This window comes from Myodes glareolus, chromosome 2 (genome assembly GCF_982192425.1).
Source record: "Myodes glareolus chromosome 2, mMyoGla1.1, whole genome shotgun sequence".
Classification (NCBI taxonomy): Eukaryota; Metazoa; Chordata; class Mammalia; order Rodentia; family Cricetidae; genus Myodes; species Myodes glareolus.
The window spans coordinates 59273211-59561568 of NC_142027.1; the positions used below are offsets into that span (position 1 = coordinate 59273211).

At 37.1% G+C, this 288358-nt stretch overlaps 1 protein-coding gene across 4 annotated transcripts; it reads right to left on the reverse strand.

The window, feature by feature from the left end:
• Positions 1-7009: 7009 nt before the first annotated feature.
• Alcam (activated leukocyte cell adhesion molecule) lies at positions 7010-200075 on the reverse strand. 4 transcript variants are annotated; one of them, XM_085685536.2, is made up of 16 exons: positions 199475-200073; positions 55384-55484; positions 53256-53475; positions 44652-44716; positions 43387-43474; positions 42748-42930; positions 38198-38325; positions 36278-36410; positions 31655-31767; positions 28970-29105; positions 28732-28869; positions 25604-25732; positions 23763-23801; positions 23355-23472; positions 13325-13436; positions 7010-9590 (listed from the first exon to the last, which is right to left on the reverse strand). In XM_085685536.2, exons 1-15 carry the CDS (start codon positions 199545-199547, stop codon positions 13349-13351), a joined length of 1752 nt encoding a protein of 583 aa, XP_085541662.1. In that variant the 5' UTR covers positions 199548-200073; the 3' UTR covers positions 7010-9590; positions 13325-13348. The 4 variants fall into 4 exon arrangements, with proteins under 4 accessions (XP_085541662.1, XP_087756875.1, XP_085541664.1 ...); XM_087900749.1 differs by having other exon boundaries at positions 25604-25736; positions 28736-28869; positions 199475-200071; XM_085685538.2 differs by lacking the exon at positions 23763-23801 and having other exon boundaries at positions 199475-200075.
• Between the last annotated feature and the right edge of the window lie 88283 nt (positions 200076-288358).

Sequence of the window (288358 nt, forward strand, 5' to 3'; positions counted from 1 at the left end):
TGTAGGTGAGGCAACAAAGGTTTGGGTGTTACGCCCCAGGTCTCATTACTGGTAACCAGGTGAGCATTGTGGTTCAAAGTCTGTTCATTTCTAAAGCCTATTACTTTTCGTTAAATTAATAAGCATATGTGTCCCTTAAGAATAGCCATTTGCAGACAATAACAGACACCCCCCCTTTTTGTCCTCACATCAACATCAGCATATGTTAGCTAGGATGTGGTAGAAAGACAGATCATTTTGAAACCGTTGGTGAAAGTTTACCTATGTGTAGGCATGTTTTACAGTTCCTGTACGGTTTGTTTTTAAACAGTGCTCTCTTTATTTCTTTCCACCCCTTTTCTGATCCTTACCACTGAGCAATTTTATAAGAATAGAGATAGGTACCTGACATGTGAAACCCTAGGAAAAGTCTAATGAAAGCAATGAGGAGACTACTGAAATTTCACTTAAGATTTTCGCCTGTGATCTTTTAGTTTCATGTCTGCATTTAGTGTCTGGGGACCTGAGTGCTTGCTGATTTGTGTGGTTGTCCTAATGACCAATGGCATGAATTACTGAAAACCTAATTAGGCCTTTTGAGCTGAAACTATTTTTTCAAGACTCTGACATTTAGTGAGAAGTGTGGTGCCAGCAGAATATCTGAACTGAATATAATTTCTAATTTGAAGAAAGGTATTGTCATGTAATTATGTGGGCAGATAAAGACAGCAATTATACAAAACTATCTTGAATAATGAACTTTTGGAACAATGAAAAGGGAAAAATGCATGCCACAGCCAGGCCAGTCACATATATCACCGTCACCTACTATTATATGCAGACAGATGTCTTGATAGTCAACGGGTCAGAATAAAACTGACATTAAGTGTTAATTCAAAAGGGTAGTAATGGTTGATGGTTGAGAGCCACAGGTAAGTACTATTTCCAAAAAGATCAGAGAAGAGAAGAATATTTTCAAAGTATGAAAGGACTTTCCCTATGAAGTCAATAAAATATACATAAACCTTGTAAAAGTACAATGCTGGTATTTTCCTGAATTAATAAACAAACCAGGAACTCAGTTGTTTATTTGAAACTCAGTTGCTTCTGAAGGCAAATATGAATTATTACTGAGTAACAACAAACTCAGACCTCAGTGGCTTAGAACACTAATCATTTCTTTTCTTTTCTTTTCTTTTCTTTTTTTTACTCAAAGTTTATTAAAATACAAAAGTCTCCATTTCCGCCCCTCCTCCCAACACCCTCCCACTCCCCCCACTCTCTCCCCTCCTCCCTCTCCATCCCCAAGAGCAGTCAGGGTCTCCTGCCCTGTGGGTAGTTCAAGCTCCTCCCCTGTCCCTCCAGGTCCAGGAAGGTGAGCATCCAAACAGACTGGATCAACACTAATCATTTATTAATGTATCATACACATGTGTAGGCCATCTGGGAGATATGTTATCTTGATTGGCATTAGATGATCTTTGGTGAACCTCCCATGAAGCTGTGGGTTAGCATCTAACCTGGTATGGCCATTTGTTCCACCTCTCCCACTCTCAAGGTATCAAATGGCCTTTCTCAAAGTGATGACAGAAACACAAAAGAGCAAGAAGAACTTGGTGGGAAAATTAGAATCAACTAGCAAATGTTCACTTCCACATCCTTTTAGTGGCCAAGGCAAATCATTCTGGTCGATGATAGGAAGGCAGGCTCTGGCCCTTCTCCAAGTGGAGCTATAAAGTCAATGAAAAACATGTATGAACACTATAGAGTGTACAACTTGGACATCTGGTGCAACACAGGACCATGCAACCCAGGACAAAACACTTTTTGCAATAATATTTAAATTGGAAAGGAGTCTTTTGGATTCTGAACAAAATTGTGTGAAAGAGAAAGAATAATACTGTGGTGGCTTCTTCTAAAATGATACTGTGAACCCTGGGGCAAATATCAAAGACTGTGCAGACTTGGGATGACAGTAGAACTGCAGGATTCATCTCAGAAGGCCATCATAGAGCCAATGCTCAATTAATTGTGGTTATAAACTCACATGATTGGCAGCTAAAATCTCTGGCTGATTGTGAGACTCAATTCATAACCTATCTGTTCCCTCTCTATACCCACCCATCCTTCTAAACCTCAGTTAGTCCATTCTGGTCTTTCATTTATAAAATAGAAAACAAACTACTGGTAAATCTCATTTTAATTACTTTTCACATTGATGATTAACCTATTATATCAAAAGTTAGAACATTTTAATTAAAAAATTTAAAATTAAAGTGCAATTGCATCATTTCCCCCTTCCCTTTCCTCTCGTACTTGCCCTTTCTCCCAGAAATCATGGCTTCATTTTCTCTGTTATTCTTACACACACACACACACACACACACACACACACACACACACACACACACACTTATGCCTAAATAATTAAATTTAACCTGCTCAGTTCATTTATTGTTACTTGCGTGTATATGATTTTAGGGTTGACCACTTGGTATTGGACAATCAATTAGAGGGCTCATATCTGGGAAGGTCATTTCTACTGGTTTAAGCATTCCATAGTCTTTTATTTTTTGTCTAGGAGTGGGGCTCTGTGACTTGTGGTGAGGGTAGGCAGTACTGGGACTAAAGCCAAAGAAGCTACTTCCCATCTGGGCTTTAGAAGTAAGTGGACAAAGGCTTCGAAGCTACTAATTTTAGCATCATACCACTGTGTTACAGAAACCTCACTAAACAAGAACATTTCTTAATCTCTGGTATCCTTTGTATACCAATAACACTTATTACTATTATCAGCAAGACAACAAGAATATAATATTGTAGTGGTGACAATTTTGGAATATGTCTCTAACGATACAATGAGTTTATTCAAGAAAAATTAAAGCTGAGTGAAAGGAAGAATAACAAAGCTACTGGAGGAAATGTCTGAGTCACAGTTTTCAAAAACAGTTCACCAACTTGGAACATGTGGAAAGATGAATTTATTGTTTACCTGGAGCTGGTGCAAATATAAAGAAAAGTCCATTATGTAAATGGTGTGTTTACAATGTTTAAATATAAAAAAAACAAAAGCCTCTAGATCAAGGAAAATGAGAGGAAGATTATTGCACGTGAAACTAAAATGTGTGAAATAATAGCCATTTCCCTTGGAATCAGATTGAATAAACAATGCTTTTTTCTCTATAAAAGACTATTTTAAAGCTGACAGTGGACAAAGACCATCAAACCAGAAGGGAGGAACTCGCTGGTGGTGGCAGTCTGTAGTGAGGAGTTGCGGGCAGGCCTGCTTTTCGTCCTGCCCAGCTCCCGCATGGCTAGCTTAGCCCCAGAAATAATAACACACAAATTGTATTCATTTAAGCACTGCCTGGCCCATTATCTCTAGAGAGTTAGTTACTGGCTAACTCTCACATCTTGATTAACCCATTTCTAATAATCTGTATCACACCACGAGGTGTGGCTTACCGGGAAAGATTCAGCATGTCTGACCTGGTGGCTGGCTCATTGCCCTCTTCCCAGCATTCTGTTCTGTTTACTCCGCCTACCTAATTTTCTGTCCTATCAAGGGCCCAAGGCAGTCTCTTTATTGACCAATGAAAATAACACAATAGACAGATAACCCTCCTCCATCAGCAGTCACAGAAAGAAGTCTCAAATTTCAGAGTAAAGGGAGTTTTCAGAAATTGCTCACCATTCCGGAATGATTCAGTTGCTCAGATTTAAACCCTTTCTTGACTAAAACATTACATTTACTAAATTAACCAATCTAAGGAAAGTGTCACAAATCAAATTTCTAGTAGTAACTATCTTCTGCTTTAAAGAATTGTGATTCCTCCATTGGTGAGAATTGAAAGCATTTAGAGAACTGTCTAATTCCATCTACTTTGTTCTGTGAAAACGAACTTCTCATCTCTTTGTAAATCCAGGTACTTTCAACTGATAATTAAGCTGAATTTGCCATGGCCTACCCCAAAAAAGGAATCATAGGGAAAATATTTATGAGAAGATCTAAGATTTCATTTTGATTATTTGCCAAATAGTCCAAACTGGGCTGTGGCAACCTTCAGAAGCATATATTTATCAAAAGCTTTGCTTTAGGATTACCATAGCATCTGATGTCTAGAATACAAGACTTTTAGAGAGTTTAATAGTAGTTGATGGCGCTGAGGCCCCCGTGCATTTATTGGTGGTACGGAGTTTACACAATTATGTTTAGCTGTGTGTAGTTTATTGCAGCTGCTGGCCTTCAGGTGGCCTTGAACCATTGTATAAAGCCACCCATCAATAAATCATGATTATCTTCACTCCTTTTCTGTTTCCATGTTGTGATTATTTAAATGAATTCCTCTTCTGATAATCAAATCCTGTTTTGTCATCCATTTCATAAGATTTAAATGTCCTTTCAGCATGTGTGTATGTTGACAAACATCTATATAGGTAATTGGAGATCTTTCCTCACATTCTACTAGCCTGCTGTTACAAAGTAAAACCTTCCCCAGAGATAGCTAACAAAGAGAGACAAGATAAATAACCTGAACTTGAGATGTGCTTTTAAGGTTCTGTGCCCATGCATTCATTTTCCTATGAATACTTTTGAATGTAAAAGGCATTTACAAGGAAAAATGAGAAAGGCAATTTATGGGGAAATGAATTGGATTTGAATGAGGATTATGAATTGGTGAAGACAAAGAACTGAGGGAAAATGTGATCCAGGGTTCTGCCTTCATGCCTCTCTAATAAAGTGTATTTTAAGAACACATTTTTTAAAAAAGCTTACATAAGAAACCCACCCTACTTTTACTGAAATTCATTCTTATGGGATGTATATAATGCCAAGTATACTGCATTAAATTTTAAAATAAAGATAGCATTAGTTACTATCAGGTTCCTCAGATTTAGGATTTATAAGCAACTATCTTTTACACAAAATCCATCTTCTGAATAAAATTTTATGTTTTTTATTTATTATCTTATTTTCAATGAGATTCTGATGGTTAATAGAGGAAACATTTGGGTACTGAATGTGAAGTTGTCTTCTTGGGAGTGAGGGATGTATATGTATCTCTTTTACAAGAGATAATAAGTATAGAATGTGTACAGTCTGCACTTTGAAATCTTGGACAAGTACTGGATCACCTTGCACCCACCTGACCCATTTGTTACTGTAAACAAACGTGTTCAGTTTCTCTCCATCTGTGATCTTAGGATTATAACATCATCTCTACTAAGAAAGTGGGAAAGTCAATAAACAGTGAAATAATACATCTATTTCATGTCTGTCTTATTATAGTTGCTTAAATATGACAGCAATGTGTGTGTTTAAAATGTGATGCTAGTCTGGAGGTGGTGGCGCAGACCTTTAATTCCAGCACTTGGTAGCCTGAGGCTGGCAGATCTCTGACAATTTGAAACAAGCCTGGTCTACAGAGTGAATTTCAGGGCAGGATCCAAAGCTACACAGAGAAACCCTGTTTGAAAAACAAACAAACAAATGTGATATTGAATAAAATAGGGTGCAGAAGAGGTGACCTTCCCCAGGGAAGAGCACAGCATGGTTGTCCAGTGCCAAATAATTAACACAGAAACATACTAGTAGCAGTATACAGACTGAACAGGTTAGATTTAAGAATACAAATGTATATATGTGTACATATATATATAATGTTTATATACAAATGCATGCAATAACGATTCATGAAAAAAGAGCCCATGAATTTGAAGGAGCATAGGGAGGAATATGTGGGAGGATATGAAGGGAGGGAATGAGAGAGAGAGAGAGAGAGACAGAGAGAGAGGTCATTATATTTTAATATCAAAAAATCCTTCAAGTACATTCACTTACATACAGTAGAATAATTATGTAATACTATTAAAAAGTCATTTTAAAATTATCATCTTTTTGGTCCCATCAACTCATGTGTAAATTACTATCTTTTTATTTCATTAGCTTGAAGGAGTGTGTTCTGAGAAACTCTGAGGTCTATGCAGTCTGAGTCAAGGCGTCAGGCATCAGTTTTGCAGAAATGTGCTTCTGGGAGTCAAGGAGCTCAACCCTGACCTTCCACTGGGAAGTGAGGATGTAATGTTACTTACAACATTTGGTGAGTTGAGGATTCGATTCATGAATGGCTGGAAAAGGGGTGGGTTCAAACTTTTTTCTTTAACTTTTTTTTTTCCTTTTTTTAAAAATTGATTTTATTGAGCTATACATTTTTCTCTGTTCTCCTCCCATTCTCTCCCCTCCCCTTCAACCCTCTCCCATGGTCCCCATGTTCCCAATTTACTCAAGAGATCTTGTCTTCTACTTCCCATGTAGATAGATCCGTATACAGCAAGCCAACAGCAAATATCAAACTAAATGGAGAAAAACTCCCAGCGATCCTACTGAAATCAGGAACAAGACAAGATTGTCCACTCTATATCTATTCAATATAGTTCTTGAGGTCCTAGCTAGAGCAATAAGACAACAAAAGGAGATCAAGGGGATACAAATAGGAAAAGAAGTCAAATTCTCACTATTTTCTTTAACTTTTTAAGATGAGGCTTTACTCTGTTAGTGCAGGCTAGTCTGGAATTCCTGATGTAGCTCAGACTAGTTTGGAACTCCTGGTGACCTACCTTAGCCTTCCAAATGGCTGGGATTCCATGCTTTAGCCACTATGGTAAGAGGCCTAATTATTCCAAAATGTTACTTTTCTCCTTAAGGATATATATATATATATATACATATATATATATATATATATCAACCTTAGTTTAATAAAATAAAGACACATTTCTATGAAAGATTATATGTCGATAACTTCAAATGGTGATTTAGAGTGAGGTAGAGAAAGTTTAACTGAAGGGTCCTCTTAATTAAAAACTAAGAATAGCGAAATGGGTTAGCCTTGGGCATTGTGGCTCTACCAGTCAAGACAGACACCTTGAGAAACTGCTACTGGTGAGAACTCAAGGTATCCTCCTGACTGGAAGAAGTACAGGTACATTTATTCCTTCATAATCCAATCCAGAGGGATGGACAATCACATCAACTTTTTCACTTTTTATTAAATAAAATCACATTTTGTACATGAACATCCCATTGCAGACAAGAGGCAGACAGCTATGAGCGATATGTGAAGACATATTTCATTTTTATTTTCTTCTAGGCATAGAGGGATATGTTAATCCATTTCCACATACAATTCCTATAATTACATATAGGGAGTGAGCCTTGAACTGGTTAAAAACCTGTATCCTGTGGTCAACTGTACAACTGGAGAGAAGAAACTCCAGAAGTTGAACTGCAAATTAGCTTCCTTCCTGTTTGAGAGCACACGGAGTTGTTCAAGACCGCACGCACGCGAGCTTCCTCCTTATGCACACACTGATGCAGAAGTGGCCATCTTGTCCTCTCTTGTAAACATCTGCTCGTGGGCGAGAGCTCTGAGTCTCTCCTGCTGCTGCCTAGGTTATAACAGCTGTTTGTGGACTCAGTTACAATTACAAGTGTACACTGCGCCAGACTAGAGTAAACACTCTCTTTTTGTTGCCCTGTTACTTTTCTGCAAACACATCTTAGGAGTAAGACTTTAAACCTTTGATCTTCCATACCAAAGGAAAAAAAAAAGCAAACAAAACAAGCCAAAAAAAATTAATACAGAACTAATCTCACTGTAGTGTTCATGGCTTATTGTGGAAAGCAGGTGTTTTAAACTTTTAGAATTTCTTTAACAAAATTCTAAAGAAAAAAGAAAAGAAAACAAAAAGAAATCATATTATTTACAGAGATAAACAGAATGGCTTAGCCATGCAAAACAAAGAACTTTGGTTTTGTTTTGTTTTTCCCTTTTCCCTTTGGTTTAAATATTCATCAAAATTCAATTTTTTCTTGCCAAATAAAACTTCAGTAAATCAAAGTTTAGAGGCAAAATAACATGTTTTCTTTTCCTCCATATTTTATACAGCATTAAGTCTAATAGAATATTTTGTGTATTTAGTGCGTACCAATGTACTATAGGAAGCTTTTATTAAGCTGAGACACTACTGCTCAGATATCAAGTGGTTACAAATGTACAAAGACACATCTCTCCACAGACAGAAGTGGCAAAAGATTATTCCCAACCTCCTTCAGAGATGAATCTTGATTAATTTCTCATTGCCTTCAAAACAGCTTATTCTTTGAGTCTCAAGGCAAACCCCACATTTCCTTTTCCTCTCAAAGAACATAGTGCTATACCTGGAAATAGTCATTTTTATTTTCTCAGATAAAGTTATACACGGAAATCCCAGACAAAATGACTGTGCAGCGTAATCCCAGAAACCAAGCTTCTACCTGAAAGAGCAAAGATTAAAGTCTAGTCACAAATTGCTACTGGCCCTCATCCAGTCTACTTCAAAAAGTCCCCATGTACACTACCTCCTTAAAAAGTTCCTCAGGCAGAAAACATGTTTATAAAGTTACAAATCTGATGTAACTAAAGATACATAGACGTTTTATTATTACACTTTTATGTACTGCTTGATAAATTATGTACCAGTTAAAAACACTAAATTATCTCAAGGTGCATTCAATATCTGTAGCGTAGTTAACAAAAACACACACGAAAAAAATATATATTCTATATTCTGTGGAAAATAACACAGCTTTAATAATGACCACTGTTATAAATCTGCAATTCTGACTGATATCTCTTATTTTATTTATTTTAAAGGAAATAAGTGTCATTTTAAGGCAGTGGATAACCCAAAGGATTTAACACCAATTGTAATTACAGTGATTTACATTGTAATCTGTGAGAACGGAAACGCTAGCTGTCATTTTTTCCTACTTTCTCGGACACATTAGCTTTTGTTTTCTTATTATTTTTTTCTAACTTTTCTTTTGACTGGATGTAACCTCCTAGAAGGTGTTGTTAAGTAAATGTGACCCAAGTTCTGTGCATGTCTTCTTCAGAGAAGACAGAATTGTCAGTTGGATAGTATCATTCACGTGGTGTTGCTGTTTGTATCTGTGACGTGCTTCTGAGAGCATGCTAGCTGCACACAAGCCATCACTCCCTGTAGCGCTCCTGAATCTCCCTTGGGCTGGCCTCCTAGCCTCAGAATTAAGAAGCCAGCTTCTGGTTGAGCGAGGCATATGTCCCCAACCTCGCAAACTGCCACCTTTGGGTTTCAGGTCCTTGTAAGAAAGTTTGGGGCATTATTGATAGCAATCAGAATCAGAACTGTACCTGCTCAGACTATCCATAGAAACAATTGAAATAAAACATTACATTATACATCCAATTAACAGCCACTCCCAGAACAAAGCTTACAGTGTATAAAAATAGCTACGTAAAAAATTTACATAAAAGGCAAACTGAAAGGAAATTCTTAGTGCAGACATTTACAGAAAAAAAAACAAACAAAATACAACATATGACCTATTATCATGGCTGCCAAATCTTGCTGTTATTTGATTTTATAACTTTGTTTCACTGTTTCACTTGAGATAATTCTCTAAGATCCTGTGACAGCTTGGTAGGATGAACGGCTTAATACTTGAACCATGAATTGCTGTCATTGTCTTTGTATATGTCTTAAATACAATCCACGTCCATGCTTCAATTTGTCTATATGGGTTTTCTCTGAAATGAGAAAACATATCAGTTACCATAACAGTCATTTTTCACCATCAACAGATCCTTTGGACTAAAAGTGGCAATAATTACATCACAGAAGGGATTATTTGTAGAACCCTGATGTCCTGAGTCCACTGTAAACCCAGCTCTACTCATTCTACTACACGGTTTTGGAATTGATGATGTCTCGTTCCTTCCTTCCTTCCTTCCCTCTCTCTCTCTCTCCTCCCTCCTTCACTCCCTTTCCTCTTTCCCTTTCTCCCATCCTCCTTTTGCAAGACATGGTTAATGTGTATAAAGATAAGAGGGGAATAATGATTCTCCTCTTAATAATGCCATTAATAATGACAGTATCTCATAACGTTTCAGATATAAAATGCATCTAATTTGTGGGGCGTGTCTTCAGTTCTATAGTGAGATGGAACTCAACCCGTTCTGGAGGCTGACAGAGAGTGCGTTAACATGGAATTGAGGGAAAGAGAGTAGAGTGATAGAGAAGAAAGTGTGACATGCCAGGGAGGTATCTGGACTCCAGCGAGCAGAGCAGGAACACGAGTCTAGTGTTCATTCCTCAATCTCTTTGAGAGTCCAGCTAATAGACTTTGTAAACTGATCTCATTTCAGTTTTGCCATATTTCTCTCCCGGGGACAGCCTTCCAGTTGTAATTCTTTCCCATACCCTCTGTCTTTGCTGTAAAATCAGCTCAAATGACGCATTCAGATTGTGACTTGCTTGCTGCGGGAGTACCTTCCACTGCTTCAGCCAATAGTTGCTGAAGCAGGAGCCCACAGTGTTGTGGGAGCGCCTTCTGCTCCGTCAGCCAATAGCCGCTGAAATACCAGCCCACTGGGGTGTGGTATATTTCTCTTTAAAAGAAGAGCGCCAAGCTCGGCTTGGCCTATTGGCTGACAGCGCTTGGTTCCTGCTCCTGCTCCAGCGACTAGGCTCCCTTCCTGACGGTTTATGGTGTATGTTAAGTTTTACCCCCCAAAATAAATACCCCCTTAAAACATAATTGGTGTGGGATTGATTCGCCATTATTTGGCGCAACTTATAGAGATCTCTTGTGTGGTTGATTTTCTCTGGGGCCTGCCGGCTTTGGGGTACCAGGCGGGGACAGAAAATACAAACAAGCAGGCCCAACATGTTACAGAATGGCGCCCATGTGGATAATTGCATCCACAGAAAGCCTGAGAAAGCTTGGGAAAGACTAGAGTAAAGCATTTCAGTTTTCAGCTGTACCAGGAAAAAAAGCTGCGCTGTTTTAAAATGCTGGCTTTCTGGGCCGTCCTGCCAGGGAAAACTCTGACTCTTTCAAGCAGGAAGTTGAGACTATGGAGACACTGTTGCAGCTTGCTTCCTGGCAAGGACCTTGAAATGCCTTAAGAGCTTTTTGACTGTTGGTTTCTCCATATTCCTTAGCAAATTAAAGACCCATGTGGTCAGAAAAAGAGAGATATAGAGTAACAAGAGATTCAAAGAGTAAGAAAACCTCTAAATGGTTTACATTGTGTTAAAAAATATATACAGGCTAAAGGTTAAAGTTCTCAGAGGAAAAAAAAAAGAACGAGTAGCCTGGGAGGCAGAGACAAACAGATCTCTGGGAGTTCAAAGATAGCCTGGTCTACAGAGGGAGTTCCAGGTCAAAGATGTGCAGAGAACCTGTCTCAAAAAGCCAAAAGTTAAAAGTAAAAATAAAAGAAATAGAGGTTAAAATAAAGCTGCATAAAGATGGAAAATACACAGAGAATCTTGATACTGTTTGCTATTATGCTCTCTTTGAATTGTTTAAATGCTGAGTAAGGAGCAACAGCTGCTAAAAGATATTTGCTTATAAGTGCTGCAGAATTAATCCAAGATAGGTATTTTGAAAATACCCTAGCTACAAAATTGAAGTCAAAAGGTATGTTACTTTGGAAAAGAGATTTTGCTTTTGTTTCCACAGAAAATGAGAAGCTCTGGATTTATTCAGAGTTAAGAAAAATCATCTTTGACCAAGGGAGACCACCTGAGCAATCTCCGGTAGGAACAGATGGCCCAGATGTCTGAATTCTTCATCCAGAACAGGTTCAAGACTGCTGCCTGAGATGATCAACACTCACAGGATACTTCAGTCAGGACTTGATTATAACCCTAAATTTTCTTTAGGTTCCCATAAGATTATCAGCGCCCCCAACCAGCAGGAAGTAGGCTGGACTACTATGCCCACGTTCCCAAAAAATGGACTATGGATATTTTCCTTTGTTTTTTTAAAAAAGAGGGGGAAGTGGTGCAGGAAAATTGTTTGTATTCTGTCAATCATGTTTTAAATAAACGCTGATTGGCCAGGCAGGAGGTGTAGGCGGAAAAACCAGACAGGAAGCAGAAATGATGCCAGGAGAGCAGGAGAATTCTGGGGAGGAGGAAGTTGATTTCTCCCACTCCTGCTCAGACCACCATAGCAGCAGGATGTAAGCTGCCCCACTGAAAAAGGTACTGAGCCACATGGCTAAAATAGATCAGAATAATGGGTTAATCAAGATGTGAGAGTTAGCCAATAAGAAGCCTGACCTAATGGGCCAATCAGCATTATAACTTATAGAGATTTCTTTGTGTAATTTTTCTCTGGGACTAAACAGTTGGGGGCGGTGGCCGGGCAGGACAAAAAAACCCACAAACAAGCAGGCCCGGCCTTTTCATGTTACACTTGCTGTTAATTTATACTATACCCAAAGTTCACAGCATTGGGCTTTTGTTTGTTTGTTTGTTTTGCTTGTTGGTTTTTGATTTTGCGACAGAGTTTCCCTGTCTATATTCATGGCTGCCCTGGAATTCGCTCTGTAGCTCAGGTTGGTCTCAAACTAACAGAGATCAACCTGCCTCTCTCTCCTGAGTGCTGGAATTAAAGGTGTGTACCACCATCGCCTGGTGCAGCTGGGTTTTCTACACCTTGCTAATGGTAGCAGTTATCTCTATGACACACACAGACTAATTAATTCAAATGATGCCTCTGTTGGTCTCAAGGGGGACAGAAAGAAAATGATCAAGTTGCATATGGTAATATCACTGAGGCATACACCTTTGCAAGACCACCTTAAAAATCATACAGATGCAGCTAATATAGATGAATATATGCAACATAAGAGCACTAACACATACGCTATACACACATATTTGCACATGTAGGTACTTGTATACATATGTACTCATACACACATAGTATACATGTACTGATGAGAAGAAAGCCTGTGTGTGTATGTGTGTGTGTGTGTGTGTGTGTGTGTGTGTGTGTGTACTAGCTTGTCAGCCTTTTCATTAAAATGACTGAAGAGATGGCTATATAAATACACTCACAATTATGCCATATCCTTGGATTAAGGTATTTATATATTAAAATTTATTCTAATGGGTTTTAAAAATAAATTTAGAGTTTGTGCTTACTGAACCCAAGCACCAACTCATAAAATAAAGCTTCTTTGTGTGCGGCAAAATTTTTTGGCATTAAAAAACAAAATGCAAATGAGATATCAAAAGAATCCCCAAAATGGACTTTATTATTCAGGGGATAATAATTATGTTGGGGAGGTTGAGGGGACTGGAAAAGCCATTCTTCTGAAAGCAATGATTCACTGATGGTCCCTTTTGATGCCCTCTTTCTGTTTGGGGAGCTGTAATTAAGAAGCATCAACAAGTGAAGTTTGGGTTTCATTCCCACAGGGCTTCCCTACATCCCAGAAGTCGCCTCCCCAGTCCCACGTACCTGGAGACCTGAACCACTCTTCTCTTAGGCTTCTGTTTTGTGGTTGTTTTCCTCTAACTTTTTATTCTCCTCCATATTTCCAAGGTCCTTGTTGACGTGTTTTGATGCAGTTCTGGAGGAGAATGAAATAAATATCACATAGTCATTTTTTTTAAAAAACTGCTCTAGTTTGAAAATATTTCTGAAAAGTAAGGTTATTACACATCTGTGAAGACTGACTGAAAACAACACATTGCAAAGAAAAAATAAATGATTCTTTAAGTAGAATTGAAAAATAATTGATGATCCAAAAGTAATTTTGAAACCAGATTGTACAATTTTGTTGTACTCTGATGTAAGTTAGATTAATTTTTAACAAGTTACCAGAGAAATAATTGTTATCATTTTATTCTTGGAATTTAAAAACAATATTTTGAGGGATCTTTATTATCTCTATAGGCATACACTGACATGAGTCTCATGAGGCCCAAATCAGTGGACCCAGCCAGTGTGGGATGGAAGTCACAGAAACTCTTGAACCAAAATAAAGTTTTCCTTCTTTTGTTGTTTATCTGAGATGTTTCCATTCCTCCCCCAAATCTAATTAATACAGATTACAAATATAAAGGTGGGAAGGCTGGTTTTGATGTCAGTAAATCTGTGAATCTTTGGGAAAATGCTATATTGAAAAATAATACCCACCCAAGTTAAATATACCTGTCATGAGGAAAATTCAGTGAATTTTGAAAAATTGCCTACATAAATGTAAATAGAATTGAATTCAGAATATTAAACAGCGGTAGATCATTACATTCACTCACAGGTACTGCTACCCCCACAAAATAACATAAACTCAATTTGCACAGGACAGTCTTAGCTATTCATGTAATTTATAGATTAGCAGAATCATAATGTACATATTCATTGGTATTTGCTTTTTAGTGAAACTCAGCTATAAGTCTGTAATGTTCATAGTGGTAGGTGCTGCTTGTTGTTTAGTTTTTTAGGACTTCAAAAACATAATTTAGGTTGTTTCTGTGGGTCTGTCCTATTTCTTATTACCTTACTTGCCTCTCCTTTTGATTTCTGGATATTTAATGCAGTATTTATGGGTACGTTAGCCTTCTTGATGATTGACTGTGGCATTTACATTAGCTAGTTATTTGGTTTTTTCCTCTAATTTTCTCTTGATTATTTATTGTATATGTTTACTCTGTGCTTATTCGATTCTCCATTTTTTTTATTGTTGACACTGTCTAGGAAAATTGTATGGATGCCATATAATCCAATTTGTAGCATATAAGATCCTGCCTTTTTGTTAAATGGGGATGATGAGGGGAAATTGCCGTGTTTCTACCAAGGTCTCTGCTACTGTGAGGCTTGGGTGCAGTTTTGGATGAGGCTCCTCAAACCTGTGTTTGTCCCCTACCTAAATGATAGCAGGTCTCTCAGTTAGTATGTGTGAGAATGTGGAAATAATATGTACTACCCTAACTCTCTGGTCATAAATATATTAAAGAATTAAAACATAAAAAGTGAATGCTTCAAATTTTTAAGGAGGTAGTTAAAGAAATAAAGTTCTGTGATTTCAAAGGGAAGAAAAGAAAATGACTTGTACTCTCGGATCACGTGGACTTTGTGCCAGTACACAGTTACTGGATTGTGCTTCAAACATGAGGGCCCGAGCAGCATATGCATCTCAGCGATATAAAGAGGAAAAGATTAGTTCTTGGACAGAGTGAGGTAAAGAGACAGGAGAAACTGCAGAGAGGATCATGGGACATCCCAGGAGAATTCCTTGATTCTTTGTCTGTCTCCTAAATTGGATATGCCATTCCAATAAAATTTAAAATGAAGCTTCAAAGGGATCAAGCTGATTTGCAAGCAGTTTGAGTACCACTCCCTATAGAACTCAGAATGTAACAATGTAATATCAAAATGCCTAGAAACAAATGAAAATTGACTAAAACTATGGAGAACAATATTGGTGTGGGAGGTCCTTCTTTCTATGTGTTGCTTGTATTGGCTAATGAAGAAAGAAACTGCCTTGGTCTGATAGGGCAGAACTTAGGTAGGCAGGGAAGATGGAACTGAATTCTGGGAGGAAGAAAGCAGAGTGAGAGAGATCCCATGGATCCTCAGCCTGAGACGGACACTGGTTAGAGCTTTACCCAGTAAGCCACTACCAGATTAATAGAAATTAATTAAGTTAAACTAAGATGTAAAAATTAGCCAATAAGAAACTAGAGCTAATGGGCCAATCAGTGACATAATTAATACAGTTTCTGTGTGGTTATTTTGGGACTAAGCTAGCAGGGCAGCTAGGACAAACAAACAGTCCGCCCCCTGCAACACAATGCCACTGTAATAACATGAAAACTGGGTGAATACAAACTGGAGTAATTAAATAGGGAGCCAAGGCTTATAAAACAGGCATTATATATGTTTGTAAAATTGAAAAGGAAAAAAATATATATGTGAAACAGGAAATTTTAAAGGCAAATCAAACACTTTGAACCAATTAATAAAAATTAGAAATTACGAAATCACTGTAATTCATCAGATGAGCTTTTTAACACATCAAACTTTAAAATATAAAAATACTGAAAGTAAAAATATAACTATAAAATAGTTCAATGTAAATTCTAAAATTAAAAAAGCAAAGTTTATGTGGATGTGCACACATGTGTGCATGTATTTGTGTGTATGCATGTAGGTACATGTATTTGTGTGTGTGTGCATGTATGTGGAAGCTAGAGTATAACCTTGGTTGTCCCTAAAGAAGTACCATCCACCTATATTTATCTCTCTCTCTCCCTCTGGCTAAAGCTCTCATTGGCCTGGAACTTGTCAATTGTGTTAGACCAGTTGGCCAGAGAGTACCAAGAATCCAGTTGTTTCTGCCTCTCCAGTGCTGGGATCACAAGTGTAAGGCACCCAACCTGGATTTTGAATGTGGTTTCTGGGGACAGAACTTTGGTCACTGTTCTTGTAAAGCAAGAACTTTGCTCACTGAGCTGCCTTCCCAGCACAGACCAAGGTTTTAAAAAGTAGTCAAGCCTCAACAACTTGTGGTCTAAGTTAAAACATTCCCATGCACAGACATTTGGGATTCCATGACTAGAGAATGGGTGAAAGTCCAAGTTTTGAGAAAAATGAAGATGACTAATCATTTTACATTAAAAATACAATCTAGAAAATGAGACATCATTAAAGTGCCCAATATTCCAAAAGTTCACAACTCTGTACAAAGAAAATAGATCCAGAAAGGTGAAAGTGGAAGAATATGATGATGTAACTTCCTGTCGGTAGATACTCCTGTATGGTAAGACTAGAACAGTCTAAAATCTGCCTGTTTCTGCGACCCTTTAATACAGTTCTGCATGCTGTGGTGACCCCAACCAGAAGATCATTTTGTTACTACTTCATAATTTTGCTCCTGTTATGATTTGTAATGTAAATATCTGATAGGCAGGATATCTGATATGCAACCTCTGTGAAAAGGTCATTTGACTCCCAAAGGGGTCGTGACCCACAGGTTGAGAACCACTGGACTGGAGTTAAGTAAAGTCACAAACATCTCAGATGCATTCAAACATATATATTTCTAGATATAATTAGCTTAGATTGTATAATGTTACTTGTATGTATGTTTTCAGGGCTGACCATGTGGTATTGGATAGCCAATTGTGTACTCTTCTCTGGGGGAGACTATTTCTTCTGATCTCAGTATTCCTTGAATTTCCATTTTTCCCATAGTATAGGAGTTTGAGAGTTCTCTTCCCTTAAAAAATTATTTTGGGTACTTTAGTTTTTGTTTTGAGAATGATGTCCAAAATTAGATGGAATTTTATGGAATAAATACCTTTTAATTTTGGAAAGTTTCCAGAGATTTGAAAAAATTACAAGGGTTAGAGCTCCAACTGACAAAGACAAATTATTCTTTAAATCACTCTCCTCTGCAAAGCATTTATCACCTATTTGAAGGACAAAGCATTTACAAAGCACGTGCTCTTTACAAATAGATTAAACTATAAATTATGATCACTGCTTGTCTTAAATTTTCATCAGTAACTTTCTGTTTACTTTGACTGTAAGAGAAAATTTAAATCATAGAATCATGACGGGATTAAATTAAGTAAACTAAGATGGGAATGGAAAGAAATTCTATCCTTAACCACGAAGTGTAACTTGTTAGATGGGAGGGTGGTGGTAGCAGTGATGGTCTTGTGGTCAGTGGATGTCCTGGTTAGTTTTATGTGAACTTGACAAAAGCTAAAATCATTTGAGAAGGGGGAAAGACTTCAATTAAGAAAATTCTTCCATAAAGTCTGGCTGTGAGCAACCCTGCGGAGCACTTTCTTAATTAGTGACGGAAGGAGATGGCTCTACACATTGTAGGTGGTGCCACCCCTGGGCTAGTGGTCTCGGGTTCTACAAGAAAGGAGGCTGAGCAAGCCACAGGAAGCAAGTCAGAAAGGATCAGTCCTCCATGGTCTCTGAATCAGCTTCTGCCTCCAGGTTCCTGACCTGTTCTAGTTACTGTCCTGACTACCTTCAGTGATGACCTATAATATGGAAGTTTGAGCCAAATGATCCCTTTCCTCCCCAAATTGCTTTGGTCATGGTGTTCCATCATAGCAACAGTAACCCTAACCAAAAAAATGTGCATTGGTTTCAGTTTGGAGCTACAAGGCCCTGGCCACATCCTTCCTCCTAAAACCCTTGTTCTCTATAAACAGAGGAAAGAAAAACACCCACATATGCCATGAGACCCAAAATGAGTGTTCATGAGAAAGTTCTAGGTGAGGCTCAGGGCTCAACAACCTGATGTTACAGAGCTGTTGCTAAAGGCCACATGGTTACTAAACACATCATTTCAAATCTATTTCTTAGCTCATCTGAAAAAGCAGTTCTGTGAAGGAGCCAAAGACATTAAAGTAATTTCAAACAGTCTCAGGACTCTTTTCAGGGATATCACCAAGTGATTATATACTTGCTTTGAAGTCTTTAGCAGAGAAGGTAGAAATGTCATCGGTGCTGCCTTCTAGGGATGGCTTTATCTTAATATTTTAACAATAATTTAGTGAGGGGGGGAAATGGGAAAGTGAAGGGGGTTTTTGAGACTATAGGCTCAACCAATGCTGAGGGCTGTCACTGAAAGAAATAAAAGGACAAAACAAAACAACAGAGAATTTTATATCTGTGAAGTAAAATAATTTATATTGTAATTATTTAATAAGTTTTGAGGCTTTCAAAAACAGACAGGCATGTGTACAGTGAACTAAAGGCCCTGTTGAGTGTGAGGAAGTATTAACTCTTCCTGACTGCAGGGTTAAATTCTGTGATTTATATTTTATAGCATGCCCAATTTACACCACATAAGAGTGCCAACACTATGAGCTTTCAGGACAGGCACTTTGACAGTGGAAAATTGCCAGTTCAAGCATCTGACCTTTGAACCCATGCAGGTGATTAGGGACATATCCAAGATAATAGTTATTTCCCCCTATTCCCTGGTCACAGCTGTCAGCAGGATGAGTCTTTTCTTGGGCCAAAGTTAATAAAAAGCCAGAGGTGGTGGGGAGAGCTTTAAGCCTATCTGACAGTGGGCAGCAATTTCAGTGACTTGGAGAAGAATAAACAGTTGATTTTATTGCTACCACTTTCAATTTGCTATGCTTAGACTTTGAGGCCACTCTGAGAAATTCCTCACTAAAATAAGGAATGCACATGTCCTCTGTTAAAAAAGTAATCAGGAACTAGCCTTTGTATCTTAGCTAACAGTTAGTATGCAGACTGCATAGTAAGCAGAAGACTGAAAGATTAAAATAAAGATAAAATAATAATAATGATGATAAAAAGGACAAATACTTAAAATGTAGTAGGGATTGCATTGGTTTGGTGAAGTGGCAGCTGTAGGTTTTCCTAAGATCCATGACTTCACTAGCCCCATGTAACTGGCTAAATTCCTGGTACCAAGCAAGATTTCATTCTTGAGAGGAACTCTGTAGCTCTTAAAATGAGGACTCAGCAAGTAATGACCCTTCAAAACAGAAAGCATTAGGCTGACATATTTAATGATAAATTCTACCAACATGCGAGGAAAAAGTTATATTGATCCTCCATAGTAATTTTGTAAAGTTAAAGAGAGAGGGACTATTTCCTAATGTATCATGCTAGGTCATCAGGACCCTGATAACAAAACTGGACAAAGACTCTACCAGAAAATGACAGGGCAGTTTCTCTCAGGAACAGAATTCCTAAATTTAAATACAAGTAACAAATCAAGTCCAAAATGTACATAAAACAAACACCATGATCAGATGGGATTTATTCCAGGTTGTGCCCGGCTGACTCAGCATTTAAAAACTAATTAATGCAATCCAAACTCAAGAAGAAAATCATATAAGTCATATTGAGAGATGACAGAATTCAACATCCGTTCATGAAAAAAAAATCCACAACCTTGTATGTTGATGGTTCATCTTAGTTACTAACTTGATGGATCAGAAGTCAAGAGGCATGTTTCTGGTGGGTCTGCTGAGGCAATTTCAGGAAAGATGGTTGTCAAGGAGAGAAGACGCTCCCTTGGGCTGGGCAGCTCCTTCGGGTGGGTGGCCCCCACAGAAAGAGGTGCTATAAAGATGGGTATTACTTGTCTGCCTGGTGACTTTTGCTTCTTGCTGGTGAATGCATGTGTTCCAATACTGTGTTGCATCCTTCAATTGCATCAATATCTGCTTCTTTGTCCTTCAGATATGAACTGAAGATTACTGAGCTCATCACCATTACTGTAGCATCCAGCTTTGTGGATGGAGCAGCTCCTGGACTCTGAGCATCTGCAGCATGCTATCAGTCACTGGGGACTACCTAGGACTAGTAGTCATAAGCTATTCCAGTAAATGTGCTCTGATAAAATATCTGATTGTTTCTTTAATTCCCAAAGTCTTTTGGGAAGACTTTAATTCCCAAAGTCTTCAGTGTTTCAATCTCCTTGCTGAATTTGTCCTGTGTAATCGGGACTCTCTCCTCTAATTTGATGTTTTTTTTTATGTTAGAAACTACCTTCTCAAAGTCTCAAATACAATCCCTTAATTGTAAAAAAAAAACAACAAAAAAATCCAAAAAAATAAAACAAAAACAACAAGAAAACCCAACAAACAAACAAGAAAAAACCCTGACTCCATAAAAAGAAGTTCCCGTTGCAGTCTGCAGCTTGGCTCTGTATCAGTAAGCATCCCTAATACTGATAAAGAAAACAAGCAGGATCATGGGAAGAAGAGGGACATTTTCCCTTTACCTTGGAAAGGATAACAAAAACAATGATTGCTTTTTTGAGCCTTTAATTTATGTTTGCACTCATCCTAATACTAAGAGGCACATATGTCTTACATGCTACAGGTGCAAGAATTGACTCTGTGAGATATTAATAACTTCAATTTCTCCTACATACACAAAGATCCAAGGTTAACCATGACAGGGCCAGGTAGTTATATTTTTTCCACAGGAAGCAAACTGCGATCTTTTCAAAATATAAATGCTCTATTTTGACGTGAGCCCTTTCCTCTGAGGACTTTCAGATCAAAACAATAGCACAACACAGAAAGTCCTGGGTCTGCACTTAGTGACCAGTGACATTGTAATTAACTAGATACGCCAATATTTCCTCTTTATGCTAGTTCCCTTTTAGTTTCTTATTTATGGTTTGAGGGGATAATGTGACATTTTCTTTTTGTTTTTCTCTTCTGGATGCTCGCCAAATTTTAAGTGCGAAAAAAAATCAGGAAATGAAAAGAAAAGGAGATCCAAACTTGGATAGCCCCATCTTTAATACAAATGGAGGGATGGATATGCCATCTCTGAATTTGTGGCATGTTCCTTCCCCAATAGGAGGATGAAAAATTCACAAAGGTAAAGTCACATCTGGAATCTCAATTTAAAAGCAGTACTGATGAAGTAGCAAGCTATATATGAATTTATATGGAATATGAGAAAACACTAAATATACAAATGAATATACTCTTCAATTCTACTTTGAAATAAAAAAAAAAACTGATTCTCTTATTTTCCCAATGATGTCTACCATAACTAATTCAAAGAACATCTCTCCAGTGTTGCTAACACTTCCTTGCTTTGCTAACTGCATTGCAGAAATTGGTCTTGGGGATTCTGAACTGGAAATGATGAGCCTGCATTTCTTCTGTCAGTGGCTTAAGGGGTTAAACACTCACTCATAGTGCACAAAAGTCAGTTTATTCTAGAGGTTCAGGAAAGGATTAAGGGCACTTAGAAATCTGAAGCATCCCACACATTTTTTCCTAACATTCTGCTATCTTTAAATGATTAGAGCTGCAGTTTATTACATTGATTACCAATAGTATGAAGTCTATCAAATTTGACACATCTCTCAAATAAGTAGCAGTCACATGTTAGGTCTGGCCTTTAATTTAATGACAGACTTTAAAGTGAATGTCTGAGGTTTAACCTAATCACATTGTTAAACAAAATGTCCAGCATTTATTTATCTGTGATTTGAGTTTTTTTGTTGCTATATGTAACAGTTCACGTAACACACAGACACACTTCTATTCAGAGGACATTTGATGACTGATGAGACACTGGCCATTAACATGACTAAAATGGTAAGAGTTCTCTTAGAGCTTGAAATTTATTTAACTGTATAAAGAGGAGTGATGATGCCTCCATATGGGAATGGACATCATTCATATCAGTCAGAAACACAACAGAACATTTCATATGGACAATGGATACAAAGCATCATGCGATATGGTAAGGCCTTATCATTCTTGTACAACAAATAATTCTGTCCACTATAATTAGTCATCACAAGAAAGCCTCTTTCACAGGTAAAATATGAATAACAATGGTGTCTGCTTTACAGATGCAGTGTGAACCGCCAATGTATGGTCATCATGCTTGGCTACTTTCACATTTTCCAGCTGTGCCTCCCTGCCAGGAAACTCCACTCAGATCGGAATGGACATGTTTGTAGGATGAGATTAAGATTATAGGTTTGAGCTCACTTTATCTTTTAAATCTCTCCCTTCATAAAACAGAGTTTTTGAATTTTTAGAGGGATTAACTCCGACATAGTAAAAGCCTAAAATTATGTTACAGGTTGGTACCAGGTATAGATATTCTGTCATAAAAAGTTATCGCTTATAAGATATTATTTTAAAGCCTTTCAAAACATGCAAAATATGGGACTCCATGTCCCCTTGTGCTGGCAATGTAGACACTGTGAACTCATACAGAGTGCCATCAGCCTGATGTGGAGGATGTGTCGATCTTATAGAAATTATGTGCATCTGAATCTTGACTAATATGGAGAGGGTGACTTGTACTTACTGATCATCTTCATCAGCTTAACCAGATATTCGGTAAAATCACCGTCAGAAGATTTTTAAGGTCTGTCTTGGATGGTGTACCTTATGATTTCAATCATTTTTGAATTTAAACTTATCTAAAGTGTCTTAAATGCATTTGTAGTATTTTGTCTAATCAGTGTTTTCATTAAGGTCAACGTAATGATGTTTCCACATCTTAATTAGGTCCTTACACGGAATAAAGTTATTCAATTAGAATAGAGGGAGACAACGTCACTTCAGTGGAGTTTTCTATCTGGTCAGATCAGACATTCACAGTCATTCACAGTCCCTGAAAATATGTAACTTCGTTTTAACTAATCTCCATCAACTTCAAACAAAAAGTTTAAGATGTCTTTCATTTAGGCAGTGTGTGCTTAAGAAACAAATCTACCCATGCAGAAAGCAATGACACTAGCAAAAGTAACGGCATTCAAAATGCCGACTGAGAAAGATTAGGAGACACAAGCACATCTCAGGCCACACCCCTGATGTTAGTCCTATAGTCACTGCAAAGTGAAACAAAACATGATATGCCAAATTTGATGCTGTGTCTGTATTATTATAGAAATTATGACCACAGCAGGGGTAAGCACAATCAGCACGTTGGAGTTATCCAAGTCGGAGGTGGTGAAGAGCAAGGACCGTTTTGGGCAACTTACTTGGATTTCTTCATGTAGAGCCAGTAGACAACACCAGCCACGAGTGCAGCGAGTAGGAGACCAACTACAATTCCCACAATTAGTTTAGCCTGGTCATTCACCTTTTCTCTGTTTTCATCTATAAGAAAGAAGAAAAGTCCGTGCAATTACAGCCAGTGCTAAAGAGTTTGAAATGAAGTTGGTGTTGTTCTAACTTATTAATGATGACTAAGGCTTACTATCATGATTTACATGCAAGCTTGTGATTTTAAAGGGTGAAAAGCTTAGAACTTTGGCTATCTTGTCTCATTGGAGATTGTAATTCAAGTCAAATTTGGACAGCTAAGAAAATCACTCATACAGGGACACTTCATAGGTCTTGAGCTGATAGTCAAGGAAGGAGAGTCGAGTCTGCAGTATAGTACCTACCACTTATATCGTCTGCCTCATCGTGTTCTGGAATACTTACTGAAATGAAAAATGTTAATATGAAATTAAAAACAAAATTTGTTGATAAATGAAAGCCACCCTTACCATTATAGTATGATGTAATAATACTTAGATAAAACAGCTATTCTAGAACTAAAGGTAAAGAAAAGGAAAATCATACTTGATAGAGCAAGAACTTTCCTACAAGGGAATTAATCTTGTTTTAAGGAAAGTAGTTAAAAATGCAAATGTTTGAATCTATTTGAGAAAATTTACAACCAACAAGTTAGGGTATTTATCTAAAATGTATATTAATTTCCTATTGTCTACTAGAACATCTTTTTAGGAGAAACAAGTGGGCCCCTATGAAGTCTACATGTCGTGTCTCCCAACTCTGCTCAACTTTTTCTGCCCCTGCTTAGCAGAATTCATCTTCATTTTCTAGGATCAAGGACACTACTATTAATTACATTCTCAAAGAAGGAGTTGGGGTGGAGGTTATAACTGGAGTGCTCAAGACATTACACAGCACCCTACCCTATCTGATCTTTGCTAGATTTGCAAGTTCTTGATTGTGCTATGATCTTAGTACAGTTAAAACTCAGTGCTCTTGTGGATTATCATTAAATTACATAAATATTCTTCAGAGTGCATGAGTCTGCTTCAGAACTCCCTATGATGTTAGAGACAATTCAGGGTCTTAGATTCCTCATCTTAAGTACTCAGGGAGTACAAAGTTTGAAATGATTGTTTCAAATACTGAGAAAAAGCTAAAGTATCTCTTTCAACACATTAGTGCTAACAATATCTTTTTAGTTAAAAAGTGCAGAAGGATAGGTTCTCTCTAGATAGTACAAATCAATACTCACAGAATTGCATTGTGAGAAGTCAATGACTATATTTTAATTTTGTTTAGTTTTACTCTCCAGCTAATCCACTGGGCCTTTATATTCTAGTCCATCTGTTAGGGACCATTATCTTTTAAAATTGTTTTGTCCTACAAATTCCTATTTATTATATTCATAACATACTAATGAAAGGATTCCAACTGATCAAGAAATAAACATTTGGCAGCAGGTCAGCTAACATCCTGTCTAAAAGTGAACTTTACTCTACGCCAGTACTGATTTGAGGTTGCCATGGTAACAGCAACAGGAATAGTAATAGAAATGAAAATGGCTTCTAATTTCCCAATAAATCATATTTTTCAAAATGTTTTTCTTCCTCAAAAATATATATACTAAGATTTCAATACTGACAGATTCTGCAATTTTACCTAAGATAATTTCATTTATTTCCATTGTGATTCAGAACTGATGAGAGAAGGGAAACTTTTCCAAGCCGAGTTCATTAATTCTCACATCATTTTTTACTGCACTAATTTGTTAATTGGTTATATTTATGGCATTTCTATATAAGGTAAGGGTGGGATAAAAATACAATAAAATGTATTGCCAACTAATCGCAGAATTAAAAATTTATCAAATGTGTAATTTTTAAAAGTCCTTAAGATAATCATTGAACTATCTGGCTTTGTATCCACAGCATGGATTAAATACAAGCCGCCTATTTCTTATTCTCCTTTGCGTTCGGGAGGATTCCTGTGTTAGGGGAAAGGGTCTGAGTCCTAATATATGAAGTAACTTAAACTGTGAAAACAAGGATAGCAGAATGGAAACCAGGAAAAAGAAAAGTAACCTTATGACGATGATATCAAATGCAAAACAAATGCATGAGACTTACCATGATGCAGTACAGGGAGATGGGACTGAAGATGTAAAGCTAATGAAGATTAACTTCAAATTTTCTTACGGTTTTAGTGCCAAAAATGAAATACTCACTCGCAGAGACATTCAGGGAGTTTACTGTTCTCTCCAGTTGGTTTTCTGCTGTGCAAGTTAGTGTAACATTCTCCTCGGGGGAAATGATAATTTTACTATAATACCTGCCATTGATATAAGGAGACTCCTCTGTCTGGAAGAAGAAGGAAGATGAGTTTAGAAACGGAAAAACATTTTACAAGTCTGGGACAGAACAGTGGTAGATGACACGCGGCAGGCATGATGTCCTACTGTCTGTGCTTAAGGGTCTGGGGAAACTACAGGTAAGGACCATCCAGGTCCCCTACTGCTTTATGGTTATGGTGGGCAGAAAAGAGATTAGTAAAGCAATAATGGGATCTTTCTGTCTATGATTCTCTTGGAATTTTAACACATCCATCAAACTTTTCTTTTTTGATAGAAGCCCAGTGTCAGTTAAGCTTTTCCCACGGTACTTGTTTCAAAGCCTGTTATTAGTCATTATAATCACCAGCTTCCCTTCAGGGAATATTAGCATTTAATTATTTGTGGATACGGTCAATGGACTTTTTATTTTTTTATTTTTTTGCTGTTAACATCTATTCTATTATCTTAATTCTTTGCAAAACGGGTATCTATTCTCTTACCTTAAATCTTATATAAAAGCTCAAGGAATATAATATTTGTTCATGGGTAAATAAAACCACAGTTTCTCTCAAAACTTCCCTGTGCTCAATAAAAAAAAAGTAGATCCTTTAGGGGTGACTTAAAGATTATTTAAAATGCATTATTTGATTGTCCTGAGACACAGATGGGGCCATCTCTGGATGTGTGACCTTCAAATGTAAGAAACAATGCAGTAATAGTGTTTCTTGGCCATTTGTGTTTCATCTTTTGAGAATTCTCTGTTTAGGTCTGTACCCCGTTTTTTGGAGGTTCTTTTAAAAAACTTTACAGGCTATATTGTTTTGGAGGTACATATTATGGTTGCTGATGCCGTGCTCATGAGATCACTGTAAAGAGAACTTATGCCTCTGCATTTATGTATTTCTTATTTTTTTATTTTATTTGTTTGGTCATGTTACAGTTTGTTTTATTTTATCTTATCTTAATTTATTTTACTGTTATTTTAAAATGTCTGCTTGCTTTTTAATGAGCGATAAAAGGAAAGGGTATAGATTTGGTGGAAGTGGAGATGGGGAGAATCGAGGAAGGGTTGGGGGAGGGGAAACTGTAGAACTGTATTTAGAATATATTGTGTGAAAATTTATTTTCAACAAAAATTGGTAAAAATAAAAAAGTATACATATTGTCTAACAAAAGATCTTTAAAAAGAGGATTTGAAAATTAAAAAAAATAAAGAATATATGTTGTTCATTCTTGGGATTAGACACAAATACAGCACAAGTCAAGTCAGCCTGCATTCAATCTTTTCTTGGTCACTAACTTGAATTGTGGTCTATATTTTCCTCCCTTGGTTTGATTCTTAACTATACTGTAACTGTCTTGAGGCTATGTATGCAATAGCCTCTGTTTCCTGGGAGCGACCTCCTGGTTGTACACTGGTAGGTTCATCATGCTTTGGAGGGGGAACCAAATTCAATATTATGGATGGATCATCTCAGACCCGGAACAAGAAAAATCCCACATTGTCCCTGAAGCCAGACGCAAGTCCATCTCTGTGACAATGAAAAATGGCATGATTGTTTCTTTCCTTGTGGTACATGCACGTGCTGTTCTCCCCAAGTCTTTGTGCTTGCTACTTTAGTCTCTAAAAAATTTACTCACTTCCCTCTAGCATGGCCTTTTACATTATTATATTCATTTATGCATCAGATTTATGTGTGCTTCCTTTTCTTCTGTCTACTTTCCATATCAGCATTATCAGTACCTACAGGTTCTTTTTCAATAGCACTTAACTGAACAAGAGAGAAAAAGAGTAGAGCAGGGAGGAAACATTTATATTCTCTGAGCATGTTACTTTTAGCATCCGATTCTATAAAGTACTTCTTCACATTGTCAGAAATTCGGGTCTTTATTCCGAATAGAGAAGCATGCATCTTCTCAGACTTGATGGTCTCCTTGCCTCCCTGCCCTCCCAGGAATGAACTTTTTACTTGCGTGTCTCAAAATGTGTTTAATCTAGTCAGGAGCCATTGGCTTCAAGCATGACCACTCTGAAGGCTCTCTGCTCTTGAGGATATGCAAATGTATCTGCATGACTCACAGACAAGAGCCCAGATACACCATGCTTAGCAAATGATATTATATGAGCTGAACCAGTGACTCGCTTCTCCACAGGGGAATGTGGCGTTTTCAGCTTAAAATTCATTTGCATCTTTTTGCTTTATATGTGTCTGCTGAAACCTTAAGTGGAGAGTCCATGTCCTGCGGCTCTTTAACCGGCTCTAATGATCTAAGCACACATGAGAACTGCTACAGAGAAAACTTAACTAACGTTGTAGTAGCACTCAAAGAGATTAATTAATGGGATTAAAGCTTTGTACCCTTTAACAGGCTGGTTTGTTCTCTCTGTCGTATTGTCTCTCTCTTTCTGTGTCTGACTTTGTATTAAGAAGAAAATATTCACAGCATTTGTAAGTTGAAAATCTTTGTGGCTGATGGAGTATCTTACAAAGGCTATAGATATTACATATAGATTAACATCGTGTACAACCCAGATGTTACATTTGGCTATTCTTGTTCTGGTCCCAGCCCTCTCTAATCAGCAAACTGGACCATGTATTTCCAAGCAGTGACTATGTGGGTCACTACCCCTGGAGTCCAGATTCAATAAACTATATCCTTTAAACATGTGTAAACAGGCAAAGTAAAGGCGGCTACTTGCACATTTTATGGCGCAGAAAAGTATATACCTTAATGATTTAATTATCCGTTCCTCAGGAATTAATGACCATGGAGAAGCATCCAATTTTAATTCTTTTAAAAGCAGATACCACAACATAGTGGTTTGGGGATTAAATCCCTGGACCTGAGATTTAAATGTGTTCTTTGATGCACGTTCTCCTTCAGAGAAGATTAATATGTCAGCAAGCACTTGCTCTGAGCATGTGTTGCATATTTCATATTGTAACCAAACTAGCCTACATTTCAGTTACCGAAATGAAACTCAGTTTGGGACCAGGAGCAGCACTGAAGAAGAAAAATACTTGCTTGGTTTATGACGCTTCCACTGCCAGTAATGGTCCACTGGATAGCTGGTTTCGGAAACCCTTCCACATGGCAAATTATGGTTTTAGACAGTCCACTGGGGTCAGTTTTCTTCGTCATTTTGATTTGAGGTTTTCCTAAAACATTGTCACAATTGAGACATTACAATGGAAATATTAAAAGAGACCAAATATCAAATTCTTAAAGAAAAAAATTGCGGCTGATTCAATTCATTACCTTCTACAATGAGTGTCAGCGATTCCCTTTTCTTCAGCCCTTCAACCTCCTGAAGAGCCGTTTCACAGACGTAGTTCCCAGCATCCTGGTAATGAAGGCTAGAAAATGACGGGCTCGATCGGAGCCTGATATTATCCTGTAAGGCAGAGTGCATTACTTCAGAGGGCACAGCTTTCGTTTATATTTATTTTTAATTTTAGTCACTGTGAATGATGTGTGTGTGTGCGCATGCATGCACGCGCACAGATGCAGTTGAAATCTGTGGTACATGCACCTGGATGTGCGGATGACTACACCTGTGTATGAGTGTATGGGGATCAAAGCAGGTCCTCTCTTTTCCTCCTCTAGTATCATCTATCTTACTGACTTGGGGTGGGGTCTTTCACTGGACCAGAAGCTTGTGTTGTTGGCTGGGATGGCTGGCTCAGGAGCTCAAGGAATCAGTTTGTCTCTGAACCCCAGTGCTGGGGTTTCAGACACACAGTAATATCTGGTGGGTGCTGGGGATTACCACAAAATCCTTATGCATGGAATGAAGGGATTGAGTTCTTAATCACTGAGCTATCTCTCCAGCCCCACAATTGTGAACACACACACACACACACACACACACACACACACACACACACCACACACCCTAATAAATCCATATATATGGGGAAATGGGGTCTTATTCTTACCTAATCTAATTGGTTGAAGGATGTAACTATATGAGTAGTGCAATGGGTTTATATTGAGAAAAGTCTCAAATGTCAGCCCCTCCTTACTGTTAGGACTGTTCCATAAGCCATTCATGGAATCTAAACAGTGCTAGGCATAAATGCTCAAGACTTATCTGATCTGAATGGCTATCAACATATCTGGTGCTTCATTATAAAATGATAAAAATTATGGAAAAATTCAGTAACAAAACCTTTTTATGCTTCTTACTTTTCCTTTTTTTGTTTTTTTGAGACAACTATTCTAATTTCTAAAATGAAAAAATTTAATTAAATTTAAGTTATCTAGCTTTGTGACCATTAAGCAATATAAATAGTACACATTAAATAAGGACGATAAGGAGTGGTGGTGTAACTATCCAAAAGAAGAAGAAACGGTGAAAAGATTGTGCCCAAGAGAAAGTGAAAGAAACTGTTCTAAGAATGAGAGAATCCTGGGTGTGGAGGTGCATGCTTTTAATCCCAACACCCAGAAGTCGGAGACCGGCTGCGTCTACACAGCAAGTTTAGATCAGCGAGTGAGACACTTTTTCAGAGAGAGGAGAGTAGGAGAGAGAGAGAGAGAGAGAGAGAGAGAGAGAGAGAGAGAGAGAATCTAGAATTTAGACTACAATACAATAATATTTTGTCAAGAAGTTCTAGTAAGAAAATGCTTTCATGATGTAGGTGGAGACTGCTCTTTCATTTTCTGACTGCTTAGACACAAATAATCACACAGAAACTATATTAGTTACAACACTGGCTAATGACTCTAGTGTACTCTTAGCTAGCTCTTACATCTTAAATTAAGCCATTTTTATTATTTTGTGTTTCACCATAAGGCTGTGGCTTACTGGGTTTAGTTCTGGCGTGTCCTTCACTTTCGGCAGCAACATGACGTTTCTCTGACTTCACCTATTCTCTCTCTCTCTCAATCTCTGTTCTGCTTTCCTGCCTGTCTTTTCTCTGCTAAGCCATTGCCCCAAAGCGCTTTATTAATTAACTAACATTAATAAAAAATATTCACAGCATACGGAGGAAAATTCCACATCAGCATGCTTATTATAAGATAATCTTAACCCCTGTTTCAAATTATGTGGATATTTATTTTCTTATAACCTTGTCCATGCTTACTGTGACTGTTGGAGAACACTAGCCAAAGTTGCAAACTGGTACCATGGACATAGACTTCTGCTTTATGTAGAAGCTTGACTCAAAGCACCAATTATACACCCTCTTTTCCCACTCGACAAATGTAGAAAACTGGGCTCCAAGCCACAGTCTTTATTTTAGAGTTATATGACTATATGAGCTCACTACATGAGGAAATCCCAAGAAAGATCATAGAAAGTTCTAGTTGCTTCCTAAGGCCTAGAGGTGAAAGGGTCACTTAGCATCAAAGAGCTCATCATTCAGAAGGACCTGCTTTTAGAGACTGAAAAGTTTTCTCAACACCAAAGGGGAGGCAAGAATAGTGTGACTGCAGCTCACTAGTCATGCTCCAGAAAGTGAGAACTTGAGCCTCTACTCTCACGTGTGAATTTTCTGACTTACCCGCCTGGATTTCATTATAAATGATGGGAAAAGTAATGAACGGGCTGCATTTTTTTTTTTCACAGAGATGCTACCGGCAGGATGTCAAAACATTGGCAGGTAAAATGTACTATAAAAGGTTCATCCTTAAAGTACATAATTGCATGTGCTTGTGTGTGCGCATGCATGGTGGATCGCTCTTCATTATATAATCATAAAGCAACACACCAAGCTAAGCTCCAACCCACCCATTAGCAATGCCACAGTGCAGCTGAGTGCCTCTACAATTTACCGTGGTTTGACAAACACTAGAGAGGAGAGGCGTGAAATAGCACCTACATGTGAGCATACAAGCCAGGCATATACATGCACACTAGAATGTGAAGCAAAATACAAAGGGTGCTAAAAAGAACTCATTCTAAGCAGCAGGGCAGCAGCAAAGATCTGGACTCACTTTCATCCACACCACGGTCGCATTCCTACTGGCAGATATTGTGCACGACACAGGCAGGGCATCGCCGATCTGCTTGGTCACTTCCCCACTTGGGTTTAAGGATAAATCCAAGTCTGTGAGACAGAAAAAAAAAAAAACCTGCCTGAATTGAAAACTACAAAAAGGCAAATCATTTTTCTTCTAGCGTACTTGAACATCAGAACCGACTTACGTGTGTAAGACAACTGAACTGTAGAAGATTCTGCTTAGCCTTACAAGCTAGCACTGATGCCAACCTGGACAAACACATGGACGATTGAACTGAATATGCACTGATTTTTAGTAAACATACTTGATGTTTGGGGTGCATGTAAATAATTCTGGTGGAACTTATCACCTTAAGAAAAAAATCAGCTCACTTCAGGAAGGAAATAAGAATGAGTAGGTAAACATAAAATGCAGTTGATAAGGCACTGCGGTGGAAAATCACATATATTTAGACAGCAGGTGATAAATGGGAAAACTATGAGATAGTGCAGATGTTTCTCAGAGAAAATTGACAAATAGTTGAATTATTTTTGAAATGCTATTCCATTTTCCATGCAGTTGAAATTTTGAATAAGACCTATTATTAGGTACCCTTTCAACAGATAATCTTAAAAATGCACAGGATAAGCATGTCTAAGGATGTAGAGCCTTTCAGATGAAAAATGATTTTTTAAATATAAAACACAATATTATTTGTAGGGAGAAAATTCAATTCAATTGAACATATACTGTCATAGAGCTCCTATGTTCTAGGCACCAATGGAAGATCCATACACGATGATGACTTGACAGCACAGTAGGTCAGAGGTACTACGCACTCCACTTTAGTGCATTGCTTATAAAGTCAGAACCTAGTAACAAATCTATTACCCTTTCAGGTCTCCGTACTTACCTGTTGAACTACTAAGTTGTAGCATAGGCAAGCACTTGCAGGAGTAAAGAGAACTAAATCAAACTTGTTTCAAAGCAGAAAGGCTTTGTATAAGACACTGTTGTTGTAGTCTCTTGATAACTAAACCCGAAAGGCGAGAGAGCTCATCGGGCTGTTCAGTGTTGAGTAATTTAGTACTAATGTTGTAACTCATACAATGTATATCTAACTTTAGAGTTAAGTTTAGACCAGAAGTTCTTTTGTGCTTTTTGTCTCTCTTTTATGGTTTCATTACAGTTTGCCAATCATTCTCTGTGCCATTCTTTTAAAGGAATATGTATGATGTATGGATGTGGTAATAACTTGTTGGTATGTGGGTACATGTGCATATGGGTGTTATGTACTTATGTGCAGGTATATATAGAGGCTAGATGTCAATGTCAGATGTCTTCCTATATTTCTCCATTTTTATTTTTAAAGATAGTCTTTAATCATGAACCCGAAAATCATCAATTTGCCTACAAGGGGGGCCAGTGAGCTCCAGAGATCTGGCGGTCTCTCATCTCCCCACTCGATATTTCCTCCCCATTTCTAGGATTGCAGACTTCTACCTAGACATGGCTTTTATTTGGTTGCAGGTGACTGGAACTCAAGTCCTCCTGATTATGCAGTAGGCAATGTACTGACTCAGGCATCTGCTCAACCTCATCAATGTCATTCTTAGTGGTTGTCTTTGCTATAAAGTAGTACATGTCATGAGTGTGATGACCATGCCTTGAGTTCCTCTGGCATTTCCATAGGACCTGGCATATCAAGACTCTTAGGCATGGCTACTAAATGAGTGATGGAATCCACATATTTTCTACTTTATGCTAATGTTAATAGCTGCTCCGTCTTGCAGAAAAGTGGTTTCATTAGAATGTTTGGGTGAATTGCGATTGTATGAAAATTAGAGGAAGGGAAACTTGGGAGCCTTTGTAAGTAGAGTCAAGAGGTTGTCAGCAAGGAGACACAGGATTTTAAAGGATAAAATCAACTTTGAAGGCTCCTATGAAGCAGCTCTGCCAGATTTGGCAGAGGAAGAGTTGCTGTTTTAAGAGTAACTCAGGTTCGTTGGGATATGCTCTTGTTGCAAGGTCTGGTCTGCATCCCTGTGCATCTATGGGTCCTGCTTCTCCACCAACATTTTGCTTAATTGTTTTTGAAAGGGAAACAAATCCCACTTTTGTGAAACAAGGAGCCGAAGATAAAAGGGCAAAATATAATTTTCATGTTAGAATATCATGTAGAATAACATGATGATAAGCACAACCATTCTTTCGCCCTTAAGAAGATGCTCAAGCCTTGAAACCAATGTTCCAGTCTATCTATGAAAACAAGACTGCATTAGAATAATAAAGTGCACCAAATTCAATTACCCTTCCTCATACTTTGAGTTTCCTTCCTGTTATAAAGTATCATTGAGGTATGATGTGGCTGCCACCAAGTCTGGAGTCCGGCCCTCCCTGCCTATTCTACATGCCATACACAGAATAGCTCTCCCGTCTTAAGATTCTGTATGCCTGTGTACCTAACATCTCTCAACCATAAGCACAAATCTGAGGAACTGGAATATCGTAAACTAGTCTCAAAATATGATTGACAGGGATATCAGATTACTATTCACAGGTACTTATATTTGTAGGCTGTGTTCCTTTAATTTACATCATAGAACAGGGTTAGATAAGTGGTCCCATGACTGACTGGTCCACAGATAGGGGAAAAACAGCACTATTGTTCTGCGCATGAGGACAGAAGAAACAAAGAAAGGGCTTGGCTGTGAACAGTTTTCAGTACTTCACTGTTACCACCAGGTCTCCCCAGACATCAAAAGCCACCATGTGCTTGTATTATTCCCTGTTGAGCCCTCCTATGTCTCCCTCCCAGCTTCAGTTCCTTACCTGTATGTTTTTCAAACATTATAAATAGAGGACACAGCACCGTGGGCTTAGAGCAGTCTCCTTTAAAGTTTTTGACTTTGTTTTCTTCCTTTCCTCAATCTAAGCAAATTCCATTCTGACTGTTTGTGAGCTCCAGGTGCTCCACATTGTTCTCTAGTGATGCTTTTTGACAAATTCTTGGTGTTTGCTTTCAGGGAATGTGGTCAAGGTGGACAACCTAGGTCCCGTGCTTAAAGCTTGCAGATGTTTTGAGTTCCTCAAAATCCCTGTGCTGCAGAAAACCCTATACTAGACTCCAGGCCATTCTCTCTGATGCTCTTCAGTTCCCTGTCTTCACTACTGCCAAATCTCATTTAATCAAAGAAAATAAAGTGAAGTCACCTCGTGCTCTGTAGGACTACGGCAGATCATTTCTAGGAGAAACCTTTCTCATTGCACTGTTGGGTGAAAGGTTCATGCCTTTCACACATCCCCAAACAAGAGGCACTAGTATTCAAAACAATATATGAGTTCTATTCTTTTGTTTTGTTTTGTTTTGTTTTTCGAGACAGGGTTTCTCTGTGGCTTTGGAGCCTGTAGACTAGGTTGGTCTCGAACTCACAGAGATCCACCTGCCTCTGCCTCCTGAGTACTGGGATTAAAGGTGTGTGCCACCACTGCCCGGCTTGAGTTCTATTCTTACCATGTGGCACTGTCAATAAAAAAACAAATCATTACTTTTAAGAAGCATCTGATATGTTAGCAATATCAACTTTCGTGATTTAGAAAATAAAGAAGTCACTCAAGTTTCATGGCTGTTCTTTTCATTTTTGGAAGATTTCTTTATTCCATTATTTTGTGTGGATAGAATTCTTGCCTGCATGTATGTATGTTAGACATGGGTGTGGCTGGTAACCTCTGAGCTTAGAAGAGGGCATTGGGTTTTCAGGACTGGAGTTACAAATACTTGTGAGCCTCCATCTGAGTGCTATGGAACTGAACTGGGGTTATTTGCAAGAACAAGAAGTGCTCTTAACCACTAAGCTATCTCCCAGCCCTCCACACGGCTGCTCTTAATGGATCTTTTTCCCTATAGTATTCTTTGGGACTAAATATAATTTTGTATCCTCTGGAGTCCTCCAAGTAGATTAAAATTTAATAAAAGGTGCCACTCAGGTGATTTTGAAGAGGTTATCTTTCCAACAATTTATTACCCTTTAGCTCTTAGTCACCTCTACTTCATCTCCCAGTGCTGAATATGTAGGAACTTCGTGTCGCCTGGATCTGAGTGCTAATATTATTCAGTAATTTTAAAATGAGATATATAATCTGCATTCTTCCCGGCAAAATGCAAATCTTGTTAATATCAAGAATATCTAAAGAGAGCTTAGGGGTATAGCTCAGTAGCAGAATGCTTACTTAGCATGTGCAAAGCCCTGGGTTCCATCTCCAGAACTGCATGAAATAAATTATGCATATTATACGTATATATTTATATATTCAGTATACATATATTTCAATATATAATGAGTTATTTAAAGATCATATCCAAATTACTTAATGTTACCACAAACTGAAGGCATTTATAAGAAGGAATTTTACCATTGACAACTTTGCGGTTCCCAGACTCACACAAGGATTCAGGGTTACAGTGGTAACTGCATGAAAGCCGAGCTTTACTGATACTTTTTACAGAGTGAACGGAAACCAAGCTGTTTAGGAAAGATAAGTCTGCACTTAGAAAAGTTACTAGGTAATATAATTAGATGCCTTTGAGGTGCAGCTGGTCCTGAGGAGGTGACTTACAATGAACGGTGATGGCTGTTGAAGCAATCATGCTTTTTTGGTCGATGAGCGAGCATTTGTAGTCTCCTGTGGCATTGCGCCTCACATCTGTCAATGTGTAAGTATTTGAGCTTCTTATTCCCTCAGGCTGTCCCTTTGGATGGAGGAAAAATGTCAGAAGGTTACACTTGGTAGCAACAATAAGAACGATTATAATTCTTGAGGAAGGTACAATTTTCTCAGATATAAGAAAAAAGTGACCAAACTTTTTTATTAGACAAAAAATATTAAAATCTGTTCTACAAACATCCGAGAAAAAATTAGTATCTTGGCAGTAATTTTTAAAGGGATATTTTATATTGTACTGATATCTATTTTTTTTTTCGAGCATAGCTTGAGTTTGAATTTTAAAGCAGTTTTTTTTAAGTACCCATTTCCCCCTACATCTACACCAATAAAAGGATTTGAAGAATTTTAAAAGAAAACATGAACTGGGTCTTGGGATACACACCTTTCCTTGCAGCATTCAGGAGATGGGGGCAGGATTGCAAGTTTGAGGAGAGACTGAGCTATATAGTGAGACTGTCTCAATGAACTAAAGAATGCGATGTAGCTTAGTGGCAGGGAGCTTGCCTGACATGTACAAGGCTATTAGAGAGAGAGAGAGAGAGAGAGAGAGAGAGAGAGAGAGAGAGGCAGACAGAGAGACACAGGTACACAGGTAGGCAGAGACAGAAATAGGCAAAGAAAGACAGAGAACAAGGAAGAGAGGAAGAAAAGTAGAAGAGAAAAAAGGGAAGAAGAGGGGAGATAAGCAGAGAGGAGGGGGACAGAGAGGAAGCAAACAAGCAAACGCCAGCCATTTATCCAAATAATGAGGATAAACAGAAATGAAGGAAGCAGGGAGAAGAATGAACAACAAAAGAGCAAGAGCATTAAGGAAGAAGATGAGCAAAAGAAAGGAATCAATCAGAGGAGAGCAAATATAGAGAGGGCAGGAATATATGTTAACAGCAACCGAGACAATCAGCAGACATATTTCTAAAGACAGGACATGAGATGGCTCTAAAATCCCCCATAGCCAAAGTAGAAATTTGGTCTCAAAACTTGTATTTGTAAATGAGAAAATGGTGATATATACATTTAATAGGAGAAACTATGCCATCTGCCCACATTTACTTTTGTGAGAAGCTTCTTGTACAGATGTTCTCAGTAATGCAGTGGGTGATATCGGGAAATGCCACCAGCCATGCTGTGGGTGAACTCATAGTAATCCCACTATTGCAGTTTTTACCAAATAAATGCACTGTTTGGTAGCATATGGCTTTCCTCAGTAAGAAGGTGGTGAAAACACATATCTTCCAGTTAGGCTCCAAATCACGGTGAATGATAATATTTAAAGAAATTTCCTAAAGTATCCTGTATGCAGACCATTACTTTCAGCTATGATAAACACTGTGATAAAGAGCCCACAGGATTATTCTACCAACCTAGCTAAACTACACAACAGAACTGTCTTTGCTTTAAAAGATCTGAGCATGTCCAGCGCAGCCTGTGGGTGGATGGATCATCATTCACATTAGACCATTTGCAACCATGTCTTTTGATGTTACAGTGATCGACTTCTGAAGAGCAGATTTTGTGTCTTATTTGGATGATGACACCCTGAGTTTCTGCAATTATGGTTTCCTGTGGATGTCTCTTTTTCCTCTTTGTCTCTGAACTCTCTAAACATCAAGGAAAAGAAGAAAGAACAGGGGATGGGGCTACAAAGGCTTTCAACGGAATTCTACAGGTGGTGTTTTATGTTTTCTATTCCCAGGAATAACCCGTTCTTCTCACTTTAGCTACCCAAGTGCACACAATTGTTCATGTCAGTTAGAAGCCAGGCAACAGGACAAAATGATAGTCGTCAAGTTCAACCAATGCTTAAGCGCTTACTGGTAAGTAAAACATGAACTCCTCAGGAGGTGGGTTGCCGTTCCCCAAGCACTGAAGAGTGATGTTGTCTCCTTCTTTGATGGCAGTTTTGGGTGGCAGCACTTGTATTGTCACCTGCTCTGTAGGATCTGCAGGAGTCACAAGCAGAAGTTAACCATTTTTGTCAAGTACCAAATTACTCTGTGCATACAATGTAAATGACTAAATTATACACAATTTTCTCGAGAAGCTAGTAATGGTAATTACTTAAATGTATCTTTTTATAGAGGGATTGAAGTTAATAGCCACTTGCTATACCAAGTACTAATCTTAGTTAGAGCAAACTACAAAGAACCGCGTTACATAAAAAAAAAAATCAATTTCTTCTTAGCAAAATGTCTTTAACTGAGGTGGCAATGACTGTAATTATTTTATGTGTAAAAGACCAGTAGAACAATCTCACTGTGTGACTTCATTATAGGAAATTGAATGGTGTTATATGAATCTTATAGCTTGGAAAGACTAAATCGGGTAGCAAAGCCACTAAAGCTACTGGATACCATCACGCCCTTTTTATACAATAATAAAAAGAAAATGAAGAGACATGAGCTAAACAGCACCAGTAGTATTTTTTGGCATGCAAGAGGACAGATCTATTAAAAAAAATTAATTCCATGAAAACACACACACACACACACACACACACACACACGCACGCACGCAGGCACGCACACAAGCACAGACAGAGGACAGATACAGAGACAGAGACAGAGACAGTGAAGGACAGCTATTGAAATTGTTCTATGGTCCATATGTTGTTGGTATTTTATTCTGTTCTTTAAAATAAGACAACATAATTCCTATTACACAGTGGCTAATTTCTGTAGATAAAACAAAGGTATTGAATATTTTTTAATACATAGGACTACTCAACAGTCAAATTCCAAGTGAATTAAATACTTCACACAGTAGAACATTATCCAGTAAGTAGAAAGTGAAAGGAAGTAGTGGTGGCTTGAAACATGATTGACTTTTTGACATCCATGCTTAAAATAGCTGGATAATGCCACGAAGGATGAATTTTGAGGAAGATAGACAAAAATGAATAATGACTGAGTTAACTGCCTGGTTTAAAATTCATGACCTCAAGACTCAGAAATACCACTTTTGGGTATATACCCAAGGATGATCAATTATACCACATAGACATATGTTCAGCTGTGTTCATAGCAGCATTATTTGTAATAACCAGAACCTGGAAACAACCTAAATGCTCTTCAACCTTAGAATGGATAAAGAAAAAAAGTGGTATATTTACACAGTGGAAAAAATAATGACATCCTGAAATTTCCAGGCAAATAGATGGATCTAAAAAACATCATATTGAGTGAGGTAACCCAGACACAGAAAGGCAAATATAATATACTCACTCATAAGTGTCTTTTAGACATAAAACAAAGAAAAATCAGCCTACAATTCACAACTCCAGAGAACCTAGACAACAATGAGGACCCTAAGAGAGACAAACATGGATCTAATCTACATGGGAGGTAGAAAAATACAAGATCTCCTGAGTGAATTGTCAGTGTGGGGATTATAGAAGAGGGTAGAAGGGAAGGGGGAAAGAAGAAAAGGGAGTGAAGAAAAAACTATAGCTCAAAAAGACAATAAAATATTTATGAAAAGAATACTCTACAAAGACCTATTTTATTATTAGCTAATAAAGTAAAACTAATAAGTTGCAGTTTGAGAAGCCACCCTCCATTTCTTGCAGTTATTTAAGTTAAATGCAGAAGAAAACTTGGAGCTGCTGCTGTTGATTGCCTCTGATACTGTCTATATATGGACATCTGGGCATCACTAAGTCCTGAGACTAACAGTGAGGTTCGCACACTGCTTTGGGTTCACTGCATTTGTTGGTTTCTGGATTGTTGCAGGTAGTTCTCCAACCAGCAGTTCTCAGTAGAGTGGAAGAAGCAAATAAAACTTGCAGCCGCCATTTCTGGGTTTTCATCCTGTACCCACTTTTCTCTCTATTTCCTTTTCCTTTATTTGTTGGTATACCCCAGTTGCATAAAACAGTGGGGCTCTTCACGACTTCTTTTGTAATGTGTGTCGGGTTCACACTTTGATGTGACCCTCTCTCAGAAAGGAGTATTGGCACATCTCTGATCAAGGCTGATGTTAGAACAGTCAGGATCATGATGTGTCTGACTTCCTCTTCTATTTCAAAGTCCTTCCTTTGCAACCCTTTTCAATTTCATCTGTACTAGAAAGACAAAAAACTGAAGTCTGATCAGAGGATTATTGTAACACATTTGCACTTTTACAGTAGCTTTCTGGGCTGCTTGTGTGCTTAACAAATTGATGATCACTTGTTCTTTTGCCCCAGACTTTGAATTTTCTCTGTTTATTAATAAATCATCATTCTTCCCATTATCCTTACTTTCTGTTTTGCCTCCTCTAATCCACTCTAGTACTTAGTCCCAGTGATTCATGCATTAATATTGCTTACATTTAATTCTTCCCTTCTAGTCACACTTACTTTTCCTTGCCTATGCCCTAATTAACCTACACCAGAAATGATGCTATCAGATCCCAATTTGTTCCTTCACCTTGAGCCTTCCTTTCCCTTTCAACTCTTTTGTAGCTATTTTCTCTAATTGGGTTTGAAAGATAATCATTTGATTATTATAATGATATTCATAATCCTTCATACATTTCCTACACTTAAATATTTGAAATGAGCATTTCTTAATTTACTACACATGATTATCAAGAATTTACAGCAAGTGAGATTGTTATATTTCACCATTTACATGAACCCCTACAAAATTAGTTTATTAATTTTTTTTCTTCCACACACCTATTTGTTCACTTATCCTTCCACCCAAATATTTCCTAGCTTAGTATGAATATGTTATAAGTAATGTGTAAGAATCATAAGCTTAAGAAATACTGTGATCTTTGTTCTAGTAAATTTTCTCTATTTATGAGAAAAATAAATTTAACCATTTAGACTGTAACATTAGACATTGCAAAAAAGATAAAACCTAGATATTAGAGCCTGGAAATCTTCTAAGAAGGCTTCCTTCTAGAACCATGTTTTGTAGAATGAGTAGGGGCTTGCTATATGAAAAAGACAAAGCAATGATAACACACAGGAATGCATGGGAACTGTATTCTCGCAGAGGATTGTGGTCAATATAAAAGAACGTGTGATGATGAAGGTTGACACATAGTACATGACTGTGGCTGAAACAGACTCAGGGAATACAGCAGCCAAGAGCATGAAGTTGAATTTGAGCATATCGGGGTGTCAGTGGAGAAGTTCAGTCACAGGCAGGATGCAGGTTTTAGGAAGAGGCTTCTGATGGCAGCTGGATGAGCACTTTGCTGAAGGTGAGGAGAGAAAGGTAGGTAGCCAGGAATAGCATTTTAGTGATCATTGCAGAAAGCCTAGGGAACCAGGAATGTTTGTGTGAAGTCAGTACCAGAGAGAGAAATAAGGTGACCACAGAAACTAAAGAGAAGGAGGACTAATACATCTTACTAAGGCTCTCTCAGGATGAATTCTTTCATCCACTTCTTTCTTGCATGTCCTCTCCTATCATTTTTTCTCTGCCTCTGAAGTCTTCCTACATCAATAGTTTCTCATATATTCTCAATAGATTATTAGCAATAATATTACCATATCATTTTTAAGAAATAAGTTCACTGGGAAGCACCTCTTTACATCCACTGGATCTTTTTTACTTGAGTGATGTTCAATAATCTGTATTCTGGCCACTCCTTCATATTCTACTAATGTGTTCAAGAGTTCCAAAATCACTGTCTTGGAACACATGACCTTTCAGGACTTGTCAGTCTGTTCCCATGATATTTATCACTTGCAATCTCACACTGACAATTTCCTTTTGATGTGTCTTGATCCTCAGCTGAACAACAGCCTCTCTGAATGCTCTCCTTTGTGGCATCATCAAGAGGCCTGTGCTGTATTCTCATTGCCAAACACTCCCCATATATACATGGCATTCTTGTGTCATCCTCATGCATCCAAGAATTCATCCAGCTGCCCATCTTTATACATGGTACTCACATACATGCAAATTCCTTCTGAAGTCACCTTCCCAAGTTTTAATATTTGTTTTGGTGATTTTTAAACTTAGGAAGCTAGTCAGTCATAAGGTAGTATTTACCCATCCGTTTTTAAGGAAATGGCCAGTAGGCATTGGAATTCCTACAAAACACATGTCAATATTCTATGACTGGAGAGTATTGGAGGAAAATAGTCAAATTAGAGATCAAATCTTTAAAGAACATAACACCTCATAGAGTACAACACATATTAATAAAATAATATGTGAAAAACTGGAGTCTATTGTTAAATGGTAAGCATTTTTTTCTACATGCTTTCCAAGGAAAAGAAGATTATTTGTACATAAAAGTTTGGGGGTGAGGATTGACAGCAGAATATTAAGAGGAACTGAAACAGAACTTCAAAGACTAAAAGTTTTTAAATATTATGTCTAATACATTACAATTACACAATTGTATATTCAGTTACTTACAGTAAATATCAAAGACTGTTTGTTCCGAATGGATTGTCTTCTGGCCAGAGGGTCCGTAATATGTCACAGAACAAGTGAATGGCATGTGGATGTCAGCCTTGGTTGTCTTATACTCCAAGGATGAAGTCATGGTATACAACTGAGTAACAGGATCAATTTCATTTTTCAAAAGTATGGCCACCTCTAAAGAAAGTAAAGAACACCAATGATAAAAGCTAACCCTGGAAAGCCTCAATCCATAAGTAAATGTCCTAACACATTTCAGAGGTGACTTTGTCCCACTAATTGTCTTTAACAGGAGAGAAAATTGACACCCGACAAGGTAAGATGTCATTTTAAACCTGTGAATCAGAGGCATAGGCAAAAATAGAATCCTGAAATTCTATCTCCCACTCAATTTAATTAACTTTTAGAACATGCCATATATAGAGATACTGCTTTCTGCTTCTTATTCTTCCACACCAGCAATAAAATGGTATCTAATCACTGAATGAGTTAAGAGGCTCTTAGTGTAACTGAAGTGTAATTTGTAGATAGAGAAGGGGAGACAGCATGTTCAGTCCTGGACAGCTCATAAAGTGAGTAGCCTATATAATATACAGGAAGGCCATGGGCATTCATTGCCTGACTCAGACTCACCTCCTAAGAGGGGTTGCAGAACTTTCCCATTCCTGTACCATGTGATGTTACCATCTGGGTAACTGTCCCTTGAAATGCAGTCACCTAACTGAAATGAAAAAGAAAATTTTCTCATATCAAACAGTTTCAAATCCTTATTTTATGGAAGCCTCAGATTCTTCAGTAAATAAAGTGTCTTAAACAATTTATTTTTCATTTTTGATTAAGAAACTACCCTTTGACTCCTGAATAAAAATAATAATTAATATGAAAAACTACAGTCCTACCCATTTTAAAATGCACAGTAAAGCTTTCCACTATACATAAAATCATATCCATTAGGGATTACCAAATTTGTTTTGATGCTATTCACTTTTAGTATTAACTAAATGACTTTATAACCGTATTAATATTGATTATTGCTGTGGTTCATAGATTTTCAAATGCAAGAAACATCTAGTGTTAAAATGTGGCACCTCTCCAATTTCATTTTCATTTCATAGTATAAATACTCACCATATGCTATAATCCTCAGCTCAGTCTTCAGTGAGTTTTAACTAAATTATTCAATGTTTATCAAACACTGGGTAGTAAAATTAATAGGATTCAAAAAAACTTAATCTTACCCGCCCCCACAAACACAAAGAAATATTGAGTTATTTTAGTTAATTAGGATAAGATTATTACCCAATTGATGTGCTTACATGTGGAACTCTATTTTGCCTGCTACCAGTTCTACTTCCTCTCACCCCTGTGATAATGCGATTGTTTGTTTCTATCATCTCTCACTGTGGACTTCACACCTAGAGTAGTTTACTTTAATAGAATAAAGTCTAAATATTACATAATCCTTGATTAATCTCTAAACATTTTACCTTCCCAGATTTATCTTCTAGTGTTCTCTCTTGCTTTGAATTTTAGCACCAAAATTTCTAAAACACCAAAGATTGATGTTTACCCAAAAGACCACACTCTTTATATCCCATGATTTCATTTACTGTCAAAGCTCTTATCAACGTTGGCATGGAGGAAATTCACTTTTTCTTTACAAACTCTATATCAACATCCACATTCGAAAGACTCTTCTCTTGAGAAATGGGCACACCTGCTTCACATGGCCATTGTCATGGTCAAATGGACAGTGGTCACACTGTTCCCACTGTGACTTCCTGTGTTCTCTGATTGAACCTGAAGTTATGAACGCCATAGGAGCAAGCAAATATTGTTTGTCTGGTCATCCAGGGTATCTAAATCGAGTAAAGCCATTAATACAAACAAGTTCTCACCTTTTGTAGCTTCTCTGTTTCAAGATATGGTGCTTTGTTTACAATTTCAGGTTTAGATGGCTGCTCTAAAGTTAAGTAGAAAAAAGTTTAAGTATACTGGAAGAGATATAGAGCACATATGATCTATGAAAAAAGAACCTATATGCTATGCAGTAGGTATAACCTATCAAGTATTTGTTTTATGACTTCAAATATTGTTTTAAGTAATTAAAACTCCATTGAATTACATATCTTCAATGCTCTTTGGATTTTATGAGGTGAATATGGATTTGATGGTAAACACAGGCTACTGTTCTAATTAGGATATGTTATTTCTAGTTGATTACAATCGTACTTTCTATTTCCTAAGCTGAAGGCCTCTGACTCATTACTTGAGGATGTTATTGCATATGAATCCAAGTCACAAAGGTTTTTATTTGAAACATTCATTTCTAGGCTTAAGAAGCCTCCAGAATCTCTAGGGAAAATCCCATTAGTCTATATATTTTAACAAGCTCTAAAGGAATTCTTAGACACAATGAAGTGTAAGAAATGTGGTTATAAATAATGAGAAAACTATGTAGTGATGTACACAAGTCAATTTCCTAAAGACAATGTCTGTCTCTTGTCTGATCTTATAAAATTTTGGAAATATGAGAAAATCAAGTTCCAGTTTGGAACTTGAGATGGAGGACAGAGAGTTTATAGAAATTTCTTTAAATAAATTTAAAAGTAATTTCAGGGACAACTGATTAAAAGTTCAAGAATGTTGTCTTAAAATGATCTTGCTTTTCTTAGTATATATTCATTGTTCAATATAATAGAAACTTTCATTATGACACTGTCATACAACTATATTATGGAATTTGATCTTATTTATCCCCATTGTCATCTTCTGTACGGACCCTACTAGTCACTTTTCTTTTTCTAAATAGTACCCTCTATGCCTTCAAACGTTAGACCTTTAAGAACAGATCCCAGATATATGAAAAACATATCATTAATCTTTCTCAACCTATCTTATTTTGCTTAACATGATGATCTTTTGTTTTCCATTTTATGCAATCACAGTTTTTTCGAATGGATGAGTAATAATGTCTAGATTTAGTGTAGGAGGTCTTTCTGTTTGTGTGTTGCTTTCATTAGTTAATGAATAAAGAAACTGCCTTGGTGTAGTTGATAGTCAGAACTTAGGTAGGCAGGGAAGACAGAACTGAATGCTGGGAGGAAGAAAGTTGGAGTAGGGGAGAGACACCATGGATCTGCCAAAATCAGACATGCTGAATCTTTCCTGGTAAGCCCCTGCCATGTGGCAATATACAGATTAATAGGAAATAGGTTAAATTAATGTAAGAGTTAGCCAATAAGAAGCTAGAACTAATGGGCCAAGCAGTGATTTAATGAATACAGTTTCTGTGTAGTTATTTTTAGGCTAAGCAAGAAGGGCTGCAGGGACGAACAGACTCCTGCCCTCCAACATAGATTTACACTTTATTTTCTCTCTCTGCTAAAATGTTTTGATGGATATATGAACTGAATCTACAATTTAACTGTTGGGTATAGTGCTGTAATAATAAAAATGTCTGTGGAACTCTCTCTGTTCTATCTTATCATGAATTTCATTGAATGTAAACCTAAAAGATAGAACAGTTTCACCCTTTAGTGGTTGAGATTTTGGTTCGTTGTGAAATCATCATTCTGATTTTCACAGTGACTGGACTAGTTTGCATTCCTACTACCTTTCTATAAGATTTCTCTTTCCTTGTACTCATTAGACTTTATTTTTTGGTTTCTTAATAACAGTCATTCTTACTAGGATAGAAAAGAATCCTAATGTAGTCTTTCTTGGCTTTCAATCCTTTAGCGGACATGAATGTAAAATCTTTTAATCTAATATCTATTGGCAAATTGTACTTTTCAGAGCTGTCCAATTTGTTTGCCCAGTTATCAATTAGATTATTGAGGGTTTTTTTTTGGTTTATTCTTTTTGAGTTTTTTTGTATAATCGCAATATAAAATTTATATTCTTCTAGCTTTCCATTAATGATGAATTTTATACTTAAAAATGAATCAGCTAAGTAGGATATGGTGGTACATGCCTTTAAGGCCAGCAATCAGGAGGCAGAAGCAAATGAATCTCTAAAATCCAGGCTAGCCTGGTCTACAGAGCGAGTTTCAGGATAGCCAGGGCTACACAGAGAAACCCTGTCTCAAGAAATCAACTACCCAACAAACAACTCTATGAATTAGTTTATAGAGAATGTAACTTGAACTCATATCATTCAGAATAGAGTTATTTTTATTTTATTAGCACCCGAAACTAATAATTTTTTCTTTCATAGTTTTAGTGTTTATATTTTCAATTATTTTCGATTTTCACACTAAAATAAATTGATTTTTGCATTCTTATTACTTAATTTGTGGTTCAATTGAAAGAACTTACCTAACCAGACCATAATAGAAATACAAAACAAAAATCTTTTGAGTTATAAAACGGGTGACACTAGAATGCATGAAAACAAAGTAACAGTCTTCAGGTTAACATTAATTTTCCTTTGGCAGGGCTGTTTTACATTAGCACAGTGACTTTGCTTATAGATCCTATTTGCTATAAATTTTAGAAGTATTAGTCCACCAATGAAAGTCTTACAAGGATAACCACAGTTGGAAACAAAACACGAGGGAGATAGGAAATCAGCAAATACAAATAAACAGGGCAAACAATCGAGGTTAATGAAAACAAGAAGTGATGCCCAAGTTCCTGGCTGTTAAGAAGGTGACTATATATTAGAAAACATCAACAAAATCTCTATTCAAAATAGTCACTAGTGTGTGGAGGAAACTATGGAATGAATGCTAAATCCTTTCTCATGTCAATACAACTTAATGCTCTCAGCATTTTTATGGAATACACTTCAAATTAAAACTGAATTATTGATCAAACAGTGACTTTTGCTTAGAATTTGTGCTGTCAAAGACAAACATTTAATATGTTTGAGAGACAATTGCACTGAGAATATTTAAACAAATGAAAATTCTTGGATCTCAATTAAATAAAGCAAAGCTCCCAAGACCCAGAAGCCAGCTCTTAAGTGACACAATTCTTAAAGCCTCAAGAGACAGAACACATTAATTAATGTATCTGATTTTTAAAAACAGGTCAAAATTAACAGAAAGAAAAAGGCAACTGGCATTTAATTTTCCCTTCAGCAGTAACATGCCTGGAAAACATGGAGAGGTTTGCAGATCACGCAAATGTAGACTCTGAATAAAAGCTTACTGGGTAATTTTGACAAATTTCATTGCTTTTTAACCCACTGAGTGCTACGGGAAAAAGACCGAGCTCATATTTGACCTTCCTCTTACTACATTGCAAGTTTACCTATTTTTTAAAATTAAATCTGGTAACATTTTATCAATGGGCACAAAAGCAATAACACTGTATGTATGCCAAAATTACAAATTACTTTGTTTGCATTAATTCTAAAATTTATTGTTGTTTTTAAATAAAATTAAAATGCAGTTGAAAGAAAAAAAGGAAGGAAGAAAGGAAGGAAAGGTGGAAGAAGGAAGGAAGGAAGAAGAACCCTAGTGAAAGGGTGCTTAACTTTTAGTAATTCTTAAATTTCTGCTCATGTTTTCTTTGGAAGAGTCACAGTGAGTTTTGAGATTTAATGGTAACTTAAAAATAGTACCTATTCTATATCTTTGAGTTATTTTCTCTTTAGATTCTTGTTTCAAACCCTTTGTATTAAGTACATTTTTTTGCATGTAATTTTCTTTCATATTACCTTGTAACAATCAATGGATATTAGTTGGAGAACCATTAAAAGGACACATACTATTTTAACAAGATTGCATATCGATTCCCAACTAGTGTTTCTGTTATAAAAATCTTCATGTGAGTTATATCTTAATATGATTCAAGGATTCATAACCAAGTATAAAATTGAAAGAAAAGCAACACTACAAATTTGCTTGCAGCATTAATTAGTCAAAATGACAAATTTAGAATTAAGCCAAAGTTTGCTTCAAAAAATTGCCGAGCAATCTCTCTAGAACTTCTTGTCTGACCATGTATTGATTATAGAATTATGTCTTAAGTCATAGTTTTCTTCCTTGCTGGTCTGGCTGTCTCCATTGAAGTAGCTAGAAGTATGTTAACCTAGGGACACAATATGGTGGCACATTAGAACTTACAGGACAGTGAGATTTATAAATAAATCCTAGAGTAGGCTCTGGAACTCGTGACAAAGTATTAGTTTGCCACTCGTGCAGGTGTGAAAATGCACACGTGTGTGTGCATGCGAGCACATGTTTGTGTGTTTTGGCATCATGTTCTGTACGCTAGTATCTATAACAATGGAATATAAGTAAAGCTGATGTGATTTCTTTTTAACTAATGAGATCACAGGCTTTCATTAATATGCTTTGAAGGCTTACCGCAAATAACTAAAGGATAAGCAATATATAAAATGCTGCAGAAGGTCAAGTGCTCCAGAAGCAGAAGCTTTCCTCTTCCTCTTTTTTTTTTTTTAATTTTGGAGAAGGACACTGGTACATAGAAAGTGACTGACCAGGAATAAATATAATAAAATAGATAGCCCACTTCCTAACTCTAACCCTCAGGCTATAGTTAGTGAATGCTATGAATATTGATTTTCAGAAAAAAAAAGTAGAAATCAATACCTTCCTAAAAATTACATTTCGGGAACCCAGCCATCTAATGTACAGGTGAAGAGGTAGTTCTGGTTACAAGTGTTCTTTGCCACCCACAGTATCTGAGCATTAGTGTAAAACTACACACAGGCTAGCTCAGTCCATGAATACGAAGAGAAAGTATCCTGGCGGTTTGGTGTAGAGGTGAGGCTCTCAGTTCCTGCTGTCAATCGAATTCTTTAATAGTCACTAAGCACTTACGCTAGTGTATCCATGGAACAATATTGTATTTTTCTCATTAGATGGGGAAATGTAATTTTTAGTCTTTAGAGTCAAAGTGACCTGGGCACAGTGATATGCATATAATTTCAATACTTGGGAAGTGAAGGAAGCATGGGGAATTCAAGGCTAGCTTTGGCTACATAGCATGTTTTTGGAATAGCCTGGGCTGTGTGAGACCCTGTTTCAATCCCTTTTATTCCATTCACCCCCAAAAGAAAGAATCAAACTGTAATGTACAGTTTAGATCTTATTTGTTAGGTAGCTCATTTTCTATTTCTTTCCCCTTGAAAATATTCTTTTACTATGTTCTGGTTTAACAATTTTCCACTGGAGGGGAGAGATTCTCAATTTTTCAAATCAATGAAGCCTTAAGAACCATATTCAAGTAAAAGCTATGAAATGATGTGCAGAGCCTGCACAAATTGGCCAATGCCTTGAAGACTGGACTTGAACATATATGTACAAAGTCTTGGAAACGGGCTTTCTTGTACTACCACAGAACAGCACCAGAGCACAGCTGGCTGACAAATTAAGACTGTAGTGTGCAAAGGCTCACCAAGAGCTGATTCACACCCTTCAAAAATCTAGGTGGGTGTTCTTATGTTCTCCAGGCTGGCTCTGGAGTCAGGCCTAACCTCCTAAGTGGATGAGTGGATGCTGATGCCTTTTCTCCTCCTCCTGCTTTTGCTCCTCCTCCTCCTGTTCCTCCTCCTCCTCCTCCTCCTCCTGCTGCTTCTCCTCCTCCTGCTGCTTCTCCTCCTCCTGCTGCTTCTCCTCCTCCTGCTCCTCCTCCTCCTGCTGCTCCTCCTCCTGCTCCTTGTCTTCTCATAAACAAGTTATTGTAAATAACTGAAACAGTGAGTAGGACCTTAACCACTCGAACAAAAACAGCTTCTTACAGTGCTAGACCCAGCTCCTTAGTTTCTGGACAAGGCTTGAGTAGTGGACTAAAAAGGTCTCCTATGTAATCTAAAGCATTCATTTTACTCAAGAGGCGGGCAAAAAGACTTGCCAAGGTCAGAACTTAGTGGTGGCCCTGACAAAGCAAGGTCTTCTGGCAACCAGCTCACAGATTTTCCCAACTCATCACTAAGAGCCATTTGGTTCTCTTGGCACCTGTTTGACCTCTGAGCCTCTTGCACAATCATTGAAATGAATCATTGGGAACTTTCAATGGTCTAATTTTGCTTCCAGATAGTTTTATTACTCTCAAATGGGCACTAAACGCACAGGCAGTTGGATGTTGATGCCATTCACGAGCCGATTAGTGGTGACAAAGCACGTTACTTGCTTGGACTTGGGGATATGATTTCTTACATCAGAGATGTGGTTTAAAACTAAGCAAACAAACCTACATTGAAGGTAAAGTCATTAGTCAGTCCCTCTGCCTCGAATACAAGCAATTTGATTTTGCTCATGGAGCTGCCCGTTCACAGAAGGCTGATCTGAGGTTGGCTTGCATGAGCCACACTCCATTCCTACATGGTCCACGTTGCTAGGTGATTCAGCAGAGGGAAACAGAGGACTGATTGATGAGCACAGTAACCCTTGAGTGACTGAAATATATCCACGGATAGGATGAATGTCTCCCATCCACAGCTACAGCTGAATTCTCAAAAAGTGGCCTGAGATAAATTCATAATTGAAAGAGAAGAGTGAGGTTCCTGCATGATCTTGTTAAGAGTGTCATTCCTTTTCTAGCATTTGTTTTTTCTTTTTGTGTGTGTGTGTGTGGTTTCTCAGATACACCGCCATTTTCAAGAGTGTGTAACTTGCTATGTAAATTCTCCCTGGCCCACAGCCTGGAATGCAAATTCTGTTACTGGGAATTGCTTTGTTTTCAACAACATTCAAAAGAGCAGAGGGCAGGGGTCCTGGCGGTGTGTGGCATGTGAGTTCCTTTTCCCCATCACAGAAAGCTTCTGTGCTCTAATGCAGCTTACAAACTTTATTAAATTAAACCAACTGGCATTTTTTTACTTGTAGATATTGATGTGGCAGGTTTTTAACAGAAAAAAAACATTTGGAAAATGTCACTAATGATTCTTCTAAATATAACTTGGAATGTTCTTGACTTGTTTGTGTACTACCTTGAAATTCGATCACTTCAACACAATTTATAGAAATGTGAAAATGGCAAATTAATTTACATAATTATCAGTGTCGTGAGTTAGTTTATCCACATTTTTGGCATTTCTGGTATCAAAGCCTATGGCAATTTTGTTGCTGGTGTTGTTATTTTGCTTTTAGGGAAAAATGCCCTTAGCATATCTACCATCCATCTCTCTAATAAAAGCAAAATAAAGTAAAGGAAAGAAAGAAAATTCAGAAGCCAACATGGCCAATGGCAAATTCCCATACCCTGTGCAAGTAGGCAGAGCTCCTAAACCATTGGGACTTGGTTTGGTTAAAATATGATAGGAAAGTGTGGATGGCTTCTGGAAAGAGCCTTCTAACCTAAAAGGTAATCAACCAAAACTTGTAATGTGCATTTACAAGGCTCTTCTGGAGAAGAAAGGTTTCCTTTGACAGTATTAATACTCTTTGAATTGCATCATGAACCCATTAGAGCTTTGAAGTCTACATAAATACTTAAGGGACAGCTCTACTTAGCTACATAGGTTATTAAAGAGAAACACGAAAAATCTGTGGTTGCTTATTGCAGTCGGAGGCCTCTGGGTTTTCCTTCTTTACTATTTATTTTATTCATTTCTGGGAGTTGTCAAGCTACCAGAAAGCAGAGGGGAAAGTGGGAAATTAAGACCTTCTTCCCAATTAAGAAAGACTGATATTCTGAAATTTTTTATGCCTGATTTTTCCTACTGTAGTTTCTACAACATTATGATGTAACTGAGGTGGGACTTTTTATTTGAATCTTAAAAGAAGAACTACTTTAATTATACACTCAAGTAATTCATTTATATAGAGATTCTCACAGTAACATTAACTATATATTATCAGGTGAAGTCACTATGTCATGATAACTACAGTAATTTATGTTGAGTACCTTTTATTAGTTTCTTTTCTTCCAACCCTACTTTATCTTTTTGGTACAATCCCTTTGTAATCCCTTGAACAATCTCAGTGTGCGTAGCTTTATTATTTTAGCGTCATTTTTCTGAACCATGCGAACATGTTAAAAACTGAATCCTCAAGCATTGAAGGTCAGAAAGGACACACATGCACATATATGCACACATACATTCATAAACATGTCAAATATATGTATACACACATTGATTTCTTAGATCTCTAGATCATAGAATACCTTAAATTTGTTTTATGCTTTTTATATATTAAAATGATAATTTGATATGGTTCACCCTAACATTTATACATTCATATGATATGCATGATTATATATGTATATACATTATAGTTTTTTTCATTGAACAAATCATTGGAACTTAGAGGTCATTACCCCTTGTCATGGTAGCATTTTACATCCCAAGGAAAGTCACTGCTCTAAGGTTATTGCTCTTACTCCTCACTGGGCTTCTCCTATTGAAACGCCAGACTTGTCTTCCTTGCCTCCAGTGTGCATAAGTAGAATAAAAAGCTCTAGAAGTTCCCTTACACATAGCTTCCTGCGAGAGGCATTGCAGAGAACTCAAGCTGCTACGTGAAGAACAGCTTCTAACCCCAGCCATCACCCCACTTAGCAGTTGTATTTTGTCTACTTACTGAACACCTTGACTAGTGTAGGTGCCTCAAACACATTGTCCTCAGTCACTAGCATGCACACAAATCTCTTTTCATCGCTGATCTTTGCATTGTTGATAGACAAAGTGTAGTTTTCTGAGAGGCTCAGTCTGTCCTTGTACTCTGGTACATCGTCATACTGCACACTTTTCTTTGTAGAGGACCGGAATGCAATAAACACTGGGGACCCATCGGGCTTTTCCTAAAAATGAAAATAACAATGCATGCTGAAAACGAGTGTAATTCATGCTTCAGAATAATCTTTCTTTTGTCATATTATTTTGCATGACTTTTGGTGCTGGTGTTGTTGTATCATCACCACCCAATTCTTTGCTTACAGAAAGGAAATTCACACTTCCGGTGAACTGAAGCTGTTGGATAACTCGTAGGTTCATAGAAATGGGGGAAAATGAAAGGACAAAGCTCTCAGCGTTGGAGCTCGTCTCACACCTGGGGGACATCAGTGGCTGTTTTGAAGGGGCATGGAGTAGTCTTGTTTAATATACAACTAGAAAGTAGATTAAAAACAAACATAAAAGTACAAAAACTAATCTTCTAGGCCCTACTATATGCTTAGGATGTGCTATTACCACGTATGTTTCAGTTTCTCTTAGTTAATTTCATTTACTTTGATAATAAATTTGGTTCAGTGGGTTCCGTAGACTCTGAGACTTGGAACCAGAGGAATTCGAGTAGACTCTTTCTCTTCTCATAACTCCTCCTCCTTTAAAGAGAACTAGAAGGAGATCAGAATGACCTGGAATGGCCCCCATAATGAGCACAGAGATACAGGGTGCTATGTATCCTCCTTTCCTTTTTTCTTTCTTTCTTTCTTTTTTTTTAGAAGACACACATGCATAGTATGGCTGGGGCATTGAGTCCTAGAGTTGGAATAGTTGACTTCTTGGAGCTGTTTGTTACTTACCGATTACTAGTGCTAAGAGTTAATTACTTATCCCTCACAAAAAAATTGTGAAGAAGATATCTCATTTTCATAGAAAAAAAAATACTTCCAAGTTCACCTGTCCACGGGACAGCGTCTAGATCCCGTTAGTGTGATTTCAGAGCTCACATTGTGAAAGGCCATGCCAGTTCTCCCCTTGAGAGCAAGCTTAGGCACTTTTGACAAAATGTATTTAGTATAACACATTTCTTTTATGGAAATATTGCAGGTAAAAAATGCTTGTGGCCAAATAAATCTAACAAATTAATCCAACCAAGGTCTCATACAATTCTCAGTGCATTTTAATATACCTACTGTTCTGAGAAACGCTGCAATAAACAGACAGTTAATAAATCATCTGGTGACCAACAATGTTCCTCTGAGCAAACATCTATAAATATTCAGGAATTAGGGAAGCCTGCTATTGTGTTCCAGGAAACATCTCTACTTGAAGCTTGCTCACTGCCGTAAGTATCTTGTGGCCCCATGTTGGGAAATTGTACCACAAAGACACCTTCTATTGAACTGTGTTCAACTGTGGCATTAATCTGTTAATGTTAGCTGGACGACCACACCCACCTACCAGGATCTCTAGTCTCCCTTTCCAGACCTATCTGCACAGTTATACCTGACAGAATATGATGGAGTTATGTGTAAACGATGGATAAAATCAACAATGTCAAGTGTACAATCTATCTGTAACATCCACACACACCAAGAAGATTCAGCACCAGAAACAAAGTTGATTGCCAGTCCCCCATGGAACTCTGAGTCTCTAGGTACTGCTACATCTTACCTTTGAAGGAGCTGCATTACACAGAACCTAGTGAAGAGAGAATGCTCTTCTTCACAAAACTGTGCACTGTACTCCCCTGTTAATACACCAAAGCTCTGCCTTTCCTTATGCTTCTAACCCTTAACATATGGAGTTTTCAGACAAAGTTGATGTACAAAGTTTGAGTTATTGGGTATATATAAAAATAGCTTTAGTTATATAAAGATGAATATTTTTGACATATCCAATACATTAGTTCCTTTATATAGGTATGCACAGGTGAATATCAGCACTATGTCAGTATCACATATTCATATACTCTCTAAAAAGAGAGAGAATTATATTTTAAAAACCATAGTCAGTTCTCCAAGTCCCAAGAGGCTCACACTTACATATTTCCATTTGCCAAACATGAGGTTCTGAGGTACATCGAGTCGGCAAGGCATGACAATGGTATCTCCATAAGCTGAGTTGACAGTGTACCATCCAAGGCCTTTGGGAAAAAGGGAAAAGAGATTCTGAGTGTTGACCGGAAACTGTAGCAGGTAAACACAGGAGAATTTACAAGTCAATTATGTTTTCACCATATTTACTAGGAATATATTTCACAGAAACATGAGGCTGCACCAAAAATAACATGCTCAATGTTCTCAAAATAGCTTGAAATGATTTTCACTGAACCTATTATCAAATTAAAATTAAGTATCAAGAATTGAAAACTAGTCCAAGCAAGAGCAAAATCCAATTTTAGTTGGATGGAGAGAAGACAGTATTCAAATAGCTGATTTTATAGGCAAAAAGGAAACTAAACTTTATTTTTTTATAAAATATTAACATAATAAAATTCTAGCTTGAAAACCCCTCACAATGAATTATTCACAAAGTGGATAGCTGCATTTGGGAGTCAACCTAACTGGAACTGGTGTTTGTTAATCTGAATCAAAACCAGGAACAGGTCAATTCATCCTTTATTGAGAAATATCATAAACAATTAAAATATCAAAAGAATAATTTTGATTAAGAATGTAAAACACTTTTTACATCGGTTCATAGTAAGTCTTTTTTTAAAAATTAATTTATTTATTATGTGTACACATGCCAGAAGAGGGCACCAGATCTTATCATAGATGGTTGTGAGCCACCATGTGGTTGTTGGGAATTGAACTCAGGACTTCTGGAAGAACAGTCTTACTCTCTTACCCTCTGAGCCATCTCTCCAGCCCAAGTCTTTACAGACATAGAAAGACAAATACCACCTGTTCTTCTGAAAAAGGTCAACGTGAAAGTATAATAGTACTATGGTAGCCTAGAAAGGTTGGGAAGAAGAGGGACAGGTGGGAGGATAATACCAAAAACCATATAAGAGGGATAATTTCCAGTGTTGAAAAACTTAACAAGATAATGAAGTTCACAATATCCTGCCATATGTTTTATGAAGACCTGGATGAGAGGAGCTTGCAAGCATTAAGGAATTAAAAAAAATGAAACCACCCATTACCCCAATACTACCAGAACATATTATGTACACATATTGACACATTACATTCCACTCTTTAAATATGCCAAACTCGCACGTGCTAATTCTAAAGAAAAAATAATTTTGGTATTTTCATTGGCAACAGAATCAATGAAACATCACAGATACTTTGACTTATTATGCTTAAAGATTGTTTAAAGTTGAAAAAGTTAATGGGTGGTGCCCACAAGATATGTCACAGGTAGGTATAGAGCATGAAGGGGCTGTTTTAATCTGCAGTGGAAACATATGAACAGATGTTATTTAGTCCAGCAGGTGGTGCTAAAGGGTAAAGCTAAGGCAATCTGCAGACCATAAAGGAAACCATTTGGGGACTTTCTGAACAGCCACACCGGTGGATGCCACTGTTCACTCTCACCCATTAATTGCTTAGTGTACACAAAAGCTTTACACAGGGATTGAAATCACTTATGCTAGTAAGTAAAATAGGCGACAGAATTTCTATTCTAAAATGCAATTGGTTATGGAGGCAACTTTTTCTTTATATATGTCTCTGTAAGAATCTAAAGAGTAAATAAGTAGCACAAACCAATTGATACACAGGATACTAGCTGGGTGTGGTGGTGCCTGCCTTTAATCCCAGCACTCTGGAGGTAGAGGTAGGCAGATCTCTGTAAGTTCAAGACCAGCCTGGTCTATCAAGCAAGTTCCAGGACAGTCAGTGCTGTTACACAGAGAAAAATTCTGTCTTAAACACTCCCCCACATGCCACCACCCTCTCAAAAAAAGATACAGAACACTAAACAGAAACAGTGAGAGTGTATGTATATTTGATATTTGGTAGTGAAGATACACATAAAATTGTTCATTATATACTCAGTATCTGTTAAAATAACCTTAAAACTTTCCAATTGTTTTCTGTTCCCAGTGTTGAAGTTATTATTCCCTTTGACACTAAACCATACAAATCAGAGGATCATAAAAGAAGAAATGATGTTTTACTTTTAGGATTTACTTCATGCAGTGCTAAGTATTAAACCCAGGGCCTTGGACTTGCTAGGCACGTATTAAACTAGTGAACACACCAGCTGGAGGTTTAGGTGTGTGATCCCAGATATTCATACCTCCATTGAGTGAACTGCTGTAATTCACGACGTCATTCTGGTTTTCGGTAGAGATTCCTGAATGTGAAATTTTTACCATGTATTTTAAGTTGTGACCTGGCACAGATGCAGGTCAACCAAGCCACAGGAAGCCTAGGACTTCAGCTTTTCGCATTGTTCACTGTTGTATAGTGAGGTGCTTGAATAAGATGCTGAACTGTCATTTCACCTTCATGTGTGTCAGGCTCCAATTGTGATAAAAACACCTTCCTTTGTTGTGCCAAGCAGTGCAAACAGTTCGCAGAGATCAGATTCCAATGAGATTGTAATCAGATTCCTTCCAAGGTAAAGGAAGCAAGCGAAAGCATTTTCCAAAATGTTAATCATTGCTCCTTTCAGAGATGATTTTTCTCTCCTACCCTTATAGAATATGAATGTGCTCTACATATGCCAGGTTTTATGACAGGATTTAAGGCCGTGTGAATCTGAAGAATATCCTGTATTATTAGCATGATGAAAGCAAATTATGGCAGAGAAAGGAACAAGCTGTTTTAAACTTCATATCTACCTAATATCAATGCCTGGCCCTTAAGGAATTTAGTAAAATGATTTCTCATTTGAATGTGGCGGCATCCTTTCTATTTTGCTTATCAGATTAATATCTTTGAAAATCAGAAAGAATTTATAAACATGGAGCTTTGAGATCTTCTTGCTCCCTCATATTCTGAAGGCAGCCACGTTATAACTTGCATGTGTTGAGAACATGGACTTCATCCTCCCATGGTATTTCCTGTCATGAGGAGAAAACAACCTAAGACCAAACCCATTTCATGGTAGTTCATGTATGAAACTTCAGGAAAGAAAAAGCTTAAGCCTCTTTTCCCTCTCCAGTGAAATTGAGACCTATTTCTATTCTCTGATTTACAAATGATACCAGAAAATGGCCCCTATCATCTGTCATAAACACAAGGCCAAGTGTTGCTTTAATTGTTTTGAAAATTTGTGGATCAAGTCTTATAGTGACAATGCCAAATTGAAATCAACCAGGACAGAATTCTCATGGGAGAAAGAACGAAAAAGACATAAGACCTACGACAAGAATGGGGCAGCAGAGGAAGGCCAGCAGTCATAGACAGGAACCTGTTCCCCAGATTCAAAGCAGAATGAGTACTTTGGATGACACAGGGAGTCATAATAGTGCTTACTTTAGGATCAATTTTCGAGTTGGCTGCAGTCATCGGCTTGCATCTGTTAAGTGCATATGACTCCCAGGTTCATCTGAGAGAAAGATGAAAGAAAGGCTTGCATCTATGGAAGAGCTAATGTGTCTAACACACTAGAGATACAGTAACTGCAAAGACCACTGTGATTTGGTGATGAATTAGAATCTTAACTCCTAGAGAGTCTTAATCTTTGATATGAGGGGACACCAAGAACCAAAGCACATTCTGTCCTGAGTGATTCTGTTTACACCTTTTGTAGAAGAGAATGCCTTTTATCTTTGAACTACCAAATCTGGAAATTGAGTTCAACTTACTAGAATTCTTCTGCAGTTTTCTTCCTGTAACAGCCATTGATTAAATTATTGAGTTTTGTGCTCTACAGATTATTGGGTGCTATTGAAAATATAAGCCATCTGTCACATCTTCCACCAAGAGTCTGAGAAAACAACCTAAAGTAGTGGACTTTGGCTGTGCACAATACACTTGTGTATGTGCTTGATTAGTCATGTGTACAAGGCTATGTGCACATGTGTATGACAACTGTACATGTGTATGAATGGGTGTGTCTATGTGAAGAATAGAGGACAACCTTAAGTGTCTTTCTTCAGGTGCCATCCGTCTTTTTATGAGATGATCTCTTAGTGGACTGGAACTCTACAAGTAGGCTAGACCGGCTGGTCAGGAAGCTCAAGTGATATATACACCCCCAACTTTCCTGGTGCTGATACTACAGATTGTAAGAGTTCATATAAACCATTCTACCTAGTTTCTTCTTAACACAGATCCTCATGCTTGCAAGACAAGCACTTAACCAACAGAGTCACCTTCCTAGCCAAGTATGCACTTTTATACTCAGCCCATGTCATGTCTGTACCTGCATTTTAACTGGGTGAGGACTCTCTATAATAAATGTGCTCTCAACATTCAAGATACTTTAGTGAATTATTGTTGCTAGCAAAAATATGACATAAAATAATATAAAACTTTTTATGCCTGAGAAGCAGGGTATAATTAAAGCACTTTTTATGAAGTACTATCAGCCAAAAGAAAAAAAAAAAACAATAGAAGTGGAAAGAAAATAAAGTGGAATAAACAAAGGATTTAAAAATATATCCTTGACCAAATAGTTCTAATATAGAGAATCTTATAATCTAAGCATGAAGTGCACCATAATTAAATTGTGTATTTCTACAGCAAACTATTTAAAACAGAAACCAAAAGAGATGTACAGAATTATAAGTTAGGTTCACACTTTTGACTTCCAACAGAAATAATCATGAATGTAATGATTTTTTAGCATATCTGCGGCAAATGACTTTTCCATATAAATGAATCCTAAAGGTCGGAGTAATGATTTTCTTTATATCACTGATGGACCTCAGCTTCTGATGCCACATTCCAAGCAGAAAAACAATAGTTTGGAGGACAGAATGGGAATCAGTACACTGGCGTACTTCTGCATGCTGTAATTTAGCACGGATAATTATTACTCATTGCTCTGATATTTTAATAGCATCATCGTCCTTAGAAGCACTCGCTGAGCTCTGCAGTTCTGTTGGGTGTCATGAAAGGGTTAACTTGAATTATAATGGGTTTAAGACTTGTGATGTGAGAACTAAATTCCAGTCTCACTGATATTTTACACTTCCTTGAACAAATGAATTGCTGCAGGAGGGATTACAGAAAAAGATATTTGTCATTGAAGACCACCTTCATGCATACTTGATTGTTTTCATATATAATTGTGGTGATGCTCCTGTTTACCTTATTATGACAGCATGTGTGAAGTTCTAGATGGAGTGTAAATATTTTGTTATATCAGTTTTCAGCAGTGTTGGTTACACCTACGTTTAAGGTTGGATCCACCTTTGTTGTGAGAGGAATGGGCTGCAAATTGTGAAGTGTTTGCCGCATCTCTGGCACTACCACTTTTCCCCACTATGAAAATTCAAACCTACAGAAGCGATAAACGTCTTTTCATATAAAAAATTGCCGCAATTCTCATCCATTCAGAAACTGTTTTAGACTACAACTATTGGTGTCTTAGACTCCATAAAACTGTGGCTATCAATGAAGAAATTTCCAAAGTAAAATAGAATCTTAATGTGGGACAAAATAATGACTGAATGAAGGTAAAGAGATCTTAAACTATTAATGATATACATAAATAAGTATAAAGAAATATTATACATAATATAAATAAAACATTAAACTATTAGATGACTGTGATTTGCAGACTCTAAAATTTGATTTCCAAATTAGAGAAACGACAAAGATTATTTTTTTTTTACTTCACAAACCAGTCAGTATGGGTCAGTATAATGAATTAATTATAAAACACACATTTTGTACATACTTTATTTAATATGAGAAAATATAGATATACAATGAAGTAGATATCTTGAAAGTGTTGGCCAACCCTATTATTTTATGATTCAGTCACTGGAAGATATTCACCTCAAAATGGCTCTGGTAACTTGTCACATCAAACTAGACTTTCTTTAAACTCACATGTGTTGTTGGCTGTTTTTTCAGTATTTTCTCTTTAGGAGGTCTGATACCCAGCTCCCAAATAAATAGACATTTCTTATTTATGAATAAATAGACATTTCTTATTTATGATTTCCAGACATTAGCTTGGTTTATTTCTATTCAGATTTTTATTTGATTTGATTTTAAATTATCCAATCTATCTTTTGCCTCTGGGCTTTTACCTTTTTCTAGTTTTGTATATCTTTCCTTTCCTTCTTGTTCCATATCTGGCTGTTTGGCTTGGAGGTGGGTCCTCAGAATCCTCCTCTCCTTTTTTCTTGCTGCTGGATCATCTCTTCTCAGATTTCTCCTCCTATACATTCTCTCTGACTGCCAGCCCCTCCTATTCTTTCTTCTGCCTAGCTATTGGCCACTCAGCTCTCTAGTAGACCAATCATGCAAAGTAACACAGTTTCACAGAGTTAAACGAATGTGGTATAAACAAATGCAACACATCTTTGCATCATTAAACAAATATTCCACAGCATTAACAAACGTAACACATCTTCAACTAATATTCCACATCACACACATATATGTAAATTAAGGAATGTGTTTGTGTGCACGTTCATGTGCATGAGAAGTTTAAGGGGCTATCATTCCAGGTAACTTGTAACAGATGATGGATGGGAGAAGGCATCTGATAAAATCTAAAATCATTTTGACAAACAGAGGGAAGAATATTCCTCCCTTCTCTGTTATTTTTTGTCAATTTCCCTTCAACTAACTTGGGTTAACTTGCATTTGGTTATCAGGAATGCTTGCTTCAAGTTTACCCTCAGTGTTGCCTTTCACAGTCTCACATCCTATCACCTCTGAGTACGAAAAATAGCAATTCTTCCTCTCATTTTTCCTCTCTGATTTTGATAATTAAAAAAATATGTCATATTAGACATTTTAGAGTGGTGATCAGACCACAAAGGAATAACACTCGGAACAAAACGACCATCTCATAAAACCATAAGTTCACGTTAGTAACTGAGATTGTGTGTTAAGATATGTACTCTTTACTTTACTTGCAAAATTGGTGTTTTATAATGCTCCAGGTAGTTATCATTTTATTAGAATATAGGTCAACATAATACTCCCTATTATATGACAGATTCACATAAATAAAAGTCAAAATATTTATTGGAACTTGCACTTCTGTGTTGAAAAATTACCTGTACGTGTACATCATAAGCAGACATGGACTGGCCTATAATGCAGCATAAGTCAAGATTCCTCTACAATCCTAAGCTTTGCTTCATCAATAGCTCATTTTTTTAAGCAATCCTTGGGCTCATGTATTCTGATTGATGGTCTTCATCATTTTAAGACTGTCTGTTTAGAGATTCAGTCATACACCAAGTGGTTTTTAAACATCCCCAGGCAATGTGCTAGGTGTGCTTCTTTGTGAAGAAAACATATAAATGAAATAAGGGAACTGTTTCTTTAAAGGACATGACTGAATTAATATTAGGTGTATATCAACAAAAGTATGTGCCACGGGAATGTGCGAGAAGGAATCCCAGCAATGAGCCTGGGGATATTGGCTAAAGCGCCTTGGAGGACATTCCTTTGACTGAACACCGAAAGGTTTCAATAAGCGGAAGGTTATTGCCTCAAAGCAGCATCACAGGAGGGGGCAGCAAGAAGTGATGGTGGCAGTGTTTCTTCTCCTAAGGCAAATTCAATTTTTTGTTATTCTCCATAGAACAGATCTTTGATTTTCACAAGAATTAACACAGGCACTTTCTCCAGATTCTCAAATAAACCTAAAGCATCTCTAGCAAAATGCAGTAGACACTGGTGTTTGCTACTTTCTCCTTGATTTTTAAAAATAAGTTGTTTAACTTTATTCTTTTAAAACTATTTCTATTGAGTTCTACATTTTTCTCTTCTCACGTCCTTACTTCTCTCCTCCCCTTCAATCCTCTCCTAAGGTCCCCATGCTCCTAATTTACTCAGGAGATCTTGTTTTTTTTCTACTTCTCATGTAGATTAGATCTATGTATGTCTCTCTTAGGGTCCTCATTGTTGTCTAGGTTCTCTGGGATAACTACACAGCAGAAAAAAATAACAACATCTTGAATTTTGCAGGCAAATGGATGGAGCTAGAAAACATCATTTTGAATGAGGTAACCCAGATACAGAAAGACAATTATCACATGTACTCACTCATAAGTGGTTTTTAAACATAAAGCAAAGAAAACCAGCTCACAAATTAAATTTTATTCTCATGTGCATTGGTGCAAAGGCATTAGATTACACTGGAACTGGAGTTATAGACAGTCATGAACTGCCATGTGAGTGCTGGGAATTGAACCCAAGTCCTCTGGAAGAGCAGCCAGTGCTCTTAACCACTGAGTCAACTTCACAGCTTCTTCTTCTTGCCGTTAGCATCAATATTTGCATCAATTTTCTACTGGATGCTGGTTAAAATTATGAGTAAGAATTTTATTTAGAAATTACCCAAAGCAACAATATTTAATCGGGTTTTAAAATTATAATAATTGTTACTTAATTTCTCCTTTGCTTTGTCTCCCTCTGTACCCTCCCATATAACCCTTCTGGTTCTCTTTCAAATTCATGGCCTCTTTTTTCTTTAATTGTTGTTACATACATAAATGTGTATGCACACACACACATTTTTAAATATATCCTCAGTCTGTATAATGTTGCTTGTATGTCTATTTTCAGATCTGACCGTGTGATATTAGATGACCCATGGTGAGCTCTTCCCTGGGGTAGTGAAGCCATGTATCTTTTAGGAGAACCTACTACTACCACCTACCTTGCTAAACCAGCACAATCCCAAACTACTCTCTCCATTTTTGTCCTTACACCCACAGAGAAGTGTAGTTCTCCTTTAACAGAAAGGAAACTTCTCTTTGCAACAGAGACCATTATGTAAAACCACAACCAATCAAAATGCAGACATGTGGAGACCAGTCTCAATTAATACATCCACGAACTATCTTCTGCACCTAAGGTTCAGGGAGCACTGTGGAAGAGGGAGTGGAAAGATTGTAAAACCCAGAGGTTCAGGGACTTGGTTGCGAGATTACATCTTCTAGGAATTTCTGAAGTTTTGCTCATGAAATTTCAGCAACATGACTGCCTAAACATAAACTGAACAAGGACGACAACAGGCAAGCCAAAGATCATGAGGCCGCAACTGTACTAAAAATAACTCCAAGAACGTAAGCAATGCTCAGAGAAACAAGCAAAAATAATGTAGCTTGTGTACCGTTCCTTTTCTTAATTAACTTTTAGTCAGGACACAGATTTTTCTATACTTGTCAGAATTTCTTAACTCTGGGATTCATGAATGAACTTTAAGGCATCTGTGAGTCCTCGTAAATAGTTTTCAAATGTACTTTAGATAATGGAGTACTAAAATGTATACTTTATAAGATGAGACTATAAATAATAAATAAGATTGCTAAAAGGTAACTTAGATGAAAAATAAGATCGCTAAATTCACTCTAAGCTGAACTGAATTTAGAGAAGCATAATTTGCTAATATCAAGTTTAAAATGCTCTTCTATCTAGCACTTCTCATATGGGGAATCTATCCTACAACGTTGTTTGCATATATGTACGATTAGCTACAGCAGCATTACTACAAATGCTAAACACTTAGAGAACCTAAATGCATATTAATATAAAAACAGTATCTATGTAGACAATTCTACATAAGAACAACTTAGGAAGAAATGAGAACAAATATACTATATTTCTTCATTATGTAAATATTTCAGTTTAAAATTTTTAACTACTCAATTGTTACTTTATTAATTCATTGAGCAATGCAAGATCACTCAGTGCCAAATGCTGTTGGAAGTCAGACAAAGGAAGCTTCAGAAACATATATGATCAAAGAGCTAAGTGCAGCATTGTTCTTTGTTTAAATGATACATACATACACACACACACACATATAATTCTTTTTCAAGACAGTAAGGTGGGAGAAATTTCCATTTTAACTTTTCCTCTAACCAGGGTACTATTTGATGGCAGTTCTCGATGTTTCATTTTGAAATTTTATGAAGCACCCTAAAGTTTGAAGAATCACATGATGTTTGAGCTAGAAGTGCATGGTATTGTACACGTACAATTCCAGAGCATGTGACATGGCGCTAAGACAATATTAACTGCATCACAAGTTTTAGGCTAGCCTGGGCTTCATAAGACCCTTATTCAACTCCATCCTCAAATACTGCACAAGCTGAAGTTCATCTATGCAACACTGAGAGAAAGTCTGAACATAAATTAGCACACATCTTTTCCCTGTGTTGAACCTTCCAGAATCCCACATATTATTTCTCTGGAAGGAGAACCTAGCTTCAGAGTTTGTGAACAGGAACACTGTGGTGATTTTAAAGGACTGTTACAAAATGCCCAAATCAAATAAAAATAATTTAGCTTAGAAATTGTTTAATGGACTATAATGTACACACACAAAAACTAATACATGTGAATTTACTTTTGGAATATTACTAATGGCTCTGATATTTTGGTGTTTTCTTTTTTTCTTCCAGTAACTCCACACATAATTTGTTATGGGAAGGGGAACGAAATTCCCACATGCTTGTGCCACAATGAGATCCCTGTGTTACAAGTCAATACTCATTCCTAAGAGATGAGTTTTGATTAAACTATAATTAATTAAGCCATATAATTAAGAGTATAAGCTATGTAATTTTAATTAAGCTATATCCATGCCAGTGTACCAAAGCACAGGTTCTTCAATCATTGACAAGCTTAACCAAAAACACTTAAGAATATTTCATGCTGTGTTTCCTTTGCAGGTGAGAGCTACACAGGGAACCAAAAATATAAATTATGTGTATAAAAAGATTAGCCACTTTAATTTTTATTTTAAAGTGGATTCTTGTGATTAAAGAAAATAGATAAGAGAAATGATTAAGTATATTTTCTTTTCTTTTGTATGGCATTCATGAGAAAAGTTAAAAAATTATTTATGTGATTAGGAAATTATAATGAACCACTTAAAGTTTATTTTTTCTAGACTTGATGCTACATCTTTGAGGAGCTATATAAGAAGAATTCTCTATTCAGAGACTTCGCCAATTTAATGAAAATAATTAGCAAAATATTACTTTCTATATTAGCTCATTCCCTCAATTCACTTTCCTATATTATATTGCTCCTGTTTGAATCCTGGGGACTTTATTTGAGCTAGTTTATATAAAGAAGAAATGAAAGAAACCAATATTTAAACACTCTCTGTGTTTAGATAATGCAGACATCTAGACTCCATTATTGTGCATATTTTCTCAGCATGAAATTCCAGGTTTAACTATTTAAGAGTGTCAATGCTGTGTTAGTGGATAGAAATCATGCTTTACTCGTATAATTTATCATGTAAGTTGTATTGAAGCTGTTGATACAGTTGAATTACTTTAGCAAAAAGAAGAATAGCAGTACTGTATCCACACAAACACCAGCAACAAGAATGCAGTTCCAAGGTTTCACAAAAGACTTTAAGTGCATCATCTGAAGTAATGGAAACTTCTGGAATTTAGAAGAGTCTGTCTTCAGAAAGAGTTCACAGCTATTGTGACACGATTCAGTTTGTTTTCTGCAAATAGCGTAATACCATGACAACAAAGGGCATCTTGATAGGAGAAAAATCAAAGGTCTCCTTTATAGCTATGTCAAAGTCCCAAACAACAAATTTCTAATAACCTTAATAGTCCTCAAAATGCCTTAGAAAAATATATTCCAAAGATTTTTAAGCAATAAGATCACCACTGTTTTCCCAGATAGTATTCTCTAATAAGAGCTTGTTTAATTGCATTTCATTAGCATTTGATGAAATGTAAACCCCACTGGAATAACAGACATAACAAATTTTATTTTACCATTGAAGTAATGAAGTACCAAGGCTGATGAGTGAATTGACAGGGTTTCAAATGAGCTTAGTTGGTTTCTGCTTCAGGGTCAGTTGAACGATCCTGTTTGGGATACTGGATTTTGCATATTTCACATTAAGTATCTGAGTAGGTTTAAGAAATGTTTGCATTGGTGGGAATTGCTCTTTCTTGTTTTTTCCTCATGAATCCTAATTCACATTCCCTATATCTCCCTGGGCTATCGAGTTGTACAATCAAATATGATAAATCATAAAGGTTAAAAACTATTTAGTATGAAGACCCACATAGTTGGTAAAGCTTGCTGGCTGGTTTCCAAAACTTAGATTTGTGAAAATTGCATGCTTTTAATAGACATGTCTCAGGGCATTTTCAATATAAGTTAAAGTCTTAGGAAGAAAATTATGTTTCTATGACATTTTCCCTGTTCCTTAAAAATGGAACTCGAATTATTTTCAGTTTTGAACGTGAAAGAAAAAATGGGAAAGTGTGTCCAGGGTATGTTTTTGAAAAGAATAAAAGTGCAGGAAAGATAACATTTGAAAAGAAATTTAGGAAATCAGCGAGTATCATGCATTATGAGATTTAATATGAAGTTGGAAATCATTTTCCCGTCCTAAGAAATCTTGTGTAGCCTCAAGTACTAAATCAGAAAGGAGAGCATGTCCATTGCAGCTTTTGTACAACAGAGCTCGCTGGGGCAACACTAGGATGCGTGAACTTAGAGGTACAATGCTGCCATCTATTAATATTTTAACAATAACTTTTCATATATTCCATTTTCTCTGACAGTCATTATTCTTAATTGATGAGTGGGAGGAAAAGTGGGAAAGAGAACAAGGTAATTTAGGAAGGTGATGAGAAGAGTAGGGAATATACGAAGCTCTATTGAAAGGTAATTTTATCATTTGTAAGGGTGTCAGAATAGAGAAGTGCTGGGAGATGGGTGAAATCTGCCCCTAAAGTTGCCTCCAGCTTTAAAACTTTTCCAAATTTCTCAATGTTTTAACTCTTTGACAACTTCATCTTCTGGTCTATGCATCCAGTTCTTATTCATAAATGATACATATCTAGCCTACGATTTCAAATTTACTTCATATCTTCTCCCTTTAAGAATCTTTTTACTTTAGTTGTTACAGACAAGACACCAAAACAATGGCATACATAGAGAAGGGAAGATGTGTGTAAAGGAAACAGGGCCTGCAGTCTGTGATTGCTCTGTAGTCTGAGCATGTGGACAGTGCTATCAAACTCTACCCTGAACTCCTCTCTGTTTCCCCGGATGTGCCTGCAGCTAGGGATTTTCTGTATGGTTGTTGTATGCATTCTTTCATCATCAGTTTTGGTGGCATATACCAAGTTGAAGCTATGACAAAAGCTGTTGTTATTTAGGGTATAGTTGATATAAAAATACACATGACCAACTTCTAGCTTTAGGAAATGTTAACACACCAAATTGCTATGGCTCTGAACAAATCATGTATGCTGATGCCCTATTTTCAATGAGCTGTTCCCGGGAGAGGGCTGAGTGGAACAAGGGTACTGAAATGGCATGTTCATCGGATGGGAGTTTCTCCTACGTTGGTGACTACCTAGCTCACTCTCCAATGTCCAGTGACACTGTAGGAAGCAAGGCATTTTAGAGGACCTTCACTCAGCCTTCTGGCCCCGCCTATCCACCAAGGATTATATTTACATTATATTCTGATGATTTCTCTAAGGCTACGAGCTCCTTCCTCATTGTTTCTCATATATATGTCATCAATACCAAAATGTCATTCTGGCAAAGTACATTTGACACATGTCACCGAGAGCACCTCAACTAACACACTGAGGAAACAAAGACGGTGACCTTACTACTACGCCCTGAAATTTGTAGGTAGGCTAATAGAGTCTAGAAAATTATGATTTCAGTATGGACAAAGTAAAGGTAAAAAAAAAAAAGAGTCCGTAGGAGGTTAGTGGACTTTAAAATTCAATAATACATTGTTCAAAATGAAGAAAAAAATTTAATGTCACACCCAAAGTCATAACAGAGCTAAAGAAAGCTTCCTGGACAGTATTTCTGGCAAATTTGTTTTTGTATTTGACACCAAATTCTAGGTTAAAAAAAAAGAAAATAAAAACCACCCAAAACAGACAGAACTACATCAAACTGTAAAGTTTCTATTCATAATCACTGAATCATTGAATTACAATCTTAGCAATGTGAAATAACTCAAATATTTAGGAAAAGATATTTCAAATGCTGTATCTGGCACAAGATTAATATCCAAAATTCAAAAATAAAACCCCAAGAAAACAAAACACTCCCAAATTCAAAATTAAGAGTGGGACTCATTCGTTGTACATAACAGCAAAGAAACAGGTAGTTCTAAAGGTGGGAAAGGTTGCAAACAGACACTTTTACCTAAGGAGACTTATAAATGGCCCACAGGTGCATGAAAAGTGCTGAATGTCCCTGTGCAGAGTGATGATAATCAACACTGCAAGCGAGAATATCACCTCATATCTATGTAACATAGAAAGCATAGTGATGACTACATAATAACTTATCTCCAAATCTCTGTATTGTAGAGAGAAATATACAGAGTAGATACCAGATATTTTCCCCACCCACCAAAAAAACAGTGAGGTGATGGATCTGTCCCTTGGTTTACATATTTATAAAATTCATATCTCTGTATATGTCTAATATAAAGATGTGTGTATGCATCAACATACACACATCCTGCTGCACGCATCAAATTGTCCAAGAAACAACATACTAAGTAATCTTAAAGTGAGTTAAATAATAACCTCACAAGTATTGCATAATCTATCAGGGTTTCTAAATTTTAATATTCTCACGCATTGTACAATTTAGGGAGGAGCTGGGCTTCACAAAAGTCCAGCGAGATGAGCAAAGAGGCTTATATAAATTGCAACCATCATGTTACTTCATTTGATTAGCAGCACAGCATCTACTGTGGAAAGCCCAAAGACTCAACTAGCATCATCAAACCAGAGCATGATAGATCCAGGGCTCAAAATAAAAGGTCAAGGCTTGTATTTATTGGAGAATAATTGGATGTCATTAATTCATTTTCTATTATGTACAATTCACTTATATCCTTCAAAAGGTGTTTGAAAAGGTTTACATATTTATCCCCAAATAGTTCTCAAAACTATAGATGTACAATGTATACATAATTTCTTTACCTTTTGGTACATATTATATTTATTGAGTCTCATCTAAATTCTTTTGGTCTTGGGAAGGGAATCCTAATTTCCAGGCAACTGGGCTGGTGTTGACATTCAGCAGCATCCGTGCCTTTCTGCTGTGAGGGTCCTGCCTGCCTGAAGCTCTTTCATCATTCTTCTGGGAGGATGTTTCCACTTATTACCCATCCCACTGAGGTGATAATAGATTTGCTTCAGCTTTCTATTTAAAAGACACAATGTCTTTGAACATTAGCTAATGGTTACTGCTCAGGGAGATAATGATACTTCAAATTCCCCTAACTGGATATTATAATATTGCCTCTTTGGCATTGCTATTTTTAACAGCTTTTAAAGGCAATGGTGTCATTTAGGTTAAATAAAAGTTCACTTTTCTTACACATTCGAAGAATGCCAGGCAATAGACATGAGCTATTAAGAGTCCCAGGAAGGACTGCAGGTTATATCCTGTTTTGGTTATGAATTTCTTCTGGAAAGAACTAAAATGTCCCCCAGGAAGTGATTCACTGGAAATCTAGCAAACTACACAGAGAAGAAGTAAATCCTTGGACTCTGTCACTCTCTGTAAAATCTTGGTGATTTTCAAGTTAGTTTTCTCTTAAAAGTCCTAAAAAATCTATCATCTATCAGTCTATCTATTTATCTATGCATGTATCTATGAATCTATCTATGCATGTATCTATGAATCTATCTATGCATGTATCTATGTATCTATCATCTATTTATCTATCTATCTATCTATCATCTATCTATTTAACATCTATCTATCTATGTTCTACAAGAATTTCATTCAGTCATAGTGTCTCCTCTCTATATTTAGAATACACAAGAATACCACTTATATAGTTTTAAAATGTTTTCTGAAAAAATATATGTTCCATGAAATTAATGGACAGACTTTAATTTCTGAAAAATATCATTATGGAAGTTTGCTATTTTTCCTTAAATCTTTGTAACATTAAACAATTTTTGAATGAATATATATATATATATATCACACTAAAACCAACATAGGATGGAGAAAATACCTAAAATGAAACAACACAGTAATATATACTTAGATTTGATGACTTTTTGTTGACATGAACAAAAAAGTATAAAGGATATAATACATATCCTTTACAAAAGAAGCCTGGAGTAAATCTGATTAAAATTAAAGATACTTTTATTACTGATCACACCAAACATTTGCTAATCCTCAGAATTTACTGTACACATTACTACAGGGATACTTGTTCATTCATGTTCATTGCTGGTCTAGTCACAAAAGCGGATGATTAAATAGCCTAGCTTTCCATTGGCTGATGAATGGATAATGAAAATGTGGTACATTTACACAGTGAAATATTATTTGACAGTTAAGAAAAATGACATTTGCACCATGATATGGATACCCACAGGAACAGCTGACCTGAGCTAGTGAGAGGTCACTGACAGCAGACTGACAGCAGAGGAACCTGCATAAGACCAAACTAGGCCCTCTGAATGTGGGTGAGAGTATAGCTGGGGCAGTCTGTGGGGACACTGGCAGTGGGACCAGGATTAATACTCAGTGCTTGAATTGGCTTTTCAGAGCCCATTCTCTTTGGAGAGGCACCTTCTTCAGTCTAGATATAGTAGGGAGGGCCTTGGTCCTACTTCAAATTGATGTATCAAATTTGGTTGACTTCCCATGGGAAGCCTTACCCTCTCTAAGATGTGAATTGGGGGTGGGGTGGAGTGGGATATAGGTGGGGAGAGTGGGAGGAAGGGAGGGAGTGGGAACTGGGATTGTTGATGTTAGAGTAGACCTACATCCTGTAATTCACTAGGGAACAATAACTAATGAAAAACACTGAAATTTGCAATTGAATAGATACAGCTAGAAAAAGGTCATCCCAAATGAGGTGACTCAGACCCCAAAAGACAAATATCACATATTTCTTCTTCACTCTTTCTTGTTGAACCAATGAACATTTTTAGGGTTTCTTATAGCAATACACAAAAGGGATGGCTTACCAGACCCAAAGGTGCTCAAAGACTATTGCCATTATGAAGCTCTAAAGTAGCATGACATACAGCTTACGGAAACTGCTCACTTAGAGTACACTATACACTGATGACTTCCCTGAAACTAAGGAGAGAGGCAGGGAGGGGAGCAGAGAAAAATGTAGAGCTCAATAAAAATCAATTAACTGACTGAGTTTACTGTGCTTGAGTCCCATATAGAATCTCAGATCACTCATGCTTCTTAGAAAAGACTTTGACAAACTGAGCTGCCGAGATAGAATGATCTTTAGCATGTTTATTTAAAACTAATTGACAGAATACAGAATTGTCCCCCACCATTTCCAAGATATGTGTCACATTCTAAACAACTTCAAAGGTCAAATTCCTCATAGAGATTTTGGGGGAGGAGATCTCCCAAGGAAGGGAAAATAGAATATACTGCTAAAGGAGGCTGAATGAGAAGGGGTATGGAAGAGAGAGGGAAAGGAAGGGAAATGAGAAGGTACAGCTAAGACAACAGGCCATTTGAAAAACACAAGGAAACATACTACTGCAGATATTTCCTAAAATATAATCATATATGACAAAAAACTAAATGGAACTACCATGTAAGAGGGAGACAATATTTCAATTGGATGTCTTATTCTGCCAAGTAAAACCTTCAGGGTTGAGAATGTACTACATCTTGTTGAGTCATTGGTCAAAGGGATCCTACAGAGTCATCTAAACATCATAGGATATTGCCAAGGCTCTCAGATGCTTCCCACAAGTGGATAATAAGGCCCTATATTGCTAAAGATACCACTTATGTCATTGAACATTGCAAAGTCTAAGTGGTACCTAAATAGAAGCTTAATTACTCCTGACTTGTGTTCATAGTGATGGGAAGTACTAGGCAAGTTACCATATAGAAAAAGTAATCATCAGTATCATCCAGATACAAATCCTGAGACTTAAAACAGAGACATGCCTGAGAGATATGCTGGTGCAATAGTGGTGCAAATGGTATGGCAGTAACCAACCACTTTTTGATTGGATTTAAGGCCCACTCATTGAGATGGAACACTTACCTGGCATTGTTAAAGTGCCTAAAAATGTGAGACTAGATAGGACATGGGCCTAGGGGAAACCCAACAATATCATTATGCCAAAGAAACACAGCAATAAAATGATTCCTAATGACATTCTCCTTCTCCCATAGATGAATGCCTTTCTCAACCTTCATCAGAGAAGCTCCTTCTTGGAGTAGATATATATTAACACAGAGACCTGCAACCGGACAATGTGCAAGTGAGTGAAAGCATTCAGTCCTAAATGAGATGTTTACATCAAACCCATTCCCTCAAATCTCAGTGAATTTTATGACAGAGGAAGCAAAATATTGTAAGAGTCAGAGGTCATGGATGACTCAAGGAAACAGCATCTTTCAGACACAATAGGCTTATGCACATATGAACTGACAGATGCTGTGGCAGGATACACAAAACACTTTTGTGGACTCAGACCAGAATGGATTCAGTATTGAGAGCAAGGAAGGAAAGGAGAGAGAGAGAGAGAGAGAGAGAGAGAGAGAGAGAGAGAGAGAGAGAGAGAGAGAGACCCACCCCTAACCAAGTAGCTATTTTTATACTTTTTTGTAGTGATGTTTTACTTGTGTTTTAAGAAATAAAACTTGCCCAAATAACAGAGTACAGAACTAAGCCACTAGAGGCCCACACTGTTAATCTCAGGACTTGGACTCAGGGGACAGACTTTATCTCTGTTAGTTGAAAATCACCCTGGGCTACAGAAATTGATTCTGTCTAAAAAAGAAACAGAGCTCACACAAAAGTGATTCCAGCACTCGGGATCACACACCTTTAATCCTAGCACTAGGGAGGTGGAGAGAGGAGTGATATGGCTGAGCAGAGAGAGGAATGTAAGGTGGGAGGAGACAGGAACTCAGTGCAGCCTGAGGAGCAGTGTAGTCTGAGGCCATCAGTCTGAGGATGCTGTCTGAGGAGGCAGTCTGAGGAAGGAGTGCCCCTTTGGACTAAGCATTGATGGAAGTAAGAATTCACTGGTGGCTGGACATTTTGTTTCCCTGTTCTTCAACATTAACCCCTATATTTGACTCTGAGTTTTTACTATTAAGACCAGTTAGAATTCATGCTTTACTTGCTGACAAAAGGAAAATCAATTTTTTGTTTTCTTCAGTTCTTCAATGGAGTGTCATTGGGTATGTTAGCCTTACTCCAGAGCAGGTCCTATACACAGGAGTAGTTGACCAATACAAAACAAACTCCATGTATTTTTTTTAGTATGTTTTTGGTTTTGTTATGCTTGGGCATTTTGTATTTTGTTATTTTTAGTTTTGTTGAAAGAGAGGAGTTGGGGAGAGAGCAGAAAGTTGGGTGGGTAAAAAGCTGGAGAGAATCTGGAAGGAGCTCAAGCAGGGAGAAAAAGTATGATCAGAGTGTATTATATAATAAAAATTAAAGTTAAAAATAAAAATTTCTATAATGTTCATGCAATTAAATTTAATTTAAAACATTCTTATTTATGTTAATTATAAAATTGACATAAAGCTTTGGTTGACTATAGTATGGCAGATTAATTTCCCAAAGAGAATAAGACACTTTATTAGACAACACACATCAAAGAGCACTAACAGCTAAAACATGATCCTTGTGCTCAGAATGTGTGGGCCTGTTTCAAACAGGACTTACAGTCTCTGGGAGTTACTTAATTAGTGTGTGCTTATACTATCCAGCTATAAAATGAAGGACAATGGTAGTATCAAGCCCACACAATTATTCTTAATCTAACAGATGAATATGCATGCATTAAGTTTCGCTAAAAAGTGGTTTGGCTGGCATCACAGGCTCAATAATTGCTAGCCACTGCACCTGCCTGGCTTATATCTATTAGAGCAATGGAAACAGTGTGCCCTGCATTGTAGAAGCTGAGGGTTGATGGATAGATGCAGAAGGTCTCACTCTGAAAGGAACATTTGCAATGAGTCCTCACAGATGAGAACTTCAGGTGGAAGAAAACTTCAAGAGACACAGTGATCTGTGAGCACAAGGTCTCATCTGTGTAGCTGGTGTTGGCTAAGAGCTGGGTCCACGGAGAGGCAGTGGGGAGATGCATAGCTGAGAGGGATCTGGGAAAATACTTGGAAATAATTAAGCCAAAGCTTAAAGAATTCGGACTTTATCTCACAATAAATGTGGCAATAAAAAAAAATGGAATTTTAGGCTATGTTGAGGATGGCAAGGATGTCAACAGGTTTTTACTATGGATAATTATTATTACCAGTGATGCAGACAAAAACCAGCTAAAGAAGGCCCAAGAGTCAGAGAGCCCTGTCAGAAACTTCAATGGCTTATACGACAGTCAGAAATAGGGCAGTGGGGATGAATAAAAGGAGACAGAAAAAAAAAAGAAGAAAGAAAAAATGAGACGGGACGAATGTTTCCAAAGTGAAATCGATGTGAATTTCTGTAAGTCTGTTGGTTCCTGAAGCTACAAAGTTCACATTTCCCAACAGAGCTAAGTACACTGCTCACTTGAAGAACAGCTAATACACAACCTCTGTGGGAGCGTATAATACACAATGTGTGAAATCACACACTAGCTGGGCAAACAGGAATGCAGACTTTTTGTGTTAGCTCTTTGGAGAAGCTTGAGACTAAATACGCAGAACAGTCCAAAGCAAATATTAACATGAGTGGTGTTAGGTGCCTAGATTTCTAAACGCAAATTGTTAATGCAAAAAGCTTTAACACCTTCAAGCCCTGTTCGTTGAATGCTCCAGAGAATGGTAATAGAAAAACTAAAAAGGAGATTTTAAATAATTCCTTCTCCATTTTTTTTTGAGCTTTGTGTTTACCAGTTGGAGCATTTGACAAAGGGGCCAAAACTGAAATGCACAAAAAGCCCTAGAATTTTCTGCTTTTAATTCATCATTATTTTCTTTCCTTTCTGGAATTTTCTAAATTAATTGGGGGACTGCAGAGTATTTTGAAAACCCTTCTGTTTGAATGGAGGATGCTATAATTCTCTGATATCAAGTGTAAAATTATTGCAGTAGTGTGGAATCAGTATTCCAGTTCAAGGTGTCATGTGACCAAGTTAGTTGCCAAGGACAACTGTTTCTAGCTTCACTTGTTAGTGAACTTCAAGGGTGACTTGATGCAGTGTGCATTTCCTATATGGGGAAAACAGAGTGATTTATTTTTATATCTTCAGAAAGCTCTTTGGAATGTTATTGGTACCTGGGAGTTTGCAGTCTGTCCTGTTCATGTGCTTCTGTCCAAGCTGTACAAAAGGGTAATTGAGCAAACTTCTCTTGCCTGCCTAGAAGTCAATCCATCTGTCTAACCTGCAGCTGCCGGGCAGAGGACCTTTCTCCTATTCGCCACTCAGTCACTTTTGTTTTCCTTTCCCGGATGCCCTGACTCAGAAATGATTTCCCAAAGTATAGCCCCAAGCACCCAGGTTAGAAGACACTGACAAACACACAAGCTTTCAGTTTGAAATATCCGAGGCTGAAGCTGAATAATGATAAGGTACCTTTACTTAAAATCCAACCTAGGTGTTGGAGTGCTGGCGTGGTGGTTAGCAGCACTTACTGCCCTTCCAGGGACCAGGGTTCCATTCGCGCACCTACACAGTGGCTCCCAACTCTCTGCAACTTTAGTTCCAGTGGATCCAACACAGTGGATCCAATATTCTCTTCTGCACTCGGCGGCTAGAGGGTATGAACAAAAATGTACGTGTGCGTGCATGGACACACACACACATATACACACGTTACACATACATACATGCAAGCAAAATGCTCACATGCATAAAAATAGAAATGAATAGTCTTTTAAAAAGCACAACAGGAAATGTCAGTTCTATAGCTCAGAGCTGCAAGAGCACCAGCATAAGAAACTAAATAGTCATGGTTTTATCAATTACTATTTGCTTTCTTGTGCCATAGCTAACTTTTGTGTAACAGAACAAAAAGCTTAAATGTTCTTGGATTCACAGTCCCCACTAAGAAGAAGGTATACAGTTGATTGTCTGTTGAGGTCTGAAACTCTATTGCTTTTCACTTGGCTGACAAGAGCTTAAAGAGTACAGTATGTCAGACTTCTTCATCTGCTGTAGGAGTTTCTTGTTAACAGCTTAGTAGTGCCACTGGAAGCACTTTAGTTTCTGACTGGTTGTATATGATATACGTATATATATATATATATATATATTATAATATATTACACACATAAATATTTACATATAAAAGAAATCATCAAAATGGAATATATGTATACATATTTGTGTATATATGCGAAATATATATACATTTACAAATATATATGTGGACTATGCATGTATAGATATCCATTTTGTTTATTTATTTTGTGTGTGTGTGTAATGAGTACTATTTTGTGGTTCAACTATGTGGACTCCGTTGTCTTCTTCCACTACGTGGATTCCTATCGAATAAGCCCAGGTCATCAAAGTAGGCAGCAAGAGCCCGGCTGCTGAGCCTTCCTGCTTGCCCTGACTGTGAATCTGTTGAGCAATGTTTTTAGCTATGATGTGAGCTTCCCTTAGACTGGCTACCTCTGTCTCACAAATTATTAAATACTTTATTCCATGGCTGAAGCCTAGCACACAGTTTGGCTGTTAACAATCCCTGTGGTTTTTAACCTTTGGGATACCTCATAAGGGTAAAGTGGCATTGGAGAAAATCCAGACACAAGCAGAAGGCCATTTTGTTCCAAAAGGAACAGGATAAATGATTATCTCAATTGCTCTTACTGGGGACAATAAAAATTCTACGTCACTTCAAAACTACATGAATGTGTAATTATTCAGGATCATGAAGATAGAATCTCCGAAGTATTTGCAATATCGCCCATCTTGTGTGTCATTTGCCTTGTCATTCTCTAGTTCTTTACGGGTAAAGCATTTGGGGCAGGCTGCAGGTGGCGTGCTTTCCTGAGATCAAGTCAAAAGGCAGAGCTTTGAGGATGCTTTCAGAGTGCTTTGAAATGCACTTTCCAAGTGCGTGGCATCTTCAGCCAATATTCTGTGGGCTGTGAATGTGTTTTTCCTTGCTAACCCAGTCCTTTCCACCAGCATTTGCATGTACAGAGCGGCAGCTCCATGACTGCCTTGGCAATCATCGGTACGAGTACCTCTACTCACTTCTGTTCTAAGCAGCCCGCCCAAACAGGACTTTAGAATTTTTGTGCTGTTTCTGACCCAATTTGTTAATATTTCCTATCATAGTTCCTGCCGGGTGTCAGTCACTCTTGCTAATGACAGCAACAAACACCTGCCCAGCACTTCAGGGCTGACAAAGCACTTTCCCATATGTCTTTCTAGTCTATTCCCTCAAACTCCCTTCTCAATTTGCCACTAAAGTGCCAGGCCTTTGAAAACAGTGTAATCAAACTTAAAAGGAGAGGCTATTTAAAGAGTAAACAGACCCTGAGTGAGAGGCCCCTGGAGTTTCCTTAGAACAAGGCTCAGTTCATGAACATTAGCATTTATTTTGGCTACTCAGACCTTTGTGTTTCCCAAACACTCTTGACTGGACCTGGAATGGGTGAGGTTGATGAATAAGGAAATTCTGTGTCTATGAAATATTTTTATTATTATGCTTTTACCAGGGTTTGAAAAAAGTCATTGTACACCCAAATGAGACATGACTTAGAGTTTGTTGGATGTAGGTTTTCACTGTAGATGTAGAAGACTAGAAAATCTCACGTGTTTAAGTAAGAACTCAGTAAGTACATTAATCTTTCAACTCCTAGTCCCATATTCTTTTCATTAATTTTCAACTTGCAATCCTCTAAGTTATTTTTTCTCTTCATCAAGAGATACATTCAATACTTCTTAGGGGATGCAAAGCTCCTCAGTTCATACCAAATCATATGTGTGTGTATGTGGACACAGAGAGACACACATACAGCGTGAACAAATGCTTGTGTGTAAATGTGATAAAATTTACTTTGTACAGAAAGAGATTAATGATAGCATCAAAGAAGAGCATTGCACAATTAGAAGATATACTGCAATAAAACTATCACCATTGCTATTCTTGTATCATTTTTAAGTAAATAAGAGTAATTGAACATAAATACTAAGATATCCATATAGCAAAGTTCTTGCAACAGAGACAGCTGCTTCTAGACCATTTAGTGTGGATACCATACACAGCAAGGGATTGCTGGACATAGAGAATAATTATGTCCTGGGTGAGAAGGAACAAGGGGGCTCAAGATTTTACCATTCTGTTCACACATGCAACTTAAAGTTTGTAAATTGTTACTGAAAATTTTAGCTTACTGCATTTGAACCTCAATGAGCCACTAATAATTGTAACACGTGAAATTACAAATAAGAGGAACTACTGTCCCTAGCCTTGGGTTCCGTGATGAAAACGGCCCGATGATGACAATACTCTTCAAGTTCCATTGCTGCAGTACACAGCGAAGCATGTATGATCAAAGGGCCTTTCTCAAGATTAAACTGTAAATATCAGCTTAGTGTTTCTTCATATATATTAAAATTAGAGAATGACAAAAAATGAATTAAATATGTTCAACTAACCACCCACTATACGCAAAACTAAATCTTAGAAATGCAGAAGACTGCAGGGGGAAGAGACAAGAGGAAGAGAAAGAGTACAGAAGAGACAACAGAAAAGGGAGCTCGGGCATCATTCCCAGCCGGTGCTGCAGACGTAGACAGTTTTCTATTTCAATTTTCTCCCAGCATAACACACACTATATTCAGTTTGCAGTTAAACCTTTCATTTACTTTCTGGCCGGGAAGGACGGGCAGTAAAATAGACCAGGTCTGTCTTAAGTGGTGCCATGACTGCACAGCAGTCGACTCTCATTCCTGCTCATGCTTCTCTTCTCACTCACCAACAGGAGTGCTGGGCATTGTTGGGCACACTAGATGAGTGCCTGTTCTGATTCACATGCAGTTCATTTACTGGAGTTGAGTACAGGACGGAAATTATTGTCTACTGCAAGCTTTAGGGCAATCTTTCTTTGTCAAATGCCCACGTTAGAACCAAAGAACCGAGGAGCAACTGTCTTGAAATTACGCTTAATGAAGCAGTTGATATAAAGTTAGTTTATGGAACATCAGTGTGAGAGTCTCGGCGTTTTATTATTTAACAAATTTGTATCAGCTTTGTATGTTTAACTATGTTTTAAGTGAAAGAAAAAATGGCTATGGTATCTCATTTCTGTAACTCTAGCATTGGGAAGGCAGAGACAAAAGAATCTTTGTGCTTGATATCTAGCCAGTTTAGCCAAATGGGTAAGATCTAGGCTCAGAAAGAGAGAGAGAGAGAAAGCCTGTCTTAAAACAGAAGGTGTAGCAGATTTAGGAAGATATTTGATGTTGACAACTGTGTGTGTACACTCACATACACATACACATACACACACACACAGACACATGAACATGTATATATACACAAGGATATTATACAAATGAAATTAAAAAATAAACTATTTTACCTTGGTGGTAAAACTTGTCTTAAAAATTTGTTTAATGACTCATGCTATAATCAACATGATTCAGATATTTGCTTTTGTGTGGAGAATTGTGAAGATGAAATTCTCTTTTGACTGACTATGATGACCATGGGGATAAATCACACATAACATTTTAAATGACAAATAGGAGATTTCAGTTGAAGTCCTAGGTCAGCAAGCCATTAATGTTGACTTTAAGTAGAATGTTTAAGTGAAGGCAACTCACAGTTCACTGATCTTCAGCAAACAGGTTTGGAAACAAAGCAGCTATTAGGTAAAGCAATTTGGACCTTAAAAATGATAGAAAGTCTATTAACTTAAAGGGACCAGAACCCATTAAGACTATAGCAGTTCTAAAATTCCAATTGTAAAATGTGTTTACCTTGAAGATTCTGTAATTAATTGGGTATAGAATAGGAAGAACAAAGAATAACGAGTCAGTTATGTTTGAATTTGTGCTCTTCTGGCAAAGTAGTTCATTCCTTCTAGAGACCACATCAGCTCAGTCAGAAGGACCATGAGGAAACGTATTTAGCTTTATTGCCATCCTTTCTAATATTTGCCCTACTTAATCATTGCATCTATACTTGAAAAACAAACAGTGTCAAACATTACTTCTTCATCCTAGTAAACTTTAATCAATAAATAGGAATTTCCTCCCTCCCTTCCTCCTTCCTTCCTTTCTTCCTTCCTTCCTTTCTTCCTTCCGTCCTTTATAATTTTAAGACAGAGTTTTTCTGTGCAACAGTCCTGGCTGTCCTGGAGCTCTCTCTATAGACCAGGTTAGTTTGAGACTGGCCTGCCTCAGTCTTCAAATGCTGGGATTAAAGTAGTGTTATTCCACACCCAACATGTGGGACATATCTTTAATTCCAGAATTGGAAAAGAGGAGGCAGCCAGAGCCCTGTAAATTCAAGGACAGTATGGTTCCCGGTTAGTTCCACACCAGTCAGAGCTACATAATAAAACCATGCCACAAAAGAAACAAGAACCACTGAAAACAACAAGAACAAAAAGCGTGGCCTGAAAAGAAAGGAACAACTAAATTATTTATGGGCTACTTACTAAATCACTTAATTTTGTGGCAGGAAAATTTCTGTAGATTCTTTTTTCCCCATACTTTTTTAAAATTCTTTAGTAGCTATAATTTGACTTTATAATGACTTTTAAACATATCTTTTAATCTTTCTGGCACTACATATATCAAGTTTTTGTTAATTTTCATTTAAAATACTTATAGAATATATGTAATGCATGTACATGCAACTTTGAAAACTCAACTTTGCTGCTTTGTTTTTTCAGTATTGAGAGCAGAGCCCAAGACCTACACATGCTAAACAAGCGCTCTATACTGAGCTTTGCCCAGTGTACTCTCCTGAGATTTTATGGTTATTTAGCATTATATTTAATTCGTGCATTTTAATTACTTTCATTAATTCAGAAGTAGTGCAGTGGTGGTATTTTGGTGTAATTTCTGCCATTCATTTGCCTGAAGGAAAGTGAGAATTGTGACTTTCCTATGTCTGATCATACACACGACTTATGTGATAAAGAGAACTGTGAAAATATTAACACTAGTCTAATATGTTGGAGAAAGGAGAAAAGAAAGTGGTACAGTTATTATATGATGCCCTTTGTGATTTTATAAACCACATCTTATTTGTTTATTTTCTGTGTGAGTTCACGCATGTGCAAGCATGACATGACATACTTTCAAGAGTTGGTTGTCTCTTTTTACCATATGGGTTCTAGGAATTGAACTTAAACTGTCAGCTTTGGCAGCAAGTGCCTTTATTTGCTGAACCATTCTCTGGTTCCCATGTGATACTCTTGTATCCTATCACATAATAAGGATTTACCAAAGGGTAAAAACACCAACCTATATGATGGCAAGACTAATAAAGATGTATTGTGATAATAAAGACATAGCTTCTACTCGTGTTTGGCAAGTGTATAGCTACAACCTGATAGTGGCTACGTTGTCAACTTAGAGAAGCTACAATGTGACTCTTCTTGATTCTGGGACTCCTGAGTTTCCTAGCATAGTAGTCACGTATTAATCTTTAGATAACTTCATAGCATATTGTATATTTTAGTTTTTATGACCAGAAGGGACAGATGGTGAGGTAGAACATAGATGGTATGAACAAAGTCTAATACTTCATTTAAGAATATCTGGGTTAGAACCCTACTGCGTATGATTTCCCAACTGTATAATCTTAAACACACTTTAAACACTGTTTCTCTCCTTCACAAAGTAAAAAATAAGAGTAATTTCACCTTCATTTCATCAGTAAGCAGATGATCAACGTGAGAAATTAGTCTTTCTCACCCTTCATAGCCACTTTACAAAAGATAAGCCCGTCTTCCTCTTAAACAATAAGACTCAAGAAATTCTTGGCAGACATATGTGTTCAGTTATTAAATCTTACAAGGAAAAGTTGGGACATTCATGACAACTGTCAGATAGACATCTGAATGCAAGTATTGTTGTGCAATTTGGATAAACATTGATTGTGTTATGATAAATGTAGACAACAGGAGGATAGCCAAGACTATTGGCTTTTAATGGCGTTTTATTTATTAGTGATTTTTTTTTAACTTGAAAAAACCCAGGTTCTTTTCAGTATAATACCTGTATGGGAAAATATTTTCTCTGAAAACATATGCATTACCTACATCTAATTATTATAAATTAAAGTGTCAAATTCAGAAATGTACACATGCTCTCATGTAATGATAGAAGAACTTAATGGACATGGAGTTATCATTTCAAATATATGGTGACTGTTTCTCTTTCTTGAAGTGTCTAGAAGGAAACCATTTCTCATCCTCAAAATATTTAGTGAGGTTTCAAAGTCCTCCTTTCTTGGTAAGAATGAGTCACTGTTGTTTGAAGAGAACACTTTCATGCCTCTTCTGGTCTAGGTGAGAAGTGCACTTCATCAGAATTCTTTTCTCTGAAGTTTTCTCAACTAAGAACAGCTTGAAAGAGTAAGAGGAACGGTAGAGAGGCATTGTGTTTAGTTCTTTCTTATTTAGGCCAATTTTACCGCCTCTCGGTTAGTCCTGGTTTTATTTCTCTGAATTCGGTCTTATGTAGTCCAGTCTCCCTACAAGTGGACAGATGTGTTTTAACTGAACCACAAGTATATCTAACTTTACGGAGTAGGGTGAGTGGCAAGATTCCTGGGAGGAAACTCTTCTACTAATAACACTGAATATCACAGTTTTACTTAAAGATAATCTTTATCAGCCCCAGTCACTCTGTTCTGATAATGGGTTGAATACCAAGAATGTCAAAAGGCCTCTTCGAGAGTGGCAGACCAGAGTAGGCATGCTAAATGATGCTTGTGGTGACTGTAACAAGAAGTCGAATAATGCTGTAGATGTTGGAGGAGATAGAAAACCAATGTTTACACTGCAATGTGGACTAGCACAGATTTGAGAACAGTCTGTTCAGTACTAGTGTTTACAGTACCAACTTCCCTTTGCATTGACTTTTATCCTTTACAAGTCTGTTTATATTTTCTTGTATATGCTGAATAAGACGTTAAGTTCCCTGCAAATTCCTGGAAGAGACTTGACCCTTCTAGAGATTGGTCATCAACTTTTCATTCTTTTCTTTCTCTCTTTTTAATTTTAATTTTCACCTTCTCTTCTCTGTTCTTTTGTCTCTCCTCTCCTCTCCTCTCCTCTCCTCTCCTCTCCTCTCCTCTCCTCTCCTCTCCTCTCCTCTCCTTTCCTTTCCTTTCTTCCATGATAATAAAGGTCAATCAAGAGCCTTCTGTGTGCCTTGCAACTGCTTTACCCATAAGCTGCCTTCCCAGCCTTATTCATACATTTAGAATAAATGGGACCTTATGAAACTGAGAAGCTTCTGTAAAGCAAAGGACACTGTCAGTAAGACAAAAAGGCTACCTTCGGACTGGGAGAAGATCTTCACAAACCCCTCATCAGACAAAGGTCTGATCTCAAAAATATACAAAGAACTCAAGAAACTAGACACTAAAACTCTAATCAACCCAATTAAAAAAAGGCGTACTGAACTGAACAGAGAATTCACAACAGATGAACTTCGAATGGACAAAAGGCACTTAAGGTCATGCTCAACCTCCTTAGAGATCAGGGAAATGCAAATCAAAAAAACTTTGAGATATCATCTTACACCTGTCAGAATAGCCAAACTCAAAAACACCAATGATAGTCTATGTTGGAGAGGATGTGGAATGAGGGGAACACTCATCCATTGCTGGTGGGAATGCAAACTTGTGCAGCCACTGTGGAAATCAGTGTGGCGGTTTCTCAGAAAACTGGGAGTCAGCCTCCCTCAGGACCCAGCAATTCCACTCTTGGGAATATACCCAAGAGATGCCCTAACATACTACAAAAGCATTTGTTCAACTATGTTCATAGCAGCACTATTTGTAATAGCCAGAACCTGGAAACAACCTAGGTGCCCCTCAATAGAAGAATGGTTAAAACAGGTGTGGAACATATACACATTAGAGTTTTACTCAGCGGTAAAAAACAATGACATCTTGACTTTTGCATGCAAATGGATGGACATAGAAAACGCTTTACTGAGTGAGGTAAGCCAGACCCAAAAAGAGAAATATGGTATGTATTCACTCATATGTGGATTCTAACCATAATTAAAGGTCTTTGAGCTTATTATTCGTGATCCTAGAGAAGCTAAATAAGAAGGTGAACCTAATGAAAATCATGTAGCTATCCGCCTGGAGATTGGAAATAGATAAGAGTCCCAGGTAACCTCGGGTGCATGGGGGGGTGGGAGGGTTGTTGGAAGGGGAGAGGGTTAGAGAGAAGGGAGTAGGGGAGGAATGGGGAAAGCTCGGTGGACTAGGATGGGGGGGAGGGAGGAAGGATGGATATGGGATCAGGGAAGAATATATTTCAACTAAGGGAGTCATTTTAGGGTTTACAGGAGACTTGATTATAAATGGGATCCCAGGTCCAAGGAGAGATCCCCAGATTGTTCTCTGGACAGAAGAGAGGGTGCCTGAAACAGCCTAGGCCCATAACCATACTGATGAATATTTTCCTTATCACCATAGAACCTTCATCTGGCGATGGAGGGAGATAGAGACAGAGACCCACATCGAAACACTGGACTTAACTCCCTAGGTCCAAATGAGAAGCAGAAGGAAAGAGAACGTGAGCAAAGAAGGCAAGACCAGAGGGAAACTTCATCCGACGATGGATGGCGATACAGACGGAGACCTACATTGGAGCACCGGACTGAGCCCCCCAAGGTCCAAATGAGGAGCAGAAGGATGAAGAAAATGAAAAAGGAAATAAGGACTGCGAGGGATGTGATCACCCACTGATACAAGGGGACGGATCTAATGAGAGTTTACCAAGGCCAGTTGGACTGGGACTGAATGAGGACGGGATCCAACCAGATTCTCTGAATGTGGCCAGATTCTCTGAATGTGGCTGGCCTGGAGTATTTCTGAAAAGCCATTGACTATGACACTGGGACTTGTTTCCTCTGCATATACTGGATTTTGCAGATCCAGTCTGTCTGGACACTCACCTTCCTGGACCTGGAGGGAGGGGGGAGGAACTTGAACTTCCCACAGGGCAGGAAATCCTGACTGCTCTTAGGGATGGAGAGGGAGGAGGAGAGGGAGTGGGGGGAGTGGGAGGGTGTTGGGAGGAGGGGCGGAAATAGAAACTTTTATAATTTAATAAATTACTTTCTAAAAAAAAAGAATGACTCTGAGACAATAACATAAAATGATGCTAAATAACAAGGAGGAACTATAGAGTTTTAATTTAGCACTAAGCTGAAACTATTGGCCATGACCTTTTTCACTTGTAAATTTACAGGATAGACAAATATGACAATTATCATTTACTTATACTAAACTACAGTGCATGATGAAACTTGAGCATTGACTTGTGAAGTGTCTACATGTATAGAAAAATCTCTACGAATCACACTTCTCAATTTATCTTCTTGAAAGTGCCTTCTGAGTAAAAGAAGTATTTTTAAAGTAGGGATTTCTAAAGAGATTTGAAGGGAATCTATCATCACTTCTGTTAACCACTAGAAGCTTATAATTAACAAAGGTGTTTATACTTTGAAAACAATCTGTCACTTAAAATTAAGAGAGAACATGAAAGGAAAAGCAGTCCTAGCTTACTTTCCCTGTAAAAAGTCTGCATATATTCTTTAACTTAAGACAGTACTACAATTTTTAGTGTATTCAGCATTGATTTTGATTTAGATACCTGTTAATATATTCTCAGGCAATCCATTGTTTCCAATCATAAAGTAGGTTAATATTTGGTAATTTTAGATATAATCTGGTTCTGAATGCTTGCTGAGCAACGTGTTTCCTACTCCATCTTGAGCATCTTAAGTACAAGCTCAGTTTCATCATACAAAATGTTGTTATCACTTAGGTTGCAATAATTTTTTCTGGTGTCTGCATATACAGATACCTACGGCGAGATGTTATTCAGAGAGTGAGAAGGCTTGAATGAACACTCAATGCTAGATGGGACATTTCCATCAAATCCCTCACCTAGGCTTGGGGAACTCTGTGAAAGAGGAGACACGGAGAGTGTAGGAGCCAGAGGAGATGGAGAGTACCAAGGAAGCAAGGCCCCTCCACCAACACGACCAAGGCACTGAAGAACTCCCGGAGACTGAGGCAACCAAGGCAATGAAGAACTCCCGGAGACTGAGGCAGAATGCACAGGGCTCCTAGAGATGAAAAGTGGATGCCAGCATCCATTCCTTACCCAGAAACTATCTCCAACTGATAAAACTCTTGTAAATAAAAATTTAGTTTTCTCTCAGGGAGCCTCACTGGGAAACAAACTACACTTAAGGGTAGACTGCACGCTCAGCAGTAGAGAGACAACACAGATTAATTCAATGGCATCTTTGGAGGTTCATGGCTCATAATGTAGTCTTAGGACTTTAAAAAATATCATTTTATTATCACTTTATTATCATTTTGAATACAATTTTTATTATTTATTTATGTCTCTCTTTTTAGTCTACTGGTCCTTTGTGTATATATTAAGGCTTTCAGTTTAGTGTTTTTATGGGATTCCTGAGCATGCAAATTAATGGGTCTCTGCACCTATATTGTTTCTTGTGTCTTTTCTTGAGATCTTTTCCTTCTGTTCATTTGTTTTGTCCTATTCCAATATGTTAGATTTTGCTTTATTTTATTATTGTCCCTTAGAAACTTGTTTGTTTTCTAATGAGAGAAAGAGAGAGTGTGGAACCGGATGGCAGGGTAGGTGGGGAGGAACTGCGAGGAGTAGCGGAAGGGAAAAACCATAATCAAGACATATTATATGCAAAAAATACATTTAAAAGATAAATAAATAAAAGTAAAATTTGGTGTCAGGATTCTACCAATGCACATTCTTTCTCTAAATATTCCTACTTCCTCGCTGTGTGCTGCAAGCCCAGCAGCTTTCCTCCTGACCACTCTCACTGTTCTCGAGCTAAAATGCTCTCCTCAGCCTTCAGTTCTTATCAACATTGTTCTACTAACAAAGAATTCAAGGCACTGGCAGCCTCAAGTGTCTTCAAGTGTTTCAGCATTAATGATGAACCCAACAGCTGGGCCACATTTTGGCCATTCCTGCTTCCTGATGTGGAATTTGGTGTCATGTGTTGTTAGGAAGACACCAGGTAGCTTTCATCAGCTCTTCATATCATGTGACACCAATGCAGTGGTCTTATTTTGGTGGCAAGGTTATAAAATGTTCAGAGATCCCAGATTTTATAGTACTTAGAACTTATCCCAAAACATATTAAAGTAACTGTTTCTAATTGCTAGAATACTTGAAATGGATCAGAATTGAATTTGGAATAAAGTGAAATTTTAGAGCCCAAATATTAAATTTCTATAGTATTTTCTTTTCTTGCCTTTTATTTTCTTTCTTCTTTTGTTCTCATGTTCCTGAGTTAATTTAATTACTTAGTGAGAAAAATAGCACTCTGAGGTGTGAATAATTAATTTCATTCCAAATTTATCATAGTGCCATATTGCCAATACAATATTATAATATTTCTTTAAAAGAATTTATATTGGTTTAAATGAACCATGAAAATATTTTGTGACTTTTCTGAATTACAGTTTGACAATATTTATCCATAAACCACAATGCTTACTTTCAATCTATCACTAACTCTCTTCTCAACTAGTCTTCCTAAATAACACACATAACACACTTCATAAACATATATACAAAAAAGCACACATACACATACACAATGATATTTCTTAAAAATCATTACACCTTTACCATAAATAAATAGTCAGAAATTGCATACATATAATTAAGGAAAAATAATACTTTTTCTCTATTTCAAAATATGCTGAGGTCAAAAGAGTTCTGTGTTCCATTGTCCCACAGCAATCCGGGATCACCACTTGCTTACTGTTTATTTTGTGGAATTAAAACAATTTGATTTAGCAGGGCTACTTGACATCATTCCTCTAGTACAAATCATCAGCTAAATGTTTGAAAAAAAGAGTTGGGACAGAAAAGGAAATAAACAGCATTGGCATCTAGAAAATGTGAGATAACAAAAGCTTGTCAACAGTGCCTAAGTAAAGAAAAGATTTGGAAACAAGAATTCCTCTGAAAAGAAATATATTAATGCAAGTCCAGTTTTGAATCTCATTTCTCTAAAAGTCTTTGGTAGGTGGACAAAATATCTTAGAACAGAAACTATTGTCTGAGAGTCCAATGAGAGTGGTAAAAAATGACGGCAAAAACACGTGGGTCACTCTACAGGGTCACCGGCATGTGTGGAATGTGTAAAACAACATGGGTGAAAGTCAGGAGGTGGTGACCCAGCCAGGAGGGCTCCAGTGATACACAGAAAGTGTATCAAAGGAAGTTTTCCTTTTTTGAACAGCGGGAGGATTTTTGTTCCCTCTGTTCCTGCACAGCTTTAAGAGAATCAAGCTCACATTCATCTCAATAAAACAGATCAAATCGTGCCTAAAGGCATAGTAAATATGTGTATTCACAGAAATACTTCTTTATGTATGCGTTTTTTTTCAGGGCTATGAAATGTCCTGGAGGAGAAAAATTCAAAATAGCTAAAATATATCCATTTAATTACAGAATTATATTAATAAAATATACGCTGACATTTTGGGTTGCTATTTTTCTTAATGGCATTGAACACTCCATTGACTTTTTATCAGCCTCGGTAATGTGGTGAGAATATTCTATCCTGTGTCTCACGAGAGGGCTGATAACTTTTATCCTATAGTGTAGAGAACAAATGTCTTGATCCAAGCTAGTTCTGGAGGACTGTTGTCACCAACGCCAACCGTCTGGCATTTCAATAAATACAATACACACAGATTTGCTTTTTCACCTGAAGTCATCAAAATATAATGTGCACTGCAGTATGAAAGCACAGTGGTGTTTATTCACATCACAGGAGAGCACGTAGAAAATGAAATTGTCAGCACTTCTTGCCACCAGGTTCTACTGAATCAGAACGTTGGCAATATCACAGATGCTTTGTGTTCAGGTCAAGCTTGAGAGCCGTGAATTAGAACATAGCAGTCCCAAACACAAGTCTTGGTTGTGACTGACTGTCTTTACTCAAGACATCATGGTTTCATGTTATTGCATCTCATTTTTCTACCTTTTGCTACTCTTCAGTCCACTCTCGGGAGTCTTTTTGTTGTACAATATATTTCTTCGAAAAAAATACTTCACTAATAAATATGGTTTAAGCAAGTTGTTGCTTTTATTGTTTACAAGTGGATCTGTTACTAGGCTTGCTTTTGTCTTGAGTCAGCTGTTTTCAGACATCAAGTGGCATTATGTATCATACTGGTTCAGTTCAATCCCCCCCCATTTTGAAAGATAGGAAAGAAATGCAGAGTTGAGCAACTAATTTCTCACATGACTCATGCACTAATATATTGTATTCTCTCTTTGTGTAGAACTACATATTCATTTTGTTATTCAATTATTCTCTCCACTTTATTCCTTGTTGAAATTCCTGCATTCTGTCTTTCCCCACACGTTAATATAAACAGTGCTTAATGGATTTTAGTCTACCTTTTGTTCCTCCCAACATGTCTTCATTAGCAACTATTTTATTAAAGTTCTGATTCATTAATAGCTTACATTTAGTTCTGCCTTTATTGAAGAAAAAGTTCCTAATCCAGAATTTGTTTCCCCTAGAATTTATCTTCCCCATTTCTGTATCCATTGGCCTGTATTGTCAGGTTGGAAGGATCTTTTCAAGCACTTTGTTCATTTTTGGTTCAACCTAGGAAGTCTTTTTAACCTTTCAACTCAATCTTTTCTATCCCCATCACTAGCTCTCCTGAGTGAATTTTGTTTTCCAACTGTGTCTTTATAGTTGCATTTTTGAAATTAAGAGAAAAAGACTCAATTGTATATCCTCTCTGTTGCATACTTACTTTTAAGAAGTACTAATGTTAGCTGGGCAATGGTGGTACACCCCTTTAATCCCAGCACTTGGGAGGCAGGCGTATCTCTGTCAGTTTGAGGTCAACCTGATCTACAGAGTGAGCTCTAGAACAGGCCCTATAGCTACAGAGTAACCCTGTTTCCAGACAAACATACAAACAAACGAACAAAAATCAAGAAATGCTAGTGTTATTTGTGACAAAAGTACAATTGCTAGGAAGTCATAGCTTCTATCAAAAGTTTTTCTGTTTTGGCAGTTTTTCTGTTTCCCCACGTAGCTTCTATCAAAACATGCTTGGCAGTTTTTCTGTTTCCCCAGTTCTCTTTCATGAGGTCTCTTCCAGATCTTAGATTATTTGTCCTCTTTGCATTGCTTTTCTTGCACCCTCTGTGTAGATAGAGGCGCATATAAGATGAATACTCCAATCCCTAATTGCCCATGTGTTGCATAAATCAGAAGTTGGCACTGCTGAAAGGAATTTCAGTCTAAGGCTCCTCCTAGATATAAACATAAATGCTCTGTTTGGTGCAAGTTCAGGGCTAGCCAAGGGCCGAGACTGTGTAAAGATTTAAGGAAAAATGCAAATTCATCTGTAACAAGGGATACTAATTCATCTGAAATCTCACGTGGGAAGAATTCTCTATAAGGATCTGTGCGTTAGCTACAGTTGAAAGATGACGAGAGGAGTCTTGGTAAAGGAAAGTAGCAATGGACACAAGAACATTTTGCATGGCTTGATTTAAATAAATTTAAAAAAACCCACAACTAGTTATTCTGTCTTTGAAATTCATGACTCTCAAATTTTAGCTAGTTTCCCAAATGAAAGCTTTCCCTATTTTTAGGGCATAAAGAAAAAACTCTTGCAAAACTAGGCAGAAATTCTCTTGCTTTACTGGTAACCTACTTTGAATCTTAGCCTAGCAGAACAACTGAATTAATAAATAAGTAAGCATGCTGTGTGCTCTGTTTAGAAAGATAGTATACGAGCAATTCGCTGCTTAAAATAATCTTAATTCAAGTAGTTTTAAAAATATAATCTGTACATTTAAAAGTTAAACCTTACGCTGCTAATTTTAAAATTACTATTAAAAGATAAATGGAAGTTATTTCCTGAAGAAGCTTTCCATCTATAATTTCAAAATTTCCTTTGGTCTGGTTAACTGTAAGAAGCCAACCTTCCTAAGTGCTCCTTATCTAGCGAATTAATTTAGCTGTCTGTATATGTGTCATGTTCCACTATAAATTGCATCCTAAATAACAGCACTGTTTTAATAAATGTGCATGCTCTAAAATGTATTAGACGAGAATTTACAATGATGCAGAGTGGCAAATAAGAAGAGTGAGTGTTTTCAGGGTAAGACTGTGGACCAGTGCAGACCTCTAGCACCGAAGTAACAAGCCAACTGTAGCGAGCATGATGCTATTTTCAATACTGAACTGGGGAGGCCAAGATGGGGCTATTCCTGAGGATTCAGGGCTTGTCAACCCAGACCAAAATAGACCTGAGTTCTAGGTCCTGTAAACGACCTTTACACAAAAATAGGAAAGTGACTAAAGAAGACACTTGATAGTGATTTCTGAGCCTATGTACATTATGTACACACAGGTACACACAGGCATATGAATGTATATATATATATATATATATAACGTACAATAACACACAATGATATAGAACAATTCTCTTCTTATTAAAAAAAATCTCAATCCCCCTTTATATGGATTTTGTCATGCAACCTTCTACTTCTAGTTTCTACCTTCTACTTTCTACCTTCTGCTTTAAGAAGAATGATGGGATCACATAAAAATAGTATGCGTGAGGCTCATTTGGAAGTAGATGATACACAGGGCTTTACAATCTGGTACAATAGTTTTATTCACAAAAGAGTAATTCATGTGAAAATTTAGTAAGTGCTATAGCACTTCAAATAGCTGAATACAGTAAGCATGCACTATGCAGAAAATGCTTCTTAGGAATCAAACTGAGCTATAGAAGTATCCATGATACTTTAAGCTCTCTTTTCAATACACCAGACTGATGGCTCTCCCAGTAGGACTATTACTGCCATCACAGTCTCGTGGGGTGCTGGTTTATGAAACATGAGAAGATCAAAGCTTATATCTAAAGACTTTATATCTAGACAGGTTCAAAGTTACTAAAAATTGATGAAATCTTAATTTTAAGGACTTGCTAAAATTTCTTGAAACAACTGTTTAATCCCCCAAATTTTGTACATAATAATTTTCTAATAAGAAATCTGACCTTGTTATCAGTCTAGTGGTAGGTAAAAATTCAAGAGGAACAAGCCCTTACTAGTCTGATTTGAGAAATGATTCTTTTAGGCAAATTGGTATAATTTGTGCTAATCTATGCAGCAGAGCCCCAGCTTAACACTGCATGGCATTATTTTGATTCAGTATAATTTTATGCTTTCTTTAAGTCACCCTTCTAAGCTATGAAATTAACATTTATCATTAGAGTGCTTAGTGATAAATCAAATGATATTTAAAAATATAAAATCGTTCTTTTCATGTAAAAATGATTATGTGTAGGTAATTTCACATTGGCTAACCTAAAATCAAGGTTAGCAAAAACATAATTTCATTACCACAATCATTCAATAGCATAGGCAGATGGACAACACTATCTAGGAAAAATGACATAACATTTTATCTACCCTATAAATCTATCTGATTTATCTAAAATCAGAAAATTTTAACATTTTCTGATTTGTTTTTAGTTCTCTCTCTCTCTCTCTCTCTCTCTCTCTCTCTCTCTCTCTCTCTCTCTCTTTCTCATTTTGTTCTGATTCAAACCCAGCTCTTACATGTGCTAGGCAAGCACTCTCGTTTTCCTGGCTTTCCAGGACTTGATTTTTAGTTTTATGAAGCAAATCATTTACATTTTCTTGTTATGTGCAATCTCCCTGTCCATTCCTTCTCTCTCACTCCCTCTCTCATCCATAATGACACATAACCCCCCCCTTTTTGGTCTTGACTGTCAACTAAATATTAAGGATTATCTATGGAATTTTATTCTGGATTTTAATAGAAGATTCTTTGGAACCTTTATTAGCACCACCCTCAAAGCAAAACAGAAGGGCTTACTGGACCAAGGCCAGCTTGTGGTGATTTGGACACATTGCCATAGCTTTCCTCCATGCTGCATCATATGTAGAAAGCTTTGTGTTCTTATTATTTATATGCCCATATGTGAAACAGAATCTAGATAACTTCAATAACTTAGAATTTAGTAGGTGAAAACAAAACAATGAAAAAAACCCAGGTAATTATATTTTAATTTTTAGGCAATTTCAGAATCTTTTCAAGATTTCCATCCATTTTAAAACAGCCATTTTTGGTTTGTCAGTTAAAAAGCACTTGCTTTCCTAAGGTATGAGCAGGTACCAATTCACTAACTTGCCAAATGTTTTTCTGCCTGAGCAAAGCCTTCATTATGGGGGACATAGCCATGACATCTGTTTCTTCAACATGCTTCCACTAAAATCATATTAACCTGCACAGCTGGCGTAATTGCTACCCTGAACAAAGACCTTCAAAGGCCAATGTTCCATCTCTCGTCCTCTCTCATCATTGTCTTCATCCTGTTATTAACATATATAACTTCTTACGGTCTTCATGGTGAGAATGACTATCTGAAAGTCACCCACATTGATTTTCCTTAAGAAAGTTGCATTCTTCAAGCATTGCATACAAAGAGTAAGTATAGACCACTTTGTCTCATGAAGTCATGTTTTCTCATGAAGTTATGTTGCCAATATGACTTCATGAGACAACATGACTATATGATCCACTGACCTTTTAGTCATCCCAAAACGGGGTGATTTTTTTTGTTACAATCTAAGTGTGACAACTATGTGTGATTAATGTGTCAATTTTGGATCTTCTCAATTTATTTTCCCAATTTCTGCAAAATAGAAGTCATTCATCTAGCAGAAAGATACTCAGTTGTTGGACATTCCTGTTAGTGCCATTTGAGTATGCTTTTATATGATTGCTTTTCTTATACAAGATGTGAACTTGACATTAGAAGGCTGATGTCTATGTTTGCTTATTTCTTAAGACTGCATCTGACAAACTATGTCTTCCTTGCTATTTCCAACCCTGTAGGTAACCTATTAGAATGTGCAGAGTACTTCCACGTTATTTGATCAACCCTCCTCACTTTATTTTAAAGTAAGAAAAAAGAACCGAGAGGGATACTGAGAGGCTTAACAATTCACCACGTAAAATACTTTTCCTAATGCAGTTGGCTTTTATAAAACTGCAGACAGATTATACTCAAATATTTGACAAACTACAAATTTGATCCAAATTGTTTCATTTTTCTTGCTGTTCATCTCATCTCCTGTCTCCTTTTAACTTTTGTTTACTGTGTTCTCTATTTACATTTCCTGCTTGTCCTCTGTGGTTCATATAGGAGTACTCTCTTCTTAGTTTCCTATTCTCCTTTTCTGTTCTTACGTTCTATCTCTCTCCTCTCTCTCTCTCTCTCTCTCTCTCTCTCTCTCTCTCTCTCTCTCTCTCTCTCTGTCTCTCTCTGTTCCTCTGCACACAAATGTCTGTGTATAAGTATATGAGTTCATGTGTGTGTGAGTGCATGTGCACATGTGTACGTGCAGGTTATTGGACAATCTCGGGTATCATGCCTCAGATATTGGAAACTTTTTGAACTAGAGTTTTTCACTGAATCTGGACCCTCCCAAGTAGGCTAGAGTGGCAGTCCTACAATGCCAGGGATACACATGCTCTTCTTCCCCAATGCTGGGGATATAGGTGTGTGCCATCACACCTCATTTTTTTTCACATGGGTTCAGAGGATCCAGCTCAGGTTTTTATGCTTTCAAAACAAATAGTATACTGACTGTGCCATCTTCCCAGACTCTCTGTGCTTTTTAACTGGCTTGCCTGAGGTGACATTGGCAATATCATTCCTGCAGGGCTTACCCTGCATCTGTATAGGCAGCTGCAACATTGTTCCTGGGACCTAGAACCACATGTGCAGTATTATAAATTCCCTCACTAGATGTTCCCAGCCATCCTAAACTCAATAGAGTATTTCAAGTGAATTAAAGGTTTTTTAAATTCACCCTATCACCAGTGGGTTTTTCCTTTTACACTTTCCAATTGGTTACTAAAATTGGCCATATATAGGGGCCACCAAATAAGGGATGTAGGATTCTTGCTGGATTTGTCTATTATCAATAGCCCCAGCACTAAGTTCACAGTGCTCCCACTATTCTTTACCAATGCCTGTCAAGCAATCTTCATTCCTCCATTATCCCGTAATGCACTATAATGCCTAACACATAGTAGGTAATTCACAAATGTTTCATTGGTGAATACATAAAATAAAAATGAGTAAGTGACTAAGATGTCATCCCGTAATTCATCTTGTCCATTGTAATGTATACCCTATGATACACGCTGTCTTCCACTGCAGTGTCTGTCTACCACAAGGGTTTCTTCATTTAAGCAAAAGTTTCAAGAAATGTTAGAAGGATGAAATCTTAGACAAAAATGAAGTTTATATACTAGCTTGTTTTCTATGAATCTCTTTAAATTGACTACCTCGGAAATAAGAAATGTAATGGTTTCCATAGTGACCAATATAGCTTCTCTTCTCTCCAGGTAGTCAGGATCCCTTGAGACTCAGGTTTTTCTAAAGCAGCTCAATGTTTATAGTGAAAAGTTAATGACTCACAGTGATAACCTAACTACAGATTTTAGTTAGAATTCATGAAAAAAACTAAAATTACACTGTTATATAAACTTTATATGAAAAAAATCATAGTATGAGCAATGTAATTAAAATGAGCCACATATTTTAGGACGAGTTAAAGGCTGTACAAATATACCGATAAAGCTTCAGGATAACTCCAATCTCAGATTTATTGTGATGTATGCCCCCCTTTCTGGAATGGTCTCACCATATGGTTTTATTTAAAATGTCAAGCTCCTCTGAGATCTTTACATGACATATTTATTTTGAAAGGGACAAGTTATATACTTACACTAATAATGACTCATCATTGCCTAACCATACTTTATGTTTCAGAAGGTCTTATTTGAGAATTCATAAACATTTTTCCTTATAATGTTAATTAATATTAGTAAAAAACATTCAAGTTTTCAACAAAATTTCAGAGTTTTAATTAAAATGTATTCTCAGCAGTAGTTTATATGGTAAATGAAACAAATTTCAAACCACATTTAATCCAGAAGTCTCAGGCATATTTCAGTAAGTAGTGAAGGAGTCAACACATTTCTCATATTGGAGCTTAAGATGCTGTCTATCTTTAACATATTATCCAACTAGTTCATAAATACCTTTAAGATTTTATAAAGAATAAAACACAGCAAGACAAAGGAAAATGTAATTTTATATTTGCTCTATCAAAAAATCCTCTGTTGTGTGAGGACAAAAGTAAGTAAGTAACCAAGCATTTTGCCAACATGCTAGAGGTCATGGTTTGATACTTGCACGGGGAAAAGCAAAACAAAGCTAAGCAAAAAAAAAAAAAAATCACCTTTCATGTTTATCTACATGTAACTTCAGGTCTTTCTTCTTCTATTTTTAAAATATCATATAATTAAATCATTTCTCTCTTCACTTTCTTCCTTCCAAACTCATCTTCATACTCCTTTTAGGTCTTTCCCAAATTCGTAACCTCTTTTCTCATTGATTTAAATGAGGAAGTACCATTTTACTTCCTATTAAATGAGCTTCTTAAGGAATCTAAACATTGAGATACACAGCTTGTTTTCTTCCTTTCATTATTAATTTTTAATTTATTATACAAAGTAATGGGCTTCATTATATTCTTACACATGCGTGTTTCACCCTTTGCTTTAATTTATCTAATGCAATAGAAGCAGAAATTCAGTACAATAAAAGCACTTCTTGACTGGGGTTCCTTTTTGCAATGATACCATGTAAATTCAGTCTGGATTCTGGACATTCATAGCATTATTCTTCCTGAAAGAGACAAACTAAAACCACTAATTCAGAACTAAATGTCACTTCAATCCACTTATCCTTAAGTATTCCCGTGCTTGCTATTGCAACTCTAATATGGGAACCGCTCACCAATGCTCTAATGCTCCATACACAGGAAGAGATTGCAAACTACTGCTTCCATTAGTGAAAGAAAAAATTATAGTTATTTTTCATAGGGGGAAATGAGCAGAAGTAAGCTACAGATTATCTAAGTCTGTCCTCAACCTTGTTTTTGGATGATATCATCTAATTATAGATTATAGGCTACTGGCATAGATTTAGTTCGGGGTTTGGGAATAAGCAGTTTGTAGTGTTGTGCATAAATTCTAAGACTAGTGATATTTGCTCCTCTAGTCTTGTCCAGCAAACTGCATTCAGCAATTTTGTTTTAACTTTTTCGATAAAAGACACATTCCATTTTTCTCTCACACAGCTGCTGATGCTTCCTATATTTATAAATAGTCTTAGCAAGAGAAAAAAACATCCTCAAGTCTCTCATGCCTCAAGGTTGTGCTACTTTGGACTTCTCTGGAGGGTCGAGAAAGGGCAGTATGAGGAGCGATGTACTGCCACGGCCTGCACACAGTCTCATCCATCAGATGAGAGGATGCCGCTCTCCTGTGCCTTCTTTGCACTAGAGTGGAAACAAAGGAAAGAACCCCCAGAAGCAATTCTGTTGAATCACTTTGTGGGACTGAGGTAATAAATGACAGGACTTGTCTCCCTAGTAAGTACTTTCCAACATGAATACATTCTTCCTAGGAAATGCATTTTATGTGAAATTTTGTTTCGTACACACAAGGGGTTTAAATATGAGCATATAAAAGTAAAACAGGCAAAAGAAGAAAAGACCTAGAGTCAAGCTTCATGCTGCGCACAGGAAACAGTTCTTACCCTGACTTGGTTGCTTATGTTGCACGTTAGCCTAGCATGGCCTTTAACAATCTCCAATGACTGCCCTGCTGAAGCCAGGCTCTGGGAGGATTTGGATCTGAGCTCTGTGATTTTCTGTTAGGTCAAAGGCTAAGGCTCCTACTGTATTTCAAAACCACCTCTTAAGACCTGTTTCAGGTTTCACAGTATGCACACATTTTCTTTCTCTCTGTCACACACACACACACACACACACACACACACACACACACACCTTAGTTCATTATATTTTAAAGCAGAAAAAATATGAAGTTAATTAACAGTGTTCAAGAGCCTATGCACAGTGTAAAGAGTTCTAACATGAATGCCTTTGAATCCAAAAGTGATAGTGGAGAAATACGGGGTAGAAGAAATACCGACTATTTTCTCAATTTGGGAGAGGGGCATAAATTCCCAGCTTTAAGAACAACAGCAAATCTATACTAGGTATAATGGTACACTTCTAGTCCCAGCCCTTGTGAGATGTAGGCAGGCTGATCTCTTAGTTTGAGGCCAGCCTGATCTACAGAGTAAGCTCCAGGCTACACAGACAATCCTACACCAAGAAATCATGTCTAGTAAAGGAAAATAAATATATAGAGAGATAATATAAGGAAAAGAAAAGGAGAAAGAAATAAAAGGAAGAAAGAAAGAAAGCAAACATAGGCACTTAGATTACGGAAATGTAAGAACTTGAGACTTCATTATCAAACATCATAAAAACAAAGAGAAAATCTGGAAATCAGCAAGAGACAATTGATTCATTGCTTGGAAAAGAATAAAGAGTCATATGATTTCTGTTTTCTAATTAGAAACAACTGGAGCAGGAAGGCAGAAAATCAACATCCTTAAAATATTGATAGGAAGAAAGTCATTGCAGACAGAATTACATGGTGGGCAAAAATATTCTATAGAATGAAATGCTTGCATTCACCCTTCATTCTAAGGACAACTGAGAGCAAAAAGCTCAAAACTTTAGAAGACAATTAAGGGCATTAGAAAGGGTAAATATGTGGTTAACTATAAATGATACTTGTTTTTGATGCCTATATCTGAACTTGAAGCCTTTGGAACATAACATAGACATTAACAGACATGAAATATTAGTGTATATTTTTGAATGAGAGTCTAAATAAATGGACAGAATGAACAAAGGAGTTCCTAGGCTTATACTCAATCAACCCATAGGATGGCGATATCACTTACTGAGTTGGAGGAAGATGGATAGAAAGAGATCTGCAAAAGGAAGCTGAGGGCTTGTATCAGGGTGTTTTTGATTTTAGTAGAGAAGTTAAGAGCTATTTGGAGGAAAATGATAAGTATTCAACTCAACATAAAGGTATAAACATTAGATTCTTCGATACAGAGATATATGTTTGCGCATCATTAGAACAAAAGCAACAAGAATCAGGTTTGTGAATGCAAATGCATAGAAAATAACAGAACCAAAATATGCCAGGTGATGCATGATATTCAGCCTGTCTATTCATGCAGGTGTATGGTAAAAGGGTAGTTTCCCAAGAGGGTGCATGCTATCCAGGACTGCTTCCCATGCATTTATATTTCCAGGACTTTTTCCCATTTGGGTGTATGATACCTAGGCTTGCTTCTCGTGTGGGTATGTAATATGGAGGGCTTTTATTAATACACGTACAGGGAACACGAGTTTTTCAAAGTTGAATGGTTAAGAGTGAGTGACAAAGAAAGCTGGAGTGAGAGAGAACTCCATATGTGCAGCACGACACCTGTCAATACAGGAGTTTTAATGGAAGAGACCAGCAATCTGTCATTTGTAATCTCCAGAGAAATCATGCCAAAGATGCAAAAGTTGGCTTGCCAAGGCCACTGCTGATGTTTTTAAAGGGCTGAAGGTTGATTAAAGCAGATTCTAGTAATAGGGGACGCAATCATGATAGACTGTGAGCTTAGTAGATGGGAGCCCCTGGGTTCACTTCCAAGTACAAACACAAACAAACTCAAAACAGACAAATGAACAATAACAAAAACCCTCAAAATGATATGTTGAAAGTGAAGCTATGGAAGTAATGATTATATATGGCTATTGACATGATGTCTGACCTTAAGAACGTGAAAAGGGTAGCACTCAGAAGTGTGGCATGAAGGAGGGCTATGAACTGATTTCATCACAGCCTCCTCTGAGCATGATGCTGCTGCAAGATCTAGAAATCTGGGGAAAAGTGACTACAAACAGAATTTCTTCTTTGTTTTTCTTGTTTAGTATGAAACTTCAGATTTTTTTCATATGTAATATATTCTGATTTCAGTTTCTATTTCATCTCCTCCTTTCTATTCCTCCCCACCTTCCCTCCCATTGGATCCACTCCCTCTCTGTCTTTTACTAGAAATCAAACAGGCTTCTAAGGGATTATAATATAATATGATAATATAATGTGTATCTTAGTTATGGATCTATTGTTGCGAACAGACACCATGGCCATGGCAACTCTTATAAAAGAAAATATTTCATTGGGGTGGCTTACACTTTCAGAGGGCTAGTCCATCATGGCAGGACAGACGGTGTGCAGGCAGACATGATACTGGAGAAGGAACTAAGAGCTCTGCTTCTTGATGCACAGGCAGCAGAAGTAGACTGTTACACTAGCCATAGCTTGAGCATACACATATGACCCCAAAGCCTGCTTCTACAGTGACACACTTCCTCTAACAAGGCCACAAATTCTCCAACAAGGCCACACCAGCTCCAACAAGGCCACACCTCCTCCAACAAGGCCACACCTCCTCCAGCAAGGCCACACATCCTCCAACAAGGCCACACCTCCTCCAACAAGGCCACACCTCCTAGCAGTGTTGCCAACTATGGGCCAAGCAATCAAACACATGAGTCTATGCGGTCATTCCTATTCGAACTACCACAATATGATAAAAACAAAAGCTAACACATTGGTATTGGCCAAAATAAACAGAAGATAGTGAGACCAAGAGAAGTCACAAAAATCAGAGACCCACTCATTCGCACATTCAGGAATCCCTCAGAACACTAAACTGTGAGCCATAGTGCAAACCCTTGCAGACCTATGCAGGTCCTGTGTATGCTGCCTCTGTCTCTGTGATTCATATGAGCTTTGATATCATTGATTTAAAGGGCCTTGTTTCCTTGGTTTCCTCGATCCCCTACCATGGTTCTTATATTCTTTCTGTCTCCGCTTCAGCAGAGTTCCCTGAGCCCCAAGGAAAGAGATTTAATGAATACATTCCATTTAGGGATGACTGTTACAAGGTCTTTCACTCTGCATATTATTTTGCTGTGAGTTTTTATATTTGTTACTATCTGCTTCAGGAGGAAGCTTCTCTGATGATGACTGATCTATGTGTCTAATAGAATATCATTAAGAGTCATTTCATTGCTGTGCAAAATAGCATTTTTAAAAAATCTTTAAAATTTAAAAAAATTAAAATTTTTAAATGTGTTTCTCTCTCTCTCTCTCTCTCTCTCTCTCTCTCTCTGTGTGTGTGTGTGTGTGTGTGTGTGTGTGTGTGTGCGTGCGCGCATGTGCAGACTCATATGACTGGAGATAAATAAAAATGTTACAGTACATCTGTTCAGGTCAGCAGGCAACATCTGGTGCCAATCTCAGCCGGCCACCTTATTTTAGAAATGGTCTCTGTTATCCTCTGCTAGGAAAACAATCTGTCACGTGAGCTTCCAGGATGTTTTCAGTCTCTGTATTCCATCTTGCTGAAAAAACTGTGAATCTATGGATGCATACTCCTTTATCTAGAATTGAAGGATCCCAGAAATTCAAACTCAGGTCCTCACATCTAGGCAGCAAGTGCTTTTTCACTGGGCCACCCTGTCAACTCCCTGCTTTAAAATCGTAATTCTAACAGCTAAATTATAGTGAGCGAATGAAAGAATTTTGATTTAAAGGCCTGTGTGTCCTTTGACAACGTACTCAAAATTCTTATCAATGCAGCTGATACACATCTTATTTCATTAATATGAATCTATTATGGATATGAGATGATAATGCTGCTTCTCTTTCCCTCTCTCACCTTTCTCTTTTTCTCTCTTTTTTACAAGAAAGGGGCAACATCTAAATATCTTAATTCGTCATTGAAAACAGAGTTTCTTAGTAAGTTAGGCCAATTATAAATGAAGTTACATATGGTTGCTGTAAATCTCTTAGGTATTACTTTCGTGTTCCAGGAACAGTTTAATCAGCCTGAACATCCTCCCATGTAACCAGAGAAATACATTAGCAGAAGATTTTTCCACATAATACCTCCATCCACTGCAAGAACGCTTTTGTTGAACGAGCCTATGCACAGATGAAGGAAGCTGCCTCATGCATACCAGAGAGGAGTTGGCATGCAGAGTGCATGCCAGCCAGTCTGTTCAGAGCCTAATTGCATCTTTAATTCAAACGTATGGGGGGAGGTAACAGAAGAGCATCAAGATTCTTGTAACAAAGTCTACATAATCTATTTGATGTTGTTGGAAAAACAGCGCACGCTGTGGGTAATTGCTAAAGCCTCAAAGGATAGTTTCCCAATTACTGACAGTGAAACCAAATGCTCTCAAACCTATAGGTACTATGAACCACAGGTACATAGTCATAAGGATGGAGTTACAAATTATCTGGATATTGTCCTTTAAAAGCATAATTTTGAATGACAATAACTTTTGGAATAATTGAGTGCAGTAGAGACTTTAGACAGTCAGTGTCTTAGACAGTGTTCTATTATTATGTAGAGACACCGTGACCACAGTAATTCTTATGAAAGAAAAGCATTTAAGTGAGACTTGCTTACAGTTTCAGAAGTTTAGTTAGTCTGTGTTAATAGTGGTTTCTCTCACACCAGGTCCCACAACCATTCAATACCAAAGAAATACACAGAGGTCTACATTAATCATAAGCTGGTTAGCCTAGTAGCTCAGGCTTCTTATTAACTCTTATAGCTTACATTAGCCCATAATTCTTGTCTGTGTTAGCCATGTGGCTTGGTACCTTTTTCAGTGAGGCAGTCACATCTTGAGTGCATCTGTGTCTGGCTTCCTCTGTGTCTGGGTGACGACTGCAGACTGACCTTTTCTCTTCCCAGAATTCTCTTTTTCTCATTGCCCCACCTCTACTTCCTGCCTGGATACTGGCCAATCAGCGTTTTATTAAACAAGTACAAAAAACAAATCTTTACAGGGCAAAGCCACTGTCCCACAGCAACGGTGAGAGCCTGATGGCACACAGACAGACATGGTGTGCTGTGGGAGTTCCTTCAGCCAATCGCCGCTGAGTTACCAGCCCATTGGGGCGTGGTCTCTCCCTTTAAAAAAAGCAGCGGCTGTCCTCCACTCTCTCTTTGTCTTCCGGCTCCGTTTCCGGCCCCTGGACTCCTTTCCTGTTCGCGCGGAGGGGCTGTTGTCTGGGACGGTAATCTGTAAGTTTTTTCCCCTTTGAATAAATAACCATTATATTAATCATAATTCCAAACTGGTGTGGGATTGTCTGTGACTTACGCCTTCATCTGGCGCCCCACGTTTGGTTGTAGAACCCCCCCTTCCCCCCCACTCAACTGCTTGCTACCAGCTCGGCTAGTCACGAGACCTCCCTCAGCTGCGGCCTGTGCCCTGTGTGTGGAGCCAGCAGTTCAGTTAAACCCCACGCCTCCCAAGCTCCACAGGCTCGGGACAGTCTCTGCCTGCCTGGTTTGCTCTTTTCTGAGTTGTTTTCAAATTTCCCTTGTAAGTGCGGCGCTTTAGTGGCGTGAATCAGAACGACTCGGTCACGTGGAGGCATACGCGGCTTCCGGGTTGCTCTTTTCTACCCCTGGATTCTGGGTTTCTGGTTCCGTGTATGGAATTGATTTAATTAAACTTTCTTTCTTGAGCAACTTATATTTCCTAGTTTTTAACAAATACTAAGGCAGACACTGAAACAGGACCTGTTTAAGTCACCTTTGCAGTGGTTCTAGTCGCAACTTGGCAACAGCGCCACCAACTAGACAAGAGGTAATATGGCAGTTTTTGTTTCCAACGCCAATTTTACTGTTTTCTTTATTAATACAATGGATTATGTCATGCAAGGTTTATATGACTATGGGAATATATTAATTTACTTGTTACTAGGTTTCAGTTTTCTTTTCAATATTTTATCATTAAGAAAGATACGATTTTTACGGACTAATATTGAACAACTAGTTGAAAGGATTAAAATTATTGAAAATCAGGGGTTATCTGAACAAGTGGATACTATGATAGACAAAATTGACTCCATGTCCAAGGGTACTAGGAAGTTACCTGAAAGGGTACAGGCTGTTGAATTTGACGTTCAGATGTTACCACAAAGTTTTGATAAGGTAACAGATAGAATGAACCTCCAGAATGGGAACCAAAAAACTGATACCTTAGTGAAATTACTAGAAACATGGGTAGGTCAGGAGATTCAGGATTTAAGGGATACAATGATAAAAAGATTAGAAATGATTGAAGAAACTATTGGAGCTGGTGAACAGAGTAAGAAGGCACAAGGACAGGATACAATGCCACCACCAGCTGTTAGAACTGGCTTACCCAGGGTCCTAACAACATACCCTGTAATTTATTCTGACAAAGGGTTAACTTCCAAAGGCTCAAAGGGAGTTAAAGAAGCTAGATGGACACCAATAGCAATGAATGATTTAAAAGAAATTAAGCAAGCTGTCGTTAACTTTGGCTTGCACTCTGCATTTGTTAAGGAAATGATAAGGACTTGGGCTTCTAATGTCAGAGCTACCCCCCATGATTTCTCTCAGCTAGTGTCTGCAGTTTTAGATGATGGGCCTTCCTTGATGTTTGGAATTTATTTCAGAGAAGAATCCAAACATATGGAACAGCAAGGAAGAGCAAAAGGTGTGGAGGTTTCCCAAGATCAAATTCTTGGTGTAGGAGCATATGCTGATCCACAGGTCCAAGCTCTTTATGATGAAGAAGTGCTGTCCTTATGTCACAAAGCAGCCTTGAATGCTTTGAATAGAATACAAGATCCAGCAAAAAGGGTCGAATCATATACCAGGGTTAGGCAGGGACAGAGAGAACCCTTTACTGACTTTGTGCAAAGATTAATTAAGGCTCTGGACATAGGGGTAACAGACCCAGAAGCTAGACGAATACTTCTTGAATCTCTAGCTTTTGAAAATGCAAATACTGAATGTAAAAAGATAATTGGGCCTTTAAGATCTAGATCAGCACCAATGGAAGAATGGATACAGCATACAATGAATGTCGAGATGTTTAGCTATAACGATGAATCCTGGGTAGGAGAAGCGATTTCCAAAGCTATGAGGAGACATCAAACTACCAGGTGTTTTAATTGTGGTAAATTAGGACATCTGAAAAGGGATTGCAGGCAAAGAAATCCTAGGAATAATATCTCCTCTGGGAATGACAAAAGTAGGAGATCTCAGCCTTCAGGTATATGCAGAAGATGTGGTAAAGGCCGACATTGGTCCAACGAATGCAGGTCAACAACAGACAGACAAGGCAACCCGATACCATCGGGAAACTCCTTGAGGGGCCTCTCGCAGGCCCCCAAGCCAAAAGTGGCCCAGTCATTCCCAGTTACAGTCGAAAATGTGTCTCACCAAGAAAATTAAAAACTCCAATGTCTGCCGTAAAAAGTAATACTGGTCTAAATGATGAATTACATGTGGAGAATGAGTCAAAAAATTCAGGAGGACAGAGTAAACGTATATTTTGGCAAACGTATATTAACGATCAAAGACCAAAGCTAAGAGTCTGTATAAATGGCATTTTTATTGAAGGCTTATTAGACACAGGTGCGGATGTAAGTATAATTACTCCAGAATCCTGGCATCCGAATTGGCCTCTTCATGAGGTAGATGTTCAGTTCCTGGGAATTGGAACCCTATCTCGTGTAAAACAAAGCACAAGATGGGTGGAATGCATAGGGCCTGAAGGGCAAATAGGAAGATTAAGGCCATATATAGCAAATATTGCAATAAATTTATGGGGCCGTGACCTGCTACAGCAATGGAATACCCAGATTAACATTCCTGTAGTTCCAGGAACTCACAATTCTGGGAAGGATATAATGAGGTATTATGGAAAAAGGTCACCAGCCATTCAGGCTGTACAAGAACACACAGCCAATAGTAAACCTTTAGAGGTACCAACAGCCCTACCTTTAAAATGGCTAACTGAGAAGCCAATATGGATCAAGCAGTGGCCTCTAGCTGAAGATAAGTTACAGGCTTTGGAACAGCTGGTACAAGAGCAACTAGATGCTAACCATATTGAAGAATCAACCAGCCCTTGGAATTCTCCTGTGTTTGTTGTAAAAAAGAAATCTGGTAAATGGAGAATGGTGACAGATCTAAGAGCTGTCAACAAGGTAATTCAGCCTATGGGTCCGCTACAATCTGGAATTCCTTTGCCTTCTCTATTACCAAGAGGATGGCCTCTTATAGTTATTGATTTGAAAGATTGTTTTTTCACTATACCTTTGCAAAAAAAGGATAGAGAAAAATTTGCCTTCACAGTGCCTACTTATAATAATTCTCAGCCTACTAGGAGATATCAATGGACTGTCCTCCCACAGGGGATGCTCAATAGTCCCACATTGTGTCAATATTTTGTTAATAAGCCACTGGAAATAATTCGTAAGCAATTTCCCAAGTCCATAATTTATCATTACATGGATGACATTTTATTATCTGATTCAAATAAAGATACTTTGGAAAGTATGTTTGAAGAAGTAAAGAAAGTTTTGCCTAGGTGGGGATTACAAATTGCCCCTGAAAAGATTCAAAGAGGAGATTCTATTAATTACCTAGGCTACAGAATAGGGTTAGAGAAAATTCGAACACAAAAGGCACAAATTAGGAGAGACCGGTTACGGACTCTTAATGACTTCCAAAGATTGTTAGGAGATATTTCCAGTCTACGACCAGCTGTTGGGATAACACCTGATCTAATAGTTCATTTAAACAAAACCTTAGATGGTGATAAGGATTTGAATAGTCCCAGAAAATTGACAGATGAAGCAGAAAAGGAACTGACAATGATTGAGGAAAAATTACAGGAGGCACATGTGGATAGGGTCAACCCGAATCTTAGTTCCATTCTAGTCATACTGCCTTCCAGAATTTCTCCTACAGGGATTTTAATGCAGAGGGAAGATATTATTTTAGAGTGGATATTTATACCTCATAAACCAAGTAAAAAATTAAAAACTTATGTAGAAAAGGTTTCAGAATTAATTATAAAAGGTAAACTGAGACTTCGTCAACTAGCAGGTATAGACCCAGCAGAAATTATAGTGCCTTTTACTACTGAGGAAATAAGAAAGTTATGGGAAGATAATGAACCATGGCAAAGAGCTTGTGCTAATTTTTTGGGAGAAATTAGCAGCAACTATCCCAAAAGTGATAGACTTAACCTCATAAAGAGAACTTCTTGGATTCTTCCTAGAATTGTACGTGATGCTCCAATAACTGGAGCTCGGACATTTTATACCGATGCAAATAAATCAGGGAAAGCAGGTTATAAATCGGAAGAATTGAGTAAGGTGGAACAAAGCCCTTATAATTCTGTCCAGAAGGCAGAATTATATGCCATTCTTATGGTGCTAAGGGATTTTAAAGAACCTCTTAATATAGTTACAGATTCACAATATGCAGAAAGAGTTATCTTGCATATTGAAACCGCTGAATTCATACCAGATGACACAGAGTTGACTTCATTGTTTATCGAGGTACAGGACATAATTAGGAATAGGCTTTGTCCAATGTACATAACACACATCCGGTCCCATACCGGTCTGCCTGGGCCTCTAGCACAAGGTAACGCTGAAATTGACCAATTATTGATTGGAAGCGTTCTGCAGGCCTCAGAATTTCATAAAAAACATCATGTCAATAGTAAAGGCTTAAAGAAAGAGTTTTCCATTACATGGCAACAAGCTAAGGACATTATAAAGAGATGTCCTACTTGTTCTTTCTATAATCAAACACCGTTGCCTGCAGGGAGTAACCCAAAGGGTACTCAAAGGAATGAGATCTGGCAGATGGATGTGTTCCACTTTATGGAATTTGGTAAATTAAAATATGTACACCACACCATAGACACGTATTCAGGTTTTCAATGGGCAACTGCCCTGAGCTCAGAAAAGGCTGATTCGGTAATCACACATTTATTGGAAGTTATGGCCATCATGGGTATACCTGCACAAATAAAGACAGACAATGGTCCAGCATATGTATCTAAGAAAATGAAACGCTTCTTTGCTTATTATAATATAAAACACGTTACAGGTATACCAAATAATCCTACAGGTCAGGCAGTTATAGAAAGATCAAATCGTACTATAAAGGATATGCTAAACAAACAGAAAGGGACGAAAGATACCCCCAGAAATAGATTGCATAATGCTTTATTAACCTTGAATTTTCTTAATGCTAATGAGAAAGGAACAACAGCAGCAGAGAGGCATTGGATAATGGAAAAAACTTCTGAACTAAACCAACCTGTTTATTTCAAAGACGTGCTGACCTCTCAATGGAAGCCAGGAGATGTGCTACGTTGGGGAAGGGGTTTTGCTCTTGTTTCCACAGGAGAAGAAAAATTGTGGATACCATCAAAATTAATAAAGGTTCGATTTGAAGAGGAGAAACCTCTTGGAAAGGAGAAATGACAGCATCTACAATGATGATAACCATACAGGTGGTAAGAAAAGCATATAGAATGGGGGCAGGGTTCTGTTCTTATCTCCACAGGAAAACACTCATCTTTGAAAAGTTCAAGGGACCCTGGATATTTGAATACTGACAGATGGAAAATAACGGCCCAATAGGGACTATCAAGAAAACTGAATAGGTTCTGTAAGTACCATATACTAAATCATATTTCTAAATTTATAGAGCTGGTTTTAGAGTTGGACTCTGGCTCAGTCCCTCTCTAATTCCAAGCCTGTTGTTTAAAGAAAAACCCAGAGTTTCTGGAGTTTCTGTCTCATGTCAAGAGCCATGATATGGGACAGAAAGAAATATGAGTTTAGAAAACATCTTTACTTTTCTTCATATCTATCATACCTTCATTAAATATATCTATCATGTCTCTCATTGAATATAGGTATTCATGTATATGTCTATATAATTAATGTTTAAGTTTTCCACAATGAACAATGAGTTTTTCCTACAGTGACATTTGAAGTTTCCAGGAAGAAGATGGGGCCCTATAACAACAACTCCACCTGGTTGATATGACGTCATGATACTGATAGCGCTACTACAAGACCTGTTTTGGGTACCAGCTGCACAAGACGGTTCCAACGTGCTGAAATGGTGCACATCTTGTACAACATTCTGGCCAGACCTCCACAAAATACTCAGAGACTATTTGCAATTTTAAAAGACATTGATCTTGAAATTTAACCATCATTTTACTTTCACAGGATCCCCCAGAAAGAACGTCGCCCCCATGACAGCTGGAAGTAATTCTAGAGAACGACGTCCCCTCTCCCAATAAAGTTTGTCCTTGGGTTTAGGGACATCATTTAGGGGTTGGTTATAATTAGTATATGGTTGAGGGTTGGGGGAGGAATTTTATAAGCACAGGAATCCAAAAAAAAAAAAAAAAAAAAAAAAAAAAAGGAGGGATAATTGGATTATGGGATAAATAGATTTGTACTTGGGAGTTATTGCTTTTAGACAAACATATTGGTATCGATTCTTATATATTGATACAAAGTTAAATTATGTTGACTATTTTATGCATGCATGCTTCATGCTTCTACCTCTGTTTAAAACATTTTTATGTATTTGTATATATATATTGTATTGATATATGTTTATTTACCATATTGCATTGTACACTTCTACCTCTGATTAAGATACTTATATATTGTTTATGTATTGATATATATTTACCATATTGCAATGTATACTTGCACATTGTTTATATTTGGAGGTCTCATTGTCCTCATTTATTGCACACTTGTTTATTATCTCAGTCTTTAAGTTAGATAGATATTGAGAATTATATAGATCAACAGTCATCTAAGTTTGTCATTTATAATTAGACTAATCAGGTTCTTTAGATATATAGAGATTATATTCAGTATAGATAGATAATCTTCAACCTCTTCAAAGAGCTGTAGAAAATGGCTTTTAATCTAATTCAGAGTTCTATGGTAGGGAGACACAATCACTCCTGGCAACACTGATCTATGCCCGAGAGAATGTTGAGCACCAAAGACACTCCACCTGGAGCCTTTCTTCTTGGCAGAACTGGCCTTTGGGTAAAGAAATGCTCATACCTCAACTACTGACAGAGTTACAGAATATCCGTAAATGGATAAAACAAGACTGTCATATCCTGCCAAGACAGGGTAAGATAGTTTTGAAGTTTCTTGCCTTTGAAAATGGTATGTCAGTTACATCAGGCCTTAGCCAAAGTTGGTTGCTTCAACGCTGCAAATGTGACTTTGGGTGTTTGTCCAGGTAGCCAGTTGTCTCTGCGATTTGTTACATGTTCTGGAAGTTGTTTGATTGCACTTCCTAATTACTCAGATAACATTATTTCCCTTCTCAGATCTTCGATGGGATTGAAGATTATATAAATGTAGTTACTTTCCTTTCATGACTTGGCCAAGTTATTTGTTATACAAGACTTAAGCTAGTTAGAATAGGATATTTGTATTTATTGTATATAATTTCGTAGGTTTGTACTTATTGTATATAATTGCGTAGTAGGCTTAGAACTCTCTTACTTAAACAAAAGGGGGAGATGCTGTGGGAGTTCCTTCAGCCAATCGCCGCTGAGTTACCAGCCCATTGGGGCGTGGTCTCTCCCTTTAAAAAAAGCAGCGGCTGTCCTCCACTCTCTCTTTGTCTTCCGGCTCCGTTTCCGGCCCCTGGACTCCTTTCCTGTTCGCGCGGAGGGGCTGTTGTCTGGGACGGTAATCTGTAAGTTTTTTCCCCTTTGAATAAATAACCATTATATTAATCATAATTCCAAACTGGTGTGGGATTGTCTGTGACTTACGCCTTCAATGGTGATAGAGAAATAGCTGAGAGTTCAACATTCGGATCCACAGGCAGCAGGAAGGGAGAGACTCTGGACTTAGAAGGAGCCTTTTTAAAGCTCAAAACCCACCCCCAGTGACCACTTCCCTTCAACAAACCACACTTCCTAGTCCTTCCAAAGAGTGCCACTCCTTGGTGATAAAGTATCAAAACTCTGAACCTTTGAAGCCCATTCTTATTCAAACCACCAGTCAATATAGCTTTAAAAATCTTGTTCCTGCTCCTTATTAAAAAAAAAAGCTGAAATGTAGTGGCTTCATTGCACTAAACGCCTTTCAAGACATCTATTTGAGACAGTGGTATAAGAGATGAAATATACCACAAAACCTTGTAGACCTAAGCACACCCTCCTTAAATATGATATGTATAGTGAAAAACATAAGCACTTGGAAAAGGAATTCCATAGCGCTATCCCTCATCTGACATTTGGGTCATGTATTTTACATGGGACAAGTCATAGTAGTTGTATATTTTTGCCCAGATATCGTCATCAGTTTGTATGTAAGTCTGCATAGACAGATAGCTGGGTTTAAATAACAGAAGTCTCAACCTTGCTAAATAAAGAAACATGGAAAAAGAAAGGGCTAGAAGAGCAAGAGTTAATAAGGTTCTAACTGCAGTGAAAGCTCATGCAATACAGATTAGAGAACAGGATGGCAAAATGAGATGGGGAGAGGGTGAAATATTTTATTATTATTGTACCAAATTGGTTTGGTGTAAAGTAACTAAAGAAAGTAACCTAGAAGCACATGGTATTTTAGTTAGAAACTAGGTTATATATAAGACAGCATTGAAACCCAAATTGAAATTATTACTGGGTTAACCATGATATCAAGTTTTATCTCTATTAATAGCTCTACATTTTTAATACACATTGTTACAAAATACAATAGCTACTCAATATAACTGTAAACATCCTTATTTATACAGGATTTTATATTTTATTAATCATATTTCATAGGTTATCCATTTAGTCACCCCAGCTATATTTTAAATATTCTAATTTTTATCGTGAATGAGAAAGTTCAGAACTCATGAGCATATTAGATCTAGTTGGGGGCAATAAAATAAAATAACACTTGTGATACTACGTTTTACTTCTCAGTGTTTGAAGAATAATCTTTGGTAAATTAGTCAGTGTGCTCACTCTTCAGTCATCTTAGTCTGCCCAGCAGGAAGCTTTCTGTCTGGTATGGGAGTTAAACTGATAGTTACGATAGTGTTTTATATCATTTGCTTCTCAGTTTCTAGAACCATGGCAGATATATCATGCTTTGTGCTTCTTTATCCAGGATTAAAAACAGCTAAGAAGTCAATTCAAAAAGAGGGTACTAGGTGATGTATAACTTTGGGGTAGAACTATACCAGCTCTAGAAACATCATGGAAACTTATTTTCTAACTAATTCCAAGAACTGTATGATATTAAGTCAGATTCTGAAAGATTTAAATTGAATATTGGAAGTTCTTTTGACCTATTCTATTCAAAAAAGCAATATAGCATAATTTAGGGAATTAATTCTTACTCAAGGAAAGTATCTATACATTTCTTTTCCAAGTCAGCAAAAACAACGTGAAGAAATTAATTCACAAGAGAACAAGCCTTAGTAGGGCTGCCTGGGAATGAGCTTAGGCCTATACAAGGGGGATGACCTGGTAGCCATGAAGAACATAAGGTGGGTGTGAAACCTGCTGGTCAAATATACCTGTGAATTGCAATTATCAAAACTCACCCAAGTCTAGAGAATGTTATCCTGGATATGGAGCTAGAATTTTCTCAGATGACAAGACAGACAAATACTAGCATTTTCCAGACAATGATTAAGAAAATTGTAAAAATAACTCTGTATTTATGATAAAACATAACTAATCCTCCAGTATATGACCACTAAGATGGTTGTAGCACATTTTGGGCAATATTCACTTCCATATATACTACCTAATTATAAAGAATCCTAGTAGCTCATAAAAGTTTATTTTTACCTTTGTAGATAAGCCTACATTTTTTTTCTGGCTTAGTAATTTCCTGTGAAAGAAAAAAAATGCTCCAAAAATAAAATGAATGAAAAGAAAAAAAATCACATTTATTTTCTACAGAAGTTTTCCTTTATTAATCCAGTTATTTTACCAAAGGGTACAAAATAAATCTCTCTGCTATTAATCATGTAGAAATGCTGCGATTCATATTTCAGATGACCAACTAGGGCTAACAGCCATCTCTCCGGAAGAAGATTATTCTAAAATTAAGTAGCCTGTTTGTAGAAGTCCTCCACATCGCTATATCTTTCATTCAATGGTTGATTCCTTTTACTATGACCTCCTTTCCATTTGCTGATATTTTTATAGGATAATAATCAAGCTTTTTACAGCCAAGAGGTTCTCAGAAAATTCTGTTTTCTTGTCTATAAATTTCTTTTCTCTTTGATTTTTTTCTGTTCTATTAGTAAACCTAATTAGCAAAATTATATTTAAATCTACCCTCCAAGCTCAATCTATTTAACGACTGTAAAGAATTTTATTTCCTAAATTATCAAATTCATGTTTCAAAATAACAAATCCCTTCAAGCAATAGTCTAATTTAAAACTCACAAATCAATAATTAGCTTGTGTGTGTGAGAGTGAACATCTCGTATATTTTGGGCGTGGGTTTCTTTTCCACTTTCTTTCTCTGTTGGGCAGTTAAAAGTATCTAATTGGGACAGAGAATTAGCGTAAAACTAAATGAAACCTTCCATACAGTAGCTTGTTGATTGAAAAAAAATCTCCCTCCCAATGTATATACTTCAATGCTCAGAAAATAGACCATTAAATTTTCTCCTGAACTTAAAGTACACAAAGGAGAAGATACATAATTTCATTTTAATCATTCTTGAAAATCTTTTAAAAATAATGTAGTGTCTTTCTTGATTTATTAAATATAACAATTAGAAGATAGTGAACATATCTGAAGAGAAAAGTGGTCTGATTCAGAATCATTATTATAAAAAAATCAATATTTATTTTACTGTTTAGGGATAGTGGTATAAGTTTGTACTTATTGCAGCCAACCCTCTAAATGAACTTTCTATCATTCACTACTTTTCTAACTTCTCTCTTTAATTAACATCTGAGAAAATTAGATGAAAGAACACTATACTAAACAGTATCCATAAAAATTATAAGTAGCCTATAACCTTTTGATAACAAATATCTTCTAATTAGTAAGAGGTGAATTATTTTGATCATAATTAAACACTAATTTGTTTTCTAACTTCTAACTCCTCTATAAATTAAGCCATTTCTTGATACATATGTAGAACATACTGGCACACACACACACACACACACACACACACACACACAAAAAAACTCCATTTACCCATGAACATCCTGTTGAGTTGTCAGTTAATTGCAAAGATTCTTTTTCATTCTTATTGCTATGGTCCAGGTACAACTTGAACTTTAAGGGTTTAAGTGTTGAAACCTTGGTTCCAAGAGTGGGTGATGTAGCTGGACTTGTAAGAGCCTACGGAGAGGCTCTTGAGTTATGAGGATGCCTTCTCTTGGGAGCCTATATTAGCTCCTGTGTGAGCTAGTGTTAATGATACCCTGAGTCTGAATACTGAATTGTTCTTTCACTTTCTGTCCTGCAGTGTGGTCTTGACTCCCACATGTGGTGCCAGTTTTCATAATCTGTTCATCACAGTTAAGACAATATGAGTTCCACACACTTGATACTACAGAATTATGAGCTAAATATTTTTGCTCTATAAAGTAGACTGCTTCAAGACTTCCATTAAAGTGATGGAAAATGGACTCATACAATACAGAAGGAATGAGTAAATTTCAGGATAATTTTATAATAAGAGGGCTTACATCTTTTCTTAATCTAGAAAGCACAGAAGATAAATTTCTCACACAAAGAGAAGTAAGAGAAGCTGCATACTTATCCAGGCTTTCAATTTATTTGGTAATAATATTTGTAACTGACTGTGCATAAATTATTTAAATAGTGATACCTGATACCACTTCTAAGACTTTATATGGAAAGTGGTAAATGTAAAAATTTTAACTTAAATAAAAGCTGTAGAGCAAATTTTTAAAGTCACTCCTTGAGCATCTGTGACACTTCAGCCATAATAAAATATATGAGTATTATAATGTGTACATAGCCTATTATATTCATGGTATATTACTATTCAATGTCCCATATAAGATAAGAATTGTCACTTTTAATTTATACATATGAAAATTGAGCTCAGAGAGGACAAATGTCATATAGAGTTTGCTAAAATATGAGATGAAGAAGATCACACAGAAAGCTACTAAATGATCTCTTCCTTCTTTTCCATTAAGTCTCTGGTAACATTTTCTAATTCAATATAGGGATGGAAGTATTAACTAAAATGATAAGAGATGACAATAAAAGAGATAGAAATAAGACATTAAGAAGCCCAATTATTTTTTTTTACAAATTATATGATTTCTTTACATTAGATCCTAAATAGATGCCACCAGAAACTATTAGGACTCGTATACTCTTTCAGAAAAGTGTCAGGATGCAAATTAACATTCACATCTGTAGCCTTCCAATATGTCAACAATAAGCATGATCAGAAAGAGATCAAGAATGCAATCTCTTTCACAGTCGAGAAGAAATAAAACCTTTGGAACAAATTTAATCAAGGAAGTTAAATGACCTCTATAATGAAACTTGGTAAAGACTCAAGAAAGAAGTTTCAAGAAAGGTAAGACGAAAGGCCTAACATCATGGAGCGTAGAAAGAATATTGTGAAAATGGCCATCCAACTGAAAGCAATCTACAGATTCAACAATACTCCCACCTATTTTGAGTGCCATTCTTCATGGGCTTAGAAAGAAGAAATCCTACAATTTATTCGGAAGCACAAAGGGTCATGGATAACCACTGCAATCCCGAGGATAAAGAATGTTGTGTGTGTTGGGGGGATGGCTGGAAAGATGACTCAGTTGGTAATGGCAGTTTGTACCAATACTGATGACCTAAGTTCTAGCCTTGGATCCATGTGGTAAAAAGAGAACCAATGCCTGCAAGTCATCCTCCCATACCTTCTTTCCTACTAGGCGTGAATATACTTCTCTCTCAAAGAATACAATAAACAAAAGTGAAAAATAAATAAACAGGCAAATGCTAAAGCTATCACCATATGGATTTCAAGTTATACTACAAATACATAGTTATTAATTTTAAAAAATGACTATGATATCTAATGGTACTGGGGAAACTGGATACCTACATGGAGAAGAACGAAACCACTGTGATGGGAACATTGGGTGTCTTCATGTAGAGGAGTGATGCCAGAGGAGTACATGTTCTAAGTGATGACTTTGAGCTACTTGAGCTACTTTCAACAGAGCTCTTGCTTTGGTACCTTTCTTGAGCATTCAGGTCATATAAATAAATGTGATTCCCCTAGTGTGACTGATTTACAAAACCACATAGGGAATACCAAGGACCTGGAGGTAAGTCCTGCAAAGAAGAGCCTGATAGGAGAAGTGGGGCAAACACTAAATATGAATGTTGCCAAACTACAGGACTCTGAGCTACCTAGGAAAAAAACAAGCTCTGTATAGGCATTTCAGTTGTGGTCCATGTTCATAGGGGTATCAATATGGAATTGTGACAAAACACATACATACATACATATATATACATATATATATGTATATATATACATACATACATACACACTCCTCTTTGGATTTAAACAACAAAATCTAATATCTATCCAATAATTCACAATATTCTATATAAAATTCACAATTGCTAAATCTGTAATATAAGCAAGGCATTATTACCCAAATATTGTTTAAGAGAGATTAACTGAGGAGACCTTCTCTCCTGGGACCTAGATGCTCAAATAGCAAGCAAGGGTTTTAAAACTCTTCTCTAAGTACACTTAGGACAAGAAACTTTACGTTCAGGATAAATAAAAAGATAATTCAGAGAAATTAAAAAGAATGAGATTCTAATACTGAAAATACAATATGAAAAGTTGGAAACTTGGCTGTGGGTGTGTAAAATTTGCCCTGATAAACACTAACACATCTAGAGGAAGTGCTTCACATTTTAAATATAAACATGACATCAATCTAAACCTAGCATTACTTTTTATACATTTCTTCATTATTTATGGTTCCTTTCAATTACAGTGGTAAGAAATTCCTTCTTAGAAAGGTAAGAGAGATGGCCTGGCAAATTATACAAGTCGCCTTCCGTCAATGTGACTCTCAACCACAGTGTATAATGTGTTCATTGCCGAGTTTACTTTTCTGCAATGTTTGAAGATTGAAAAATGGTGCTTATTTTTTAATTTTTCTTCATGACATTGAAAATGATGGACGATGGCCAAAGTTTCAGATGTGATCTGACCTCCGAAAAATAAAACATGGGAACTGACTCTCTCCACTCCTCTGGCAAGGTATTAAGCAATAAAAATCATTCACTGGATCAAAGCATCACTCTCAAATCAACCAGTGGCTGATCAGCTGTATTCCTTTTTCACTTATCTGTATTAAATGAAAATTTTGAAGGTGTTTTTAGCACCCTTTCAAGTTGCTTACAACACTTTGATATGGTACCAGAAAAAAAGGCAGTAAGAAAATAAAACCCTCTGGCCAAAGTTCCTGAAATAACTTTAGGTCCGTGTTCAGTTTGATGCAGACATTCTCCCTTTCCTGAATTTCACATTTGCTCTCCCCTACTACATACATGATTCACCGATGGAATTAGTGCTGCCCATCTCTGTTGATTTAGGGCCTGGCATCTCTTACTACATTGAAACAACTTGAACACTAATAATGCAAATTACCACTGTTTTTCATTATCCAATAAACATGAAAGAGAACCCTTAATGTGTGCTTCCTAGTCTCTAACCTCCATAATCAGGAATACTGAAGGGGAACGAGGAAGATGATGGTGTTATACAAGACCTACAAGGTGGTACTGGCTAAACATATGTGCTAGCCGGAGACACCATGGTATGTTGAAAAGTGTACTTCATGACAATTGTTTATGAGTTCAATTTTAACCGTTCTGGCCACAGCCACAAAACACATAGACACTCTTCAGTGTCTGAAAAGTCACACTAAGTTGCAGAAACCATATATTAATCATTCCTGACAAATATGAAACTTCCTGGTTAATTATACTTTGGTTATTAGTGGTTTCAGTGAAATTTCTTGTTGTGCCTTAAATATTCAAACTGTAGCCTAACATTCTGAAGGTGTCTAGTCACAAGTGCATCTCTTGCTTACTATGTAAAGGTTTATCTTCTCACAGGGCTTGAGAAAAAGAAACTGTTCATACAGTATGTAGTGCATTTCCCTGAGAACTTCTCAGGCTAACCTCTGGAAACTCACCCCCAGAGTCCCAACAAGTATTATACTCATATTACAACTGAGAAAATTAAATTCTGAGTGATTGAAACCTTCAAAGCTCCATACTTATTTAAATGGCGCTGTGAATTCCAAGTCTGCTTCTTTCTATTTTACCTTCTAATCGATACAGTTACAATTTTCTCCACAAGTTAGACTCTGATGGCTTTTTTAGTATCCATCATTTCTTGGGGGGTTGTTACTCACTCCATGGAACTTCTACAACAAATCCTAACTCCTTCAAAGAGTTATTATTCAACCCTGGGGTTTCTGATGGAGAATCCCACAGCCAGGCTTCTAGAATCTGAGACTACAAGTCAAATATCTACTTGTTCATTTGACCAGATGTAGACAGACTCAATTCAGGCCATTTGTCACTAATTAATATGTGCTGAAATAATATTCTAGACACTTTGAGTTCATAACCTTTTCATTGCACATATCTAAGGACACATTCCACATGTCTAAGGACACAAGACTACAGTTACCTCTTGATTAAATTCTATGAACAAGTTAACCTTTGAGTTTCACATGGCACATGAGAAAGAATGGCTTTGATAACTAATGGAACTGGGGAAAAATAAAACTTTTTAATTCTTTGCTTAATCTGAAAGAACAAATGGTCATAGAAAAAGTACTTAAGTGTTTCTTGAAAATGAACTGGAATCTTCAGAATATAGTAAAGATAATAATTGGATAATGATTAAATAAAAGTGTGAAGATGGGTAATGATAGAGAAAACCTTTGCCAGGTCTCTGACCCCAAATTTCAGAATGTCCACTATTTGTATTTAGAGCACAGCCACCCAGGTCTATTTATTCATGATTCCTTGGAGAATATTCAAGTTGACCAGAAGGCCCTTATAAAATAGATAAAGTACTGAAAATGAGGAGAATCTCGACCTTCGAGGGCAAGAGTTCCCTCCAAATGATGAGGAGTTAAGAAAGCATAATAACAGAACAGGATTAATAAAGCATCAGTCACCAACCACATCATTGAGCTAGAGTGTCCATGCCAAGAAATAAATGTTAACAGGAAAATTGATAAAAAACTTAAACTGTACACAGACTGCTTTCATTTAAAGAAAAAAAGATAAGCCCAGTATTTTACAGTAAGCATGCAGCTTCAAAACTAGCATTACTTTGCTAGTGAGAAGCCACTGTAAAGTTGAGGTTTAAAAACCACCAATTTCTTATATTTAAACTCAGATCTATTTAAGTTGATGTGTGATAGTCAAGATTGTGGTCTGGTCTGGTCTGGTCTGGGAGCAACATGTTTTTGTAAAGAACAAAAAGTTATAGAAATATTTTGCATGTCTGAAAATGTTTCATTACCAAATGTGTATATTTACCTATAAAGCAGCCAGAAAAGCCTTAATTTGAAAGGAAAAAAAACCCCAGCAAGAATAGACATGCCAAAATGGACAGAGGAGAGACCATGGGGATTCAGCCCCACCCAAAAAACTGCAAGCAGCTGAGGAATGTTGAGAACAGGAGAAATGGTCCTTCTCAGAGAAGAGCACATCAATTGGTTATTCAATACCAAATGATCATTGATGAAATCATACATACAGGTAACATTATATGGACTCAACAGGTTATATTGATGGATGTAATATATGCATATTACAACAATTAATGAAAAATAGGTCAAGGGAGCACAGGGGGTGTATAGGAGGGTTTGGAAGGAAGAAAAAGAGGGGATAAATGTTGTAATTATATTATAATCTCAAAAAATAAAAGAAATAATATAATAAAAATATTCAGTGCAGAAACTATAATGAAACATTTACTACACCCACTGAAGATTATTACCAATGCATTCAAATGAAAAGCATGATGACTAATATTGATTAATTTTTACAGGATCAAGAAAAACACAGGAGACAGGCCTCCAGACAAAACTGTGAGGCTTCTATTTGAATTAGGTTAGCCTCTGGGCATGCCTGTCAGAGACTATCTAGGATTGGGTTAATTGAGATAGCAAGAAGCATTTTCTGTTTGTTAATATATTTAATGTTTTAAGTGAAATATAATTGCATCACCGTCTCCTTTCTTTCTCGTCTCTCATTCCACTCAGCTATCTTCCTTTGAACACATATGTTCCTTCCCAACTTTTAAGTGGAAGGTCCTAGAATGAAGATACAGGTGACAGTGAGTTGCAAACCAGCATTCGTCACTCTATGGTTCCTGTCTGTGAATGTGATTATCTGCCTCAAGTACCTGCAATCATGATTTTCTCAGCATGCTGTGAGCTAAAATAAACTTCTTGTCTCTTTCAAGTTGCTTTTGTTAAGGTACTTTAGCACAGAAATGGAAAAAGTAGCTAATAAAAATATGGTTCTTCTTTGAAGATAGAGTGAGAACTGACACATCAATCCAAAAACAGCCAGCGTCTTAGCCAAAGCTTTGCCATCCCCTTGATCCTCACCAAGCTGACATTCTCTTGACACACTTTACTCCTTCCTAATTATTATTGCACTTTGATCATCTCCTGAACCCATTTGCCCATGACTAATCTCAGTCACACCATGTCTTCAGATTTCCCTGCATCCAGCACCTAGCTGCCCAGAATTTTCTGGAGAAGAAAATGCAATGTAACAGTTTTAACTAACACTTCTCTGAAAGTCCATTTCCACTTAGAACACTGATGACAGCTCAGATAGTTCCCCTCTTTGGGAAACCATTCCATTGCTTACGCTATGTTTTGAACCACCAAAGACTTTTCATAGCCTCTTTGGCCCTGTGCTTCTTAGCAGTTTCCACTAGCTTTTCACTTTGACAAAGCCATCCTTATCTCGTCTATTACCTGACTCTACCTCTTCTCATTCCTTTCGTAATCATTGCTTTTAAACATGACATCATTTCATTTATAAGAACATAGGCACATATCCTTTGATGACAACATGGAAACTGTTCCTCACAAAATTGCAACTTATAAATCAAAGAGTGTTCTTAGACACTAGCATGCACTCATTCCCCAAACAATTGTCTTTCTTAAATTTCAGTGTTAGTGGTTCTACCATAATCATATTTGGATCTACACTTGTGAACATAAGAAGAATCTTTATGTTAAAATCTCACTAAATCAAAAAACTAGGTCACCTTTTATAGAAAGGTTACTCCATAAATGATGAGACATTTTTGATGGTAACATACAGATTCCTCCAAAGAATAAAATATTTCATATTATGCTAAAGACAACTCCATATCAAAAGTTAAATGTTAGTTTCTAAGGTGCCCATAATTATAAAAGAGAAACTATAAAGAAATTGTTTGTCTCCTCACTCAGAGACACTAACAATGCTTGATAGTTGAGATTCTCCTGTCTTGAAAAGAAAGAACCCCTCAAAGTGTCTGTGCTAAGTGGAAAATTTACCTTTCTGAAAAGTTTACCTGTCTCCCACAAATAAAATTTGTACATAGAGATTGTATCTGTTTTGAAATTAATACCATACATAAGATGAAAACATAAACTTACTTATTAATATATTTGAAATTGTTCCAAACTGCCTCATTTCATAATCTAACATTCCTTTGAATAGAAGGTTTCATTGAAAAGGTTGATGAAAATAATGAGGTAGTTTATTAGTATTTTCTAATAATATAATTAGAAATATCATGTTCAAATATCTATGTACTGTCTGGTCCCTGCTCCATGCAGTCATCAGCAGTGGTAGGAAGATTGACAGGTCAGTTTTATTAGAACAACATTGTTCACAGGCAAAAATGGGGGAGGGGTATTTTTCAGACTTAGATTCATTCACTCATGATGAATAAAGTATCTTTGCACTAAAAAGGCCTTCCTCACGAGGGATGCAAATTAACCAGTAGTCAGTCATCAAGGTAAAGTAATTTGCAGACCCCAGAAACCTTGTTACCATTGACTAAGTTACTTCTGGGATAGCAGTTTAGTAATAAAAAGAAAAACAACTCTCAATTTTTTGAATAGCTCTGCTTTCTCTGAATCCATAGCCTTAGTACTCCAGGGGAAGGTTATGACACATTTACTGTGAAACTGAAGGAGACATCTGTCTTATATCCAAAAACCAACGGAAGGTTTTTTCAAAGACCAATCACACATGCTAACTCTCAAGAATCTATAACATAGCCTTGTAATGCAAGTGTCCATTGATTAATCTTCTTTCCTTTACACACCTTAAATCCACATTTTTAGAAATTATGAACTAATAAGCCAGAAAGTTTTATATTTCACAAAACTACCCCAACAAAATACATGAAGTTATCATTATCAAAACTCCTAGTTTTGATGTTTTATACACTGAAGGTACTGTAACTTTAACTTATTAGCATGTTGACTAAAGTTTACAGGGCACAGAAATAGACAAATTAGGTAACACATTTGTGAAGATAAAAATTCCATCAGCGCAGGCAGTAAAATGAATGCAAGGGAGTCAGGAACAGAGAGAAAACCACCTTAATGTCTGCGGCCCAAGATAATGCTGCGCTGACAGAGAAGAAATGAGGCTGAGGGAGGTGAAATATGGCTGAAGTTCACATGCTGGAATTCCTTTTGGATATACATTTTTAAGTCCAGTGTATTAAGCGAATATTGATTTTTCTCCCTTTTCATGATTGAAGTACGTTTTTCCCAAAGGTATGCAACAAAATAAGTCTAAATTACATTATATTTGTTGCGTAGTATGTCAGTTATAAAGAAGCCATTTTGAAAAGTAATATTCAAGATGGTCACACTGACACTTTATTTTTCTTGTACATATGGATCTGATCTTTCTTGGTTTTCAAGTTAAGTTGAGAGAGTGCACAGCTTATATTCTGTGTGTGTTGGAAACATGCCTGGATAGGATATCTGTGAGAAATAGATGGCAAGGTTAGGCTGGCAATAGCAGCTTTTTAATGCAATGCTATGCACTGTAAGCTTTGTAAGTCCATATTTTATACTACGCTGCCTAAAATTTCCAGCCCTTGGCATGACTCTCAGATGTTTGATCGTGTTTTAAAAGTAATACTAGATTTGAGATATCTGTAGAGATGCTTTGCTAACTTTATATTTTGCAGACTACTGTGCCATAGGCGATGAATGTTTGGACCAAGTTTCTCAAAGTACTATCTCACATTCATTGCCTAGCTGAGTAATTGCCTTTTAACCCCATTATGATGTGCACTCTGTATCATGTACCCATTGTCCTTTGATTATTTAATGTACTTGAATGTAAACCATACTGCTATATTTTAAAAAGATAGTAACGCCTTTGAAGAAGCTGAAAGGCCCTTCAAAATGCATATACATGGATACTGTTTTACTTTTTTGTAAAATGAAATGTAGATTATATATATTCAAGGGTTTTTCTTGATGTTTGCTAGTAGTGCTTTTCTGAAACCATTTTTATTCTCTCTACTTATCTTTATGAATATCCATGTACTTCCCTACACAAATGGATATATGAATTATTAAAATACTACCATGCTAATATTGGTATGTTCTGGTAAGCATTTATTCAATGGCTGCATAGTGCTATAGAAAATGAACTTGACTACTCCTATTTTTATATAAACTATGGAAAATATGGCATTGCCTTTTTCACATTTGCTTCCCTAGTGTTCAAAACAAGTATTTCACATGGTACAGAATTAATACTTCATTTCTTAGGACTCCAGAAATTCTCAAGGAACTTGATCTCTTTCTAGTATATGTAAAGCATGGTGAGTGTGGCTTATCGTGTTCAGTTTGTAATAAAATTGCATCCAACCAACGTCTGCATGCAAGAAATAACATGCATATAGAATCAATTTGAACCTTACTTCAAAGTCTGAAACAATTCTGGGTGCACAGAACAAATTTAATAAATATTTTCTAAGTAAGCATACGTTATGTTTTATTGAGGTAAGACTGGAGGAAATAAAACAATGTCCTGAGTTAGAGAGTTTCCAGTCCACTCTTTTGCTCAGAGTAAGCCATTTATGTTCGGCTTACATTATCATCTCTATTATTTCTTCTTTGTTTATTCCAGCCGATAACAATCTGACCTTCATGTTTCAGGGAAATCCCCACTTCTTCGTGGAACTCTGGCTAAACCTCTGCCAACATTGATCTTCCCTCTTCCAGCACACTTACAAGCTCACCCACTGACTTTCATTTTATTTTATTTGGTATCAAATTACGTGATTGCTTATACTTCTGCTGAATTATTTCCTGTAAGTCTTTTAAACACTACAATCCAGGGGTTTTATCAGTCTGTAAATGTAAATTTATATCAAATGCATATTTCATTTGATCGTCATATGATTTTTAATTCTTAAGAAGTTGAAATATTATCATGAAATTTAAGAAAAGATAGTTTGTAGATTTCCCTAGGGGGGAAAAAAACAAGGCTGAGTAACACTAAGTCTGTGTTCTTATTTGTCAGTTATGAACATCAATTGAATAGATACTATAGGATTGTTCTGAAGACTTTCTTACCTTTCTACATCTGGTTTCCTTTGTATATTGATGGTATCTTTCTGGACCCTATGTAGATGAAAGAGTGAAGCCTTCATAAAATACTAATATAGCCCAAATACATAGGCATATCCTTCAAGACCTAGCATTCCATCTGACAACAAGGGCACTTACTCAATCATGTTCATTGATTTTGTTGACTTTATTGATAATAGCCAGAAATGGTAAAAGCCTACATGTCCCTCAACAGAAGAATGAAAAAACAAAATGTGGATCATTTGCACAATGGAGTATTACTCCGCTGTTAAACATGAGAGGGGAATTAGGTGGGAAAGACTGGGAGGAGAGGAGTGAGAGGAAACTGTGGTTGGAATGTAAAATAAATAGATTTAATTTAAAAAATAACGTCATGAAATTTGCAAACAAATGGGTAGAACTAGAAAAAAAATTATCCTGAGTGAGGTAAACCAGACCCAGATAGACAAATGTGACATGTATTCAGTTATAGATGGATATTAGCCATTAAGTAAATGATAACCAAGCTACAGCCTGTAGAGCTAGAGAGTTTAGGTAAAGAGGAAGTGTCTAACAAGAATGCAGTGATCTCTCTGGGAAGGGGAAATCATAGTTGTTGTGGGTAGAATGGGAATGGGTGGGACAGGAATGGGAGGGATCAGGTGTGGGTTGAGTGCACAGGGAGAGATGGCTGGATTTGGGGGTATTTGGATTGTGGTGTGGAAAACTAATGGAGTAGAAACTTCATGGAATCTATGAAAGTGATCCTAATGAGGACTTCTAGCATACAGAGTTGCAACAGGTCATCTCTTGTATCCCTGCAAGCCTTTCAGTTGAGGGACTGAGTTGTATTCAATTGAGTGGTTGGACAAAGGGGTTCACCAAACAACCCATGCTGATGTTAAAACAAAAGGTTGCCCTCCACATACTCACAGCATGGACATATTGCTGAGAAAAACAACCACACAACTCATGAAACATGGAGAAGTCAAACTGATATCTACATGGACTCTTCACTTCTATTTCTAGTTTCTTCAATGTGAGAGGGTACTCGCTGGCTTCGAAAAGAGAAACATGGATACCAATTCAGGCACAAAACGTTCGGCTACAATCTGTCTGGCACGATATACTAGGGCAATGGTAGCACAGAACTTGGGGGAGTAGCCAACCAATGTCTGATTTGACTTAAGGCCCACTTAATGAGAGGGAACCCTTAGCCAACACTGCTTGGGTAACCAAGAATCAGACTAGATAGCACCTAGGGTAAAACCAAAAAAAAAAAAGACTAGTCTAAAAACAAACAAACCAATAAAATGATTCCTAATGATATTCTACTACACTAATACATCAGTGTTTTATCCTGCCACCATCAGAGAAGCTTCCTCTAGCAACAAATATATAACAAATAATAGCTTAGTATTTATTTATATGGGACTCCTGGCCATGGGAACAAATGAATCTCTGAATCTTGTCTGCTCCACTCTTGGGACTCCTTTGTTGGGTTGCCATGCACAACTTCGATATGGAAATTTTTGCTTAATTTTATTTTTCTTGTTTGACTATTATATCTTAGGAGCCTGTTCTTTTCTAATTGAAGACAGGAAGGGGTGGCTCTGGAGAGCAGAGGATGTGGGGAGGAGCGGGGGTAGTAGAGGGAAGGGAAACTATAATTAGGATATATTATATGAGAAAATAACCTATTTTCAGGAAAAACATACATGCAAAAACATGCACACACAAACACATGCTCACACACAAACAATTGTACATACATGCATGCATACACATTCTAAATATATTTGAAAGCCCACAAGGTCTTAGACTCTAGATTGATAGCAAGGGAACCTGCATAGGACCAAACTAGCCCTACTAAATGTGGGTGACAGAGATGTGATTTAGGTAGTCTGTGGAGCCACTGGCAGTGGGACCAGGATTTATTTTTAGTGCTTGAACTGGCTTTTTGGAGCCCATTCTTTTTTGAGAAATGTCTTGCTCAGTCTAGACATATGGGGGAGGGCCTAGGTCCTACCTCAAAGTGTTGTGTCAGAGAGTGTCGACACCACTTGGGAAGCCTTACTGTCTCTGAGGAGTGGATTGAGGAGTTGGGGTGAGGGAACAGAGAGGAGAACAGGAGGAGGGGAGGAAGTGGAAACTGGGATGGTATGTAAAATAAGAAGAGGTTGTTTTAGAAAATAATATTAATGATAATACAAAAGAACTTAGAACTATATTTATGTATCTCCTAAGAATTTCACATTAGAGAATAGTAAAATGTTTACTGTGTTGATTTATTCTCCTATTCCCTACATATCAGCAAAATAGAATTCGAAGTACATGGCTGCTAAAACTCCTGCTTCTTGAGTTCCTTTCTCTTTTTAGACAAACAGAAATGGAAGAGCCATTCTGAGCCCTCTTTCCCGCTGAAGATTTCCCAGATTCCGTCAAATTCACTGGCAGAGAGAAGGATTATGAAGGTAAAGGTGTTTATTTCCTGTTCTCCCTTTCTATTGCTTCTGGCCTGAGATCCGTACTTGATGAAATTGTGAGCCCCCACTTCATGAGGATTATTGTCCCCAAATTTAATACAGATTCCCTAGGAAGCTGTTTCTCTTTGCCTCCAGATTCTGGAAACCACTGTCGATTTACAGTCAATAGTGAAAGAACTGGAGAGCCCGACGCACATTCGCAGTGCCTGCAAAATGGCATTTTGAAACATTTACAACATCTAAAGACTGTTGGGAGAAAGTTTTGGCACCAGCATGTCTGGCATGCAGCCCTCGAGACAAGAAGCATTTTAGCCTGTATCCGACTTGACTTTCTCTATTAGAGGCGTACACGTGAGAGAAACAGGAAATCTCGGCAGCACTTTTAAAGCAATGTGGTAAATTATAAATTAATGAGGGTTTAGTATAGGAAGGGAATAACATCTGCAGAAGAATGTATTTCATAACGACAAAAGGGAGAAAGGTTTCCCTTAATAAAACATAACCTTTCTGCATGCCCAATCAATTCTCGATTAGTCATGGCAAAGAAAGTGCTCACCACGATCTGTCAGAGTTATCTCAATTGACTGCCCTTTTCCCACCCTCTTCTGAGTCTGTCCCCTTTTGCCCAAGATGCTTCTTAACTTAAGTTCCCTGAAGATTTTCTTGTGCACCTTCCCATTTTCAGAAAATCCATTAAAATATGCTTCTGGCATTTCTGCTGGGTAAGCCTTTGCCCCTACCAGTTATTGTTCTTTCTCTATCCAAGGCCAATGATCAATTAGAGTGTTGTATAATCCAGAGAAGAACAACATCTAAAAAGAGAAATGTCTCTAGGAAGCTAACCTATTCTTTCTATGTAGTTCCTTAATAAATCACACAACAATGTGGCCTCCATTTTTGGAATTTCAAACACACCACATGAAAATTTGTTGATGTGCTTTTAATACTCAGTAATTATGAGCTGAGTCCTTACAACACCCAAAGTATTTTCAAAACAAAACATACCATGTGGTTGATCCTATAGCTTATGATATAAGTAGAAGGGAAAGTTAAGGATAATCTTACCAACAAACATTTAATCATAAGGCTTGGATCTTGGTCTTCCATTAGTTTGTCACCAACGTAAAGCAAGCATTGAGTCATTCAGCAGTCTCTTTAGTAGAATCATTAATCTTATATCTGTTGCTCAGTACTGACATAAGATGAGCAAGGCAATAAGCATTCTGGCCTGTCTCCTTGGTAACTTCTGGGACATGGTTACAAGCACCATGGTTAGATGGTATGTAAGAAGGGAAGGCGTTTCTAGATGAGCAATATGCTCTGGGAAGTAATATGATTTCCAGATAAAGAGACAGTTGGACCTCTCACAGCAGAGCTATTTCAGCAGTAAAATGTAGCTTGTTGGAGAGCTGAATGAGGAGACGCAAAAGAAGATTCAAAATTAAAAAATTTTCTCAGAGCTGTTACTAGACAGTGCACAGTGCTAGCTTTCACAGATGGAAGGGAAAGAATCATGTCCGGTATCCACTTCACTATGTGCTAATCAGAAGGGCTTCAGGTACCAAAGGGAAGTAGCCCTTATTTGTATGTAGGTAATTTCAAAGTAAACTACACCTTGTCAATCTAAGCTGTATTAGAAACTAAAATTTTGAGTACATAAGTATACAGAAACCACACGTGACAGACAATGGGTTAATTACCAAAAGCAAAATCTGATCGATCCCTTAAACCAAAAACAAAACAGTCATCTAAAGCAATCTTTATTTCTGGCATACTTGTTGCATTTTTATGCAGGTACCAACTGAAATAGGATTTACCATTGACCCACCTAAAGGTACATGACTTGACTGGCTTTTTTTAAAAACAAAAAAACAAATCAAAAGAAAAAAAAAAACAACCCAGTGATTTAGCCAGTCTTACAGACCAATGCATGTTTTGTACTTGAAGTAGTAATGCAGAATCTGCAGAGTTTAAGAAATCTTTTTTAATTAATTAAACATCCCCTTCATCCTCTCCTCCCTGACTGTCCCTCCACTCTTCCCTCTGTTCCCACCCCACAGTCCACTTCTTCTCTGTTTCTGTTTAGGAAAGGACAGGTATCCCATGAGTATCAACAAAACATGGCATATCAAGTTCTAGCAAGACTAAGCACCTCCTCATGTATTAAGGCTGGGCAAGGAGACCCAGTATGAAGAATAGAATCTGAATGGCCAACAAAAGAGTTAGAAACAGCCCTGGTTCTCATTGTTAGGAGTCCCTCAAGAGGACCAAGCTACACAACTGTAACACATCCATAGAGTGCCTAGGTCAGTCCCATGCAGGGTGCCTGGTTGTCAGTTCACTCTCTGTGAGCCCCTATGAGTCCAGGTTAGTTAATTCTGTGGGTTTTCTTGTGGTGTCCTTGACCCCTCTGGTTCCTACAATCCTTTCTCCCCCTCTTATGATTAAGTAAGCCCGCCTCTGACACTACCCGGTGTACCAGGACCCACAGGCTGGATCACCCAGAAACATAGGATAGAACCAAGCATGACTGGAGAGGGGAAAAGTCAATGTTATGATGCCTAATGATATTCTCCTATGTACAGATTGGTGTCCAGTTCAATTGCAATCAGAGAAGTTTCATTCAGCAACTGATGGAAACAGATGCAGACCCACAGCCAAACATTAGGCAGAGCTCAGGGAATCCGGAAAAAAAAATCCCTTAAGCTTACTCTGACCTAGCATAGATTTTGTATTGTATTGACTTAGGTAATGATCTTCAATCCCTCCAAAGAGATGGAACTCTTCAAAGTGGAGACTTTGGAAAGCACTCTGCTGGTTCAAAAAATGTGTGCATGTGCATGCAAGAATGTGTGTGTTTTCATGAATACACATGAATACATGGGAAAAATTCAGTGTACAGAAAAGAAGGTTACAAAAGAGTTCCAAAACACTTGTTTTTCTATTTATAACAAGTACGTTTAGCAGGTTTCTTCTGCATTTTCTAGTATCCTTTTGCTCATTCAAGGTATATGTATTGCTTACCTGTGATTTTCCTAAGACTCTACCAGATTTCAGGGATATACAATCGGACCCTACACAGGCACTGGCACTAAAATTTCAAAGTGACTTAACAAGTGTTCTTGGTACAAGCTTGTAAGTATGGTGATAGTGATATGACTTAGTTAGCCTGACGACAGGGAAGACACTCCTGACAATACCCTCTAAGAATGTTAGGGGTTTTCTGAGTCACCACTCAGGAGTGGGAGGGCATTCCAGGAAGAATGGACAGTGTGTGAGAAGATGTGAGGACAGGAGAAAGAGCACCAGTAACATAGAGCTCTGATTTCTGTATCTTCGAATATGAAGATGCAGTCCAGCAACCCCCCTTTAAAGTGGGGTACTGGTCCCATGGGTCTTCGTCCCATAGCTGTAGAGCACTCCCACACACACCTCAACAATTTGATTTAATGCTCTTATGTCCTAGTTTCCTCATTTTCTTAGCACTTGAGTGCATACCTCTCTCCTACAGAACCACAGGAAAAGTGGAGCTAGATTCCAGGGTAGTAATGCACGGTTGTTTGATAGATCTTACTCAAGCTTGTATAAACAATCATTACAATGTGTGAAAATATTTTTGTTAAAAATACAAAGAAAATGTTATGAAAGAAAGCTTGTATCTAACACAATGAAATTATTTTTTCTGAAGTTCAATTTAGAAAATAATATCATTGTGATAATTTGTATCTTATAAGCCATTCCACTTCATGTATATATACACTTGGTTGCTATCTATTTGACAATTTCAACATTTATATTTTAAATGTTTATATCTAATAAATATTTTTATATAAACCATTTAAAAATTATATATTCAAAAAATACTCCAGCATACTTATCATAAGACTTAAAAGTACAACATTACACTTATTAAATGTATGTGTGCATACACACATACACACACACACACACACGACATACACATGTGCCATGGTGCACATGGGAAGGTCAGAGGAAAACTTGCTGTATCCACTTTTTTCTTCTTCTACCATGTGGGTCCTGAAAATTTGACTCAGATCATCAGGTGTGTTGCCAAGTGTCTTTGCCCTCTGCACCATTTTGCTGGCTTCAAGAATGGTATTTCAGTTTTAGTACCATAAAAGGCAAGCGTTTGACTTAATTTCTTCCAACAATGAAACAAAGATTTGTTTTAATATAGTGAATCACTAATACAACAGATTTTCATGAGCATTTACTATGTGCCCATTCAACTTTAGATGCTATCTATTACTGCAAAATGAGGAGGACCTCATTCCAAAATTCTCATTTTATTTGGATGCACCTGGCTGACAGTTTCAGGAACTACCTTGAAAGAAAGGCAAACTGACTTAAAGTCTACATTCTAGGCAACATAGAACATTGATCAGATTACCTCTAAAAACTAAATTAATACAGAGGAAATCATGATTAAAAATTGTAAAAAGATGACATTAAGGTGATATGTTTCAATACTTAGAGCCAACCATGGGTCAATTTGTTTGGACCATTATACTTTCTAATATTCTCAGCCAACTCAATCTATTTGTTGCTTGATATTGGTTGCTAATAGAATTAGTTGCTAATAAAATAAAACTTAACAGACAATAACCTCAGAAAATCAGTAGTCTTTTCAGGGTATGAGCAAGATTTGGAAAATATTATTGGATAAGTTATTACTTGTTAAGGAAATGAAAACTACTTGTCAAAAGGCTGGTACATTTCTCAGAATTACATATATATTAAAGTCAAACTTGTAATTTAATTATCCTTGATCTTTCTTGTTGCTGTGAGTATTGGTCTTTAATGGCTGAATGTAATGGCATTAAATCAGGACATCAAGATCTAATGAAGATGTGATTTAAATCCTGGGTGTCTTAGGCGCTTATGTCATATGTAGATCATCTTGGGGGAACTAAATATTTATAGAACCTTTACTGCAACTATTGATGGCATTAGGGAAAGATTAAGTGGTTTCCAGAAGGCAATAAATGCATAGATCACAGGTTGTTTCAAAGATGGGGGTTTGTATCCCCCATCACTAGCTAATGAACACAGGGTCAGAGACGGGTCTCTGTTCAATCAGTAGTATGTTTCAAATTCCTCATCTGGAAAATCAGAAGAAAACACCCTACTTAATAAAAATACTGCCTTGAGGTATCCAAGCAGAGCCAACATTCTCTTGCTGGTTTGTCTCTTCTATTTCTCATTAGTTTCAACTCATTAAAATTTTCTGACAAATGTAAATCCTATAAGGCTGATTGGTTTGATTAACCTGATAAAGAAAAAAAGAAGGTAGCTACTTATCAACCTTCGCCTGACATTGACATAAAGTCTTTATGTGGCACACTTCCTGGGTTTGTCATTTGAAGTGGGGTGAGTAACTGCTCCGAGGATGAATAGGGTTACAGAGCTACAGATTAATTAAGCAGCCCAGAGAATGATATTGAAAGGCAACTGATTAATTGAACATTGAAGCTATCTAATCAAATAGCGGACACAATAAATATGTTTCTTCAGTGATAAATTATGCACTGATTAGCATATTCATTTATATACTTGGGTTAACTCCTTATATGCTTTTAGTTCTGCCTGGCTGGAAAGAGTCTCCAGCTATAGAGTCTCTTTTGATACTTGTAAAAATGTCTAGAGAACTTGCCTGAGCACTTTGCAAGATTTGCACAGGTCATTTTTACATGTGTGAACATTCCCTTCTCAGGTTCTCAAACAGTTGAAGAAATCTTTCACATTGATGTTCCTGAAGACAATCAGAGCATGTAAGACTAATGGAAATGGGTCAACAAACTATTTTATGGTAAGCATAGGATTTAATGGGAGAGAGAGAGAGAGAGAGAGAGAGAGAGAGAGAGAGAGAGAGAGAGAGAGAGGCAGAAAAGATAGTGTTAAGCCACCAACAATTAAGTAAGAATGTCGATAGTCACATGTGCACATATATCCTCTGGGTATGAGAACAAGGCCATCGGGACTTTATTCAATGTGAGCTTACAGAGGAGAGGCTACGTTGTTTTAACTATGACATTTCAGTAAAACAGAAGTTAGATCTTAAACCTCGGGCTTCCCAGAGGACAGAAATCCAGAGTCTAAAGCAGTTCACTCTCTGGAACTGTCTTCCCTTTCATTTAAACTGAAGCCCTCCCCCATTTTTTGACATGAGGCCATTGCCACAGCTGTGCAGCACGATGAATAGCAAAAGCCTGCCCGCTGTGCCTGTGGGCGCTCATCATCAAAGGGGGTCTGTCACCCTCTTGCCCAGAGATGGGTTCCCTGCCAGTCTTCTTGGGGGAAGGGCGTAAAATCCCAGAGATAAGAAACCTTGCCTTGTCAACCCCATAGGACTGGCAGTTCTAATTTTAATGTAGAGTTCAGACTAGGTTCCCGAAAGGAACTCTCTTACAGAAACTCCAGCTCTACCTATGGGAGAGCTCTCTAGGAGACAGGGCTTGCAAATGTTTCTCTGCCACTGATGTCACGGGGAAAATAGGATGGAGCCATGGTTACTCATCACTCTAGGCTGGAATTGACTAAAGGGCACCATCACGTGTAGAGACAGACGTTAGAGTGCTGCCACTGGGGAGGGATTTAGGAGATTACAGGTTTATTTTTAATAGATATTAAAAGAATACAAGGAGCCTTTAAATTCAATTAAGGAAATTTTAGTTGAGTTTAGTTTAAAGATATTCCAGAAAGGCATTAATCAACGACTGATACTATGCTCCATTGTCACATGTATTGATTCTTATAACTTTAAAACCTTAAATAATGGGCTTCATTTTGACACCTTCACACACACACACACACACATATACACACACACACACACACATATATACACACACACACACACATATATACACACACACACACTACTGACTTTACTCTTTTTCACATCCTCTTTACCCTTTCTTGCTTTTTTTTTTTTAAGATCTTTGGGGTTTTATAAGTGGTGGAAATATGGTAAAGTTTATATGTAAAATTATGCTAAATCGATCAAAGGAAGACATTTAATGAGAATTGGAATGATCTTTTGATTTTTGTGATAATAATTAGGTTAGACTCAAATGAACTTTAGATAACTAAAAGCTATGTTTAAAAAGTCAGGTCTGTATAGTATTAAAGCATTACAATCCTAACTTTATTTCTTGTTTTGATTTTTTTGGATTATAATATAATCATATAAATATTTCTTTCCCTTTCCTTCCCCAAACCCTCCCAGGTATATCTACTATCACCCAGACTCCTTTTTAAATTCATGTCCTCTTTTTCTTTAATAGTTTTTATGCATTTATGTTTGGTTTGTTTGAGCAGTGTTTTTATTACATGAGTTCATGCCTTAAAAAATACACTTGTGGAAAATTAGAGACCAGGATTAAAGTAGGTAGTATCAACTTAAAAAGCATATAGTTTTTTGCCCAGAGATCTTGCCTGCTTCCAATTTCCAGGAGGATCCATACGTTTTCTTTGGGTTCATGTTATTATTTAGCTCCTCTAGGATCATGAACTGTAGGGTCAATGTCCTTTGTTTATGACTAGAATTCACTAATGTGTGAGTATATACCATATTCATATTTTTGGGTCTGGGTTATCTCATTCAAGATAGAATTTTCTATTTCTATCCATTTGCATGCAAAATTCGAGATGTCATTGTTTTTTACCGCTGAATGGTATTATTTAAAAGCATATTCATATTTTTGGTCTGGGTTATTTCACTCAGGATAGAGTTTTCTATTTCCATCCATTTGCATGCAAAATTTAAGATGTCATTGTTTTTTACCGCTGAGTAGTACTCTAATGTGTTTATGTTCCACACTTTCTTTATCCATTCTTCCATTGAGGGGCATCTAGGTTGTTTCCAGGTTCTGGCTATTACAAATAATGCTGCTATGAACATAACTGAACAAATGCTTTTGTCGTATGATTGGGCTGGGACTGAATGAGCATGTGATCAAATGGACTCTCTGAATGTGGCTGATAATTGGGGCATACTGAGAAGCCAATGATAATGGCACTGAGATTTGTCTCTACTGCATGTACTGGCTTTTTGGGATCCTATCTATTTGGATGCACACCTTCCTAAGCCTAGATGGAAGGGGAAGGGCCTTGGAATTCCCACAGGGCAAGGTACCCTGCACTCCCTTAGGACTGGAGGGTGAGGGTAAGTGGGGGAGCAAGAGGGAAATGGGAGGAGCGGAGTAAGTGGAAATTTTAAATGGTATTATTTATAGAGCCATAAAAAAAGAATTTAAGAAACATTTTTTAAAAAGCATATAATTAACAGAAATACCAAATGTCTAGTCTCTCCCTCCTTATATATTTGACCTATTCCTTAGGACATTAAAAACACTATTACAACTTTTTATTCTTTTGACATGTTTATTTTGACATGCAGACAATAGGAAAGAAGAAAGACTGGATCTTCTTCCATTGGCCATACCATTCCTATTTGTTAGCAATAGCAAAGTGTTTTTCAAAAATATGCAAAAGTTTTCAAAATTATACCTAAAAAATCACAAACATGAATATAGCTCTTCATGTAGGACTGGTGGTAATTTGTATTCAAAAATATACTCTCCTTAAAATTCTGAAATACTCACTTGCACTGAAAGTATTATATTTTATTTAAATTTGACTTGTTAGATAACCCTTGCAAATTTTAAAGAGAAAGTAGCCTGTGCATATGTTAGGTAATCAACATTGACAGGGACTGGATAAGCACAAAATACATGATGGCTTGATTCTGTTGGTGATCTCAATGTGATTTATTTTCCTTTCCTTTTGTAGTTATCACTCTTTGGGAACACAACGATACAATCAGGTTGAAGATATTTAAGACTTAATCTTAGAACACACAGATAAAGGTAAGTGACCTGCACTCAGATAGTTTCATATATTACATATCATTAAATTGGTGATTGTCTCCTGTATGATTTAGAAATCACTACACATTTGTAAGTGTATGTAGTCACTACACAGATATGTGATTTCTTTCAAGGAATGCTTTCAATAGTTTCAAATGAAAAGCACCTTTGTATTTGTTGAGGGAATCCATGTTGGCATCATCATTTATTGTTATTCAAATGTGCATCAGGGATTGCTTAGCAGGGAAGTTTTAAATCTTAAGAGCAAGGAGATAAAGAACATGGAACAAGAGTACTTTCAAAAGGTCTATTTACAACTAAAATAACATTACTAAATGTTTCGGTTTGATTGGGAACATATTTTTTTTTTTTCAGAATGGCAGGATCTGGGGAAGAATAGGGTGATTTTTGAGGCCCCTTTGCTTTACCTTTATATTTGGTCAATATTTTTGCTTACTTATCAAAGGTAATCATAGTATTTTGCAGTAAAGAACGTGAATACAAGGTAAAAGACAACACAATCACTTCTATTTTTAAACCTAATAAAAGTGATGCTTCCTGCTCTATGGTATATGTTTCATGCCGTTCTGTCAGATCTTCAAAAGGTCCTTTAAGGAACTGACTGTGAATTTGTTTGTCTGGAAAGGTATTATATGGGCACAGCTCCCAGACTGAGTTACAAAAATTACCCTAGGTCTTCTTTATGGCCTACATCTTCAGGCATTGTGACAAGCAGTCCTTAAACTTGGGTGTGGATTAAAAGAAACTTGGCATTACAGGACTATTTGATTCATCTCTTTAATACCATGAAAGTACAAGTTTTGAATGTGGTTCAAAGAGTGAAAGAGGCTATAACTGGCTTGATTTGAGAGTCAGCTTGTAAGCAAGTGTGTGTGCAGACCCATTTGATGCCTCTGAAAGAGCAAGGAGCTTTGGCAATGGAATGGCCCAATTCCTAAGACAGGAACACGTGTGTCTTTGCTTTATCATCAGTTCAAAAACAGTTGTCATCATTATGTGAGTTTTTCTTGGTTTAAAATGTCTAATTTTTAAAACCCTAGATAGAATTTTTATTGATGAATAATTAAATCCAATTGTAAACCTATTACTGTTATTCAATATTGTTCAAATAGCTACAGGTTAATTCAAAGATTCTCAATACTTTTCAGCTTTTAGGCAGCTCACTTGCACAACCCATTCCATTCAGACCCCATATACTGCAAAGTATGGTTTTCAATACAATATAAATGCAGAGACAGGGAAAGACTTCTGGGATTTGAAGAAGGTTGGTTTGATGGAAACACAGTTTCAAAAAATACTTTTTATAAGTACTTGTCTTCATGTGAAATTTGGTATATAAATGGATGTTTTAATTTTATTTTCTAAATAGTATATAAAAATCTTAATTTTATATATGATGTGTGTGTGTGTGTTGAATTAAAAGATCTGTTTTTCAAATTGTTGAATTAAAAGATCTGTTTTTCAAATATTTCATCTTCATCCTTGTCCATGATAAGCAACACAGAAGTGACACTTTCAATGAGTGTGTATGACAGAGAGAGAAAGAGACAGAGAGAGAGAGAGAGAGAGACAGAGAGACAGAGAAAGAGAGAGAATACTACACTCAGAAAATAGATAAAAGCTTTTCTTAAGTGGAAAGAATGCATTTGTATTAAGCTGCAATTTCTTCTTTCTATAATGATATATTTGAATGCTTTTGTTTTGATACAGGGTCTCACAGTGGAGCACACAGGCTGGTCTGGAATTCACAACAATTCTTCTCTAATCTGACAAGTCTTGGGTACAGGTGTGAGACACTAAACCTGGTTTAACAATGTGCAATACATTGGATACCTCTTCCTGTATGAGAACATAATTTGTTCCTTTTCCTCCAGAATTGTTGAATTAAAAGATCTGTTTTTCAAATATTTCATCTTCATCCTTGTCCATGATAAGCAACACAGAAGTGACACTTTCAATGATGTATGAAAATCTAGTTGTTCAACATCTTGCAACACTTTGATGTACTTTAAAAAAACATTTAAGATTATTTTACTTAAGCCAAAGAGTCCCTAAGAGGAAGATATTTCTCATGGCTAAAGTGAGTTACAAGCTTCAAGGTAGATCAGTTCTGCTTGCATCCTAACCTCATATAGCATTATAAAATCAAATCAGTATCAAATTCAGTATTGACCTATTTATAACTTTTACTACTCTTCCCAAGATATTCACATATACATACTTAAAAATATAGCGATGACGTCAAACACTGTTTGTTAATTTGATTTTAGTTCTCTAATACAAATACTAAACAGTATTAGTCCGAAGGCGATAACAGGAAGAACCTCCATGAAAGGCAACACCTACTCAATAAATGCCACCTCCCTCAGGGCAACCCTTTGAAATAATACAGCATTCACACAGACATTTTAGAACAACCAGACTTAGAATGACTAATTTGATTAGTTCATCATTTTACAGGCATATTTCACTAATGAGATGTGTTGTCTTTCTTCTATGAAATGTATAGAAAAGATTGGAGCCTATTGCAAGTGAAGCATGTTTTAGAGATGACTAAGTGGTTTTTGGAAGGAACAGAGAAGAGGAGGAGTGCTGTGAGGGGGTGGAATATCTTTCCTCTTACTGATCACCGGATGCTTGTGAGGTAGCATGGTGAAGAAGCAGACTAGAGGTCGCCTGTACCTTTAAAAGTAACTTTACAGAGTGCCCATGAACTGCAGCCCCATGTGTTTCCTTTAAAAAGCTGTAAGGCTGTTTTCTTTCAATTGATTAAAGGCAAAGGGGAGTTGACAGGGAACTAATGAGCTATACATAATGAATAAGGTGGCCTTGCTTTCCTCTCCTCTGTCTTCTCTCCTATAATGGGGAAGGAGAGCAGGATCCTCAATCGGTACTTGTGTAGGCTAAGCCAGGAGCTTCAGTCGAGATACAAACACTACAGGATCATTTAATTAACTGGGTTTGCTAAGATATGCGTAGACGGATATCTCAGTGATTAGCTCAGAGCTAAGGGAGAGGTTAAAAACCCTCAAAAGACTGTGATATGAGAGTGTACAGATTTTGACTCCACTGGGTTTGGTCACAGTGTCATGAAGCTTTTATGAATAAAATAAAATAATTTATAGTGCACATTCTAGAAAAGGTTAAAAATCCATAAGCACCAATAAAAATCCAAGATAGTATCTTACTCCATGGTTGTTTTCTCCTTTACCCCTACCTTCCTTGTTTCCATGCCCTCATCCATTTCTATTCTCTCAATCAGCCAGATTCAATAACACCTACAGGGGCAAGGCAGCCAAGAGATCTCACACCAAACCCCCACAAACAAAAACTACCACCACCATACCACCACTGCCACCACCACCATTACCAACACACACACACACACACACACACACACACACACACACACACACACACGCACGAGCTCAGGTAATTAAAAAGAAGGCAATCTGGTTATCTGATGGAGGTGATTTACTGTAACTGTGAACTGACGGTTCTACCTCTTTGATTTGAAGCTAGGTTTATTAAGATAAACAGAGTTTGATTACTCAGTGGAGATTGCAAGGCTGTGCTCTTTGCTAACCTCTTCCCTAGGGCATCCTGGAAATAAAAGGCAGGAACTCCACCCTTTAAAGCTTGCCAGCAGCTATGCCAACTTCTGCTTTTGACTGGAAGCTTCCACTCTAATGTTTCAGAGATATATTCTCAGCCCAGGGTCATTTCTTTCTAGCCTTTGGGAATCTACAGTTTGGGAACATTTTTTCAGAACTCATCTCCCAACTCATTCATGCTTCACTCTAAAATGCAAGCAAAATAAAACAAGCCAGCAAAACTCAACTGTATTTTTTAGACAGTAGACAACTTGTTCCTCAACTTCAGATTGTTCAAGAACTTGTTTATTTCTCCTGTCCCAGGTACTCCTACTAAGAGGATTTCCCCCTCCTATTCGGTCCCCTTTTGACCTGTCTGTCACTCACTTCACATAAGGGTTATTGATTCTGTTTCCCCTTCTAAATCATCTCATTGGGCTTCTCTAGTATGAGTTTATTTGGTCCTTATCCCAGAAGAATATTATCAGTCTGATCAACTTTATCTTCATTGACTAATGTAGTTTGTGTAAATATCAAATGACCTTTACTTACTGCTGAATAGATAATAAATAACTGGCAGTTTCCTACAGGTAAGAAATTATAATGTGAATATAAAAATATTTTAAAATAAAAAGTACCTAACACAAGCCCATACCATTATATAACTGGGTGCATCATGATCATAACCAAATAAATAAAACCCATAAAATAATGTATTAGGTAATGAAAATTCACCAAGTTCTACTCAAGCTTCAAGTAAACAAGATGCTGAAAATTGCCTCTGCGGCATTAATGTTTATGTTCACAAATGCTGTAGTAGGAAAGAACATTTTCTAAATTTTTTTATATTTACAAGTAAAATCAATGGGCAGCCTTCAGTCATTCACGAATTTCATCATTAAACATTGTCTCCTGTGTTTAGTGTCAATAATCACATAATTAATAAATGACTTCTACATATCCTATGACAGAATTATAAACATTTTAAACTCGGTAGTATGCTTCATTTGCTGTATTGAATCCTAAAGCGAAACAGAGGAAATAACTATCATTATTATAACTGTCAATACTACAAGTTGATGTCTTCACTAAAATGTATTGATTCATGTTCTGAATTAAATCAGCAATGTCATGAGAGGAAAGCAATAACATGTATATTTAGAAATTATTTATTAGATTATTTTAAGATAAAGATTTGAAAATGTAATTACCAAATAATCACCAAATAATGCAATTACCAAATAATCACATACAAATGCATACTTTCAGAAAACTTCAAAAATATATTGTTGCATAGTCATAGCAATTGATGCTTGAAGGTTTCTATTTAGTAAAAAAGTAAAGTGAACTAATGTGTAATCCAATAATCTTATTACGAGGTACTTATTCGAAAGAAATAATTTAATGTCGTGAAGAGATAGAGGCATTCTAAAATTTGTCACAGCACTACTTGTAACAGAGAAGCTGGAGAATCAGCCTAAATGTCCATCATTGAGAGACTCGGTAAGAGTAGTCCTTGGCCATGAGAGCTAAAATCCTTTTATCTGTCATGAATGAATGGACATGGAGGCCATTATGTTAAGTGAAACAATCCAGGTACAGAAAGGAAACCAGGCACTTTAATATGGAATCCAAATAATGCTCACCTCAAAGAAGTTGAAAGCAGAATAGAAGCTTGCCAGACGATAAGGGAAGTAGGTGGGAGGAGGGACCAGAAAGGTCTAACAAGACATACAATGTTGCAGTTAAATAGGGGCCATAAAATTTGATGTTATGTTGCAGAGTAGTTGAGAAGAATTAATAATCATTAAATTTTCAAAATAGCGAAAAAAGACTTTTTACTGTCTTGTACATAATGAAGTGCTAAATATTTAGGTAATGTGTTGGCTACCAGGCTTTGCTTCCATTGTGCAAGTTATATATGAATCTACTCATTACATTGTACCCTGTAAATAGGTATGATTACTGTTGGTCAGCCAAAGATGTTTATACAGGTCACTAAAACAAAAATACTGAATTTTCATGTTAAATTTGTATATATGTAAAGTAAAATGAAATTATTTTTACTCATCTATTTCTTCTGATACTTTTCATGAATGGATTAGAAAAGTGATGTGAAAAATGCACAAACTAATTCAACTTTCTTTTTTATTTACTTGCCTTTTATTAGCTCTCAACCAGAGAAATTTAGACTTCAGTTTACATATTTTACTCGTGAAGTGATAATTCCTGGTATATATTCTATGATGATGATTTGTCAAAAAGGGAAAGTAAAAGGAAAGTTAACAAAAGGAGGGCAGATTATAGTCAACAATGACTTTATTTAATACAATTTCAAAGACAAGAAGAATTATTGTTAGACAAAAACATAAGGACTATTTGTGTTATATTGTGCCTGACAAACTCATACAAAAAAAAGCCACACAAGGGCCATTGCACCTGAGGTTTTGCACCTGTAAATTCAGCTAACCACAGACAGACATTTGGGGGAAAAAAGTGCATCTGTACTGAATATGACTTGTGTTATTGTCATTATTCTCCAAGTAAGCAGTGAACAGCTCTTTAAACATCATTTACATTGTATTCGATATTGTAAGTAAGCCAGAGATGATCTTTCCTGCACAAGATGATCTATACAGGTCATGCAAATACCATTTTACACAAGGAGTTTGACTGCCCATGGATTTTGCTATTCAAGTTGGAAGCCTTTAAGAAAAATACTCTGCATATAACTTGATAAAAATGAATTATTGTCTTGGAATGATCAAAAAAATCACAAACTGGATTGTTGATGACTTTTGTACATTAGAATTGGAACGTCCCTTACTTTTGGTCCAAGATCAATAAGGGCAGGAAGATATGTAGCAAGTTCTGCAGCCACAGGAGTCTGTTCTCCTAAGACAACTTATTGTCCTGATCTTCAGCCGAGAAGACTCCTTCAGAAATGGAAAATGGGCCACAGACATGATTCCCTTTGCCTGGGGTTGGGCTTCTTTGCCTGGGGTTGGGCACTTGCTTCCTGGTATCACTGTGCCAGACCTCTGCAAGGCTAGGACAAAACTGCTCCCGTTTCCTCTTTCGAACACAGGCAGCTCAGAATCCCACGCTAAGTCTAGACTGCACAGCCTCCAGTTCCCTTCATTGGTATGACTTTCTTCCCAACTGAATCAGAAGTTTATTTTAGAATTGAATGGAACTTTATCTCCATGGTAGTAATTATAATTTATTGAGTGCTTATACAGCAGGAGTATGCCATATGATTTTCTATATACGAAAAAACACCACATATAATGCATTTGAGTGTCATATTTTATTGATGCTTTACTTCATTGATTAACAAGCTACAATATTTTTTAATTCCATAAGTCACTCAAATAATCCAATTGACCTATCAGGGATTTCAATCCAATCTGAATCATTACAAGTCATTGATTTTAATATTTGTTTATAATTTAAATAAAAACTATAAAGTTTACAAATGACCTATTCTGTTATAATCATTATAATATTATTTGGTGCCTCATTACTGAGAAATTGAGATTGCTGTCATTTATTCTAATTTCAGTTTTGGCCTTAAATACCAGCAAGTAAGGAGACATGTATTTTGTTTGAGCCAGTCACTGTGGATGGCTCTCCAACTACTTCACTTTGACAATGGGAGAAAAGTCAATGACCACTTTGTAACTACCATATATTCAATTCTCATATGTTGTTCCACCATAGTATAACATTATTCTAATATGGTTTTATACAGTTTCATTACCTATATCTTTGCCCAGGTGAATCATTCATCAAAGGAACAAGTATCTGAAAATTTTTTTTCATTTCAATACTAACCAGAAAGATAATATTCAAGGAACAATAACTCTTTATATCCAAAAGAATACTTGTACAATATTTATTTATGGCCATGTATTATTTAAAAATTGATTTTATTTTTAGTTATGTGTATGTGTATCTATGAAAGCCAGAAGTATCAGATCCCCTAGGACCCAATTACAGGTAGCTATGAGCTGCCTAAAGCTGATGCTGGGACACGAACATGAACCCTTTCTAAGAGTAGTAATCAGTATTAATCAGTGAGCCATCTCTACAGCCTCAACTGTAAATCGATCCCTGAGGAGGGAGAATATTTTCTTTTTAGCATTGGCGCATTCCATTTTCCCTCATAGAAACTGCACACACATGCTATCGAATCTGCAGAGTCATATTAACATCGAAGCAAATAACAAACGTCTCTCAGACACAAAGATCAGTAGAAAGCCAAGACATTATAATGTTGAAAGATAATTATATCAGAAATTGTAGAAGTTATAAAAACTCAAAAATACTAAACCAGTCATAAACCACTGTACAGACTATGAAAATGAAAGATTCACCATCAACTTTTAAAGCAAAAGATCTCTAGTTTCAACATGAAGCTCATATCTTAGGGAAGTGTTTCCCAACCTTCCTATTGCTCTGAGACTACAATACAGTTCCTCATGTTGTGGTGACTCCCTAAAATTATTTTCTAACTGTAATCCTGCTACTATTTTGAATCATAATGTAAATATCTATGTTTTCCAATAGCCTTAGGTAAAAATATCATTTGACTCCCTAATGGTCATGACCACAGATTGAGAAATGCTATCTAAGCGTGAAGACTGCTTCTTTTAAAAGATGGTAAATATACTTTAAACCATAGCATAAAGATGTTTTCACATTATATAAAGGAATGTGTGCCATCTTTATCTATTTGCTAATGAGTTTTAAATTTAGACAATATCTTTTTCTTTAAAATATGTATGTTACTTGGATTTAGCAATAATTGTTTTAAGAATCCATTTTCATACTATAATCCATAAGCATTAAGACATGAATCATAAAATTAACTGTAAAAACGAGCTGCTTTGACTTTGCAGAGTATACTTGAAGAGTGGTATTCTATATTCCTCCATCATTTGAAAAGCACTTCCTAGCATCTCCTACAGACTTTTAGGGAATATGCAGAAAGCTAATCTGTATTCTCTTTCCCTCTCCTGGAGGGGGACTGTAAAACTGGGAATCTGGAAGAGCTTATTATCCCAGGAAGTTGGCAAAACTATTACAAGAGTAGTTTCTTAAAATTTATAGCTAATTAGACTGTCTACCAACTGTGGTACGAGGCTCATCTAATACAGTTGAGTTAATCAGAAGGAGTTAATCAGAATGCCTTTGTGTATTAAAACTTTCTTCCCTTCTAACCACTGTGGATGAAGCATTCTGATGCTTCACTTTCAAGAGCCACCTACCATTTTTTCACAAAGAACCAAAAGATGTTTAAAAACTGTTTTGTTTTTATTCACTCTGCAGAAAAGAAGGGAAAAGTATCTTTCTAGGCACCAGCAGGATCACTACAGAGTCATTTTCAAACATCCTGTCCATGGGGACTGTGAAGAACTCTGAAGGAAAAAGAAAATAAAAACTAATTTTATCTTTGCCACAGTGTCATATTATTCTCAAAGAATCATTTAGCATTCAGGAAATTGAGAAAAGGTTTCTACAGAACAGCTAAAGAAACATGCAAAAGGCATATGAGAATTCATTTTTCTAAAGAAATTCAAAGATTGATAATCTATATTGTAAGGGTTTTAAAATTATATAACCGCACCTTTAGAGATTTGCTGTCTAATATAGGCAATATTAAGCTGTGAGGAGAATTTTTAAAAAATTGTCTACCAATTTAGTACATGCTGAAAAGTATGGTGACTACCAATCAGAAATGAAATAATCTAGGAAAGACAGTCTCTAGATTAACATCAATCCAATAATTTCCATATTATGTGAAGTGCACTAATACTGCCTGGACTCTGCCTCCCCAAATATAGTAAATTATGTGATGACAGGGGTTTTTCCTATGTATAACATCTGTGTCCTTAGAGCAATGATCAATAGAACACTGAAAATACATTACCAAGAGAGTAGTTCTTCTAATTAGGTAAGTTTATAAACATGTGTGATATGGGATTTCCTTCTGTATATTCTTTTATTAGTTAATAAATAAAGAAACTTCTTTGGTCTATGATAGGGCTGAATAGAGATAGGAAGGAACACTAAGCTGAATGCTGGGAGAGAGTAGGCAGAGCCAAGGAGATTTCGTGCAGCTGCTGGAGAATACAGATGTTGGAACCTTGCCTGTAGGCCACAACCTCATGGTGATGCACAGATTAAACGAGATTGGTTGATTTAATATGTAAGAGTTAGTTAGAAATATGCATAAGTGAATAGGCCAAGCAGTGTTGTAACTAATATAGTTTCTGATAGATTATTTCAGGTCTGGGTGGACAGGAAATAAACCAGCGGTCTCCATCAACACATGTGTAGGATGTGGCAGAAATGTGTGTGTGTGTGTGTTGTGTGTGTGTATAATAATTAAGACAAAGTAAATAATTTGAGAGGAAGTTTGGGGCATAGCAGGAGTTGGAGGGAGAGAGGAAAAGGTGAAAAAGGTATAGAGTACTTATGTTTCAAATTCTTAAAAAAAATAAAGAAATAAAGAGGAAAGAATAGTATTTAAAAACTAAAAAAAAAAAGAATAGTACTTCATTTTCTGATTCTCTTGTCTTCTTCCTCTGAGGAAGGGATTATCTGTAACTAGTGCCAGTCCAGTACTCATTGCTGGGACCAGGACTCTAACACAATCCCTTCCTAATATCCTGTGCAGTCCAGGCAGGTTGTCCTAGTCCGATCCTCTGCCTCCAGCAAACTCCAGAACTGAATATGCTTTTTATTAGCTGCATGGGTAGAGTACATCTCAGTGAATGAACCACATTACTTCCCAAATGGACATGTCACATATGTGACACCTAGCAGATGACTGTAGAACTCTTTACTAACTACTTAGGAAGAGGCATTGCACAAATACATTGGAGTGAAACTTTTGTTCTGCCTGACCTTCTAAAATATCATGGAAAAAAAAAAACCTTTGTCCAATTTAAGGAAAGCCTAGCCAAATGGTGGCAAGCAGTCTATCTTGCATTCTTGTAAGCTCTATATTCTAGGATATAGCTTTTAAAAATCATTATTTTGAAGTTACATGACCCAATAAACTTCACCTGTACATACTAAAGTGTGAAATAGAGTCCCCTTATTCAACACTTCATCATAATAAATGTATCTTCCAGGATTTTATCTAATACTTCTGTCCCTATACATAATAGAACAATCAGCACTAGGTCAACGTTGAGTCCTGAAATAACAATTGGAAGTAAATAATGGTAAGAATTAGTCTCCACTCAGAAATGACCTGCATTGTTTGTCGTTCTCATTTATTCAGACTAAATTTCAGAAAAAAGAAGAGCATTCAATTTCTCGCCCATAGCTTTGGGTGACATTTTCATCCTCATACAACTTGCCAGGGTTGTTGACTCTGGGAATAAGGTGAGTTATGATCAAACCTTAGTTTGTTTGACCAATAGAAAATAACCATGACATATTGTAGAATGGAAAAATAAAAACAATGAATTCCACAAAGAGCTCAAATGTATTCATTCTTGCCCCGATTTGACAAAGGCAGTGAAGAAACAGGTCCATGCAGTGTCAGTGTAAGCAGCAGAGGCAAATACTGTAATGTGACAATGAGCATTGCGATTTTTATTAGTTCCCATATGCTGCTTCTTGCAGAGGTGCTTTTAAATCACAAAAGAATTTTAAAACATGATTGGATCTTAGATTTCTAGTCACATGTAGAAAAGCAATTTAGTTTCTCCATCCCTGTGATAATGCGTGAGCAGAGTGGAAAGGAATTTTATACTGTGCTCCGCTAAATAAGAGCTGGCTAAACAGTGGATTCATTAGCACCCTCAAAATCCAATATAAGCTTAATCCAAGAGTTAAGTCATAAACAGATTCATTTCTGTAGAATTAGTTATCTTTTAGGTTGATGGAACATAATTTATCTAATGCTTCTTTGGTGTCCTGACAAATTTAATTTATCCCTCCTTACTGGTAAGAACAGGTCTATGAATTATTTCAGTAATTGCCCAAGAGGATTAAAAGGCCAATGTAGAATATATTTGCATATATTAATATATGAAATTTTACTGAGGGAACCTTAAGTCTGAGACAAAATATTCCCCATAATATATTTTTAAAATCAAGACAAGCTATTTTACATTAAAGTGCAATTAGAAAAAAGCAGATGTTACAAAGCCAGCTGCTACATGGAAGTACATTTCCTTCTAATTCATCAGAAACTCTAAAGAGATAAGAGAATTAGTTAAGATGAAGAGCTGTGTGTTCAAAAATTTAACCCAAATTATATTTTATTATCTTAATGTTTCCTCAGTTCGATATCAGTCATAAAAACAATTGGCAGTTATATAAATGACCATGGTGCGTGTCAATGAGAAAGCACTTTGAAGTTTCCGGGATGAAAGACTGGGTGTTAATACAACATATTATTAACCCCATTAATATCAAAGAATTTAAAGAGAGATTCACTTCATGGAGACACTAGGCAGGTTTTAAAAGTATATATGAATCATATAGAATTCTTCATGTGAATGCAAGCACAGTCTTATACTTAAGGGTTGTAAGCCTTCCAATTAAGAGCTTCCTGTGTAGTTCCTTTGGAAAAGCAGTGAGTAGCTGACACTTGGAGAGATGGAAATAGAGTACAAACTAACTCGCTCCATTGTTCTTACTCAATATCTTGTGTAGGAACAGATATGGAAGCCCCCCTCCCTTTTTGTTGTTTGTTTTTGTTTGCTTTTCAAGACAGGGTTTCTCTGTAGCTTTGGAGCCTGTCCTGGAACTAGCTCTTGTACACCAAGCTGGCCTCGAACTCATAGAGATCTGCCTGCCCGAGTGCTGGAATTAAAGACATGCGCTACCACTGACTGACCAGAAGCACTTTCACTTGAATTCTTCACTCACAGAAATACCATGTGTCAAAAAGAAAAAAACCAAATACATGTATGCGTGTGTGTCTCTCTCTCTGTGTATGTATTAATCCTGGTAATAACATTAATTTGTGGCTATCATTTGTTGGGCTCATATTAAGCAAAGACCATTTTTGATCTAGGATGAAAAGGACAGTGATTGGATCATCAGGTGTCATCACACAAGGTAAAGACATTGCCTATCATTCAGCTTTCAGCTTGTCAGCTTGTGCATATCATTTCTTGAGGAGATGAACGGAATGCCAGGCTGTTTAAAAGATCAGCCTGCTCTTTAACACCATCCATTAGATATAAAGGAGAAATTTGCGGGTGGACATAATTCTTAAGAACGCATTCTGTGTAAAGGGCTTTTCAAGTTCTCATGAAAAGCAAGTGATTGAATTGCTATAGTGCCTTAACCAGGGCATGCTCAGATAGGAAAACTGCACACTAAACATCTATTGATCAATTTAGTACATTTCATCTTTAAGTTTGCCATCAAGGACTTAGTCATTGTTCATAATACCTGTGACAAGCATCTTGAGTTTGCAGAAGAGCTGAAATCTTAACAACTGGAGAAATTTATCTCGCCCAGTGACATGGCTATAAGCACAAATTTCCACTGCTTTTGCAAGATGAAATGATGGTAAGTAAATTAGTTTAATGTCCACTGACTTATGTGACCAATGTCTTGAAATACTGTGAACAAATTTCTTCAGCTTAATAGACTGAAAAATAGTTCAATGCTGATATTAGTTTATATATATAAAATCTAGGTATATTGTGCTAGGCAGAGTGGCACATGCCTTTAATCTCAGTACTTGGGATCAGAGGTAGGCAGCTCTCTTGTGATTGAGGGCAGCTACAGACCAGGCAGAACAGCACAGAGAAATCATTTGTTGTCCTCATATTCTTCAAAGATCAATTTCTGTTCTAGAATGCACGGGACAACAATTCAGGGGAAACATTAAATAAGGAAATAGAAGCTGGCATCCTAGAATTCAAAATACTAATAAGGAGTTGATTGTATGCAAGGCACTGTGGCTGTTTGGCATTTCATTCATTTAATTCTCATTAAAATTTATGATTACTTCTTATACATAAAGGAAAGACGCAGGCATGAAATGCGTGTGAGGAAAGAATTCTATCTAAACTTACTTTATAAAAGATTGAGAACAGGGATCTCTACCAAATTTGCCAGAATCTATAGCTGTAGACATTTTCACTACAAACTATTACCTTGCTTATAAGCACCTTTTTAAGAAACCTGTGGCAGACACTGCTTCATTCAGGATTGGTTTTAGAACATAATATATAAACTATGAACTTTGCTCAATTACACCTTATATGTTATTTTCAGAAAACTTTTTAGTTTGATTTATTATACTAAAAAAAGATTTGTCTATGCATAAATTCATAGAAGTTCCACTCAAGCCCTAAAACAACTGTTTTTTACAGGTTGTATTCTCTGCAATTCTCCATAATTCAATTTGTAAAATCATTTCCCTGGAAAGCTCCTTTTTATATTCAAAAGTTTCCTCTTTTCGGAACATAGACCAAGACAAGACTCTTTCTGTGTCTAGTTCTAGTTCAAATGCAGATGTGGGAGATGTATGAGTTGATTCTTTTGTTTTACAGATCTGTTCACTATGACATTTCAAGTTGTGTTGCTTGAACTCATTCATATTGAGAACACATGTCTATTAAAAGTATTCATCTGCTTTTATTTCATTATACTCTAAGATGTGTGCAGAATAAGTTACTGTCTTAAATTTTTAAGTGATTTAACCATCAGTTTGTGATAAAACAACTCCTAAGCTATAGCTTATTGATAATTTTGGTTATTCGACTTGCTGTCATAATTTATAATAAAACAGAACGAGCTCTCATTTCAGAAACAGTAAACATGCCCATCAGACATTTTCCTTATGTAGCCATGCATGATAAATTGACAGCTTTATTGCTCCTCAATTCCTTACTCCTTTCTATATATACTACATGTGCCACAAGACTTGGTGCTGTTTCTCACATCTTAAAGAGATGGGACATAAGTCATAAAACACTTCTGAATTTGGGATCACCTCTGCCTTCCTTTGCTCACTGGAATCCTAGCAAGCATGGTGGATATCCCAGTTTGAGAAAAACACTTACAGTTTTCTTCTCTGTTCAGCTCTTGGTTATCTCCATGAAGCAAGGATCAGGCTCCCTACTCCCTAATGAGAGACAATCCTGGGCCTGACTGAGACACAACACCTAAGCCACCAAAGGTATAATCAACAACAGCTGGCTAAAGCTGACTGCAAGCCAACCGTCCTGTCCCTGTCATCTGTGGGAAGAGGCGAGGTCAACCAGATGCAGCTCAGGTCACTTGATCCTCTTGCTTGTAACCAGCATTGATATTTGCATATAATCCTACATGGCTATGGCAGCATCTACGTTTTATACCCTTAGCTTGTTTGAAATCACCTTCACTCCTATTCGAGTATAGGTGGCCATCTCCAAATAAGCATCAAGTGGATCTGGATAAAGTATGAATTTTATTTTAAATCAAGAAGAAGTCTGCCAGCCCATTTCTGTGCGTACGTTTACTTGAAAGGATAACTTACTGAATATCAGCAATGTATTTGTAAAGCTACTGGAAATTTCATTCATAAATAAGCCCTTCCAACAGTAAGTTGAAAGTTTGAGGAGACAAAATACATACCAGTAATGAACTGAAACCCTAAGTATAACTAAATACCCATGACCCTGTCCCAACACTAAAAATGATGGACACTTAAAATGGAGAACTTATAGATCTTCCACATGAAATATTTCTAGTAGATGGTCTACCCTCAAAGAGGCAGCATATAATTACTGAAAACTTACTCATTGGGAAGAACAGCTTTCGAGGCAGGAGGCATGGGATTTGCATACAGTCACCATATATATATATATATATATATATATATATATATATATATATATGCTTTGTGTGATGACTTCATTCCAAAAAGTACATGAAAATCAAAAAGGAAAAGAGTACCTGGAGAACTCTGACAATTGCTAATTTTCCAAGTGATCTACATATCAAATGTAATAAAAGCACCGAAACTCAGAGAGTCGGTACCCTGGGTATTATAAGAATAACATGTTTGCCTGTATGGCTTTCCTGAAGTAGTTTTACTACAAGCCAAATATCATCATTGAACACATTTCCAATAAAAGAATGTTAACCCAAACACCTGTCCAGTGCCCCTTAAAATGACACAGATGACAAAAAGGAACATTTGAGTTGCTGTGACAAGATCAGCAAATGGAACTAGAATTAAACGTCCTCTAGAAAAACTACCTCTGTTGAAATTAAGCAAATGTAAATAAGTATGGATTTTACTAATACTAATTAATTAATAAAAATAACAGCTCACTAATATAATGTGTAAGTATTACACATAAATTGTAACTAACGTGCCACAAACAAATGATGCTGGTCATAGGAAGAACTTATTATGGGTAATGAAGCATGGCCTTACTGTATAAATCCACAAAATATATTGAAGTTAAATATTTGTTTAAAAATACAGCGTTCCAAAGGGCTGGGGCTCATTGAGTAAGATGCTTGCCCTCAATGAATTAAATTTATATCTCCATTATCTAAGTAAAAGTTGAGCATGGTAGAAGACACCTGTACTCTCAGCTAATCTGAGGAAGTGGAAGAGATGATAGAGTCAGATCTCCAAAGTTCATTGACCCGGCAGTCTAACCAAACCACAGAGCTCCAGCAAAAGTGAGAAATTCTGCCACAAACAGTAAAGTAATGTGGGGCACAATAGAGGAAAGCTTCCAATATTGACCCCTAACTTCCACGCATCCACTCACACTTGTCCAAACACACATCCGGGGACACATATGAACACACACACACACAAACATGAAAATAAAATAAGCTAGTGTTTATAAAAATATGTACCAATAAAATATGCATTCTATAATCACTAACTTCTATAGATTCAAGGATTTGAAGGATTGGTTTCACTCAACAAATATTTTATGCACTGTGGATTTGTTTATGTATTGTTTTCATCACTTCCATTGTCAAAGCAGGTTCTTCTGGACTTTCAAGTGTCATTTTAAAAATTTTAAAATTTGTTTTATTTAACAGTACCAGTGCAGAAATTAATTTAGCAGACAACTAATTACTATATGTAAATAAAATACAGTCTAAATATGATATAAATATCATGTATGGAATCAGTTTAATTCTATGATGCATTTAAATGAAAAGAATCCACTCAGGTTTTGAAATAACAAGAAAACTGCATCATCAATTGAGTTTTGCGAACAGTTTTTAAAATTATTAGTGAATATCACTTCTTGTCACACTCTCTGTGGAGAAGATTAATAGTATGATCACAAAGACACCAGCTGTTCCAATATTGCTTTGTATTTACAGTGCTAGCTTAATAAACTACAGGTCTGCTTACCAGCTATTACCTCTTGCAGCTAAAAACCTTTCATGGAGATTCTTGCATGTCGATTATTATTTTAATACTATGCCATTATTTGTAATATTTATTTAATATGATAAGAGAAATTTTTAGCGTGACCACAAAACAGCTGTCAGCTCATATCTCAGTAGCTTTCAGACAACCCAGGACATGCACAAAACATTGGTAAACATGTCTGAAACAGGTGCAAATGACATTTAATAAAACAATTATCTCATTTTTTGCTCACACTCTGTTTGGTTTCCTGGGATTCTGTTTGGTAGTGAACTCCAGGGTATTTGCTTCAGAGAAATTCTTAGATTGTCAGAGTCTACTGACATGGCAACCATAAGACAGATCACAGAAACTGTGACTAATCCTAATATTAATTTCTAAGAGGATAAATAGAGTTTTGTGGATAGAATTAGAATTATCAACAACTAAACCTTGAGATTCATGTATGTTTTATAATCTCAGACAATTTCTGTTTGCAGAGTCTAACCATAGGGTATGGTGGATCACATTTAGTTTGGGATTTGTCTAATTCATACAAATTCCAATGTAAATTCGCTGAAAATGTTTCTTTTGCATTTGTATAATGTAAGTGAAAAGATGCGACTGAGTCATAAAAATAAAGGATGGTTTCTTCTTTTGAGGGGCCATGCGTCAGTCAGTTCTAGACTGGAGACCAGCTCCAGCGCACTGGAACACTCTATCATTGTCTCTCATGTCCTCCTTGCCACCTCCTAGCTTTTCTATCCACTCACAGATATCAGTATTAGTCTACCTTTATTTTTCATAATGGTCCTCACATGAGGAAATAATGAACTGATGCAAAATAGTCTTAGTAAAAAATGTATAAATGTGGCATTTTGCTGTGAAATACTCCTTTTATATGTTATGAAGATGCATTGCTCTCATTGATTTAATAAGGAGCGAACTGGCCAATAACTAGGCAGAAGAAGGTTAGGCAGGAGATCCAGACTGCAAGAATGCTGGAAAGGAGGCGGCAGAGTTGGCAGCCAGATGCAGAAGGAACAAGACCATAGAAAATGAGGTAACAAGCGATGAGCCATGTAACTGTATGTAAATGGAAAAGTAATAGAAACAGGTTAAGCTGTAAGAACTAGTTTGTAACACACCAAAGCTATTGACCGAGCATTTATAATTAATAACAAGTCTCTGTGTAGTTACTTGGGAGCGGGCTGGTAGAACAAAAACTTCAGCCAACAAACGGTACCCAACATGGTTCCATGTAAATTAACATAAAGCCTTTGTGGACGTGGTTATGAGGTCTTCAACGGAACTTATTCAAGCACAGTCACAGTAGGCATCTGAGGACACATACAATGCAAACCATTTTCTACCAGGGTTAGCAGTTAGAGAGGAAGAGCCAAGCAACAGGCTTCCAAAGTACTCCAAAGAGAAAATGTTGAAGCAAAGAAGTGTGTTATCTAAGATTCTGGTAAAATGATGCATTCTAAAAGACACGGCACCCTTGCCGAGAACATCATGGAGAAAAAGACAACATGTTCTTCAAGTAAGGATATACAGGAGCTTAGAAACTATTCTCCAGGCAACTGGCGGACACATCAGGCAACACAGGCCATGGATACTGAGGAAAGTCATGGCTCTGCCACCCTCAGGTTCTTCTTTCTTTCCATCTTTCTTAAGGATAACTATTAATTTCTGGTAATAGAAGAGGCAAGAAATGGCAACAATAAAAATTTTCTGAAGGTCTTGGTTTTTAATTGACAGAGAGTAACTGTGCATACTCATGCAGTGTGATGGTTTATTCCGTGTATTCACTGTGGAACTCTCAATCAAGTAATCAATATAGCTATTACATCTCCAAGTTTCCATCTTCTAGTTAGAGTATTTTAGAATTCATTCCTTTAGCAGTTTGAAAACATAAAGTACATTATCATTAACTGTGGTCACCAGGCAATGCAATAAATTACTAAAAGATTTTACTCCACTCTGACTGCGTCATTGAACTTTTTGATCAACACCCTCACATTTTCCAATTCTTTCCCACTGTAGCCTCTGGTATGCAATCTCTGTTTTAATAAAGTAATCCCACATACATGTGTGTAATATTTATCATTCTGTGTCTGGATTGCTGTATTTCACAAACTATCTTTGAATGACATCAATGTTGCCTCAAATAACTCAAGTTATTTTTCAGGACTGTATAATAAATACAGAATTCTATCATAATACAATAGTAGTTTATTATGCATGTCTATGTGTGGTGCATGCATGCATATCTCTTCCCGTGTGGTGACATATATGTGTCTGTGTGAATATGTGGGTGTATGAGGAGTCTCTTAATTCTCGAATTCATTCCTTGAAGCAGACTCTCACTGAAGCCAGAGCTCTCAGATCCAGCTAGTTCAGGAGTTTGCTTTACTGTAAACTGGAAAAACAAGTGGGGTTCTAACACATCTAGCTTTTTTTGTGGGCTCTGGGAATCTGAATTCTGATTCTTGTGTGCGTGTATGTGTGTAGCAATCACTTAACCTGATGAGCCACCTCTTCCAAATTGTTTTATTTACTTTTATTCAACTGTGGTAAGGGAAATATTTTAAACACAAAGCCCCCAAAATACTATAGTAAAGAACTAAGGTTACTATTATATGTTTGCAGTAAATTATAACAATAAAATCCTCACTCTAGAGACTTTGATTACATTCTCTAATATAGGAATAGACATTTTTTGTACAAAATTTCTATCTTATCCTGCTGTGCAGAAAATGCCCTTGTGGCCAGTTGTTTCTTTCTGTGCTAAGAGTAAGAGCTTATACCAGAAGATTCCAGTAAAATTATATGACTTAACTATATACCACACTAAAATGAAATAGCTACTATATTTTCAGAGCACAACCCGTGGAGCTGTTAGTTATGAATTTAATCATTTCTGAAAAGAATATTCAGATGTTGAACTGTCATTCCCTGGTGTAATGACTATGCTTGCTCCTTCTGTCATTAATGCTTCTCTTCACTCAATATTTTATGTCCCAGTAACACTTTAAGAAGTGGCTGGAGAACAAAATGAGTTCATCTGGCATGATTTCATAATTAGCAGTAATTTGAACACAGGTTATTTAAAAAATTGCTCTGTTTTGTCAGTGTTCAATACTCTGCTCCACAATGTACGAAAGACATCCAATTCAACACTGATGTGATCACATCTACCACATTGCACATAGTCAGATAATGTGCACAGAATGTGCACAGAATGGAGGAAAGACACTTTCTGTTTTCTCTATTCATCACTTGTGACCTCAAAGCGTCAGTTTTCTTTTGGCACAAGTCTACAAATTATCTTGTAGAAAAGAAAACATTCATAAGCATTAAACTTATTAATTGGCACTCCAAGCGTGCACCGATTCAAATAAATTGTGAAAGTCAACCAAATTTTCTACTTGATTAAATCAAAACTCTCACTAGAAATAATGTTGAAATCACTGGTTGTTTTAAAATATGCTTATCTTAGCCCAAAGTTGTTCAAAACTGGGCTTTTCCTCAAAATTGAAGTAAGCATGCATAGACCTTATCAATTTTTTGACCAAGAATTGACAAGTAATGTTTCTGGAGTTGCTTTCACTAGGTCAAGATTCGGGAGTTCTGTTTTGAAATTCATGGATTGCTTGAGATTGTAGAATCTAGTCTTCCATGAGTGAGAAGTTCCATGGTAGTGTTTCTCTGATATAACGTTATTTCCTTGCTTACTTTTCATTAGGATAGAAGAGATAGAGTGGGAGTAAATGTATTATTAAAATTAACTTATTTGTGCTTTCATTTTAAAAATTGAGAGATGTATATAACCAAGTCGCAAGTTTTGTTGATATTTTACAATGGAATTTATTATGAAAAGAATATGTGTCGTTAGAATCTGGTATTTTTAATGCTTTGTTCAATACAAAGACGAAGCTGATTTATTACAGACTTCAAATCACAACAGTTCCTATTATATTTTCTCATTTAACACTACCATTTTTCTCTTTGTTTCTGTATGGTCTCTCTCCATTTAATTCACACAGCAAATCTGATGGCAAAAATTGAAGGCTGAACCCCACACTCAGGCTTTCTAAAAGAATTACTTCATCTATAACAAAAACAAATGACTCTTACCCTAGAGGACTTACTTTTCTGCTTGACAGAAGTAAAACTTAAAATAACTGAAATCATTGCTTGCATAGAGTCTGAGGAACAGGCAAATGTATATGGCATAGCTCTATGGTTCTCAGCCTATGGGTTGCGACGCCTTACGGTCAAACGACCCTTTCACGGCGGTCGCATATCACATATCCTGAATATCACTTGCTCATATTATGATTCATAACAGTATCAAAATTATATTTATTAGGTAAAAATAAAAATAATTTCCTGTTTGGGGTTGCCACAGTGTGAGAGACTATATTAAAGGGTTGCAGCATTAAGAAGTTTGAGAGTCACTGTTATATCTCATTGGTTCAGTTACCAATTCTAAAGATAGAATCCTCTAATAAGGTTCCCAATAATCAAACACTGATGTCCCAACTCAAGACACAAACCAAGAGAGTCTAAAACCACTAGTTTTCTTCCTTTGTATGCCTTCAGAGACGGTAAATCTCTTGCTTTTTTTTTCTTCCTCTTTTGAACCAATAAATACAGCTTCTACCACTCTACCCAGTTGTATTTCTTCTCTGTTTCCGTTCTCATAGCAGTATTCCCACCTCTGGCCTCAGTCTTAACTAGCTGATCATAACAAGTAGAGATCAAGCCGTCTTTTATTGCCCTGTCAATCACACAGGAGCATTCACTTTGCTTTATCCCAGGCTCTTGAGAATCTGGCACTTTTGTGCACTATGGTAGGATATCTCTGAATAATGCATGTATTAATAAATACAGGGCCTTATGATGATAGTTGTCGTTTGACAGGACATATATTTCCCAAAATTCAAGAATGTTCAATCATACTACAAGGCATTTGTTCTTCTATGTTTACAGCATCATTATTTGTAATAGCCAGAACGTGGAAACAATCTAGATGCCTTTAGCTGAAGAATGGGTAAAGAAAATATGGTACATTTATACAAAGGAGTACTGCTCAGCTTTAAAAAATCAATGTCATCTTAAGATTTGCATGCAAACATGTGGAACTAAAAAAAAATCAGAATATGAGCATGGTATGGAAACTTGTTTCTTAAATAGTGGAAGCCAGATCAAAATATGTCTTTGGATTTATTTTATTGAAAATAATTTTCAAAACATTTTTCATAATCAAAATATGAGAATGAAATGAAGAACATTATATATGCTCTGAGTACTTCTAAAACAACTTGTTCACTATTTTTTAAAGAAAAATAGGTAGGTTTTCTACGATATTGTAAGATTTATATATGTGGCGTATAGGAAGGAAGAAGGTGTCCTTTTAAACCAAAGACATAGGCAGTCATGCACTCCACATTAGCGTAGTGTTTCTTCTGTGAATCTGTTTTCTATTGTTTGTGTGTAAAGAGCATATCTGTGGCTCTTAGGAAGCATTACACTGTAGCTATTCCTAGCCATGCCATTGTAAAAGACGCTGATTCTTGACGAAGACAATCACAAAAATTTATGAGCTTTCACTCTGGCTCTTCAAGTTTTGACTCTTCAGCTCTCCATTATAATGACTATACTGATTTCGTTTCTTTCTTAATCTACAGTGTATGTGTGTGTTGATGTATACAAAGGTGTTGCAGGTACATGTGTGCATGCAAATGTGTGCTTGCACACATAGTGCCCAGAATTCAGTACTTAGTGTGTTCATCAATCATTAGTCCAGTCCCATTTTGTAAGACAGAATCTCTCATTAAATCCAAAGGTCATCAATTATGCTAGGATAAGCTAGTCAGCAATCCCCAGGACTCCTGTCTCTGCCTCCCTAGTGCTGAGATTACAAGTGCATGCTGCTGCACGTGCTTTATCTATGGGCACTGGGACAGAACTCAGGTCCTTCTTTCTGCCTGTACAGCAATCCCTGAGCCATCTCCTCAGCCTCAAGGAAAAGAAAATTTTGTCAGAAATTAAAGATGAGGAAGTATCATAATTCTTGTCAAAGAACTTACTGACATTCCACTTTGTCTGTGGAGTTCACATAAGACCTTTTACTTCCATTAAGACAGATCACCAAAATCATGTAGGAAATTCAGTTTAGTTGTTTATAAACATAACTCACAATCAGTTACATGCTAATGGACTCTTCTGCAGTTGTTATGGGAAATCAAAATAAATATGATTACTTAAAGAATCTACCTCTATGTCAAGCTGTAGATAAATCTATGTTTATCCCATTTCTCTAAGTCTTAGAAACAAGAGTATCTTCAAATGAACACTCCTATAATTTTAAAAATGGAAGTTGCATAAGCAGCTCATTATTCTCTTTTGTTTGGGTTCAGAGTAATGTAAGGGAAGCAGATAGAACATTGGAAGTGCTTTTACGTGTAGGAAGTAATACAAGATGATGTCCATACTTGTTTTATGTAACTATTGTTCTAATATTGAAGCATGTTCTATTGTCCCTGCTTTAGACATGATTTGTTGAGAGGTCTGGGGGCTGAGTAGCTTGTATTTGTTATAGTATCTTATTTTGTGACATTATCAAATTCTTCCCTAGTATTCCATGTTACTTCCAAGGTATTTTGTGTTAACAGGTACTGCCTCATGTATATGCCTGGTTTAACAGTGTCTACTTTCTTTTTTAATCATTTCTGATATTTTTCTCTTGTCTTATATTCAAAATACATTTTCAATGTAAGTTTTATTTTTGGAAGTAATTTCAATTTACTAATATGAATGAAAATGTGAATAAAATTAAAAATGAAAGATGGAAGAAACAAAAGAAAGAAGAGAGAGAAGTGGAATAAACTCCAGAGAATTCCTTCTAAGGTGTGAGACAAGGCAACTCTCGCCATGGGAAACTTGGAATACTTGCCTTTTAGTAAAACACAATTAGCAGTTTCATGGCTGCTAATCTTTCTGCCTAAAATTCTATAACAATTCCGGGAAGGTAGTTACGCTTTTGCCCACACATACTTAAAGACTTTATCTCCTTTTAAACTCGTCTATTGTCATTATTCGTGTCCATAACATTGAATCTACAAGTTGTGTCAGACATATAGCTGAATGTGAAAGGCGAAGTTCATTTGGAGGAATGACCTTGAGTTCTTTGCTCACTATTTGACTGTGTTGAAACATTGCTGGTGACACCAAATATTCTTAATTATCACTATTGTTATTATTATTATTATTATTATTATTATTATTATTATTATTATTTTGGCTAGAGAAATTGATTTTTTATATCCACTTTCTAGATTTGGACACAATATACTGCTAACTCATATTAGAAACAGACACTTCAACTAGAAAAGAAAATTCCATTGGGACTTATAATTTCTAGTTTTCTATTTAAAAAAATACTGTAGGAAATTTCATTATTATCTATTTTAAGGCTTAACAAAATCTGACACTTTATACTCATTTCCTTATTTGCCTCTGGCCTTTCTCTATGAAAATGAATGATGAAACATCATTGACTTATTACAGTCTGGATAATGTAGATTGGGACATGGCCTTGCCATCCATTAAGCTGACAGCAGTGATGCCCACTCTGGACATAATTTTTTTTTTTACCCATTTGTGTTACAGGATTATCAGTGCCTCCCTGATTCTCACTCTTGGTTTTCATGTCTATCAACCATCCCTTATAAAGTCTGGTCTTATTATGATGTTTACTCAAATACCTCCATGAAAAAAAAGTGGCATCAATTTGAATGTGACTCAGAAATCATAGCTGCGGCTTGTTTTTCTTGAACTCAGTGGCCTTGACCTCACTGCAATTTCCAGGAATTCAGTAAGGAACAGCAACTTTAAATTATAAAGTCACATTGTACCCCCTTTCAGAGAAAAATGAAGGAAAGTTTATTTTGTATATAAGAATATGCTATAATTTTATGCAAAGTAATAATAATCTCTTCAGTAATTACAGAACTCGGAGGTCCAATACATTTTCTGGGATTTGATCTGAACCGAAGGTATCAACTGTTCAAGAAAATTTTTGTAAGGAAATCAATAAAGGAGTTATATTTGTAGGAACAATGATCAGAATAAATGGATAAATGGTACTTGAGAAAAGCAAAAACAAAAACAGAAGGTCTTATACTTTGGTGTCTAGGAACACAGAGCCCAGGGAAAATTCCAATTGTGACTAGCAGTTCTCTTTCTATACTAAATATAGGTAACAGAAGAAGGTAAAGTTAGAATTGAAAACAGTAGCAATATTGGATTTTGTTGTGATTATATTCTTTTTTTTAAATACACAACTTTTAATCTTTCATTTGTATTCTGAGGTTAGGCTTAAAATGCCTGCTCCCCCTAACAATATGAGGAAGATGGGCTGTAAGACACCAAATTAACTTAGCAAAACAAAACAAATAGAACCACAAACTTGCAAAAAGAAAAAAATGGTCCAGTCCCTCACCATAGCAGTCTGTTGCCTCAGGACACTTGGATTTGTGGAACAAATGTGATCTCTCATTAAATTTATTTTCTTTTTAATATCATGGTAGGGAGTGCAAGCTGACAAGAAGAGGCACATTTGCTTGACTGTGGATTCAAGAAGTACATAATGCTATGATCAACCTCTCTGCTATTTCTGAACAGAGAATTGACTTCAATGTCCTTTGTACATTTATACTCTTAAACCACAGCTAGCTAACACACAAAATACCCCACGTATGAAAGTGAAAACACATTTAAAAATGGACAGCCGGTAAAGATTGCATTTTAGTATTACAACGAAGGGCAACCCCTTCAACTTCATTATTCTGGGTCTTACCTTTAAAAAGATAAGTTAGAGACATTTTAAAAACATGCAGGATTTACAGTGGTGAGCACATAAGATGAATTTAAAGAACTGTGTTCGGAAGAAGGAGCATGGCTACACAGTAATAGGATGTCAGAATGAAGCACAGTTTTAAGTCTGAGTCAGCACAAATGCAGTACACAGTCAGGCCCTGCACAGCAGCAAAATGACAATATTTTGGTACATTTAAACCATTAGGTGAACTATTACCGTGAACCATTGCAAACAACAAGAAAAACTATCCCTCAAGAGAAACATGATAATAAGTTCTCCAATACTAAAATGACTCATTAACAGACTTTCAAACACTGACAAAAAGGGGAAAAAATGATAATCTACATGTTGAAATAGAATATGTAATGAGGTGGAAGGATTTTTCACCTCAGTCAAAATGACAGCATGTCAACAGAACAACTGTGCATATAAATGGCAAAAAGAAGAAGTAACATTTATAGAAAACACATTCTGAAAATGTTAACTGATTTGCATGCTTACCCACTTAACTCTCACAATGACTATGAACGAAGTGTAATTGTCTGTCCTGTTCCTTTAAGAGACAAGTCCCGCCCACTACATCCCCTGTACACCAAGGCAAGCAAATCTTCCTTCTGCTTCTAGCCTGCTAGCTGCTAGCTCTCTTATTTTTTTTATCTCTCTCCCGAAGACATAGTTTCTCTTCTCTCCTCTCTCCTCTCTCCCCTTTCTCTATTTCTCTTTATCTCTCTCTCTCTCTCTGCCTTCTTCTGCTCTTCCCCCTTCTCCCCCTTCCCCTCTTTCCCTTTCCCCTGCATAACCCACTCAATAAATAAACACTTTCTCTGCACAGCATGTCTATCCTTCTCTGTCTTTCACCCTACAAAGCTCCTCGTGGGACCACCTGAACCTCCCAGGTCTCTCACCCACCATGCAGCTCCGTGCCTGGGATCCGCTGCCCCTCATGGCCTGCTGCCCACTGCTGCCCCTTGGGGAAAGGTGCCGTTTTATTTTTACCATTACACAAAGTATAATTGTTTCACTATTTCCTGATCGAAGAAAAAACAAACAGACTAAAAAACACTTTCAAGGTAGCAGAATAAGGAAGTGGTCAAGCCGAAATCTGAGATGGGGTCTGAAAAGAGAATTTAATGTTTTTTAATAACATCCATCCAGTTAAACTCAACAATCATACTCCTCTGAGTATAACGATTTTACGCTAAATTTCAACCATATTTTACATTCAGACCAAATTGGTACAAAAAGTGAAATTGTCTCTGTCTTCAAAGGTCTTAGAAACAATTTAAAAAATATCCCATGTTGAAATAGGAAGTACAACATAGTGTTTGTAGTGTTACAGTATAAAATGCCATAGGACCTAACAATAGGGTATCAGGGTTGGTTGAGATTCGGAGCATGGGAGGCATCAGAAAAACTTCAGAAAAAGTTACTACACCTTCTGCTTCATAAGCCACATTTGGTTTTTGTTTTGTTTTTTTTTTTTGTTTGTTTGTTTTTTTGTTTTGTTTTGTTTTATGGTGAAACCTGCTGTAGTCCAGACAAAATGGATTCATACATTCCAGGGTAGGGGCCTGTGGATTAGAAACATTAGGTAGGAGGAACAGAGATAAGAAAGAAACACAGAGGAACAGGATAATATTGGGAGGTCAACTAATGAATACTGAATATTGAATTCACCCATGTTTAATTTTTGTATATTTTTATTTCCTAACACAAAAGAGGAAAGAATGCAAAAGGCTGCTTTAACATGACACAAAGGACAATCAGAACAGTCACTTGCTTCAATACTGGAGACATCAAGCCATTATTTTCTGAGCAAAGCATTTGATGTTTTGGGCAGGCTATGCAGCGAATGTACCCTAGACCAAGTATCCTGTAGGCAGCCGGCTACTCCCCATGTCAAACCTCCTATTTTAAAATGAAGGACCAGGAATAGGCTTGGAATTCTCTGACTTTTGGTCAGAGTGGAGTGGATACACCTATATGGGCCACCTTGATGTCCAAAACATCAAGTAGCCACACCCTAGGTCAGGGTTTCTAGTTTGTAGCCACACCTGTTGTCAACAACTTTGAAAGAGCAAAAATAAGCTCACACTCTCTGAACTCGAGTCAAAATGGAACAAGCTCACATCTGTGGGTTCTCAAACTCCTGATGAGCTAGAAACTCGATGATGCCTTCCAGGCTGAAGTGAGGTGGGCAGAGGCACAGTGTAAGAGCGCTGGGTGACTTTGGGAGGAAATCAAGAAAGTTCACTAAAACTGATCCCTGGGGACAAAGGTGGTAAAGAGCAAGTGAACAATAAGAAATTAAGCCAAGAGAAAGAAGTGCCAGGGTTTTAATAGAAATGGTGTCAATAATTCTAGACTTTAAACTAGAGGTAGGAGGCTACAGAAACATGTTAAACAAGGTGTACAATATCATCAGATTTGAATTTTCTAAAACTCTTTCTGGAAATATTATGATTTATTAATTATAAATCATGAAAGAGAAACATGGAGGGATGAACAGAGCAGTTAATGCAAGAAATGATTGTAGTTTGACCTTGGAGTGATGACAGCATAAACAAACAAAGCAAATGAGATGAGAATGGTAGTGAATAAGCAGAATTATCTGGATGACTGTTGGTACGATATGGAGGGTGGAGGCAAATGGAAAATAATTAAAGAGACTGTTCTACCCAGATGCACTACTGCACATCTGCATTCCCAGCTCTCACAGGGTTAAGTCAGGAAGAGGATAAATTCAAGGTCAGATCAGCCTATAATACATCATGAAACCCTGGTTTAAAGACTATAGGATGGTGGTCTACCTGCCTTTCCAGAAAGCTTAACAGAAAAACAGAAAAACGAGTGGTTTTTTTTTTTAAATGAGTCTGTCAAACTGGACATCAAAAAGACCATGGGACATCAACTTCACTCCAACAACTATAGGCAACTGAGTAAAGCTAGGAGCAGGAAAAGGGCTCTTCACTAGGGAAGATCACACCAATTCATCAGTTGGTTAATATTCTAGTGCCAAACAATCACCACTGAAATCAGGCATGCAATTAATGTTATTGACTGCTACAGGTTACATTTGGAAATGCATGAATGCAATAGTAATTGATGAAAAAGGAGGTCATAATTGAAAGCAGAGCTGAAAAGGGTTTATGGGAGGGCCTGAAGGGAGGAAAGGGAAGGTCAAAACATAGCTAAATCACAATTTGAAGATCAAACAAACAAACAAATACGCTAAAACAAACAAAAAACGGTTACATGAGACTGAGGATATAGCTCAGTGAATAAAGCACTTGTTGGACAAGCATGAAGACTAAAGTTTGAATCCCCTGTATCCGCTTAATAAGCCAGACATATCTGGTATCCATCTATAATCACTGAACTTGAAGGCAGAGACAAGCATTCTTGAGAGCTAGACTAGATAGAAATGGCAGGCCTTTGGTTCTACAAAAGAATCTGCCTCAATAAACAACTGATTATTGAACGAATTATATATGTATTATATATAATTATATCTTTTAATAAAGCATATATAATTTAAAGAACATATATAATTATATACGTTACAATTGTATATAATCCAGGATAGAATTTACTTGTATTTATATATGCAAATTCCTTGTAATATAACCTCTGATCTAATTTTTCATACTCTCTCAATTTTGTTAATGGAATAAGTAAGAATTAAATATTCTTACTTAAATTAAGAAATAAGTATGTAGCTCTATCAATATCAGAGAGCTGCTATAAGACAATGCCAGCTGGATAGAATGTTTGAAAGAAAACATTACGGAGAAACAAAATGTCACAGTGCTTGAAGATGTCCAAGAGTTCTGGTGGTGTTCTAAAAGTCACTCCAAGATAGTCCAAGTAATTTATTCCTCAGTGAAAACAGTGGCAAGGACATTTTGAAGGACAGATGTCACAGACAGGGCACCAACACCAGCTAAGGCTTTCACACACTGCCAGCTGTTCCATAAAGTGCTGTCTTGCATGACTAAGATCCTGAAAACGCTGTACAGTTCTCCAGAGAGAGCATAATACGTAGCCAGTGATATTTTTACCAAGTTTATTCGATATGAGCAAGCAAGGTGCCTCAACATGCACGTCACATGTGGAATAGACAGAAATGTGGCTCTTATCATGTTCTGAGGAAGAGTAGCCATGAATTTCCAAGGCCAGGGACACAACAAAGGTAAAAATCAACCAACCAACCAACAACAAAACCAACCATGTACATTTCCAGTGAGCCTGAATCACGGGTCTTCACTTTGGTCAGGGAATAAGGATTCTTTAGGTAAGATGAAATTTTTCCAAAAAAAATGAAGTATGAAGTACAAAACACTGTAGTCCTAAAATCAGAAAATCCTATACGCACCCCTCAGTCTGTGTTTGGAAGTCAATAAAAGGAAACCAGAAACTCTTAGCAAGTTCCTCTGACATAGGAAGCAAGCTCTGACATAGGAAACTGACATTTTTTCCAGTAAAAGCTTTATTCTGTAAGAAAACAACCTGCTGACTAGCCGCAAAGCCATGGACTGGTCAGCCATGTAAACATTTATGTGTTCTCTATGGAAATCATAAGGGTGGGCATTTTGAATTAAAGTATCTGTATAAAAATTAGTTTTAATTTTACTACAACTCCTTATATTTGATAGAACTATACATCTTTTTTAGAAGCCATAGTTTTGTTGTTTTGTTTTGTCTGTTTTCTCTTCTGAGCCTTTTCTTTCACTTTAAGTAATCTTATAAATGAATGCCAAATGTTCTATGTTCCTTATAGCTTTGATGCAGTGATAAAGTGACATTAGTAGACATTGCCTAGCACATTCATCTTCTAGTACCTACTATTGTGTTATACCTCCAAATGCATTCTCTGCACACAGGACATACCAGCATCATAGACATCTCTCTACATAAACATTAGATCTCTTCTTTCCTTTGTTTCAGGAAATTTGATGTGTTTCTAATATACCCGAAGAAATCTTAAAGGATCTTGGGCTAGAATTCAAATCCTCCTTTATTGTAATTATAACTTAACCCTGTTGTATTTGTCTATGGCTGCACTGATGTAGCACAAATTAAAAAAAAAAAACAACCCAGAGACAGATATGGGGTTCAAGCTGAAGATCTGAAAAGTAAAGCAGTCAACCACATGAGAGACCTTTTACCTCTACCAAATCTTCAGACCAAAAGGATGAGATCCTGTCTCCAGAAATCCTCAGACTCCACACTCCAATGAGTTCCTGTTTCTTCCTCTTTATACTGCACTCTCTGCCCAGTCATATCACTTCTGTCTCTACTTCCCTAGTGCTGGGATCAAAGTTGTGTGACTCCCGAACACTGGATTAAAGATGTGAACCACAAACACCTGGTTCTGTTTCGGTATAGATTTGTGTAGCCCAGGGTGGGCCTTGAACTCAGAGATTCCTGATTCTGTTTCCTGAGTCCTGGGATTAAAGGTGTGTGCCACCACTCCCTGGCCTGTATGGCTGACTAGTGTGGCTGCTTTGCCCTCTGATCTTCAGGCAGACCTTATTTATTAAAACACAAATGATATGCCTCTATACACTGACATCTGATTTTTCTATAGAAACACCACCTCACAAATAAAGTTGTACAAAAGTATCTTGAATTTTACTTCCCTGAAAGTGTTCTATGCATCCTCGAATCTAAACTGAATTGAAATGTTTTCCTAGAGTGTTTCTAAACCCTAGGGCATTTTTTCCCGTTCCAGCTGTGTCAGGGGTTGCCCAGTTCATCCCACGTAGAGCAAATCTTTCTCTTTTAACTTCATATGTGCTGCCTCAAAGGCATTTGTCTATGACTCTGTTTCTGTTAACAACTGTGTTTAAGTTACCAGAACTGTGCCTAATTTATTTATATTTCTCTTCTTCTCTTGCCTAAATTGGGCATGGCACTTTGCATAAGGTAGACATCAAATATTCTAAATTTAACTAAATAATATTTGATAAATTACATTCTAGGGCGTGACTAGTCTATCTTAGGCCTAAGTACATGAACACCTTAATTACAAGGTCAACTTCCCTTCTCAATCATTACAAATTTTCATTAAAAAATAATGTGCATATTGAATTCAATTCATGTTTCCTTTTACTTTCCTTCAACAAAAGATTATAATTACTAGGAGTCCTGTGATGATCAAATGTACATTGCAATAAAGAACTCTGGACACATTCCTTAGTCAATGGCAAGCCTGCTCTGTGTTAATCACAGAGATTGCTGACTTGGTTTTACCCTTAATTATATTCAACATAGCAGATAACCATCAATTCTCTCATATTACCGAGGACAGTAAGGCTATAGATGGATTAAGTGATATATTCAACTTCCTATTAACTACTAGAGAAGAAAATAAAAATTGTATATTTGACTATAAAATTGATACATTTTAAACTACCACACAGCTCCGCAGGTCTGCAAGATTAGAATGATATGCAAATGCATATAAAGAAGATGGCGAAACAATTTCATATCTATATTCACTAGTCAACCTAGGCAGAAATTAATGCTAGAAAGAAACATTGGATACATGTGCTCCTTTATACTGTTTAGACAATTCTTAGCCTAAACTATAAAGTATGGCTATCAGAGGTTCATTTAAAATATGACCTTCATTGATGCATATCACACATCATTCACTCTATGAAACAGTTAACAATGAATTGACCTCATCAATAGAGCACTGAGCTGTCTTTATACATATTTTACAAAAGAAGAAACAAAACAGAGCTATCATATATACATATATATTTCAAACGTTTATTCACATACTCTCATAACATTTTGCCAACATGTTGAGGTAGGGAAAGTTCCTGAATGAAATACAAGCATCATTTGCTTTGTGTTCATACTGACTTCAAGCCTATATGTAAGTCACTTTCCTCTGAAGAAGGTAGTGCTGCAGATTGTCAGTCATCCCAGATGGAAAAGAAAAACTATGGGATTTTTATAAGTCCTAATCTAAATTCCAGCTTGTATCTTTCTTAAACATAAACTGGGCCACAGAATTAATATTTACATACATCAAATCAAATGACTATGGATTATTAAATTTTACTGTTGAGTAAAAAATTATTGCATTTCATGCTAGTGTTAACCTTGAAAGAAACATATTTGCATCAACGTTGAATACTGCATTTTGGGTTAATTATAATGATGCAACTCAAGCATTACCCACCATATTCATTCACAGTGAGAAGTACATTAGCTTCTAATACTCTTTGACTTTTGTGTTCTTTTGTTACAGTCTGCAAGGTTATTAAGACAAATATTCATGGAAACAGATTCAAACTACATGGACATGAAGATTCTTCCCTCTGTTCATGAACACAGATCTGAGATATGAAAAAACTAAATTACTTAATAAAATTATAATAAAAAGGAGTCAGGAGGCTTACTCGTTCCTTCTACAGGCTTTACCTGCATCATTCACTGCTGAAACTATTAGCTCTGCCATTAAGTTTTACTAGGTTAAAAGATTCCATTTTGTCTTTAGCAACCTATTTTAGTTTATAAAGATGTCCTCACCACTAGTAGACCTCTCCATTGTCACATTTCATAATATGGACGTTGATATGTGGGTAGGTCAATTTTGAGTGTTTTCACTTTTATGTAAATATATTCTCTTCCTTCCTTTTGACTTTTGCCTCTCTCCTCTATTGGTTTGTTAAACCTGTAACACATAGTAATCTCTACGTTCTTTGATTTTTTTCTTTAATTTTATTTAGATAATGAAAATATTTCCTAAAATGAAAAGTGTCATGATACAGAAACCATTGTGAGAATTAAAGGAATGACATCAGGCAAACATCTTTGCATGATGCCTGGCACACCATTAATTATCAATAGATCATATCCATCACATCTTCTGTCTCTGCTATTATTTCTCCTTGTCCAGTTGTAGTCGCTCTGCTGCTTATTTCTCTGTGCTCTGTGACTGCTACTTAAGGCTCTGCTCCTGGGATTGGATTCCTCCTACCATTGCTGCTACTTCTGCAGTTCGTACTTTATTTATACTCTGGCTAATGCATTTTCTTCTAGTAAGTAGGACATTCAACCGAACTAGAATTTGAAATGTCTTGTGGAACTGGGAAATGCCTCCTTAGTACTCTCAATTCCTCTTACTGACATAGTTAGTTCAGATGGGTTCTCCTTGATCCCTAAACCTTTCAGAAAAAAATTAGCCACTTGACAAAGATACTGCAATATATTTATTCAGATTGGGGACTCTGGTTTTCTGGCCCTTTCTATTCCTGGGATCACTGTCTCACAAGCTGATGTCTTGTAAGATATGCATTAAGATTTTCCATTAACATGAATATTTGAAAGCTTGTATAACAAAAATATCATTCAATATTGTACGGTGATAACTAGCTCCAATATTGAGTTAGGAGAAGAAGGGTACATGAGTACTGAGAATTGTAGTGATAAACAAAATGTTAAATTCCATTAACAATTCTATAATGAAAAATATTAGATTTTCTTCTTGAACAAATGTCAATGGAATAGTGAAAAAAATAATTAACTTTTCATAACCATTTGAACTTTAAAGTGCCCAATAATCATTTTTAGAATTTGTTCCTTGTGGAAAGCCCTTGGGTGAAGGAGACCTTGGCCTACCATTTTTAATACAGGAAGAGCCTAAAGCATGGAGATAAGGCGGTTTAACAGTGGTCAAAATGTAATTAGATTTCTCAGTCTAGGAGTTGCTAACATGTTGTTAGGCCAATTGAAGCCTGCCTGCCTCGGACAGGCAAACAGAATACAGGGGTCAACATTTATATCTGTTAGTGAATTAACACCACTGTTGATAGCATTCCAAGTTAGCAGAGCCTGGTAGCAATACTTTGGGTAAGCAAACACACATACATTACCCTCCTCTGCACATATATAACACTGACACACTAAATGGACAAAAATTCTTCTGTCCCTGTTAATTCTGAAGCAACTAATCCTCTGAGGGGTTTTATAGGGGATGTCACATCACACTCTTCCTCCTTTCTCAACTAGACCACACATCTTTGTGATTTTTCTCTCAGCCTGCCCAACCAGATTTTCCCGTTGTGATAATTCTGGGTGACTCGGATTGACAATCTTAGAGACCGAACTTGCCAGGGGTACAGCTACTCACTGTTAAGGTGTCCCCATAACATCCAAAGGTGACTATTAAGATACAATAATTCCAGTATTTTAAGGTTACCAATATCAAATTCAAAATCATGTGGTTACCTCTATTTTAAAAACACATATCAATGTGATTATGCACTTCCGACACCCAGAAAATGTTCCAATTCAAACTATCAATTCTTGGAGGTACAGATGCTGAGCTGTAGCAATCATAGCATTCTGGGGAGGAAAATTCGCAGTAAAGGCTCTCAGCAGTAAGGCAGGGAAAGTGGTACATGATGATCCCTTGCGCCATCCATTGCGCAAGGGACTTGCTGCGCAGCTTAAAGCTTCTCTAAAAAATAAATTATTAAACGTACAGATTGATCTGGCCTAAATTCATAGCATTCATACAGTTCCCACTGACAACGTATGACAGAATAGTCACTCATGCTTAGGACAGGGAAGTCTTATCAGTGTGACAAAGTTTATGACATATTTCTCAACAGCAACAAAAATTTCTACTGAGTATACATGGAGTCACTGGATAATCTAACTGAAGTTTCTTACTTGCCTTCGGTGTAAGCTACTACTTGTAATGGGGAAATCTCGTAAAGTTCCCAAGTCTTATTACAGTCACTTGGTCTCGGTGACTTTTGTTATTAGTCCCATCACAGGATTACACAGTCATTACTGTTTCTCTATTTGTCTCATTTAAGTAGGGGTTCTTAATCATAGCTACACTAAGCGTCTATGGAGAAGTTTCCAAAAAGTACAAAAGGCAGAGTCCCAGACCCAGGGATTATTACTTAATTGACTAGTGATATTTGGTTACTGTTGTTTTAACTGCCAAGATAATCATAAGGAATGGGAAAAGCAGAGTTCATTAAAAATGTTCCAGAATGGGAGTGCCAATTTTACTTGATTTCTTCTACCTAAGATAAAGAATATCCTCCAGAGAATATAAATGATTTGAAAAAAAAAAAACAGAGTGAGTGTTTTAATCTATGAAGTCAACATTTAGTCCTGACCTCTAGCTCTAGAGACACTTTCTGAGACCCACAAAGTAGGAGTGAACCGACTGTCAAGTTGTACTTTAACCTTAACATGTTCCTCATGGTACATCCACTATCACAAGTACACACTTCTCTCCCTCTCCTTCCCCCCTCTCTCTCATTCACTCTCTCTGTCTCTTCTATCTCTCTCCTGGGGGGTAGTTAAGTTTAGTGACAATTGCCTTTCCCTACTGAATCATCTCACCAGCTCACACCAGTAAATATTTTATAACATATTCATTATGTCATCAACATATTAGTGTACATATGTGTAATTACCCCGATTCTATCAGTTACCCTTCATCTATGTTCCTGCAAATAATCATATTTAAACTCATTGGTTCACACACAGAGAAAGAAAGAAATTAGAGTATAATTTCAGAAGAGGGATGGGTTTAGCAGGATTGGGAAGAGGGCATGAAAGAGTAATGAAGGATTAATACGATAAAATATCATCGTGCATATGTATGGAAATGTCATAATGAAACCCACTATTATGTATGCGTATTACTTATTTTAATATTAATTATTTATCATTATTTATTTATTATTAATATTAATTAAAATTAAATTTTAGAAATGTCTCTAACCTACGTTTTGAAAAAGTTATTTTTAAAATATACAATTTTGTTTCATTTAAGAATTTTATACATACATACAATATACAACCCCAGCTCCTCCCTCTGCTTAACCCAGACCCATCACACAACACCTACAAATTGTGCTTCTCATAGAATCATGGACAGTGTGGTATAAATGATACATTTGTGGTCAAGTATTCCACTGACACTTATTCTCTGTACTCTGAATAATTGTGATATTATAATTATTATAATTGTCTCTAAATATACTATAACTATATATTTACATATTATATAGTTTATATTATATATAAATATATTTTAGATATATTGTAACTATATAATAAATAATAATTATTATAATTGTGTTTAATATATATGTATATATGTGTGTGTACGTCTGCATTTTTGTGTTTGTATATGTCCATTCATGTATATATTTAGAAAGCTTATAAAATAGTTGGTTTCCAACGGCTCTTTCAAACATGTTTAGTGTTAGTTTTCCCTTTCTTCTTTTCTGCACATGCTGCCTTCTCAATTGTGTCCACAGCTACACCTTTCTCCTCGTCATTCTTCTTTCCCCCTTCATATCACACATTCTAAATATTCAATTTCTCATTGTACAATAGATATCACATGCCCTATTTTACAGATAGAAATCAAACAATCAAAAGTATGATTCAAATGTCTCAAATACACATGACTAGGTAGTGAGAGCAAAAACTGGTCACTGGTTTACCTAAGGAATCGAAAATACGCAAATTAGTTTCTTCACTTGACCATAGAAACTTCAACCCTGTTACATAGAAACCTTCACTTGAAGAGTTCTTCAGATCTGTCTAGGACTGGTTCTTTCCCTCTGTATATATTCCAAGAACTTTTGCTCAACTCTAACATGGTTAAGATCTTTTAAGCATTTTTCTTACTTCTGTATCATAGTTTCAAATGTATGTTATAAAAGGATATTAATAATCTCATTATATAAATTAAATGATACATCGTGTCAGAGCAGTCTATTATTTTAGACTACTTTAAGATGCCAAGTAAAACTTAGAATTCACTAAAGTATCTGTATATGTATGTATTGTTTTATCTATGCTTTGTATATGGGTATATATAAAATATACTTTTTATGTATAAGCAATATGTATAAACATAAATATTACATGTTTTAATTTGCTACTCAGAAATAAAATGACATCTAGAATATTTAGATACTTGGACTTCAAAGGCAATTTTTAAAACCTGTAGAAAGAAAACAAAAATCTGTTTTATAATGGCAGATTAAAAGCTCTCAAATACTTCCAAAAGTGGTAAAAGAAATATACTCCATCACAGCACTGAGAATTCAAAATAGGAATAATTGCTTTCCCATTCTTCTTTTGATTATTTAAGTTTGCGTACATAATCTTTTATTACCTTATATAGAATATTGTAGCTACTCCTATCAATTGGTACAGTTTAAAAAGGAGTAGCATGCAAAATCATCATAAGAAAGAAAGACAAAACAGGTTGGGGCTCTTTTAATTGGCAGAGTAATTTTAGAATGGGCCAGGCTTTGCCCTCTATTCCTGGCACTGCAATACTAGTAGATATATAAAAATAAAGATAGTAACAAGTCATTGACGGAGTAGAAGTAGTGGCAGTGAGAAAGAGGGTGAGGAGATCGAGGACAAACCCAGCTCCTCTTCAGAGCAGTTTTCATACAAAGGAACTCAGCCTGTCTGATAAGCAAGTTAATTTTAGCCATTAGTAAGTGAGAGAGCTCTGTGTTCTCAGGCCCACGGAGAAAGCTGAAAAAGAGCCAAAGTTTGGCAAACAGAGTAAGTCTTGTTGTCTTTGTATAAGCAGCTCGTTTATATTTTCCAGGGAAGTCAGGTTTTTTCCCCCCTACTGTTTGGGTCATTAGGAAAAGACAACCTAAGAAATTAGTCTAAAATCATAAAATCTCAAGATATAACATTAAATCATAAAAATGATAAAAAATATTTACTACAGACATTAACTCAGTATAATGGAATAAACCTTATTCCATTAGGCCTATTGTTTGTTTTCCTAGTGAAACCCAATAAGACATTTGAGGAATCGCAGACCATGAACATAAGTAGGTTAATAAGAGCATGCTTATGCGACAGTGTGCTTGTATTGCCCGTGGACAGTCCTTATTCAGTTATTGAATTATTTCAGCAGCTATTGACATAGATACTAACTAATACCACTTTGACAACTTCTGGAGTATATTTTATTTTTTCAGATCTACAATATTTCAAAGGAAAAAGTACTGTAAATGTAGCACCAATGAACTACCCTAAAGCAGGTGGGTAACAGGAGTTCAATTTCCTTTTAAACTAAATTGGAAAAGCAAACACATATTAACTGAAATATGCTCGATGCAGAGATGGATACAAACATTACCTGACTACTGCCCATTTATCTGAATAACTTTTTTAGAGCTTGAAGTACATATAGTTTTGAGATTAAAAAAAAAGAAGTGGTCAAGTGCAAGCAGTATTTTTACAAGTCTTTTGCTGTCTCCATTTTAATGGGCTTTCAGAATCTTATTCACATTTGGCATTGCACTTGTACGTACTGAGAGCAAACTGCTCATAGTCACATAAGAGTCATAAACTGAAGAGATGAGAACTGGAGCAAGACAAAAGTATGAAGATTTTAAAATAAAAAATAGGCTTACAAATCCTAGAAGGCTTTTCATTTTTCCACCCTGTCCCTTTGGCAGAAGGAAAGTGAGAGGCAATCCTCAGTACTAAAAGAAACTGAAGACATGAATTAATCATTATCAAAAATTGGTAAATGTGACCAACTTCTTTATAAATACCTTTCCAAGACATGCTGTGGCTAATGGCTTAGAATGCAAGAGACTGGATGAGGGCAAAAGCAGTAAAAGAGGCTTTCATAGCAGGGACACAATTTACACACTAGACACAAGTGCAGTCATTTCAGCAGGCACGCTGTTATCCATCCTAATTATTGCAATAAATGAACCACTGGCCATCCCATTTAAAAGATTATCGAAGACCGGATGTTTGCCAAAGATCAGAAGGAAAAGTTTTATGTTAAATTAAAGCAACAGCTAAATTAGAGATGAGGCCGTAGGGCTGATGAAATATTTTCACTGAGTAAACAGGGAGCCTTCGTCTTTGAACCCTGTATTTATTTGACCTTGTTGTCAATAATTTTGTTAAGTTATACAGCTGAACAATACACAGATATGAGAGTGGATTTATAGAAAATGTCCTCACTTAGTGGCAATAACTAAACAGGGGTGCTTAATGGTGTTCTTTGGCTAGAGAAGAGTCGACTAACTAGAGTCTCAGCACATAAGAAGCACCGTGCCTCCTTACACGGCTCCTCTCCCAATATGCCCAGGATGAGCCTTATCTGCAGCATATGAACAATTCTAGAAATGCGAATTTCCCCACCTCCAAGCCTGAAATAGTGAATGTGAACTCTAGGGATTGGGCCAAAAAGTCCATTTGAACAAGCTCTGTGGTCATTCTAAAGTATGTCCAGGTTTGAGACCCACCAGACTAACACAGTATAAGATACATAGAAATATATATTCTTCACTGATCTCTGGCCAGAACCAACCCACCCAGTACATTGGCTAAATTGCAGTAGTTGCTCAAAATATATTTCCAGTATGGTCAGTCTCATTGGGTATTCCAAGATATTGTTGGTATTTTGGTGTACTAGAAAATAAATTTCATTTACAACATTTTTTCAGCTGTTTTATTTTTTTTGTTTGTTTGTTTTAAAACATTCAATCTAAATGCTTTTTTTTTACTTGCAATTAGAATAAAATTGTATGTGGGCAAATGACAGAGGAAAAGAAGCAGACACAAAGTGAGGCTTGGAGAGGGGAGAAGTTGTGGTCCCACTTAATTTTAGTCTAACTTAATACTGCAGGTGATTATCCAAAGCATCGTCATGCCTTCCACAGGAGAATTTAACTTAACAGTGCTGTTTGGACTCTGTGCTCTTGATCTTTGATTCTGTCTCTGCTGATTAAGCCCACAACAACTGGACAGCATGTTTCTGCCTCTCTTTCGGACTTAATCGGGCTTCACTCGTTTAAGTTCACTCCCTCCCCTTTTGTTTGCCACTTGTTTCATTTCACCCCATACTTTTCTCTCTCTTTTTTTTTTTTTTTGGTTAAACATTGCATATGTACAAAATCGCCTAGCTACTTAATCTAAACCCGCTGTGCCCTGTTCTCTGCTATAGTATACTCCAGGGGCTTCTTGGGCTGCTGCTCTCCTGAACATTTTCAAAGCAGACCTTAGTCTTACTCATTTTACCCAGCACAGCAGTCATGGTCAGTGGCTGCCTCATAACTGTCAGTCAATCTCTTCTCCAGATTTTCTTGCTATCCAGCTGTCCCTGCTTCATCTGCAGTTCATTGCTCTTACCTGACATACCTGAGTCAAGCTGAGGCAATGAGAATCCTTTCCCTGTGAATTTAAAATCAGAATTAGCCAAAAGCAGGTTGGTTACTGTTTTGAGTGAGGACAAAGAAAGCTAAATTTAAGTATGAATAGCTGTCATTTTCCTTTATGATCAAGAAAGGATTGTACACAGAAAAATAGAAGATAAATATATAGACAACTGATAGATAAAGAGAATGAATTCTAAAAGTGGGGAGAGGAAGCTGATGCTGCTCAAGCCCTCATTTCTGATTCGGTCACTAGGCGGCCTTCTACCTCCCATAGCATCCCTCATTTATATGTTTCTCATTAGCATAACTATGGTGACAAATTATGAAAGATCTCTGTGAAACATGGTCAGTAATATCAAATTCATATTTACTTCACCAGTTACAAAAAAATCTATCTTTTTCATTAACAAAAAGTGCCACTATAAAGAGCAGGCCTGACAAGGCCATTGTGAGGGGTTCAGCAGAGACAGTTGGCTACATCTGTAAACTGTTTCCATAGTATAAAGAATAGCTTGATGCAGTCTATATATGGCAGCAGTTGGAATAAAGTTGATATAAAGCTGATAAAAAGTGGGAAAGGTACGGTATTACCTAAAACCAATTTTGTTTTGACAGTAAATCTAGACGTGGCTGCAGAAGCTCTGGAAGCGTCGTTCTAAGAGCATACTCTGTAATTTTAAACTGTGGAACATTATTTCCATCTGTGCTATGAGGAATTTGCTACATGCCTCATTTCTGTTGGTTTTTTTTTTTCTGATGAGCTCCAAAATTTCCTCTTAAGTTCAGGATTATAAATCAGCATGGAAGGGAGGAGTCTCGGGGAATCTCTGACACCTCAGTAAATGTAAACTTTAACAGCAAGGTGGAGATCTGTCCAGGGACCAGCTGAAGCGGAAAGGGCAGACTCAGAAAAGTGTGGGCAGTGGGTATTTATCCGGAAGTGTGGAGCAGTGTTTTCCAGACTGGAACAGACACAAGCTTCAGGACACCTAAGCTGACCTCAGCTCTGCCCCCCACCCCACATCCATTTTGTGTAACACGATCTCAGGTGTCAACACACAGGAAATGAGACATGCATCATGGGCAGTCATGGAAAAAAAAATAGAACAAAGCACAGCCAACCTACTGCCCCAATACTCTGTACTTTTGAGTGACTTCATTTACCCAAGAATTAAATCTGAATTCTCTCACCTGTGTGTGTTTTACATGTAACCTCTTAGCGTATTTACTTAGTGCACAATAGCTGGCTACTGGCACGGCACTCTTGAGAAATGAACGGATCTCTTTCGTAAAAACACATGCACCATTTGCCCTAGCAGCAATTAGACTTGTTTTGTGATTTGGACAGACTCATAAGGCCTTGGGACACATGCCGTTCAGCTCATAAACTGAAAGTATTTTTTTTTTACTCAAATCAGTCCTGCTTCAATATTTGATGAGTGAGGTCAGTTAAAACACCCCAGGATTGTGGTTTACTTCCCTGCAGGTGTTTGTTGTATTTTTAAATTTTAAAAAGTACAAGTTTACACCTTGTCTTAATTTTATTATCTTTCTTTTTGATATCTTTTCTTTGGTCCTGTTTCTTAGTTGTTTCTTTATAAACATGTTGGCATATATTTTAATGTCTAATATCTTTTAAATTAGCTTTTTCCTACCTGGGAACAAAATGTCAGACGCAGAAGAAGGATCAGAAACCAGGACAATTTGGAATTCTTAATCCCAAAGTATATTCTAAAAGTACGAAGCAATTACTCCAAAAGCCTATCATCTGAGAGTCATTTCATGAGTGCTCTTTCTACAAGGTTCAATAGCCATGCAGAGACCGAGGCATGGTGGAGCCTCTCTGAATTCTGTGAATTATGCAAATGTTTCATGTGAATTTAAAATAAATGAAAATCAGCACTGTTGTTCTGAGAGTTTCTAGATGTCATGATGTTTAGCTCAGCTATACTGCTCTGGTGAATCTCCAGGAAAGAAGAGAGGCATAATATTCTTTCATGTTTTAAGCAGCAACTTAGAATAACAGAAATATTTTATACTATAGATAGCTAAACTTTGAAATAGTGTGTGGTTGATGAAAATAGCTCAGCCATACATTTTTTTTCTATATTCACTGTGGTGAGGTGTATTCTTGAAAACCTTTAAGCTTGCTACACTTTTGGAGGGTAAGTTATGACACTCAACAGAAAATTATTACAACAATAATAATGTTAGTATTGTCTTTTCCTCCTAATTAGTGACTGCCTATATCTGAATGAACCTATGATTGTGATTTGAATAATCTAAATTGAAAGTCATACGTCCTATGGAAATGAACAGTAGATTTTTTTATTTTTAGATGTTATGATTTCCTGTGTGCTTTTGTTTGTAATGTAGAAATACAGTTCTAGAACGTACTAGGAAGCAAATAATCCCAAACCTGGACAATGTATCTTGTTTTGCAATATAGTTTATTGTAAACAATGTCTCTCAAACACCGGCTCTCAAAATATCTTAAGTTAGGCACAAGATTAAACAATATTAAGTAATTTTACTTACATCAGAAATTATCAGAATTCAGTTGATTTGAGAATTGTTGAGTGAGTGTAAGCATAAACCATATACTAGTTGATTTGATCAAAGTCTAATAATTAAGACTGCATGAACTGAAGGAAAAATTCTCTAGGAATAGTGTGACAGAAACTTGTAAAATAATCTACTCCACAAAGCACGATCTGCTTCCAGCTTCAGAAATCAAGGATAGTGAAGCTTGAAGCCCTGTTTCCTCAGTTTCCTCCCAAATCCTTTTTGTACCATAGCATATAGACTTCTTACATTAATGTATCTCTGCTCTACTGTTCACAATTTGGTGATATTTTGTCAGTTAAATGTTTATGCACAACTCACTTAACCCATCAATCAAAAAACAATCTAAGCAACCTCATCTTACGTGGCTGATATTTAAATATTATAAAAGTGGAGAATCACTTTAATTCTGTCTGTAAGTTTATTATAAGTCAGAATGTTATCACATGTCTTAGGAAAGGGAAAAAAAGAATTAACAAACAAAAAGGTGTACAGTTGTCACCAAATCTTTAAAATATCATATCTACTTTTGTGTCCTGGTTTCTTAATTCATATTAAGTTCATTAGTACTAGAGACAATATAGCTGTCTACAGTATTGGTGGTAGAATCTTTACAATAATTTTGATATTAGTAGTTTAAATAATAAACAATGAAATACTACAATCATATGAAAGATTTTACAGTGAAAAATAATAGTTAGCTATTCCCAGGTATCTTTTACAGAGATAACTTTAACTATTTTATGCATTTGGGTGAGTATGAGCAAGCAGACATATAATGAATTTGTTTATGAATGTACTCCATTCTTTGTTTAGTATCACCAAATATCTGCACATAATTCTGCCACTCTGCTGTTCTTACTTTTAAATATTTTAGTAAATAAAGACAAACATAATTATAACAATAAAATTTTCTACCTTGGATGGATTCCCCTCCTCTTCCATTATGGTTGAGTACATTGACTATCTAACCTCTCTTTAGAAGGCCTATTATACGAAAAAATTCTCCTTAAGATATTAATAACAGTAGAAGCAAAAACAACAATAGCCAACAATCCCAGGCTTGTCCTGCTCATGTTCACTTTGCTAATCACTTTCCAAACATTATTTCACCTCGTTCTTTCAACAAATGTCTCCAGTAATTGCTATTATTCTTTCCTCTGTGCAGATAAAGAAATAAACCTAGAGACAGCATGGGGACCTGCCAAATTATGTAACTTGTTTTATTTTTTCTTTTTCTTTTCTTTTATACAATCTTTAATAAAGTCATTTCATTCATATTAAGTCTTATTTTTTTATTGAATGTGTTTTTTCATTCAATATATTCCGATGACTGTTTTAACTCCCAGAACTCCTTCCAGAACCTCCCCACTTTCACCCACAACCAACTCCACACCTTCTTCATCCCTTTCTTTAGAAAACATTTGACCATGAAGCCTCTTGAGTTTAAATCTTCAATAGTCAGAGATCCATAGGGTATGGTGAAAATCATTTGTAATATAATCATTAAGTTAGAAATGAGCTCACTCTATAGATCAAAAGAACAAGCAAGAAATGAATGTTTTCTTCATTCAAAATAAGTTCTCTTAAGCAAATATTTCTGTAGTCACAAGGTTTAGGTTCAATGGCTCAAAATCCAAGAAATATCTGCAGAATTATAAATTGTAATATGTAATTCTTGCTGTTTTATCATAAATAATGGTGCCTGATCTTTCTTTGAAAAAAAAAGTGAAGGGACTAGCTTTGCATTGAGCAATCACATGCCTTCTTTCCGTTAGCAGCCACTGATTTCTCTTTCTTCTCTAGGTCTCTTTCCTTACAGACATGTATAATGTATGTTTAATCAATCAGTTGTGTTATTTCTTTGCAGGCTAATTCCAATTTCTATGCAACTTCATGTAAACTGTAGAACATTCACTAAAACAATTATACTGCAGTCTTAGGTAAAGTTTGTTTAGCAAGAGTTAGAGGCACATGTCAGTAAATGCAACTCTAAAGCACTGTGCAAGAGAACGGTCCAGACCAGCTTTTGGCTGAATAACAAGCCCTTCTCTTAAGCAGAAAAAATGGCAAATCATTAAAGAAACCTAGTTTTACCAAGGCATAGGGGAAAGCTTACTCTGTTCCTTGTCTAACCTAATTTCACACTCTGCTTGTATCATATTTTTTATTTCAATGTTTCAATTATTTTATTTACGGTCCACTATCACTGGAGATCTCAATCTGCAAAGTGTTACATGGTTAGCTCTTAATAATGCATAGTTATGAGGACAAATAATGCACAAATAATACGGAACAGAGATGATGAAGTGATTATTTCTATATAGCAGCGGAGCAAAATCACACAATTGTCATGGAAGAGAGCCAACCATGCTGCAGTCTAATATAACCATTGAACAAGTGAATCCTTAGAGAAGCAAATACACAGTGACTAACCCATCTCCCATAGAGAACTAAGGCCAAGCCTTTCGTTCCCTCTCCAGTCTTCCATGTCACTTCACTGTCAGTCACTGAGAAGCCCAGGAATAACTATGAGACTGAACCTTTACAGGTGCCGCAGTGACCAACACTCAACTTTAGATGCTAAGTCACCGAGCAATGAGGTGTATCTGATGTTACCATAAGGTCAGTTTTCTAAGTTTTTCGTTTTTATTATTTGTAAAGAAACGCTATTTGATAATATGGATTTGTGGTTCTTGAATATGCACACTAGTTCTGCAGTTAAGTCTTCAGGAGATTCAGTACCCTGGAACTTCCAAATGAGCAAAACCTAACAGGTTGGGCAATATTTTCAGACGGCAAAATAAACAACCAGGAAGAGGCGAACAAAAGAAGATCTTACATTTCATGCATTTGAGTTTTGTTTGAAGGTTTCATTCTTTATTTTTCCCTTTTCTATGTGTGTGTGTGTGTGTGTGTGTGTGTGTGTGTACAGAAAGGATTCTTTTTTAATTTTTATTTCCGCCTAACATTCCTGTAATAGTCTCATTTGAAAACAGCTTGAGTGATTATGACCTACCACTGTGGAAAACATGTATTAATACCATGTTATTCTATCTACTCATGGAGAAATCATCAACCACTTATTTCAGAAAGTTGACTGTGGTAAAAATAAGAATGAAACTATAATACTTCATCAGCTTGAACTATCACGAGTTAATAGGACTTTATGTACAGGCAGATTTAAACCTGGAAAAGCAGTGCTGCTTAGGTAGTTTGTTCAGACTACCTTTGCTTGCTTTCAAGCTAAGAGATAGAGTTTGGAATGAAAGCTTTCTAAAGTGGAGATGTTGCTGAGCTTGACAGAGAGTAGAACAGTATCGGTTTCTACCTGTCCTTTCTGTATAACTGAGCCCACGGTGTGTTTACACATCTGTATCACAAGTGTGCTCACACATGTGCTTAGCTTAGTAGAGAAGAATAGAATTCAAGTTTCATGAAACTCTGAGTTTGAAAAGAGAAATCCACCATTCACCAGAAAACAGAGACAGATGTTTGTTCTGAGATTGCAGGCCTGTGAGGAAGCAGGGTCTAAAGTCTAGCAGTAGGATTCACGGGAAATCGAGGAAAGAAATAAGGATATAGGTTGCAGAGGGGAAGAAAGCTGGACAAAAATTCAGTGTGAGGAGTAATGTCCTGAACTCGTGAGAATGGATTTAATTAAGTTCTACTTATTGATGTGAGATTTCCCTCTATATGTTTGATTTCCATTACTGAATAAAAAAGCCACTTTGGGCCTATAGCAGACCTATAGGGGAACAGAGGTAGGCAAGAAAAACTAAACCGAATGCTGGGAGAAAGAAGGAGGAGTTAAAGAGAAGCCAGGTAGCCCTGCTGGAAACAGATGCTGAACTTTAGCTGGTAAGTCAAAGTCATGTGGTGATACACAGATTACTAGAAATGAGTTAAATTAATATGTAAGAGTTAGCAAATAAGAAGCTAGAGCTAATGGGCCAAGCAGTGATTTAATTAATCCAGTGTCTTTGTAATTATTTCAGGGCTGAGCAGCCGGGAATGAAACAAGCATCCTTCTTCCAACAATTTATAAATAAATCTCAGAAATGGAGCCTGTACCTCACCTGGCAGGGAGGGATACCTGAGCCACTGCACAGCTAACTCAGAGTACACAAAGGCAACTGTCCTAACCAGTCAGTCCTGGTGGCAGCAGCCTTTGCTCACTTATCTATTCTGCCAGATCTAAGGTTATTCTGCAATAAAATCAAATATTATCTTTTTGTGGAGACAAGAACCTGCTGCCTATCCCAAACAAGCCTTGTACCTGATCTCCTTCCTCAGCCTTTCCAGTGCTGGGACTGTAAGAATTACGCAGTATGTCCAACTTTGGGTATTTTCTGAAAGTTTGTTGAGTGGTCATCGTTACAATTCATTTGCAAAATATGATATCAAAATTTTTTCCAAATTTTAATTGAAATGTATTTGAAAAGCATTAATAGTAATATGTGTTATGTACCTAAGTGACTGATTAAATTGCTAATGAAATCTTTCACTCCCAAAAGTCATCCTCACAGGCAGTTACACTGTCTATGTTTGCAGATACAAACACATGCACAGACTGACACACACACATAAAGAGAATACAAGCAAAAACTTAAAAAAAATAGAAGTAATACCAGCCAATCATTGTCAATTTCGAGCATATGCTACTAATTAGAAAAAAAGTATAGTTAATTTGTCTTCAGAAATCTACAGACATAGATGACCTCATATTACTAAATAGACTATGAAAAATAGAAGAAAGTTTTCAAGACTATTTCTCAGTTATAGAACTATTTTATTTTATGTTAATCTGTATTGATACTTGAAAACAATTAGACAAATGCTTCATTTGTTTTTCCACTTCATTTGCATATCTTAGACTAGGGCAATGATTTTGCTCTTATTTTATTTTAAGTATTTGTTTGAGACAGGGTCTCACTACGTAATGCTGGCTCACCTGAAAATCTGTTTGTAGAACAGGTTGGCTTCTAATGATTAGAAATCTGCCTGCCTCTGTCTCCCAAGAACTGGGAGTAAAGTAGTACAAACATTTTTTTTTAAAAAAAAGTTGTTTTATAATTTTCTAAATTCTAAAAGAAAATGAAAACGGTTCCACTTACAGTTATTTTGTAGTCATATGAGAGTATACTTTGTTATTTAAAATGTGCTTCTAATCCAGTGAGATGGCTTAGCTAGTAAAGGAATGTGCCACCCAGCCTGATGATCAAAATTCCATATTGAGGACTCACATGATGGAAAGAAAAAAACTGATTTTTTTCCCAGTTGTTCTCTGGACTCCATGTATGTCATGATAAATGAGTTCTTCTCTAAGTAAATAAGTGTAAGCCTCTAAAATTATGTCTTTAATAAATATCATAATATTTATTATAAAGAATTGAAATTTTGACTATTTCAATTACACAGTGGTACAGGTGCCAGGGAAATATAAATCAGAATACACTGACTAGAGAAAGATTATGATGTCATTGTCCCTGTCTCCAGAAAAAGAAAGACTCCTGAAAAAAGAGAAGCAAGAATAAATAAAAAACAAGAATTAATGAAATGAGCTACAGAGGACAGGAGCCTCGGTGAGTCCTGGGGGAAGTCTTTGGAGGTAGACTAAAGATGGAAACACAGCTCATTCAGTTAAAGGAGGGTGTGTGAGAGGATGGGAGGAGAGAGTCTGGTAGCTTAAGACAGAGGCCAGATGTGTGTAAGCAACCCAGAGAACGGAAAGGGCATGGTATATTTAAAACTATAACTCCAGAATGGGTTCCAAGGAAGACTGTGGAAGAAAATCGTAAGAACCCTAAGGGTTAGGTTAAAATCTCACATTTACCCTGACTGTACCGAAGAGAATGGATGTATTATAAGCAGGCAGTAGCATCATTTGACCATGGCAGTACCCCTCTGATGGCAGCAGGCAGGATTTGACTATAGGGAGGTTACAAGGGCATCCAGGAGAAGCCACACCATGTCTGGTTTCTTCAGTTTCTTTTAAGGTCACATCACCGGGCTGCACTTTCATCTGTGGAGTGGACAGACACTATAACTGGCAGTTACCTATTTTAAAGAATCTGTGGTTCCTCTTCTCTCTACCAATGGAAGCATATCAATTATATCTGGATAGGAAAGTTTAAAAATAAAATATGTAAATAATAGTCACCTTTATTAAGACCGTATGGTCTAACACACACAATACTGAATGAGGTTAATGTGTAGGAATGATTCCTCATGCCCAGCAACACTCCTGTGGCCCTCACTTCAAGACACACATCCTCAGGGCATGGGCTCTTTAAAAGATGGGGTAAAGCAACTAGCCCACTCAGCTTGAGAGTAAAGCATGGAGACATGAGTTTCAAGGCTCAGAAGCCACATTCTGACATTCTAACCTAGAATGGAAGATACCATGAAACGAGCACTTGCTTTACAGAAGTCTATTGTAAGTTAGACTTTCAGTGGTGACAAAAAGTTTTCTAAATTTTCATGCCAAAACTCAAGGAGCATCTTTCATCATAATCCAATTACAAAGTAAACAGGTAGGGTGAAAGACATTAACAGAATGAAAATGCGGTTATATCTGTGTGAATTAAGGAAGTTTTTGAGAAAATACGAAGACAAGCAGACTGTGAGTGTATGCCATTTCCTTGTAGAAATCCAGAAAATTAGAAAATCATAAGTTGTCTCTAGTCAGGTAAATATATTCTAGTTTAATATTTATCACAGATTATTAGAAAGACATGCACTATTTTTGTCAATGGAAATAAACTCCATCTTCATGCCTTCATGCATTACTATGCCTTTGTTATCTACTACCTGTGGTAATTTCCTCTGATAATTTGCTGTACACAGCAAAACCTATTAACTAATTGAGCTTTAAAATACACCGTTGGTGTAGAAAAAGTTGTCAAGTTCCAGTAATAAAGGAAAATCATATTAGAGCCTTACTACTATTCCCCAAAATGGAATACAAACCATTCCTAACAATTGAAAGCCGATTGTGTGCCAGGCATGGGGCGTGGCAGATGAACTCGATACCTTCTTGAAAAGCCACGTCAAATAAAGTTAATAAATATCATCCTCAACTTACAATGAGAAAACAGAAAAATGTTGGGAAACTACCTGAAACAAAAAACACAAAACAAAATGAAAAAGCCACCTGCGCACAGCCGCTGTTCTTCAGTTCTTTAAGTGACCTTCAATCTGGAAGCCATGAGTCATGACTGTTGCAGGTACAGAATGGGTTTTAACACCAAGTGTGTTTCATACAACCTACAAGAGGAAGCTGTTGTTTAAGGAATTCTAGAGTTCTAATGATTTCCCTCTCAACATTTTAGGTCAATGCTGAGACTCTCAACTACTCCTTCCCTCTCCCTCTATTTTACCATTTTTTTTTATAGGGGACATTTCTTATCAGCAAAGGGAAGAAATCGAGTCATAGTGTGCTTCATAAACAGATACCTATTTTATATTTTAGCATAATAAGACACATGATTGAATTTTGCACTAAACAGGCATTGCTTAAATAACATATTTGAGAACTAGGTTACCATCTACAGATGCTAAGTCATACAGGTTATATATAAGGATAAATGTAAAATTTTAATTTATTTTTCTCCTTGATCTGATATCAAAAATACTATCCTATGAACAATCTTGGTTAGCTCTATAAAAATATAAAAAGTTATCTGGGCAGAGATAGCTCACATCTTTAATCCTAGCACTCAGGAGATACAGGCAGATCTTTGAGTTAAAGGCCAGTCTTATCTACAGAGTGAATTCCAGGGCAACTAGGGCAACACAGAGAAATCCTGTCACAAAAAACACAAAAACATTATATATATATATATATATATATATATATATATATATATATATATGTCAACTCTATCAGTAGATAGAGGAAAGGCCTTCTGAATAAAGTACACTGCCTCACACTTGAACATTTGCAACTAAAGTAAGGGCCAGTGAGATGGCTCTTGAAACAAAGGTGCTGTCACTCAATCCCAATAATCTGAGCTTGATTGACAAGACCCAAAATGCACAGGGAAAGAAAAGACTCCAGCAAGTAATCTCTGACCTTCATGCTCCAGTTGTGGGCATGAATGTGCGTGCATGCACATACTCGTGCACACACACACACACATACATACACACGCACACATACATACACACACATGAGCACACCAACTAAGTTAATAACTATAATATAAAAGCATAAATAGCAGGCAGAAAAAGTTCAAAACTGCATCTTAGCTCCATTGTGAACATATCTTTGTTTGGTTTAAAATTGTTATCTTCAGCATATTCTTGGTGGAAACTTTCCAAATATAGACTGTTATGCCTTTTTCTATGAAAAAGTAATCATGAAATATATTTCACTCCTACTTTTCTTAATAGGTACAAAAATTACAGGGTGAAATGTGTTTACTTATATTAACCTCTTTAGTGTTTATAAAGAATGCTGTTTTTCAGCATGAACAAAAAATAAAATGATGACCCTGATCCACAGAATTGCTGGAAGTACTGTTCAAAATATGATTTACTTAAAACTACCTGAAATTTGCTCAGTAAGATCTCTTGTCTGGGCATTGCAAATGGCGTTAGTTAGACCACCCACAGTGTGTGCTGTACCTTCAGTGAATGAACACAAGTATAATGAACACTTGCTAAAGGAAAAGCAATGTCAAATTCTTTTAAGGCACACATATGGCTTTCTCTAAATCTACTTTCAGGCCAGCCAATCTGTAAATAAAAGAATACCAACTTATGTTCTTAATGTTGGGTGTTCTATAAGTTAATTGTAAAGTTATATATAAAGAACAATAATTTTTAAAAAATCATGAGTCAGGTTTCCTGGTGTGGGAGGTTCTTCTGTCTGTGTGTTGCTTTTCTTGGTTAATGAATAAAAAAAACTGCCTTGGCCTGTTGATAGGGTAGAACTTGGGTAGGCGGGGAAGACAGAACTGATTGCTATGAGAAAGAAGTGTCAGAAAGACACGTGGATTTGCGGTTGGAGACAGATGTGCTGAAACTTTGCTGGTAGGCCACGACCTTGCGGTGATATACAGAATAATAGAAATGGGTTAAATTAAGATGTAAGAGCTAGCCAATAAGAAGCTAGAGCTAATGGGCCAAGCAGTGATTTAATTCATACAGTTTCTGTGTGATTATTTCGGTTCTAGGCGGCCAGGAGGAACAAGCAGTTCCTTGCAACAGCTTCCATCATCAATTTTGGCTACATCTCTGTACAATGAAATCAGTAGAAATATATTTGTAACTTCAGGTCTCTATATGTACATTCTTTATGTATATTCATTACTCATAACTTTATTTTCCAGTATCTTTTGATTATATGAAATCAATTGTTTATTTTTGTTATATGGCAATGGCACAATTGTAGAAAAAGTATGCTTTTTGAAATACAATTTTAGAATTTCTCTTCAAATAATGAAAGTATTAAATAACTCAGTAATTTCACTTTCAAAATATCTTCCTTCCAACATAATTGTTCATATGGAAAACAGCCCATAGAAGAATGTCTGTTACTCTATTTACAATAAAAAAATATGGGAATGGCAGTATTTCCAAAAGTGACAAAATGTTCATCACAATGTCTCAATATAACTAAATGCGTAATTATTGTTAGTTTTAGGGGAGGTAGAGCAAATGAGTTGATATGACAGAGTTTCATCATCTCTAAACTGTGTTGATAAGAAAAAGGAAAATTGCAAAAATGTGGATATAATGAGTCCTCACTCCTCCTAAAGGAGGGAAGTGTATGTGCAAATATCTGTCACTGTGTGAGTGGTTGAATGAAACAGGTTTTCTGAGCCTCACACTGGCAAGCAAATTAGCAGGTTGCAGGAAATTCTGAAGTCCAGAATATATGGACTTCATGTCCAGAATATGTCCAGAATATTCCAGGGTCTCTCACAACTTCAGAGCTTGTTTTGTTTCATTAAAGAGGAACAGATACCACTTCTCTCCAGTCAGAGCCACATACTTCACCCCTCTATGCCCCCCCCTCAACCTCACCACACCCCTGCCAGTCTCCTTATCCCTCGCACTCTCTGACCCTAGTGTTTTTGCTTGGCTCCTCCTTAGGGCATGCGTCAGGTAACACTTCTAAACCATTTCCAATTTTATCCTAACCCCAACCAGACCCAGATGCTGTCATGTAAGCTGTTCTTTATTCTTTGGCACACCTAGCAATACCCCCTAGCTCTAATTACATACTTTGGCCAAGTTTCTGCTCCCCAAAGAACCCAGTGCTGGGGAGATAGCCTCCTAGATATCGGTCCACTTCCTCATCCCAAAGCACAGCACTTTGCTGTGCAGTCTGAGGACTCGGCAGTTACTGAATGCTATACACGTTCAGTAATCATATGAATTTTAAATTTGGATTGGCCAACAATGTGCCCTTTGACTGGTAACAAATTCTTTATTTATAGGTCCCACAATACTCTATGCCATTCGTCTGGGTCTCAGTCTACTCGCTCCCTCATGAAACTTTCCATCTTCCCATTCTACAGGTTATGATTTTAGGAGTAAGAAACTACTTCTAAGAGAAGGCACTGGTAAATCCCTGTGTGTGCATGTGTCTCTCTGTCTGTCTGTCTCTGTCTGTCTGTCTGTCTGTCTGTCTGTCTGTCTGTCTGTCTCTCTGTCTGTCTCTCTCTCTCTCTCTCTCTCTCACACACACACACACACACACACACACACACACTTGCTTTTTGCCCCATTCCTTTTTTCACTGTGGATCTAGGCGAGCAAACGCACTACAGTAACAGGCTATAACTTTGTCTTTCTTGTGCTCGACAAGGATCAAGCTCAGATCCCTTGGTAAAATGACACTAGAACTGACCTTTACATTTTAAATTGTTAGGAATGTGGACATTTTAAGGATGACAAATGTATTTTTTATAGTTAAGGACTATAGGGTAAACATATAGACAAAGCAGATAGTAATAATTATGTTCTGCTAGTCAGTTTTCTGCTACTCTAATAAAATACTTGAGACTTACAAAGAGAAAAGGTTTTGAACCTCAGTTCAGAAGGTTCCAGTTGGCTCTATTATTTTTGATCTGTGCTGACACAGTACTTCATGGCAGGAGTATGGCACAGAATGAGCTGTCTACATCTTGAGCCAGAGAGAAGAAAAGAAAGCAAAGGGGGTTTCGCTAGAAAGCTACTCCATATTGGTGCCTTCAGTAATTAAAGGGCCTCATACGAGGCCTCATTTTCCAAAATACCAATCACTTACCAGTGCTGCCATCCTGGGGACAAAGTCTTTCACACACAATCCTTTGGAGGATATTCAACACCCAAAATGGAGCATTTAAATGGTTCATATAACTTGTAGTTCAAACTTCATTCCAGAAACCAAAGAGAGGAGTCTGAAGTTAAAAGTCTACAGCACTTGCCTGGTATACATAGGGCCTGAGGTTAGATTCCCACCAGCACAAACAAGAAAATAAAGACACAAAAATTTTGAGTAACTCTTTCCAACTTCAACAGTCCATATACTAATATATTATGGTTAAAAAAATAAGAGAACTGGGATAAAATCTGAGACAGTGCCATTAGAAATAAATCAAATCAATCACTCAGTCAATCAATCAATCCATCAATCAATTATCATACCCAGTAGAACCTCAGCATACTCTATGTCCATCTTGCCTTGGCTATACCAGGAGGTATGGTTACCCTACTAGTAATGTATTTATCAATCTCAATAATACTGAACAGTAACTAAACATTCACTCCAAGGAGTTTTCACAAAGCACACTTAGGTGTGTAACAACTACTACCTGGAGATTGTTGGATGACTGCATGCCAAGAGGGCTGTTGTGCCTTCATGGTTTCCTTCTGCTCCCTCAGGCAACTCTTCTTTCAAGGTAGTTAGATTTTCTAGTTTTATTCTCAGGGAGCAATACTATACCCTTAATTCCAAGTTCTTTAGGAAGAGTTCTTTTGTCAGCTCATGAATAGGGGGTGATGCTACATACAAATCTCTGTATGTGTATTTTGTGCAAAGAAGAAAAAGACAGCTCAGCTGCTTACAGGTGTCAAACTCTTTGTAGGAATGAAGGATCAATAGATGAAGCTATGTGATACTGTAAAAGTTCATGTCTTATAAGAGACAAATAACACATATCTTAATACAACAGGGCAAAGGCCAAGCACAGAAAAGTACTGGGGAAGGGAAATGTCAAAACATAGTTAGGTTACTGCAATGATGATTTTCTACAAAGGCAGATGTTACATTTAAGTAGTTATAGTTCAAATGAGAGAGCCTAGAATCCTGAAATCTACATACTCACAAGAATAAAAATATCTGTTTTTATCTGGATAAAAATCCATTCCTCTTAGGTTCGGCATAAGTCAGTGGAACAGTGCTTGTACACCCTGTGAAAAGTATTTGGTTTGATTCTCAGCACAGAAAAGTCTCTTTATACTGATTTGTGAAGCAAGATATCTTTGAGATTTATGTTCTCAAAATGTTGAACTGGAACGGCAGTTAATGTCTCAAAACAAACTTAGATAACTTCTCCGTTGAAATCATCACAATAAAGTAATTATAAACCTCTTTTAATTCAATTTCGCTCTGGTATTTATAATTTTACATTATTGGTTGCCACTGCTTAAAACGACTTTGAAATCCTCTGAAAGTACTGCTGTGTTTACTAAGAGCAGGTACGCAAATAGCCTTTGGGGAATCAATCTACCAAGTTGCTAATCCAGTTTATATCAAGGAAAAGGAAACTGCCTCTTTATTTATTCATAGAAACTCATATAAAATAATGAAACAAGCTTGCTAAGAAAGTGGTCAGTCACTTAGGGAAGGGAAAATCTTACCCAATTTGGAAAGTATGACTTTGTCCATCTAAGTAATGACATGTGACTGGAGAAATTAGAAGATCAGATGAAATAGTATGGTCGTAGGATGCTTGCCTTGTAACTGTCAAGAGCCTATGATATTTCTATCTGAAAAGACTCAGAAACTTAATCACATCTGATGATGTTTTCAGTCTTCTAGTCTTACTTTGACCAAGATTTCACCACACCCTTTGGAGAGTCATAGATAACAGAGATGAGAAAGGAGAAACCAACGGCAGAAGTTAGACACTCAGTTTCTGAACCATCTATTCTTCGTGTGGTTTGCTTTCATTATTTTTAAATACAGTTAGCCCTTAGAAGACCAGATACAGGCATGCTCATTAAGTAACTCAACTTAAAGTTACATTGAATCATCCTTTATTTGAACTGGTATGCACTGCCTGCAACTCTGATTTTCCCATCGATGCAATGGGTAATTGAAAACTGACTAGATAAATAGGAAGAATCATTAAAAGCTAATTCCATTCTTGGAACATACACTACAAAAATGGGCCATGATAATAAGTTACCATAAAACAATGACTAAATATCACAGCATTTTTGAACTAGTTCTTTCTAAAATGTATACTACTCTAGTGAACAATAAAAAGTAAAAAAAGGTGATATTTGTCATTTACATAACTAGCTAAATGAAAATAATTATAACTCTAGAAATCTGTAGCACTTTACATATAGTAAGAATACTTGAATAATTGTAGACTACAGCTTTGTAAACAGCATGCAACAGCCTCTTCTTGAGCACAGAATGTATACATGTATATATACACATACAAATATATATACACATACATATATATGTATTCAAATTTCCCTTTGTTCTCCATAGGGAAAGAAAAATTCTCCTCAAAAAAAGGTAAATAAAAACAGAAATGAACACATTTTCAGTCTTTTTAGTTCTCATCGAAAATAAAATGAGCTGTAATTTGAAAGTAATAATCAACAAACATTAATTTATCACCACTCCCAAGAAAATATTCTTGGTAGGTTTTGTTATTTCAATGAATGATGTAATTCTTCGTGCGTCACAGAAGTCTTGTCCCCGCAATGGCATGGAGCTGTGTGACAACTTCACAAGGGAGAACAAAATTAACACTTTCAAGAGACTGATTCTATTTGTCCGTGCAAAGGTATAGATGCACTTTAGTTTTTAAAGTGGGGAGCCTGAGTGGCTCTCCTCTATATTCTTGGATACAAATGGGCTGTGTCTACTTGAGTTATAGGGCTCTTTGATATTTGATGCTAAACAAATGGTCAAAACAGAAGAGGTGTGTCTGGACTAGAAGGTGTGATGATCACAAAGCATTCAAAATGCCATCTTAAAATACTGCTATTTCACATTAAAAAATGCTTGCAGCTCAGCACTCAGTTCCAGTAAGACCTAAATTTAATAGCATGAGAATTGGGGACATAAGAAGGAGACTAAGATACAGAAAGAAAAAAGCATTTTGGTCCCTTTTAATAAAACAATAAAGTGATAACTAAGTGGACTAAATCAAAAGTATTTTGTGAACAGTATATTAAAGTTTTAATCTGTCACATCTTACTGCTAAAATTCTCCAAAATGAATTTCTATGGAAGGATTAAACTCACTATAATCAGAACCCTGGATTATATGAAAGGAAAAATTTGTGGATGGGAAACAAACAGGGGCAGAGCAGTAGCTGTCAAGGTCACTGTATTCTTGGAAGCATTAGGTAAGAAATTGTACTCTGAATAGCAGCTTCAATAAAAATAGTACTTAAGACTACAGACTATGAGTAGCCTCTTGTTGACTGCCTACTTCACAAGTCAATGATATACATATATTCACATGTGAATTTCTATCACAAAAAAAAGTGAGCTTGAATATCCTAAAATGTCAGAAAAGTTGGGAATTAGCAATGCAAAATAGCTTGGATTTCTATAACTTAAAATGACATGAAAATTTCAGTGTGTTCTATCATATGAGCACCATTAGGGTTAGAAGAACAAGTTCTGTTACACAAGCATTTTAGTACCAGTTGGCTTATGCCTAATTCCAGAACTACACATGCAGCGAGGCAGATTGCTATTCCACCAGGCTTTCCCATGGTCTAAAATCTTTCTCCTTCTCCTGACTGAATGAGACGAACCACCACCACCACCACCACCCACACACACACACACATCTCATTTTGTTTAGACTGTCCTAATTGGTCCTGGAAGAATAAGCGCAACACATTCTCATGAATTTATAGAAGGAGAAAGTTAGTAATTGGGATACACACTGAAACCTTTCTAGAAATACAATTCTTATGAAGTTTATCCAGAATGAGAATATAGGAAACACATTATTGGAAAATGATTGTCAGTCCAGATGTTTTTTACCACAAATCAAGAAACAGTGTCTGAACTGGAGGATATCCCAAGGAATAGATTCATCCCCCCCCCCATTTTAACTTTACACAGAAGAAAGCTGACGCCCCAAAATGTTTCTTGTCATGTTTGAGTGCCCAAATAGAGACGTAGGTTTTGAGCCAGGCCTAGAAAAGCAATCTGTTGCAAGCAGTACTCCATTACATTGTCAACTGCTATTTGATTAAATAAATCACATAAACAACAGCGTATGGTGCTTAGGAAGGAGTGTGTGGTTGTAAAAATGATACATTTTAATAATCCCCTGTGAGTGTTCTGAAAGGAGATGATTTCAATGGCTGCTTTTCCCCCCAAGACCTGATGAGATAAACTGATAGACGTGGTACCCCACTGAGAACAGCTTTTTGTGCCCTTAAGCCTTACACTGAGCCTTGTATCCTGAGAAATGATAGAAATCCCAGGGAGGGTTGTGCTCAGCTGACTCAAGAGAAGAAACAGTTAACTGCCACGCCACACCTCCTTGCAAACAACCAGGGAAAGCTTTCCTTAAAGCAGTACAAAATGTCACCACAGGCTGACGCTCTTTCTGCAAGAATAATGAGATTTTGGCTACCTAAGATGCTGAGCACACACTTTAATGCCTTTCTCGTATTCAAATTTTGTTGGTGGAAGTCTTGCCTCCCTCTACCTTCAAAACAGATTGTACAAGAGGCCTAAAATATATGGGTGACTACTGCGGTATCGACAAGTCAAAAGACCTAGAGGAGCAGCCTCTGTCTCCTGGCACGTGACACACACTGTTAAAACTGCTCCAGATGTGGGGCACCAGGAAAATGAGCCCCAAGGATGAAGCTAGGCAGTACCTCACTCCCAAGACTTCTCTCTGCAGAGGACACTGCAGGAGGCGCTCTTCCAGTCCGGGACTCACTTACGGGAGACCCCGTGCCTTCGAACCATAATCTCTCCATGGAAAGCACACAGACATTCCATGGAGAAGTTTGCACAACGTTAGCGCTATCATTCTGGGGGAAAAAAAAAAAAGAATTTTGGGGTTTGTGGCTTGCGATCCTGGATCAGCAGGCGCGCTCCTGCGGGAAAGCGCACAGCTGGTGACTTGGACTGGAGCCTGCGGTGCAGAAAGAAAGGCCATCAGGTCTGAAAGCGGAACCTCTCCCCTCTTGGCAGTTCCTAGTGAAGAAAAACCTGTTTTTCGACGGGACCAACTGAAAATAAATTCCAGCGCGACCGCATGAAAGGTTAACTGCTGTGTGCTGCAGTCCGGGGGTGGAGGTGGTGGAAGTGACAGTTTCGGAACCTGGAGTGAGGGGTTTAAAGCCAAGAGTGGAGATAGGCGTGTGTATTGTCACATTTCACAAACTAGCCCCCAAGCCTCCTACTTGACTCTTTTCCTGGGTTCCAAGGTGCCCTTCCCCCATCCTACACTGGGATCAAAAAAAAAAAAAAAGAAAAAAGAAAAAAAAAGTGAGACTACATTGTGCAAGATAAGAGAGGGGCCAGGCGCTCATCTTCTGAATATTTTCACTCTGCCCTACCTGTCTTAAATCCGGCGCTACTCAGGTTTTAGGGTCCCCGCCCCAGAGCCTGAGATTGGTCACTGAGATCTTTCCCAGCCTCAGAATCAGTAAACTCATTACCTCACCCAGAATTTCAACTTTGATATAGAGATATGGAGAAGGCAGCCCACACACACTGTCTCCCCCCCTTCCCTCTCAACCCCCCCCCCCCCCAGCAGCGGCTCCGAAACCCTGAGGATCTCAGGCTCCAGTGGCCTCCTTACTTTCCCTTCCTTCCTGGGAAAGATTCCTAGCCTTTGAAGACTCTTGAGTGGCTTCAGATCGCCAACACTGAAGTGATGTACAAGAATAAAAGATGCAGAGATGCGAAAAGAAAGTGAGTCCTGTTTTTCCTCCTCTTTGATTTAAAACGAGAGAGAGAGAGAGAGAGAGAGAGAGAGAGAGAGAGAGAGAGAGAGAGAGAGAGAGGCAGAAGGCAAAATAACAGGGAGTAGTAGCTTAACCCCTAGCTAGCCCCTAAATGGTGGAAAATCAAAACTTCAAACGGTTAGATCTAGGGCTCCACAGGGAAAAGTACCTGCCGCTTGGGCTAGCGTCTGGGAGAGCAATTGAGAGGGCAGGACTCTGGCATGTCAGCCTGCAGGCCAGCTGGTGGACGCCAGGGCTAGGGATGCCCCCTGGGGTGAGAAAAGGGATTCCCCACAAGATATTCTGGTTGGTGGGAATTTTGTCATCTTCCTTCGAGGATTCAGTGTAGAAGTGAGACCTGAGGCGCTATCACTGGGTGTGGAAATCAAGAAACCCTCATACAGGGCTCACAAACCTGCCTGCTAACCCAGTCCACACCGCGTGACTCCGCTGCCATCAACCCTACACTCACCACCCACCAGACAATGCAGCTGCTATGTCAGTGTTAATTTTCCCTTCCTTTCCGAGATAGTCAAAGTCCTCCCTTTGCCCTACCTTCCCTCTCAGGTCTTACATTGTGATCAAGAGGAAGTTACTAGGGGATTTATCATGACGAAGTGCAGGCAGTTATTTCGGCTCAAGCCAAGCAAAAGGAAACTGCCCTGGGTTCAGTGACGTGGACTTTGACACCCAGAAACTGGAGAGACTTTGCGGGGGAGAGAGTACAGCAAATCCTGGGGGCTCCTCAGCCTCAAGCTAAGCCCCATACAAAGTTCCTGGAGATTTTTCTCAGTGCTTGATCTCTCTGCCCAAACTTAAACAGACCAGTCAAGCCTAAGACGTGTGACACAAGTGACTGTTTCCAGGGACAGGTCCGCGTCCCCGCGCGCCTTATGGCTCCCTTACTTTCTCAACCACGCGCTAGGACGCTCAGTCCCCAGGTCACCCAGGGAACCGCCCCCGGGCCACAGCAACAGCGACGGCCGGGCTGCTTGCTCAGAGGCCATTGCTTACCTGGTCTGAGGACCGCGGCGGAGATCAAGAGGCAGAAAACCAGACGGCAAGAAGGGGACACCTTAGCTGCCATATTCCTCCTCCTTCTCGAGGGCCACCCACAAAGTCCACGCCGCAGAAGGGGGCGTCGTCCCCGGGCCCACGGGCCCGCTCACTCGTGGGTCCCGACTCAAAGGGACGGCGGCGTTTTCCCAGACACACGGTCCCCGGGGGATCGTGGCGCTGCGCCGTCGGGTCTAAGCCACACGCAACTTTCCTCCACGCGCAACCCGCAACTCCTTCCGCCCCCTCCACACCCTCCCTCAGTGTCTTTGGCTGCTCCTCCCAGGACAGGCGACCCTCGAATTCCAGGAGACGACGCTTCAGTAGTCAGTCAAGGTGGACGCGGTTCTTTTGGGCTGCTATCTTCGGCTAGTTTCTCTTCTTGCCAAGGAGAGGATAAGAAGAGCAATGAGAGTCGCACCGTCCACGGGTCACGGGGAACTCGAAGGGGTCGGTGGGGCAGCGCCTTGGGCTCGCACCGTGGGTCTCCTCAGGTGGCAGCCGCGGCAGTGGCTGGAGCGGCGGCAGCTGGAGCAGTGGCGGCGGCCGCGGGCTCGGGCAGCTCTGAGTGGAGGACGGGAAGGCGTGTGTAAGCTGCCTGTCTCCTCCTCCTCCTCCTCCTGCTCCTCCCTCCCGCCCAGCTTTCCCGGCGGCGGCAAGGAGCAGGTGGTTGGAGCGCGGATCCGCAGCCTAGAGGCGCTGCAGGACCGAGTCGGAAACTGAGCCGAGCTGGCGGTCCCGGGTGGGAGGAGAGCATGACGCCCCTGCTCCCCCAACTCTCGCGCTTGGGTGGGCGGGGCTGCCTTTGACTCCGCCTCCCAAGGGCGCACCCGCCAATAGGGAGCGGGCTTGAGAACCCGGGCACTGCCGTCTGCATTCGCGGTGGACTGGCTCTTGCTATGGGGTTCTCAGCGCCCCCAAGACACACAATCTGCGACCATCTGCTGTCCGCCCCGCCTAGTCACACAGCTATCTTCTTGCATCCGGAAGCTCAGCTCTCTGACTTCGCTCCTAAAGATTTTTCTCTTCGGTGACGATACCGCCTTCAGCTTCTGTGAAGTTGCTGGGGCAGCTCCGCGGGGGTGAGGAGAGCACCTTTGGTCCTCTTGGACCAGGACTAAGGAGGTGTAAAAGATGGAAAGAGCCACTTCCTTACTTCTCTAATTCGCCTTTTTCTCTACCCCTAGTCCTAGCTAGCGCACACATGCTCAAAGCAGATCATTTAGACAAGTATCCAGTACCAAAAAGTCAGAAGATATTTTTGCCTCCCCATCTCCCTCCCAGTAAGAATCAGGACTCTATACCATACTATACTTCGCTGTAGGATTTCCCTAATATCCCTTTTAAAAAGATATCATGTTTATTTTTAATTAGGCGGCGATTTTAAGTTACAAAACAAAACCCAGTTACTCGGGTTAAAAGCCAACTCCTCCTGGTCCGTTCCAGAAAGCCAGGCACCCAGCAGATGGGCAGGCTTCTCGGGCAATTTCTAATGCTTGAACCACCTCCCAGGCTTAGCATCAGGAAACCGTGCCGCTTTCAGTTCAGGCAGAAAGCATGAAGGAATATTTTCCTCTAAAACACCGGGGTGGAGCTCTTGGGCCCCTAAGTGGCTCTAACTCAGGAATGCGGGATTACAACTCTTATGCCGGTAGCATAATAAAATCCTGGTCCCTGAACCAGCTCGCGAGGGCATTAAATAGTCTTTCGTACATCCCAGGGTCATCCCCTGTGAGAAGCCACACTCCGGCAGAGAATGCTAACTAGTCACACAGGGTTTGGTCTTCAAAAGGCTGGGAACCACCAGCTACCTGCGGGTGGAGATGGGGGTGTCCCAGTATGCAGGCAGAAGCTTCGTGCACACACACACACACACACACACACACACACACACACCCTCAAGCACGCAAGCGCGCGCACAGTCATCTTTGAATTCCTTTCCATTCGTGCTTGAAATTATTAAACTCCATCTTCGATTGTGATTTTTTTTCCCCCAGAAGCTCTCCGTCTAGTTCTCCCCACGTTTACACTATTCTAGGATGGATCTCTTATACTTTTTTCCCTGAAAATAAGTAATTTTTCCCACACGGTTTTAAAATTTCCATTTCATTTGCATCTTATGAATCAACAGGAAGGCTAAATGCTAGGAGGCAAATGCCCCTTAACTCTGTATTCCATGCACAGAGCTAAACGGCTGGCATGCTCCTGGGAATCCTGCTAGATTCCCTTGGGGCATTTTTCTTCTAACTGCAGCCAGCCTTCAGTTGGATGTTTTAGTACAAATCATCCTGTATTTCTCCTGGATCTTAAGACAGACTATTTTGAGGCGAAACAGCACAGTATACAGTTGTACAAATGACAAAAGGCAGAAAGTCTACTCTGAAAAAAAAAAAAAAAGTCTGAACTGGTTCTGACATCGCCTAATGTGCATAGTCAAGTCAACCTCTCAAAACCTGAGTCTCCTTACTTGCAAAGGGGATAGCCATTGTTCCAGGCTTGCTGGGTTGGTTATTGTGAGCAAATGACCTCACACAGGACACTGGCCAGATGCAGTAGAAGGTGATGGGCTTTAGGGAATAGAGAGAGCCTAGGGAGAGCCCTGATTTGCACTTAGTGAGTGACCCTGATCAAAAATCAGACTCTCACAATTTAATTGTGGTCACACATTAGCAAGTCACATTTAAAGATACATCAAAATGTATCAATTGCAAATATTAAGTACGCACACAATTTTGGAAACAGTTGATTATATATGCATATGTGCAATATGTACAGCAGACTTGTGCATACACACACACACATATATATATATACATATATATATATGAACTTATAGTCAGTTGTCTTCAGAATGTCATTTAATGAGGAATATGTTCTACTGTAGGAAAGTGTCTTGGTAAACTGCTTGGAATAATAATTTAAAAAGTCGCGGTTCATATATAGCTGGGATCACAAAAAGTAATAATGGCATTGTTCTATATTAGATAAAATAATAAAATATCAAGATAGAAATGTAGCAGAAGGACGTGGTATGAGAATAAGAACAAAGGAAGAGACAAGATCTGACAGTATTAGCGGAATTGGAAGATGATCAGAGGCCCACCAAATTATCTCAGCTAATTAGCAACTTTTGCTGAATGCTCATGTTAGAAAATCCCAAGCAATGTTTGTGAAATCAGTAAATATTATTCACCCTCAAAAAAAGTTCCTGTTAATATAATACTTACTAGAAACTGAAGGCCAGAACAAGAAGTAGCTTCCTCAAGGCTTCACAAAGATTTAAAGCAACAACAAAGCTAGAATTCTAGACCAGAGCCTCTGATACTAGTATTGAACTCCTACCCATCTAGCTCACTGGATTTGTGTTACAATAACTATATAATTTGGGAATATGGGGTCTCCACTTGAACTAAAGTCCTCCATCTTCTCAAACTTGCAATAACATCTCTACAGTCAAACATGTTTTTCCTTGAGTGATGGAGGAGAGTCTTCTGTATTTCTGTTGCTTTCATTGGCTAATTAATAAAGAAACTGCTTGGCCTGATAGGTCAGAACATAGGTGGGTGGAGTAGACAGAACAGAATGCTGGGAGGAAGAAGGCAGTGAGGCAGACACTATACCTCTCCTCTCCAAGATGGACGCAGGTTGAGATCCTTCCTGGTAAGCCACCACCTCATGGTGCTACACACATTAACAGAAATGGGTTAATCAAAATGTGAGAGTTAGCCAATAAGAGGCTGGAACTAATGGGCCAAGCAGTGTTTAAAAGAATACAGTTTCTGTGTAATTATTTCGGGTAAAGCTAGCCAGGAGCCGGGTGGTGGGACACAGCCCACTGCTCCATTTTACTACACTTGAGGAAATTAATTAGGCAGCAAACACTATCTGTTTGAGCTGTGGAGCCCTGCGTGAGGAGTGAGGGGTGGGAAATGGTGTTCATTCATAAAAAAAACAGTCAAGAGTCAGAGGTAAACAAGGGAGTGTGGATTCCAGAGCAATGCAGAGAGGTGTTCTAGCTTCTTTTATTTTGTAGTGGTAAAATGCCAGCCACAGAATAGGAAGAAAGGGTTCTACTAAAATTTCCAGATTACAGTCTCTGATTGCCCAGAAGTCAAATCAGTACATCAAAGCAGCCAGTTACATCATATCTGTAGTCAAGAATAGAGAAAAAAAATTACATTCATGCTTATTGCTCAGCTGGATTTCTCTTTTCTTATATAATTCAGAAATGTTGCCTGAGGGTTAGTGTTGCCCACAGTAATCAGGGTCTTCCCTCATCAATTAACAATAATGACAGTAGCTGGGTAAACATTCACACAGGGTAGATTAATATAGACAATTCCAAACCTAATCAAGACAATCCCAACTTAATCTAGAAACTCTCAACTTAATCTAGACAATCCTAAACCTTGTCTAGATAATCCCAAACTAAATCAGAGAATCCCTCATCCTTCCTCAGCATTCTGCTTAGATTATTTTAGTTTGTATTGAGTTGATAATTTAGCATCATCATAAGAGAGAATTTGTCTTTCAGAATCTAGTAAACGGGCTGAGAATCTCCTTTCCTCATATTAAGAGGGAAGTTATTAGCTGCATCAATATCAAGGACACGTTTGTGACCATCAAGAATATATAGCATCCCAATGACATTTGTCAGTTTGGTCTTGGCTCAGAGCATTGGTATTCCTTACTGTGAGAGGTAAAATGAAAAAGTTGCTTATCCAGGTTCGAGACATTTCATGTTATCCAAAACATAAGAAAAACTTTGCATCATAGAGAACAAAATAATTTATCATCACATAGAGTTGTATATTCAAAGAAGTGATCTGATACAAAAGATGTTTCTTATTTAGTGTCTACTGAGATCAGAACTCAACACTCCTCTTCCAAAGCTCAGGCCACGATCTTTTTCCTTTATAAAACAAATCCCATCATCCTATACCAACACTCTCTGGTAAGTATGTATGCATTTAACAAGTAGAGTAGACTCCCTTCCCCCCACCCCCCACTGACTAATCAAAACTGTTTCTTACTGTAGATAAAATTTCACCAAAGAATGTCTGGAAACTGGAGAAATACATTCCCTACTCTAGTATATCAGAGTCAAAGATGTATGTTGCCCAAAAGGGGGCAACAAATTTAATGTACATCCTCATAAACCCTATTTGTGAAAGTGTATGTCTAATTTTTTGTCAACTTGACACAAGCTAAAATCATCTGAGAGAAAGAATCCCAACTGCGAAAATGATTCTAAAAGTCAGACTATACTCAGACATGTAGGGCATTTTTAAAAAATTAATAACTAGTGTAAGACGACCTGGTCCATTGTAGATGGTACCAACCCTGGACTAATAGGCTGTTGTCAGGGTTTCTGTCCTGCCCTGTTCCTGCAGGCACTAAGTCCCAAAGAAATCACATAGCTTGTAATACTCTTAAACTTAGTTCAAAGTGCAAAGTCTCTTCTGAGATCAATAACAATCTCTTAACTATAATTCCACTGTAACATCAAAATCAAAAAGCAGATCACATACTTCCATCCCTGACTTCAAACTCTATTACAGAGCGACAGTATTGAAAACAGCTTGGTATTGGCATAAGAACAGAGAAGTCGACCTATGGAATCGAATAGAAGACCCGGATATTGACCCACAAATCTATGAACACCTGATTTTTGACAAGGGAGCTAAAGGTATACAATGGAAGAAGGAAAGCATCTTTAACAAATGGTGCTGGCATAACTGGATGTCAACCTGTAGAAGAATGAAAGTAGATCCATATCTATCACCATGCACAAAACTCAAGTCCAAATGGATTAAAGACATCAACATTAATCTGACCACTTTGAACCTGATAGAGGAGAAAGTGGGAAGTAGTCTACAAGATATAGGCACAGGAGACCACTTCCTAAGTAGAACCCCAGTAGCACAGACAATAAGAGAATCAATGAATAAATGGGACCTACTGAAACTGAGAAGCTTCTGTAAAGCAAAGGATACTGTCAGTAAGACAAGAAGACTACCTTCTGACTGGGAGAAGATCTTCACCAACCCCTCAACAGACAAAGGTCTGATCTCCAAAATATACAAAGAACTCAAGAAACTAGATACTAAAACTCTAATTAACCCAATTAAAAAATGGGGTACTGAACTGAACAGAGAATTCACAACAGATGAACTTCGAATGGCCAAAAGACACTTAAGGTCATGCTCAACCTCCTTAGTGATCAGGGAAATGCAAATCAAAACCACTTTGAGATACCATCAAAGAATAGCTAAACTTACACCTGTCAGAATAGCTAAACTTAAAAACACCAATGATAGCCTATGCTGGAGAGGATAGGCATATCATCCATTGTTGGTGGGAATGCAAACTTGTGCAGCCACTGTGGAAATCAGTGTGGTGGTTTCTCAGGAAACTGGGAGTCAACCTCCCTCAGGACCCAGCAATTCCACTCTTGGGAAGATGCCCTATCATACTACAAAAGCATTTGTTCAACTATGTTCATAGCTGCTCTATTTGTAATAGCCAGAACATGTAAACAATAAATTTATATTTAAATAAATGTAAATTTAAGTAGACATATTTAAATTTATATAATAAATAAACAGGCCTTTTCCTTCTTATATATCTGAACTCCCGTTTCACATTCCCCTCCATTGTTACAGCCACTTATATCACAGTTTTCCTTCATTGTTCCTATTTAAAGTAGCCATAAACTCACCCCAGGGCCTTTGCAAATGATATTTCTAAGCTTTGGAAATCTTTCCCCCACCGGTTGATAGAGATCATTACATTGCCACCGTTGAGGCCTTTGCTTATATTTTGCCTTCTCAGTTAACCTTTCCAAGAACAACAATAAAAGTTCTCAACTGAATCCCAGTACCTAGATATTGATGTCCTATATTTCCTGCTTCATGTTTCCTCTCAGTCTCTATTATCATAAAGTACATTAAACACATATTTTGATGGTTATTGTCTGTCTTGCGATGGCAGTGAAAGCTTAGGGAAGGAAGAGGCTTGCTTCTGTTCCATGTTCTGTCTGAAACAGATAACATAGAGAATGCAAATGATATCATTTGATTAATGAATTCAATAATATGTGAATGAACAAATAAATCATTGTGTAAGGTATTTAGCAATCAGATGAAGGTGGAGTTCTTTTGACTGAATTTTGTTACGTAGCCTAAAGGTTCACTTTATTTTGTAGACACTCTAAGGCAGTGGTTCTCAACCTTCCTAATGCTGTGACACTTTAATACAGTTCCTCATGTTGCTATGACCCCAACCATAACGTTATTTTTGTTGCTACTTCATAAATGTAATTTTGCTACTGTTATGAATTGTAATGTAAATGTTTTTGACTGTAGGGATTTGTAAAGGGGTCATGATCCACAGGTTGAGAATCACTGCTCTAAGCTATTCTAGAATAGCTCTTAGAAATAGCTCTTAGAACAGATGAGATAATTCAAGTCTCAAGAGTCAAAGATTCAAATAAAATTCCATAGCTTTGGGTATCCTTCTTGTTTAGATGCAAGAAAAAAAAAGAAAAGAAAAAGAAAAAAGAAAAACTTTCAATTAGAGGAACTATATAAGATTTCTGAAACTTTTAAGTTAAAATTTGAAGGGTAATAAAAAAATCAGGATGTATATGAGACGGCATTAGTCAATTTTAAATATAGCACATTTATCCGAAAACTTTTCAGAGCAAACATTCTGCATAACATTCTGTACTGCATTTCACTTAGGCAAGATTATAGATTCAGTACCAATATTGCAAGGTCTACAGAGTTAGTACAGCATTAAAGATTTTAAGCCTTGGTGTTCTTTATACTCTGTTCTTTATGGAGTAAATTTGGCACAGTTATAATTCTGAGCAATGGATTCCACAAACATAGACAACTCATGACCTATTTGGCTCATAGCACTGTAGGACAAATATTTAATTTAACTTATTGTCCAGCATTATAAGATTTCTTGCAGTTGCTTAATATATTTACTTTTCTTTATAAGGGCAGGAAATTCATCTTTTGGTTGTACCTCAAGGTGAGAAGCTTGTGAGAAAAGGCAGTGCATATTAAAACATATATTTTGTTTGTGCAAACAAAGATATAAAAACCTTAACATGTTTTTAATGGTATGCGCAGAATTAGACATTTAGTCTAGCTAACTAACAGAAGGTAGAAGAGAGGAACTTGGACCAATGATTATGGGTTTATTTTTTATAACTAGTTAATAAACATCTCTGGGCCTAAGAATGATTTCTCTTGTCATAGAGAATAGTATCTGGTGTCATTTATTTCTCTAATGCTGTGTCAAACACTAACCAAAAGCCACTTTTGGAGGAAAGCTTTTTGTTTGTTTGTGTTTGTTTGCTTGAAGGTTTCAATCCATCATTAACGGAAGCCAAGGAAGGAAGCTCAGGAACTTGAAGCACTGATTATGGGGGAATGATGCTTCCTGGCCCCCTTCCTCTGAATTGCTTGGCTCCTTTCTTATACAGCCTAGGTCCACATCCCAGTGAATGTACTGTGAACAGTTCTCTTGGCCCCTTTACATCAACTAGAAATCAAAGAAATATCCCATAGACACTCCCATAAGATATTCTGATAGAGGCAAATTCTCCATTTGAGATCCTTTCCTTCCAAAATGTCTAGGTTTGTGTCATGTTGACTAAAACTACGACGGCACCCAAATAACAAAGTAAACAGTTTTGTCCAAGAATTAACATACCAGTTAGAAAATCTCCAAAGAATATACTTCTCAGAATTGAATCTCCACATTTCAAGGTTGTGTGTGTTACAGTTATTTCTTAAGATTTTAATGCTTGAGGTAATATTGAGTTTAGGATTAAATGAGCGTTCATTTCATCAATTCTCCCAGTAAAAGCAAAAATGTAGCCATGAGCAGCTTGAGAAGTGAGTGTAGGGAGAGCTCACCACTGAGTATGACAAAAGGTAGACTGGAGTAACTCAGATCTTTCCAATTCACACTCAGAGTTTCATAGTTTTATTTCTTCCAGACTACCTTCTGTAGCTTCTGGGATATTCATAGAAGGACTGAAAACTTTCAGCATTAATTTTTCCTCCCTGGGGGCAGCTCTTTCCATCCACACCAATTCCAGCTATGAAATTTCAAATTATTTTTTTCTTCTGCTGATACACCCTTTCAGCTCATAACAATTAACTTATCTTCGGTCTTCATTTCCTTCCAACTTAATGTAAAGCTTCTGTATGTTCTACGAAGGTAGTATGTTGAAATAGATGAGAACTCATGAAAACTTATGTATGAAGGGATGAAGAATAAGTGAATGGCCATCCATGCCATTCATTCCAACCATGAAAAATAAGATGCATCAAATTTCTTTTCTGTTTAAATTTCAGGCCCGATATATCTCTCTATCCAGATTGTGCACAACAGAACCTTTTGATTGACAGGTCAAGGAAATAAGAATAAACAAACAAAAGACAAAACAGAAATACTATACCATTGGGGAATCTAGTTTTACTTTCATCTCCTCTACATTAACGGTACAGAGGACAAACATTATATGCAAGTACCAGATAATGCTTACTCTTGTCACTATCATATACACTGAGTCTGAGGGGAATAATGAAGCTTTGGTATTGTTTTGTTCTCCAAAACATATGAAATAAAATAAAAAATTAAAAGTATTTGTGAATATATTTCTTACACCTGCATACAAGGTCAATATTAAGTAGGTTTAGATGGTTGAGAACTAAGTAACTTCTTTCAACTTTATTTGCTACACTTTTTCCTAAGGCACATTTTTAATCAATATATTACCTTCATTGTTGTTCTTGCTGGTGTCCTTGCCAGAAGGAATGAGAAAAGCGGTAAACAAAAACCCACAGAAATTCATATTGGGCTAAGCTTTTTGATTAATCTAACTTCGTGATTAATGTCATATGCTGTCAGTTTTAATAGTCATTAAACAAGAATTTGGCAAAAGTTCTTAATATAAGTCATTATCTGTCTTCTTCTAAAAATTGCCAACCTTTCAAGAATAGCAATGTTAAAGAAGTCCCAGCCTAGCATGGGATTATCCTAAACCCATCTTTTTACTTCATGGAACCTCAGCTGGCTCATCTGCCCGTCTTAAAAATAACAAAGGACTCCCTAGTTCAGCTTTCACTTGGTGAAATCTTTCTACAAAGATTGCCCAAGTTCTCTGACACTTTGCCTCTAAAACTACTGCTCCTGTACCCCCTCCTCCATTTGCATGGTGGAAACGATTCCCCAGAGCAGGATAAGCACACAGGTCCTCATTTCTGCTTCTATTCATGCAGGCAACTTGAAGACAACCAATATGGTACCATGGTACTTCTCCTATAGCACTTGAAAGTTACTGACCACTACAAATTGCCTTTTCTGTTTGTTATTGTTTTCGTTTGTTTTGACTTTTGAGGACTGGTTACATGGAACTAATCTTTATCTTGACTAAGGAGCAATGCAGTACTTGTGAGACAGTCTGGTATCAGCTTAACTTTCAGCTCATTCATTTAGGAGCTCTGCAATACTAAGAGACTTATTTCACATATCCATGTTACTTTTCTCCAGTAATATAAAACATTTGAATCCTATTGTTCAAGCAAACCCACCACAATGGTGCTTTCCCTACCTCTGATGTTTAGTATCGTTTATAGGAAGTTTTCAATATCTGCGTCTCTTGTTTCATGCAGATATCAAGCATGTTTTCTGTTTTATTTTCTCATAAAACTGTATCTTAGTGGTTCTCAGTCTTTCTAATGCTGTAACCCTTTAATATAGCTCCTCATGTTATAATGATTCCCAATATTAAAATTATTTTGCTGCTATGTCATAACTACAATTTTGCTATTGTTATGTTTTGTAATATAGATATCTGATATGCAGGATATCTGATATGTGACCCCCCAAAGGGGTCAAAACCCACAGGTTGAAAAGCACTATTCTAGCTCTTAAATGTGATTATTACAATACCTTTCTTAGTGTGTTTCTTAGGCAAAGAATCTACATTAAATCCATTTATTAGTGTAGGTTGCCAGTAAGGAATGCATGACCAGTAATGGTTAGAATGTATTGAACAAAGATAAGGACAGCTAATTCAAGGGAAGACAACTCTAGAATGTGAAACAATAAAAATAAGAATGCCTAAAGTATTATATATATATATATATATATATATATATAAAATTTACAACATATATTTACAAAATATATATTTAAAATTAAATATAAATATATACATTTTAATATATATATTATGTGCATTTTTGTACCATTTCTGTGCTCTTCCTGCAGCAGCCAAGAAAAGGTATTGAATCCCACAGAACAGGAGTTATAGATAGTTGCTAGCTACCATGTGAGGGTTTGAAATCAAAACATGGGTCCTCTGGAAGAACAACTAGTATTCGTGATTTCTGAGTCATCTCTACAGGCTTGGAATCTTCAAATTTTTATCGTGAATGTGCATATGTACTTAGCCATGTGCTGTGTATGCATGTATGTTGTGTGTGTATGTAAAACCACATGGAAAACCAGAGGGCAACATGAGATACCAATTTTTTCATGTACCATTTCCTCTGTTTATTGAGATAGTGTCTCTCACTGGCTGGAATTTGTCTGCCTGAACTAGCCTGTGAGCCCTTGGGATTGCCTTGCCCCTCCTTACCAGTGCTGAGATTATAACATTGCTATCATTTTTTTAAAATGTGGGTTCAGTGTTTTAAATTTAGCTTTGGTCTCTCTGTACTTAGCTCCTTCAGAATCAAAAAATTCAATACAATAATATACATAATCCAGACTCTCTGTGAATTTTCCATCTTTATGTGGCTTATTTTTCTTTATTCCTTTTAAACTATGACTGTCTGTACTCTGTCTCTTTGAAGACTTCATTTGATTTTTTTCAAAACCCATTTACCCTTTTTCTCTCCCAAGTCTATGTACATTTATCCAAAACTGTGATGCATTTAGAGTCTTTTCCATCTGAATTTGTCTTTATTGTGTATCTGTGATCCTTTTCAAACCAGGAAGACTTCTTAAAATGCTAAGCCGGAATGTGACTAGGGCCAAGGCTGCCTTGCCTTTTGGCTCTGCCCAGTTCAACAGGGCAGAGGTCTGTTCACTGCCTCTGAGACTGCTGGGTAGGAGCCATGCTCATCACCTCAACTCTGGTAACCAGTTGGCCCATGCTGCCACCAAGTAGCTTGAAGCACACTGCTCACAAAGCCCATTCAAGTGCTCTGCCTCCTGGAACAGCCAGAGTTCGCTCTGGCAAGCAAGGCCCAAGAAGCCACCATTTCAAAACAGCGCAGCTTTATTTTTTTATTTTGTTTTATTTTTTTCTGCTGCCACTGAATCAGTAAAACCTCTCTTAAAGGAGCAACAGCATTAAGCCAGGTTTAAGTGTATGGTGGGTTTATTTATTTGTTTATTTATTTGCCTAGAATTCCTTCCCAAACTCTCTCAGATTTTAAGTGGATTTAGCTAGCACACGTTGGAGTGCCAATTTGTAGTACAGAGGCTGCTTGTTCATTTTCCGGCTGGCCAGACTTCTGAAATAACAACATAGAAACCATATTATTTGTAATATTGTTTGGCTAATAGCTTAAGCATATTTCTGGCTAACTCTGTTTTTTAAAATTTTATTGATTTTTATTGAGCTTTACATTTTTCTCTGATCCCCTCCCTGCCTTTTGCCTCCCTCTTGAGCCCTCCCCCCTTCCCAAGGTCCCCATTCTCCCAATTAACTCAGGAGATCTTGTCTTTTTCTACTTTCTACTTTCCATGTAGATTAGATCTATGTAAGTCTCTCTTAGTGTCCTCGTTGTTGTCTAAATTCTCTGGGATTGTGGTTTGTAGGCTGGTCTTCTTTGCTCTGGCTAACTCTTATATCTGAATTTAACCCATTTCCATTAATCTATATCTCATCATGAGGTTGTGGCTTACTAGGTAAAGCTCCAGAGTCTCTTTCTGATGGGGCTACATGGCTTCTTTCTGACTCTACCTTCTTCCTCCCAGCATTCGGTTTAGTTTTCTCTGACTAACTCTACTCTTTTGCCCTATCACAGGTCCCAAACAGCTTTTTTATTAACCAATGGTATTCATAGCATACAGAGGGGAATCACACATCAAGATAGTATCTCTCACTGGCTTGGAAGTTGTCTGCCTGCCTGAACTAGCCTGTGAGCTCTTGGGATTGTCTTGCCCCTGCTTACCCAGTACTGAGATCATAACATCGCTAGCTTTTTTATTTAATGTGGGTTCAGTGTTTTAAATTTAGCTTCTCATGCAATTTCTGTGATTTAAACTCCAGATCCTATGCTTGCAAAGCAGAAATTTTACCAACTGAGCTGATTCCCTAGACCATGGGTACATTTTAATCTTAGCACAATAGCATGACAACAGCAAAGTTTTCTTGAGGGTCAACAGTTCTAAAGGACACTAATGTATGGAAAGTAGTCTCAGCACAGGAGGTGACATCAGTGATTCATCAGTGGTTGATTGCATGACTTTAATTTTCCCAAAGCCCATAGGGAAATTATACCCTTTAAGTTAGAGGACTTTCGCTAAGAGATGTAGCTCAGGGTTAAGATGTGTGAGATCCCCAGCATTGCGAATACAGTGAAGGGTGCAATGAGTGCCCTTAAGAAGCCTTCTTAGTCTGTGAATTCTTGCTGTTTTTTTCCAGATTTTCATCCTCAAAACACTTAGAAGTCTTAATGCCAATACTCTGTAGAGCGCATATCCTTTATTTTTGTATTGTTTTCATCTAAGAGCACAGTCATTTTACATATTTGTACGTGATATTTATAATATTGTCATATTATTGGGTTCTTCTTTCTTTCTCTAGAATTATGCTCATCATAAAGTTATCATCCAAAAGAAAAAAAACCAGACACACACACATACACACACACACACACACACACACACACACACACACATACACTCCTTTGTTTGTCTCCTAAAAACAGAACAGCGGAAGCCTGTGCTGGAATAATCATACCTTCCCAATAAAAGTCCAGTGAAAGCAAGTCTGTGAAGCTGTGGACATTTTTACGTTCCTGCATCTAGTTTTATCTCTGGCTCTCTTTGGTTTCACATGTCAACATTATCTCATGAACTCACTGTTTCCCAAACATACCATGGCAGTCTTTCTCAACCATGCCTTTGCGTATGCAATTCCCTCAGCCTGAAACATACCTCCCACACTCAAGTCTTTGTTTGCTTGAGATGTTTCTACTCATATTTCAAAACCCACCTCCCATGTCAATTTGTCTTTTAAGCCTTTCCTGATTCCCCTAGGCAATGTTAGTCATTGCTGCCTCTGTATTTCTACAGCACTGGCACTTAGCTCTTTGATATATTTATCTGTTTACACGTCTGACTCCTCCACTAAAGCAGTGACTCCTTAGAAGGGATGTGCCACAAGCCTGGAGTCAGACTGTCTCGTTTACAAACACCTACATCAACACACATTAGATATATGAGTTTGAGGCAGCTGCTCAGCTTCTTTAATCCCCAGTTTTCTCACCTATAAAAGGGAACTAATATTCTACTGGCCTCCTAGGATCCTTGTAATAACACAAAGGACAAAGTAAATGTAAAGCTCCCACCCAATGCTTGACATATATTCATGAATATTAATGGAAGCCATGATGACTCCGCTGGAGGAGATAGCAGGCAGGGTAGTGGGAGAAGAAAGGTGATGCCAAAGAAATCACATTTATATTTTTAGCTCCTGGACCAATTCCCACTGTCTGGCACCTCAGAAGTGTTTGATGGCTGCTTATAGAAAGAGTGGTTGGTAGTACCTTGTGTGACCTTACAGGAAAGCCAAAATAACTAAAACTAGATCCTTTTCCATATCAGAGTCAACAACATTGAATTAAAGTTGGAATGTCAGAATCTTGAGTGCTTGTGGAGAGCAGGGAGTAGATGAGGAAAGGAAAGGCAGGAAAGGGAGGGAGAACAGAAAGAGTTATTTAGGGGTGCTGAAGACTGCCCGCAGCTTGCTTTTTCAGAGTTTTGGCTCAACATCTTGGTTTCTTGATTGTTTTTATTAGCAGATACTGAGGTAGAATTTTTGTTTTTTTTGGTTTTTGTTGTTGTTATTTTTTTTCTGATTTTTTTTTCATGTGTCGTTTCAGAGCTTGAAAGTGACTGGCTTTAGTACCAACTTAGGTCTAAGTATGTTCAAAACTAGCCTCCTTTGAAGTCCTATGCAGCCTGACGGCAAAACAGCAGCTCAGTCAGGTCATGGAATGCAAGAGATAGCCTTGAAAATCTGTATTCTTGTGGAAGGAGGGAGGAAGGAATGACTTCATCTATACAAGGGACACAGACAATGGCCCGAGAAGTCTTTTGGGAAGGGACTTCTCTGCAAATAGCATACCAAGAAAGCATTTGGGAAGATGAATACCAAATGCACAGGGCAAAGCAACTGAGATAAATTCATCAGTTAAGACCAAGGATGGATTAAAAGAGAAAATGAACAGGTGGATAAAGGAAGTACTGCTGTCTTAATTTCAAAGAAAAGAGCACGCTCACTTTTTAAAAATTACCTAACCGATGGTCTTCAGGCAAGTTCTGGCAGATTCCTTGAGGAGCTAAGCAAAAAAAAGGGGAACAACAGAACAAAACAGCAACAGCAACAAAAAACAAAAGCAAAAGCAAAATGTGGTTATCAACAGTGACAAAATTATTTCCTGCTGGTCTTTTCTGTACCCTGCCCCTTAAAGTGAACCTTTCCTCAGCATGGGAGGCCATAGGCAAATGTTTGTTACTGCTAATGTTTATATTGTCTTTCATGCCCAAAGCCCTGCATCATTCCATGCCCCATGCAACTCTGAGCTTCTCTTCAGCAGATCAGAGTCTCATTGAACTGATTTCCAAACAGGCAAGCAAACTGACTTGGCTGCCCTGTTCTCTTCTCTTGACTTTCCTTCCTGCAATGGCTCATGTCTGCCAGCCAGTCTCTTGCTGTCTCAGCAGCAGGAGGAGGGAAACCTAATAATTCTGTACAGTTGTCTGTGTCTCCAACTGTCCCTCCTCTTCCTCTTATTGATGACTGACACCACTCTGCTTCACTCAGCAAGCAGACAGATCACAGGACTTGGCTATGACATAACCATGGCTGAACCAGACAGTCTCTGGCAGTTACAGTATAGCACTTAACATTGCTCTTAACAATGACGAGGCTTTCTGGGAGGCTGGGTGAACTGCCTGTCTCCAGAGTAACCACATGTCCTGTCTCATACAGAAGACAACATATGGTGTGGAACATCAGACATCTAGGGATTTCATCCTTCAGGGAAAAACCTACAGTCTGCTTTTCTAATCACAAACTTTTAACCAATCATTTTAGGGAAGCTGAGGGGTTTACTTACTTAACCAAACTCACAGATCTGCTTATCAAAACAAACGAAAGGAGGCTTTTCTCTTTCCCACACTATGGACAAGGAGACGAAGGTTTTTCCAGATTTCAAATTTGTGCCTGGGAATGCCTCTGATAGTCATACCCTTTATATTAAAAACAAGACCAAAACAAAACTGAAAAAAAATGTTATCTTCTGGATAATCTTCTCTAGAAAGGATTATTACATTTCAATCAATATCCAAAGCTACCTGAAGGAGACACTCTTACTTTCTCCAGAAAGGAAATTCTCATGAAGCAGGAATGTGAAACTCTTTCAAGACTACCGTTGGAACCCATTCTCTGGGAAAGTAGAGACAAGACTGAAATACAAGGTAGTATGGCTATACTTTCTTGTAAAACAAAAGACATATTCAGTCTTAGGGATTCTGGGGAACTGTTTTAAATTTAGGTGAGAATTGTTGGTTGAGGCATGATTGATACATAGAAAAATTATTAAGCTGATGCAGGAAACAAAATTATAAGAAATCCTTGGGCAATATCTGAAAAGGAGCATTTAATTCTCTGTCACTCAAGAAGAAAAAAGCAGTTCTGTTCTCAAAATGTGTCTGCATTATACAGTCAGACAATAAAATATAATCCCCATTTGAGCTATTAGAGTAGGGCTTCGGGCAGCAGTTGGGATTTCTACTTGGTTAAAGCAAATAAAATACTTGAGATGGAATGAAATCTAACTTGTTGAAACTTGGATTTGCAGAAATATAAGACAGAATGGAGAAGATGAATTCAGGTGGAAAATGACCTTTTTATTATGTTCAGGGAGGCATTAGAATGTCAGGAGAATTGCAGAGAAGAGATTTATTACCATAAGCAGAGTTGACAAGTTCCATGTTGTTGGGGCTTCTGAACATAGAAGAAAAACCCCACATTTGGAGAGGTGAATGAGAGCGATTTGCTATATATATATATATATATATATATATATATATATATATATATATACTCAGTGATCCAGGAAGGCTGAATGGAGAGAAAATAAGTTGTCCAGTTCCACTCACAGGCTTATGGGAGCTTCTGAGCACACCATTCTTGAGTTTCAACCACAGACATACTTATTGTTTAGTCAGATAATCGTTCTAGATGGGTTTTATAAAATCAGTTTTGGATTGGACCCCATGCGTATATGCCCTTACACTCAATAGCAGAATTCTCTATCCAATTTTGTATATGTATCTGCTCCTGTGTGCATGATTACATATATCACTGATCCAGGCAATTAGAGGGAATTTTTTGAGAATATTAATAATATTTTATAGTAAAATGAAATTCCATGTTTGATATTTTAGAAGGCCACGCCCTAGTTCAGTGGCTCATTTGAAGCACAACTCTATCTCAAATGACAAGGAGAGCTAATATTAGGATTTATGTTGCAGAGATGAGGAAATGAAGGCAAGAGAAGGGAAGTGCTCGCCCACCATCCTCTTCACATTGTGGAGAGACTTTCATGGTGCGTATGACTCATAAGCATGAACCACACTCACATGGTCTCAACACATCCTCTTTTCTAGATGGCTTTCCTTCTTTTCTGTTCAGACACTTAGTTAAGCTCCTAGGACAGTTCAGTGGTTCTTCACATGCATTCACCTTCTATGTTTTCTTTGTTTTCTCATCTCATGACTATCTTATCACAGCTCTGTGCAGTTTGTTTGTGTGCTTTCCTGATGCAGAGACTATAATTAATGTCTTCTGGAAAGACTAATTTTTGAGGAGTAGGTAGGAATACTTTGTTCCCTTCATTTTCCCTAATTCCTGGAAAAGTGTAAACATTTTGTTCACTAATCCTCATTGCTTCTTACCTGAATGCTCTCATGAATGAATGCTAAGATTTTTCATTTAGATTTTATTACTATCCTCTTGCTACTAATTTTTAATATGGAGGTGTGTTGATTAACTGTGAAAAAAAATGTCCTGAAGTAAAACTGTTTCAGGACTTTTGATATGTGATGGCTAAAGCTATTTCTCTCTTAGTTCCTTCTTACTTGTAACAAAGCATGTGACTCTTAGAACCTCATTTTGATTACCAAGTAACAGCTCAGTCAGGCAGGAGCATTTTGTATGTTTTATATCTTTGCCACTTCTTGCTCCCTTATCACCTCATCTAGGCACAACCTTCAGGAAGTGTCCTTTGCCTACAACCTGTCAGAAATGTGTTTTTTCTGGAGCAATGCCCTGCATGTAAGATCTTTTCAGACATTCCCTTCCCTCCTGAAATGTCATCTACACCTCCTGAAATGCCACCTACCCATTTTCATATTCTGCGCAGCTTCTCTTTTCTATACTGCTTTATGCATCTAGGGGGATGCATTTTTAAGATGTTAAAACCAAGTTCTCTCAGAATTAGAAAGCCCCACAATAGAGTTTCTCTCCTGGTGTAGCAAATCTTTTCACAACACTGACAAGTGAGAAACTGGGCGGGTGAAAATCCAGACTCTTGACACAAGATAGATGTGATTTCTGCCTTTTACAAATTGTATGACTTTGGGCAAATTACTTAACCTCGCTACACTTCAGCCCTTTCATTAGAGAATGACAAAAATCTTTCACATCTTGTAGGGCCTCCATGAGGATGAAGTGGGAAAATGCAGACAAAGCACATTGAATAATTCCTTGTCAGTGGTAGCATTAATAGATATTAGCCATTACTGGTAATTTCCCTGATAAATGATCTCTCAGATTCCATTTCAGTGTCCTCAGTCTCGGGGAAGGAGACTTCTGGACTCTTTAGTCAATCAGTTCCTTGTTAAGAAACACTGTCCAACTGATCTCAGTACCTTTGTGATTAGTAAAAAACCTACTTTACAGCTTCAAATAATCATCTCTAGTATTTGTATATGTTACAAATATATATATATATATATATAATTGCTAATCTATATCTCATCTACTCAATCTAAGAATTTCAAATTCTTTTACCTTTATTTTTTGTTGATTGTGGTGGTTTCTCAACTTGTCAACATCTGACTGAATTACCCATGTAGTATTTTAAAAATATCCAAATTAAATTGTAGTAATCTGCTGGCTGTTTGCTGAGAACTAGAGAGAGAGAGAGAGAGAGAGAGAGAGAGAGAGAGAGAGAGAGAGAGAGTTTTCTAAGATCTGACCCTTCTGCTCTTTAACAGGTGAGTGGAAGCTAAGAGCTCAGATTTCTAGCAACCTTTTTACACTCTCGAGTTTATGTGTAACTTGTCATCCACCAGTCAGAACTTCATGTCTTGCACATGAGCACTTCTACACCAGGTTCAACCTGTTCTGCACATAAGTAAACAATAGCGTGCTCAACAGAAAGGCATTACTTTTGTTTTTTTGAAATCCTGCCAAGGCAACTTCTGGAGAAAATGTCTTCACCCTGTTAGTCCTCACATTTCTTCTCTCTCAGTCCACATGAGTGACGACATGCATATGGCGAGGAAACACCCACAGGCACGCTTGTGATGATTCGTGTGTCACAGCAACCAGTTGACCCTCTACTCCTCGCTCTTCTGTGGTAAAAGCACATCGGAAAATAGAGCAAGTAAATGGTTGATTAAATTCAAAGGCAACAGAGCCTGAAGCTTTTAGGTCAACCTGGATTGCCATCTCCATGCTAATAAGGCAGAGCAGACCCTCAGATCATAAAAAAAAGAAAAAGAAAAGAAAAAAGAAAAGAAAGAAAGAAAGAAATCACAAATAAAAAAAGTAAAAATTGGAGGCATCTGCTTCATTGAGACAGAAAAATTATCATGATGCCGTAAAGACAATGAAAGATTTCTAATTATTTGCACACATTTTAACAATACGCTAACCTATCTGCCAAAATCGCAAACATCTCTTGAAAAGTGTAAGGAACAATTAGTAGAGAAATGGACCAAAAGTCTTAAGCATGTACTTCACAGAAGAACATAGGTCAAGTAAACATCACATGAAAAAAAAATTGGTCAAGGGAATGTGGGCAAACCAAATGAGATAGCAGTTGTCATGCATAGGGACTGTAAATTAAAATGAACAACAATAGCAAATGTGAGCTACGAGGTGCACTCATGGCTACCTTGTGCCCTTCCGGTGGGAGTGCAGGTTAACAGAACCCCATTGAAATCCATGCTGGCCACACCTATTCAATTTAAACATATGCATACTCAAAATATTACAAAAGACATGCCCAGGCCCTGAAAACAATGATGATGGTATTTACCTCATGGATGTACTTCCACATCGAGGTTCCTGTTTTGTGAGTGGTTTCTTCTCCAGGGTCATCTAAGGATCAGTGATTTTTCTGTCTCATGACTTGGTCAGTCTCTGGTTTTAGGCTATTTTCCAATCCTACAATACCCTCAGACTGAACTGTAAGCACACTGGAAAAACAGAGTGTGGGAAGAGAAAAAAGTACACAGAGCACAGGTGTCCGGAAAGTTAGGAGTGAGAAGAATACATTTCTCATTCACTTTGCATTTCCACGTCACCAACGAAGATGTGGCCACATGGTCACATGTAGTTGCAAGAAGGCTGGGGGATGGTTTTTTCCAATCTTCTTTTTATAAAGAAAGAGAGAAGACTGGGTAGAAATGAATAGTCTCCACCAGAACATAGTGGAGTAACATAGCCATTTTACTCCAGGTGAGGCCCTAATGTTTCTAACGCATGCTGTGAGGTGTATAGTATCATGGTCTTAGTGACAGCAACAATTATCAAGAACATGCAGATAATTCAATTCATTAAAAACAAACAGAATAAGTGAATTGTATATATTATATAGTTATAAAATTTAAAAACTCTCAATGCTAATCAAGAGAGCCAAGTTTTACAGATCTTCTAAAAGAAACCAGGCCAATGACTCCATTTACATAAAGTTAAAAAGGGCAACATTTAAAAATACAGAATCTTAGAGACACCTGTGTTAATGGTAAACTGAAAAAAAAAAAAGGTAAGGAGTTGAGATCGCACAAATAAACATGAACAGCAGAATTTCAGGTAGACACAAGGGGCCAACCTGGAGAGAAACATTCACTAGCAGCGTTACTGCTGTACTGCTGACTGGGTCTGCATTACACGAGAGAGCCGCTGAGATGGCTTAGTGGTTAAAGGTTCTTGTCACCAAACCTGAGGGCCTGATAAGGAGAGAACTGACAACTCCAAGATATCTTCTGACATCCGTGAATGCATACTACATGGCTGCATGCACAGACCGACACCACACACACACACACACACACACACACACACACACACACGTGCGTGTGTGCTTTAAAAACTTTTAAAAAATGAAAAAGGTACTGAGTTCCATGGTTAAAAATATACTGTTTTTCTAAAAAGATAAGAATTTGTTTCTCAGCACCCATGTTAGTTGCTTACAACTACATAACACTCCACCTCCAGAGGATGCTCTGTTGCTCGTTGGCCTCCAAGGCCATCAGCACTTGTGTTCCTAGGCCCCTTCGTCCCCCCACCACAAAATACACATAATTAAAGTAAGATAAATATTAAGGAAGAGAGAATGTAACTAGTTAGGAGTTAGGCTAAAATATTTTTTAAAAATGCATTGAAGTTCCTTCTAATTTTATGCATATGTTAATACACATGTACACATATCTGTACATGGATACTGCACAACTATATACGTACATTGTAGTTTTGTGTATATATAGGCTGAACAATAAACTACTCACACAAACTAAGTTAAAAGCAAATTCTGTATTTTTAGTATGGAGTTTACCAATTGCTTGTGACAGCTGCTTTGCATAATATGACTAAAAACAACACAATTCTTGCACTTTCAAGAAGACAGATTCATGTTGATATTTCCAGCCATTCTAACCTCAGACTTCAGCAAAGACATTTAGGGGATGCTGAGAAATGACTGTTCTCTCTACAGTAAGTACTGTCTCCTACTTCTCTGTCTTGTCTTCAGAATATGTGTATTGTGCTCACCCGTACACAGGACACTCGACAAAGCAGATGACATTCTAAAAATAAAACCATAGCTCTGATTTTTTTAAATTATATTATCTATTTATTTATGTGGGAAAGGGAAAGGTGCATGCTGTGGTTTAGCTGTGGATGTCAGAGAACAACTTGAAGGACTCTTTCCTTCCAACCTGTGGGTCCTGGGGGCTAAAATCAAGTCTTGAGGTTTGGTGGCAAGTAACTTCACTAACAAGCATTTTTCTAATCCTCTGATTTTAATTTTAAAATGTGCTAAATGTTTGTCTCTTAAAACATCACATGCATAAACTTTAAGTAAGACTGTATCTGAGGACGAGGCCTTAATTAGTTCACAAGGGTAGAACCCTCTCAAATGGGATTAGAGCATCTAAAAGAAGGAACCCAGAGCTCTCTTTTGCTGTAAGGAAATAATATTAATGTCTTCTGCAGTTGGGTAGAGGCTCTATCCTAAGGCTGTCCATGCCCGCATCATCTACACTCTCAGTTCTCCTTAAACATGAGACACCTCAATTGTTTGAAAGCAACCGATTCGTGGTGTATTTCAGTTTAGCAACTCAACAACACAAGCCTTGTCAGTATGTTCAATCTCTTCAATACACCATCGTTGTGTAGCTCTACAGCAAAGCTACCTTAACTTCCTTCAGGTCATCATAAACAATCTTCTTAACACCACAAAGGCCTCATTTCCTTATCTGTAAGGTGGGAATTTAGATAGAATCTACTTTATGAGGTTATTGAGGGAATTAAACAACATAATATACATTTTTTCATATATGTTTGTTTACTAATAGGGACACTAAAATGCTAAGTGAAAACACATATTAATGGAAACTTTTTTCCAGTCAGCAGTTAGTTAATAGTAAAATATGTAGAAATGTAACACATTGCTTGTCCAAATATAGTCTTTTAAAATTTACTACATATGTGCAAAAGCTAGCTCTGACATGTGGTAGCCCTGGCATGCAATAGACATGCAATAAATCTTAGCTTCCTTTTATTTTAAAGTATTTGAAAACTTTGTCCCTGTTGTTTTCTTTCAATGTGTTATTATCCATGGATCTAGTAATTAGAGTAAGAGGTTGTAATTAGGAGGTGGGCTATCCTTATAGAGAGAGTCAGTCTCTTTATAGTGCTGTGGATATTTGTTCTAAAATCTTTCTGTCTGGGCTTCAGACTCTTAAGTCTTCAATGATTTATATTAAAAGAATATAAATTCCATAAAATGGCTGCATGCAAACTTACAGTACTGTAATGATGTATAGTAAGAAAGAGCATAGTCTTTTTTTAAACTCTCTTTTTCTCTTTTCTTTTCCTCATTTGGAGTTGCTTTAGATACTGAACCAAAGACTATAAAATACATGCTTAACATGCCTTTGTCTTTGAAGCTTAAGTATGATATTTGGAAATAGCTGAAACCCTCTCAGAGCCAACATTATTGAATAATGCATGTGAGCAAGCTGCATAAGACCATTTTTGGTAAAGAAAATGTTGTGATGAAATTAATGAGACTTTCTGTCTGGCTTGTAAAGCGTCTCTGAAGGCATTTGCAGATAGAAGTTCCACACATGGTACAGGTAGTAACAATGACTCTGACACATGGGGGTACTGCTGGGGAGATGGCAAAATAGTTAAGATCACTGGCTGCTCTTCTAGAGGAACCTGGTATAATCCCAGCACCCACATAGTAGTTTATAACTATCTGTAACTCGAGCATCAGGGATCTGATCCAATCTTCAGGTCTCCATAATCACTGCATGTATGTGGTACCAACCATCATAAACATTATATAAAAAATAAATAAAAATAGACTTGCTGAAATAATGGCAACAGCACCATACGATCTCATCAAGTTTGGTTGACAGCAGTTCCATGTGGCACACTCATCTCAATTACTAAAATATCAAAATAATTCCATGTCTGTTACTAACAGCCACTCCTTTGGATCCTTCAAATAAAGTTCATCCAATCACCTAGTGACTTGCTCCAGATTAACCCATGATAATACTTTATGCTCTTTCCCATGCCAGTTCTGATTGTCTATACCACTGCCATTCTGTTTATTAATTCTTTTGAACATCTGCACAGACTGACATATACTATGGCAATCAATTTCATGTTCCTAGTAACACTTATTTGGACATTAAGAATAGGCAGTTTGGACAATACAAATAATACTATGTCTGCAATATCTAAAATAGATAGGGGCTTTTTCAGGATAACTAACAACCTTGAAATTTTTTCAACATATTTAAGGAATGTTTCCCCCACTAACAGACACATGCTTTCTTACTGCTGGCCATGGAGGAAAAAAGCTTGAAGCTTTGTGGAGTAAGTAAAACACATTTATAGACACGAAAGCATCATCACTCTGAACATTATATGGAATTATTAGCTTGGCAAAAATAAGAAGAATGTATTCCCAGCTGTTGATAAGATATAAAACTCAGAATATTCAAATCTATTCAAAAAATTCAAATCTAACAAGAAACAAATCTTTTCAAATCTATGTAAGTATTCATCGTCCATTTCCTTTCAGAATTTTCAGTTTTTCTGCCCTGTGGTCATTTCCTTGATATTTTTATTGGTCACAGAGCAGTAACTGTTTCGTATCCGCCACAGATTGTCACTTGTCCATTAGAGTTTCATTTAGCATTAATTGCGATTGCCAGCTATTGGTGTCACATGCTCACACATTCAGGTGGAAGCAGAGAACACACAGGCGTGTGAGGGCGAGGATATATGTAGTAACTGGGACAGTTGCCTGTGTCTGTTCTTTACATACATCTGAAAATATATCTCTGGCCCCTTTCAAGAAAGAGAAAAGTGGAAAAGGAAATGAAGGAAAAGAAAGCCAAAGTATTGTCAGAGTCACAAGCCTAACACAGCATTTGGCACAACATTGTAGCCCATCAATGGCTAATAAAGGGAGAGCTGTTTAGGAATAGAAATCAGGGCCTGGGGTACTCATCAATTAACATTTTGGAGCACTTGGCTGGAGGCCTCAGGGCTGCTATGCCAAGAGTGGCATTTGGAGACTGAAAGGCTCCATCTCTCTCCTGCACACTCACTTTTCAACTTACAAGAACTGAATGGTAAATGATATGCAGCTTCAGGCTCTGTTGTTAAAAGCTTCCTCATTTTTGAGCAGAAGCCCCGTTTTAAACCTATGAGGGGAAGCATTAAAATAGAGATCTCAAACTCATGCCTGCAACAGCCCACAGTGCTAGGTTTCAAAGTTAGTGTAGACTAATAAACGAGGAGAAGGAAAGGGGAACAAGACAATAATATCACATTTACTAACAACATGGAAGTAAATTAGAACCTTGAACCTTGTGTGGCATTGTGATGACTTGATGGACTAAAGAAAATGCCTTGTAGAAATTATGGAGGTTGTCAGAATGAACCTAGAGAGACTTTTGTCAAACCCTAACAAAAATAAACAAAGATGTGAGGCTTTGAGGGACAGTAATATCATGCAGCTACACCTGATAACAAACACAATCACAGAAGCCTCTTCCAGAACCATCAACTGCCATAGCAGCCATTGTAAACTTAACGAAAAACAAAGCAAAAACAGTGTTTACAGAGATGTCTGCCTAGCAACTGCCAGTCCAACCTTGAACTGACCTCATACTTGTTAGCGATCCCCATAGCCAAAGGTAACTGTTTCAAAACAGCTTTTCTTATGCTGTTGGAAAGTCTGTGCCTTCCTTTGCTCCCCTGCCCACATATTTCCCATCACAAGGTTCACTGCCGAGCAAATTGTTATTGTTGGGAATCTTGCTCCTGTGGTATGTAGGCTGACAGTGTTCTGTGAAGACTGTACAAATTCAATCACCTTGTCTCTGAGAATACAAATTTGCTGCTTAATCAACAGATGGTTTGTAGTATCAAGCCTGCAGAACAAAACTCAAAGCAGAATGACATTAGTTCCCTATCAGTGCACAAGAAGTGCCCTAATTGGTATTGTTGCTTAAAAGAAAAGCAAACATTTGCTATCTCAGCTTTGGTAGGTCGTGGTTTGAGTGAGGCACAGGTGAACGAACAATCCTACTCTGCCGTGATGCTATTTGAGACCTATACGCCTCACATGTACGACTGACAACTTGGCAATAGCTGATGGGAGGACTGACTGTGTCCTTCCTTCTGTTGGTCTTCTCTCTTGAACTCCATGACCTGGCTTTCCTCTTAGTGAGAAATCGGAAGCTTGAGATGATAGCTGCAATGCTTTTAATAGCTTAGCTGCAGAAAGCATGATGACACTTCTTTGATACTGGATTTACAAACATTTATGCCTAGTCATTGGAAAGAGAATCCTAGAAGGATATATACCAGGAGGAGACTATGCTTAGGAAATTGCCGCAGAGGAGGGCTGTCAGAAATGCCAACAACTTCGGTATATGTGCTCCAGGGCAGGATAATGACTACACATTGTCTTTCAAACAGCTTCTATTCATTCTATTTACTAAAAGAATCACATTTAATTCCAACCACAAAATTGTGAGATTATGCATCTCACTGGCAGGTAAATAAATGAAACCCTACAGCGACTAAAACAATTTACATTAGGTTACACAATTAAGAAGTGATTGAGTTAGGAGTCCAATCCACTGGCGCTATTTGGTTCCATTTAACATAATGCAGTCAAACAAAACACATACACACATACACACACACACACACACACACACACACACACAGAGAGAGAGAGAGAGAGAGAGAGAGAGAGAGAGAGAGAGAGAGAGAGAGACTGAACAGAGACAGAATGAGAATGAATGAGTAAGAGAGAAAGAATAGAAATTGGTATCTGGTTACTATTTAAGTAATAAAATTGAACAGAAAATGGGGCAGAGGCATATGGTCTGTTCTAATGTCTGAGATACTGCCCAAGATGGATCTCACTTGAGCTCCTGGCAAAGACAACGCTCCAACTCTTAACCACTGAGCTTGGACAGCTTCCAATAATCAAGCCATAGCTTTCCTTGCTACAGATTTGATTTAATTCTTAAGGTCTTAGACACCAAGGCATTTACTTGTTATTTAAGTTTATAAAGCATCAATGAAATCAATTTCTAGACAATTTTCTCATATATTAAGTATAATTGTCAGGCCGATTAATTGCCTGCTTTGACCTGATTGCATATTCCCTCTCTGTAGGAAATCATTGAACCAATTATGCTATTTGAGGTAACCTAGGTTATGCTCCTAGGACAACACCACATTTCAGGGTCCTGAAACCAGGAGGATTCATTTCCTGCATACCTATGTATAACTCTTTCAGGTAAAGTGGTCTTATTTTAGAGTAGAGGCCAATGTTGATATTAATCTGATGTCACTTGCTTGTTGTAATTTGAGAGTTTTCCTCCCATGTTTGGCAGAAAAGTGGATGTAGGCAATGCTGTTTGCAGAGATTTTACTTAATTTTATGGTTTCAAGTGATCAATTCTTCAGTAGATCAATACACGGGTAGGTATAATACTATCACTCATCAAAATGAATGTCAGGTTTTAGGGACCATCTCTCAGGTGACTGTTTTTGTGTATTTATTGCTATTTCTGCTGTAAGAATGCTTACTTTCAAATTCTTGGCTATGTGCCACCCAAAATACCTCCTAGCCTTCTTATAATGCTGTGCAGACCCGGCTCAGTGAGTGTAATTGCTCTAACTGGTGGTTGGAGTGGTGGACATCTGAGGTAATCATCAGAATCTGATTTGACTCAAACACCAGAAAATGTTCATGTACACTTAGTGCTTTTTTAATGCTCTGGTGATTGTACCGTAAAGACTGTGTATTTAGATCCTATCTTTCCCAAATCCTCCCAGACTCCCCCCACATTCTTCCCAATTTCACATCCTCTCTGTGTTCTTTGACTAATAAGCCAGTGAGTCCAGTTAGTGATGCCTGTATGCAAATGGGTGTAGTGGAGAGTTTTGGTTGAACATATTTGTGCTTCGAAAATGTATACAAAGTGGACTCACAGTTGATTGCTGGTTTAAACACTACACAGTAGTGTCTATGTTTATAAATCATGTATTGATAATTGTATTTGTAACATTTTTGAAAGATAATTCATCCTGTTTATGTGTAGTTATTCTGAAGACACAGATGCTCTGTTATTCAAAATGGGGCATCTTCTGATAAAAATCATTGTTAGATGAAAGCACTGAGAATTGAAAGTGAATCTCATCCCTCTAACCTACTGACCCTCAGTAGCAATAATACACACTCTAGAGTGCCACTTGTTTATTCAACGCTGACAAGGATAACTGAGAACTGCAGCCCACTCTTGTTGTCTAGGACCTCAAGAGTATATTGTACTGTATTTGCCTACCTTGTAAGAAAGGTCAAAATTTGAAGTACAGTTCTACTAAATATGCCTCACTTTTATCAGGAAAATCAAAGTCAAATCACTATAAATTGAGATCTTTTATGTGTCAAAATTAAATCTGTTCATGAATATGCTCTCTCTCAAGCAATTATGAGGCTTTTTTTCTACATTTTTTATTTTACTCAGCTTTCAACCGTCTACTCCAATGGAAAGAAAGTTGCTGCTTGATCATGTTTTGAAGAATAACAGCCTTCATCTTAATATATATAAAGCTTCCTATTTTATGCTAAGAAATGGTTTAAATTGGTGGTACTCAGCTATATTTCATAGGATCTTATAAAGACATTTTTTTTGCTAGAGTTTTTATTACTTTAGATTCTCATAATAATAAAAGGGAACTTTGGCATTACTACCACTTGGGGGAAGTTATAATGTTTAAATTCTATTTGGTATCATGCTTTGTGCTCAACCCTGTACCACATAGCATGATGATATTATGCATTCTGCTAAACTGTGTGCCACGTGGCGTATGGCATCATGCTTTCTGCTAAGCTCTGTGACGCATGGCATGATGATGTGTTCATAGAAACGTCATCTTCGTTTTGATGAAGAAGGTCAGAACTAAGAGCTTTAGGAATCTGGAATCATACAGCAAATAACGGGAAAGTAAGCTGACCTCATTCAGGATATCAGCACGATTGCACTAATTGTCTTGTTCATCTGCTCCTTTAGTTTTGAACAAGAAGCTGATCAGTAAGAGAGCAGGAATGAAGAGCGCTTTCTGATAAAAATGCTGTGTCTCTATATAACCTATAAATGGGAGCCAATTCTATGTAAAGAAAGCAAAGAAAGAAAGAAAGAAAGAAAGAAAGAAAGAAAGAAAGAAAGAAAGAAAAAGAAATAAAGGAACGAAAAGCTAACCATATAAACGTCAGTCAAATATAGTTAATAGAATATTCTAAGTTTAATTTTCATTGAAATTAAAACACTATCAATCCTTTCCTAAGCTTCTAAGCTGTGATTATAGAACATAGGAGTAAATGTGGGAATTTGAATTAGAAATACTGATTTTAATGACTGGTAAAGATAAGAATATTAGAAAAACATAGTATTTATTGCTATTTTTAATTCTTAAAAATTAAGCACAGATTTTTAAGAATTTACCTTAAAGTTCCACAAATTAAGCCTATTATAGGCTACTTTTTTGTTTCTTCATTTTAACATGGTAAAAAATGATGACTAGGAGGAAGAGAAGAGATGAAAGATGCATTTCGAACTACAAGGCTTATTTCATAATATTAGTTTCTTTCTCACAAACTCTACTTTCATATTTATTTAAGGGCCAGATAGTTGACTTCATGAAACCTCAGATACTAAAAGTAGGATGTCTTTAGACATAAGATTTTCAAATATTGGGCACATGGATTGATCAATGTTTTTACAAGTTCACTTGTATGCAATGTTGTATTTCACCTTTAAATATATATTCCCTCTTCTGGAGACAATAATAATCTGACAGAGATTTTGTATTCCTAATTTGCAAATAGAAATTTTTTTTTCTGAGGCAGGATTTCTCTGTAGCTTTGGAGCCTGTCCTAGAACTAGCTCTTGTACACCAGGCTGGCCTTGAATTCACATAGATCCACCTGCCTCTGCCTTCTGAGTGCTGGGATTAAAGGTATGTGCCACCACCACCTGGCTGGAATTAGTATTTTTTATAACTATTTTTATGTTTATCATATTCCACGAGTCAACTCTCTTCATTTCAGTTCATTTTTGTATTTTAGTTGGAACTCTAAAGTATTAATTATTTGTTACTCTGATTTGTGGTCAGTTGTCTGCCATTTGAATCATTTAGATTTCTTATATAAGTTTATTATCATTCAAATTAAATGTGGTTACTATGGGGCAATGAATGTTTTTGAGAAAAACTTTCCATTGACCTTCATAGTTCATTTTTGGTGAATGAAGTAATGAAGAGAAAATACTTAGAGGAAATAAGGCCTCTTCATAATTCATGTTGATGCTATGTAATCAAGATGTATATAATAAAATATAAGGATACCTTAAGTAGAAAATTCTTGAAAAATAATGATAATTATTTGATATTTTTCTTTTGTAAAATAAATATAAAAGTATGTGTTGAAAATAAATTAAGACTAACATTTAAAGAAAGTGAGAAGAACACAGACTAGCTTTATTGTTTTTTAAGATTTAATAAAACACAAATACAGATTCATTTAATAAAAAGGTAAAAATAGAGAAATAAATGTCTGAAATTATTTATGTCAAGTTTGAGGTTTGATAGCTGTATCATTCTTTGAACAGTATTAAATTAAGTCACTAGTTCATTCCTGAAAGTCCATTTCCTAGGCAGTTCAACAAATGTTTAGAAGTCATTTTTAAATGGAGATGCATATTAAAACAGTTAAAATCATTAACATGTAATGCAATTTGTCTGGATATGGAAAAGACTAGATGGGGTGAGTTCCGGTGAGAACAACACTCTTAAAGTGTCTGAGGCACTCAACTATCTGCCAGACATTTATCTAAGTGGTTTTAAAGATTTATTTTTGAGATTGTATTTTAATTATAGCATTTCTTCCTTCCCTTTCCTTCCTCCAAACTCTCCTTTCCTTTCTCCTTCAACTTCATGGCCTTTTTTTAATCAGTTGCTTTTGCATGCATGTATGTATTTGTATATACATATATATATATATTCTCAAATATATCCTGTTTAATCTCTATGATATTACTGATCATCTGCTATTGGACAACCAATTGATGTGTTTTTACACCCCTTCTGCTTCCAGCTTTACTCAGTTGCCTGCAGTTCTTGTGTATAGTTGAAGCCTTACGTCTTTTTCCGATTCAGGCAGGGGTGTTTGTTGGAGTCACCCTTACTCAGCTCAGGATTCGGCAGTCATGTTGGTGAGCCTGTATGAGTGTAGCTTCTGATCTTACTTGACAATCTCTCAGCAAACTTCTTGGTTCTCAGACTCTTAAAATCTTTCTTCTCACTCTTCACCAGTGTTCTCTGAGCCTTAGGTATGGGAGGATTTTATAGATGTATCGATTGAGACTGGGCTCTGTAACTCTGCATATTTCTTGTATTCTCTCATTCAAGCAGGAAGGCAATACTGTGGGGTAGACACACTGTAGTAATTCATGTTTCAGAGCTTACTGTAACATAGCCCAGTGTTAGTTACTTGCTTTATTACTGTGATAAAATACCTGACAAAATCACACTAAAGAAGGAAGAGCTTATTTTGGCTTACAACATGGTGTGACAGTCCACCATGGCTTGAAATCCAGGGCAGTAGAAGCTTAAGGCAGTCTGTCCCATTACATATTTCAGTTGTGAGTCAGAGAGAGCTAGCTCTCTTGTGTTTAGTCAGGCCAACCATGGAACAATGTGAAACAGGCTACATTTAGGATGTGTTTTCCAACCTGAATTAACCTAATGTAGATAATACCACACATAAATTCTCAAAGATTTGCTTCAATAGTCATTCTAAACCCAACAAATTGACAACCAAAACTAACCACCTCGGGTCCTGAAAAGTGTATTCAAGCGAGCACCTTGTAGGTATAAGGAATGATATTTTTCAAGATTTTTTTTTCTTCTGTGAACTCCTTCTAGCTTTTGTTCATTCCTAATTTCTTTCCCTGGAATATATTTAAACTACTTTTTCCTAATGTGCAACCATTTTTTCTTCTTCAGATTTGTTTGGTCACACATAATGCGGAGTTCCCCATAATGAAAGCTCACAGGAGTGTGCTTTCCTAGATCTATGAGTCACAGCTTTCACTTGACTGTTAAACTATTGGCAAGGGTTAGCTACTTACCTTTGATCTGAGTTGTAATTCCCTACTGCACCAAATCTTTTATGCACCTTATGTATTTAATTGCAGGGCAGGAGTGAATGAAAAGGCAAGATGGGAAGAGAAGCTGGGAAATGACATTAAAAGGTTTCATTTTCCTAAGTTGCTCATAGCCAATCAATTTGGTTGCTCAAGCCATATAAACTGTCTGCTACAGAGGTCACAAAGGAAAAATATGCATTAGAAAAGTCATTAGATGAGTAATAAGGATCAGTAGCTTGCATCCCCAAATCTGCTGTCTTTTACTAAATTTACATACTTTGGTCATTGCATCTGGTTTTCCCCTGATGTACACAGTACACCATATTATCTGGTTAATAAAGTAGGAGGAGGGAGTACCATTTAATATTTTGATGTTTTCTACAATGTTATTTTTCCCACTAAATTGGATTATTGGTTATATAATTTGGACTTCAAAAGTATTTCTTTGAAAATGTACATTTTTAAGTGATCACTGGGGTTTCATAATCTTAGAGCTTTTGCTCCTGAAGCAAGATCTTACTTTCTTACCTCATCCCAAACCTTCTATGTCCATCTATATTGACATTCATGTGAATCATTCACCCCAGAACTCATCTGAAGTGGGAATTTTACAAATTATCTGATGAGGTTATCAAACCCCACTAGGCTGCAAAGAAAGCCTGTCACACTGAAATATTTTCATTCTCCCATGTACTTATCCAGTCAGTCACTCATTCATTGAATGTTCATCTTGGTTTCAGTAGATGTTTTTACCATGTGGCTACAAAAACAACAGGCTGAACTTGCTGTTAAAATACAGCTTTTAATGTAATAACTTTTAATTATTTTTTTCCTGAGTTGTATTGCTTGGTGTTATTAGAATATTTGAAAAATACCCCCTATACTTAAAAGAAAATTAACATACCATGCTAAATAATTCATTTCCTCAAAAGTTAGAGATTTATAGATGAATATCAACAACAAAGTCTATATGCATGTCTTACTTGTAAATGAAATCTTAATCTTTTAATTAATTTTTGAAAGAAACCAATATTCAAGTAGAGAAGTAGAGGAACAATAATAGGATTTTTTTTACTATTCTTCCAAATTTTCTTTACATATTACATGGTTTTAATTGGAATTTGTATTTTATTTTGTTGTGTATTAGCTCATAGAATATAGTTATTTCTCTCAGTTACAGAGGCTAAGACGTCCAACATCAATGTATTAGCAGGTCCAGAGTCTGAAGATGGTATCATTTGTTTTAAGATGTCATCTGCTAACTGTGTCCTCACATGGAAAGGCGAGAGAGAGAGAGAGAGAGAGAGAGAGAGAGAGAGAGAGAGAGAGAGAGATCATCACAGTATAAAACTTCTTTTATACAGGGAAATCCTGTTCATGATGTTGTAGACTTCATGGTATACATCCTGAAGCCATTTATGCATATTGCTATTATCATGAGAATTAAGTTTCATCATGTATTGGGTGATGATCAAACTACCACAGTTTAGGCACTTCTATTCAAGTGTTAACCAAGGGTGACCTTTCTTAGCTTCTGAGACTGATGAGCTCAAACTTGTTCAGGATGATTTGGCCAAAACTAATTTAACTATTTTTTGTATTCTTGAATTATTTATTTGTTTGTTTGCTTTTCAAGACTGGGTTTGACTGTGGCATTGGAGCCTGTACTGGAAACTAGCTCTTTTAGACTAGGCTGGCCTCAAACTCACAGAGATCTGTCTGCCTTTGCCAGCTGAGTGCTGGGATTAAAGGCATGCATCTTGAATTTTTAGCTGTTCACTTTTTAAGTGAACATTTTTTATAACCCTAAGTAAAAAAAAAGCACATACATGGATACTATGATGATGTAATATTTATTACATTCAAGAAAGATAATAATACAATATCCTAAAGTAGAAAGAAGTTAATGGTTCCTTAATATTCCTTCAGGTAAATGGAAGATGTTGAAACACTGTATAAAGTCTAAGTCTCAACTGTTGTAAGTAGATTAATTCTACAGGAAAAAAAGACTTAAAGTAGAAGTTGATTCATAATTACTAAACCTAATCCCAAGTTGGTTTTGTGTAGGTATTGAAGAGATAGTATGCTCGATAATGAGCAGATCAGAATTGAACGAGTAACTGAGAACCTATGTTAAGAGGAAATCCAAATTAAGAGTAGGCACATATAAAGGGGAATTGTTAATGTGCTAGACTATATCTGAAAAAAATCATTAAGTTGTATACAATAGAGAAAGTATGAGCAAGATATTGTAATAAATAAAAAAAGAATTCTCTATGCTTATTAAAGTCTCCAGATCATGTGTTTTAAGGCAGGTCAATATGTCTGCATAACTGTGCTTGTTGATCATGGTGGTTAGACTTTTTGTCACTCGACATAAGCTAGGGTATCATGGAAGAAGGAGCACCAATTGAGAAAGTACCCCCATAAGACTAACCAGCAGGCAGGCCTATGGGAATTTTCTTGATTAATGGTTGATGGGCCATCCTGTGACTTCCCAGGGTAGAATGCTCAGGGTTGTATAAGAAAGGAGCCCACAGAGAGCACGCTGGTAAACAACATTCCTCTATGAGCTCTGCCTTAAGTCCCTGTCTTTGGGTTCCTGCCTTGTTCTTCTTTGACTCGCCCTTGTGATGGACAGTAACCTGTGAAGTAAAACAAACTTTTTCCTCCTTCGATTTGCTTTTCGTCATGTTGTCTTTATTTTAGTAATAGGAAGCAAGCTAAGATGGAAATTGAAACCAGGTTTGCTGCGGGAGTATCTTCCGCTGCTTCAGCCAATAGTCGCTGAAGCACGAGCCCACGGTGCTGTGGGAGGGCCTTCCGCTCCATCAGCCAATAGCCGCTGAAATACCAGCCCACTGGGGCGTGGTATATTTCTCTTTTAAAAAGAGTCACAGATCTCAGCTCGGGCCTCTTGGTTCCGGTGCTTGGTCCCGGCTCCTGCTCCAGCGACTAGGCTCCCTTCCTGACAGTTTATGGTGTATGTAAGTTTTACCCCCCAAAATAAATAACCCCTTAAAAGATAACTGGTGTGGGATTGATTCACCATTATTTGGCGCCCAGCGTTTGGTTTAAGAACCACCCCCTCACCCCCCACCCCCAGCTCGGCCTCTGGCTTTGCTACCTGCTGCCAGCTGGGCTTGGCCAGCTGGGCTTGGCACGAGCCCTCCCTCAGCCATAACCTTCACGCCTCCCAGGATACACAGGTCCGGACAGTCTCTGCTGGCCTACTTTGCCCTGTTCTGCACGGATTTTTAAATTTTTACTTGCAATGTGAGTCAAAGAGCTCACAGTGCAAACTCCCTTTGAAGTTCCAGCAAGCTGTTTGAAACCCCTGCCATCCGCCATAACTGATTGAGAGTGCTGCAAGCAGCTTGATCCTTAATCCCAGCACAGGGACACAGGGCCCAAATCACTAGGCCTCTTTAGCAACAGCACAGTGGCTGTGTCACGACCCTCTGCACTGGGTTGAACAGAGTGGCAGGGCAGGAGAGCCCGGCCGGAGTAGGCCAGGCTGTCTTGTTTATTGGCCACTAGAAGCTCTCTGACCTTTTGTGATCTGTGAATTTAACCTCTGGATTTGAGTGTATATATTCTAGAGTTTCCTTCCTGAATCGACGCCATTGTCACATGGATTTAGGTGTGCCCCACCTCCTACTGGCAGGCAACGGTCATTACAGGTAAGATTTTTCTTTTCAGATGAAAATACATACATACATACATACATACATACAAGTACAATTTCTTTTGATTGAAAATGTCAGAAAATATTACTATCCAAAAGTTCAATGGTTTTTTTAATTGTGCTATGGAGGATATTCTGAAGGATGTCTCTGATATTCCTTTTCCTTTGTTATTCCTGAGATCTGTTGCTTTCTGGTGTTTGGCTATTTTATAAGAAAGATACACTCCTTACAGACTGAATCTACAATGCTGAGGGCAGAGATTAAAACCTTAAGAACAATTCAGACTGATACCAACCTCCTCAAAAAAGAGTTTGGAGATTTCAAGGAGGAAACTAGATCAGAGTTTGGAGTTTTCAAGCAGGAGACTAGATCAGAGTTTGGAGTTCTCAAGGAGGAGACTAGATATCAGACTTTGTCTGATATGACTCGGTCGACTGACCAAAATATCAAGAAGGTACAGTCTGATATTGCTTCTTTAGAAGGGAGCTTCACTGCTCTGGAGGAGGGGACAACCAAAATGACTCGTAACCTCCAGTCCATGAGTGTAAGTGCTGAAACATTAGCTGAGAGGATTATAACCATTGAATGTGAAAATCGGACTTTATCAAAAGGGTATGATAGATTAATTGACAGGATTTCCACACAAGAAGGTACAGTACATGCCATGAGGATTGTGTCCAAGGAGGAAATGGTGTCTCTGACAGACAAGCTCCATGCCTTAGAATCGTTAATGAAGGCTTTGGAGCATAATACTGGACAGGAGATTCAGGACTTACAGAAGGCAATGGTGAGCAGATTTACTAAGATTGAAGAAATCATAGACTCTGATGAACAGGAGCAAAAGGTAGAAAGGCAACATTCACCTCAAAAAACTCTCAGTCTACATAGAGTTATACCTGTCTTTCCAGTAATAACATCAGAAAAGATAACCGGCTCCAAAAACCCTAAGGTCATTAAAGAACATATATGAGAGCCTATACATATGAATGATCTGAAAGAATTTAAACAAGCAATTGTGAATTATGGACTACATTCATTTTTTGTTAGGGAGATGTTAAAATCCTGGGCTCTGAACAGCAGGGCTACCCCTCAAGATTGGAACCAGCTCATGTCAGCTGTCCTAGAGAACAGACCTTTATGGCATTTCAAATGCCTATTCAAACAAGAGGCCAGACTTTTACAACAACAAGAATCAGCAAAAGGAATTGAGGTTTCTCTAGATCAAATTCTAGGGGAAGGACTTTACTCTGATCCTCAGGAACAAGCTCTTTATGATGAAAACATTTTATCCATATGTGCTACAGCAGCTCTAAGGGCCTGGGACAGGGTTCAAGACTCAGGTCAGAGAGTAGAATCGTATATCAGGGTCAAACAGGGTCAGAGAGAACCCTTTAGTGACTTTTTACAAAGACTAACTAAGGCTGTACAAATAGGGATACCTGATCCAGAAGCAAGAAATATAGTAATTGAGTCTTTGGCTTATGAGAATGCCAATGTAGAGTGCAAAAGAATCCTGGGGCCTTTAAAGCTCAGATCAGCGCCTTTGGATGAATGGGTTTTGCATACAATGAATGTTGATACATTTGATTATGGCAATGAAACATGGGTGCAAGAAGCAATTTCCAAAGGTAAAAGGAGACATCAGATTACAAAATGCTTTCATTGTGGCAAAATGGGACACATGAAAAGGGACTGCAGACAATGGAATTCCAGGAATAATGCCTCTTCTAGTAATAACAGGAATAGGAGGACTCAGCCTTCAGGTTTATGTAGGAGATGTGGAAAGGGCAGGCATTGGACGAATGAGTGTAGGTCAACAAGAGATAAACAGGACAACCTATTGCCATTGGGAAACTCAATAGGGGGCCTCTCGAAGGCCCCCATGGCAAATGTGGTCCAGTCATTTCCAATCACTGCAGAGAACATGCCTCTTCAGGGAAATTAGAATGCCCCATGCCTGCTGTTAAAAGCAATAACGGCCTGAAGGATGAGTTAAATGTGGTGAATGAATCAAGAAATCTAAGAGGACAAAGTAAACGAATATTCTGGAAGACTTCTATAAACGAACAAAAACCACAGCTAAGTGTAAATGGGAAATTTATTACTTGCTTACTGGACACAGGTGCGGATGTAAGTATCATTACTCCAGAATCTTGGCATCCGCATTGGCCTCTTCAGGAAGTAGATATTCAGTTCTTAGGAATTGGAACCCTATCTCGAGTAAGACAAAGCACGAGATGGGTCAATTGTATAGGTCCAGACGGACAAATAGGAAAACTAAGGCCATATGTAGCCAATATTGCAGTGAATTTATGGGTCCGTGACCTATTGCAGCAATGGAATACCCAAATTAACATTCCTGCAGCTTCCAGAACCTATATTTCTAAGGACAATATTACAAGATATTACAGATGGCAGAAACCAGCCATTAGAGCTATACAAGAACACAACACAATTGATGGCCTTTCAGAGGTACCAACAGCCATGCCTCTACAATGGTTGACTGAGAAACCAATATGGACTAAACAGTGGCCTTTAGCTGAGGAAAAGTTACAGGCTTTAGAATAGTTGGTACAAGAGCAATTAAATGCTGGACATATAGAAGAATCTACCAGCCCTTGGAACTCTCCTGTGTTTGTTGTTAAGAAAAAATCTGGTAAATGGAGAATGGTGACAGATCTTAGAGCTATCAACAAGGTTATTCGACCTATGGGCCCTCTGCAATCTGGAATTCTTCTGCCCTCCCTGTTACCAAAGGGATGGCCTCTTAGAGTTATTGATCTGAAAGATTGTTTCTTCACTATACCATTACAAGAAAAAGATAGAGAAAAGTTTGCCTTCACAGTGCCTACCTATAATAACTCTTGGCCTGCAAGGAGGTACCAGTGGACCGTCCTCCCACAGGGAATGTTAAACTCTCCCACCCTGTGCCAATATTTTGTAAGCCAACCATTGAAAATTATACACAAACAATTTCCTAAGTCCATAATATACCACTATATGGATGATATACTGATATCTGATCAAAACAAAGACACCTTAGAAAGGTTGTTTGAAGAAGTAAAAATAGTATTACCTAAATGGGGATTGCAAACTGCTCCTGACAAAATTCAGAGAGGAGATTCTATTAGTTATTTAGGTTATAAAATAGGTTTACAAAGAATTAAGACTCAAAAGGCACAAATCAGGAGAGACCGGTTACGAACTCTTAACGACTTTCAAAGATTATTAGGAGACATTTCCAGTCTACGACCAGCTGTTGGGATAACACTTGATCTAATAATTCATTTAAACAAAACCTTAGATGGTGACAAAGATTTGAATAGTCCCAGAGAGTTAACAGCTGAAGCAGAAAAGGAACTGACGATGGTTGAGGAAAAATTACAGGAGGCACATGTAGATAGGGTGGATCCAAATCTTAGTTGCATTCTAGTCATATTGCCTTCCAGAATTTCTCCTACGGGAATTTTAATGCAGAGGGAAGATACTATTTTAGAGTGAATCTTTTTACCACACAAACCATGTAAAAAATTAAAAACTTATGTGGAAAAAGTCTCTGAATTGATTATAAAAGGAAAATTGAGACTTTGTCAATTAGCAGGTATAGACCCAGCAGAAATTATAGTGCCTTTCACTGCTGATGAGATAAAAAAGTTGTGGGAAGACAATGAACCATGGCAAAGAGCTTGTGCTCATTTTTTGGGAGAAATCAATAACAATTACCCAAAAAGCAAGAGACTTAACTTTATAAAGAGAACTTCTTGGATCTTCCCTCGAACTGTCTGTGACGCTCCAATAACTGGAGCCCGTACATTTTATACCGATGCTAATAAATCAGGGAAAGCAGGTTACAAATCAGAAGAATTGAGTAAAGTGGAACAAAGTCCTTATGATTCTCTACAGAAGGCAGAATTATATGCCATCCTTATGGTGCTTAGGGATTTTAAAGAACCTCTTAATATAATTACTGACTCACAATATGCAGAAAGAGTTATTTTGCATATTGAAACTGCTGAATTTATACCTGATGATACAGAACTGACCTCATTGTTTATCCAGGTACAAGACATGATCAGAAACAGGCTATGCCCTATGTATATAACACATATCCAATCCCATACGGGTCTGCCAGGTCCTCTAGCACAAGGTAATGCAGATATTGATCAGTTATTGATTGGTAGTGTGCTGCAGGCATCTGAATTTCATAAAAAACATCATGTCAATAGCAAAGGCTTGAAAAAAGAGTTTTCTATTACATGGCAACAAGCTAAGGAGATTGTAAAGAAATGCCCTACTTGCTCTTTTTATAACCAAACACCATTGCCTGTAGGGACTAATCCAAAGGGTATTAAAAGGAATGAAATTTGGCAGATGGATGTGTTTCATTTTCCAGAATTTGGCAAATTAAAATATGTACATCACACCATTGACATGTACTCAGGTTTCCAATGGGCAACTGCTTTAAGCTCAGAAAAAGCTGATTCAGTAAACACTCATTTATTAGAAGTTATGGCCATCATGGGTATACCTACACAGATAAAGACGGATAATGGTCCAGCTTATGTTTCTCGGAAAAATGACACGATTTTTTGCTTATTATAATATTAAGCATGTTACAGGTATACCGTACAATCCTACAGGTCAAGCAGTTATACAAAGATCAAATCGAACTATAAAAGATATGTTGAACAAGCAGAAAGGGGTGGAAAATACCCCCGGGAATAGGTTACATAATGCTTTATTAACCTTGAATTTTCTCAGTGCTAATCAGAAGGGGACAACGGCTGCAGAAAGACATTGGATATTGGAAAAGTCTGCTGAATTAAATCAACCAATTTATTTCAAGGATGTGCTGACCTCACAATGGAAGCCAGGAGATGTGCTGCATTGGGGAAGGGGTTTTGCTCTTGTTTTCACAGGAGAAGAAAAATTGTGGATACCATCAAAATTAATAAAAGTTAGATCTGAAGAGAAGAAACCTCTTGGAATGGAGAAATGACAGCATCTACAATGATGATGACTATGCAGGTGGTAAGAAAAACATAAAATGGGGGCAGGGTTCTGTTCTTGTCTTCACAGGAAAATGCTCGTCTTTGAAAAATTCAAAGGACCCTGGATGTTTGAATACTGACAGATGGAAAAATAACTACCCAATATGGATTATCAAGAAAACTGAATAGGTTCTGTGAGTATGAAGCTCTGGAATATACTAAATCATATTTCTGAATTTATAGAGCTGGTTTTGGAGTTGAACTCTTTGCTCGGTCCCTCTCTAATTCCAAGCCTGTTGTTAGGAGAAAAACCCAGAGTTTCTGGAGTTTCTGTCTTATGTCAAGAGCCATGTTATGAGACAGAAAGAAATATGAGTATAGAAAACATCTTTGCTTTTCTTCATATCTATCATACTTTTCATTGAGTATGTCTATCATACCTTTCATTGAATATATGTTTGTATATGTCTATATAATTAAAGTTGAAGTTTTCCACAATGAACAATGAGTTCTTTCTGCACTGACGTTTGAAGTTTCCAGGAAGAAGATGGGACCCCCATAACAACATAACAACAACTCCACTCGGTTGATATGACGTCATGATACTGATAGTGCTACTACAAGTCCTGTTTCAGGTATCAACTGCACAGATGATTCCAACTTGGTTAGCTGAAATGGTGCACATCTTGTACAACATTCTGGCCAGACCTCCACCAAATACTCAGAGACTGTTTGCAATTTTAAAAGACATTGACCTTGAAATTTAACCATCATTTTAGTTTCACAGGATCCTCCAGAAAGAACCATACCCACATGACAGCTGGAAGTAATTCTAGAGGACGATGTCCCCTCTGTCAGCAAAGTTTGTCCTCAGGTTTAGGAACAATATTTAGGGATTGATTATAATTAGTATACATTTGAGAGTTGGGAAAGGAATTTTATAAGCTCAGGGATCTTTTGGGAAAAAAAGGGGGATAATTGGATAGATAATAATGGTATTTGTGAGTTATTGTTTATAGATAATTACATTGGCATATATTGAATACTGTATGTATGCATGCTTCTACCTGTTTAAAACATTTTTTATGTATTGATATATATTGTATTGATATATGTATACCATATTGCAGTGTACATTTCTACCTCTGATTAAGATACTCATATATTGTTTATGTATTGATATTTATTGTTTACATTTGGAGGTCATTGTCCTCATTTATTGCACAGTTGCTTATTCTCTTAGTCTTTAAGTTAGATACATGTTAAGAATTGTAGATCAATAGTCATCTATGTCTGTCATATTTATGGTTAGACTAATCAGGTTCTTTAGATACATAGAGATTATATATAAATAGTCTTCAACCTCTTTGAAGAGCTGTAGAAAATGGCATTTAATTTAATCTTAGAGTTCTGTGTAGTGAGACACAATCACTCCTGGCAACACCAACCTATTCCCGAGAGATTGTTGAGCACCAAAGACACTCCACTTGGAGCTTGTCTTCTTGACAAAACTGGCCTCTGGGTAAGGAACTGCCCATACCTCAACTACTGACAAATACATGGTATCCAGAAATGGATAAACAGAACTGTCAAATCTTGCCAAGACAGGGTAAGACGGTTTTGAAAAATCTCTTGCCTGTTAAAATCCGGAAATGGATAAAATCCGGAAATGGATAAACAGAACTGTTAAATCTTGCCAAGACAGGGTAAGATGGTTTTGAAAAATCTCTTGCCTGTTAAAAATAATCTGTCAGTTATTCTAGGCCTTAGTCAAGGTTGGTTACTTCAACGCTGCAAACAGGTCTTTGATGATTGCCCAGGTAGCCAGTTGTCTCTGTGATTTGTTGCATGTTTTGGAAGTTCTTTGATTGCACTTCCTAATTACTCAGGTAACATTATTTCCCTTCTCGGATATTCTATGGAGTTGAAGACTAGATAAATGTAGCTACTTTCCTCTCATGACTTGGCCAAGTTATTTATTATACAAGACTTTAGCTAGTTAGAATAGGATATTTGTACTTATTGTATATAATTGTGTAGGTTTGTACTTACTGTATATAATTTCGTAGTAGGCTTAGAACTCTCTTACTTAAACAAAAGGGGGAGGTGCTGCGGGAGTATCTTCTGCTGCTTCAGCCAATAGTCGCTGAAGCACGAGCCCACGGTGCTGCGGGAGGGCCTTCCGCTCCATCAGCCAATAGCTGCTGAAATACCAGCCCACTGGGGTGTGGTATATTTCTCTTTTAAAAAGAGCCACAGATCTCAGCTCGGGCGTCTTGGTTCTGGCACTTGGTCCCGGCTCCTGCTTCCGGCTCCTGCTCCAGCGACTAGGCTCCCTTCCTGACGGTTTATGGTGTATGTAAGTTTTACCCCCCAAAATAAATAACCCCTTAAAACATAACTGGTGTGAGATTGATTCGCCGTTACAGGTTTGTGGGTAGTTGCTGTGACAAAAATGACACTGTGCTGGGAGAAAATTGTGAGGAGCTTGAAACTTTAGGTAAAAAAAAAAAAACTCTTGGGTGTTCTGAGTGTCACGAGTTGTGGGACAGTGGAAGATAATGCTGAGAGCAGTACAGAGGATGGAGGGCTTGTGATGTCACAGAGGGGGTTTGAAGATCCCCAGAAGAATATGAAAGTCATCATTTATAAATGTTGAAGTGAGACTACGTAGTTTCTGGTCAGCTAGAGCTGAGGAGTCAGATTCAGCTGTAATTGAGAAAAGACCAGCATTAGTGAGGGAAATTCTTCTTAGAAGTATTTCCCCAGGGTCATCATGGCAGAAGTTATGGGCCAGTGGTGGCAAGGCAGAATTTCAAGCTGGCTGCTGAACTTGGTAATTTAAGAATCCCTGCATGTTCCCGGTTTTGGCAGCAGGGAGCTCTAGGTTTAAGGTGTCATGGAGATCAGCTGTGTTTAGCACTAGGCAAAGTAAGGAGAGGCCATTGGTGAAGGAACAGCCTCTGCTGCAGCGGGGAAATGCTAGGTTTGAAGGGATGGTGGAGAGAAGCTGGAATTTTGCACCATGTTTTAGGGGTAGAATTCCCGAAGAAAGCCAAGGAGGGGCAGTAGTCAAGGTACAGTCCAGTGACAGTGGAGACTTAGTATACTGGGATGGCCAGGACCATGAGCTGACTGCCCAGGACAGCAGCAGGTGGAGTGAATTTGGCCTGGAACTATTACACAATCTGCCTGTGCTGCAAATGCCGGAGCCCAAGAGGTGGAGCTACCCAAGCCGTTCGAAGCTCAGAACACCATAAGAAAATCCAAAATGGAAGACATTGAAGTACAGTATTTGACACACTGTTAAAGTTTGGTTTTGCTTTGCTTTGATTGTAACTATGTCTGGTTCTTCACTCTTGGAATAAGAAGAATTTAACTTATTTTGTATTTTACAAGGGATCACAGATGAGAGATGTTTTAGAAGGAATCTGGACATTTTAAGGAGAATGAACTTGTAAAGTGTTAAACATTTTTAAGAATTATGGGACTTTTAAAAAATGGAATATTTTTGGTATTGTGATATCGATATTTACTGAGATTTTGGGGATCAGTCAAAATGAAAAGTTACTGATTTGATGTATGTATTTGTGTGTCAAGTTGACAAAGGCTCAATTGTTCTGGTTAGGTTTTTTTCACCTTTACATATGCACCTCCAACTGAGAAGAAAGAACATAAATGGAAGATACGTTGATACAAGTTTGACCTATATGTAGGCCTGTAGGACATTTTCTTTATTAGTGACTAATGTGAGAGGGCTCAGTATACTGTGGGTAATATCACTTCTGGGAGGGGGGCTGTGGTGGGATATTTGTTTACTGTGTGAAAATATATGGCTGTGATTGATTTAACAAAGAGTTGAATGGCCAATAGCCGGGCAGGAGGTATAAGTTGGACTTCCAGAGAGAGAGAGAGAGAGAGAGAGAGAGAGAGAGAGAGAGAGAGAGAGAGAGAGAGAGAGGAGACACAGAGGAAGAAGGATGAGCAATACATGACAGGATTAGATTAATAGGAATGAGTTAATTTAAGTTATAAGGACTAGTTAGGAACAAGTCTAAACTATAGGCTGAGCTTTCGTAATTAACAGTAAGTCTCTGTATCTTTTCTCTTTTTTCTTTTCTTTCTTTCTTTTTTTTTTTTTGTGAACAGGTGGCCCAAAGAAAAAAATCCATCTACAGGTATTCCTCGGTTTTATAAGAAATTAGGCTGAGCTAGGCAAGGGGAGAAGCCACTAAGCAACGCTCCTGCAGGACTTTTGCTTTACCGCCAGCCCTGACATTCTTCCCTTGAGTTCCTGCCCTCACATCTATTCAAAATGTAGAATAAGACAGTAGGTGAAGCAATCCCCTTTCTTCCTCACTTCCTGCAATTGCTTTTGACCATGATGTCTTTATTATACCTGTGGAAAGAAAACTAAGACATTGTTTATCTATCAATACCCATAAAACAACTTCTATCCATGTATTTTACTTCCAAAACAATAAAACAAAAAATAGTACTGGAAAGATCCAGTCAGAGAACCCACTTCAAACTGGTCTACCCACCAAGTGCCTTGTGAGAGAGAAAAAGGAATTAAAACGAGAGATTGAGTCTATTTCTTTCTATCATCACAAACAAAATCAGAAAATAGGTTTTCACCGGGGGCAAAAAGGTAGCAGCAATAACTATTTCCTGTGTTTCAGAGAGAAAGAATCGAATACATTTAGAAGAAAAATAAGACGGAGAGATTGGGGACAACCAGTCACTTACATCTGGGTGTGGTTCGTGATTCCTAATTTTACTCTGATGAGTTACATTGTGTTATAAATGACTAATTATTCTATAAAAGCAATGCATGGCTTTTATTCATATACTTTCCCCTTTAATTAAAAATCTTTATATAATGACAATCAACCTTGATTAAACAAAATAAATTAGTCAAGTTAGAATGGTTCTCATATGTCATTTCCTGTTTTCACATTCATATTTACAGAAATTGGGTCATAAAATAAACCTTTATATAATCCTTCATTTCCCCATTCTTTTGAAAACAGTACTCTAGTCAAATTATTAGGCACAATTCTATATTTTTGTTATAGAACTATATCTGACTTTATATCTTATTTTAGATATTATTAAAGGTGCATCCTATAGTAAGTCTCCATAGTTCTTGAGACTTTCAGATCTTTAAAAGGACTTATTTATAATATATTTTAAAATGAGGCACATATGATAATTTCAATGCAGGAAAATAACAAAGAATGAAGCATGTATAACTTTACTGACAGATAATTAATGTTATATTCAAAACTCTAAAGGGGAATACTCAGAACACATATCATTGTGCCTGAGTTTTCTGTCATGTTATAGTGATTTAAAATGTATTGGAATTAATGTCAATTAATGTGGTTACTCTTTTAGTTTCTGTCATTTAAAGCATATTAAAGAACATTTTTTGGCTGCTATGATTTATTTCAGACTTCTCCATGTTATCGTTTGCAGTAAAACTTCTTCATCTTAGCATACTAAACAAGGGGTGAGGTTGTATCTGCAATGAACACACTGATGTAGCTCAGCCGTGGCTCACTCATAAGATCAATGATGCTTAATTTTTCAGCACTGTCCTTGCCTCTCAGCATCAGTACAATGATGCCAAAGGGTCTGAAAATCCCTTTCAGACCAAGGAAACCTTCACAATCCTTTCCCTTTAAATCCCAGTTGTCTTAGCACAGCATTGAAAGATTCCTTTTTAAAAGATCAATTTTTGAGAAACCATTAATACTAAACCATTAAGCAGTATATATATATATATATATATATATATATATATATATATATATATATGAAATTAATGAGCTATTCCAGACGAGAGATATTAAAAGCAGCTAGGTAGCTCTTAAGGACCAAGATCTTTGGATAGCATTTTGCAATTTTCCCCCTGATGTTTCCAAATTCAGAACTAGAAACCATACAAGAGAGATATCTACTCAGTTCACTCTTTTTGGGTTGAACTTGGAAATGAAAACACATGTTACATATGCCACTGAAGCTGAAGACACTAGGCTTTGTCATGACCTGTGTTCTCAAGTAAACTGCTGGCTCTCAGAAGCAGAATGTTGTCCTACAAGTTACTGGAAATGCAGAAAACTTATCGAATCAGGAGTTTCATGTCAATATATTCAGTTAATCTTGGGTAGTGTGCTGGATAATTTTATGACAGCTTGACACAAGCTTAAGCCATCTGAGAGGAGGGAAACTCAATAAAGAAACTACCTCCATAAGATGGGACTGTAGGAAAGCCTAATTAGTGATGATTGGGGAAGTCCCAGATTACGGTGGTTGGTGCCAATCCTAGGCTGGTTGTCCTTAGTTGTATAAGAAAACAGACTGAGCAATCCATAAGAAGCAAGCTAGTAAAGAACACTCCTCCATGGCCTCTGCATCAACTCCTGTCTCCAGATTCCTACTCTGATTTCTGTCCAGATTTTCTTTTGGGACAAACAGTGATGTGAAAGTATAAAACAAACAAATCCTTTCTTTCCCAAGTTGCTTTAGACCATGGTATTTCGTCACTGCAATAGGAACTCTAACTAAGACAGATAGAATAAAAATGATTCAAATATTTTTTTAGCTTTATTTATTTGTTTGAGTGTTTTGTTTGAAGTTGGTATATGTGCCACATATGTGCTTTTGGCTATGGAGGCTGGAGGTGTAGGATCTTTAGGAACTGGATTTGTGGATGGTTGTGATACACCCTGTAGGTGCTGGGAACTGAGTATTGCTCCTCTTCTTAATCATGGAGTCATTTTTCCAGCCCCTCAAAGATGAGAGAGACTGTTACAAAACGTAATCTACTCTGTCAATTACCCTTTCTTCAGTACTAATAGTTGATTTTTGCCATTTCCTTCCAGTGTTAATGCTGACATGGTCCTCATAGTCTACTAAAAGAACATGAAAATGTTCATCTATTTCCTATAAAAGGAAAATCCTCACAGTTCTCTAAATGAACCATCTATGCTAGGGGCTGCACTCTGGACCAGTAACAGACTAGCTGACTGATGGACATATCACTGTGATGTAATAAGCATACTCTGATTTGTGAGTCTGGGGTAATCACTACATACTATATCATAGAGGTTCAGAAAATCATTCCTCAAAGGGTGAAATAGATAGAAATGAGAAATTAAAACTATTTCATTCAAAGCTAAACAAAGTAACGAAAATCTCCTACAACTTAAAGATTGTATTGTATCATAGCATAAAACGATTTTTTTTAAAAAAAATAATAACAGTCTTCTGTAGGCTGCCTTTTTTTCTTGCTGACTGTGTCCTGCATTGCTCGTGGGAATGCAATCTGGTACAGCCCCTTTGATTATTAGAGTGGCAATTTCTCAGAAAATGAGGAAACAACCTCCCTCCAGACCCAGCAATACCACTTTTGCATATATACCCAAAGGATGCTCAATTGTGCCACAAGGAATGTGCTCGACTATGTTCATAGCAGCATTGTCTGTCATAGCCAGATCCTAAAAACAACCCAAATGCCCCTCAACTGAAGGATGGATATGGAAAATATGCTACATTTTCACAATGGAGTATTACATAGCAGAAAAAATAATGACATCTTGAAATTTGTAGGATCTATTAAACATCATATTCAGTAAGGTAATCAGACCCAGAAAGGCAAATATCATATGTACTCGCTCATAAGTGTTTTTAAACATAAAGCAAAGAAAATCTGCCTACAGTTCAGAATCCCAGAGAACCTAGACAACAATGAGGACCCTAAGAGAGACATACATGAATCTAATCTACATGGGAAGTAGGAAAAAACAAGATCTCCTAAGTAAATTGGGAGTTTGAGGACCATGAGAGAGGGTTGAAGGGGAGGGGAGAGGAAAAGGGGGGGAGTAGAGAAAAATATATAGCTCAATAAAATCAATAAGAAAGATTTATATCTACCTAAAAATAATGTCTTAATTTTGTCCAAGTATTATTCCACACTGAATTTTGCTATGCTAAATAACCATACATTTTTTTTTTTCACTCAGGAAAGTGAAAGCACAAATATCAGTTTGCTTTGTATACTTTACCCTGAGGGCATTAGAAACTATCTCATTGAAGTGGGTAAAACCAGCTCAGAGCAAAAGGCTTCAAAGGCAGTCCTGGATGGGGACCTGGAGAGAGTCAACTGCAATTAGCATCTTCCCACTATCTACAACCTCACGAAAGTTGTTTTTGTACTCAGAATGCGTGGATATTCTGTAAGGACAATTACACAGTGAAATTGAAGGGTGTTATGAAGAGATGCTACTAGATGTCTTGTCCATACCTGGAGAATAACCAGAGCACTTTCCTGGATTTATGTTTTGTACTTTCATGGGAGATCTGGAAATTATCCCAATTTTGAGGGCCTCTTGTCTCAGAAGCAGTCTTGTCAATGCCTGTTCTCAATTTCATGTTTCTAATTGACATTGCGTCCTTTCCTAGGCCATGGACTGTGTGCTGGACTCTTTCTTATTGAATCTAAAATTATTTCCTGTTGCCTTTGTGCCTTCTTCTCTGATAAGTTTTCAGGGCGTTTCTGATCACAAGGTTTTCTTCTCAGCAAAATGTCTGAATCAACTCCTTATTCCGTACACTCAAAATGAGGGTGTCAACAAAGGCCCAACTCACAAATAGTTGCTTTCTTTCCTACCATTTCTGCGGAAGCTCTTTTTAGTCTTCTTCCTTCCTTTTTCCCCTCATATCTTCCTTCTTTATTCCCTCCCCTCTCCTTTCTTCCTTCCCTTCCTCCTTTATCTCTCCCTCCTTCTCCCTCTCCCTCCCTCTCTTCTTTCCCTCCGTACTCTTCCTTGCTTTCTTCCCTCCTTATTCTTCCCAACTTCCTCTCTTCTTTTTTTTTTCTTCCTCGGGTTCCCTCTGTTTTATCTTGTCTATGAATCTGAAGCATATTGCTTGTAATTTTCAATGCAAAAATATTATTTGAGTTAATACTTATAGTGGATTTTTTTGTGAGTTATACATAAGAAGTACCTTCAATTCATAACATTAAGTTTATATGATCATCCTATTGGTTATACCAAAAAAATGAATACTTTCAATTCTAAAACATCTCCATTAACGTCTCATAATTAAGTATACCCATCTAAAGTTTAAACTATTTATTTTCCCCAGACCACCACATTAAGCATTCGAACTTACGATTTTCAAACTAAGATCCTCCCTGCACCATACTGATGCATTTAACCTTGTATTTATTACATTCTCACTTAAAAAGTACACGATCAAGAAAGAAGAGTAAAATGAAACAGTAAGTGGGTGATATTTGAAAAACACATGTCAAATGTTTCTGAATTGATGATTAGCAACATAAAGCTCAGGCTCAGAACTGACACTATTGTACACACCCCTAATTCTGTTACAATGACAAACACTGATAACTAACATCTCATGAAACTATACAATCAATTAAATTGGTCCCCTATTTTCTCCATCAATTAAACTAGTCCCCTATTTTTCAGTCATCACAAAGCTCTCATTGAATGCTAGCTTTTCCCCCCTTTCTCTTTAGAGATGAAGAAATGATGTGTCATGGAAGTTGCAGGATGTGCTTGCAGACATGGAACATATGCAAGAGAAAATGACCCCACACAGTTGATGTAGACCTTATTCTTGTCCACTTTCCTCTGCGACTTCACAGGAAAATTCAATTAATTATTAAAATTATCTCCTGTTCCTGGACTCACCCCAGCATTTGAAAAAAAATGCACTTGAAAAAGTTCATGAAAACCCTTGGTCACATAATTTACCATGTAGACCCAGGTGGCCGACTCCAAGACTTTGACATTGCATTACTGTTGCTGCTGCACAGTGCTTTCAGTTCATTGTGAGTCAGAAATCAAAGAAAAATATGCACATACAGAATCAGAGGGAAAACATTTGGGAAATTTGGATGAATAAATGAAATGTGTGCCTTTTTATACATTTACTCATTTATAACAAACTTGTTATAGTCAGAATATAAACTTGGTCCATATTGATGAATTTTTATTATCTCAGTTTAGATTTATTTTGATATATGAGTCATAGATTGGAACACCAACAAGAAACATAAGATACTACAAGCCACTTGTAGAGTGTGGAGTTTCATGTAAGATTATTTAGCCTATATTATGCAACTAGTTACACCATACCTGGCTGAGGGACATGACATAATATATATTACCAATAGCGAGGCTAAGATATAACTGTAAAAATTTCCCAAACATTTATGCCCAACTCCACAAACATGAGAATACTTAGTAAGATAAAGAATGCTAGCATTAGTACAGTAACCTGCTTTTTTTTTGGCAAATTCAATGTTAGTGTGCAATTTGTTTTCAAGGTCTTTCTTGCTTTTTCATAACACAATGAGAACTGTATATTTTTCCTATTGACTACTACCTAACACCGTTCTTTAGTAGTAACAAGATTATCCCTTTCACCTTTGTCTCTAGGTTAGTGAACAATGAAAATAAATAATATTGTGCTCAGTTAAGTGTTAAAGCTCAAAGAAGTGAAAAACAGGCAAAATTCTAGCACATCCAATATTCATGAGAACAGCACTTGGCTGGTCTATGCGACATTAGCATTTTTCAATGATCACAGAATTTCAAGCCAAACAAACAAATGAAAACTGTTTAATGCAAATGGAAGCATTTCATTCAGACAAATCTAATAAACTTAATTTTGACGCATAGGTTGAGCACTTGATGGACGACACTGGAGGGCAGGGTGGATTGAAAAATGTGCAAGCAGGAGTAACGCTCTTATATGAAATCATCTGGCACAGGATTGGCTCATTTCAGTTCTAATTCTGTAGTTAACGTTCTATCCATTCACTGCATAAGTCAACATGGTATAAAGTGTGCCAACACTTGTTTTTAGATAAATGATGCTGGCCAGAGGTTTCTGGAAGAGACACTCAGTAAAACACACATGAGGACAGATTTGAGGAGAGATGGTATTTTCACTTTATATTGTGGTCAATTTCAGTGCATATGCTATTCATGATTCTTCTGTGACACATAAAGATGACATCATTTATTGAGATTTATCATATGTCAGGAATATACATCTCTTTGAGGTTTCCATTTACGCAAATACTTCATTTCCACTTCCACAAAAATGTGGTGTTGCGCTGATAAACACATCACCAAAAAAAAAAATCAAATTGGGGAGAGAAGGGTTTATTTCATCTTATAGGTTACAGCCCATTATCAAGGAACATCAAGGCTGGGACTCAAGACAGGAGCTTGAAGCAAAACCCAATGGAGTGACGCTGGTTATTGGCTTGCTCTCAGGCTCTCATACACACACACACACACACACACACACACACACACACACACACACACATACACATATAGCCTAGATCTCGTTGCCTAAAGATGGTACTACCAACTGTGGGCTGAAAAATTCTGCAAATTTTAACAACTAAGAATATGGCCCCTGCCACATGGCACATGCTAATATAATCAAGACAAGTCTTCAGTTGAGAGTCTCCTTCCCAGATTAAGCACAATGACAACAAGACTATCCAATTCATTCCTACTCCTTGTCAACTTGACGTACAAACACATCACTATTAAATTATGACCTTTCCCTGTCCTTAAGATCATATGTTAACATCACTCTATAAAACAAACAAACAAAAGAACAAGTAGTCTGGTATCTGGGAGACACTCGTGATCTCCTTGGCTCCAAACGGCTTGAGAAACTTCTCCAACACTATTATCAGCTGTACACACATTTTATCTGGTAGGGTCAGGTCACCTCTAGTCCACAAAGGCCTCTGTTCTTCATAGCCAACCCACAGTCCTGGCATCTTGAATCATGCTAAGCTCCATTGCAAGTAAAGTGATGCCTTCCCTTCAGGAACTCCACTTCCACTGCACAGTGTAGGGACCGAGCCACTCCCCATAAATCCTGTAAACTTTTATCTCTCATGCCTCTCAAACAAGTAGTGCATAGGTGGCTTCTACCTTGTCAAATTAAACTGCCTGTTCGAGACGCAGCCTTGGCCCCATAGACCATACATCTGCTGAGCTTGAGAAAATCCTCCCAGACTTGGCCACAGTGATGCTAATCTCTTATTAATCACCGATTATTCTTTATCTCCAGCTGAACAGCAGCATTGCTTCATGGTTTCTGCGTTGAATTTCATTGTCCCAATAGAGCAAATGGTTTTCTTTATCCAAAATATCAGAAACAGCCCTCAAATAGTCTTCATTTCATTTTGAAAGGTCACAAACTAGGCCTATATTGTTTGCATTCTTCGCAGCATTCTTATCCTCCTGGATTCCATTTGAAATTAAGTACTATCGTTCAATGGTTTGCTAGATCAAGGTTCCAAGTATTTCAACAGTTGAAAGAAAACATAATTATCAAGTCCCTTCCAGTAAAATTTCTACTGTACTGGTACCAATGTCTATTCTAACTAGATCCTTGTTCCTGTGATAACAACATTGTTGAAAACAATCTAAGATGTACAGGTTATTTCATTTTAAATTACAGGCCACCATTAAGATGAGCCAAGGCAGGTGCTTGAAGCAGAACCTGTAGAGAAACATTGATTACAAGCTTGATCTAATTCTAAGGCTCAGTTATCTTTCTTAAGTAGCTAAATTCTACCTGCTTACGGATGGCACTGCCTATACTGGGCTTGGTCATACTCTATCAATTAACAATCAAGAAAGGGGCCTACAGATATGCCCACAGACCAATCTGATGGATATAATTCTTCAAAGAGGTTACTTCTTCCCAGTTGTATTAAACTGACAAGCAATATTAGCTATCATAACAATACAAATGTGTGTAAAGTTTGTCACCAACAAAAGCTTAACATTCTTATAACAACTACCTTTGTAGTTAATATGATTTTAGAAATTAATATTTTAATTATAGTTGCAAATGACTATAATTTTATTAGTTTGACTGTAGGATGGAAGAAGATTAATATGGACATATTTGCTCTGTCTTAATCAGTAGTATTTTAGGTCCAGCTAGTTTTGATAAATCTTCTCAGCTGTCTTTTAGGGATGTCTTTTGATAGGTTGACATGAAGATTAAATTAATCTTGACCATTCTGTACTAACTCATGCTTTTCATACCCATATTTTAACCAAGATTTCCAGAAAGTTAAAATATATATAAAATGCATCAAAATAATTGGCAAACAAGGGACATAGTACCTCAATTGGAATTCAGATGGAGACACACATAAATGTGTTTGTTTATAATCCTTTTAAAAGTAACTTATTCTTTCATAAATTAAATTAATCTAAGAAAGTCATGGACTTAGCTATCAGGTCCAATCTAATAATAGTAGTGGAGTATAAAATGTTGTGAATAATGGAAGTACATAAGTCATATGAATGATTGCTTAAAATTGTCTAGTGATGACTTGCATATTACAACTCTAGGTTTTAAAAATTTTATGAAATACTTATTTGCATCTTCTAACATCGAGTTTTCTTTCTTGCTTGTTTAGTTATCACATTAACTAATAGAATTTAAAATTGTGTTACCAGTATGTACATGGGTGTTGGACCATCTGGCTGGAGCACAGATAATCTTTCAGGGGCACTATCCTCAAGAAAACAAACTTTTCCTGCCCCAGTAGTCATCAAATGACAGTAACTACTTAGGTTAATGTGGAACTTTCTGAGCTTTATATGCATGTATGAAATTCTCAAATGATTAAAAAAATAAAGTTGAAAAGGACCTGTAAATATTTTTAAAGGAATTTTTGTATCTTAACACACATTGTTAAGACACTATCTATGCTGATTTTAGTGTCAAACACACATGTCCGTACGAATTAAAAACTGTTTAGTAACAAGTAGAAATATTTTATGTACTTTCAAAGCCATTTTGCTACACATATTTTCTCAAAATGTAATGTTCACAGTTTGGTGAACAAATTTTATTGTTAATTGATAATATATTATCTTCCATAGTGGTGATGTATAATCCATTATTGATTCCTGATGCACTGTCCACGAATACATACATACATAATGTATAAGGGGCTTTAAAATGTTAAGCTTAGTAGATAAGTGTAAGAGTCTTTAGCATGCTTATTCATTGTAAAGTCAAGTGAGCCATTAGTTGATATATGCAATCGTGATAAAGATTAACTATATAATTTAAATTAATTTATATTTTATCTGTGCTTTTAAAATTAATGTAAATTTTGGGCTGGAGAGATGGCCTAGCAGGTAAAAATAATGACTGCTCTTCTAGAATATGTAGGTTTAATTCCCATCATCCATATAGTAGCTCACATCCATCTGTAACTGGAGTTTTAGGGGCTCCAACTTCTTCTGGTCTCCACAGTTACCCAGAATGCACACAGTGTACAGTCATATAGGCAATCAAAACACTCATGTGCATAAAATGAATAAATAAAAATTTAAAAATGAATTTAAATTTTTTAGTTTGACTGCTAAAAAGCAGAGATGCAACAATGAACAAGTGTATGGCCCCAAACTAATGGAGAATGTACTACTTGGTATTTTTTCTGTTAAAGGCACATAGTATTAAACTTACTGCTAATGACTTATACTCATACTCATGGATGAGTACATCTCTTAGTCCTCTTCAGAGAAACGTCTTCATACAGGAGATGGTGAATAACACCAAGACCAGCAACTGGTCAACAAGCATAGAATATTAGATTGAATAATGTTTAGCCATAATAGGGCATCTAAATCATTCATACTCTTTCCCCTAAACCTCAGCGATAAGATCTCAGAAGAGGACACTGAAAGATATAAGAGCCAGCTGTACTGGATGACTATAGAAAAGAGCATTTCCTAGACTCAACATAGAAGTTCTTTATATGAACTCATAGCAGTTGTAAATGTGTACAGGTCCTACACAAGCTCAAGTCAAACAAAAACCAGAATGGAGGATGGAGGTATGCAAAAAGTACCAGCCCTAGTTATGGTGCTGGTGCCAAAAGACAAGAGGTCCTTCAGGGTACCTGCTTCATTGAAGAAACTGCCAGACATTCTGCAGGACACAGAAGAAAGCAACTGATGAACTTTGTCATTTCAAGGTAGGACAGACCTTCAAATTTCCTGCTTTATGGAAAAGTTTGCTGGATACTATGAACCTGTAGGTTGAGGATGGATGCTCCAACAGTATAGAAGAACTTTGGGCGACTTTTCCAGACAGCAAGATGTCTCTGTCAATTCTAGAACTTTGGAAATTGATTATAATGCACTTTTTGCTTATTTAGGTAATATTATATCCTTCTGGGATCTTCGAAGAGTTGAAGACAGATAGTTATAGTTCTCTTTAGTTACAAAAAGATAAATTTGATTTAAAACTTTAAATCACAAAGATAGGATATATGGTAGAGTATTTTCCCTAATTTGCAACATGTAAATGGACTAAATATTGAATAACTCTTTTATATATGTAATTTTACTATGTTAAAGTGTAAACCTTGCTTTTAATTAGACAGAAAAGAGGAAATGATGTGAGATGTTGTAGTAAGGAGCTGCTTGTTCATTTCTGGCTGCTCAGCTAGCTTAGATCTGTAATAATCACACAGAAACTGTATTAATTAAATCACTGATTGTTTCATTAGCTCTAACTTCTTATTGGCTAATCTCTTACATATTAATTTAGCCCATCTCCATTAATCTGTGTATTGCCTCATTGTAGTGGCTTACCGGCAAAGTTTTGGCAGACTCTGGCTGTGATTCCATGGTGTCTCCCTGACTCCTCTCTTCTTTTTCCCAGCATTCAGCCTAGCTGTTCTGCCTACTTAAGTTCTGCATTGCTATAGGTCCAAAGCAGTTTCTTTATTCATTAATGACAATCACAGCACATAGAGAGTGTCTCCCACATCAGTATGTCCTTCTGTATATGTGTTGCTTTATTGGTTTATTGGTTATAAAGCTGCTTGAGACTATGGCAGGGCAGAACATAGCCAGGTGAGAAATCCAAACAGCAATATATATATATAGAGAGAGTAGGCAGAGTCAGAGAGATGCCACGTAGCTGTCAAAGGAGAAAGACACTGCTGCTGGAATCTTATTGGTGGGCCACAGCCTCATGGCGGTACACAGATTGATTAATAGAAATGAATTAATTTAAGATGTAAGTGTTAGTTGATAAAAAGCCTGAACTAATAAGCCAAACAGTTAATATTGTTTCTGTATTATCATTCTGGTCTGAGCAGTCGGGAAATGAATAAGCAGTCTCTGCTTACAAAACCTACTGATAGCTGCTGGGAGAAAGAGAGTCTATTTTCCTTAAATGTTTGATATAGATAAGTTTACAAACCTATGGAAGCCAACACATTCAAGAATATATGGGCAACATAAATTTGATTCCTTGGGTAAAGAGACAAAGGACGTGAAGTTGGGTGGGTAGAGAGGTGAGAGTTGATATGGGAAGCATAGAGGAGGGGTGAACATGATTAAAATAAAATGTATGAAATTCTAAGAGAATTAATAGATATTTTTACAGAATCATCTTTTGCATGTCTTCAAGTGTCTCTGTTGACTTGTGCTTGTGAGATCCTTTTAAGGAATCCCAAATACAAGCTCTCCAAAGCTAACCATCATACATTTACTGTAACCTGAAGAGTTAACTGCAAAATCTCTCTCATGTTTATAAGAAAGCACAAAATAGTAGTTATGGGTATGTCAGTTGTGGTCTCAGAGGAGAATTTTTTCAGGTCTGGATCAAAGTTTGTTTGAAGAGACTTGTGGAGTAACAGTGACCTTCTTCACGGACAGTGACTTGGAGACGTATGGAAATGAATCCTTTATCTTAGCATCTTGTATTCAGCATAAGGAACCCCCTTACTCATGTCAGAAATCGAATTAAATTATTCATAGTATTCATCCTTGTTGTGTTTTACTCCTCAGAACCCCCTCCCCCCACTTCTGCAATCTGCCCCTTCAGGACAAGTGTCACCCAGTCTTAGCTTAGACCCAGAGCTTATGTTTGTCCATCGAGGACTTTGGATAGGTTCAGCAAGGAGGAAACTGAGGCCAAGCTCTGTTCATGCTTCTGATCACCTAGATGGGGTTTAAAATGCTTACTTTGCCAAGAATGTGACAGCCTTCAAAATTCTGAAAGCAGACTTGCCAGCTGTCTGAGTGTTTGGCATCTACAACATTAGGATTTCTTTCTAATGAACAAAACATAATATCACTTCTTCAGGCAATGTCAGGAAGTCTAATCAAGAGCTGACTGCGAGCCAGCGGTTGCCATCAGCTTGCTGATGTACCAGTAACAGAGGCTAAGAATATATTAACTCTTCATTGCACTGGGTGCTCTGAACCACTCACAGAAACTCTGTATCAAGTCAGTTCTGCCAGAATATCATCCCTGAGTGATAGTACCTTAGTTTCTTTCAGAAACACTTTCACAGTTGTATGATCTCACGTTAAAGTTTTGAGTTCCTATAGAAGGGCAATGAGAGAAATGTCTCCTTACAGAACATTTCTTCATTCTTGAAAACTGGCATTGGAGATACTGTTTATTTATCTGCTTAAACTCTCTTGAACAAGACTCACAGAATAAAGACCTCTTTAGTTATTATTATTATTTTTGAAAAAGCATAATAGTGACTTACTATTCAAACTTGCATGCATTGGTTTCTGAAATATTGATAAGAACATCATTTTCATTTATGTTACAGCATACAAAGAAAGAAGCATGAGGAGAAAACAGTGCAATTTCATAAAATATTCCCAATAAAGGACTTATATTATAACTCATCAAGATCTCTGCCAGTGAAATATTCCAAATCATGATTCCAATTTTAAGACAAACCCCTTCCCATTCTATGCTTTAGGATATAGAAGAATAATAACCAAAAGGAAGGCAAATCCTCTCTGATCTGTGTCCATCAACTTCCTTTACATAAACTTGATGAAGAACAGAGGAATTCTCACTTAAAAGTAGCAATTTGGATTTTATTAACCCTACATCATTTCAAGTCTTGACTTGGAACTTAAAATGAACCAATCACTCAGTGTCATTGTCTCTTTTCTAACATGGGAACGATACCACACTTACATCTTACTATTGCGTCTGAAGTAATTTACTAAATTCTCTAGAATAGTAGTGTACATATAAGGCTTAAGCATCAGGAAACACATATGTTGCATAGATGGAAGTAATAGGCTAGGCAGTGCTGCTGCAGCTGATAAATGATGGTAATATCGCAAGATGGCACTTACCTGAGGATGACCTTCTTTTTTCGGTCTTTATAGTTTAAATCATGAGTTTAGGATTTCAGCTGTTTGCTGGGAAAACACTTCTACTCAGAACCACGTAGGACCAGGCAGAAAGTATGAAAGCATCTTCAGATTTTGATTTTCAGGATGCATTTTAAAGCGTGGTATGTTTTCATTCTCTAATTCTAGGAAAGACAGATAGATTAAACTTTCCTCTTTGGGAGCATGGGGTCCTTGGGAGAGGGTTAAAGGGAAGTGGAGAGGCAGGGAGGGAAGCAGAGAAAAGTGTAGAACTCAATAAAAAATAAGCAAACAAACACTAAAACAAACACAAAACTTTCTTCTTTGAGAATCTTACTACCTGAGAAAGCAAAAAGTCTTGACTAATCTTGGGGATAATAAGAACCAGGTTCTATTTTAGTTTTGGAGAAAAACAGTTAAAAGTGAGTCTTTGAAGTTTATATATAGTCTACCTGGGATTATAAGGATGGATGACCACACAAGGACTTGAGCAGAATCCCTAAACCAATGAGAACACTATGTATCTCTTGGAGCCGTGGTTCTCAGATATTTTGGTCTCATGACCCTTGATGTAAAAAACTGAGGATGATTAAGAGGATTTTAAATGTAAGGTATTACCTTTGATATTTACAGCAATGACTATTGATATTAAAATTTAAGCAACTTATTAACATTTAAAAAAGCAATAATTAACCCACTACTTGTCAACATATGTTTGAAATTATTTGAGCTTCCAAGGCAAAAAAAAAAAAATCACCAAGTGGTGACAGTACATTCCTCTTTTTCCAAAATATTTTCATGTCTGGCTTAGTAGAAGACAGGCAGATGAATGTATCAGCTTTTCTGTCTATCTGTGGTGTAGGTTGCATTACTTGAAGTTAACAAAGATATGGCAATGCTACAAAAATAAGTGATTACAGAAAGAGCCAGGAAGGTTTTGGAAGCAGTTTTACATAGTCTATTCCAGGTTACTCGGAAGCTCTACTAGGAACTACTTCTTAAAAGCAGTAACAACAAAGAAACTGAAACTATATGGGTAAAATTTCCACTCTATTAACACTGCATTACAGTCTTCAGAGTTTCTTTGTATATCCAGTCATGCTTGATTCTGTAACATGCATAAGCCATTTGGAAGATGTTGGTCCACTGAATTATGCAGTTCCTCCAAATGTTGAAACGTTTTATTATACATTATTAAATAGTAACATTTGTTAATCTCATTAGAGAGGTCTGTATTGAGAAGCTGTCAAAATTGTAACTGATATAATTTTCCCAAAGATCTTGCTTTTGCTTGGAAACTCAGATTGTATTCTTGCCAACAAATGCTGTCAGTTGTTTCCTTTTATTCAGCCTGGAGACTATGTCTACCAAATGCCAGTCTGAATAACTACCGTTTATAAATCTTTGCTTCCTTCAAGTAAACTAAATTATCTATAAACAAGGCAACTAACTTAGCTTGGAACTCAATTTTATAAGAAATTTTCTTTGAGACAACATTGATGCATTAGTGCCGAAGTGATTAACATTTAACAAATTTGTCACCTGAAGTTGGTGACAAAAGAAAGGTGATAATTTTTTCTGAATCATGCAGACGTTCTTCAGTAAAATTGCTGTTCCAGGCAGATATATTCAGTGGAATATATACTATAATTCAATCAAAGTCAAGATTTCTGTATCCTTAAGCATTTGTTATTTATTTGGGTTGAAACATTCAAAATCTTTTCTGCTTTTTTTTCCAAACGTATTTTATGCTATTGTTACCCATACTCTACTGAAGTTACCTGAACTTACCTGAACTTTTTACTATTTTCTAATGGCAACTTAATACCTGCAGATGAACCTTTCTCCACTTTCTGTTTGCTTATACTGTCTTTATCATCCAGATGTATTCTACTGATAACTTTTGTATGTGACCTTTATATATTCCACATGTGAGTGATATCATGCAGGGATGGTTTCTTTGTACCTGTCATACTTCATTGGGCATAGTGATCCCCATGTTATTACATATGAGGGGAGTTAATTTTTGATATAGCTAAAACCTATTCTACTATGAATACATATCATATTTTCTTTATTTTCTTTTTTATTTTTATTTTTCCATTCAAATATTTACACTTCCTTCCTTCCTCCCAGTCCCCTCCCGCTCTTCCACATCCCTCTTCGCTCTCCCACCCTGCTTGAGAGAGGGCAGGCCTGCCCCGTGGGAAGTCCAAGGACCTCCACCCTACATCCAAGCCTAGGGAACTGTGCATCCATATAGACTAGGGTCCCAAAAAACCAGAACATGCCGTAAAAACAAGTCCCAGTGCCATTATCAATGGCTTCTCAGTCAGCCCCGATTGTCAGCCACAATCAGACAGTCCGGTTTGATCACATGCTCATTCAGACCCGGTTCAGCTGGATTTGGTGAGCTCCCATTAGAACAGGCACACTACCTCAGTTGGTGGGCCAACCATTCGCTGTCCTGACTTCCTTGCTCCCTCCTCTGCCTTTCAACTGGACCTTGGGAGCACAGTTTGTTTCTCTGAAGAGGGTTTCTGTCTCTATCTCCATCCATCACTGGACAAAGACTCTATGGTGATATTCGAGATAATTATCAGCGTGATAGTGGGGCAAGGACAGTTCAGGCACCCTCTCCTCTACTGTCCAAGGACCTAGCTGGGGACATCCCCGTGGACACCTGGGATCCATTCTGCTGTTTACAAGAAACACACCTCAACCACAAAGACAGACATATTTTCTTTATCCATTCATCTGTTAATGAACACTTTAACTTCATTGTGTTCTTTCATTCTTTGTTTATTTTCACTGTTTTGAAACCTCCTGCCATAAAAAGAGGAATGCAAATATCTTTGACGTAGTGTTTTCAGTTTCTTTGGATATAGAAGCAGTAGTCGGATTGCAAGATAAGTCCGGCAAGGACTTCCACACTGTCTTCCATAATAGAGGTACAAACCTAACCATCATCAATGTGATTGTTGTTCACATTCCCACCTATACTAGTTCTCCTTAATCTTTTGGATAGTTGTCATTTTTGCTGGTATGAGGTAATAATATCTCACCAGTATTTTGAGTTCCACTTTACTGCAAATGAGTGATGGTAGCATTTGTTCTTGGGATTGTGGGCTACTTGTCCTCCTTTGTGAAATGTCCATTTTTATTTATTGTCTGTTATCATTAGTTAAGGTTTTATCATTTTTTCTTTTGTATTATTTTTTATATATTTTGAAATTCAGCCTGGTGTCAGATGGACAATTAGAAAATATTCTGAGGTAGACATATTTATTATGCTGATTATTTCTTTTTCCATGAAAAAGGAAAACACAGTGTATTGTTCTTAGAAATAAAGACTGCACTAACTTCGACAGAATTCGGACAACCAAGTTTATCATGGGTTTGCAAAGTCTGTCTCCAGGTCAGCAGCAGCAATGAGACCTGAGAATATTTTTAAAAAGCCATGCTGGGTTCTACACTAGACTTTTCTTTCTTTTTCTAAATTAATTTATTTATTAAAAGTTTCCACCTCCTCCCTGCCTCCCTTTTTCCTCCGCCTCCCCACCTCCCTCTCCCTCTCTAGTCCTAAGAGCAGTCAGGGTTCCCTGCCCCTTGGGAAGTCCAAGGTCCTCCCCCCTCCATTCAGGTCTATAAAGGTGAGCATCCAAACAAAGCTCCCACAAAGTCAGTTCATGCAGTAGAATCAAAACCCAGTGCCTTTGTCCATGGCTTCTCAATCAGCCTTCATTGCCAGCCACATTCAGAGTGTTCAGTTTGATCACATGCTCCATCACTCCCAGTCCAACTGGCCTTGGTGAGCTCCCATTAGATCAGTCCCACTGTCTCATTGGGTAGAAACAACACCTCGTGGTCCTGACTTCCTTTCTCATGTTCTCCCTCCTTCTGCTCCTCATTTGGACCTTGGGAGCTCCAATGTGCTCCAATGTGGGTCTCTGTCTCTATCTCCATCCACTGCCAGATGAAGGTTCTACAGTGATATGCAAGTTATTCATCAGTGTGGCTATGGGACAAGGCCAGTTCAGGCACCCTCTCCTGTGCCTCCCAAGGAGCAACCTAGGGACCTCTCCTTGGACCTGGGAATCCCTCTAGAATCAAGTCTCTTGCAAAACCTAAAATGGCTCCCTTAATAAAGATATGTACTTCCCTGCTCCCATATCCACCCTTCCTCCATCCCACCCATTTTATTCCTCCAAGCTTTCCCAAATCCTCCCCTTCTCTTTTCTCTCTACCCATCTCCCTGTACATCCACCCCCACCCCACCCCTGTGCACCCAACTTTTGCCTGGCAATCATGTCTACTTCTAATATCCAGGAAGATATCTATATGATTTTCTTTAGGTTCACCTTCTTATTTAGCTTCTTTAGAATCACGAATTATAGGCTCAGTGTCCTTTAATTCTGGCTAGAATCCACTTATGAGTGAGTACATACCATATTTCTCTTTTTGGGTCTGGTTTACCTCACTCAGTAAAGCATTTTCTATTTCCTTCGATTTGCATGCAAAATTCAAGATGTCATTGTTTTTTACTGTTGAGTAAAACTCTAATGTGTGTATATTCCACACCTTCTTTAACCATTCTTCTATTGAGGGACACCTAGGTTGTTTCCAGGTTCTGGCTATTACAAATAGTGCTGCTGTGAACATAGTTGAACAAATGCTTTTGTAGTATGATAGGGCATCTCTTGGGTATATTCCCAAGAGTGGAATAGACTTTTCAAATTAGCATCCAAATTTAAAGAAGTTTGTGTGATTCATATGCACAACATTTGAATACTGCATTTAAAAATATGTCTAGAAATATATACTTTGCTTTCATGGATTCAAATAATGTATAAAAAGGCAAGTGTTGATTAGAAATCCCTTCAATAATGTTCTGTGTAGAAACTTTTCTGGCCACATGCAGTCCCCTTCCTTTGAAATCACTGCTAACAATTTCTCAGTCACCAGGGTGACAGTCTGTTTTGCCTGACATATGACTTCTCTGTTCCAGGAAGAGACAGGACATGAGGTGGTCCTGCAGGAAGCAGTGACATTTCTCTCTGTGTGTCAATATTTTAAAAGGGAAAACATTTGTTACTAGAGGAATCAGAATGAATGGGGATCTCATGCTCATTTTCAATGATTGCAAGATTTCCATTGTGCCTGCTCTCTTTGTTTTAACTTTTCAAGTATTTGGTGAGAACACCCTTGATTCTGCCCAGTATAGAATATATTCTGAGGACTTATTCCCTTGTTATGTCACAGTGTGGCTTCATCCTCTACAGGTTAGCTTGTTGAATGTAGGTTGAAGTCCAGATATGCCCTACAAACTGATAACCAGCTGATGTCTTTGAGATTTTTTTTACTTTTGTACATCATAATAAAATGTATTTTACCCAGAAAGTGTATTGTGAGGCTCTGACATCCTGCTGGAACTCTTTTCAATCAACAGTAGCATTCAATCCGTGTGTGTGTGTGTGTGTGTGTGTGTGTGTGTTTGTGTGTGTATGTGTGTGTGTATGTGTGTATGTAATAATGAAAGCACTTATCCGAAGCTACCACCACCACCATCCTATAAACTTGAGGGAAGAGTTTTGTACCTTCATATCTTCATAAATTGCTATGACTAAAAGCCCACCCTACAAAGCATCCAGCACTATCCCTCTACTGGCAGATCCTAAAATGACATATTACTGAAATAATTTCCATGACTGATATTTTGGCCCACTCTTGGTTGTTTCATGTCTTAATGATAATTGCAACCTGCCAGTAATTTCTTTATAGGGAATTCATATTTCTTTTTTTACTCATTTTTTTAAAACACTGTATGCATATACTTAGACTTAGTCACACAGTGGTTATTAGTATTATTTTAAAGTTATTTGTCTGTTTATGACTCTATTCTGGTGCTTAACAACAGAGAAATACTATCCCACAAAGACAGATATCCATAAATCAAAATTAGGTTCTTCACCTCCATAGACCTCTTGGCAAACTCTGTAGCTCCTGCTTGGAAGTCCCATCATCCTTGTGGATTTTTAACTCTTTGTAACAATTATCTGCCAGAACTTCCTTTAGTGGCAAAGGCAGAGTCCAAGAGGCTCTAGACATTAATTTTGGGGCTAATGGTTTCAGAGAGATCGAGTCCATAACTATCATAATGGAGAGTATGGCAACAGGCAGGCAGACATGGCACTGTAGTAGTAGCTAAGATGGACAACATCTGGCCCACTAGTGTGTGTGTGTGTGTGTGTGTGTGTGTGTGTGTGTGTAAGAGAGAGAGAGAGAAAGAGAGAGAGAGAGAGAGAGAGAGAGAGAGAGAGAGAGAGAGAGAGCGCTACCTGGTAATGGCACTGACTTCTGAAATCTCAAGCCTTTTCTTTGGTGACATACATCCTCCAACAAGGCCATACCTTTTAATTCTTCCCAAATAGCTCTACCAGGTGAGGATCAAGTTCCTAAGCATTAGAGACTATGGGAGTTTATTTAAACAGTCACACAAACCATCCCATATATTCCTCCTGGTTTATTTTCAAATTCACAACCTTGATTTTCAATTGTTATCGTCTCTCTCAAGAAAGAAAACATCAATTGGTTATACAAGAACAAATGGTCAACTCTGAAATTTGGTTACTATTATTTTTACAAATATATATCATCATAATTTACTAACATTTCCTAATTCATATGCTTTCTAATTGTCCTCAGATATGAACTTTTGCTGTTGTAAAACATAATAGGATCTTGTAGTATGCTCATTAATATAAGAAGTTTATTAAGAAACATTATACCCTTTTAAACTTGTGTTGTAGATGGATCACATACAGTTTTTATGGCAAAACTTCTCAAACTTAATACGAATAGGTCATAGAAACATAAAAGCCATTGCTGGGTATATATAAAGAAACAAAGGCTTGAGGGGCTCTGCAGGCTACTTCCGAGGTTCCACACATCTCTGGAACCCCTTCTTAATAATTGAACTGGATATCTGAGGACAGTAGAACCAATACTTGGATATTGTTCAGAGACATATTTAACATGAATTGTAAAAGGAGTGGCGGGCTGTGTCCCGCCACCTGGCTCCCGGCTAGCATTATCCGAAATAATTACACGGAAACTGTATTCATTTAAACATTGCTTGGCCCATTATCTGTAGGCTCTTATTGGCTAACTCTTACATGTTGATCTAACCCATTTCTAATAATCTGTGTAGCACCGCGAAGTGGTGGCTTATTGGGAAGATTTTAAACTGCATCCATCTCGGAGAGAAGAGCTATGGCAACTGACTCACTTCCCTTCTTCCCAGCATTCTGTTCTGTCTACTCCACCCACCTATGTTCTGACGTATCTGGCCAAACAGTTTCTTTATTAATTAGCCAATGAAAACAACAGAAATACAGAAGCCTCTCCTACATCAACGAATATCTTTCTATCATTTTACTCATAAAATTAATGATTGTTTGGTTGTTTTGATGATGATGACGCCTGCTGAAATGAGTGTTATCACTTACCAGAAAATATTTACAGCTAAGTGCATAGAGTCAAGATGAGATAATCAATTAAAAAGACCTTTAACCCTGAGTCTGAAATAGAAGCTGTAATTAAAAGTTTACCAAGTCAAACATGCCGGAGGCTATATGGTTTTAGTGAAGACTTCTACCATATTTTCAAATAAGAGTTAATCCCAATCTTCCTCACTGTGTTAGTTTTGTTTTATCTTACTTTGTTATTATTTATAAGTTGATAAGTTGAAAATGGAGAAATTTCTGAGCTTTTCTGTCATAATTCTCTTTTAAGGGTCCCAAGGAAAATTATTAAGGAGGAGAAGAAGGATAGATACTTTTCCTTTACAGAAATTTTTGTTGTGAATATCCCTAGTATCTTAGTCCACAAGTGCATGGCTTAAATTCTAAAGCTTTGGTTTCAGCTAGGCAGATCTCTTGTTCCTGCTTTCATTCATGCAGTTTCTGGTTATCCAGGCAGTTTTGTGTCTGAGGGATTCTGGCTGTTAATTGCAGTCGAATTCTTTGTGCTCCTTGCCATTGAACACTTCTGCCTGAGCTTTTTCATACGGGAGTGGTGGCACAAGATTCCCAAACAGAAAAAAAAAACAAAAAAAACAAAACAACAACAGAAAAAAAACTAAAGGAAAGAAAAGAAAACCACTAGAATTCTGAGGCTTTTGTTTATATTTTACAATGTTGTTTTTTTTTCATATTCCAGGGATCCAGAGAAAGACACATCCAGCTGCACTCAAAAAATAAGAAAATTGACTTCACCCTTGAATAAGAGAAGTTACAACAATGATGATTAATTCTACAAAATACTGCAAGCATCTGAGTGTTAGTTGAAACAACAGAGACCCAACACAAAGCTAAGTAAGCAGGATAGGCCCTCCAGCCTTCATGATTTGTTGGTAGGTTACCTCTAGGATTGACAACTAATATTCTTTATATGTGTAGCTTTATTCTATGACACAGTTTGAAAAAAACATTCTACAGATCTTGTTAGGATCGTGGGTTCTGTATGGCAATGAACTTTGAAATCATGAGTTTGTTGTTCTTAGTCTGAAGAACACACTTTGCTATTCCAGCTATCAGAGCAAGTGATACTCAGTGTGCACTGGAAACATCTACATCACTTGTAGAAAGTGAAAGTCTTAGTTTCATGCTCTTGACTCATGTATGAGGATCTGAGAAATTCCCCCAAATCTGTGCTATTGCAAGTTTTCTATAGATCGTATACCTGGGTTTAATAAGCAGTGCACTAGAGGGTATTAGGTAGACAAGAGCACAAAGAGAATTAGAAGAACATTTCAACTATAGAATGTGAGATCTGTTCAAACAAACAGGAATTCTGACTTTTTCAAGAGCACATATCCACTACAAAGAATAATACCAAACATAGGAGATGGAAGAAATGTGCTACATGCTCCGGAAGAAAAAGATGACTAATGGTGGCTGGCAAACCTGGAGAAGAATGACCTATGTTTTCTTTATAGTTTGGCAGCAGTCTAAAGTTGACCCTTACTGGGATATGTTTTTTATTAATGTTCTCATAGTGAACACCGAAGGAAAGCCTGTCTTGAGGATGACTGTGAGTTTAATCAATCAGGGCTCAGGCATGGTTTACTACTGTCTGGAATGATTTGTTCTTTTCATTTTCTTGCCACAGAATTCTGATAAATTCATTTAAAGTGATCCACCACAGGTTAAACGCACAGAAGTACTATCCTAGCATAAATTCAGTGCAGCAATGAACACAGTGCCTGACATAGAAATGATATTCATATCTTTTGGAGGAGTTCCATGGAACCTATAGAATTTCATTATATGCACTCCTGTACTGTAATTTCACATCAAGTTGTATGTTGGGGAGTTTGAACATTCACATGAATAATTAATGAATTTATCCCATTGAGGTCCATGTATGTGGTACTAAATAGGTGAAGTGACTACAGGTTTTAATTATTCTATATTCTTTAGTACTTCAAAATTGTTTTTAACCTTTCCTCTAACTAATTAATATTTTGCTCAAATTATTTTTAAGTGATGTTTGTCCCCTTCAAGTTAGACCGCATCAGACATACCAACTAGTCCTGTTTGTCTTCTGTACTTACTATCAAAGGTAAAAACATTAATCTCTGCTTCATTTCAAGTCATTTTTATACCGTTTACTGAACGGATTTGTAATTCAAACCTTAACCTATTAAATAGAGGAACTGAACTTGAAGTAAGGGAGAAGACCTCTGTAGGTACAAATGTAACCTGGTGGTAGATTGTGCAAATCTCTTACTCTCCTATACTTCTGGGTATTGTTTTCTGCCACATGACAATGTCTAGAAGACACTAGAGATAGGTCTCAATACCTAAAAAGAAAAACTGCCCTTCTTCTGGGTGATTGTCTTGTCCCCAAATCCTCTGACCCCACCATGACCATGATGCGCATAATTGAGGTAGTTTGTTTAAGTAGAGAGGTAAATAAAATCTAGCAGTTTGACTCTCATGCTCCTTTCCTTTAAGTCAAGAAATTTTCAGCAAACATAAGTCCCCGCCAAACAGAACAAAGGGATAAATTTTATTTTCAAATGTTACAGTTTAATGAGAAGCAAAGATGCCAATTGTGTCTCGTTTTTGCTTCCCCTCTAAGTTCGCTATTCTTGGGTTATTTCAAAGTATCTAGGGTCTAATTTTTAAGTAATTGTATTGCATTTGGCATTTTAGAAACTGTTTCCTTAATTGTTTCCCATTTGGCAAGTTTGTGATGTCAGTCACCCTGGTGTTTAAAGGCACTCGGCTTAGCTGTGCTGATCCATAGTCACAATCAACTTGCGATTCAATCTCCAGATTCACCTGCTTCTTACATTCTCTTTAGAAATGGCTGAGATAGCAAAGGCAGTGTTCCACAATATCACAGTATCTTAAATTTACCAAACAGCTTTACTATTTTCTGCTCTTATTTTTATTCCTTTTAATAAAAACATTTAAGCATTTTGAAAGAGTTAAGGCATGACACTGATAATTTTCTTCTGATATACAAAATATATCAACCACTCTTCAGAAGAGCTTCTTAACTTCTGTGACTTCAATTATTTTGGTATTAATTTATGCAAATTAAAAGTCTAAAACTGAACTTTTGCAAATTTTATGCTCGCTATTACCATGTGTGAGTATGATACATGTATGACATTCACATGTTGGTGGTAACCTGCAACTATTTAAGGGGGGAAGTGATACAGTTACATTTTAAGTAAGAATGTTAACAAAAAAGATTGTCAAAATGTATCAATAATGGAAAATATCATTTCATACTGCAAATTTGCTGGAAAGGATGGGTATGCACATACACACCTGCTCGCACACATGTGCCTTCACAAATATGTGTGTGTATACATGTAGATATGAAGTTGACATTGGGACTCTTGATCACTCTCCATCTTGTTCCATGAGGTAGGAGCTCTCAGTAGATTAATATGCTTACTTGCAAGTCTAGTCCAGATATCTGGCTTTTTGTAGGCATCCTCTAATTCTACCTTCTAAATTCTGGAATTACAGTTATGCCAGTATGCCCACTTGGCAGTTACCAGGGCTCAAACCATCAGTATTTCAGTTTTCACTCTTGCATGATTAGTATTTTAATCACTGAATGGTTAGTTCCTGAGTTCCTGATTTTTATTCTTAAAAGCACTACTGCAATGTCAAAATTCTCCATCACTTACACAATCTGGTCATATGCATGGCCCATTCTTGAAATCTTTCCAAAGAACCCACACAGGGGAATTCTTATTTTGTCACATCTTAATAAATGTAAATTCTCAACAAAGTTAATCTTCAGGTAGACTTGAAGTGTTGATTTTTATGTAAAAAGGAGCAGACTAAATAAATTATGAATTATTTTTTCCATATGCTTTTCTGAAAGGATCATTATTCTCTCTGGTTATAACTTGATTTGTCTCTAAAATGCTTCAACACAATGAGGGTGCTTAGTCCATGCCTCTGCAGCTTTGGATTTCAGAAATTCATGATTAGAGGCAACTAATGAGAACCCTCAGGTTTTGCCTGCTGTTTAGCTTGGGTGGGAGATAGGGACAACTTGGGCACTCACTATGATCAAAACACTCTTGTGTTCAGAAAGAAGATTCATTATTTAAAATATTTAGCATGTTTTTAGTCAGAGATCTTTATCTGATTTTATCTATGTCCTTGGTTATTATACCACTGTGTTAGCAGTTGCTGAGCAGGCGATGGCTTGGGAGGTCCCCAATGGCGTACTGCATCACAGCGTGCATGCTCCACCCAGCTGTTTATTGAGACCATCACAGTGCAGTCCTGGAATTAATTTTGTCGGAAATTAGTTTTCTCTTAAATGGATTTTTAAATTAACCCCAGAATTTTTAGCAATGTTAAAAGTTTCTCGGGTTATCTATCTTATCAATTTAGTTTGTTGCATTCTTAGAACTATATTCTTTTGTTTTAGATTCTGTAGTTGTTCATAAGTAATGAATTAAAACATTTGATCCATTTTTCTTTGTTAGTATGATAACCTAAGTAACCCTTTCCTTCCAACTTCTGGCATTATATTAATCACAACAGGCTTGACTTTACTTATTGGTCTTTGAAACCATGCCTAATTTGAGGAGGATAAAGAGCTCACAAAGCCCTCTGAAATACTGATACTACCCACAACTACTTCTCATCCTTTGCAGAGTTATCCAAAAGTCGAGAGTACTGTGTCAGAAGCTAACCTTGCTCACAGGGATAAAGTGGCTTCAGAGGCAGGTTGTAACAATAATACTTTGGTAGGTTAAATATGACCATGAGCCTTATTGTAATGTAAATGGTCACTCCCTGGAATGATGTTTCTGTCACAAACAGATGGCATCTTCAAATGGTGACAGAAGAGAGTTTAAGGAAAGCATCATTTGCACTCGTGGTGGGTACTAATGGAAACTAAGAAGGATGAACAATGATGAAACACCCTAGGTCTAGGAACAACAGAAAGATATGATCAGACTGGAGCTCAAGGGACACAAAAATCCATGACGTGTGGTAGAGGCCACAGCAGTTGCCAGTGTGTCCCTTCCTGACTCTGATCCCCTAACAGAGTCTATAAACTGCTGCTAACCAGAAGATACCACAAGGAATGACCTCAAAGCAAAGAGAAGATGAGTAGTGATTGAGTGTATCTGAAGGACAGAATACCCAGCATACCCTAAGCCCATTGTACCTCCACACCCATTCCTGACACTTCTCTTGGTAGGAAATCCATTTTCTTCTTTGCAGGGAACACAGCTGTCTTAGTCAGCTACTCCGTCACCACGGAATAAATTTAATCACACACTTACCAGGAAAAGAAATCTCTAAGGTTTGCTAGTGTACTTGATGTGAAGTTGTATGATCTCTTTACTGCTTATCAGTATCCTGACTAGCACCTAACCTTTCGGTGTGACTAAACCTCTAGAATGTAAATTTTTCAGAACTGAGTTTTGAACTGAAGTCCTCACACATGCCAGAAAAAGTGTGTCACCACTGAGCTACATACCTGCGGCCATGAATATGCGTTCTTATTGTTTGCCTTTGTTAAATTGTTTCAATCGACCAGAGCCATGTGTAAAGGAACAAGGAGCGGTACTTTTACAAACTCGCAAGTCCCAGTCACTGTTCTTTTTGCTGTCATTGCAGGTAACCAAGACACTTCCACTGGGTAATTGAGATCAACTACCAATTCAGTTGGATGAAGTCGCTGTGTTCCTAATAGTTCAGTGATTAGTACAGAATAGCTAGCTTTAATTCTTAGACTAACATTTAATGTCGTGCTATCCCTCCTTCTTGGTACAACCATTTGTTCTTCAGGTAAGGACTATTAAATTCTCCATGCCCAGTGTTTCCAGGAGAGGAAGCATACCCTCTTGAAGTGAATTACTTGACTAAATCATGAGAAGGGATGATCACTTCTGCTTCCACCTTTTAGTTCCATGTTCAATTACATTGCCTGTGGTTCTATTAGCATCTTATATTGACTACAGTTCAAACATTTATACCACCATATCAACAGATAATATATATATATACCAGAAACACAAAGGGCGAGTAGGAAATGAACAACTAACGAGCCTTCAGATAAGTCTTCTAGGTATTCTATATATTCTTACACACTGGCTGCTTCTCATCAAGGTACTATGATGTACATTTGAGGTAATTGCTACAATTCTTGCTAGATAACTTGCTTTTCCAGAGTGATATGATGTAATATTGTTTGTGCTCTAAGAAATAAAACTTCCTGGAGAATCAGAGTGTGGAGCAAGTCATTAGTTAGCCATAGGGGTGATGCAGTGGTGGCACATACCTTTAATCCCAGCACTTGGGAGGCAGAGACGGAGGGATCTCTGTGAGTTCAAGGCCACCCTGGGCTATACTAGATTAAGTCAATTTCAAAAAGAAACAGAACCAGGAAGAGACAGTTCACACCTTTAATTTCAGTACTTGGGAGTCACATACTTTTAATCCCAGCACTAGAGAGTTGGAGATAGGAAAGGATGTATCTAGGTGGAGAGAGAAATATAAGGTGGGAGGAGACAAGAGCTTAGGGCATTCAGTCTAAGGACTTGTAGAGACAGGATGCCCAATTCTGTCTGAGGATTTCGTAGAGGTAAGAACTAGTGGCTGCTTGCTCTGCTTCTCTGGACTTTCAGCTTTCACTCCCTAATATCTGACTTCAGTTCTTTTTATTAAGATGAATTAAATTCATGCTATGGTGATGTTTTGTGGAATGTAGTGGTAAAGGAGAAGACATTCTGTAAGTCCACAATGATGAGGCTTTTAAGGAAAAGTTACCTCACTGTAAAATCCCATCAGGGAACAAGCAGAAGAGTAAATATTCCAGATTATCTTTTCTCCCTCTTTTGTATTTCCTCTTGGTTATACACAGTGGTTCTTAACCTTGCTAAGGCTGCAACCCTTTAATATAGTTCCTCATGTTGTGGTGTCCTCCAATCATAAAATAATTTTGTTGCTACTTCATCATTGTAATTTTACTACTGTTATAACTTTTAATGAAAATATCTGATATGTAGGCTATCTGATATGCGACCCCCAAAGGGGTTGTGACCCACAAGTTGAGAACTATTTATAGAATTGTAATAGAATCTAGAAGAATACAGACAACACTAGAGCCCCTTCTCTCCATCATGGCATAATGAATGTCAGTATCTATATTTTAGGGAATTGATTCATGTTGGAGGAGACACGGAGGGATCTGCGAAGTAAAATGATTTCTTAAATTGCAAACTAGCCCATTGGGTGAAGAATCCACATCCGTACATTGTAAGAATTGCTGAAAGTCATTTTAATACTTTCTTTAAATGATGCATTGTTTGTAAAGACTTAGTTTACTTTCCTGACTTACAAATACTTATACCTTGGGCAGTGTACAACTTGATCAGGAAAAAACGGGTCAGGAGTAGCAAATGTTGAAGAACATCTGACCTACCTAAGCTGGAGCTAACCTTCAAGTTTCCTTCCTTAGGATTATCTTTCAGGCTATTAGAAGGCATCATGCAAACTTCCAAAAGCATGAGGGAACCAACCGTCCTAACCAGCTCCGATGTCTAAGAACAACATCAAAGACATAATAACAGCAACATAATAACCCAAATGATGCAGTACTGGCATGTAAATCTAGGGATTAAGAAAACGTTCTCGCTATTACAAATAGTGCTGCTATGAACATAGTTGAACAAATGCTTTTGTAGTATGCTAGGGAATCTCTAGGGTATATTACTGGAAACAGCCTAGGTGCCCCTCAATAGAAGAATGGTTAAAAAAGGTGTGGAACATATACACATTAGAGTTTTACTCAGCGGTAAAAAATAATGACATCTTGAATTTTGCATGCAAATGGATGGACATAGAAAACGCTTTACTGAGTGAGGTAAGCCAGACCCAAAAAGAGGAACACGGTATGTATTCACTCATAAGTGGATTCTAACCATAATTTAAAGGTCTTTGAGCCTATTATTCGTGATCCTAGAGAAGCTAAATAAGAAGACGAACCTGATGAAGATTATTTAGCTATCCGCCAAGAGGTAGGAAATAGTCAAGAGTCCCAGGTAACCTTGGGTGCATGGGGGGGGTGGGAGGGTTGTTGGAAGGGGAGAGGGTTAGAGAGAAGGGAGTAGGGGAGGAATGGAGAAAGCTTGGTTGACCGGGATGGGGGGAAGGGAGGAAGGATGAATATGGGATCAGGGAAGAATATATTTCAACTAAGGGAGTCATTTTAGGGTTTATAGGAAACTTGATTATATATGGGATCCCAGGTCCAAGGAGAGATCCCCAGATTGTTCTCTGGACAGAGGAGAGGGTGCCTGAACCGGCCTTGGCCCATAACCATACTGATGAATATTTTGCTTAGCACCATAGATCCTTCATCTGGCGATGGATGGCGATACAGACGGAGACCCACATTGGAGCACCGGACTGAGCCCCCCAAGGTCCAAATGAGGAGCAGAAGGACGAAGAAAATGACGAAGGACTGCGAGGGATGCTATCACCCACTGATACAAGGGGTCGGATCTAATGAGAGTTTACCAAGGGCAGTTGGACTGCGACTGAACGAGCACGGGATCCAACCAGATTCTCTGAATGTCGCCGGATTTTCTGAATGTGGCTGGCCTGGAGTCTTTCTGAGAAGCCATTGACAATGTCACTGGGACTAGTTTCCTCTGCATATACTGGATTTTTGGTATCCAGTCTGTTTGGATACTCACCTTCCTGGACCTGGAGGGAGGGGGGACGATCTTGAACTTCCCACAGGGCTTGAAACCCTGACTGACCTTAGGGACAAAGAGGGAGGAGGAGAGGGAGGGGGGGGAGTGGGAGGGTGTTGGGAAGAGGGGCGTAAATGGAAACTTTTATAATTTAATAAAATTACTTTAAAAAAAAGAAAATGTTCTCTAATTGGACTTATAACCCATTCAACAAGAGGGAAACCATGCATAGTGCTAGAAACCTAGCTGGTTCTAGAGAAATCATGGTTATTGGAGAAGAATGTATAATCACTACTTTAGTAGTCCAACATAACCGTTAACAATCCATTAACCTCTGTCCTTATATCCACAAATACGTGGAGTATAAACTCCTCATCAATGAAATTTTACTTTGCAAGAGAAAGAGACAACCATAGAAAACCACAACCCATCAAAGTACGGAGCTGTGGAGGCCAATCCCAATGGATATATCTAGAAAATATGCTTTCACCGAAGACTCACGTAATATTTTTCAAGAAGAGGGGTAGAAAGATCAGAGTAGTCAAAGGACCAGGTAGTCTGATGTGAGACAGTGTCTGTTAGCAAGATCAGGAGCAATGCTTACAAAGTATCACTAACATGACTACCCAAATATGACTTGAACAAGGCAACACCAGCAGACATGCCAATGTGGATAGGAAGAAGTCCACAAGACCTCAGATTTACACAAAATACTACAGGTGACTGAAGAAAGCTAGGAGAGGGAGAATAGGCTTCACTAAAGCACATACAAACTGATTATTCAATACCAGTAATCAGCCCTGAAAAAGATTCATGTAAGTAACATTGTATGGCTGAGCAGATTGTATTTAAATATATATGTATATATATGTGTATACATAAACATTTATATTCAATAATAATTACATGTAATAGTAATAAAAATTAATGAAAAATTCATGTGGTGTGGGAAGTCCTTCTGTCTATGTGCTGCTTTTATTGGTTAATGAATAAAACTGTTTTTGCCAGTGGCTTAGCAGAATAGAGATAGGTGGGAAAACTAAACTGAACACTGGGAGAAAGAAGGTGAAGTCAGTGAGAAGCCATGTAGCCCTGCCTGACGCCAGACAAAACTTGACCTGGTAAGCCACAGCCATGTGGCAATATGTTGATTAATAGAAATGGGCTAATTTAAGATATAAGAGTAAGCAAGAAATTTGCTTAAGCTATTGGCCAAGCAGTATTGCAAATAATATAATTTCTGAGTGATTATTTCTGGTCTGGAGCATTGGCCATGAATGAACACGCGGCCTTCTACTACATTCACAAATTTGAAAGATATCAAGGAGTGGTATACTGAAGGGTTTGGAGGCAGAAAATAGAGGGAAGAAATGTTGTCATTTTACTATGATCTCAAAATTTTAAAAAATTAGTGCTGGGTTAGCGGATACTGTCACATAGTGGAGTAGATGTGACTAACACCAACAGGTGATGAGTTTACTTTTGATTTTGTGGATAACTGTGATTCAATAAAATTCAGGCCTCCAGATAAAGTAACCAGCTTCTCAAAGATGGAATTCTGTGTTGTGTCTACAGTGTGGAAAATCCTGGCTGAGCTGACAGATATCACCTCCCCAAAATTTCAAGCTTCTGATGATATCATCAGCTCTTCTACATTTAACATGGCTACTTACTCTAGAAATTTCAGACTCAGAACTTAATCATTACATTTGCTGGATTTCTATCCTTTGGTCCTCTCTATGGATTCTGTACCATTATAATTACATATAATAACATCTATCTATTCGTTCATCATTACATCCATCAATTCAACAATCCTTTCATCCATCTGTCCATCTATCGTACTTTCTCATCTGTTTTTTATCCTATGGTGAACCCTGATTGATACATGTGGCATACTCATACCATAGGTGCAATAACATATAAATATAACATTAATTATATGATTTAATTGTAAGAAACCAATCATCTATCCTAAACTGGCTTATATAATTAGAGATCTCATACTTTATTTTTTCTCCAAGATGCTCCCTGTAAATACATACTCCACATTAAATACTCTCTCTCTATTCATTTCTCTCATTTCTCCTCTGTGTTCTCCCTATGCTTCACTCTGAGTCTAGCTATCAAGGTGGGGAGAACCTTACCTTATATAGATATTTTTCTCTTTGACCCTTCTAGTAGTTCCCCCTGTTAACAGCCAATACCAGACTTCATATGTATGTGCTTCCAATGACTCCAGCACACAGCTTTCCAGCCTTCAAATATTTCAGCTGAGTCTTTGTAATCATGAAGCAGAGATAAGCTATCCAACAGTGTGCTATTTCAATTTCTGATTTAGTGACAAACCTGAACTATTTTAAATGCTTACTGTACCAGTTTCCTGAAGATGATTAAAGATTTTTTAATAAATGTTAGGCATAATACGATCAAGCATTTGTCTATGTGTTTCCATGATTTTTGAAATTTGTTTTAGTTTCTTTGTCAATTAGTTTCATTAATTCCAAGAGAAAATAATGGCAACAGTTTTGCGACAAACATGTTCATTGTTTCATATCTGCATCTTAAATGATCCAGGGAAAAGAGGTGTCTTTCGTTCAGAGTCTCAGAATTAATTCTGATAATCACTAGGATTGATGTATCTGAATGTCTAATCAATCTTGATATATTGATATAGAATGTAATCACTGGATTATCTTGATATACATCCCAGAAATTTCAAAAATTCTAAAATAAAAAAAAATAGAATGGAGACTGTACTGTCAGAGGCAATGACATCTGTACTTTTAGCACACGTAGTGGTCTGAATGAGAGAATCGCTCCACTTCCTACCCCATCGACCCAGATATTGGGACAGTTGGTTATGAAACTTTTAGACGACATTTATGGGGGATGTATTTAGACTTCAAAGCCTTGTCCCACTTTTGAGTTGTTCTTTCCAGGTTTTGAATGTGTGTTTAGAGACATGGTCTGTGGGCTTCCTGTTCTGACTGCCTTCTGCCATGTCTTTTCCTCCATTATGGACTCTCCCACTAAAAGTCTTAGCTAAAATAAACTTCATTGCTTTTGATTATGCTGCTTATCATAGCAGCAGAAAAGCAACTACTAGGGCATCTTTTTCTGCTTTATTTTGTGTTGATTTACTTTGGTTTTCAAGAAAATGTTTCTCTATGTCTGTCTTAAAACTCACTTTGTAGACCAAGTTGACCTCAAAGACAGAGATCTTCTTGCCTCTGCTTCTGAGATTAAAGGTGTGTGCCACCACACCCTGTTTAATGTAACACTTTAAAAATAGTACTTAGTATATGAAGTTCTTTATACATGGTAGGAGTATTTATTATTATCTACACAAAATAACCCTTGAGGTGAAATATTTTCTCATATATTATATTGTAATTATCACCAATCATCTATTTTTTATTACATCATTGTTCAAGAAGTTACAGTGACATTGGACTCCCAATTTTTCTTTTATTTCAAGGCTACTTCGGGAAGATCTGCATGAGTATTTATTTCATTTGAATTATTTACACGTCTTAAAATTAAAATTCTATATATTCTTTCTTGAAATTGTCTTCAGGATACTTTTCAATATCAGGTGACAACATATGCTTTATATAATTGTGATATTTTAGTAAAAATCTAGACTAGCTCTTCAAGCATATAAAATATATACCCTAAAAGTCATTGATAACATTTAGTAAATACAGAAGGAAGAAAGGTTAGAGTGAATGAAATAAATAAGACAAAATACGAAAAGTTAATGTCACTTGTTACAATACTTCATGAATTATATCCTAAAGAATTTCAGTTCTAGGAAAAAATTAGAAAGAAAGCATACCTCAAGGAGGTAATGTGCTATATTGTTCTTTTGTATATTCAAATTCAAGATTGAGGTATTAAAATAAATTTAATTTTGATAATTTAACTTTTTTCAAAAGCATCAGAAAATTAAGGTAAATCACTTATCTTAAAGAGAAAACTATCATTATAGATGGAATTTAAGTTGTGAGGGGTATGAAAGAGAACAATGCTAAATTCTAACCCTGATAGAGTACGATGAGATACAAAGCACACAACTGATAACTGAAAATGTAGACTAATGAGAGAGAACAAAATCTGACAGACAGAATTCAGTTAATATTATCTCAAAATAACAGTTTCTCATTTCAGCTAAATAGGATACATATAGTCATCTGTTTTTTTCCCACTAAAAGCTAAAGTTCTTTCACAAAAATCAAGAAAGAGAGAAAGAAAGAAAGAAAGAAAGAAAGAAAGAAAGAAAGGAAGGAAGGAAGGAAGGAAGGAAGGAAGGAAGAAAGAAAGGAAAAAAGGAAGGAAGAAAGAACGAATTATGTCATGGGCCTGTATGGTAAATTATAGTTCTGAAACTCAGGACAGAAATATAAATTTCAAAAATGACCATTACAGAAGTGATGTCTGTTGTTTTCCTCTTCTTTCTCATAGCTTCTTGCCACCTCGAAATCCTGCATACACAGAAAAAGTTTCAGTGAAAAACATTCTCTTCCTCGTTAGAGCCCATACAGGGCTTCTCAATGAGTGAAGCTGAGACCAATCCCCTGGTGTTTTCTGCTTCAAGTTTTCCTGACCTGAACAGAGAGATGGCAGTGCACAACTCTACAGCGGTGGCACGGGGACAACAAACTCGGCAAACCCTTCTCTGTCTCCGTAAGCACTTTTGAAAAAGGTAGATGAGATCTCTGGATGATGGGGTGTTTACCTCTATTTTGGCTCATATTTTGACCAGAGGGTCATTCAGTTATGGGACATATAAATGACCTAAGGAGGTTAAAACTTTGACCATGTAGCAAAAGTTCCTGGACGCAGGAGCTCTAGGAATCAAGGAAATGTAATAGGAGGAAGGGAATTGGATGAGTTAAGTCTTCAGAGGAAGCGCGTAGTCTCTAGGCTCTACTGTAAAATTGAAACAAAGCACAGAAGTGTAGCTTGGAAAACAGAATGTTGGGGGCTCCATTATCAGGTAACCCAATTGTCCTCTTGTGGTGCACATTTAATGTGGGTGTGCTAAGTAGTCAACAAGGCTTTGATAATTAAACTGATGTTGGAGCCAAATCCACTGAAAACCAATTGGGAATTTTGTTCTTAGCCAGCTAGGTTGGATAACAAGCAGAAATGAGCAAACATGTAGTTAATATCCCACCGGATTTTAAGCAGCAATCCTTGTTCCGTAATATTTAAATTATGCAGTACACATTCTAAAACTATTTACAACCAAAGAATTAAGATCATCATAATTTTCTCAGAGAAAAGGGTGGCCATCTACAAATGCTAAAGTTTATCTGACCACAGTGTTAGAATTAGAAAAGAAATGTTAAGGCAATTTCTAAAACCTTGCTCTATGATATAAGAGAACATGCTCGCTTGTGTCTCTGTGTGAAAAGCAAGTACGTGTGTGTGTGTGTGTGTGCCTTTGTGTGTTTATGTGTATTATGTGGGTGTATGCATGCTACACTACATGTGAGGAGGTCAGAGGACAATCTCATGCACTTCTTCTCCTTTCAGCCTGTTGTAAGATAGAGTTTAACTGTTGCTGAGTAGACCAGTCTAGCTGATTCATGAGCTTCCAAGGATTTCCTTGTATCTGCCCCACATGTCTCTGTGGAAGTACGGGGGATACAGATGCTCACATCATACCTCTAGCTTTGATTGACATTTTGGAGATTCAAACATAGGTTCTTATGCTTGCCTACTACATTTACCTACTGAGCCACTACCCCCACCAAAAAGCAAACGCTCTTGAAATAAAGAGAAAAGCAGATATTCTCTACAGGGAGATAGGAGCTCCATAACAGAATCATTTAGAAAGTATAGACAGAAAGCATTGTGCAACAAAAAACTTAAAAATGAAGTTCAGAATATGAGAGAAGGATGACTATAGATTTAAGTTTATATAAATTGTTTAAATTTTATAGTAACTAAGGAAACAAAATATATTAATGAATAGAGACTTTTGGGATGTAAAAAAAATCATTCAAAAATTCTGGTCTTAGGAATATCAAATGTAGTAACGGAATAATCACAGGTTGTTAGGGAGTCTGTTCTGGAGAGATCCCTCAGGGAATAAGAGTTCCTTATGGGCATGAAGAGCAGAGGAGACATCTCAGCACATACATGAAAACATTAAAAAGGTGACACAGCTCTTTAAATATGCATCTATCATTTTTCCAGGTATTCATTTTTACACATGCATGTAACATACTTATTCAAATACACGTATGCACACAAACATGAATAAATAAAATAAATTTTAAAAGAAATAACAAAAAAAATAAAACACACACACACAAATATAAAAATGCATTGTCTGTTTAGCTTAAAAAAATCAACTGATGAAAATTAGTTGGAGAAAGAAAACCTTTGTAGACATACAGAAGAATGTGGGGGGATGGGGTAGCTGGGAGGTTGGGGAGGGAGCAGGAGGAGAGGAGGGAGGAGAAACTCCAGTTAGTATGCAAAATAAATAAATTTACAAATATCAGAAGTGAGTAGAACAACTTTTAAAGATGGTAGAATAACTGTTGAGACAGAGTTTTATGGCCACTAAGTAACAGTATTCTTTAACAACTAAGGTAAATCTGCATTCTATGAAAATGATTGCTAAGGGATCCAATACAGTTACTCTGCCTGTGTGATCGAGTGTGTCCTATGAAGAAATCAGTTTGAAATGGATGCAATCCCAAGGGACAAACATGTTTCATAATGTTGGACAATTATTATACATTTGATTGACATGACATAAAAAATAGACTGTCCAAAACAACCAAAGGAAAGGACAGATGAGTGGAAGTAGTTAATAGGATATATTTTTGTTATTAGAATTGTATGAGACAACACATAATATGAGATCATATACGATGAAAAAAAAGTGAAATTCTTATCATCTAGGAGCAAGTAAAAAAGACATCATGGAAACTTTATGACTTATTGATGAAATTTCTTGCTTGCTTAGACTGTTTTAGCTTGTTAGTCAAATATAATATTTTTCATTTAAAATTCCCCATGAGTGATGTACATATAATATGAATTAATTTATATGCATCTTCTATATTTTATATTATTTATCTTTGTAATTGATTCTATGAGAATTTCTCCATAATCAATGAAATGTGATAATATCCCTCTTTTCCTCTCTCTAATTTTCACTAGACACTTGCTTCCTTTGGTTACTTCACACTCTATTCTCTTTGCCTTTTTAATAATCTACTAAGTCCAGTTAATGATTTCTATGAGTGCATGAGTTCAGGGCCATTCACCAGAGCTTTGTCAATCTCCAGTGTGTATCCCTCAAAGAAGTGTGAGTCTCCCCTACCCAGAAGCTATATTTTAAGCCAATGACATCTTTTTAATAATTTAATTCTCACACATTCATATTTTAAATTTATATTATATCTGGGAATATCCCCTTTGAAAAAAGGTTTCATTCTTTTAACTGCCAAATAGACATTTATTATTTACTTTGTGCAAATGAATTTAAAAGGGCTACTATTTAACTTTCATTTAATTTTATGCGCCCCAACACTGATTTCTTTTAGTTTTCTAAAGTTATCAAATTCTAGTACTTTTTTTCCTTAAACATTGACAAGACAGTGATTTCAATAATTTTTTCTGTATCTATTGTGATACATATATTTAATCTAAATTATTTTATTGTGAGATATTTTATAGTCAGAGTAAAGACTTGTAGAAGACTGACATAAATATATTTCCTTTGCAACGTTAAATGATACTGTCAAGTCTTATACTACTATGGAGACACATGATTAAAATTAACCCATATCTATAGAAGTACACATAGTATAGGGACAAAGGGATTAAAAAGAAAGAATCAGAATGATTCCAATAAATGTTTTTATGTTAATCTACTCACTTGATTTATAAAATAAAAACTTCTGTATCTGTCCATATCATTGTTCCTTAATTCTACTATTCATTAAAATAACTTACTTTACTTATTTTTTGTCTTATATGGTTTTTAATCGATTATATTGAGTTATACATTTTTCTCTGCTCTCCTCCCTTTTTCTCCCCTCCTCTTTAACCCTCTCCCATGATTCCCATGCCCCCAATTTACTTAAAAGATCTTGTCTTTTATACATTTCATTTTTATTAAATCCATGTATGTCTCTTTTAGGGTCCTCATTATTGTCTAAGTTCTCTGGGATTGTGAATTGTAAGTGGTTTTCTTTGCTTTATGTCTAAAAGCCGCTTATGAGTGAGTACATATGATATTTGGCTTTCTGAGTATGGGTTATATCATTCAATATGATGTGTTTTAGCTCCATCTATTTGCCTGAAAATTTCAAGATATTATTATATTTTTTCTGCTGTGTAGTACTACACTGTGTAAATGTACCACATTTTCCTTACCCATTTTTCAGTCAAGGGGCATTTAGGTTGTTTCCAGGTTTTGGCTATGACAAACAATGATGTTATAAACAGCTGAACACAAGTTTTTATGATAGGATTGGGCATCCTTCAGGTATATATGCAAAAGTGGTATTGTTAGGTCTTGAGGAAGGTTGTTTGCTAATTTTCTGAGAAGTCACCACATTGATATCCAAAGGGGCTGAATCAATTTGTACTCCCACCAGCAATGCAGGAGTGTTCCCTTTTCCCCACAACCTCTCCAGCATAAGTTGTCATCAGTGTTTTTGATCTTGGCCATTCTTACAGGTGTAAGATGGAATCTCAGAGTTGTTTTGATTTGCATTTCTCTGATGACTAAGGATGTTGAACAATTCCTTAAGTGTCTTTCAGCCATTTTAGATTCCTCTCTTGAGAGTTCTCTATTGAGGTCTGTATTCCGTTTTTTTATTGGATTATTCATTCTTTTGAGGACCAATTATTTGAGTTCTTTGTATATATTGGAGATCAGTCTTCTGTTTGGTGTGGGGTTGGTGAAAATTTTTCCCACTTTTGTAGGCTGCAATTTTATCTTGTTGACCATGTCTTTTGCTTTACAGAAGCTTTTTAGTTTCAGGAGGTCCCACTTATTAATTGTTTCTCTCAGTGGCTGTGCTGCTGGGGTCACATTTAGGAAGTGGTCTCCTATGACAAGTATACTTCTCACTTCCTTTTCTATGAGGTTCAGTGTGGCTGGCTTTATGTTAAGGTCTTTGATCCATTTGAACTTAAGTTTTGTGCATGGTGAAAGATACAAATCTATTTTCATTCTTCTCCAAGCTGATATTCAGTTATGCCAGCACCATTTGATATATATTATTTCTTTTTTCCATTTTATATTTTTGCTTCATTGTCAAAAAATCAGGTGTTCATTAAGTGTGTGGATCAATATCTGGGTTTTTGATTCGGTTCCATTGGTCCTCTTGTCTGTTTTTAAGCTAATACCGGGCTGTTTTCAGTACTGTAGCTCTGTAGTAGAGTTTGATGTCAGAGATTGTGAAACCTCCAGGATTTCCTTTACTGTACAAGATTGTTTTGACTATCCTGGGTTTTTAGTTTTTCTATATGAAGTTGAGTACTGTTCTTTCAAGGAGTGTGAATGATTTTGAGGAGATTTTGATGGGCATTACATTGAATCTGTAGATTGCCTTTGGTAAGATTCCCATTTTTACTGTTAATTCTGCCTACCCCAAAGCATCAGATCTGGTGTCTTCTTCAATTTCTTTCTTCAAAGATTTAATGTTCTTGTCATATATATATATTCCACTTGTTTGGTTAGAGTTACTCTGAGATATTTTATGATATTTTTGCCTATTGTGAAGTGTAATACTTCTCTGAATTCTTTCTTAGCCCATTTATCTTCTGTGTAAAGAAGGGCTACTGTTTTTTTTTATTGAGTTAATCTTTTATCCTGATACATTATTGAAAGTGTTTATGAGTTGTAGAAGTTTCTTGGTAGAATTTTTGGGGTCGTTATGTAAACTATCATATCATCCTCAAATAGAGAGGGTTTGACTTCTTCTATTTCCATTTGTATCCCACTGACCTCCTTTTGTTGTATTATTGCTCTAGCTACGACATTGAGAACTATATTTAATAGATATGGAGATAGTGAACAAACTTGTCTTGTTCTTGATTTCAGTGGGATCACTGTGAGTTTCTCTCCACTTAGTTTGATATTGGCTGTTGGCTTGCTGGATATTGCCTTTATTATGTTTAGAAAATAACTTTTTCTTAAAAATTAGTTACATGTGTGTATATCCTAGATTGTATCTATTGTGGCAGAGCTTCAGAGTGTTTGTGAAGGTAATCCTTGGCAATGCTGAGATGCCCAACTTTGCAAGATGATTCTAATGTGAAGCAAAAACGGAAAGAAAGCAGGCTAAGCCCAAAGCAGTTCATTTATTAACCAATGATATTCACAGCATACAGAAGGAAATACCACATCACCTCTCCTTTTCTCTTTAAATAAAAAGAAAGGCTTTATCTTTAATATAGTAAAATTATGTATAACAAAATAGGTATCAAACAATAATTATAGGTACAATATTTATATCTACTTTTTCTTTCATTATAACTAAGGAAAACTATAACTATAGCTATAAACTTTTCAGCTCCATCAAAGACTCTGGATGGATATATATATATATGTATATATATATATAAAACCTAAGTAAATAGGAAGTACATTGCAAGCATCTTCTAAAACTTTAGAATTTACAGAGACATCTTGCTACCTGGACAGTCACCCCAAGTTCTTTTGTACTTCTGGGTCATTCATTTTCAGCCTACAGACCCATAGTATCCAACAGACTTTTCCATGAAGTAGGAAATTTGAAAGACTGTTTTGCCTCTATTTGCAGTTTGTCAGTCACTTTGTTCTGTGTTGTGCAGAATGTCTGGCAGACTCATGAAGCAGAAACCCTGAAGGACTATCTAACCTTCTTTAGGCAACCTCAGAAGTCATTTCTCTATGGTTCTTGCATGTACAGTTCATCATTCAGTCCAGGCATGAGCAATTTCTTGCCCAAATCACTAACCACCTCCATAAGGAGCCTCTTCGATGCCCATCATCCTCTTGAAGTAATTGGTGCTGCCAATAGCAGATGTGTCTCATTGTCATGAAAAGTCCTAAATTCTTAAAACATTTTAAATGCCATATTATTAAGGTTTCTAAAAGATTTGAAGAATATGTATCTAACTGAAATGTATCTATATATATCTATAAAACCTAACTAACAGGATTACAAGCTTGACTATTATGGACAACTTTCTATTTACCTATATTTCTTAATTATATATTACATATTTGAATGAGCTGCACAAACATAATACCTTAATCAAGAATATATATATATATAATTACAAAATTGATCTTAAATTTGTATCAATAAACCATACCAATGCAAATCTCTAAAGAATATACCCTTTAAATGCAAAAAGTTATAAACAATATTTGGAATTTTGGGTGTATTTCTCTAGACTACTTCCTACTGGTTGGAGGTGCTATTAATCAGGTCTTTCATGGTGTATCCTGTGTGTTAAGTAGGTTCATCTTAGTCAGCAGTTGGGTGAAATAATTTTTTTGTGGGTGTTCATGGCAACCTTTCAGGAGTTCTTTGTCCATCAAACCGTACTAGTTTGGAAGCAATCCACAGGTTCTCATCCTCTGTGGAAACAAAAAAGAAACTTTTTTTTCCAAAGCAATATATTTTTATACCCATATTTTGAATTCAAGATACCTTTAAAATATATTTGTTGGTTTAGCTTAGCAGCTCATACAATGAAATATCTCTCTGTACTTAGCTCCTTCACAGTGAAAAAGTTCAAAAAGTACAATAATACACATAATCCAGACTCTCTTTGCATATTCCATCTTTATGTGGCTTACTTTTCTTTACTCCTTGTCTGTATTCTATCTCTTTAAAAATATTGTTTTATATATTTTTAAAACCACTTACCTGTTTTTCAACTCTCTTATATTCTTTTACCTCTGTCTCCCAAGGCTATGTACATTTATTCAAATAAAATTTATTTATTTATTCATTTATTCAACACTGTGACTCATTTAGAGTCTTTTCCATCTGAATTTGCCTTTATTGCATATCTGTAATTCTTTACTGACCAGGACAGCTTCTTAAAATGCTAAGCAATTCTTAAAAACTTAAGCTGCAGCATTACTAGGGTATATATGGTACTTCCTTTTTGCCCTGCCCAGTTCAACATGGGGGAAGTCCATTCATTGCCTCCTCAAGCCATGAACATTGCCCCAGTTTTAGGCACACAGCAGGTCTATGTTGCCATTAAGCAAGTTGTAGTATGTTGCTCACAACCGTCATTTAAATACTCAGTCTCCTGAAGGAGCCAGAGTTCACACTGACAGCACAGCCCAGAAAGCCAGCATTTCAAAGTGGCAAGGCATTTTTCTGAAGCAGGTGTTCTTACGTTCAGTCACACATACTCTGTGTTCCCAATCCTTACCATAGCCAGATAAACAGAAAGCACTATAGGGCCTGCTTTTTATTTGCATTATTTGATGTTCCCACTCTCCCTGGAGTGATGCTATGAATCTTACTAAACTTAAAACATTTTGATAATATACTTTGCCAATTATTAATGATCCATGCATGATTAAAATAGAGATATTCCAAAATATAGTTCTCAAATACAGATGATGTTTCTTCTCCCTTTCCCCCCTATAGCTTCTGCTGTGTATTTCAAAATAGCATTGGTTTACAGAAGGGATTTTCATTAGCCCAGCATGACCTCTGACTTCTAAAGAATTCAGTGCTCCATAGTTCTCTCCTGGGGAAGTGCATCTGCTCAGCTTCTTGAGGCTGCAGAATCTCACTGCTTCTTCCAGAGTGAAAAATGAAAGATGCTTTCGAATCTGTCAACAAAGAATGTGCTACATTTTGGTTATAAAGTCAAGTCAAACTTGTTCATGTGAAAAAATCCCTGAAATTGGAAGTATTATTCTTTTTCTTTTTCTTTCTTAAATAGGAGTGTTCATGCATTCATCTCATACAAACTAATTCAACCAAGAAACATTCTTTTTATTGGTTCAGTGTTGAAAAGCTTTCCACTTATTTTTTTAAACTGTTATATTTTTGGTGTTTTGAAAATGAATTAACAGATTAATGCTATGACTG

What these genes read in the sequence shown, in the direction of transcription:
- Alcam (XM_085685536.2), bottom strand. Translation starts at nt 199,547, where the DNA reads ATGGCAGCTAAGGTGTCCCCTTCTTGCCGTCTGGTTTTCTGCCTCTTG. An exon ending in AACAGTCTTTGATATTTACT is followed by an intron (nt 38,326 to 42,747) that starts GTAAGTAACTGA and finishes TGACTCCTGCAG; the next exon opens with ATCCTACAGAGCAGGTGACA. An exon ending in TGAGGCAGACGATATAAGTG is followed by an intron (nt 23,473 to 23,762) that starts GTAGGTACTATA and finishes TCTTTCTTATAG; the next exon opens with ATGAAAACAGAGAAAAGGTG.